General features: G+C 41.1%; 6 protein-coding genes and 2 pseudogenes across 10 annotated transcripts; 5 read left to right on the plus strand and 3 right to left on the minus strand.

Moving 5' to 3' along the window:
- Positions 1-10,053: 10,053 nt before the first annotated feature.
- On the plus strand, positions 10,054-59,749 carry GYS2 (glycogen synthase 2). Of its 2 annotated transcripts, none has more exons than XM_080809951.1 (16): positions 10,054-10,495; positions 19,722-19,903; positions 23,658-23,849; positions 26,297-26,479; positions 32,477-32,621; positions 35,919-36,036; positions 36,198-36,318; positions 38,653-38,759; positions 39,862-39,921; positions 41,037-41,115; positions 41,895-42,008; positions 50,809-50,935; positions 53,790-53,885; positions 54,683-54,846; positions 56,243-56,323; positions 58,437-59,749. In XM_080809951.1, exons 1-16 carry the CDS (start codon positions 10,375-10,377, stop codon positions 58,656-58,658), a joined length of 2,112 nt encoding a protein of 703 aa, XP_080666077.1. In that variant the 5' UTR covers positions 10,054-10,374; the 3' UTR covers positions 58,659-59,749. The 2 variants fall into 2 exon arrangements, with proteins under 2 accessions (XP_080666077.1, XP_080666078.1); XM_080809952.1 differs by having other exon boundaries at positions 10,442-10,561.
- Positions 59,750-62,847: 3,098 nt separating this feature from the next.
- SPX (spexin hormone) lies at positions 62,848-70,783 on the minus strand (the record flags this gene model as incomplete). Its single annotated transcript, XM_080810241.1, has 6 exons — positions 62,848-63,717; positions 68,194-68,277; positions 69,469-69,531; positions 70,065-70,122; positions 70,303-70,383; positions 70,778-70,783. 6 exons carry the CDS (start codon positions 70,781-70,783, stop codon positions 63,659-63,661), a joined length of 351 nt encoding a protein of 116 aa, XP_080666367.1. The 3' UTR covers positions 62,848-63,658.
- A 5,663-nt stretch (positions 70,784-76,446) lies between these two features.
- On the minus strand, positions 76,447-90,137 carry GOLT1B (golgi transport 1B). The gene is made up of 5 exons (XM_080809956.1): positions 89,982-90,137; positions 84,140-84,231; positions 82,051-82,229; positions 81,035-81,116; positions 76,447-78,905 (listed from the first exon to the last, which is right to left on the minus strand). The coding sequence occupies exons 1-5, from the start codon at positions 90,004-90,006 to the stop codon at positions 78,867-78,869; spliced, it is 417 nt and encodes a 138-aa protein (XP_080666082.1). The 5' UTR covers positions 90,007-90,137; the 3' UTR covers positions 76,447-78,866.
- A 158-nt stretch (positions 90,138-90,295) lies between these two features.
- RECQL (RecQ like helicase) lies at positions 90,296-155,100 on the plus strand. Of its 2 annotated transcripts, XM_080809955.1 has the most exons (16): positions 90,305-90,366; positions 97,028-97,076; positions 97,175-97,288; positions 113,918-114,115; positions 115,198-115,377; positions 117,682-117,788; positions 132,380-132,578; positions 140,026-140,192; positions 141,026-141,107; positions 142,059-142,207; positions 142,297-142,414; positions 143,197-143,335; positions 144,901-144,992; positions 152,862-153,081; positions 153,396-153,525; positions 154,027-155,100. In XM_080809955.1, the coding sequence occupies exons 5-16, from the start codon at positions 115,293-115,295 to the stop codon at positions 154,171-154,173; spliced, it is 1,635 nt and encodes a 544-aa protein (XP_080666081.1). In that variant the 5' UTR covers positions 90,305-90,366; positions 97,028-97,076; positions 97,175-97,288; positions 113,918-114,115; positions 115,198-115,292; the 3' UTR covers positions 154,174-155,100. The 2 variants fall into 2 exon arrangements, with proteins under 2 accessions (XP_080666080.1, XP_080666081.1); XM_080809954.1 differs by lacking the exon at positions 97,175-97,288 and having other exon boundaries at positions 90,296-90,366.
- On the minus strand, positions 155,074-172,250 carry LOC308347086 (pyridine nucleotide-disulfide oxidoreductase domain-containing protein 1-like; annotated as a pseudogene). Its single transcript has 7 exons — positions 172,220-172,250; positions 163,250-163,350; positions 161,842-161,978; positions 160,395-160,508; positions 159,482-159,603; positions 156,143-156,281; positions 155,074-155,393 (listed from the first exon to the last, which is right to left on the minus strand). The product of its transcript is annotated as a pyridine nucleotide-disulfide oxidoreductase domain-containing protein 1-like (transcript).
- A 428-nt stretch (positions 172,251-172,678) lies between these two features.
- On the plus strand, positions 172,679-174,453 carry LOC308347087 (cationic amino acid transporter 3-like; annotated as a pseudogene). Its single transcript has 2 exons — positions 172,679-172,853; positions 173,049-174,453. The product of its transcript is annotated as a cationic amino acid transporter 3-like (transcript).
- A 51,601-nt stretch (positions 174,454-226,054) lies between these two features.
- LOC308348088 (cationic amino acid transporter 3-like) lies at positions 226,055-227,854 on the plus strand (the record flags this gene model as incomplete). The annotated part of the gene is made up of 1 exon (XM_080811930.1): positions 226,055-227,854. The coding sequence occupies one exon, from the start codon at positions 226,055-226,057 to the stop codon at positions 227,852-227,854; it is 1,800 nt and encodes a 599-aa protein (XP_080668056.1).
- A 46,908-nt stretch (positions 227,855-274,762) lies between these two features.
- LOC308348278 (cationic amino acid transporter 3-like) lies at positions 274,763-276,562 on the plus strand (the record flags this gene model as incomplete). The annotated part of the gene is made up of 1 exon (XM_080812262.1): positions 274,763-276,562. The coding sequence occupies one exon, from the start codon at positions 274,763-274,765 to the stop codon at positions 276,560-276,562; it is 1,800 nt and encodes a 599-aa protein (XP_080668388.1).
- Positions 276,563-288,358: the final 11,796 nt, after the last annotated feature.

Raw genomic sequence — 288,358 nt, forward strand, 5'->3', positions numbered from 1 at the left:
GCACAATACCCTCTAGTTCCATCCACATTGTTGCAAATCGCAAGATTTTAGGGTTTTTTGTGACTGCATAGTATTCCATTGTAGATATATACCACCTCTTCTTTATCCATTCATCTGTTGATGGACATTTAGGCTCTTTCCATTGTTTGGTTATTGTAGATATTGCTACTATAATATTTGGGTGCACATGCCCATTCCGATCACTACATTTGTATCTTTAGGGTAAATACCCAGTGGTGCAATTGCTGGGTCATAAGGTAGTTCTATTTTCAACTTTTGAGGAATCTCCATACTGTTTTCCAGAGTGGCTGCCCCAGCTTGCATTCCCACCAACAGTGTAGGAGGATTCCCCTTTCTCTGCATCCTCACTGACACCTGTCTTTTCCTGACTTGTTAATTTTAGCCATTCTGACTGGCTTGAGGTGGTATCTCACTGTGGTTTTGATTTGTATTTCCCTAACATCGAGTGATGTTGAGCATTTTTTTAAATGTGTCTGTGGCCATCTAGATGTCTTCTTTGCAGAAATGTCTGTTCATGCCTTCTGCCCATTTCTTGATTGGATTATTTGTATTTTGGGTGTTGAGTTTGATTAAGTTCTTTATAGATTTTGGATACTAGCCCTTTATCTGATATGTCATTTGCAAATATCTTCTCCCATGCTGTTGGTTGTCTTTTAGTTTTGTTAACTGTTTCCTTTGCTGTGCAAAAGCTTTTGATCTTGATGAACTCCCAATAGTTCTATTTTGCCCTTGCTTTGTTTGCCTTTGGTGATGTTTCTAGAAAGAAGTTGCTGTGGCTGAGGTCAAAGAGGTTACTGCCTGTGTTCTCCTCAAGGATTTGGATGGATTCCTATCTCACATTGAGGAATTTTTTTTCATTTTGAGTCTATTTTTGTGTGTGGTGTAAGGAAATGGTCCAGTTTCATTCTTCTGCCTCTGGCTGTCCAGTTTTCCCAACACCTTTTGTTGAAGAGACTGTCTTTTTTCCATTAGACATTCCTTCCTGCTTTGTCAAAGATTAGCTGACCATAGAGTTGAAGGTCCATTTCTGGGCTCTCTATATCTTTTGATCTATGTGCCTGTGTTTGTGTCAGTACCATACTGTCTTGATTATAGCTTTGTAATATAACCTGAAGTCTGGAATTGTGATGCCACCAACCTTGGTTTTCTTTTTCAACATTCCTCTGATTATTCAGGTTTTTTTCTGGTTCCATATAAATTTTAGGATTATTTGTTCCATTTCTTTGAAAAAAAATGGATGGTATTTTAATAGAGATTGCATTAAATGTGTAGATTGCTCTAGGTAGCATAGACATTTTCACAATATTTGTTCTTCCAATCCATGAGCATGGGAAATTTTTCCATTTCTTTGTGTCTTCCTCAATTTCTTTCATCAGTACTCTATAGTTTTCTGAGTACAGATTCTTTGCCTCTTTGGTTAGTTTTTTTCCTAGGTATCCTATGGTTTGGGGGGCAATTGTAAATGGGATCGATGCCTTAATTTCTCTTTCTTCTGTCTTGTTATTGGTGTATAGAAATGCAACTGATTTCTGTGCATTGATTTTATATCCTCACACTTTACTGAATTCCTGTATGAGTTCTAGTAGTTTTGGAGTGGAGTCTTTGGGTTTTCCACATAAAGTATATCATCTGCAAAGAGTGAGAGTTGCACTTCTTCTTTGCTGATTCAGATGCCTTTTATTTCCTTTTGTTGTCTGATTGCTGAGGCTAGGACTTCTAGTACTATGTTGAATAGCAGTGGTGATGGTGGACAGCCCTGCCGTGTTCCTGACCTTAGGGGAAAAGCTCTCAGTTTTTCACCTTTGAGAATGATATTCACTGTGGGTTTTTCATAGATGGCTTTTATGATATTGAGGTATGTACCCTCTATCCATACACTGTGAAGAGTTTTGATCAGGAAAGGATGCTGTACTTTGTCAAATGCTTTTTCAGCATCTATTGAGAGTACCACATGGTTCTTGTTCTTTCTTTTATTAATGTATTGTGTCACATTGATTGACTTGCAGATGTTGAACCAACCTAACAGCACAGGAATAAATCCCACTTGGTCATGGTGAATGATCCTTTTAATGTAGTATTGGATCCTATTGGCTAGTATTTTGGTGAGAATTTTCACATCTGTGTTTATTAGGGATTCTGGTCAGTAATTCTCCTTTTTGATGGGGTCTTTGTCTGGTTTTGAGATCAAGGTAATGCTGGCTTCATAAAATGAGTTTGGAAGTTTTCCTTCCATTTCTATATTTTGGATCAGTTTCAGGAGAATAGGTATTAATTATTCTTAAATGTTTGGTGGAGGGGCATCTGGGTGGCTCAGTCATTAAGCATCTGCCTTTGGCTTAGGTCATTCTGCATGGGGCTCCCTGTTTGGCAGGAAACCTGCTTCTCCCTCTCCCACTCCCCTTGCTTGTATTCCTTCTCTTGCTGTCTCTCTCTCTCTTTGTCAAATAAATACATAAAATCTTAAAAAAAAAATAAAATAAATGTTTGGTAGAATACCCCTGGGAAACCATCTGGACCTGGGCTATTGATTTTTGGGAGATTTTTGATTACTTCTTCAATCTCCTTCCTGGTTTGGGATCTGTTCAGGTTTTCTATTTCTTCCTGGTTCAGTTTTGGAAGTTTATATGTTTCTAGGAATGCATCCATTTCTTCCAGATTGTCAAATTTGCTGGTGTATAGTTGCTCATAACATGTTCTTATAATTGTTTGTATTTCTTTGGTGTTGGTTGTGATCTCTCCTCTTTCATTCATGATTTTATTTATTTGGGTCATTCCTCTTTTCTTGTTAGAAGTCTGGCTACGGGTTTATCAATCTTATTAATTCTTTCAAGGAACCAGCTCCTAGTTTCATTGATTTATTCTACTGTTCTTCTGGTTTCTATTTCATTGCTTTCTGCTCTGATCTTTATTACTTCTCTTCTCCTGCTGGGTTTAGGCTTTCTTTGCTGTTCTTTCTCCAGCTGCTTTAGCTGTACAGTGAGTTTGTGTAGTTGAGAACTTTCTTGTTTCTTGAGAAAGGCTTGTATTGCTGTGTACTTTCCTCTCAGGATTGCTTTTGCTGTGTCCCAAAGATTTCAAACAGTTGTGTTTCATTATCATTTGTTTCCATGAATTTTTTCACTTCTTAAGTTTCCTGGTTGACCCCTTCATTCTTTAGTAGGATGCTCTTTAGCCTTCATGTATTGGAGTTCTTTCCAACTGTCTTCTTGTGGTTGAGTTCTAGTTTCAAAACACTGTGTTCTGAAAATACACAGGGAATGATCCCAGTCTTTTGGTACTGGTTGAAACCTGATTTGTGACCCAGGATGTGATCTATTCTGGAGAATGTTCCATGTGTACTGGAGAAGAATGTGTATTCTGTTGCTTTGGGATGGAATGTTTTAAATATATCTGTATGTCCATCTGGTCCAGTGTGTCATTTAAAGCCTTTATTTCCGGGCGCTTGGGTGGCTCAGTGGGTTAAAGCCTCTCTGCCTTCAGCTCAGGTCATGATCCCAGGGTCCTGGGATGGAGCTCCACATCAGGCTCTCTGCTCCATGGGGAGCCTGCTTCCTCCTCTCTCTCTGTCTGCCTCTCTGCCTACTTGTGATCTCTGTCTATCAAATAAATAAATAAATAAATAAAATCTTAAAAAAAAAAAAGCCTTTATTTCCTCGTTGATCTTTTGCTTAGATGATCTGTCCATTTCAGTGAAGGGGGTGTTAAAGTCCCCTACAATTATTGTATTATTGTCAACGTGTTTCTTTGATTTTGTTAATTGGTTTATATAATTGGCTCCTCCCATGTTAGGGGCGTAGCTATTTAAAATTGTTAGATCTTTTTGTTGGACAGACCATTTAAGTATATTATAGTGTCCTTATTCATCTCTTACTATAGTCTTTGGCTTAAAATCTAATTTATCTGAGGTAAGAATTGCCACCCCAGCTTTCTTTAGATGTCCATTAGCATGGCAAATTGTTTTCTACCTCCTAATTGTTCAAATTCCTCCTGCTAAATTGTTTTCCACCTCCTTTCAATCTGGAGGTGTCTTTGGGTCTGAAATGAGTCTCTTATAGACAGCATATTGATGGGTCTTGTCTTTTTATCTGATACCCTGTGTCTTTTGATTGGAGCATTTAGTCTATTTCCATTCAGGGTAACTCTTGAAAGATATGAATTTGTAAGGTGTCACCTTGTAAGGTGCTGTTTATGTATATTTTCTCTGTTCCTTTCTGATCTGTTACTTTTAGCCTCTCTCTTTGCTTAGAGAACCCCTTTCAATATTTCCTGGAGGGCTGGATTGGTGTTTACAAATTCTTTTAATTTTTGTTTGTCCTGGCAGCTTTTTATCTCTCCTTCTATTTTCAGTGATAGCCCAGCAGGATATAGTCTTCTTGGCTGCATATTTTTCTCATTTAGTGCTCTGAATATATCATGCCAGTCCATTCTGGCCTGCCAGGTCTCTGTGGATAGGTCTGCTGCCAATCTAATATTTCTACTATTGTAGGTTACGGACTCTTGACCCTAGCTGCTTTCAGGATTTTCTCCTTGTCACTGAGACTTGTAAGTTTTACTTTTAGATGATGGGATGTTGACCTATTTTTATTGATTTTTGAGGTGGGTTCTCTATGCCTCCTGGATTTTCATGCTTGTTCCCCTTGCCATATTAGGGAAATAGTGTAAGATAATTTGCTCCAATATACCTTCTGCCCCTCTCTCTCTTTCTTCTTCTATCTGGGATCCCAATTATTCTAATATTGTTTCATCTTATGGTATCACTTATCTCTTGAATTCTTACTTCATGGTCCAATAGTTGTTTATCTCTCTTTTTTTCAGCTTCTTTTTTCTCCATCATTTGGTCTTATATTTCACTAGTTCTCTCTTCTGCCTCATTTATCCTAGCAGTAAGAGCCTCCATCTTTTATTGCATCTCATTAATAGCTTTCTTGATTTCAGCTTGTTTAGATTTTAGTTCTTTTGTTTCTCCAGAGAGGAATTTTATTTCTCCAGTACGGGATTCTCTAGTATCTCCCATGCTTTTTTCAAGCTCAACAAACATCTTTATAATCATCATTCTGAGCTCTAGCTCTGACATTTTACTAATGTCTGTATTGATTAGGTCCCTAACCTTTGTTACTGCCTCTTGTTCTTTTCTTTGAGATGAGTTTTTCCACCTTGTTTTTTTGTCCAGAGAAGAATCAACGAATTAGAGAACAAAATACTAAAAGGGTAATAACAACCTGAGAAAAATATACACTAACCAAATCGGAAGAGATCTGAAACCAGGGGGAGAAGAATGGAGGGGAAAAAAATTATATATATTAGACTGGTGAATAAAGAGAGCCGTACACTTGATTTGGGGTGTATTTTGGTCTGTTAGAAGAAACTGCCTCCCAAAATTTTAAAGAAAGAAAAACTTAGATATATACAAAAATAAAGGTAAACACAATGAAGGGATGGAATATGACTGTAAAGATGAAACTTGTAAAAGCTTTTAAAAAGGGAATTGATAAGATAAATTTGTTGAAAAAAGAAAAAAAAGGAGAGAATGTGATCAGGTTGGAGCCTAGAACAAAGCCATATGCTGGGTTGAGGGTATATTTCGGTCTATTAGAAGAAACTGTATCCCAAAATTTTAAAGAAAAACTTACATGTATACAAAAAATAAGGTTAAATACAATGAAGGGACAGAATATGACTATAACAATGAAAATTTAAAAAGATTTTTAACAAGGGTTGATAAGATAAAATAGTTAAAATAGGTTAAAGTAGGAAAGAGGAAAATTTCAAAAAAATAGAAAAAAATGAAAATTTTAAAAATTTAACTTTGAAAGACTAAAGGATTATGGGGGAAAAGCCATGAATTTTATGTGTTGCTTTCCTCTAGCTCTAGAGTTCTGCAGTTCTCATTAATTGGTGAACTTGGTCTTGGCTGGATATTCTTGCTGATCTAGGGAAGGCACCTGTTGCAGTGATTCTCAAATGTCTTTGCCTGAGGTGGAATTGCACCACCCTTGCCACAGGCCAGGCTAAGTAATCTGTTCGGGTTTGCTCTTAGGAGCTTTTGTTCCCTGAACGCTTTCCATACAGCTTTGGAGGATGGGAATGAAGATGGCAGCCTCCCAATCTCCAGCCCAGAGGAGATAACTCAGGGCCCCACTCTTCAGTGAGCCCTCAGAGAAAAGTAGTCAATCCCTTCTATCTCCCTGGTCTCTGGCCATGCTCCAAGATCACCCAGCCTGTGACCGACCATTTCTATCTCTGGCACATGGCCCTGTTTGGAGTCTCCAAACCCAGCAGATTCCTGCCAAGTGCTCCTATGCTGCTGCACCTGGGGGGAGGAAGGTGAGTCTCCCCAGATCCATCCTTTGTTGGGCCCCTCCTCTAAGAGTAGTGGCCTGTCTGTGCCTCGTATCATGGTTTAAGGTAACCCCAAGTTGAGAGCCCTTCCTCTGCTCCATCTCTGTAGTTGGCTTCCCTGCTCTGATACCTGAGAGCTCTGCCACACTCAGAGACCCCTCGTCTTTCTGTGACCCCGAGACCACTGGACCCAGCGAGTATTCCACCCCCTGCTTAGCCACCAGAGTGACATCCCTCAGGGGAGCAGACTTCCAAAAGTTCTGACTTTGTGCTCTGCTCCTCTCTCACTTGCCAGTTAAGTGGCTGACAGAGGCTCCCTTTCCCCATGGTCTATCTTCCCAAATATCACCTCGGATTCTTTTCTCTGCATGTCCTACCTTCCAGAAAGTGGTTGCCTTTCAGCTCATAGAATTGTTTCTATTCTTCTCTTCGATCTCCGGTTGAGATTGTAGGTGTTCAGAATGGTTTGATAGCTATCTAGCTGAATTCCTGGGACCAGGAGGTCTCCTACTCCTCTGTCATCTTGCTCCTCCCACAGGGATTGTCCATTTGGATACAATGTTAATTTAAGGATAATTATTTCCTCTTTCTTTGACCACTTCCTGGTCACCAACTGCAAATGTACACAGAAAAAAATTAAAAGTCAAGATTCTTGTATTTCTAGAGGTGTGACAGTGTAAATGAGTGATGTAGCCCCAAGAAACTAAGGTGACTAAAGTGGCAGCTAAAAGGACAGATTTACCCAGTTCCAGCAGATTTTTGCCATACAGGTAGGAAAATAGGGTTTAGATTTTGTTTTCAAGAAAAAATAGAGATCTAAAGTTTTATGTGAAATCTCCCTTGTTGAGAAACACTATACCTTTTGTGTTGTATTGTCCATACCAAATAAAACCTATGGCACCATATCCTTGCCTTTGCCATAAGAGTTGATCTTTCTGGAGCAATATACCCTATCCTTCCAAGTCAGTTTACCCTACCCACTCTGTACTCCCTCTTCCTGAGATCTCACTACTCCCATGGTTTTAGTTACTATCCAAGTCCCAGACTTCTCATCTGAGCCTCTGAGTAGGCAGAAATATCTAACTTTCTGCATCTGGCTGGTATCCCAAACTCACCATGTCTAAAATGGAAGTCACTATCGAATGTCTCAAGTAAATCCATTCTTCCTCCTCATATTTCTTATTTCAGTGCACTACATGACCAACTACTTTGTTTGATAGGTACCAAACTACCCTCACTTTTCCACACCCCATCAATTCCAGGAAGTGCCAATTGTTAACACATATCCCATTACTCACTTCTCTCTAAATTCACTGCTATTACTTAGTGCAAGTTGTTACCATCTTTTGCATAGAGTATAAACTTTTTTTAAAAGATTTTATTCATTTATTTGACAGAGAGAGATCACAAGTGGGCAAAGTGGCAGGCAGAGAGAGAGGGAGGGGGAAGCAGGCTCCCTGCCAAGCAGAGAGCCTGACGCGGGGCTTGATTCCAGGACCCTGAGATCATGACCTGAGCTGAAGGCAGAGGCTCAACCCACTGAGCCACCCTGGCACCCCTTGCATAGAGTATATTGGAGATATTTTTACTTAGGTTGGGATCTGTAGCTGTCATACAAATGGGAAAATGTATGTCAAACCTCAGACACAGGGTGCCTGGGTGGCTCAGTTTGTTAAGCAACTGCCTTTGGCACAGGTCATGATCCCTGGGTCCCGGGATCAGAGCCTTGCATTGTGCTCCCTGCTCAGCAGGGAGTCTGCTTCTCTCTCTCTCTCTCTCTCCCTCTGCCCCTCCTTCCTGCTTGTTCTCTCTCTCTCAAATAAACAAAATCTTAAAACAAAACAAAACAAAACAAAAACCCAGAAAAACAACAACATAAAAGCCTCAAACACGTTCAGCCAGTGAGATACTCAGACTGGAAAACCAAATGTAGGAACTGTCGTTTCCTAGTTTCTCCCCATCTGGGGCATCCTCTCTCCTCTTTACATGGGTTCTCAAAAGCTATTTAAATTGTTCTCTCTTGTTCTTTTTATTTTCTCTTTGTCTAGCTGATATAGTTGCATTTCCAGAGGTTAAACGTTCATGTGGTGCACATCCAAATCCTGCAAACATATCTTTAGTCTTGGCTGTTGCAAAGAATGCCGCAATGACTCAGGAGTGCGGATCTCTTTTTGAGTTAGTGCCTTCATTTCCTTCAGATAAATAAATACCCAGAAGCAGAATTGCTGGATCACACTGTAGTATTACTTTTAATTTTTGGAGAAACTCCATACCGTTTCCATAGTGGCTACACTGGTTTGCATTTCTACCAACAAGATGCTAGGTTTCCCTTTTCATGCAGATTTTTAGGGTTGCCTCTTATTCATCCTTTGTGTCTCAATTCAAATATCATTTTCTCTGAATGATCTTCCCAGCACTCCCAGCCAAGGCACTCATTTCACTGAATGGCACTATCACTTTACAGTTTTTCTTCTTCAGAAAGAGCAGCACCTGAAATATTTTTTATTTGTTTACGTGATGAATGTCTACCTGTTCGCATGAAGGCAGGCACTTGTTTACTGTTTATTAAAATACTTTCCATTTCCGGAGTAACAGCACATAGTAGGTGTTCTGTGAATACATTAACTGACTCTGAACATGCAGGTGCAGGCTAATTAAGCCTTCAGTATCCTAAAGACTTATAAGAAGATTACACACTGTCAAAGCAAATGTGTGGTTTTCTGAATGTATCTAGTGACCTCTGCTGGAATTTTAGAGGACAATATTCAGGAATATGGAAAGCAGATAATTTTTCTTTTTCTGATTCCTCTCCAAATCTTATTACAGAAATTACCCCCTTTCTCTCTTTCTCCTCTCTCTCTCTCTCTCATACACACACACACATACACACACAGAGGAAAGAAGAGGATTCACCCACATAACATGGATAGAGGAGGATATATCCTGTGAACAGATCTCAGATGATTCCATTTATTTCCCTCTTCTTGACTCAAAGGAGCAATTTTGAAAATGGCATTCACTATTTAAAAGAATTGGTAAAGGGTATCTTCCTGTTGGAAATTATAGGATCGAAAGAGTCACATAGGTCTACTTTGAGGGTCATTAGGAGATGGTGTGTTGCTGAGAATGCTGGTACTTGAGGCAAAAACGCCGAATGAGAATTGAGGACCAGGAATTTCAAAAAGTCAGAGTCATAGAGTGAGAGTGAGTAAAACAATCATCAGGTGATCTGATTAAATTTTGAAAACAGTTTTTTTTTTTTAATTATCATTGACCAGTCAAGATTAAATTCTTTGTATGTTATACCAAAACACACACTGGAATTTATACATTTTCATAGGGAAATTTTTAAGAAAATTAATTAAGAGGAGGGGAACCAAGATCTATGCCTACCATTAAAATTTAGATTACAAATGTAGACTATAGTAACTACGAATAATTTTTTTAATGCTCTAGAAACAGCAACCAAAAGCATACTTAGGAAATCTAAAAGGATTTAAAGCATAGAAACGGTCCCACCAAATTCTTCATGGAATTTAAAGAGGTCTGCAAACTTAATAAGGGAAATTGCTAATCTTGGATCACTTTGGAAGTGATGAAATAAACACTGATGACTGCATGAGTCTAGGAGTTTGGTCAAAAGGACAAGGGCTAAAGGTCTGGATTTGTGTCATGCTCAGCCTATGAGGATGCCACCACCCGAAGGTGTGCTTGCCTAAGCCCCAAACCCGAGGATTTTACATGTGCTTGAGTTGCTCAGGTTGATACTGATTGGAGATACTGTCCTCCCTGCACCTGCCCAGAAAGACTGTGAAGAGGAGCTGAGAATTCCTGCTTAAACTGAGAGTTCTCTGGGAAGCACGTTAGATTTTGTTGGACTGGTTTACACCTATGAGAAGTTCCCCAAGCCTGAGATCTTCCACCTTGAACCTACACAGCTCCCAGGACACCGATCCTGGGATCCCAGTGTATTGAATAAAGGATTCAGAAAAGCTTCAGAGGACTGGAAAAAGAATGCTCCGAGGCCGATCTCTATCTGTGACATCCCTGAGTGGGCTTCCTCAGTGGGAAGTTGAAGAACTTCCTGTGGAAGATTTATTGCTTTTTGAAGTCGCTTGGGAAGTAACCAATAAAGGTTTGTACTGCCCTGGAAGGCGGCTATTTGCCAGATTGGTGAAGAATGTAGATTAAGATATCACAGGTAACTTTAGTGAGAATGAATTGACAGGGAGGAGAAATGTAAACTTACTGAATGTCAATTTTGGTTAGGTTTAACCTTGTCTGTTTCGACAGGAGGCTATAACTTAGATGTGGCTGTGTGTTGGAGGGAGAGAATGTTGAAAATACTACTCGTTTCCAGGGAATGTGCATTTAAGCTGAAATTTGAAATACAGGTTATGACAAAACAGGAATAGAGAGCTAATATTTCATTTTTCGGTTTTATGATTTCTCTCAACAAAGAAGCATAACCATGTACTTTATTTTAAGGAGAACCATATGCGATCGGGACCAATGACAAACTTTAATGTCACATACTGTAACATACTTAGTAATATTGCTAATAATTCACAGTTAGCTTGGAATTAGTTTTAACTTAGCAGCTGCTCAGAAGGCATTACGTCAAGCTCCTATAAGAAGAATGAGAGTATTTCAAACTTAGAGGAATTATATTTGGCATCTGTTCTAATTTTCACCTTATGCTAAGTGTTCAGAGTTCTCACATGTACATAGTCACAAAATTCATAAAATCTTTTTTTGATAAAATTCATAAAACCTTGAAATCCCACAAGTGAAAATCAATCCTGCTTATGTACAAATGCAGGAAGGAATGTGAGAGAACAAAGCAGTCTTCTACTCTGTAGTTTAGTGAGGTGGAAACAAAGAGAGCAGAAACCTTATTATGGAGAAGTGTTTTATGAAGAGCTGTTTCTAATGTACTTTTTCCTATGGTGTTTAAATATGTCCACAGTTCCAGGGAACAGAGTCGTCTTTGTTATTCATAGATCCCAGAGTAAGACTTGAAAGAACGTTTTTCTCTACAGAGTAGGCAGGAACTCAAGGATGTAGCTTGTCAGTGGGTAAATTGGGGGGATTCTTTAGCACCAGGAATCAGTTCAGAGGACCTCTGTGTGTGTTCCAGCACCTAAACAGAGTTCTTCTCCTTCCTTCTTTCTTCCTCTTCTCTCCATTCAGCAAACATTAATGGAGCATTGTCTGCTGGTGCTAGGAATACACTGGTGAGCACTGTTATCCCATGGGGTTTACATCCTGGTCCTGTGTGGGCTGATCTCAGGGCCTAGAATGGTGACTGGTGCACAGAAAATGCTCAATGGATTTTTTTCTTTGGAATGAAGGAATGAATACATTTTGCTTTCAGCCCTCACTGCCTTTGAAACCTATTTTCTTTCATTTCCCCTACAAGGGAAAGGAAATTTTTTTTTGTGGAGAAGGGAACAACAAAATTTTACCCTGCTGACAACATCTCCAACATGTCTTTATTTTAATACTTATTACGGTCGTATCTTTTAGAAAGTTTTATATAAATGGACAATTATTGTGTTCATCCCTGATAATACATTGATACTATACATATAGCTTTTTTTTTTTTAAATTTACTTTGAACTTTTACTTCCCTGCAGTTCATGGCAGTGATAGGTGGCATCTTAGAATCCAACTCCTCTATTTCAAAGATGAAATGGATGACTAAGGCATTAAATGATCAAGCAAATGGAAGGGTTGGGACTAGCATTTAGGTCTTCTTCAAGGTCACTTCTCTTTTTTACTACCCACAAGAATTAAAAATTAATATCATTGTCTAAGGAAATGTCCTATAGATGAAAGAACATAGGACTTGCAATCAAAGGCCATAGATTTCTAAGACTTTGAAAAAACATTCTTTAAACTGTCTGAATATCAAGTTTCTTCATGAATGAAATAAATGTACTATGATCCAGCCATCTTATGATGTTTTGTGGCAGTAAGGAAATCTATTCATATCCAAGAAAACAAAAGATTTCTGACAGGGAGAAAAACCCCATTCTGCTAGAATTCTGTCAGTATAAAATAGATACGTGTATAATATAAAAATGAGAGTCACAGTTAAATTACTGGATATTAATTCTCAGACTTCAAAATAACACTTTCTACTTGTTCATATTACCCTTGGCATTTATTGCTTTTATTCATTTATCCATTTATTATTGCCATTTATGTATTATTCAGTAAAAATTCATCAGATGTTTATTAGGATTCAGGCACTGGGAAATGAAGAAGATAGAGATTTACAACATGGAATTGATTCCCAGTCTTCCAGAATTTACAAACTTGTAGGTAGACATTGAACACGCAATTATAGTCAAATGTGATGACAGTAAGAATAAGAGGAGAAGGAGCTCTAAGATATACATTGAGAACCCATAAGAGACTCTTAACCACAGGAAACAAACTGAGGGCTGCTGGAGGGGGGGAGAGTGCAGGGATGGGGTAATTGGGTGATGGGTATTGAGGAGGGCATGTGATGGAATGAGCACTGGGTGTTGTATGGAACTGACGAATCACTAAATTCTACCTCTGAAACTAGTAATACACTGTATGTTGATTAATTGAATTAAAAAAAAAAAAAGACTACACGTTGGGGGCTGAGGAGGGGAGGTTTCTACTGAAATTGATGTTAGGGAAAAACACCTCTGTAGGGAAGGGACAGTTGAGCTGACACCTGGAGGAGGAAAAGCCACTGGGTAAGGATGAGGGAACAGGGATAAAGAGGGGACAGTGTTCTTTTTGAGGGAGGGCTATATGCCAATATGCAGAGGTGATAGAGTGTACTCTGTTCAAAGATCTGAGGGAAGCTCAGAAAGGGGAAAGGAGTGGAGGGGTGGCTGCAGATGGGAAGGACCAGCAGGGGTAGTTTGTGAAGTTTATGGTTAATGATGGGAAGTTCTAAGTAGTGGGGAGTGCTAAGTGGTCTGGTGTGTTTTTGAAAAACACTATTACTAGTTGCATGAGAGGATAGCAGGAAAGTAAGAGACGAGTTAGAGACTGTTGCTTGGCCTACGATGAAGAGTTTTACCCAAATATCAGGAAAAAAAGTTCACTTTTTCCTTTGTTTGCGACTCATTACAATGATTTCTTCTCCACAGACCTGCCCAAATCATAGTAGACTATGGACCAATTATTACGTTGAGGATATCTGAGTTTATTAAAAGACTTTAATGAATATTGTCACAAATAATGATTGGTAATTTAACACATGTGAACAACTCTGAAATGTAGTTGCTAAATGAATGCTTCTTTTTAAAAATTTACTAAAAATAGGGGTGCCTGGGTGGCTCAGTCTGTTAAGCATCCAACTCTTGATTTCAGCTCAGGTCATGATCTCAGGGTGGTGAGATCTAGCCCTGCGTAAGGCTAAGCACTGGGCCTGGAATCAGCTTGGGGTTCTCTCTCCTTCTCCCTCTGCCCCTCCCCTCACCATGTATGCTCTCATGTGCTCTCTCTCTCTCTCTCAAAAAAAAAAAAAAAAATTAAAAACAGTTCATTTTCGCCCAAAGCCAGCAAGTAATATAATACATATAATACTTCTACTTTCTCCCTTCTCAAACCAGACACCATAGGTCTGGGTCACCTGGTGTGAACAGCATATGGAAAAACATGAAGACTGCAGTCAGAATGGTGCGGTAGAAACTGATTATAATTGTGAGTCTGCTCTTCTGAGGCAGAGGTTCTGAAGGTGGGACCTTGAGAAAAGTGGGCTTCGAGGTGTTTGCAAACCTTTAAAATTGTATCTGAAAATGGTATGTGTGAGTCCTCTTTGGGGGAAAAGGACTGAATGCCTTCATTAGATTTCCAAAACCCTCCATGATGGATGTGAGAACCTGCTCACTAGTTCCCTAAGCCCTGGGTTCCTTTTCATTAACAGGAAGTGCCAAGAGCCAAAATGAAAACCGATTTCCCATAAGTATTGCTTCCCAAATGGCTTTTCTCTAGGGCAGAATAGGAAGGCTTCCACCTTCCCCAAGACCTAAGATAACTGGTTTTTCTGCGACACTGCTCATTTTCTTCCTCTGTCCCTCCCACCCACCGCTTTTAAAAATCCATCGCTATATTGCTCCAGACAGTTATGTACAGTTTGGCTGTCTACAGCCTGTGGACTCTTGAGTCAGACTTCCTAGACTGGAATCCCAACTCCATCATTACCTGATGTTGGATCGGTCTCATAGCCTCTCTCTGCCTCAGTTTGCCCATTTAAAATAAAGGTGATAATAGCACGTATCTATAATGGTGTTGTGAAAACTAAAACAAATACCAACTGTAAATCACTTAGAACAGGGCCTCGCATTTAGTAAACGCTCTGTCGGTGTTATTATTATTTCTTCATAAAATGTATTCATCAAAGGAGGAAGTTGGGTCATTCATTTTCATACTGCCTTTCACTTTGAGCAATTCCATGATTCTGTTTTCAAATGCAAAACCAGAAAGTATGGGGGGGAGAGTTATGGATCAGGATTACAGTAAGTAGGGATGAGGTCCCTTTGCCTGGCGTGGATTCGCGGTGGCCGTATCAGTGGCATCCCGAGCCTCACCACAAGAAACACAATCCACGCAAACACTATGCTCTGCACATCCACAGCTTCAAGAGGAGCCCTGTGTCCTCACTTCCTTTTCATCCAGATGACCCTGTCTGAGCCCCCTCCTGTCAAGAACATTTGCATTTACCATTGTGGTACAGTTGGGGTGGGGATAGCTATTGGCTTGCTCCAAGCTGTCATCTCCCACTGCCCAAGACTGCTGATGCTTCATTTTGAAGCCGCAGACCCAGCAAAGCTCCGGACCCATCAACATTTGTTGACCATGGTCATCTTTCCCAGCGGGTTTGATGCCTCAGAGAAGGATGTCTAACTGTAGAATGACTACCCTTGTTCTGCAGCTGTCTTGAGATGAGAAGGCCAGATTAGTAGCTCTGTATACTGAAGTCATATAACTTCCCAATGCTGGAACTTTAATTTTTTTTAATTTTTTATTTTTTTAAGATTTTATTTATTTATTTGGCAGAGAGAAATCATAAGCAGGCAGAGAGGCAGGCAGAGAGAGAGGAAGGGAAGCAGGCTTCCCACTGAGCAGAGATCTCGATGTGGGGCTCGATCCCAGGATCCTGGGATCATGACCTGAGCCAAAGGCAGAGGCTTAACCCACTGAGCCACCCAGGCACCCCCCAATTCTGTAACTTTTAAACATTTTTAAAAGTAATGAAGATTGTCCCAGTTTATATATAAAATACAGTTGATACTTGAACAACACAATTTTGAGTGCATGGGTCCACTTATATGCAGACTTTTTCAATAAATACAGTACTGTAAATGTATTTTCTCTACATTAGGACATTTTTGAACAATATTTTCTTTTACTAGCTTGTTTTATTGTAAGAGGAGAGTGTAAAATACATATAGCATACAAATATAGGTTAATTGTTTATGTTATCAGTAAGGTTTCAGATCAACAGGCTGTTAGTAGTAAAGTTTTTGGGGATTCAAAAGTTATATTTTGATTTTTGATTGCATGGGAGATTGGCAACCCAACCATCCCTTGTTCAAGGGTCAAATGTATATCCTTATTATATATCATATATAGAGAGCATAATAATATACAATATATGTATATGCACACACATATATATACACACACATATATATACACACTTTGGCTGGTGTTCACATTCCATACTACTTTGGAGTCCCAATTTTAGCAACATCAGCAGTGTTTCTATATGAAAACTTGGGGTTTTAGCTATCTCCATGGCATATGCCATAGGACCTCATCTTTTCTTTCTTATGAAAGGCCTGATACTTTGCCCTCACACAAAAGATAGCTCCCATGTTGTTTCAGTAAAATATAGATCAATAAAATACAAAGTACATGTTTGAAAGTGAAGGGTAAGTCAATTCAATGTAATTCAATGACCTACACCGGTAAAACAATAAATCATCAAAAATATGTGTTGGGGAACCTCTGGAATGTAGTCCAAATTTGAAAATAGGAATGACTCTATTTCTTTGCCATCACACTCACCTATAAATAACATGCCAGGAGAGGCGTTTTGGGTAAATGTGGTATCTAGACAAAGTAAAGGCTGAGGGAAATACAAATATGGGGAGATAGAGAGAAGTTACAATGGACCTTGAGCATATGAAATAGTGGTAAGATGACCTCCCCATGGAAAGACTGTACATGAAGTAGTCTAGGGGGCAATGATTCATTTACCATTAGGTCTCTACCAATATGGGATTGACTATTTTTTTTTTTAAATTTTATGTTTTTATTCCTGATACACTGAAAGAGCATAGCCATAGTATTTATGAACCCCCTAAGGTTACTTGGTGACTATTTCTATCAAGATTGAAGGCCTCAAATGGGAAAAAGAAACAGCAAATTAACTAACAATGTTTAATTTTGCATCTCAATTCCCACATCTAATCTTTTTTTTTTTTTTTTTTTGAGTAAAGAATTTCTCTTCTCCTTTTGGTCCTTTAACAAATAAAAATGTGTTTGCATTTGCCCTAGTGTATTTGAATTTGAAACACATAGTCTAACAAACAAGGATGTCCTAAGATCTCTGGGCAAGATACATAGTTGCAAATAAAAGAGTTTTAAAATAGAAATGTGAATAAAGCAAAAATAAATGCGTGCCATCAGAACCCAATAACACAGCCCCTTTATAAGAAGAATGTGAAGGAAATAAGTCTATAGAAGAAATTATTTGAAAATTTTGTGTTTTTATGGATCGTGAGTATGAATAAAACTTAAATGTATATAAATACATTGCTAAGATGTGGCTCATACACTTTAAAGAAAAAAATTCTTAGTTGTTTTTGCAATTTTTTTCTCTAAATTTGTTTTCTTAACAAATGGTTTTGACAGTTCATGACATTTTCCGGAATTTGGAGAACTATTTAAGCATACTTGATTCTGGCTTCAATTTATGTAGCCTCAGATTTATTGCTGATTGATTAATTGAATCATTTCTCTTCTGGTCTTTTCTGGAAGCCTCTACGTGCAGGGTTTACAGATCATCTTCATGTGTCCCATGCTATTTTCGTCATCTGCTACCTGAGTTGTGATTGAAAGTTCTTATCGTTCTTCGTTCAAGTGACGGTTCTAAATTTCTTTACATTTTCTGTAGCCATGAAGTCTTTTCTTAGACATGGAGTTCTTAAAGACAAGAAGTTTATGTAGGCTAATGTGAAAACTGTTTGCATGAAATAATTACAAGTTGGGAATTCTATTAGCGCTACCCTTTTATGAGTTAATGAATCCTATTGGTATTTATATAACAGTACCAACATTTGCATTCTGTGTCTCATCTTAAAAGGTAGTTCACCAAAAAGTATATTTTGAGTGGCTCAGCTTAAAGAAAAATTTGCAGATGGCAAATTCTACCTTTTGGCCCTAGATTGTGACTATTGATAAGATTTATCATTTATGTACCTCTGGGGCAAATAATACATTATATGTTAATTTAAAAAGATTTATCATTTAAAGTCTAAATTACAGAAACAATTTAAGAGATACAATTGCTATCGAACCCTATATCCTGATTAATTGAAATAACTTACAAAAACTGGAGTAAAAATAGAAACCTTTAAAAAAAATATACAAGTAATAAAATCACTCTAGGAAGTAGAGCTGAAGATTGGTGCCAGGATTTGTGTTGGCTCTGGGATTTCACAGAGCATTTTTTTTTTTAAGATTTTATTTATTTATTTGACAGACAGAGATCACAAGTAGGCAGAGAGGCAGGCAGAAAGGGAGACAGAGGGAAGCAGGCTCCCTGCCCAGCAGAGAGCCCGATGCAGAGCTCGATCCCAGGACCCTAAGATCATGACCCTAGCTGAAGGCAGAGGCTTAACCCACTGAGCCACCCAGGCGCCCTCACACAGCTTTCTTGAGTTGTTTCCTCACCTATAGCTCATGGACAGAGTACTATTCAAGAAATTGGTTCAGACTGCTTCATATTCTCATACGAGATGATCGCTTAGAGCCAGCACAAGATATCCTGCCTGAGTTTACTGAAGGTCTTCTGCTTGGTCCTCCCTATTCCTCCTGCCTAGTTTCTGCATCTCAAACCTTCCCTTTTGAATGCCTATTTTTCTCTCCTTGTCCACTGTGCTCTCAACTTAGGGCCTTGGCTCTAACTCATGTCTTTGCCTAAAAAGTTCTCCATAACTGCTTGCCTAATTTCTTCACCCTTTTAAGTACTTACTCGAATACTATAACTCATTGAGCCTTAGTCTTTGATATTGCTGTTACAACCTCCCTTTTGCCTCCAAGCTAGGTTAATATTTAATCTCTGCTGAACAAATGAGCTAACTGAGCCTTAGACAGGTTGATTTAACTAGTTCAATTTAGTTGTTCCCAATTTTTCACCATTATAATGCTTCCATAAATAACCCAATACACATATTTTTGACACTCTTCTTATTTCCAAGAACAATATTCTGGATCCTAGGGTGCACATAATTTTTGACTTTGTGTTTTAATAGTCATGGCAGCAATGCCAGAGGGGAAATGAAACACCGCATGAAAATATGTATGCGAGGGTGCCTCAGTTGCTCAGTCATTAAACATCTGCCTTTGGCTCAGGTCATGATTCCAGGGTCTTGGGATCGAGTCCCACATCGGGCTCCCTGCTCAGCCAGGAGCCTGCTTCTCCCTCTCCTCCATGCTTTCTCTCTTGATATCTCTTCCTCTCAAATAAATAAATAAAATCTTAAAAAAAAAGAAAATATGAATGTGAATCATTGGGCTTGACATGAGGGTTGGGCCAAGCATTCCCCCCTCAAAATCTATCATTTCTTTTCCCTTGTCAAAAGGTAACTTGTGGGGTACCTTCCAAGGTAAGTGGCTCTTTAGCTTGAAAGTTTTATTCATAATTTCAACAGTGGCTGTTACTTGGACGTACACTACACCCCTCTGGAGCAGTGTAGGAGAAGGAGTAAAAGGTAATTACAGTTGCTGAGGGTGTGTGTCCTGACAACGGCTGTTGGAACCCACTTTGAAACTTTAGTGCAGATAGAGCTTTAATTTAGGTCAAGTTCTGCTTTCTTCTGATCATCTCTTCAGATTTCCTGGAAATATTTGTATTTCTCAGCTGCTGCCAACCTGCTGCTCTATGAAATGCATGAACTGAACCAAATAGTAACTATTTGTTAGTGTCCTTTAAAAAATTTCTTCTAGAAAGTTAAAGAAACCCTTGTACTTGATAAATCCTAAATGCTAACTTAAAAATGAGAACTCATTTCCATGCCTTCATCACTTATAATGAAATACTAACCTGAATGATAAACGGAACTTTTTCTTTTTAACAGTTGGTGGCATCTATACTGTGATTCAGACGAAGGCCAAAACCACAGCAGATGAATGGGGAGACAATTATTTTCTGATTGGACCGTATTTCGAGCATAATATGAAGACTCAGGTAGAACAGTGTGAACCTATAAATGATGCTGTTAGAAAAGCAGTGGACACAATGAATAAACATGGCTGCCAGGTAAGGGATACTGACTGAAACTTCACTCGGCAGGACTAGCAGACTGTTATGGGAGAACAGACCACCATTCACATGAACTCACAGGAAAAGACTACCTACCTAGGGAAAAGGAGCAGGTTTGTGAGAAAGAGGATGAATTTGACTGGAAATAGGTTACATTTGAGGCACCTTATAAAAACCATCAGGAAATGTCTAATAGGATAATAGGTTTGGAGCTCAGCAGAAGGTAGAGGATAGACGTGTTTTGGGGAAAGTCATTTGTGTTTAAATTGTAGTTGAAATTATTGGTGTTGATAACAGTATTCAGTGGAAGTTTATAGACAAAGAGCAAATGTTTTGAGCCAAACCTTTGGGAATGTCAACATGTTAGAACATCTATGTTTAAAAAAAAAAAAAAAGAAAAAAAGAACTCAGAGGTTGCACAAGTACAAACACAGCTAGTGATATAGAATCAAGGGTGTGCAAATCCTAATCTTCAGAATCTGTGAATAGGTTAGCTTATATAACAAAAGGATTTGGTAGATTTGGATCATGAGGTGGGGAGATTCTCCTGGGTTATCTAGGTGGGCTCGATGGAATCACAGGGGTCTTTATAAAAGAGAGGCAGTAGAGTTAGAATCAGAAAGAAGATGTGCCAATGGAAGTAGAGGTTGGCCTGATGAGCTTTGAAGACAGACGAAGAGGTCACAAGCCAAGAAATGCCTGTAACCTCTAGAAGCTGGAAAAGACCAGGAAACAGATTCCCCTAGAGCCTACAGATGGACTACAACTCTGCCAACATGTTGATTTTATCCCCAAAGACCTATTTCAGATTACTGACTCCCAAACCTGAAAGATCATAAATTTGTGTTGTTTTAAGCCACTAGGTTTGTGTCTTAATCTGTTGCCATCACAATAGCAATAGGTCAAAACAAGGGAGGAGAGAGTTTCAAGTATGAAGGAGGGATTAAGTCAATGAAAGGTTTAACCAATCTCAGCTGGGGTTAGCAACATTCAGGTCATTCATGGTAGTCTTGCTAAATACAGCCTTGAGGAAGAAGAAGGTTAAATCAGATTACAGTGGATTGGGGAATGAGTGAATGGTGAGGAAAAGGTACAGAAGTTGTGGCAATAAGATTTTTCTATGAAGAAAAAGGATCATTAAGTATGATTATGTGACTGACTGAATTAATGGTTGAATTGATGAACAGTTGCATTTGAAATGGATAGGAAAGGAAGCAAAGCCAGAAAGGAGGCAATGATGTAGGAAAAAGTGGAGGATTCCAAAAACTAGAGGTCTTGATGACAGAAAAAGGAATATTTATGCTGGGAGAAACAGAGTGAGAGAAGTAGAGGTATAGATATTGTGGTCAAGTAACAGAATGCTCAGGCTGAATATTTCAGAGAAGGAAAAGTTTCCATTTTAACAGGGATAACAGTGTAGCCATGAGCTTGTGTGGCTGGAATGTCATGGACATGAAGTTCTTTGAAGTCAATAAAGTCAGAAAACTATGAGGTTAACTCTGTAGGATAAAAAATTGGATTTTGAAGTTGCCCAGAAAAAGGTCGAAAAGTAGCCAGATGATTAACAGGACAAGGAAAAGTAGTGTATTTGGGTAACATAAATTTCAAAGATGTCTTTATACACAAATAAGTTTCAGTGTGATTTTAAAAGATCTAAACTTTCAGGGTGCCTGGGTGGCTCAGTGGTTGAGCGTCTGCCTTCGGCTCAGGTCATGATCGCAGGGTCCTGGGATCGAGCCCCATATCAGGCTCCTTGCTCTGCGGGAGGCCTGCTTCTCCTTCTCCCACTCCCCCTACTTGTATTCCATCTCTCACTGTCTCTCTCTGTGTCAAATAAATAAATAAAAATATTTTTTTAAAAATCCAAACTTTCTTTATACTCACCCCAGGAATATAGTTTCTGGGGTGAAAACATGAGAAGTCTTCATTGAGATGTCCATGTGAGTAACAGTGTCTACAAGGTCTATGCAAAGCCTAAGATGCAGAAGATTTGACTGAAGGGAACTTGAGGTCCCAGAGGGCACCAGGGAAACCTATCATAGTGAGTGTAGCATAGAGAACCTAAGAAAGTAAGAAAGAGATGCATGTTGTACTACTGGGATGAAAGAGTGAGATTTTGGAAGGGGCTTGTGTTTGAAGCTCTCATGAAAGAAACAGAGATGCAAATCATAGCAGTATGACTGGTCTTAAAGTTCTAAATGGATTTCTGATGTAAGAATATTTCCGTATCATAGCCAAGAACTCACTGGAAGTCAAAACAAGCTAGCTTACATTCTCCAGTGTCAATATTTCTCCATGATTTCAGCTCACTGTATCATATGTCATACATTAGGCAGTTAGTAACTATTCATTGAATGAATACATAAATCAATGCATGTCCTAAGGAGAAAACAACTGAAAAGGAAAACTCAGTCTGGAAAGGGAAGAGTGCCATGATACTTACTAATTACAATGAAAGCAATCAACAGATAATGGGGTCTTTCAGAGTTGTCCAAGGCTAGATGGGAGAGATATCACTATATATTTCTGAGCCCTGTGGAAGAGAATGATGACCAAAAATGGGCTATCAAGCTCCCCAAAGTCAGCCTTGGGTAGAGTCACTGGGTCAATAACTAAACAATGCAGACATATTCAGTTTAGTAGAGAGGCCCAGATACCAATGAGAAGCCCTTAGCTTTTGGCAACTTCCAAGAAGGATTTGAAGTGACTTATGGAGTTGCATACCATGTAATTGGAGAATAAACCTAATTAAAAGTCAAGACAAAAGAATGAGTAAATTACTGTAGAAGCCAAAAAGAAAGTTAAAACTTGGATATACAAGTGATTATATAATTACAATTGGGGAAAAAAAACGATATAGCTAAAACATTAGAACTTGTACAAGAAAAAACAGGAATAAAAGAATTCAATTTGAAGAATGTAAGAGGATTAGACTTTGAGCTGTTAGATTAAAGAGATAAAGTAACTTGGGCAATATATTTAGTTAAGACACCTGGCAGTGCCCATGTTGGGAAACACTTTGTGTCACTTTTTTTTTTTCTGATAGGAGGAATGAGAGAAATCATATACATTTGTTTATAGAAATGAATTTTTCTAGCGTGAAATATAGTCCAGTTACATAAAGTAAAATAAGTGACACTGTAGACATTATATCCAATACAAATCAAAGATACAGAGCAGTTTATCTTACAGCTCTATCATAAAAACATGCATGATATTAAATCTTAAAACCATGAGCTCTAGATCACAGGAGAGGAATAAGAAAAAGAAGGACAAAGATTGGGGCACCTGGGTGGCTCAGTAGACTGAAGGTTCGCCTTTGGCTCAGGTCATGATCCTGGGGTCCTGGGATCAAGTCCTCCGTCTGGCTCCCTGCTCAGCCAGGAGCCTGCTTCTCCTGTTCCCTTTACCCCACCCTTGGGCTGCCTCTCTCACTCTCTCATGCTCCCTCTCTCAAATAAATAAAAATCTTTTTAAAAAGGACAGAGGTTATAAAATCTAGATACTTCATTTTTGAATGGCCGAATTTACTGAAGGATAAGAACTTGGAGGTTTAGGTGACTAGATGCAAGCTCATTCCATGTTCAGGCTCAAATATCAGATGTTTTGTGTTACCACTACAGTTTCCTGTATAGCTTGCATAGTCCGCTGTTGAATTCTAAATAAAGTTTATATGCTCTAAGCACATACACTGTTTTTTCCCTTGCATTGCCTGGTATTACTGCAAAGCTCTGTGTTCTTTACACGGCAGGTGCACTTTGGAAGGTGGCTGATAGAAGGGAGTCCTTACGTGGTGCTCTTTGACATAGGCTATTCAGCCTGGAACCTGGACAGGTGGAAGGGTGACCTCTGGGAAGCCTGCAGTGTCGGCATCCCTTACCATGACCGAGAAGCCAACGATATGCTAATATTCGGATCTTTAACCGCCTGGTTCTTAAAAGAGGTATAGTTTATTGTATAGTCATACAACAGATGAGGAACATAATTGTGCTCTGTGCTCAGCAATGACCCCATGGTTTTTAGGTTATGCTAAAGGAGATGATGCCTTTGTGATTGTCCTAATACATTTCAAAAGAATCTGAGAAAATGTTCAGTCTTCCTCTAAATCCTAGCTCTTGGAACAGGTTAATATCGTGCTTATCAATATATACCTCATGTCAGATTTAAATAGAATGATGTGTATGAAACAACCAATTATATTCCCTGATACATAGATGGTAATATATATACAAGCAAAAAACAGTATATATCATGCACTAAAGACCTGAATTCTAGACTTATGGGAGTAGAAAATAGCTTGAAATATTTGGTTTTGTTTATGCATGAGTACTTGGGCAACCGCAGTGGCTTTTAGGTATTTTCATCATTTTCTAAAGGCTGAAGTGATCTCAGCAGTTGCTAAGGATCTGTAGAAGTGAAATATCCACCCCCCAAAAACCAACTTTCCCAAACCCCCAAAGACCCCAAGAACATTAGATATCTATCCTTGTGAAATGAACCAAGCCCGCCCTCTCATCAGTTCTCAAAGGAGGATTTCTCTGCATTCCTTGCATTACATCAAAATGATTGTCCTTAACTTAAACATCAGATGGTGAGGGAAGAGCATTTCTAGCAAAGTGAGGGTGTAGTCTGAGGACAAATCACAGAACTGCTGGCAGCGCATCCCCTTGACCAGCCTTTCTTACTGGTGCAGTCTTATTCCAGCAGCCATGAAACGCTGCCTTGAAGTGAAGGGGAAGGTGGAGGGGCAGTCCCACTGCTTTGTGTTGGCGACAGAATTAGGAGAGCAGGGTGAGGGTGCTGAAGAGATCTGGCCTAATGACAACAAGCAGTCTTGTTGTAGCATCAGTTGGTGGAACCAACCCTTCCTATGCAAACTGCTTCCTTGAGCCAGGGCCCTTGGGGCTGAGGCCAGCCTGTGTGTGTGTGTGTGTGTGTGTGTGTGTGTGTGTGTCCATGCTCTCTCATCCTTTCTGTTAAAGGGAACTAGAGAGGAGAGAAGCAAGAAAGTGAGAGCCCCAGTGTTCTCTAAATTAAAACTGTTACAGAAACAGACATTTTCTTTGATTCAAAGGGCAAATAAAGACATTAACAGCCCAGGGCTCCTGAGCAAGCCTTGTTTCTGTAGTTACGTCTTGGCTGCTACCGGTCTGTGCACTTGTTAATTACCATGAAAAACTTTTTGAAGAAAAAGTACTTTAAACTACAAAGGTTCTAGACTAAGTCAGTGGTTCTCAAAGAGTATTTCCATGGACCACCAGCAGCAGCATCACCTGCAAACTTGTAAGACATGCAAACTCTTGCCCCCAGCCCAGAATTAGATTACCTGGTAAAGGGACCCAGATGTCTCTACTTGACCAGCGTTCCAGGTGACACTGACGTCCTCCAAGTGTGAGAACTGCCTTCTTGGGTGAACTCTTGATTTCCCAGTCCTCTGCTCAGACTCCTTGAATGCACGTGTTATTGCATGATCAATTCTATTCCCACACTGAGGGAACAAGCTGTCATAAGGGGAGTGGAATGTAAATACTTAATTTCTGGAAGAGTGAAACAAGGTAACTTAAAGGCAAGGAAACTGACCCCCTGCCTGGGTTTAGAACTAGACCCAGATTAGAACTGCGTCCTCAGCGTGTGACTAAATTAGGATTTGCTTCCAAGCAAGTTATTCGCCTCTTTCTTCCCAGTTCCGTATTCTTAAAATAATATGTTAAAGTGGTTTTGACTTCAATTGCAGAAGATCCAAATAAGACTGACTTAAAACAGGAAGTCATGTATTATTTATTTCAAAAGAAGCTTGTAAGTGGGTAGTCCCCCTTGATCAGCTGCTCAGTGATATCTTCAAGGGTGTTATTGCTATTATTCATTTGTCCATTCGATGAATATTTATGGAGTGCCTACTGTGCATTTGTTCTATGAGGCGCCCCCTGTAGCTACAAAAGTAAGTCTGATCCCTTCCTGAAAGAGGGGATTATGTCATACAAGTATATGGGCTTTAGGAGGATGCAGTAAATCTAATAAAACAATTCTGCTTTCGGGACGCCTGGGTGGCTCAGTTGGTTAAGCGGCTGCCTTCGGCTCAGGTCATGATCCCAGCGTCCTGGGATCGAGTCCCACATCGGGCTCCTTGCTTGGCGGGGAGCCTGCTTCTCCCTCTGCCTCTGCCTACCACTCTGTCTGCCTGTGCTCGCTTGCTCTCTCTCTCTCTAACAAATAAATAAATTTAAAAAAAATAAAACAATTCTGCTTTCTAAATCTGCATACTTCATGCTTACCTCTCTTTAGATTTTGCTAAAATTTACAGGCACAAACGATAACTTTCCTTCACCTGTGGGCCACGATCAAGATCAAGCTTTGCCAGCAACTGTTCTCAATGCTTCTTTTCTGATGTAGGTGACAGATCATGCAGATGGCAAGCATGTCATCGCCCAGTTCCATGAATGGCAGGCAGGAACTGGACTGGTCCTTTCTCGAGCTCGGAAACTTCCCATCGCTACAATATTTACCACTCACGCCACACTGCTTGGGAGGTATCTCTGTGCAGCAAACATTGATTTCTACAACCATCTTGATAAGGTAAAGAGTCCTCCCTCTCCCCTGACCCCCACCACCTTTCTTTTCTGATCCTTGACGCTGAAGGATGAGGAGTATTGATCTTTTCATTTCATCTGCCAGCCAGATGGCAGAAATGCCCTTTTAACTAATCAACATTCATGACAAAGCCTCCCCTGAAGTGACAGAGAGTTGTTGTGGTTTAACTTTGTCAGAGTGCAGTAGAGCATAGCGGTGACAGACCGGATGTGTGTCTACTTTGCAGTAACCGATCCAAGATCCAAGATCCAAAGAGGCATGGTGGGTGGAAGGGGGTTGCACTCCTGTGTATCCTAAAGCTGAGGAAACACCGTGTGGAGCTGGGTTCACATGTCACCCTGAGTGGCAGCTACAGACCAAGACTTCTCGACATACAACTTGCCCTGTGGGGCTCCCTCTCTCCTTCAAATGAAAACATGGTCAGATTTCTCTTGTAACTTTGAGGTGTAGGTAGAGTCAGTGTAGGGGTCGAATAAGACAGCTATTTAAAACAGGGATGTGGGTCCTTGGTGACCAAAGAGTCGGGTTCCCTTATCTTAGAAGACTGCCGAACTCTATGACCAAAGTCATTCAGTTTTGACTTTTTCATTTATTTGCTGAAAGTTAAATCAGATTAATAAAAATGTATCTTTTATATCATCATGTCAGTAACACCAACAAAGCATTTGAGTACCAGAAAGTCAGGGTTTTACAGATTTGGTACCCATACTGACAATCAAATTAGCTTAGCATTTGAGGGTTCCATTTACTATCAGGAAAATGAGGAAGTTGGAAAGTTGATTTCTAAAGAATTTCCCAGTTTAAAAAAAGTTCTAGGATTCTAGAAACAGAATATGTTCATGTGTGACTGTGTGTGTGTGTGTATAAAACATGAACACTTAGATAATAATAGTGGAAAGAGGTCCTACTATCCCAAAGACCCTTTGAGTGAAAGAAAGTTCTTTCTAACAAACTTCAACATTTGCAAAGCAGTGTGTGGTCCTAAAGAGAGCTTTCCTATAAAAAGTTCAGCCTAACCTAAATGTCAAATTGTAAACATAAGATATACGTTTAAAATAAAGTCACCAAGGAATTCGGAAATCAGATCAGGGAAATTTCCTAACGGCGTATGATAATGGTAAACTAATAAGGCCAAACCAGTGATCTGTGATAGGCTCAGCAACTTTGTTTCCCAGAAAAGAGCAGACTTTGATTTTTTTGTGAAAGAGAAAATATTGGAGAGGCACATCAAATATTTCACTTCAGAATACCTAAGACCATAATATGGTAACAATGAATAAAAACAACTAATAAAATTCACCAGATATTATTAGCTGTTTTTTAAATAACAAATGATCGGGGCGCCTGGGTGGCTCAGTGGGTTAAGCCTCTGCCTTCGGCTCGGGTCATGACCTCAGGGTCCTGGGATCGAGCCCCGCATTGGGCTCTCTGCTCCGCGGGGAGCCTGCTTCTCCCCCTCTCTCTGCCTGCCTCTCTGCCTACTTGTGATCTCTCTCTCTGTCAAATAAATAAATAAAATCTTTAAAATAAATAAATAACAAACGATTATAGTGTCTAGTTACATATTACAATTTTATCCTTTGGCTCAAAGGTCAATATTTACAATGTACTATCTTCAAATATTTATACCTTACTATCTTCACAATGTATCTCCCCAACTTAAAGCTCTTCTCTGGTTGAAATATATGAGCTTAGTCAGCCCCAGTCCACCTTGCTAGTAAAATATCCTGCCCAGCGGGGAAACTCGTAGATCAAATGTAGTTAGGAACTAGATTTTGAGTGAAAGTCATAATCATTTTTCACAGAAAAGGCCCCCATGATCATTTTCTACAGCATATCCCCCCACCCCATGATCACAGTAGGTTTAGAATCTGGATGTTATATAAGAACAATGAGTTATATGCATGAAATGCTTTTAAAAGTTCAACAGAAGAAATGAGTCATAATTTAGTCTTTGATGCAAGACCCAGAATCAGCTGCAGTATGCTTGAGCTCAGGCAAATAAACCTGGGGGAAGAAGAGGAACAAGAACGAAAGGACCCGGCTTTATAAAAACAGAAAGAGTAGAAAGAGTAGTGTTTACCCAAATACTAATTGTCAACTGAAAATGTGTTTTCTGAATAGCCAATTCACAGGACTTTGATGTTGGTTCAAGTTCTTAGTTAAATTTGTTAACTAAAATAGAATTTCAAGCATTTTCAACCAGCATATGAATCTTCTGAGACTCTCCAAGAAGAGACTTTTAAAAAATTTTTATTTATTTATTTATTTATTTGGGTGGGAGAGAGAGCATGTGAGCAGGGGGAAGGGCAGGGGGAAGCCAGGTCTCTGCTGAGTGAGAAGCCTAATGAAGAGCTCAAAGCAGGGCTCTACGTGGGGCTCCACACAGGGCTTGGTTCCACAACACCGAGATCCTGACCTGGGCCAAAACCAACAGTTGGACCCTTGACTGACCGAGCCACCCAGGCACCCCTCCAAGAAGATATCTGCAAATTCATTCTATGAGTCCAGACATTGACTGATTTTCCCCCTCAGCTATCATGGCTACATAACTATAGCTCTAAAAAAAAAAAAAAAAAAAAAAAAAGGCCATTGACTTTCTTATGCTTTGGCCTCTCTTTCCTTGATGGCATCAGGCTTTCCTGGGTGGAAATGTAAGGGATGAAAAAACTGTGAAAGAGCCCACAGACAATTGCTTGATGGGTTTAACTCTTTCATCTGACCAAGTTTTGAGCTCATCACCTTTGGCCATAGAGTAATCCTCCTCTGTCACTGGATTGCGCTTTGTTGACTAATATATACTTTGCCTCATTTTTTTTTTGTTCTTTTCTACACATTTTCCTGAATTCAACAAAAAGTAATGAGATACATGAAAATATAGGAAAGTAAGATCCTTTGTCAAAATAGCCAGGACCAGGTATGTCCTAAATGTTGGAATTACTGGGCAGAGACTTTATAGTTTTTGTTTTTTTTTTTAAGATTTTAGTTATACATTTGGAGGAGAGAAAGAGAGCATATGAACGGTGCGGGGAGGGGTGGAAGGAGAGGGAGAAGCAGACTCCCCACTGAGCCAGGACCCTGGGATCTTGACCTGAGCCAAAGGCATCCCCCACACAGAGATTTTAACAGACTATCATATACATGTGGGAAAGTGGACAATATGTATAAATACTGGGGTTGCTGTAAACCATAGGTTTGGCCATGTATACGGCAGGCCTGGGAGGTAAGGGGCCCTACAGGACCAGGAAAAGGCATATGCCTGTCTTTCTGGGGACCTTTCTTGGGTTCTCCAGGCCTCTGCTATCCTCCCTTTATACATCTGTATACTTGTTTTTCTCATTTAGAAACCCCAGCTTCTTATCCCTAGATGTCCATATGTTAAATGCCATCCCACATATGAAATCTTATTCCTCTCCACAATAACAACAGCAATGGTAGTAATGATAGCTAAAGTTATGGGGCCAGGTGCTTTTCTAACCATTTGACGTGTGTTATCTCTTTTCATCTTTATAAAAGCTCCGTAACATAGGAAACATTTCATACTTTTTCCAGAGTTAGTGTTCCTAAGCATAGGCTGTCTGTATCATATGTTTAAATGAACCCTTTCAGTGCCTTCCTTTGTATACAAGACAAAGGCTAACTTTCTAGCTTGTCTGTCATCTTATCATGTCTCCTACATCCTATACCCAATACTGTAGTCCCATCAGGTGTAATTTCCTGCACATGCTATGTGACTTAATATACATGTTTCTTAGGGCAGCTAATTTTTCAATCCAAATAAACTTTCCCCAAATTAAACTTTCATGTCCCAGTCCAAATGCCATTTTATTCATCCAGTCAGTTTGGAGGTACAAAGATTAATAAGTCATGGTCCTTGCCCTTGAAAATCTTACACTCCGGAGGTGATGCTGACAATGCAAACACTTGCATAGTATGAGATAAGTTTCTCTATTCTCCCCAGAGAGAATCAGTCCCACTCTGATCCTACACCTTCCTCAGGCACTTACTCATTTCTGCCTAACTTTAACCTGTATTCTCACTAATTTATAAGCTCTTTGAAGGCCACAGAAACAATAAATTACTCAACAAGTGTTGGTTGGATGAGAGATGTTGTTGAATAAAAGACATCAGTCAAGTAGAGCTTTTCAGAAAACATCGGCTGATTAAAGGATGCCGTATAGAGCCATTCTTCAAACATTTTCAGAGAAATATTACAAATATTACAGTCAAGAAAGAATGCTCTAGGACTTTCTTCATTGCAATCTTTAGAATCATCTAGTGAGTCTTTTTCAATACTTTCTTCTATATAGCTCAGTCATTGTTGGGCCTGACTTGCTGGTCGAGCTGGAGTCTAAAGAGTATAAAAGCAGGAGAGTGCCCAAGCTTGGCGTCAGACTGATTTGGGATCATTTCAGGGCTCTGCTAAGACAGTTAATGAGAATGTAGTCTTGGGCAGGTGTCCTAACCTCTGCAAGCTTCAGTTTTCCCTCCATGAGTAGAGGACAAAATACAAGCCTCAGTGGTTTATGAGGATTAAATATGATACTTGCTTAGAAAAGAGCCCAATGCATAGTGTTGACCTTCTAATAGTCTTCATTATGAAAAGCACCTGCTAATATAATGCCAAAAACTTTATATGCTTTTCTCTCTCAAACACTGTTAGTTTCATCTGCAGCTATATGAGACATAACAATGTTCAGCAACTGAGCAAAATGGCAAAAGCTCACAACTGCTTTCAACTATTTAATTAATTGTTTGGTGCTTGGTATGTTGGTTTTTAAAGGTTTTTTTTTTTTTTTAAAGTTAAGATGCCCAGAATAAAGGATGATTGCATAATCTAACATACCATCCAATTAAAGTAACTGTACATCCCCTTGAAATTATACGGTTGTGAGAGTTATACAACCCTAGAAAAACATTTGTCTCTTCTCTTTGTTGGATATCTTTTCAGTGAATTAGGGGTGGTAATGATTATCCTTATTTTCAGTATTGAGCCTAATGTCAGTTTTGTTTCTTTGTTTATGGGGGAAATATGATAAAGACCATGGTGAAAGGAATTAGTTCAATATTTATATATATTTATAAGATGTAAGGTAAGTAAATATAATTAAAATACCAAAAAATTATGAATTCTAGTAATAATAGCAAAGTAGAAATCTTTACTTAGGGGATTAAATAGCAGTTTAGAAGCAGAAATGAAGTGAACAGTAGTTTTTTTTTTTAAAGATCTTGTTTATCTGCCAGAGAGTGTGGGAGAGAGAGAGAGTACAAGCAAGGGAGCAGCAGGCAAAGGGAGAAGCAGGTTCCCTGTTGAGCAGGGAGCACGATGTGGGACTCGATTCCAGAACCCTGGGATCATGACCTAAGCTAAAAGCAGGTGCTTGACCAACTGAGCCACCCAGGTGTCCCTGAACAATACTTTTTAAAGCATGAGTGGCTGTGCATTTTAGTAATAGGCTTAATAAAAAGTTATCATTACTTTATTGTGGTCCTAAGACTTTACATAGCATTGAGAAAAAACAATATATGATTTTGTTTTGCCTATATAGAAAGATCAGTATAGTTGATCCTTGAATAACATGGGTTTGAACTGTGTGGGTCCACTTGTACCTGGATTTTTTTTTTAATATTGTACAGTCCAGTAAATGTTTTCTCTTCCTTATGATTTTCTTACTAGCATTTTCTTTTTTCTAGCTTACTTTATTATAAAAATACAGTATATAATACATGTAACATATAAAATATGTGTCAATCAACTGTTTTTGTCATTGGTAAGTCTTCTGGTCAACAGTAGACTATTAGTAGTTAAGTGTTGGGGGAGTCAAAAGTTAAATGCAGATTTCTGACTACACAGAAGGTTAGTGCCCCTAACTCTGTGTTGGTCAAGGGTCAATTGTATGAGAAAATGTATATCAAATGTATATGTGCTTTTGCTTTTTCTTTTCTTCTTTCTTTCTTTTCTTTTCCTTCTTTCTTTCACAGTTTAACATAGACAAAGAGGCTGGGGAAAGGCAGATTTACCACCGGTATTGCATGGAGCGGGCCTCTGTCCATTGTGCTCATGTGTTCACCACGGTATCGGAAATAACAGCAATAGAAGCTGAACATATGCTGAAGAGGAAGCCTGGTAATTATCTCTGAGTTTGTCACCTGCCTTTCAGTCCTAAATGACATTAGAGTCTAAAAGTCTTGTTTGAAACAAACAAACAAAAAGCATAAAATAATAGAGGAAAAATTGCATTCACTATTACTACCCAAATCTTTACGCGTTTTAATTGTCAATGTCAGTAGTTCTGTAGTAACACCAATTCTAAGCTATATCCAGAACACAGTAGTATTCAATCTGTGCTTGTTGAATAAATGGGCTATCCTAGAAATGGGCCTATGCCCTACGGTTGTCACAAGTGACCTGGTGTGTGTAAGCAAGGTAACTTATCTATTTGAAGGAAATGAAAGTTCAGAAAATATCAGAAATTTGTATGAGACTCTCCCAGTCCTACATCTTATGACATTGCTTCATTGGTTCTGTTTAGTACAAACCTATTGTTTTACCCCTCCCAAGACCTTGAAAGCTTTTCTGGGAACTATCCCCAGACCCATCCGGAGGTTGCAATGCCAAGAGGCCTGTTCAAAAAACCTGACCCTGTCACCTGGCCAAAGCTGATTGGTCCAGAGGTAGATAGCCAGCATAAACCAGCCAATAAGAATGCTCCCACAGGAGGGGCGGCTAAGCAGATGAGTCCCCAGGGAGGCACTCTTGGAGGATAGGTGTGTCAGCTTTGCAGCTGTTGGCAGTGTTCATTTTTCTTTTATGTTGCATGGGATGCAAAGAAGTCTAAACTAGGGTCACCCGGGTGGCTCAGTCAGTTAAGTTCCCTACTCTTTTTTTTTTTTTTTTTTTTAAAGGTCCCTACTCTTAATTTCAGCTCAAGTCATGATCTCAGTGTTGTGAAATCTCCCAGTGGGGCACCCTGCTCAGCCGGGAGTCTGCTTGAAATTCTCTCTCCCTGTCTTCCCCTGCCCCTCCCCCGCATGCACGTGTGCACACACACACACACACACACACACTCTTTCTCTCTCAAATAAATAAATAAAATCTTTTTAAAATTAAAATCAAAAAGAAGGCTAAAAACTACAATGAAATACAATGAAAAACGAAAACAGACTGAGAGGGCTCTAGATTCTCCACAGTGATTTAAACTAATGGTTTAAACTAATTCCTGAAGCCCAGGTAAACCTTTGCCATGAGGCACTCTAGCATCCCATAAATAAATTCCTCATTATTATAGGTAAGCCAGTGTTAGTATCTAGTTACCCAGTGTTAACACTGGGTCTGTTATTTGCTACCAAAGAGTTCTAATGAATATATCCTCTTTCTTTAATCCTTGTGATCTTGTCTCTATTTGTCTTTTTTCCAGATACTAGTTGGATGTCTGGAGGAGGTATTTCAAGGTGCTAGATATTTTTTTTTAAAAGAATAATCCAAGAAATTTGAATAATGACAGCATACAGTTTCTATGTTCTCCTTTGTCTTTCCAAGTACTCCCTAGGGTTCACTTGGATTCTCACTGTCATGCCCCTTACAGAAGTTAACTCCATCAATATGCTATTTCTTTCTTGCATCCTTCTTGTTTTTTGTCTACAGTATCTTTTCTGTGCTTACAAAATGCTTTGTTTTTTTTTCTATTCTAAAATAAAACTTTCTTTTGAAAGCTTTATTTGCTCCTTTATCGAATGTCCACACAATCTTATCCTTCCTCCTGCTGCCAAATACAACTTCGTTTGTGAAACACTGGAAAAATTCCAGAGGAATTAAAGTCATAATAAAGTGATATTAATATACATTCTTGGCTTCTATATCTTTTTGGACAAGACAGCTGACTGTCACAGTGGATAAAGGTGTAGACCTCAGAGCCAGACTGCCTTAGTTTTATTTTAATTTATTTTAAAGATTTATTTATTTATTTTAGAGAGAGAGTACATGGGGTGTGGGGAGCAGTAGAAGGAGAGAGAGACTCTCAAGTCAACTCTGAGCTGAGCATGGAATCCGACACAGTGCTCGATCTCATGACCTTGAGTTCTAGACCCGAGGGAAATTAAGAGTCCAAAGTTTAGCCAACTGAGCCATCCAGGTGCCTCCAGGCTGCCGTGGTTTTAAATCCTACCTCTGTAACTTTGTAATTACTTGATCTTGGGCAAATAACTTAACCTCTCTATAGGTTAGATTCTTCTCCTATAAAATGTGGATAGCAAAATAAGTTACTTTATATGATTTTATAAAAACGAAGCTAATATTTGTCCAATACACTAGAGTCTAGAACAAAGCACTATATAATGTTATGGAAAGGGAAATACATTGTAAGAGGGGATTGTCTACTGTCCTATAGGAATTATTCACATGAGGGTTTTCACTAGAAACTTTGGCAACCTAAAGTTGACTCTGCTGTGGAGTATAGAATTTGCCCAATGACTTAGTAAAATATCAGAAGAATTGGCAGTTTGCTATTGCTATGACCAGGAAGCCTGGGTTGATTTTCTGGAACCATTTCAAAAGATAGCTTGTTAACTCTAAAATATCCTTCAGAATGATGGCACACTTATAATTCTAGCTCAAATCTCCATTGCAAAAATGCCCATTGCCATGTGTTAAATTTTTTTTTTTGACATAGCTCCTTTTTTTGAATTTCATTTGTTTTTGCAGCAACCCGTGTATTCAAGTCACTAGGTAGTTCGCATCTTGTACCCTGAGGAGTCTCTATCTTTCTTGTCACAGGCTGATTATTCTGGAAAACCAAAAATGTCTTCCTGCTTGAGTAAAATATTCTGGGAATTAGAAATAAAGGACTGCCTTTCCAATTTTCCAGATAGAACATTTCCCACACATTTGGCCAAACAAGATGCTAGGAGGTAGCTTCATGCACACCATGGCCAGAGACACAACATGTGGAGGCAGACTGCATGGGTTCTACTCCTACCGGTATTTGTGTTCTCTGACAGATTCCTTAACAGCTCTGGGCCTGTTTGGGCATCTGAAAATGCAGATAAGAACACCTACCCCATTGCTTCTTGTAAGGATTAGATGAATTATATTTTAAAGTGTTTTGAGCATTTAGAGCAATAGTAAGCCACCAATAAATGAAAACTATAGTAGTCATTATTTGTGCTTTTAATTAGATGTTTTGTTGTACTAGTTAATGTTATTTTGGTCACACACCCCTAATTTCCTATTTCAGCGACTTATTCTGATGTTTTATGAATTTTTAGTTGTATGATAGAAACTAGAAATGTTAAGGAACATCTAAATTAGTTAATTAATTAATTTATTTTTAAATTTAACATATTAAAGCACACTATTTTGCTACAACGGTACCCTCTCTCTAAAGATTTTTGTGATGATTTTTTTTTTTTTTTTTTGCTTTTCCAGACGTAGTTACTCCAAATGGCTTAAATGTTAAGAAATTTTCAGCAGTTCATGAGTTTCAAAATCTACATGCCATGTACAAGGCCAGGATCCAAGATTTTGTTCGAGGTCATTTCTATGGGTATGCTCTTCTTTATTTAAAAAAACCTATGGCATAGAGAAAACAAAATCGTTATAGTAATTGTTTATCTTTCCCAGCCCCCTTTGAACTTTAACAGAATTTGTTTGTACATTTTGTTGCTGTTGCCTTATTTCATTTGAAACTGTTTTGTTTTGTTTTAGTCATCTGGACTTCGATCTTGAAAAGACTTTGTTCCTTTTCATTGCTGGGAGGTATGAGTTTTCAAACAAAGGAGCTGACATCTTCCTAGAAGCCTTATCCAGGCTAAATTTTCTGCTGAGGGTAAGAATACTATAGAACACTGTGTAATACTTTTACAGGAGGACTTCCTTCTGTGGGAAGCACAGAACTTTCTGGCTTCTTAAGAAGTTTCTAACAGATAGATGATTGTGAATACTTAAATGACAACCTTCTTCTAAGAACAGCTCCAGCTTTTCAAGTTACATATTGGGATCGCCACTTTGTTCACTCTTGTATCTGTCTATGTTATCAGGTATTTTTTTAAGAGAGCCATGAGCTTATTGTGTTCTGTTTTAAGATGACATTATAGCATTCCTTCTGTCCCAAGAGTTAACCAGTTGAGAGGTAAATATGAAGAAATCAAGCAAATGGAGAACAAGATTCACCATTTTAAAAGCCAATAAAGACTGTAATGGGAGATGTGGCTTGTTAAGGGACACCCACAGGCTTCCCAATATTGAACCTGCTGGTAGACCTGGCTAGCTCATCACATTGCTGTGTTCCCCCAACCAAAGAAGGCCTGCAGAGGAACCTGCACCACACTGCACGCAACCAAGCAGTTGTTTTCTGTGCAATAGGGAAAACACACACAAATGCTATTCCTCTTCCTACTCACCAGCCACACATCCTCCCTGAGATTAAGAGTTTGAACTATGAAACCAGGAGATGTCCCACATCATGGAAACAAGGAGGGTAAAAGAGGTTCCCACTTCCATGTGGAATCCATCAATTTTTGTTCACGAAGGTGGGACTTAATATAGGTTCCCAATGAAGCCAGCAATAAAACCTGTGCCAATAGAAGGAGCTATACAAAATGGTACCATGTAATAGCTAGTGATTAAAGTTATTGGCTTATATTCTAATCCTATCATGTAAAAATATAGAATAAATAACAGTAAGCTATAGGAGACCAGTGTAGAATTTCATTCCTACTGAGATACCAAGACAACCTAAACTTTCCTGAGCTTGTACTGTTCTCCAGTTATTTTTTTTTCCCTTGGACATAGATTTATTTTTGCTTTAGAGCAGACATCTTACCAAGTATCCTGAAGGATTTACTGATACCACTTAATAAGGAAATAATACATTAATAAAAACCCAACTCTGTAAAATAAGACTGAAGACCACAGAGAGTATTCTAGAATAGGCTGGAATAATCTTATTCCATAATATTTCTGGTATGTATCTATTTAACAAGCTTTATAGATGGACTCAAAGTTATATCAAACACATATCATGTTTAGGGATATTATGAATCGATTTTTCTATACATTTATTAAATAGTCACTTTAAGTATGAAGCAAAGGCCAATTACTATTCTAGATATCAAAGATCATTACAATACTTGAAGAAATTAAAAGAAAGCATTCTCTCTCTCATATAGTATATTTATTTTTTCATAGCACATTGGCTACTCTGGAGTGAGTTTCCTAGTCTCTGACTTCCATAGATTATCTTAATAGACTGTCAGGCCTCTGAGGGGGCCACAAAGTATGGGTGCCCACACTTAGGAGACAGTCATTTCCAGAACACATGAACATTCATATGTCCACTGTTTTAAGTGAGTTTATGCTTCCACTCTCACAGCTGTTTGGGTATGTCATTTCCTTCTGAGATGTGCTAGGGAAGAGGAGAAGAAAACAGTATAGAATCAAAAAACACCAGTTTGAATCTTACCTTTGCCAATGATTTGTTATAGGAACTCAGACAATTGAAACACTCACACCACTCTTTCAGTTAGTAAAATGAAGAGCATGCTAGCTGTTGTGCACGGTTATTATGAGGCTTGGGTTAAGTTAAGCTTTTAAAGCATCCGGCACTGCCTGCCACCAGAGGGGCCAGGCACATGCTTGTTCCTGTGCTTTAGGATCAGAAAAACAAAATGCAGCATTATGACAAGACTTTTAAAGGAAAAGTGTAAGTAATCTATTTGTGCAAATTATTGTGAGTAAACTAGAAAAAAGAGAACGAAACAAAACTAAATCCCCATAAATTTTCCAATCTGAAATTTTAAAGAACTAATTTTGGCTTTGTAACATTAACTCACATTCATGTGACCTTTTTTTTAACCCCAGAAAAGCGCTGTGATACCACTAGCTATTGCTATGTATTTTACCTGCTTAAGGAAAATATTTTATGTATGAATTTTCAAATTGTTAATCAAAAGATCACGACTAAAAACCAGATTTAAATTAATATTTCTGAGTAAAGCTTCAGGAAGGTGGGTTTAATTTCTCTGTGAATCATAAATAAGTATTGTTTTTATTTAAAGATAATTTAAAACACTATTTTTTTTTTATAAGTTTAAGGTCCATCTGTTGACGTTTTCTTTTACCTTTGGTAGTTGACTTGTTGTGTTTCCTAATCCCCCACTAGATGCATAAAAGTGATGTCACAGTGGTGGTGTTTTTCATCATGCCTGCCAAAACAAATAATTTCAATGTGGAAACGCTGAAAGGCCAAGCAGTACGGAAACAGCTATGGTAATCTCATGTCTTGTAAATGCTCTCAAGCAATAAGCGTCAACAGATATTTTTAACATGCGTAATTTCTGATATATGTCCTTAAACTTTTTTCTTTAAGATATAATTATTTTAACACGTGGGCACCTGGGTGGCTCAGTTGTTAAGCGTATGCCTTTGGCTCAGCTCATGGTCCCAAGGTCCCGGGATCAAGCCCCGCATCCGGCTCCCTCCTCTGTAGGAAGCCTGGTTCTCTCTCTCCCACTCCCTGTGCTTGTGTTCCCTCTCTCACTCTCACTCTCTGTCAAATAAATGAATAAAATATATTTTAAAAAACATTATTATAGCACAAAGGGTACCTGGGTGGCTCAGTCAGTTGAGCTTCTGCCGTTGGTTCAGGTCATGATCCTGGGGTTCTGGGATCAACCCTTCACATTGGGTGGGGCGGTGGGGGGGGTCACTGCTCAGCAGGGAGTCTACTTCTCCCTCTCCCTCTGACCCTCCCCCTCTGTTTCTGCTCTCTCGCTCTCTCACAAATGAATAAATAAAAAATCTTTTAAAAAAGATTATTATAGCACAAGTGCTGCTTGGCTCTCTTCTCATAGGCTACTATGTCAGATCATGTAGTGCCTATCAAACTGTGTTACTATAAAAACATTGGAATGAGCCACCATGGAAGGATTAAAAACTGTAGAAATCTTTAAAGATAGGTTGAATTTATTTTTAATTTTATTGTGAAAATTTAAAAGTGAAAGCTAAAGTAAAGACATTTAGTGTAATGACCCCTTCCATGCCCATAGCCCACATTCAACAATCACCAATGAATTTGCCATCTTGTTACATCTATATTTCCATCCACTACCCCACCCTGTCCTTCACCCTGGCCTGAGTATCATCAGGCAAAAAAATGTTAAGCTCTGTGGGCTGCTCAGGACATTCTGCTGCCTCAGCTCTGGAGGTCTGAACTCAAGCTAAATTGGCAACTAGGAAAAACAGTAGAAGAGGTTCCACAAAAGAAACCTGTTAATTTCGAAGGATACACTGACAAAACATCAGCATGGTCAGGGCAAACAGATTTTAAATTGCAACAATGTTTAAATTATAAATCTTCCAATTCATACAGGGACATTGCACATTCTGTGAAGGAAAATTTTGGAAAAAAACTCTATGATGCATTGTTAAGGTAGGTGCTGAGACTACTTAACACTTCAAATATGTTAGGGCTTCATTATTCAAATTTAACAACTTATACACTATCATGTATTTCTTCTGTTCCAAATATAAAGGAATTATTAGCCTTTGAATATGTATTATATTATGGGAATGGGTTTTGTTTTATCCATCATCTGACAAATACTTATAAATGGGCTGTACAAATGTAAACATATTCACATAGGCAAATTAGGTTCTAATTCAATGGGACTCTCATTAGGGGTTAATATGTCAATGTGAAACTGATGGAGATTTCGTGAAACTTATAAGTCAAAATATATATTGACTTTATATATTAAATACCTATATTTATTTATATACTAAGTTAAAACATTTGTTAATATTAAGTAATGTTAAGTAACCTATATTTACTTAATGAATAATAAACATTTAAATACATAATAAAATAAATGAAATATATAAATGTATTAAAAATTCTAAGTAATTAAATCCAATCAAAATATATTATAAAATAATAATAATATATAAAATATATGGGTTTTATTAGAATATGAAGAGAAAGCTGGTTGTCTCCTGACTGATTGTGGCAGGCATGCATCATTTCCTTTTACCAGTAAAAGTATCAAATTATAGATGGACAGTTATGGCCACTTGTGAACATACTCAAGAGTAGCCAAATATGATGAAAGTGTCCTCCTGATGGTCAACATTAATGCTTTAAAAATGAGTTTTAAGGGACATCTGGGTGGCTCAGTCCTTAAGCATTGGCCTTTGGCTCAGGTCATGATCCCAGAGTCCTGCCTGCTTTTCCTCTCCTACTACACCAGCAACGTCCCCCTCTTGTGATCCTGTTCTCACTATCAATCTCTGTCAAATAAATAAATAAAATCTTTTTTAAAAAGAAGTTACAATTTAAAAAATTTTAAAAGGAATTTTAACTTTCTTCTATGCTACCAAAATTATTTTTTTATCAAACTTCTTCATGCTCTAGGAATTTGTCTTTGAGTGTCATCAAGAAACCATGTTTGCTTTATATTTGTTCTTAGAACACCATTTGACTCATGGAGACATTGAATTTGTGCCAGTTATTTTTATTTTTCTTATTAATATTATTTTGCCCCACAGAGGAGAAATTCCTGACATGAACAATATTTTGGATCGAGATGATGTAACAATTATGAAAAGAGCCATCTTCTCAACTCAGGTAATGAAGAAAAGAGTGTCCAACTCTCCCAAGATTGTTAAAACCAATTTAGATAAATATTTTAACTTATTGGAATGGGCTAGTTTGGGAAATGTATAAAACCAGGAGCTAGAAAAGTCTTTCTTATGCATTTACCTAAATGACAACTTTACTTATTTTCTTTTTGGGGTGCTTTTTGGTGCTCTTTTAAAAAATTTCATGGAATTTATCTTGTATCCACTTAAAAATTCCTTTGGAATCAATACATCCATTTGAAAAACTGTATATTGCAGTGACAACAAAATAGTCCCTAAAATCTTTGAAAAGCATAGCATTTTGAGTCATGATCAAGAAAAGGTGAATGTTTCTCAGCTGAGAGGACTTTTTGTAAAAATGGAAGATAGGCATGCACCAACATCTTGTCATAACAGTGAGGTATCAGGCACCATCAGAGGACAGGCCTGCTAGAAGGATCCAGGGAGGGAGTTCATCTTGAGTCACAACTTCAGGACACCTTCATTCCAAACAGGTCTTAAGAGTGGTCAAGAAGTCTAGGCCTTTCATGTAGTGGCTACAGGTGAGAAACAGAAATACCATGTGTTCATAATTCCCAAAGGAAGTTCCTCAAGCCTTTGCCTTCTTCTGAAACCTGCACAAAACTTAGTCATCATCATTAAAATGTCTCCAAAAGATGGAAGGCATAAAGGTTGGATGACATGTTGCCAACGACCTATTGTTGAAATTAGTCACACTTATTAATTCTTCCCACAATTGACATTTTCTTTCCTCTATGACTTCAGCGACAGTCTTTGCCTCCAGTGACCACTCACAACATGATTGATGACTCCACTGATCCCATCCTCAGCACCATTAGACGGATCGGACTTTTCAACAGCCGCACAGACAGAGTCAAGGTAGAAGTAATTGTTTACGTAAGGCACTTCAAAATGACTTAGAATATACTTTTTCAGAATTTATCAGAAGACTCCTGTATTTGTTTTGATACCTTCCAGAAAGATTTCAAATGATATTTCTAAAAAAAAATTAATTCTGTTTCCTGTTTTGGGTAATTAAAATATCAAAGATAATGACTATTTTAGTATCACTTGTAAGATTGTACAATATCAACAGTAAGAATAGGAAAATTGTTTAATTTTTAATGATACAAACATATTCTAAGAATTGTTTTTTAGATTCACTAAGAATTTAGTGAATCCCTGAAATGAAAATGAATTGTCTTTGTTTCTTCTTAATAAAGTTCAGCTTTAAGGGGATAATATGAGAAGCTTCCAGTTTCAGAGAGTGTGGCTCGTGATATTTTTATGGAATTTTCTATAGACCTATTCATTCTTTTGACACTTGAGTTTCTAAATGATTAAGCACAGTGTGAGTTGTATGAATAAGACCTGATTTCTGTTCCTGTGTAGCTTAGTCTCTCGGATGTGTACTGAGGGGGTACTATGCTCAGGTACAGTGCTAGGTGTGGGCATAGTGGTGAACATATAAACAGACAGTTGGTTATCTCTACTCAATCCCATTCAGCAGTATTTAAGATTAGGTTGTCACAAGCTTTTACCAATCTTTTCAAAGGTCCCACTTTTTCTTCTTTCTTTCACCTTTAGCAGATGACCTGAGAATTCAGTATACAAACTCCTTAAGTGTCCCTCAAATAAAGATCTTTTACCTATTCTCATTTCTTTTCCTTTGGGTTCTGAGGATTGCTCTGGGATCTCATTCCCTCTGACATTCTTGGGAAACTTACCCTGTTAACCTTCCCTTATACTGTAGGTTTACTAGCTTCTTCCCTTGCGGTCTACCAATATTCCTTAAATTTTCTCACATTACAGGGACACCCGTGTGGCTCAGTTGGTTAAGCGACTGCCTTTGGCTCATGTCATGATCCTGGAGTTCCAGGATCAAGTCCCGAATCAAGTCCTGCATTGGGCTCCCTGCTCAGCGGGGAGTCTGCTTCTCCCTCTGACCCTCCCCCACTTCATGCTCGCTCTCTCAAATAAATAAATAAAATCTTTAAAAATTTTTTTTCTCACATTACAAAGCAAACAAACTTTGCCTTAACCTGGTCTTCTCGATGTTTTTTAATATTTTGGTCTTTTCTATTCTTCCCTGCAAAATCTCTTGGAAAAAAATAGTCTATTTGTAAATTAATTCCTCCTGCTGCATTTAGTATTTGGTATAGGCATGAGTAGATGTGGTGGAGGGAGACAAGTTAGGGACCATCTGCCACAGAACCTGTGAGAGATGATAAGGGACCCTTACAAAGGTCATGCCAGAGGTGCTAGAGAGGACAGAATAATGGGAGAGGCAGCTGCATATAGAAAAGATCGTACTTTGTAACCAAAGGTCATTGGGAGGGAAAAGGAGGGAGAAGGCAAGGATGATAACTTTCTGGCTTCAGTGTTTAGTCAGTACTATCTAAAAACTAAGGAAAGGCTTTATCAGAGGTGGTTTGAGGATCGCATCAAGAATTGAGTTCAGTTCTTAGTAGATTGTGTTTGAGTTATATGTGAATTCTTCAAGTTAGGATGTTTCATGGGTACTTAGAAAACATAAGACAGTCATGAAGGGAGCTATCAGTGGAGGGGCAGCGGGGGATGCCAGGGAACGATGACCCTGCCATGCTGAAAGACCAGGCTGAATGAGCAGAGAAAAATGTGGACCCAAGAAAGCCTCAAGATTTAAGAGGAGATTAGAGGAGGAAAAGTCAGTGCAAGAAAGGAGCAAGAATTAGAAGAGAAAAATATCTCAGAAATCAGGGCAGGGGAAATTTTCATGATGGTAGATAGCAATAGCTCCTAGTACAGAACTAAATGATACAAACTGTTTTTTTTTTAAAGACTTTATTTATATATGAGAGAGAGAGAGATTACAAGTAGGAGAGAGGCAGGCAGAGAGAGAGGGGGAAGCAAGTTCCCTGCTGAGCAGAGAGTCCAATGCAGGGCTCATTCCCAGGACCCTGAGATCATGACCTGAGCCAAAGGCAGAGGTTTAACCCACTGAGCCACCCAGGCACCCGATACAAACTGTTTATAAAATGTCCCATGTGGTGTTATCCCATCCATTTTAAACATGTTCTCCACACACGCATGCGTACGTACATAGATACACACATATTTGTGTATATTTCCCTGTGCCATAGAATTATGGGTGACTTTTATTTTCTCATTTGTGTTTCTGCATTTCCAAAATTTTTACTCCCAGCACACATCCTGTAATATGCAAGCTATACATTTTTCCCTGGAAATGTAGGGACATATCTCTCAAGGGTGCATCATCCTTCACATTTTTCCCCACGACTGGATCTGCAGAAACTTACCTCCTTTCAGAGTGTATCAGCACTAATTTGATCTCATTTTCATGTAGTTTAGACCAGTCCTTCTCAATTTTTTTTTCTCTTGGAAAGGAAATAGTAATGGAAAGAAAGCCTATTATTTTCCTGTTTCTTTCTGTTTTAAAGAACTTTGTCACACCTATATTTAAATCTGTGGCTCTTCCTCTAATGATCTGTCAGGTGCCTGGCACATGATTTGTACAATAAATATAGACAGAACAGGGGATATGGAGCCAGACTGTGGTTCATGCTTCCTTTATTTTTGGGAGGACTGAGTTTAGAAGGTCTCCTGAAATTGGCAGCTCTGAAGAAAGTATGCTTTGCTGATCTGTGTGTGTATGTGTGTGTGTGTTTTAAAGTACAGTAACAGTGAAGCCATTTCTCAGGAATGGACAAGTACATTATTTCCTAACTACTTTAAAGACTTCATTCTTCTTTGTCTTTGCTGATGTTATTCTCTCTTTCTGAATTGCCCTTATCTCAGCCATCCTAATAGCTCTTTTGGGATCCAACCTAGAAGTCATCCCCTCCTTGTGTTTGTCCTTAATTTGCATTCATCTACTCCAGACAGAATCCTTATCTGGATTCTCAAGATGCTTTATTTCTACTCAAATATAGGAATCATAGCATCAAGTTATTTGTATTTTTGAAATATGTATGTTCTTTTCTCCAGTGAGACTGTGAGTTCTTTGAGGCAGTGATCATATCTCATATACATTTTCTCAGTATTCATTCTCTGAAAAGCAGACACCAAGACAGGATTAGATGTGAAAACACTTATTGGTAAAAATGCCTGTGCAGGATAGAGATTGAAAGCAAAATCAGGCACGGAGGGATAGTTTACACAGTGGAAAGAGGAGGAAGGAAGGTTGAGGAGGGAAGGCCCACAGACTGCAGCCCAGTGCTAAACATCTCTCATTTTTTTTTTTTTACAGAGAGTCAAATGTCATTAACAAAAACTAGAATCAATAAAAATTAACAAATGCATGAAAAATATACACACCTAGCAGCACTATGTAGTGACTTATAAAGGGAAAAAGCCGACCACTAACATGGCTGGTCAGCTAGGGGAAGGAAACACACACACAGAAGCATGTGCACTCCTGTGTGCACACACAAAAAATATAATTTTCAACAGTACAGTCAATCTATAGTTAAGATAGATTCCAAATTATTTTCCAGCGCTTTCTTTCTTAATACAAAAGATGCCTCTGTGTGTGGGGGGATGTGTGTGTTGTAGTTTACTGTGACTTATTTTAAGTATATTAGCAATACTACATACATCATTTCCCTGTATCTAAACCTTTCTTTTATGTTTTACTTTCATGTGTTTCATTCACCAACCAATCAGTTTCAAGTTGGTGGGCAGACAGGTGCCTTATTCTATGAGCAATCACATGCAACAACTTTAATAGGGATTCCTATTAGAGTAGGGGTTTTCCAAACAAAAGTTGTCCAAAAGAGTCACTGGTTGTGCAGAAATGAACTGGCACCAGAACCCATCCCTGCCAGGTCTATAGGCTGGAGCAGCTGCTGTAGCTGCTCAAGAGGGGAAGCAGTTGGAGCTGTCAATCAAGATCCGTTGTCTGCCTTTAAATCTCCCTACCCTTAATCAATTTGCAAATTTACTTAATCTACCTCAGTCTTCTCATCTGTAAGATGGTGATAAGATAGGCTACACTCACAGAACTGTTGTGAGGCTTAAATAAGTAATAGATGCTGCAATTAGTGCAGACCATGGCACGTGGTGAGTACATGATAAATGTCAGCTTTTATCTGTACTTAGCCCGGTACCTAGCATGTGCTGGGTACTCAATAACTTTTAGAAGACAGGTGTAAACAGTTTGATGAGAGTAGAAAATGGAGGATTTCTCTCTGCCTGGAGAATTGGAGACGTGGTAGCTAGATCTTGTCTGGTGAGCAGGCGTTTATCACACACATAACAGTTCATCCTGCAGAGAGCCAGCGGCAGTAGATAAGATGGCACAGAGATACAGAAGCACATGGCTTCTGTACAGTGAATGGAGAAGGGAGTTCGTCTCACACAAATCATGTTTATATAGACAAGCTCATGAAGAATTTGAGACTTTCACTGGTTACTATCATAAAGCAAACGCATGCACAAGAAATAAAAGAATAGCCCCTTCACAACAATATATGCTCCAGGCACTGAGATAAGTTTTGGTCAATTCAGAATTATGTATTTTATTTACGACTAGTATCCTTTAAAAAGCTTAACACTGACTCATTTGATCAGCTGCATATTTACAGAACTCTATCGAGTGGTTCTTAACTCTTAGTGCTTTATATGAATGCGACCACTTGATCCAGGAAATGTTACAGATTGTTTCGAAGTTGAATGTATCATCAGTTCTGCCTCAGCAGTGGACATAGTGAGAAAACCCTACAGTGCAGACTCCAGGTCCTGACCTGGTGCCAGCACTCTGTGAAAGCAAATTAACTTCCAGAGATCTTAATTCCCTCACAGGATAAATGTGGTTAGACAGCGTTTGGTTTTGATTTTTTTTTTTTTTTTTTTTCCCTTACTGATCCAGGGTTTGCTGTGAGCCAGGTGCTTTGCTGGAGGCTTTTGTATATAGGATCTCATCTAATCCTCTCGGTAACCTTGGGCTGACCTCTAACATCCTTTCCTCCGCCCTGGGCCTCTGTCATTGGCTGTTCAGGGCCCAGAGCAGTTGCTTTCATATTTTAGTTTTGCTGTTCTGTTTGGCTGAAACAAAATGAATGAGCCATGATATTCTCATGTTTAAAAAATGGGCTTTGGAGAGTACAAATTTTCCCAGGCTTGAAAAAGCCAACATAGACACAATGAATTTTGAATCCCTGTTTGCTGATATCTGCCAGGGATATAGTGGGCTGCTGATTTGATGATTGTCTGGACACAGGATCTGTGCCTTTGTCTCTTTTCCTCATGCAGTACTTTGCACGTGATAATAAGAACTCAAATCGTGTTTTATGGAGGAAAATATTTTATCTATTTTTACTTTGAGATTTGTGATTCTTGTGATTGAGTGAACTCTCATTTTTAGATACTAGTTTTGGATATTTTACCATTTTACTGCTCAAGTTTAATCTAGGTCCCATTTGTGGGTCTCCTGACATGTAACTAATGTATAAAATTTCTTTATATTTCTAAAATTAGGGTAATGAGAATATCATGATGTTGCTAGGATTAAATGAAATAATATATGAGAACATTATTTATAATATATAAAGTATCATATAACTGTTATCATTGTTGTTATATATCCAAATTAGGGTTTTTCTTCACAGTAATCTTTTTGGAAAAATATAGTTATTCTTTTATTATATTATATATGTTATATTATGCATATATATAATTTAATAACATATATTTTAGATGTATATTATATGGCAAATACTATATACTATGTAATATTATGTTATATATTATAGTATATAATATATACAATATACATATATAATATATATCATATATTATGTATTTTGTATATGATGTATATTATTTATTGTATACAATATAAATACTACATTGTATATTGTATATACTACATATATACACAGTATATACAGTGCTTTAAAATCAGATTTTATTGATTTTTAATAACTACTTAACTATGAGGAGAGGCTGACAAATTAGCTAATAATGGTCCAAGAAAAACTTCAATAAATTGGAGAATTTGGAGAATTCTTTCATCCAGGTGACCAGTTAAGTAGCTGTTCTACAGCCTTCCAATGATAGTCATTATCTCTCTTGTCTCTGTCTTTGCATAACATTACAGGCAGTGTAGTCTCAGTACCGGCTCATACCAGCACATGAGAGCTCAGAAATTTTGTGAGCCAGTTTTTAAAATAGCCATTTTTTAAAATTAAATTTTATCAACTTAAAAATATAAATCAACTATATTAAAATGAAAGGTGATGCTCAAAACTCATCACGTCCCAATCGTTAATACTACATTTATGATGATCTATGCATTTAAAGTTATGTATGGCTATTATACCCACATGGTGGGAATATTCTATAATGGTGAGCTACTGCCTTTCCCATGTCTAGTTCAGTGACATCACGTTGGGAACTTGAAACCGACCATAGTAGGAGTATCTAGAGAGTGAAAATAGGTGAACACTCCACATCATGGCTTGATTAATTGTGTGTCGATTGTCTAGACTTACGAAAGTGGCGGAAGAATATGAACAATACAGATTAAACTTAAAAGGGTTGTGTCTCGAGTCATTACACAAAATTGTGAGTGGCGCAAAAATACAAGGACACATTTTTTCCCCTATTCAAAAGCTAATATCCAACTCGGGAATGAAGTCACTATGCCACTGATGAACCTATGAAGTTCTGACGTGTATCTCTGAAAGGATCGACATTCATGTCACAACTACGTTCAGTCCTCAGTTGAAACCAGAAATTGGTTCTGAATACAAGATTTTGTCAAAAGTCAACAAAAGCATTTGGGAGCATTTAACCATCTAAAATTTATAATAAGGAGTTTTTTACATATCTTTCAATAGAATTCATTCTTTAGAAAAGTTTTCGGTTCACAGTGCAGTCAAATGCTCTACCACTGAGCTATACCCCCAGTTTTCGGTTCACAGTGAAGTTGCGCAGCAAGTACAGACAGTTCCCAGGTCCTCTGCTCCCACACACATACAGCATCCTGCACTGTCCATATACCATACCAGGATCTTATATTCGTTACAACTGAGGAACCTACATTGACACATTATTATCCACCAAGATTCATAGTTTATGGTAAGTTACACTCTTGGTGTTTTACCTTCTGTGACATTATAAATGTATAATGACATGTATTCACCATTACAAAATCACACAGAACAGTTTTACTGCCCTAAAAATCCTCTGAGTTCTGCCTATTCGTCCCTGCCCCCATCCAAAGACTGATCTTCTTTCTGTCTCCATAGTTCTGCCTTTTCCAGAATGTCGTATAGCTGGAATCATACAGTGTGTGGCCTTTCAGATTGGCTCTTTTCACTTAGTAATGTATATTTAATTTTTTCCATGTCTTTTCATGGTTTGATATCCCATTTCTTCATAGCACTGAATAATATTCCATTGTCTGGACAGTTTATTTATCTAATCATCTATTAAAGGATATCTTGATTGCTCCCAAGTTTTATCAATTATTAATAGAGCTGATACAAACATCTGTGTACAGGTTTTTGTGCATACATTTTTTACTATTTGGGTATTGTATGCTACACTTTCTTTATATCAATAAAATGTATAGTAAACTTATGTACAAATAGAGACTTACATGTTAGTTTTTTCTTAAGCATGTACCAGAACACCATTGCTTAAAGGTCATGGTAAATACTTTGGCTTTTACTCTGAGTGAAACGGGAAGCCACTGAAGGATTTTGAGCAGGGAGTGCCTGGCACTGTTGCATGTTCACTCTAATTGTACTGAGTAGAGACCTTGGCAGAATAGAAGCAGGGAGATAGGTTAGGAGGTGATTACCTCCGGGTGAGAGAGGATGCTGACTTTGGTGAAGGCTTCCAGTCTGATCTAATCTACATGAGATTCCTAGTACCTCTCTGTCCCTTAGTTCCATTTCCCTGGGCTACCTTGTGTCTGGTGCAGTGGAGGGCAGTCTATTACAAAGCTCCCTCTTTTCTGCTCCAGATAGGAGCAAATTGATAAAAAAAGACAGCAGTCAGCCATTAGGAAACAAAATAAACCTTTTATTGTTGCAGTGACTGGTTGACTCCCTTGGTATAGTGTGTGGCTTTTTTTTTTTTTTTTAAGATTTATTTATTTATTTGACACAGAGCGAGACCTTGCACATAAGCAGGGAGAGCAGCAGGCAGAGGGAGAAGCTGACTCCCTACTGGGCAGGCAGCCTGATGCAGAGCTCCATCCCAGGATCCTGGGATCATGAGCTGAGCCGAAGGCAGGCACTTAACCAACTGAGCCACTCAGGTGCCCTGAGAGTATGTGACTCTTGATCTCAGGGTTGTGAGTTTGAGCCCCATGTTGGGTGTAGAAATTGCTTTAAAAATAAAATCTTTAAAAAAATACCTTATTGTCAATACAGTTTGGGTTGAGGGATGTAGCATAGCACGGGAACAAAAATGGTCTTATTAACTCCCTTTCCTCCAATCTAGGCCTTGGAACCTGAGAGAAACTTAGTCCACAGAGTAGGTAATACACTGAATGGAGAGAGAGGAAAAAAGCACCCAAGCTTATCTCTTTTTCTTTTTTTCTCCTCTCTCTTTTTCCCTGAATGTAGACCACAAGGATTCTACATGTCAAAATATTGAACCGTAGGAGATTTTTTGCTTTATTTTCTTCTCTTCTTTTTTTGCTCATTAAAATTCTCCTTTTTAGGTGATTTTGCACCCAGAGTTTCTATCCTCCACCAGTCCCTTACTACCCATGGATTATGAAGAGTTTGTCCGAGGCTGTCATCTTGGAGTATTTCCCTCATACTATGAACCGTGGGGCTATACTCCAGGTATGTGGCATGTATAGACTATGGAATGTTTTAAATCTTATTAATCTATTATTTTATGCCCACGGATATAATATTCAAAGTAGATATGTAATTTCTACTAAAGTTAAATTATAATAATATATTGTACTACAAGAAAAAAATGTGTTATAAAGAGTACATATTATTGAGTTATCTCTCCGAGTCCCAACTGTTCATATAAAGGAGAAACTGAGTGCAGGTAAGGTTAAGATGAGAAACGGTGGTCCAGCAACAGTGTTCTCAAACTTATTTCAGAATTTTAAAAAAATTAATGGATGTATTTAATTTTTAATAGGTACCACAGTCACATAGTTAAAGAAACAAATAGTATAAGAAGGTCAACAATGAGAAGTCTTCACACTGTAGTCACTCAAAAAGGAGGTGCTTTTAAGATAAAATGCCAATTCAGTGACAGGCATTGTGACCCTGACGTCATTCCATTCAGAACCTCCACCTCTTCATCTGTCTTTTTTTTTTCTCCCCAGTGGTAGATTCCCAGATGCACCACCTATTTTCTTTTTGTCCCCTCTGAGTATGTTTGTCACTAGTATCAAGAGCGATCAATTTGTATTTGGACTGAAATGCCTAAATAAAAAGGAAACAGATACTTCAAAATTTAAAAACAAATACTTTAAATAAATGCCAGTGGAAAGAATATAGTATTGATCTTTCTATCTCATATTAGTAATCTGAGATTTCCCTTTTTATTTAAATATAATGCCATTCATAATTTTAAAAGAAAAGGTTCAGAAAATATTTTTATGCATAACTAATAAATTTTGCTTTCTGATCTCAGCGTCGTCATCGCCCAACCAAGAGGTAGCTGTAGTCAAGGTTGGGGAGATTATGGTTGAAATATGAAGAGGAAGAATTTTTCTAATCTTTGTATTCTGATCCCAGAATTTTAATATAGTATTTAAAATTCTATATAAGTAGGATCTTTACATAAGAAGCAACATGAAATCGCTGCCTCTTTTGACGTAAGGTCCTGTTCTGTTGCTCTAGGTTCCGCCAAGAATAGTTTGCCAGCAGCTGTAAAAATATTAAAACTTCTGGGGAACATAGATAAAATATTACCTCCTCTTGAAACATGACATAGAAAAGCTATTGATCTAAAAAAAAAAAAAAGAAAAGAAAAACTATTGATCTAATTCTTCCAGCTGTCTCTTTCGTAGTTCTAAAAATTGTTCTGGGTATCAGTTGTCACTTTTATTAAGATGGTGTCTTCCTACTTATGAAATACTCTCATATTATCTTAAATTGTTTATAATCGAGCATCTTTTAAGATACATAAAATGCATATTTCATGGATGAACTTAACATTTTGTTATTGACTTAGGTTCCTATTATTTCTAGTAAGTAACATAATTTATTATCAAGGAAGTTTCAAAAATAGAGAAGCACAAAACCAAAGCCCGAGTGACTGAAGGATGTGGGAAATCATTATGCTGGGTAAAGAGAATGTTCTATAACTTACAGCAGACTTTCCACCAAATGCTTAACCCAAAATGATAGAGGAGATACATCTAGTATTTTAAGATAAAGACCAGCAAAAGTGTTATAAAAGATAAACAGGTGGAAAAAGAAGTTGGAGAATGAGTCATTCTCTGTTTTGAATTAACCAAAGGAAGTTGGCCATTCCTCACCTAACCTGTAGTTACAGAAATAACAAGACCTCTGGTGGACTAAGTTTGGTGTTGGCATATTAGATAATTCTAATTTTTTTAGAATAACTTTTTATTTGATGCTAAGTTTAACACACTCCAGGAAGTATTCATTTAAGTCTGTGTTTTGAGAAAATCCAATGAATATAAATACTTATTCCATTAAATTCATTCAATGAAGATTTGCAGGGGTTATGGGTACCTAGTATTTCATTACATGTCTGTTAGTGAGTATTTAATAAAAATAAGTTTCTGCAAAATTCTGTGGAATTGTAGGCAAAATTCTTTCTACATATATGCGTAAGGATTTTTCTGGGGATGAGTTCCAGATTTTCATCAGATTCTCATGTGGGTCAAGAATCCCCGTCCCATTTTCTCCTCCACCAGTCCCTCCAGAAATTAGGAAACCACATCTCTCTAGAGATAAGCCATGAGGCAATACTTGCAAAGCAGAAGAAAAGGCCACTGTCTAAACTGCATTACTTCTTGATTAGTGGGGAAATCTTTTTTTTAACCCATCCCCACCAGCCAACCAAGTTTAATTCCATAATCATATATAAATTCCTTGTTAAAAATGCAGGCGTCCTTGTGAAAGGTAATACTTCTTAAAAGAAACATATCCACTATTCTATGAAAAACAGGTTTTGACTAGAAGGGGAGAGAATACTAGGGAGGGTATGGGTACATTGGACACTTGGGGAAGTGGAGAGATTTGTAGCAAGGCAGATTAATATCATGAGAAGAGTTGCTCATGTCCAAAACCCACAAACTCACCACATGCTTAGACACAGCTTAGAATGGAGCAAAAAAAACCAAAACCAGCTGGAATGAGAGAGGCCGGATAAAACAGCAGTTCCAAACAGGAGCCCTGGAGCCAGGCACCTGGCTTCAAATCCCAACTCTTCCCCATTCCCTGGCTGTGTGACATTGGGCAAATTATTTAACCTCTCTGTGCCTCAGTTTCTTCATCTGTAAGATGGAGATAATGGCAGTCTCATTTCACGTAGTTGTTGAGATTAAATGAGTTAATACCCGTGAAGAGCTTAGTACTGTGCCTGATACAAAATAAACATCGCTATTACTAGGCAGATGTGAGTTTCTCCCCCATCTCTGTGCATAAGTGGATACAGGAGCTGTTCTGAAGCCAAGCCTTTGTCTGTTTCCCCTGGCAGCTGAATGCACCGTGATGGGTATCCCCAGTGTGACAACCAACCTTTCCGGCTTTGGCTGTTTCATGCAGGAGCACGTGGCTGATCCTACTGCGTATGGTGAGGTTTTTCATCATTCACCTGGCGTAGGGAGAAGTAACCTCTAACAAAGCACAGGGTCTTTAGGGAGCCTAACTCTAGAGCTATCTTGATGATTAAAGTAATGTTTATACTTCTTGTTTAATGGAAAATAGATTTAATGATGTGATTCATAGAAAAGATAAAAATGCTATTAATATTAAGTATATTGATGTTATAGTAACTATGGCCTTAGAGTATATTCATTGGTCAGTGTCATTATTTTAAAGGTCTGTGCCAAGTTAGCAAAATTCACTAGAAATTGTTTAAGATGGCAGAAGAATTTGCATACCACCATCTCTGTGTCCGTGTTGCCTAGCAGCAAGAAAAGTGAGATGGGATGGATCGTCTGCCTACACATTGCCAGTTTCCTGGTCTTCTGCAGTCTCCTTGTCACGGTTCTCTTTCCTCAGGCTAGAGCTATGGTTCTCAGCCAGGGCTGCATGGTGGGAAAACTGGGGAGCCTAAAAATCACTGATCCCCAGAGATTATGGTTAATGAGCAGTACCAGGGAGAATCATTGATCCAGGGTATTCCCTCTACTGCCAAATTTCTTTAGCAAGATCCATTTTGTTGCCTGTCTGTTGGTGACAGTTGTAAACCCACAGAAGATCACAGAAGAAATACAGCATTGGAAGGGAGAAGATAAAACAGGCAGTAGCGGAGTCAGGGAGTAGATAATGCATGTGGTGGTCTGTGATGGAACCTAATGAATGGGAGAAAGATCGTTCTAAGGTTAGCCCTGTGTTTACCCGGGCTTTGGTTTTTGTACTCCTCAGGTATTTACATTGTTGACAGGAGATTCCGCTCTCCGGATGATTCCTGCAATCAGCTGACTCAGTTTCTCTATGGATTTTGCAAACAGTCACGCCGCCAAAGAATTATTCAGAGAAACCGAACTGAGAGGCTCTCTGATCTTCTGGATTGGAGATACTTGGGCAGAGTAAGTTAAGTTTGGGATCAAGAGAACCGATTTAAAAATCCCACTAGACTGGGGCTCTTGGGTGGCTCAGTTGGTTGGGCACCTGACTATTGATCTCATCTCAGGTCTTGATCTTGAGATTGTGAGTTCAAGCCCTGCGTTGGGATCTGTGCTGGGTGTGGAGTTTACTTTAAAAAAAAAAAAAAAGAATATCTCACTGGACTATAAAAATATAGATTCTAGTCATCAACTGCAAAGTCAACTCTGTAACGTAATTGTTAAACTCTCAAGTGATGTTTTCATGTACTATTTTACTTAAAACAAGCTGGCAAAGTCCTAAACCCAAATCTTCATATTTAGTTTGAGCTTATAACAGCAAGTCTATCAGATCCATCTGGAGTATTACTAGTTAGTCTTTTGTCAGTGGTTAACTTGATGCATTTCAGGTATTGTTTCATGAATATGAGGAAAACATCTAAAGAAACATTTTTATTTTGTTTGACCCTAAGTACTAATGTGACCATATTCCTTAAGCATAGTGGGAGTGGGAATAATATTGTTTTCAAATGACAAGTACAGGAAATACCTCTTTTCAATTATACAACAGGTTTATAAATACCCAGATGTCATGTATCTTAGGACTGGATGATTTAATGAAAAATAAATTGACTTTGCCTTCAGATCATGTATCTGCTTAGATGCCACTAAACTCTCCTTGGCAAGTGATAGATACTGCCATTTGCCGAGTCTCCACACACACTAACTCCAGTGCTCATCACAACCCTGAGTGATCCACTGCACTGTCTACATTTTACAATGAAAGCAGAATGATAAGCCTCTTAAAAGTTATGTTTCTTTTTTTTTTTAAGACTTTATTTGTTTATTTGAGAGAGAAAGAACACAAGCAAGGGGAGGGGCAGAGGGAGAAGCAGGGTGCTCGCTGAGCTGGAAGCCCAGTGTGGGGCTCCATCCGGGGACTCTGGGATCATGACCTGAGCCGAAGGCAGAGGCCCAACTGACTGAGCCACCCAAAGGCCTCAGAAGCTATGTTTCTTATCTAAGGTTTCAAGCAGGATTTAGATCCAGTTTGTGATTATTCAGGGCCCAGCTTTTCCCTGTGTCATACTGGTTCTCTGTAGAATGAAGCCAGTGTTTTCAGTCCCCTTAACACTCAGTTCAGAGCTTTCGGTAAGACCAGTATAGCTGTTCTCTTCAAAATTTTGTAATATTTCTTTTCCTTATTTTCCGGAAAATAATAAAACTATAAACTATCAGTTTTTTTCTGATTCCTAAAGTTAGGGTGAATAGGTTCTGCCACTTTAAGAATGTGTTTTATAACTAGGAGAATAAGATTTTATATAAGTTGGTTCTTGAGATAAATAATTTTTTTAACCATGAGCTGGTTTTTCTATCACAGTATTATCAGCACGCCAGGTACCTGACATTAAGCAGAGCTTTTCCAGATAAATTCCATATGGAGCCTACATCACCACCCACGGTAACTATTTTATGTGTTGTGTATTTATTTCGGAAGCTAAATTTCTTATGCATGGTAAGTCCTCCCAATACCTTTTTATTTAGAATTAGTTAAGGACAGAAACTTTTATATTTTTTCATAATGTTGCCTTAAAGCAAGGAATTTTGAAAAAAAAGCAAAGAATAGAGGAACTAACAAATCAGATCAAGTCAAAGCCCTTGATTCTGAGTTAGCCTAATTTAGAGGCTGAGCCAATGGTCAGCTAATTCATGTCACTGGAGAAGCACTTCCATATTAAAACTCTACCTGCCTTGGTACTTGAAATCGCTGTGTTAGACACACATTCTTTTGAGAACTATTGAAAAATGAACTGTCCTGCTTTAACAGCAGGTGAATTTGCTATCCAAGGAAATGTTTGACTATCAGGTGACTCCTTGGCAAGTGAATTCAGGAACCATGGGAGGCAGCGGACTAGATAAGTATTTATGTTCCAGTCAGCAGTGTCCAGCAGGGAGTCTTCTGAAGCTCTCTTAGACGTTTATATTCATGAGACGAGCATAGGCTACTTGTCCTCACATTCACCTAGACGGATATAAGATAGGAAACGCAGCTTGAAGTAGGACAGCATCAGACATTTCTCGTCAGTGGAATCAGTCCTTAGAGCAGTCTTTGCAGCAGTCCAAAAGCCACACTTCTTTGCCCCGCCCCCACCCCCACCAGGCAAAAGATTAGGGGCAAAAAGATAAGACCCTTATCATTAGGTATGAGATCTATCTTAGCTTAGTAGTTTCGTGCCCCACAGGAGCTAAGATGTCATGTAAATCTCCACAGATCAGCGTCCATGGCCTCCACAAGGAATATGTACAAGTACCAGAGCCATCCAATTCAGGGATTCCCCAAAATTTCTGAGTTCAGATGCAACTTGCCAATCAGGAGTCCCTTTTACCATAATCAGTTTTCTTAATAACACAACTTACATTCCATCTATATCAAGTGTCAAGGGAAGCAGATCTCAAAAGTTAGCCCAAGGTAAAATTCCCTCATGCAGAAGGTGACAGGGTTTTGAAAACCCTTCAAAATACTAATTCCAGCTTTCCTGTTCAGGATTAATTGCTTAGCTTGATCAGAGGCAGTTGCTGGACTTGATAATTCAGCTATATTCATTCACTTGTTCAACTGATTCAATTAATAAGTATTGAGTTCCTACTCTGAGCCAGGTCCTAAGTGAACAAATCAGCTCCCTCCACCTTTTTTTTTATTGCTTTTGGGGCCAATATATGAACCTTGAAATGATCTTATAGGTATGACATGATAATAATGAACACAAGTAGTTGAAATACAGACTGGTAAGTGCTGCAACTATTTTATATAGTTGTTCTCCCCAGTCAAACATGTGCTCTCTCCAAGGGCAAGAATCACATTTTTCTTCTTTGCTTCCTCAGTGGCATTATTGTGTCTGACCCATAGCTGTGCTTCACACTCATTGATCAGATGAGTTATCTTCATGAATCTTAAATGGAAGGGTAATTTGATTAAAACCTAGTGACTTTTGCTCATGTACTGAAATAAAAGTCACTGGTAGAATTTCAGGATCAGCTGAGTGGCCTGGCTTCAGGATTCGTTCTAGTGGTAGCTGTCCATGGTATGTCCAGATGCCCCTGTTCTATAATTTTGTTGAGCAGATCTGCAAAGTGGCATGGGGACTGACAGTATCAGTGGTGTAACATGACAGTTGATATTAAAAGCTAGGGAGTGATCACAACCTTGGTACACATCTTTGCTCTATCACTTACATGCTGCATGACCTTGGGCAAGTCATCTGGCCTCTCTAACCCTCACTTTTCTTCTATAAATGGGAAAAACACATTTATTGGTGTTGTTACAAAGATTAAATAAGATTATGTATATACATACATACACACATATGGCACCTGGCACATTTCAGTGCACAAAAAAAGAAAGCTATTTATTTAATGAATTTCTCTTAAGCTTGGTGGTACCACAATCAAAAGGAATCAAAGATAATAATAGCCCACGAACAGACCACAAAAAAAATCCAACTATGTTTTGTATCAAATGCACATGCAGTGTTTACATCATTATAATGTTTGTGACTTATTTTTGTCTTTGGCAGACAGAAGGATTTAAATACCCCAGGCCTTCCTCAGTTCCACCTTCTCCTTCAGGGTCTCAGGTCTCTAGTCCTCAAAGCAGTGATGTGGAAGATGAAGAAGAGGATGAGCGATACAATGAGGAAGAGGAGGCTGAAAGGGATCGGTTAAATATCAAGTCACCATTTTCTCTGGGCCGTGTTCCTCGTGGGAAGAAAAAGCAACACGGTGAATACAAGAACTGAATTCCATGCTTGTCGAACAGAGCTAATATAGTAAAAACAGAATAAGAGTCATTATTTAAAGAAATGAAAATGCTACAAATTTCATTTTCTTCTTCTAAGTGTGACAAAGGGATTTATTCTCCGCCTACCAAGGGGAAAAGATTAAGTGAATGGCAATTTGGTAATTTCTATTAAAATCCAAGTTATTTTCCCCTACTCCCTTCCCCCAGTAAATTTAGGCACGAGGAAGAATGTTCATTAAAGGAGGAAGACTGCAAGTGTTTTTAAAATGTTAATTCATGCAATAAGAATTTTCATTTGCTAGTATTTATTTTTAAATTATCATCACCACAATCCTGTGCTTAGTATTTATACAGCAGCCATATCTTCCACGTAAACCTCCCATTTTTCCTGCAAAAGATCCTGATCTGAGCCCTGGACATGCCCTACATACATATTTTAAATAATTCTGTCTTTAGTGATTATGTTCATGTTTCACATGATTCAGAACCATGAGTTTCTATCTTTGCACACAATCAAAATCCATAAGAAAAAAAGCTATCTTAAATTGAGATCCTGATACATATTAACACATATTTACAAGATCATTTCTCAATTTAATGGTGGGAAGATGTTACCATCTGCGCTATACCATCTGACTGTAACAATTTTTCTGTTCTTTAAAAGGAAAGCTTCCTGGAAAACTTGGTCAGTCTTCTATAACTGATAATTGTTAAACCCAAATGAACTAATATATGGATATATAACTTAATATCAATATCAAAGTATTAAGCTTTTGTTGATGTCTTATTTACAATTCTTTAGTTATCATTTTAGTTATCTTTAGTTATCTCATTGAGATAGTTATCTCATGAGATAACCTGTATAAAACACCTGCTATGAAATAGTGCCTTATAAAGGATTATATTTAAATCTGTCCTTCAAAAAATTAGCAAAAAGGAAATATAGAGTCTTCCTAATTATAATAAGGACAGTGTCTCCAACACATCCATGATGTGCTTAGAGACATTGTTGCATGATTGTAGTTTAACATATTTATGTTTTAAATATAATGAAATCTAAATAGGCAAAAAATAAAACAAACAACCCTCCTTCCCTCTTGGATTGTTCTTTTCCACAACTTGAGTATTGTTACACTTAGATAATAATGAATACCTTGATTGGCACACCAGTTCACCTGAATCTGCAGAGGTTTTAAAAAAGTTTTAGTCTGGGATGCCTGGCTGGCTCAGTTGGTGGAACACATGACCCTTGTGAGTTCGAGCCCTGCACTGGATGTGGAGATTACTTAAAAATAAAATCTTTGAAAAAAAAGAAAAATTTTTAGTCTGTCCAGTGCTGGATTATTGATGGCAACAAGGAAAGAGTAACAATGGCCATGTGTGAGGTGGTTCAGGACTAGTAGTTGTTAATCCAGCTCTCCTGTTGCCTGTCCCATTGTTCAGAAAAAGTAGATGATTGGTGGATATAAGCCTCAAATCAGGACACAGTGGAAGATGGTTGTGAACTCACCTCATTTAGAGGTTCAGAAAGGAGAGAAATAAATTACCTAAAACCTAATCCTTGAAAAATACTTGTGAATGCCAATTAACCCAACATCTGCAGAGCAGTTTGGGAAAGTCTGCCAAGGAAATCAGAAAATATGACATGGATTTGTCTTATATTATAAATACTCATTTGCTGAAGTGTCAGGAAGATCTCATGATAAAAAGGGGTTTCAAAGTTACAATAACCATGAAAATATATTCCTAGTAAAGTGACACAATGTGTGTATTCAAGTAAGACCCTTGGTTGGTACCTGGTTGGTCCACTGTTATTGAAAGCACAAGGTTTCCTCAGTAAAATGGCTCGGTAAAATATATATATTTATTTATTTAAGTATTCTCTACAGCAAACGTGGGGCTCATACTCGTGACCCCAAGATCAAGAGTGGCATGCTCCTTTGAGCCAGCCAGGAGCCCCAGAAAAATAGCTTTTTAATATAAAACTTGAAAATCCAAGTGCTTTTTTTGAATGGAAGAACAGTTCTCTGATTAGAAATGACTACAAACGATAGAGCAGATGGAAACTCACGGACTTGCAAGCACTGGGTGTTGAAGGGCATGTTTCTCCCCTGCACTCACCCCTCCATTCAGACAGCTACTGCCACTGGACTCCATTCCCTTGCTCCAATCCTTCCCCCTTCCCCAAGACTGATAAAGCCAGGTGAGGAGCAACAGGTAAGGATGGTTCATAAATGACTGCGTCTAGCACAGTGCCTTATACACAGTAGCTGCACAAATGGATGGTCTCATTGGGAGAAACAGAGGTACAAAAATTGGTGTTTTTAAAGAATGTATGTATGCATAAGTTGGAGTAAAAAAGAACTATAGACAATAGTTAATGTGTGCCTGACCAGCTAACAGAAGACTTTTTTTAATGCATGCCTTCCATGTTCAAGAGTTAGGGTGAACAGAGCAGGTTTTACATGTACTGATGAGAATATAAAGTGTTACAAGTGTTCTGCCAGTAGTTTCCCAGGGCACAAAGAGGACTCAGGAGAGGGACTGGTCAAGGGCACGTGGGGAGGTCCAAAGGGTGAGGATACACGTCTGTGAATTCACATTACAAGTGCTGGCTTCACATGCTGGTTGTAAGGATCAGATCACAGTAGAAATACACTCCTACTAAAGGAATTCATAGTCCAGTAGGAGGGGACCAATGGGTTACATACCCAACCTTCCTGTTTCCTGTGGCTGAAGCAAACAGTGTAACTCAAGGTGGATAGGATATAGACTTTTATTTCTCATCACCAGATAAAGGGGAAATGCCAGTTGGAGGCTGATTTTAACAGTCTAGGGCCTCCGCCTTCTCTCCTCTCTTGGGATCCTAATGGTGCTGTTGGGGTGGTGGGAGGGAGAAGAGGCATCCACTGGGGAGACCAGGGGAAACAAAGTAATTGAGAGCCCAAGCTGGAAGGCGGATAGCCACAGGGGAGGAAGGATTTGGACACAAAGAGCCTAAGAGCATCAGGAGCTGCGATCAGAGGGGCCACCAGTCCCACCTGGAGGTATTCTAGTACCTGGTGTGCCTTGCAGGCAGGTATTTCCCATTTTTAAAATACAAGGCATACAATGTGAACATCTTTTGTTCATTTCAATTTTGAAAAAGATAGAAATAAAGAGAATTGCAAAGATATTCCAAGAGGGACAGAATGTTGTAGCAGGTGGGCATAGAGGCCTGTATACAACTACTATGTTTTGTTTTGTTTTTACAATTTTTTTTTCATTTGCATGGGGGGGATTGAGTGAGAGGAGAGGCAGAGGGAGTGGAGAAGCAGACTCCCCGCTGAGCAGGGAGCCTGACTCTGAGCCCCCCAGGTGGCCTGCAACTACTATGTTAATCAGCACATCTGTATGGCAGAACAACATCCAAGGAATTCAAATACCTATCAATAATACTTGATATTATATACAATGCTAATAGTCTTCTAATATGATACTGTATTATTTTAATAGTTCTTGGTCATTTAGAAAGTTTTTAAAAACTTTGTTTTAGTGTGAAACACTTGAGATTGTTCTATTTAGTTGTGGGTAGAATTATTTCATATGTTGTTTTAAAATAGTCTTGGAATAAGCATAATGTTTAAATAGCCAGCATGTACACCTCTATGTCGGATGAGTTAAAATCTCAAAAAATTGGACATATGCACTATCTAGAAAATCCACTTAAATCATAATAAATGACAAGTGCTTATTATGATACCACATTTTTTTTTAATGTTAGCATATTATTTTTTGGAAGAGATCAGTGTTACAATTACTTGAATATAGTTTCATTATTCCATTATGATACAAGATACAGACAAATCTTAGAAGCAGGGTTTTGACTTCATAACATAGTGAAATTGTAATTCCCAAGTACAGATCCATTCACATAACGATATCCTTTAGCTACTGAATAATAGCTATATACTGATGACAATAAGAATTAACAATACTTTCCACTTATGACATTTATCAATAACAACTCTCAACTAATTAGGTCAAAAAAATTAACATGTTGATCATATATTGTAACTCCAAATAAATAGGTTATTATGCTCCCTGTGGATATGTGTGTGTGTGTGTGTGTGTGTGTATTTTTTCAGATAGTTTTAAAAGTTTTCAGAAGGAGCAGATGAGGCATATCACCGTGTACTGATGTTATCAGGGTGCCTTTATATGTTTTAATGTAAAATAAAGCCTAGAGTTCTAGTCAATTACAAGAAGCAGAGTCTTTGAGTCTGTTTAGCTGTGGAACATGAAGTTACCTCTGAAAAACTGGTTTGTTCCTTTTATACAATGTACCCAGGAGCAGAGTGTGTCTCCATCTGCTTATTTCCCAGTAACTCCCTGAATTCAGGGAGATCCCCAAAGAGCACAAAGGGGAGCTCCCCACTATGGAACCTTCTTCCGGCCTAACAGGTCCCCCCTGCCCCCCTTTCAGCAACAGTGAAGTGTTCTTATCATGGGCTTCTTCCCAGTCACCTCCCTTCCCCTTCCCTTCTTAACAACTTATTCTAAAATGAACTAAGAGAATACACTCTGCTCTTTCCCCTCCAACCTTGCTTCTCCCCTCAACCCCCATGGAGACTGGGCGGGGGTAGAAAAAGAGAGGGAGATTTGCAGCTGAGTGCAGGACAATGCAAGGGTAAAGGAATGAAAAAGCCAACAACTAAGACTCACTAGATCAAGACAGATACTTGTAACAAATAGAAAACACACTCAAAAGAGTCTCCAGTCTTATAGTTACAAATGGGAGTAAGATACATGGTGACCTGAACAGGACCTGAAGCCCCGAAAGAAGGCCATGATGTTTCCAGCTAAGAACCCTACATTCCTTTGTTTCTGGAAAGGATAAAACTGGTTATGCATGTTCCTAACACTACAACTGAAGTAAAAAGGGTCCAAGGGCTTTATTTACATGGTTCATGTTTTCAACAACAATGGAACTGTATTTAAATGTAACTTGGTCTACTTTCACCAGTTTAGTAGACTGTCTTCTAGGACTCTGGTTTGATCAAAGTTTTCTTCTCCAACTGTAAGAAAAAAAGAAAAAGTACATAAAATAAACATACTTCTCCGTGTTTTAAAAGGGGAAAAGGATAAGATGTAGAGAACCTTAAGAAATAAACATTTAGTTTCCTAAATTATGTTAACTCCTATACTTTGCTACTGAGAATCCAAAAAAGTGTGCTTTGATTGTTTTGGTTTAAAAATCTTCCTCCTCAGCTCAAGACACATAGGGGAACTCACATTTCACATCTGACTCTCCAGAATGAATGAAACTATAATGTGGTATGCTTGGTAGAAATCTGAAAGGGCTTCATGTCCTGCTCTAAGTGTGCCCCTTCAGGTCTTTAAAACCCACCACAAGAACCATTCAATTGCATCAAGGTACTGCCTCTGTGTGTCCTGTTAATAATGCATCTTACTTGGGAAACATGACACAGGAACACTTTTTCTCATATTCTCTTATTAGGTGAGCTAGACTAGACCTGGGGAAGAAATGAGACAAAAGGAAAGGACACTTGTTAGCTGGACAGGATTGGAAAACTTGAGTACATGAGGTATCACTTAGGGGCAGAGTGAGTAAGCAGTCAGACTACAGCAGTTTCCAGGGACTGTAACAATGAGTAGAAGAGCTAAAACCTACCAGAGGTAGGGAGAGGAGGTTGCCAGAGGAGAATGCCTCTCCTAACTTTCTCTAAGGTTATCTCTACATAAAACCACATTCCTTTAGTTAGTTACAATATAATTTGCATGTCTGAGTTACATTTTAACCTGAATTGCTGGCACATTTTAGAATACCACAGATGATGGGCTGTTTTTTAAAGAAAAAAAAAAACAAACTCAATAAGAAGGGTATCTTTTTACATTGGTCACTAAAATAAAAACTCACTATATAAAATAAGAGCCTCCTAATGCTTAGGGACTCTAGAATGAAAATAGTAAAGGTATTTAAAATAGTAATGAATATATCATATGGAAATTAAAAACTTTTCCTTCAATTTAAACTAGTAGATTTTGTTTCCTTATTTCATCATCAGAACCAAGCTACTCTGGAAACTTTAATGATCAAAAAATTACATTTATTTTCCAAAAAAAGACTTGAAATTGGGACCTATAATCACACACACTCTTCCCTAAAGTTTCTTTTTTTTTAATTTAAATTTGAGTTAGTTAACATATAGTGCAGTATTGGTTTTCTGGAGCCCTCCTTAAAGTTGCTAATGAAAATCCTTCTTCCTCTCTTAAACTTAACTTCTTCCCGTTCCATTTCAGTTCACTTTTTTTTTTTTTTCTGGATCCATACCTCTTCCCAGCAACCAAACCTAAAACTTCTCTTTCGACCCATCTTCTCCAGCACTCTCCTCCTACTGATTTCAACAAATAGTAAATAGTACTATAGTAATAGTACTATTGTTATACTATACTATATTACTATAGTATTACTAAAGTAATAGTTACTATTTCAACAACAGTAAATAGTAAATAGTACATTTACAAATAGTAAATGTACCGAATGTGGAATTTAGAAAAGATCACCTTGGCTGTAGCATCTTCTACCCATTAGCAGCCATTTTTTCATTGCAAGAGCTCTGAGAGCTTGCTGGCTAGTACCTGCTTTCTTCTTTTCACAAATTCCTTCTAAACAAGGTTTCAGGAGGGGCATGGCAGTAGCAAGTAATATCACTGGGCAGGAACTGAGCAGAAATCTTGTGAACTGCTGTTCAATGACCTCTCATAGCCAGCACGATCTTCCTTTCCTGCTGACTTCTTTCTGTTCTCTCATTAACCATTCTGCTACATGTGCTGCTTTAATCACTCTTTCCTTGAAACTCTCCACCCTTGCTTTCTGGAAATGCTGTTATCCTGGTTCTCCTCTTGCATTGCTGCCTTCTCCTTGGAATGTCCCTCCACTGATAGGACAGTCCTCCTTTTCCCTTCATCTCTAGGTATTCTCTAAGGCAAATCCTTTATAACGTGCCTTTCTCCTCCTCTATTTGAGGCCTAGAAGAGATTTCCATTTTCATGATCTCAGCGTTTAGTAACTGGCTCCGAATTTCCAGTTGTTCCCATATCGGACTGATCGTCAGAATCATTTGGGGGAACTTCTCAAGGATACAGATTCTGAGGTCATTCAACTTTTACAGAATCATAATCTCTGGGTCTAAGGCTGAGAAAACTGTATTTTGAGTAAGCCCTCCAGTTAACTCCAATGGAACCAGTCCACAGGCGGATAGTTGAGAACCGCTGACCTACACACTTTTACTCACTAGACCATTTCTGTTACCTCAGACCGAACCTTAATTATATCCACATAAATGTTCATTCATCACCAGTATCACCATTTCAAAATGTGTTGGACTCTGGATTCCCTTTTATACCTTCAGTAAATAGCTATCTATTTTATCTATTCTTCCTTCCAGGATCCCTCAGACTTGAGCTTCCCCATCGATTCCCATGACTGACAGCACCTCCTCTCTGCACTCCTGTGGTTTCCTGTCAGGTTCCTTGGCTTCTCCCTGATTCCCTTCTACGGGTCTTTCCTCTTGGACCCAATGCATTTGAGAGCTAGCATGGCATAATGGAGAGAGCTGTAGAGTCACATGGACCCGAGTTAAAATCCCAACATCACAACATCACTAATGGTGTGACCTTGGGAAAGTAAACACACTTCATGAAGGTTCCGTTTTCTGAGCTAAAAAGTTTCACACCCATATCTGACACACAGCGGACCTTCCTATATTGTAGCTATTGTTACAGTTCTTATTGTCACTCCCTGTGCCATGATCAGATCCATCCTCCTTCACCACGTCATCCCTCTGCTGCCAATCCAGAAGGCATCTTACTGATTCTCAGACAAAGAGTAAATTACTTTTGTTCTTCACCCCAGTTCCAAAAGATACCTGTTATGGAATAGTGGGCAAGCTCCTTAATCTTTCTATGCCTCTATTTCCTCACCTGGAGGGTGGATAATAATGTGCTTACCTCCCAGGGTCACCATTAGGGTTAAATGTATTAATGCATATGACACGCTGAGAACAGCGCTTGGCTCCCTGCGTTACAGTAAGCCCACAACAACTATTAGCTCCAGGTAGTGGTAGTAATAGCAGGTAATCATTGTCCTAGCTCTAACATAACCACTCCTCCCGCATTCTGCTATTTCATTGACTGCTCACGCTATCTTTTTTTTTTTTTAAGATTTTATTTATTTATTTGAGAGAGCGCACATGGGAGCACAAGTAGGGGTGAGGGACAGAGAAAGAAGCAGGCTCCCCGCTGAGTACCAGGACCCCGGCATCATGATCTAAGCTGAAGGCAGATGCTTAACTGACTGAGCTACCCAAATGCTCCCCAGCCTATCTTTTCGCTACAAAGGTCGTTCTCATTCCTGCTTCCCCTTAATCTGCTTTCTTCTCTGACTGCTCCGGTAGCTGGTACCTAGCAGGCGTAAATGCATATAATCCCGTCTACCCACCCACAGAGGCCCCAGCCCTGCTCTGAATTCAGAGGACACCCAATGCCAGTCTCTTGGATTTGCTTCTCATTGGTATCTTTTTCACAAGAAAACTATAAGCTTGAAGCCAGAAAGTACCCTTTGCTTTCTTCTCCTTGCATGGCCCTCCCCATACGAGGCACTGAGGATATATATGTCTTCCCCATCAGCATAAGTGTCAGAGCACTAGGCCAGCAGCAACCTGTGCTTTGACCACCAGACCACTTGCTATATATTTTTAAAATACTTAAACATTTAAATTATGTCACAATATGGCATCACTACAATTTTTGAGAGGGAAAATTCTAGGTCTGTTTAATAATTTTGATGACCTCTATTGTTAATAGTAATTAAAATTATGTACCTGTTTCAATCGGGTCTCATAGCAATCCTGCACATGAGTATCATTATTGCATTTTACCAATATGAAACTAAGACTCAGTGTCATCCAGCTTGTAAAGCAGCAGAACCAGGATTTGAACCCTGTTATGTACTCCAAAGCACCGGCTTATCTGTTAACGAGATGCCTTAATTCAACTTGTGATTTCAATGAGACATGGACAAAGTGTCTCTATTTGAAAAGTACACCTAATCTTCGTACAGAAGGAGCTGTATAATGGAAATTACACAGGCTTAGAATAAGAACTGGCCCATATCTATTAGGATGTACCACGTAACATTGCTATATACGCAAATAAAAATATTTCATTTTCAGCAATTTCATTTGGTTCTAAGTGAAATAAGGTTACAGTAGGCTCTGGATTATGAAATTAGTATGAAATTCCCCAGCGTCATCAAAGAAATGTTTTTATGTTCCCAGGGACTCTCCTTAATGAGAAATGTACTCGTGTTTATATAATAAACGTGTCTGAGTTTCTGGAGTCAGGGGGCAACTGTTGTTAATTATATTTAAAAATCTGAATAAAGGCAACTTTGTTGTATTCAACACAGAATCCCAAAAGGAATCAAAGCTTCCCTGTGCTGCAGCTGAAAGAAGTCCCTATACTTGTACCTTCTTGTGGTTTCTGCAAGGAAGCCAAGAGCAGAGCTGCTGCCTCTCCAAGAGTTAGTAGCTGGGGATTTGGGCTGCGTCTTTCTGGAGAAACAAAAGCATGTACAGATTCTATTACCATTTAAGTACCCCTATTCTGATATGCTATAAATAGAAAAACCTTTATGAAATAGATTTTTGATCCCTTAGCAAAGGCCCCCCCCCCCCTTTATACAGAAGACTGATTTTTAGGAATTGAAACATTTTACCCTTCCTGTAGATGTTACTTACAATTGGTTATGGTGTGTATTACAGGTATGGAAGAGAATGTCAACTACAGACTACAGAGAACAACACGAATGGAGGGTGGATTAAGGTAAAGAACCCTGAATGATTTCACCCTTCAGAGCTTAAAATGGAATGTCTGGGCAGAAACATTTAGACGTAATGGGTACTCCTGGGAGCCTGGGCTATGTCCTCTCTCCTTCCGTCCAAAGCGGTTTGAAATAATAATCTGCATTCTTGGCCACGCATAAGGCTCGCTCGTATCAGTCCCTGGCCCTATTCTTAATGGTCCCTACCTATTAACTATTTCTGCGTGTGTGTGTGTGTGTGTGTGTGTGTGTTTTAAGACTGTATTTATTTATTTGACAGAGATCACAAGCAGGCAGAACAGCAGGGTGGGGCAGGGGTGGAGAAGGCTCCCCTCTGAGGAGAGAGCCCAATGCGGGGCTTGATCCCAGGACCCTGGGATCATGACCTGAGCCGAAGACAGAGGCTTTAACCCACTGAACCAACCAGGTGCCCCATAACTATTTCTGCTTTTGAACGGCTTTAGAGCCCCTTCTAGTAGTGTAGTAGGAGCGTACATTTGAAGTTTCCAGGTAAATCGGTACTTTAATAACAACAAAAACATTTAAGAGGAAACCGTTTAAACATCTTGGCATAAACGGGGAGGTACATTTTGAGAGCAGTTGCACGGTTTTCGCTCCCCTCCTTTACTCCTGTTAGGTGAACCCCCAGGCCTGGCCTGGCCTCGGATAACTCCCCCGGGACCTCTGCACCCCCGGCGGCCAGAGGGCGGACCGAACAGCTGAGACAGAGTTCGGCTTTAGTGAGAGGCGCCGCGGCTGCCAGCTTAAGCTCGGCCCTGGCCGGCTCTCCCCCAGGGCGGCCCCGGAGTCGCGTCCCTGCCGGAGCGGAGCCGCGGAGAGCGGGGCGCAGGGCGGAGCGCGTCCGCGTGCTGGGTCCTGCTACGGGTCGCCGCCCCAGTCTCCTCCTCCCTCGCTCACTCACCCGGCGGCGGGCGGTCGGAGAGGTCCTTCTTCCGGCTCTGGTCCGAGATGAAGCGACGCCCCTCTGCAAAGGCGAGACGCGGGGCTCAGCGCCTGCCAGGTGCTCAACAATCGGGGTTAACTTGGGCTCCGCGCCGCGAGTCCGCGGGCCCGGAGGGGTGGGGCGGCGGCGCCGCGGCGGGGGTCCCGGTGGGACTGCCTGCTTTCCGGCGCTCCGCCTGCAGCCGCGGGCTGGACGCGGCGCCCTGCCCCTGCGCTGCCCGCGCCCTGCCGCGCCCTGTCCCCGGGCCTGCCCGCGCCCTGCCAGCCCCGGCGAGTGGGTCCTGAGCAGTGGTCGGGTTCGAGGGTCCTTGCGGCTTTCCCAGGCAAGAGCCAGCAACCCTCCAGGTCAGAATGGAAAGGTTCTGATAATAGGGAGTCTTTCTCTTCCCTGCCAGACCCCCCATCCCTTTTCTTTGACGGAGACCAGGCTGATCTCGATTATTTAAGGGAACACACTCGATATTATTCTCTCCCCACACACCTATCCCATGGATTCATGCACCCCGAAGGTTCCTCCTTTATTGCTGTAGGAAAAGCAAAGTATTTGGAACATACGTGCACCCTTCAGATAGAGCATAGATTGAGGAGTCCAGTTCCGTCTCTCAAAGAGTCCCTACAACCCAGGGAGAAAAGCAGTTAGTAAGACATGGTAGCCCCGTCCTCTGTTAGAAAAAAGAAAGGAAGAGAGGGAGGGAGGAAGGGAGAAGAAAGAGAAGGAAGGAAGGGAAAGCAAGGAAGGAAAGGAACATAAAAGAAACAACATCCAGGAGCCCCAGTTTTTGCCTTTGATTACCTGTGGCGCACTCCTGGAATTTCCCAAGAAAGAAAACACTAAGAAAAGAGCCAAGGTTGTTGCCACCAGACTTCTGAGTCTCTATAAGAAAAGAGCAAAGAAAGTAATTTCTGTGCCTATGGGATTTTCTACTTCCGTGACACCTGGAAAATTACAAACTTCTTAACTTTTCCATGTGCTCTGTTTTAATAATACTCAGTATGTAGAGGAGAGGGGGATTACCGAGGCTGCCTTCTAGTTAATCCACAAAAGAATTCTCTTTTAAAAAAATTTTTTAGAAATATGTTACTTTCATTACTTTGCCCAAAATGAGTAATATTTTTTTAGCAAAATCAAATGATTCTGATATTTTAAGGTGTTATTGTTTAAATATCATTTGGCCTATAAAATGCTTATTAAAGGTAAAATAGGTAAAAAGCTATAAAACTTTTCATAAACAGCTTAAAAGTCTCAAGTAAATAAAACTTTCACTTACCTTCATGTTCAGCTCCTTTCCAGAAACTGCAATAACTGTAACTTTACCCACCAGTTTTCTAATCTTGTTCTGAGTGGGGCTTTTAAATCTTAGTGTCAAGGACCCCTCCTGATCTTCACTAGAGTTAGGGAGTCCATAGGGACTTCTTGTCAGTATTTAAGATTGAGAGGATCTGACAATTTTTCCAGGGAGATTCATTTGCAGGAAGTAAAGAAATGATTGATGAGTGGACATCATTTATTTAGATACTGGCCACATCAGCCAGGAGATATTAGGAATATATCAGCGTCATTGTTTTTGCTTTTCCCGCTAGCTTCCCAATTTATTATTATTAGAGAAAATGATTAACAAGCCTGAGTTGAATCAAAAGTAAACAAATAAAGTAAGCAAACTTGTCTTGGGTAGCTTGTTATCAAGCTGATGACTGACTAAACATGAATCTTTGGGTAGAAATAAAAAGGTTAGGGAATCTCAGTGGAATTCTACATCATTCCCTCAATTCTGTACCCACTCAATTATTTAACAAACATTTATTGAATCCCTGCTATGTATCGGACATTTCTCCTTCTAGTTGAAGGGACACAGCCATACATTAAAAAGACACCGTCTCTGCTGTGATAAAGCTTATCTTCTAGTCAGGGGAGAACTTCTGTAAACTAGTCAACAGGTAAACAAGGTAATTTTAAGATGTTTTAAATGCTTTATAAAGCAAAAATAAATGAGGTGATGTGATAAGTAGTGGGATATTTTAGGGAAGGTAGCAGTTGAGAGGTTTCTGGAAAAATCGGGTAGAGTCAGACATGAGATGAATCAGAGTGAGAATTAGGATAATAGGAGGAAAAAAGAAAAACGAAATCTTGGGATGGCATAGAGCTTGGCTTGTTTGAGGAATAGGGAGACCAAGGAGGCCAAACTGAGTGGTCATGGGGTGATAAGGGAGAGTAATTTGAAATGAAGTCATAGAGGAAGAAATGGTTCATATGGAAACATGATTATAAGCGAAGGATAATGATGGCTTAGACTTAGGAAGGAGTTGTAGGGAATTGAGAGCTGTAGATGAATTTGGGAATCTTGTTGGAGGTATAAAATTTAGAACCTTTGTTAAATGGGATATGTGTGTATAAGAAAAATAAATCAAGGATGAGTCTTGGGTTTCTGGCTTAAACACTGGGTATGATAAAGCCATTTACTGAAATTGGGAGACTTCATAATGAGCCAGTTTAGAGAGAGGAATTAAATTGAATATTAAAATTAAAATATACATTAAGGATCTAAATTGAAGTGTGAAGTAGGCAGTTGGAAATGCAAAACTCTACAGAGCTCAGCAAAGAGGCCATCAGCCTACAGCTTTTTTTTCTAAAGGCAGAAATGGTCAAATTTAAGAATTGTAAGAATATTAAGGCAGGAAAGGGATTGGGATTGAATGAGAACAGTTTGAGAGTGAATGGAATTAAAGAAGCGAATCAGGAACAGAGCTATGAAAACAAACATGCAGAGATGAGCAGAGGGCGAGCCAGCTAAGCAAGTTGAAGTGAAGCTATCAGAAAGAAAAGAGAAATTCCTGGAGACCGTGAGGCCGTGGAAACCAGCAGAATATTCAGCGACCCTGAGAGGTCATGGTAGATGAGCACCAAGAGGTGTGCACCGGATTTGGAAATACAATGGTTTTTGAGAACATAAGCTACACTGGAGTGGGTTGAAAGTGAATAGGATATGAGGAAATAAAGACAAGGGCAGATAGCATTTTAAAGTTAGCTTCACTACATTTCACTGAAAGGGGGAAAGGAAAAATGAATTTTTTTTTAAGGTAAATGTTTGAGTGTGGTGGAAGTATGTTATTATTTTTTGACCTTTCAGTAACAATTGAACCCTTTCATTTTTAGGGAATTCCTAAAATTCCTTAAATTATGAATTATGGCATTATGAATCTTGGTGGGAGGCAGAGCCTGACTTCTGTTCTACAAGGTGGAAATGTCAGACACTCATTTTCCCAGCCTCCCTTTCAGGTAGGGTGTTGGCATGTGACACAGTCTTCACCAATCAGACAGACCCACTTGGATGGGAAATCTGGAGCTAGGATGGAGGAAAGTGGGACTCAGGAGAGACATTGTCTGATGCAGCAGCGGTTGTGGTAGGCTTGAGTTTGCAGGGGCAATACTGCCTATGGTGCTTATGTCAGACTGCAGGATGGGGAAACCATCTGCAGTGTCCTACTAAAATCATGTTAGTTGGTTTCTCCTGATGACAACTAACAAACCATTTGCAGAACATGTATGCTGATGGTGATGATCAGGAGAAGGAAACATTGATGATGCTGAAGAGAAAGTTACTGCAAAAAGGAATGTGTAGAAAGCAAGAGGGAGAGGATGCGAAGTATATCCATACCCAGGTGAAACAGTTACATACATAGGCAGATACTGAAGGACCTGAGTACCCACCATAGGCTAAGGTACTCTAGGTAAGAAAGATAATCCCTTTCCTCTAAAAGTTAGAGTAGCGCTCCTCAGGAATTAATATGCATATCAATCACCTGGGAACCTTGTAAAGATGCAGATTCTGATTTAGTACAGGTAGGGTGACATCTGAACTTCGGCATTTCTTTTCTTTTTTTTTTTTTTCCCCCAAAGATTTCATTTATTTGAAAGAGAGAGAGCATGAGTGGGTGGGAGGGGCAGAAAAAGAGGGAGGAGCAGGCTCTCTGCTGAGCAGGAGCCTGCCTTGGAGCCTCCTTCCCAGGGCTGGGGGATCGTGACCTGAGCCTAAGGTAGGAACTTACCCGTCTAAACCACTGAAACTCTGCATTTCTAATAAACTCCCGGGTGACACTGATGGATGTCAAGCCACTGATCATAGGACATTTTGAGTAGTAAGGCTTTAGAGGATGTAGATGATAAGAATGGAACTTCAGAGTCTCTGTGGCTGAGAGAATGGTTACCATAGAAATATTAAGGAGTATGGGGGGAGAACAGATAAATTTGATTTGGGATTGAAGTTTGAGGGGCTGATGATATCTATCTGCAAATACTCATGTAAGAGAGATTGCGATTTGGGTGCTTGATATTTAGACTTGCCAGCCTGTGAAGACATGAGGCTTGGTTAGTAAATGAGAGTGAAATACAGAAAGTTGTCTGTACGTAGAAACTTGTGGAATATTTACTCCCTTTATTTTTTTTTAAGATTTTATTTATTTATTTGACAGAGAGAGAGAGGTCACAAGCAGGCAGAGAGGCAGAGAGAGGGGGGGAAGCAGGCGCCTCGCTGAGCAGAGAGCCCGATGTGGGGCTCGACCCCGGGACGCTGAGATCATGACCCAAGCTGAAGGCAGAGGCTTAACCCACTGAGCCACCCAGGCGCCCCTATTTACTCCCTTTAAAGCATAAGTCAAGCAAGAAGGAGCCAAAGCCGTTACTGTCGTGTTTCCCACAATCTTAGAAGACAGGAAAGAATAAAAACCATGGACTAATAGGTTAACACCAAAACTGGATAAAATCTTAACATTTCTTTAAATATCAGACTTCAGAATTTTAGGATTTAATTTCAAGGGATTATAGCAACTTCCAAAAAAAGGGCAATAAAAGAAATAAAATTATACATGGGTTTGTTTCAAACGAACTCGTAAGTGAAACCCAACTGCTAGGTCACCTAACAAACAAGCAAAATGCCTATTTCCCCCACCCCATGCCAAAAAACATAAACATTTTAGAAAGGGGGACAGGAAAATGAATCACTGAAAAAAACATGTTTCGAATTTACAATTTTAGGGAAAAGGCATAATGTGGTTTGTTTATAAAAGTTTAGCTAATGAATTCACGAGAAGATGCTTTACGTCAAAGCTGCCATTTTCAGCATAATATGCACAAATGAGGAGAATGGTTTTGACATATTATCAATATTGTAGTCTTATCAAAAGCAACACGCTAGAATGCATTTGTCTAAAATGGCATTGCCTCCTAATACAATTTTGTTAAATCATAACACTTTAGGACTTAAACAGGTCCAAACTTAGAAATGGGCAAAGAGAAGCTCTTGACGGATAAAACCACTGAATTTTGTTCTGCTATTATGACCAGGCAGTGGGTACTGGAGAAATTAAGATACACCTTTTTTTAAAGGCATATTCAATGGAGACCATTTTGCCTGTATCAGTTCTTCCAGTTGACTGAATTGTGCCCAGGTCCATTTACACAATAATGGTCATTGTTTAAATTGTATTTTACAAGGTTAGTGATTATTGTGTTCACGCAGAAAACACTCCTATCTCAGGTCATTACCTGGATAATGGCTGTTATGATAATAAAAGATCCAAATTACTCCTTTGATGACAGAGGATTTGGGTATAATATGAATGAGGTCATTGGTTCATTCTCCTAACTTTGCTTTACTCTATGCTAGGGCGGGTGGGTCTGCCCCATAGGCCGGCCAGCTGTCTCACAAATAGAAGTCACTTTCTCAAAGGGCTACCTGTCATTCAGGGGTACAGAGAAGGCCTGCTCTCCAAAATAAAACTTCCCACTCATTGGTCAGCGTCTACAGTCTTCCTCCTCGAGGCTTTGAATCTCGAAAATCTCTCTTCTTGTAATCAAATACTTTATAAACAAGTGGTAAGTTCTATGAGAGGACAAGGATGGACCAGCTGTTTTGTTATAGTGAGTCAAGAGCGATATGACAGAGGTGACCTTTTGATTAGAGAGCTAGTAGAGGTAAGGTTGTGGAGAAGTGTGCCAGTCGTTGGATTCGGGGCATCCTACTTCTGTGTCCTAGTTCCTCCATGGGGTACAGGTAGCAGAAGGGTAGAGGTTGGAAACTTTCAGCACAGAGGACAAAGTTAGAAATCTGTTAAAAAAAAAAAGATTTAAGACTTCTGGCTCACCAGACAATAGTCAAGACCTGCAGTTCAAGTACTGAATTCAACAAATACTTATAGGGTACTTTAAGTGGTACACATGGCTAGTGATTTTTAGCCATACCAAAATTTATAATCAAGACAGTGAAGTGGTTTTGTCTGTCACAAATACTTATTATATTATTATTATTATTAATGTTGTTAGCCAATTCTTTTCATTTTGAGAAAAAATATTTAAACATTTTTCCACTATTTCTAAATTCACTGCCCACTTTTTTTAAACCTGAAATCCATTTCTATTTATGATTACATTTAAACAATTTAGAAATGGAAAATATGATGATCATTTTATAAAAAAAAGGAAAACTGCAAATAAGGCTAATTTTAAAAAAATGAGGTGAGTTACTGTGCAATGCTAAATTAATTTTTTGAATTTCATTATAAAGATACATTTGACCATGATTTAAGGACTGAATATGTATCTTCCCCAAATTCATATATTGAAGCCCTTAACCACCAATGTGAGGGTATTTGGAGGAGGGGTTTTGGGGAAGCAATTAGGATTATGAAGATGAATCCCCTTGCCCCATGACAGGATTGATGTCCTTTTAAGACAAAGAGACTAAAGCTTTCTCTGCCATATGAAGATGTAGCAAGAAGGCAGTTGTCTGAAAACTACAAAGAGGGTCCTCACCAATAACCGAGTCTACCCTCGCCTTCTTTTTGGACTTCCCAGCATCCACAACTGTGAGAAACAAGTGTCTGTTTAAGCCGCCCAGTCTACAGAATTTTGTTAGAGTAGCCCGAGCTAAGACAACCACCAATTAATAGAAAAGTACCCTTTTATTGAGAGGTAAGACAAGTGTATTTACAATATTCAATTGTTAGATCATATAATCTGACTGTGAGACTTTTTAAAGCAGCAATATTCCAGAAATTACAATTTATAAGGGGAAAAGAAAAACATTGCAAGTCTGTTTCTGTTACAGAAAATACATTTGAACAATGCCAGGTACACTTAAGGCTAAGTAGTATTAGACCTTTTCCTCCATCTTCATAGCAATAATCAAAGTATATTTTTGTCACAAAGACAGAAGGCTAACTTTGGAAAGAAAGAAACAATATAATGTACAGTGCTTTCTGTCAGAAGACTAGTATGTTTAAAAACAGAGCCTCATCAGTGGTTCTGAGAATATACAATGCTGCCAAGCAGCCCCAAACTCACATATGAAATTAACTGTGGACTCTTTGAAAACTGAAAACTGCTCTAGCCTCTCAATCTTACTAAGGACAGGGAGATTATCAAATCCTTTACACAACTTCTAATAACGATTCTGAAGTAAGATTTTGAAAAAGAGATCTGTTACAGTGCAAAGAACATTTTGATAGAAATTCATGTCTACAAAGGAGTTAAATAATACAGATGTTCCTTACATTAACAGATACAGTTCTTATTCTACAAAGATAAAATTATCTAGCCACTGAAAATAATATGGATCAGTCAAAAATATGTATAAGAGTCCTACAGGGCAACTTGTATAAGTCGATCCCCAAAATATGTATATATTTGACACTCTCCAAATGAGGATATTACTTTTTTGAAGAACATTAGACACAACACTAGCTCTCTTATTATTCCATGAACTATTGAGGTAGGAGTCTCATTTCATCAATATCATCTAGTTTCACAGATTATGTCATAAGTCAAATGCCAGTACCAAAAGGCAGTAATCCACAAGACTGAACCATTGAACTATAAACCAAGTCTTTCCTTCTTTAGACAAGCAAGGATGGGTGTTCTCTGTGCATCAAGATTTAACTAAAAATAACATAAGCTGTGATATATTTTGTAGACGTGTTTGTAAATAAAAATCACAAATTTCAGTTATGATTTTGTGCGTTAAAAAGCTATGCAACTGTTAAAAAAAAGTAAATAGTGCAATCATTAGTGGTAAAACAAGTAGTACTATAACAGTTGAAACGTGTTCTTACATCTACCAGAAAAGCAGCCACCTCAGAAAACTAATGAAGAAATGGCCACTGTTTCTTTCTGCCAGACAAGCATCAATGGTAGAAAAAAACAACACATTTTTTTAGTGTCATGTTTTTAAGAAACTATAGTCTGTTTAATTACAGTAAACTAACTTTAGCATGTGAATTCAGACATTTTCTCCATGAACTTAAGACAAAGAGTGATCTTATGAAGGATTCATCATGCATATTGATTTTGATGTTAGGAAAACGCTAAAAATAAAGGAAAACTCAGCTTTACATGAAAAACCCTTAACAAATGTAAATTTAACCTTTTAACATGTTACATCTTAAACATTATCAATAGTTATTTAGTTTATGAAAAGGAAAATGATAAAATCACTACAAAAGTAAAAAAAAAAACCACACAAAAAAACAACAAAACACAAAAAAGAAAAACTACACCATGACGGAAAAATCCATTTGGCTTGCATCATTTGGTATCTTAAATAAAAGACTATGCAATGAAAAAAGGTATGTAACAGACTACGTAATGGTTTTTGTTAGATGCTTACATGTAACGAAGGATACAGATAATTGGGTCAGACTCTCAAGAAGTATGAGTAGTTCTGGAGTGTTTAGTTATAAAGAATGACCTTTGCATATTCTGTCAGTGAATATCTAGTTCAGATTTTCATCTGGCTTTAAAATATTAAGAATCAGAAGAACCACAAATGTTTTATTTTAACCATATGTTTACCAAAAAAAGTGATTAATACATCAAAACTGGGTTTTCCTTAGTTTTAATACATTAAATGACATAATCCAATCTAACTCATGCATCACTTTCAGACACACAGTGCAACTGGAAGTACTTTTGCCACTCCAGTGGATATTTCTAAAAAGCAAATGCCTACGGGTGCTCCTGTGCCTTCAAAAGAAGAAGAAAAGAAACAGGCCCCACAGTTCTCCAAGGATGGCTGTGTTTCGCATATTGTGGATAAACAATAAAAATCGCCTTCAAGAGTTTCAATAAGTATTGTAACATAGATTCATCTCCTTTAGTTTGCTTGCTGACTTCTTAGCTCACTTGATTAGAAGCCTGTTCTCATGGCCTCTTTGTTAACTGCTATTGGTACTCTGTAGACTACACGTTTTAAACTTCTGTAAAGAACATTACAAGCTATTTCATGTAATTTAATTTTGTGCTGAATATTCTTCAAAGGATTTTATAAATAATACAATATTTTAAATGAGTCTTCAATTCACTTGTTGTTATACCATATTGTTGCTTTCTCCAACTTTATCTACAAACTGCAAGGAGAAGAAAAACAGGTAATTAAAAGAAAGCCCACAGCATTATAAAAACATTGTATCAACATTTTAAATGTTGATTAAAATACCCAGCTATATAAGATTCGTGGAAATTTAAGGTGTGACTGACAATGGTTAATCCAGTACTACTCACCACAATCTCCTGACACGTAAATGTGTATAAAAAAATTTTCTTTGCTAAGATTGTTTTTGCATGACACGTTATGCATATGACTTTAAGGGTACAACACGAGAAATGCAACACGATGAATAAAAAAATTGGATAAAATGAAGTTAACACTGCTAGCTTAACAAAAAATAAAAAAATAAATAAAAAGCTGAAATGTCAGCCATTCATGCATTAATGAACCCAATAAGATATTTCAACTGACCATTACTGAGGATCTCTTCTGGGCCTATGTAGTCTTTGAACAAACAGATTTAACTCCATTAAGTTCAGTAATTAACAACATCTGTTGACTAAAAATACTTTAAATGTGTATTCTGGACTTCAGACTGAAAGTGGCAACGACATTAAAACTAGATGTAATGAGGCAAGCATAAATTTATAGTTACTGAATATAAATTTTAACACACGTTAATGTAAGTGGTTATTTACTTTGGCTACTCCACCCCAAATGTAAAGCAACTGGGCCTTCTTCAGCATTCCAGATGGTGATGCAAATATTAAAACAAAATAATTAGTGAAGACATATTAAAAGTTATGTAACCCAAGTGGTCATAATACTATCAAAATCTAGCAATCATTTAACCCTTCCTTTCATTTCACTATTCACATTTTTACTGAACCATTTATTATAATGAAGTAATAATAATAGGAAACATAATTTATAGTACTGGCTGTCCATTTATGCAAATACTGAAGAATCCTTAAATTAAGGATGTGAATAATGTTTACAACTGTATAACTAGAAGTTTCGGTAAATTCAAAAGCCATTGTAAAAATTCATAAGTAAAATTCATAAGTAAAAAAACATTGACTACAGTATGAGTCTGGAGATTAATGTAAATGAGATCTGGACATAACCCCCATCAGCCCAAATTCCAACATTTTATATCATTATAAATAGGTGATTGGCACGTCAAAACTAAAAGCTGCTTTGAAAGTACCATGGATTCATTAGGATTTTAAAGCAAATTTAGGAGGAGAGAAAGCACAACATTCTCTCCCCAAAGGTAACTTCAAATATCTATGTTGTCTAGGCTATAAGATTCTGACTGTAAAATTGACTTGAGGTTGGAAATGAGATTTTGTCTTACAGCAAAACCCATTCTTCAGTGGGTAAGACATCCTTTAGCTCTCTGAGAAACCAGTTAATGCTACGGATTATCTCTCTACAAACATCTACAAACGTCTGTAAACAACTTTAGGAAGTTGATGGCCCATCTTGAAGGAACAGATTTGTGAGATCATTCAAACTGTGGAGAGAGCTGGAAACAGAATTTTATCATCTGACTTCCAGTATAACTGTGATTGATTTAATTGTCTTAATGCACGCTATTTGGTGATACAGTCTAAGAAAGAAAATCTTATTAGAAATAACGACGTCCTGGGGTGCCTGGGTGGCTCAGTGGGTTAAGCCTCTGCCATCAGCTGAAGTCATGATTTCAGGGTCCTAGGATAGAGCCCTACATCGGGCTCTCTGCTGAGCAGGGAGCCTGTTTCCCTCTCTCTCTGCCTGCCTCTCTGCCTACTTGTGATCTCTGTCGAATAAATAAATAAAATCTTAAAAAAAAAAAAAAGAAAAAAGAAATAATGACGTCCTTTTTACATAATGACTTCTAAGATTAGAAATCATATAAAAGTTAATTGTAAAGTACCTTGAATTCTCAAAGAGAAAGGTGGCATAGCATATCAGTCTGAGTTACATTTTAAAAAATCAAGAATATTAAAAATGGATATAGTGAAACAAAATTTCAGGTTTTTTACAGTTAACAATGATTATTTTCTCTGGTATTCATGGTAACCATGATCTACGGTGATGTAACAATTTATATCATAATAAAAAACTTATCAATCATGTATTGATTATTGTATTCCTTGAGGAGCATCAAAGAGTATTATTTTGATGGTTTAAAAATTTTATTTCTAATACATGGTAACTTACTGATCTAATTCCAGGTAAATTCAAGAGGGATCCAAGGACTGGCACTCTTCTAATAAAGCCAATGACCACAGGAAAAAAGCCCCTAGGAAGAAGGAAAAAATGGTTCTCAGAACTTACAGATTCTTATTACCAAAATCAACTGCTAACCAAGTAAAAAGAAAAGAACTAGTTAAACTTTTGAATGTTCTGGAGATTTCAAATTTCAAATGTTACCTTTAGTGGTAATGTTTCTTATCTCTCCCTGGATTTCATCTCTTTATTATACTTCTACAGTATTGTGCTTATACATCTCTAAGACATTACTACCATAACCTGCTTGTCTCTTTATAGTCTATTTCCCATTATCAGAAATGAGACATTCTCAAAAGCAGATCTGATACTTACTTTGGTTTTATGTCTCCCGTGAATGACAGTATTTGGCAGATAGAAGACAAAGGATGTACGTATCTTGAATAAATAATTAAACCAACCTTATTTAAAAGGTATTTTCTCACATAGAATACTGTTGTTTATTCACTTAATAACTAGCATTTGTAAAACACTGGTCAAAATCTACCATACTGTGTTTGGTACAAAATTTTCTAATATGTGTATGTACTAAAAGAACTGTCATCCAGTGGCAGTACCTATGCAGTATCAGGTTCTATGAATTAAAATACTGTATGTATGTATGTATATCACTGTTTAGTTGCTAAAAATAACAAAGTGCCTTAAAAGCAAAGTGCCTTCTATAGAAAGATAGTGCTTTAAATTCCCAATAAAAACCAATTTTATCATGTTGAAAATACAAGACAGTGACCCTACTGGCAATCATCTACATTTAATAAACATTTTTATAGTTGACTGAATTATCTAATAAGAGATTCAATAAAAGATTCAATGTAAAAAAAATCCACTTGAGAAAATTATGGTCTTTGTACTCATGCTGATGCAAATGTCTAGGTTTTTGTAATAATTAATTATCTGGCATACTAGTTTATTGAAAGAGAAAAAGTAAAATAAAATAATTGCCTTACCTGAACAAGAGAAAGAATCCATAGATTTCAAAGATCATGCCTATCAAAGGCCAACCAATAAGGACTACAAATACTCCACCCAGGAAAAATCCTGTAGCTTTCATTTTATGTTTTTGGAAGAAGAATCTGAATGTTCTTTCTAAACCAATGACAAAAGCCAAGCCAGCTACAAATAAAACCTAGAAGAGAAAGAAGATGCAAGATAGAAAAAGTAGTTAAACACACTGCATAAATTTGAAAAGCAAGGTCAAAGCTAAATATAATAAGAAGCAGCACATCTGGCTCTCAGTGGGGGCAACTGGCTGGAGGAAACTATGATGCACGCCAAGAGGCAGAAATCAAGGAGTGGGCTAAGCATGGGAAAGGTGGAGTTGGATTCCACTCTTCTCAGTCCTCTTCTATCTTGATTAAATGGAGAAAAAGAGTATCAAAGAAAGATCAGATGTTACCAAAAGGCAGGTGCATATGCAGTGTTTTCCCAGGTAAGCGAGATGGAGAGGGCTTTAGTTAAGCTGAGAAGTGGCAGAGCAAAAGAGGAAGGCAGCCCATAAACATGTCACCTGGAAATACAGTTCACCATGGGCTACAGGAGTTCCTATGGATGGGAGAAATACTGACATGGCCAAGCTGATAGAGGAAACCATGCAAAGCGAGGAAGAAGATTTTAGTTTTACTTATCTCAGAATCTATGGTGGCAGCAGAAATAAAAATAAAACTGTATGTTCTCAAATATACACATATTTTGTTTGTTTTCAGACAGCGAGCAAAAAATGGTCATCTATTAAGAGCTTGCTTTTTCCCCAGGTTTTAATCCTAATACTTGCCTTTGTAATGATCTTTAATGTTTGAGCCTAAACAGTTAAGCTTCATATTCTCAGAGAGCAATGGCGCTTATATTATTAACTAAAACATCAATTTTGAATAGTTTTGTTAACCTTATATTTTCTAATTTCCAATTAAAAGCTCTATGATAATGTATACTTCGAAGATATTTAACACAATTCAGTAACTTTGTTGTCTTCTTAAAAGGGTTATGATTTATTTCTAGAACTCCTGCACAACCTTCACAAATGGACAACAAAGTACACATTCCAAATAAACAATACACATACTTTTCTCAGCAAATCGACTCTTAATATACAGATATATTAAGAGGTTTAAATGGTTTTTAAAAATCTGTTTATTTTATGCTACTGAACCAAATGTTTCAAGTCGTATGTTCTAAGTTAGACATATTAATAAATTTACCAAGACATGGGGGCTACCAAGTCATCTACTTTGAACTCTTATCTAAAGGCAGCCTTGATTTAATCTATTGTATATTACATATCAAATACTCAACAGGGTAGTCATTCAAAAACCTTTAAAAATGAAATCTTGCCATTTGCGATGACGTGGATGGAACTAGAGGGTATTATGCTTAGCGAAATAAGTCAATTGTTGAAAGATAACTATCATATGATCTCCCTGATATGAGAAAGTGGAGATGCAATGTGGGGGGTTTGGGGGGAAGAAAGGGAGGGAGACAAGCTATGAGAGACTCTTAATCTCACAAAACAAACTGAGGGTTGCCAGGGGGAGGTGGGTAGGGAGAGGGTGGTAGGGTTAAGGACATTGGGGAGGGTACCTGTACCCGTGGGGCTAATAATACATTATATGTTTATAAAAAAATAAATAAAATAAATTAAAAAAAACCTCTTTAAGTGTTTACCTTTTATTTAAACAGGTTTTGTTTGTTTGTTTTATTTTTACAGATTTTATTTATATGACAGAGAGAGAGAGAGCACAAGCAGGGGGAGGAACAGGCAGAGTGAGAGGGAGAAGCACGCTTCCCACTGAGCAGGGAGCCCCTGATGTGGGCTCCATTCCGGCAACCTGAGATAATGACCTGAGCCAAAGGCAGGTGCTTAATCAACTTAGCCACCCAGGCCGAAACAGGTTTTATTACTAATGTAAACAGAGAAGACAATAGGAATCTTTACATGAGTAACAGTGAATTATTTCCCCCAAAATTTAATAGCAGGCAATAATTCATTTGTAATTCAAGTTTCCTTATGACTTCAGTTAAAATATATGTTGAAAAACTCACATTTCCAATAGCCAGTAGAGCTTTGTCAAAAAAGAGAATCATTCCAAAGAACAGGAAAAACACTCCAAATCCTGTTAATCCCATTCCAATTTCTGCAATATAAGTTATATAGTTAAGGGCAGAGAAAAATATAAGTTAAGTTAAGATCCCCGTAAACTAAGAAAATTTTTCAGTTTTTCTTTTGGCTGATATAAGAAAGTAGGTCTCAGCATTGCAGGTTAACTTTATGACATTCATTAAGATCTATAATAGATTAAACTAACATCAGCAAATAACCTCAAAATTTAAGATATAAATGGAAATCTCTAATCCTTACATGATAGATAGCACTTCTCATAAACATACGAATGACAGAGAAAGATCATCAGGATTCTAAACCTTTGATTATATACTTTTTCCCCTCCCAAGAACCCCTCTGGCATCAAACATAACTATATGGGTTTTCTTTTACTATTTATCTCCTTTCATATTCTAGGACTATTATTTATATGCACAATATCTATAGTAACCTCCTTCCCCTCTTAAATTAATTCCTTCTTTAACCTAGTAGAAATGCTATCATAGGTCAGCACAATATACTTCACTCCATGACACACTGCTTCTCACAAGGGCAGTATTTTGAGAAGCACATCGTTGTCTCCTCAAAAGTTAATTTTCAGGAGGTTAGGCATCAATTTTAACTTCTTGTTGATATGTTTTTATCGTCCATAAATTATCTAACCCATGAAACCATTCACACAATTAGTGTCTAAGTACTAATATCAGCTCTCCAAATGCTTCAAAGAACAGTTTTACTTAATATTAATGTGCTGGGGTTTTATTCTTTTCATTCAAAAACAAAGAATCAACTCCTAGATGCCAGCATCTCTTCTAGGTATGGCGCGTATAGCGGTGTTCAAAGCGTAAGCATTGAAGTTTATGTTCATCCTTATATAAAACCAATGATTTTATTACCTTTACATTCTCTTGGTCTTATCTTTTTATTCTGAGGATTCTTAACTTTCTAAGATTACAGTTGTCCTTTTCTGTTAATGCTAAAAGCCTAAGCCACTAAGTCACCTCTTTGATCATTTTAGTTTTGCTTTCAGGAAATACTTACCAAATCTTATTTTACCCAGATACATACTATCTACATGAAATAATCAAACAGAGCAGAAACCACCATATTTTTAGAAACCCAATTTTAAATACACTATTTATGATTTCTGATCTGTTACTTAACTTTTTGGCCTTGGCTCCAGAAGGCAAAATCTAGGTCACAGCTACTCAAAAAAAATTTTAAGCCATGTAAAATGTCCTTGTAAAATGACAGAGTTGAACACTTCTGTCATTTATTTTTCTACAACCCCGAACTCCTCAATTTACAGTTAACTACTGCCTTCCATTCCAACAACCTTTTCCCCCAAAGTTAGCCTAAAAGAATTCAGATACTGGTATATAAATATATATATTTATATATAAATATAAATATTATAAGTGTATTCAACAGACAAAGATAAGTGTATTCAACAGACAAAATCCTACGAAAATGTGAGGCTAATGCTTTCATGCTTAAATCCCTTAAGAGAACTGACCAAAATGGCTGTTGAGCTGTTGAGCTGTCATAATTTCCTGGAAGAAAATATGGACAAAAAGAACAAGTAAAATTCCATTGTATAACTATTTAGTAGTTAAGATTTAGTCACTGGCAGTTGAGTGATTTAAATAGGACTAATTTCTACCTTTTCATAAATTATCCTAATGATTACATAAAAATTTTGAGGTTTTTTTTTTCAAGAGTTTATTTATTTTAGAGAGAGAGAGAGGGAGGGAGACAGCTTGGATGGGAGGAGGGGCAGAGGGAGAGGCAAAGAATCTCACACAGGCTCTGTGCTGAGTGGGAGCCTGACGAAGGGCTCAATCTCATGACCCTGAAATCATGACGTGAGCTGAAATCAAGAGTTGGATGCTTAAGGGACTGGGCCACGCATTGAGATATTTGTTATCAGACAGGAAATTATATGGAAGTACACCTGCTATGTACTGAGAATTTGCCATGAATTATCCATGATGGGGCACTTTACATACCTTATATGACTTAATCTTTCCCATACTACTGCAAGGTGGGTGAGATTACATCCTTTTAGAAATGGAGGAAATTGAGGTTTGGAGAAACAGCTTTGTTTGCCCAGAGTCACACTTCTGGTTGAGGATTTGAACTCAGTCCCTATGCTGAACTATTACCTCATACTGCTTCCTACAGGATTTTTTTTTTTTTTTTCAGGTTAAATATGTTTGATTAAATGAAACTCAAGGGCACTGGAGCATACTGGACATCTGGGGGAAGCACCCTTAGGTGATTCAAGTTTAAAAGGATTACTTGTTATCTAACAACTAAGTAGGTATTAGTAGAAGTATTAAAAATTGATTGGAGTGAAAAAGAGTATCTGGATATGGTTTCACATTTTCACTGAAATGTTTATACAAATATGTTGCAATTCCTTTAACAAAGCTGTGAGGTGAAAAGTAGCACCAGCCCCATATTTCACAGACTAGAGATTTGTAACTTATCCTTGCTCATAAAATCAGCAAATGTATGTATGTGTATGCATGGTGGGGGATGGCACAGCGGCTGGGCAGGAAGAGTGGTGGTTGTGGGGAGTCAGGCTAGAATTCAAACTCAGTTTTTGGACTGCACAGCTTACAACTGTAACATGGGCACCAAAACATTTGTACTATTTCATCCAGTGTAAGCCCAGGAGGAGACAGTTGCCCGTAACATATTTGCCAGAACTCGCACTGGCATGATGTTGCCAAGTATTTCCTGGCCTAAGGGGGCCAAAAGTCTCTAACTGGACTCACTGTGCCCTTTCTCATCTCCCAAATTCCGATTTTCCCTGTCTATGCATTCATAAGCAAAGCCCTACACAGAGTTGCCTGCTCACCACCAGAATCATACCCAGTAAAATAAATTTATTTTTCTCTGGTGCAATTATCAAACCTGCATTCCTTTTGTCTATTTATGAGAACTTTTTTCTTAAAAGAACAATTTGCTAAAAGCAGTTTAATACAATTTGTCTAAAATGAAAAAAAAAAACCTTTTTGTGGAAATTTTACAAGGTAAGATGCTTAATCCAATAGCAATGACTGTTAGCATTTTGATATCTTAGTTGAAAATTTTAATATTAGCTTTTCCTTTCCTACTATGTGTTTTAAAAAATAGAAAATTTCATAATAAAGAACTGGACTGAATATCAACCAAGCTGAACAACGCAAATGAACATCATGGTAGAATTCCAAGCAATGTGACATAATGAAGTAAACATCTAGAGGCAGCATGGGAACTAGCCTACTCTGTCCCCCTCAATAAATCTTGTGTTTTTATGGAGGGGGGTGGGGAGAGTGTTATTACAGAACCCTTTAAAACAATTATGAATTGCTTTTTTTTTCTTTTTTTCTGTTCAGCGCTTGGTCACACTCTTCCAGAATCAGAATCCCAGAATAATCTTGGTAAATCACTTGAATGATGGTCAATTTCTGCAGTTAAACACACACACAAACACCATTTGAAATCCAAAGAGCTTCTGGTTCACTAACCATTTTGTGTTCCAATCCACTGTCCTACCAAAACATTTGGCAAATGAGCAACAAAGAATATAATTTCATCTTCTTCATCGATTTAATGAAGGAGGATGCTCCCTATTCTGCCCACATTCTAATCCAATCCCTTTGTTCTGGATTTTGGAAGAATTTAAACCAGGCACTTGTCCCTATAAGAAGTCTTCAATAGAAGAAAATCTCTATGCAAAGGATACATAGTTCATATTTTTAATCTATGTAATAATCAGACTCAGAAAGGAGAAGTAATAATACTTCACAGATAGATAAACTGTGTAAAGATTAAGTACTTTCTCTAATTAGTAGAATTAGAAATAAGTTTTAGCAATTTATGTATACAATTCTAATTTTCTTGGACAATCTAAATTTAAGTTTGGGTTTCAATCAAGAGAACTAGGATGCTACCACAAAGACAATAGACTCTGAGTAATCCTACACACTCTATCAAAAAAAAATCAATGCATAATTTTATAGATAAATACCTAATGTTGTATCTATTTTTGCTATGAAAGAGCCACAGTATTCTAAGACAGATTTCAAATAAAGTTTATACCCAGTTTTCTTAGATGCTAGTAGGGTACAGTGGACACAAAGGTTTCTGAGCCAGCAGACCTAGGATCAAGTTTTCTTTCTGTCATTTTCCTTATGACCATACGATGAATTTCTTTTGAGCCTCTTTTAATTTAAAAAGAGCTATACTTCTCCCTGCCTTATAGGGCTCTTATAAAAAAGTAATGGTTTATATTGAAAGCACTTGGTAAAATGAAAGAAGATGCCTTCATACAATTGCTAGTTCCTATTATAACAGTAAAAGAAAGAAAGAAAGAAAGAAAGGGACTTTATGTGTTTTCTGATCAGAACAGGCCAACAGGCCAAAATGGGTACCCTTCCTGGGCCAGTGCAGGTGGCTCCAAAGTGCAGACCCATCCAACCACAGGAATGAGAAGAGCCTGACTGGGTTGGTAGTGTACATGAGACCTGAGAAGTTTTGTCAAGTTCAAGTCAGCCATGACTTCCATCCAAACCTTAAGACTCCACTTTAAAGTAGAGCATTTACAATGAAATTCTATTTATTTATTTATTTATTTGTTTTAAAAAAGATTTTATTTATTTACTTGACAGACAGAGATCACAAGTTGGCAGAGGCAGGCAGAGAGACAGAAGGAGGCAGGCTCCCCGTGGAGCAGAGAGCCGGATGGGGGGCTTGATCCCAGGACCCTGGGATCATGACCTGAGCCGAAGGCAGAGACTTTAACCAACTGAGCCACCCGGGTGCCCCTGAAATTCTATTTTTAACAGACTGTTTAGTTCTTAAAATCTTGAAAATCAAACTAAGTTAAGCAGAATAAGAAATGAAGATCATAGCAGATAAAGCAATGTGGGACAAAAAGACTATCACGATCATTAAAAGATAGGACTCACACGGTCGGGCAGATATGTAAATACGAAAATGATTAAGGTTGACAAAAGGGTAGAAATAAGAGTGTTATAACGAAAGAAACGGAAACAGATACAACGCTAACCTTAGACATAAGCTAGGCCTTGAGAACTCTGCGGTAGGCAGAAAGAGATGCTAAAACAATAAAACAAGCTACAAAGCACAATACACAATATTAAGGAAAGAAATCGTTTCACTGAACACAAGGTGGCTTTTTTACTACTGTGGAAACATTAGGTGGTAGAAGAGTGAAGTCATTTCAAGGAATCTTTGGAAGGTCGTTCCCAGAGGTGGCAGAAGGCGAAATACTCGAAATATTTGAGTGTAACCATATATATATATATATATATATATATATATATATATATATATATTTAAAAGACCCAAACCTGTACTAGGTGACACTTAAAATACCGCCTCCCGAACAATCGGCCAGTAGAGGACCCCCAGCCTGTCATGTGCACAAATATTCCCAAGTGTGAACCACAGGCACCGCGCATCAAACTTTCTCTTGTGACCACCTGCAGGAACAAAGCCCCCGTCTCACTGGGAGTGAGAACAGCGGGACCCTGGTGCAAGGCTCAGCAAAGACTTCCCCCTCCCCAGATCCCACTGACCCTCCTCCCACGTCGGCCACTGCAAATCCAGCTCCCATCCCCTCAAGGCAGCCCTCCTGGTCCCGCATCCCTTGCTCAGTCCCGCAGGCCGCCGCCCCCAGCGCCGAGCTTCATTCATTGACCCGGAGAGAGGGGCGGGGGGAGACGAGCTCAAGGAACGGGTGTAAGAGGATCCGGGGCAATTCCTTACTCTGCGTGTCTGTTAAGGAGATCATGGCTGCGGCAGTGAGGGCAGCGGCTACCGGACCTCCGGGCGCCCAGGGCGTGAAGCAAAGTCGGGAGAAGAGAAGCCGGGAAACAACCCAGGGGAAAGCCGCCACGTCTTCCGGAAACACGCAGCCTCCCCTACTCCAGCTCCAAGACCGCTTCCCATTGGCTAAGCCCGCCCCCAATGTGAACCAGTCATCCGTAGTCTTGTTCGATGACGCACATAGTGGTTGCACCTCTTCACCAATTAAAGAAGGGTGTCACTTGTTATTGGTTGAGGAAACCGAACCGGAAGGGCGGATGCTCGCAGCTGGAGGAAAAGGAAAGGCTGGTGGCGGGAAGTTTTCACGGGAGAGCGGCTGAAATCGGTAAGTAGTGGTGCGGAGGGCCGGCACTTCTGAGGTCGGAGAGCTAGGCGGCTGGGCTGGGTGGGGTGAAGGGGTTCTTTAACCCCCGGGGAAAAGTTCGGGGTAAATCTGCTCGGAGAGGGCTCATTTTGCCTTTCCCTCCCTGAGGGTGAGGCCGGTGTGTCGCGGGTCACTTCCGTTCACCGATACATCGGTAGGAGAGAGACGGGCGAGGACCTCGCCGGTCTGTGATGGAACTTGGTCCTGGAGGGGCGCGTCGGACTGCCTCCCCCCGCCCCCGCCCCCATCTCTAGCCTTGTCACGCAAGAGGCTAGGTTACCGGAGTCTGTATACGGGCAGCACCACCGGGGGACGCACGAGCATAGGGGAGCTGTTGTTTTCTAAAGGCCGGTGCTGGGGAGAGGGGGACGGGCGTCTGCTCTAGCCTGTAGTTCCTCAGCGGTGTTTGCTCCAGGCCCAATGACCGGCTGCGACCCCGCGAAGTATTTACGGTGGTGCTGTCGGGAGTTCGGGAATAGCAGACGGAACACCAGTGGGTCCCTGAAGTGGTCATTAGTAAACGTCTGTTGTGCACCCACCACAGAACAGCTGGGGAACCGGGAGCGCTCAAGCCAAAACGGGAATGAGGATCAGGGGTATGTTGTTCCAAAGCAGCTTAGAGAGTAGGCAGTCTCCACAGTGATTAGAATAGGAACGTTTTCTGAGGTGACAGGGAATTGGTTAGTGGTTACTCATATCAACCTTGGGAAACGGTTTTTGCTTGTATTTTCCAACGGTATAAACAAGTAATGGTCTAGCTGAAGTTAGTCTTAGAAAATAAGCTCAACTGAGCTTTGTATGACCAAACTGGTTTTGTCTGCTCAGGGAATTTTCAAGACTGGTTTGCTTTTTATTTTAACAATTCCCCCTTTTTGCTTATTCTGACCAACCAGTATAGTGTAATTTTCAGGTTCCTCTGTTGATGTATTCAGGCTGAAGAGTCACATTTTTGCTGTTGCCATTAGTTGAGTCATTAGGGTCAGGCATCATGTCACCATCTTCATCATTTATGGGGTTATTGTTGATTTCATCCAGTTGTCTGATCTGATGGATACCGTTTGGCGTGGGAGTGGCTTCTGACCCGTCTTTAAAACCCTTGAGAGTATGCAGCACATTAGAGAGGTAAATATGATTTAAGGAGAAATTCCCAGAGGAGATTCCCCAGAGGTGATTACACTGAGTGACCAGATAGCATAGGCACATTGTCCTCCTCACACGCACTCTTTTGGGTCCTTTCTCTGAAGTTTATATCCAATTGTCCAGCTTTAGCTTGCATGGCTTTGGGAAAAGGGCCATTTTATTTTTATAGTGATTCCAAGTCAGAAGAGTGGGAGGAGGTTGGAAATGTTAGTTTGTAGAGTTCTAGCCAGATTTTGGAGGAAACTAGAATTTAGGATCCAGCCCAGTTTATAAGTAGAAAATAAAACCTGAAGGGCAGTTACCAGCAGTAGAATCTGATAGCCACAGAAGTGTATTACTGAAACATAGTTTTTCTCTATAATCATCCCATTTCTATCAAGATAACTACAGTTAAGACTAATTTGTTTGCAAACTGAGTCTAGTTTCAATAAATTTGGCCTGATTATTTATATAAGTGTAGCAGAAATGGTGATGATATAAGCTCTTTTAAATCTACTTTGCTGGAACTTTTCATAAAGATTCATAAAGAATCTTAAAAAGAAAAAAAAACTAGATTGAATTTTTCAAGGCTCTTTGGGCTAAAGCAGCCAAACTAAGAACTTGTCTAATATTGTCCTATTACAAGGAAATCAGATTGAGTTTATGTAAATATATATATTGTCATGAAAAATAAGAATATTTAATAAAAGTTTCTAAATTCTGGCGGTATCAGGTAGGGAGAAAAAGATAAATGTTTCAACTGTTGATGACAGACGTAGGTTTTACTGAATCATCATTGTAAGCTATCGATAGCCTAAAAGAAAAAAGAAAGAGAGACTTAAATCTGGAAAACAAAACACTGAAGAACCATCATTGTTTTAAATGAAGTCATAAAAAATTATAATCATCTTCATTAGTTCATTGAGTCTCCTGTAATTCTTGTTTTGCTTCATCTTGAATTAATAATTTTATGAATCAGTTTTCCACTAGACTTTTAGAAATTCTTACTCAATTCAGTGTCATGATAGTAAAATTAACAGAAACCTCTACTTGTCAGAGTCTTTTCCAGAGTCTCTGGAGATAAATCACTTTTGTGGGAACAGTTTTGCAAAAACTTAAGTCCATTTGAATCTTAGCTAGACCACACATAAAATTCCTTTTTCAATTCCTTTTCCATAAGACTTCTACAACTTTTTTTTAAAAAAGACTTTGTTTGGGGTGCCTGGGTGGCTCAGTTGGTTAGGCAACTGCCTTTGGGTCAGGTCATGATCCTGGAGTCCCTGGATTGAGTCCCCCATCAGGCTCCCAGCTCCATGGGGAGTCTGCTTCTCCCTCTGACCTGCTCCACTCTCATGCTTCCTCTCACTCTCTCCCTCTCTCTCAAATAAATAAAATCTTAAAAAAAAAAAGATTTTATTTATTTATTTGAGAGAAAGAGAGAGAGCGAGAGCACACAGAGCAGGAGGGAGGGACAGAGGGAGGAGAAAAATACTCCCCACTGAGCAGGGAGCCTAAAGATGTGTGACTAGATGCCAGGACTCTGGGATCAGGACCTGAGCCAAAGGCAGATACTTAACTGACTGAGCCACCTAGGCACCCTCTACAATTTTTTATATCCATCCAGTTTTTACTTCATTTTTTTCCCCTTCTCATTCTGGAATTATCATTTTACTTTCAGACAAAATTACTTTCCTTTTTCCCTTACCAAAACAACAGCAAAACCCATGCTTTTCATATATTTCTTTGTCCAAAAAACACGTTATATTTTCTTTAACTGCTTTTCATATACTATTGTTTTCTTTCATCCTTATTATTTCTAGGAGCTTTAATTACATATATTATTAGAATTCTTAACTCTTATAATCTTTAGTTGCTAGTAAAAACCAAGAAGTAAGCAATTGTGGACTGGCAAATTTATAAATACACAGTTATAAAAACTTTTTACAGACATACTTTTTTTAATAGTATAGTTTTTAATGTGGCAAAGGACGTGGTTATTAATAGACCCAAGTATCTTTTTTCTCTCTGCAAATATTAAAAAGTCAAAAGTTGATGTGTTCTGATGAATCATAGGCTACTAAAGCATGAGTGACTCTTTCAAGACTGTATGAGCAAGCCAGGGTAGGGTAAAAGTGTTGGCAGGTGCCAATAGAATACAGTGATTTCTTATAAATGAAGGGATAGTTGCCATAGCTTGAATTTATTCAGAATTTATTTTGCTAGAAGATGAAGAACTAGATTTAGATTACCTTGTAGCAGATGATGCAAATGAAAGTAGAAATTAAACATAAATAAGAACCTTGCATAGTAGCACAAGGGAGGTGCTTAATAAAAACCATTCATTCTAAGGTAGATTTGCATCAGTGTGGTAGTACTGATAGATAACCATGACAGGAACCAATTCAGAGAGCAAACTTAAATGGGTTTTAATGGCATTTCCAAAACACTGGTTTACTGAGGTCAATTTTAGTTGGCACCCAGACATGATAAAAAGTATATTGGATCACATAGCAATAATTATTTCCTTTTTAACTTTTTTTAAATCCTTACTAGTTTTAGGGAAAAATTATTAGTTGTCTTTAGTAATTCTCTTATACCTGCTGATGATTCATTTTAACAAAAAGAGCATTACTGCAATCTCCAAACTCCAGCAGGCAAAAATATCATTGGTTTATATTTATTACAGTTATAGGTGTGGTTATGTTTTACTCCTAGCAAGTGATAGGCTGTTTTTTTTTTTCCATTTTTGGTAGTAATGTATAGTTTTATTTCAGTATAAGTTTAAAGTTAGTTCTTTAAATAAAATATTAGTAGTACTACAATACTGCATAGAAAAAAAAAAAAGCCCGAAGTAGGTAAACTTATGTTTGGTATTTTTTGATTTAGTATATTATCTCATTTGGAAGTGATTTAGATATTCAAGGAATATTCATTATTTAGTTTAACTTGGTACAAACTTTTCTTATTTACATTTATTTAAATTATTTGTTTTTAACAGTTATGCTTGGATTAGACATTAAGCAGATAACCATCATCCTAAATTATTTTTCTTATTGACAGATTTTGAAGACATGCTTGCTTTTATTAAGCCAACAAACTTAAAACTAAGTTTTACTTTCCACAGGTTATGTCAAGTCCTGTGAACTTGAAAAACGTTTGGGTTAGTTTTTGTTTTCTGAGGGTTTCAAGAATACTTTATGAGTGCTTATTTTTCTTTAAGACAGTTATATAGAGCTCCTTACATATTAGTTTTGGCGATACCATCTGGACTTAGAAAAATATCACACATCTATAATGTGTATACATAGACATACAAAAACATACAGATAGATGCAAATGGATCTTATAGCTTTTGTTTAGAGAAATTTAGTCATGAGCTGATAGCCATAATAATGCAAAACTCACTAGTTCATAAAAGAACAGTTGGATCCCAGTTGTATTTCTGGCAGAGGGACTAAGTTGAGGTTACTGCTTGTATAGTAGAGTGGATTTTTTTTCCAGTGAAGTTTCTTTTGTTTACATGATGTAAGGATTTTTTTTTTAATTTTTAATTTTTTAAAGTATTTTATTTGTTTGCTGGCACAAACGGGGGAGCAGTGAGGGAGAGGGAGAAGTGGGCTCCCTGCTGATCAGGGAACCTAATGTGGGGCTAGGACCTGAGCCGAAGGCTGATGCTTAGCTGACTGAGCCACCCACGCACTCCTATGAGGATCTTTTAAAGCTATTTTTGCAGTCATTTTGTCTGCTTATCAATCAAAGAATGCATTCTATTGTCGCTGAGAGATTTGAAATCCTCTCTTGTCAAAGACACAGCTCAAGATCCACTTCTCTAAGTTAAAGTTGCCTTACGGTGGCCACTACAATTCCACAAGTTCACCCATTTTCCAAAAAGGCACAAAATCCTGGTCCATAGACTAGGTGGAACCCTTCTTTGTCTTTATAGATTCCCTAAAAGTTCTTAACTATGAGGGACCCTGTTTTCTAAAAGCTGTTCCAAAACACAGGGAACCAACCATGTGCTTCCCTTCCCTCCTCCCTTTGGAACAGAATAGGATGCTTTACCAAGAAATTTCAACAAACAAAATGTAGGTATGCAAGTTAAAGTCAGCTCAAAATGGAAAGAACAGAGCTCAGATATAGGAGAGACCTCCAGACTCTAGGGTCACTGAGAAAGCAGTGAACTCAGTGGACTCTATGGGTTCCATCACCATAGCCTCAGAATTGAGGGGGACGATGGGAGGGGGTGTCTTGTTTGAATCCCATTTTTACACCATAAATTGTCAAAAGTTTGGAAATAACAGAAGTAAAACCAATGAACCATTGAAGTAGTAATCAGTAAAAGTTTATTGTGCACTCACCAAAAAGACAGTTTGCAAACCAGGAGCATTCAAACCAAAACATGGAAGCTCAGAGGTATATTGTTATAAAGCAGCTTATATAGTAAGAAGTTCCTACCCTCAAGCCTCCTCTCCTTCCATTTGCTCATGTGTGCTCTTAAATTTTAGCCATTTAGAGGTATTTAGAGTTTCTTAATTGCATATCCTGTGTTTTCCCTATGTCTGACCTTTTCATGTTCTCTCCTGAAATCTAATCCCTCTATAAAATACCAGTTCTTCTTTTAAGATTAACCGAAATTGTAACTCTTTAAGCAAGTATTCAATAAAATGTTGAATGATTAATTGGAGTAATTATATGGATGGATTTTGCCTAATGTGGGGCATTTGAATCTCTTATTTGTAAGATAGGTTTTATCATCCCAATTTTACAGGTAAGGAAAGAGGCTAAGAGGAACAGGTTGTTTAACTTTTTCTAAGATCATACGGTAATTTAGTGCTAACACTGTTGAGCCTCTTTGCTTTTTTTTGCTAATCACTTTCTGTGTGGTATTTAAGTGTTACTGATGTTATCACTTGTTAATGTGATTTTTGGACACTTCTCTGAAATCTAGATAATTCTTCATAAAAATCAGTGTGGGAATAATCATGTAAATCTTTTAAAAGTCACTACAGGGGCGCTTGGGTGGCTCAGTGGTTTAAGCCGCTGCCTTCGGCTCAGGTCATGATCTCAGGGTCCTGGGATCGAGTCCCGCATCGGGCTCTCTGCTTGGCGGGGAGCCTGCTTCCCTCTCTCACTCTCTCTGCCTGCCTCTCTGCCTACTTGTGATCTCTCTCTCTCTGTCAAATAAAATAAATAAAATCTTTAAAAAAAAAAAAAAGTCACTACAGGAGGGGCACCTGGGTAGCCCAGTTGGTTGAGCATGTGACTTGATCTCAGCTCAAGTCTTGATCTGAGGGTCTGAGGGTCTGAAGTTCAAGCCCCCTTGAACTTGGGCTCCCACTGGGTGTGGAGCCTACATTAAAAAAAGAAAAGCATGAAAGTCACTACAATATATAATTTACTTTGTAGTATTTTTCATGCTTAGTAGTGAAAAATTATTGTTGGTTAGGCATTATCAATATAGTATGGTTTAAAATTTTTTCTATGATTTTTCTTTCATTTTTAGAAAGACATTTGGATCTCCCAATTCAGTTTTAGAATGGCATCCATTTCAGGTTAGTGGAAATGATTACATTTTATATAGTACATTTGGTTTTGTTTTTAAGTGCATGTTCTTTGAAAAAAATTGTTTTTCTCTGTACTTTCCTCTCAGTTTTGCTGTGAACCTGTGCTCTAACAGGAAAGTCTTAACAAAAATAAAGAAACATAAATCATAAAAACGTTTGTTTGTATGAATTTGACTACTCGACTGATTTGACTACCTCATGTAAGTGGCCTCATACAGTATTTGTCCTTTTGTGTCTGGCTTATTTCCCTCAGCATAATGTCTTTTAGCTTCATCCATTTGTAACATTTTTCTTTTTAAGGCTGAATAATATTACAATGTATGTATGTATCACCTTTTGTTTATCAGTTTGTCTGTCAGTGGACATGTGGCTTGTTTCATCTTTGGCAATTGTAAATAATACTGCTATGAGCTTTGGAGTACAAATGTGTTTGATTCTGTTTTCAGTTCTTTTGGGTATATACCTAGAAGTAGAATTGCTGAATCCCATGGTATTTTTGTTTTTAATTTTTCAGGAACTGCCATATTATTTTCTATGCTCACTGTTCCATTTTACATTCCCACCTGCAATGCAAAAGGGGTCCAAGGCATGATATGTTTTTTGACAGAATTATAGGAGCCTAAGAAATCACAAAGTAGAAAATATAAATCACTCTGAATCCCTCTATTCAAATTAACATAGATGTATTATTTTCAACAAATATTTTTAGTTTGCAAAGATTTTTTATTTTTTTTAATGAAATACAATTAATATATGTTATATTAGTTTTAGAGTATGACATATTACCCAATTCTGTCCATTAATCAGGGCTTAGCATGGTAAGTGTAGTCACTATCTGTCACCATACAACATGGGTATAATATTAATGACTTCATTCCAAAGCTGTACATTTCATCTGTGTGACTTATTTATTTTATAACTGGAAGTCTGTACCTCTTAATCCCCTTCACCTATTTCACCATTCTCTCTACCTGCCTCCCATCTAGCAACTACCAGTTTATTCTCTGTATTTAAGAGTTTTTTTGTTTGTTTGACGATTTTATTTATTTATTTGAGAAGAGAGAGAGAGAACGTGCACGCGTGGGCATATAAGCTGGGAGGAGGGGCAGAAGGAAATGAAGACGCAGACTCCCTGCTGAGCAGGGAGACGCAGACTCCCTGCTGAGCAGGGAGCCAGATGTGGGGCTTGATCCCAAGATCATGAGATCATGACCTGAGCTGAAGGCAGATGTTTTACCAACTGAGTCACCCAGGTGCCCCTGTTTGTTTGTTTTTATTATTCTACATGTAAGTGAAATCATACGGTATTTGTCTTTCAGCTTATTTTATTTAACCTGGTACTTCTTAGGTCCATCTATCTTGTTTCAAATAACAATAATCTCATTCTTTTTCACGGCTGAGTAATATTCCATCACACACACACACACACACACACACACACACACACACACACGTATGACTCTTAATTTATCCATTTGCCAGTTAAGGACACTGGATTGGTTCCATATTTTAGCTATTTTAAATAACACTGCAATGAATGTATGTTACATCTTTTTGAATTAGTATTCTCATTTTCTTTGGGTAAATACCCAGAAGTATAATTGCTAGATTATATGATATTTCTTTTTTTAATTTTTTGAGGAATCTCCATACTATTTTTCATAATAACTATACCAGTTTACATTTCCACTGCGGAGTGTGAAGGCTCTTTTTTCTTCACATTCTTGTCAACATTTGTTACTTCTTTGTTTTTGATACTAGCCGTTTGAACTGGTGTGAGGTGATTTTGTTTTTTTGTGGTTTTGATTTGCATTTCCCTGATGATTAGTAATATTGAACATCTTTTCATGTGTCTTTTTGCCATCTCCATCTTTGGAAAAATGTGTTTTCAGGTATCCTGTCTATTTTTTATTGGATTTTTTGGGTGTTAACTTGTGTAGGTTCTTTATGAATTTTGCATATTAATCCCTTATGAAGTATATTATTGGCACATATATTCTATCATTTACTTGGTTGCCATTTTGTTTTATTGGTGGTTTCCTTTGCTGTGACAGTTTGATGTAGTCCCAGTAGTTTATATTAGCATTTGTATTCCTTGCCTGAGAAGACATATCCTTAGATATGTTGCCAAGGGTAGTGTCTAAGAGATTGATGTCTCTGTTTTCTTTTGGGAGTTGTGTGGTATCACGTCTCACATTTAGGCCTTTAGTCCATTTTGAGTTTGTGTATTGTATAAGTAAGTGGTACAGTTTCATTCGTTTGCATGTAGCCACCCAGTGTTTTGAACACCATTTATTGAAGTGTCTTTTTCCCGTTGTATATGCTTGCCTCCGTTGTCATAGATTAATTGACTGAGTAAGTTTGGCTTTATTTCTGGGATCTCTTGTCTGTTCTATTAATTTGTGTCTGTTTCTGTGACAATAGCATACTGTTTTGATTACTTCAGTTGTATATCTTGAAATCTGGGATTGTCCAGCTTTGTCCTTCTTTCTGAAGATTGGTTTGGCTATTCAGGGTCTTTTGTGGTTCCATAATTTTGGAATTATTTGTTTTGGTTCTGTGAAAATTACTGATGGGATTTTAGTAGAAATTGCATTGCATCTGTAGGTTGCTTTGGATATTATGAACATATGGATAATACTCTTCCAGTTTTTGAGCAGAACATATCTTTCCATTTATTTGTGTTTTCTTTGATTTCTTTTAACAGTGTTCTCTAATATTCAGTATATAGGTCTTTCCCTTTATGGTTAAATTTATTCCTGGGTATTTTATTTTTGGTGCAGCTGTAAATAGGACTGTTTTCTTAATTTCTCTTTCTGCTACATTATTATTAGCATATAGAAGTGCAACAGATTTCTAAATATTGATTTTGTATTATGCAGGTTTCCTGAGTTCACTTGTCACTTCTAATAGTGTTTTGGTTGAGTCTTAGGATTTTCTAGTGTTATCATGTCACCTGCAAATAGTGACAGTTTTACATATTCTTTACCAATTTGAGTGCCTTTTTATCTTTTTTTTTTTTAATTGTCTGATCGCTGTGTCTAGGACTTTCAGTACTACGTTGAATGAAGGTGGTGAGAGTGGACATCCTTCCTTGCCTTTTCTTTTTTTAAAGATTTTATTTGTTTATTTGAGACAGAGAGAAGAGTGCGAGAGCAAGGGGAGGGGCAAAGGGATCCTGATCATCCCAGGACCCCAAGATCATGACCTGAGCCAAAGGCAGGTGCTTAACCCACTGAGCCACCCAGGCACCCTGCCTTTTCTGGAAATAGAGGAAAATCTCTCAGTTTTTCACCATTTGAGTACAATGTTAGTGTGGCTTTATATTATATGACTTTTATTATGTTGAGGTATGTTCCCTATAAGTCCACTTTGTTGAGAGTTTTTATCGTTGAATGGATGTTGAATTTTGTCAAATGCTTTTTCTGCATCTGTTGAGATAATCGTATGATTTTTATTCTTCATTTTTTTAATGTGGTATATCACGTTGGTTGATTTGTGAATATTGAATCCTTCTTGCATCCCTGGAATAAGTCCCACTTGATTATGGTGAAAGACCTTTTAAGGTATTGTTAAATGTGCTTTATTTATACTTTATTCAGGACTTCTACATCTGTATTTATCGGGGATTTGGTATGTAGTTTGTTTTCTTTCTTTCTTTCTTTCTTTCTTTCTTTTTTTTTTTTTTTTTGTAGTGTCTGTGTGGCTTTGGTGTGAGGATAATGCCAGCCCTATAGAATGTATTTGGAAGCTTTACTTTCTTGTCTATTTTTTGGAATATTTGAGGAGACAAGGTATTGACTCTTCTTTAAATGCTTAATTAAAAAAAAAAATGCTTTGTAGAAATCACTTGTGAATTCTGGTCTTAGATTTTCCTTTTTTGGTAGTGTTTTGATTACTGATTTAAATGTGTTACCTATAATTGGTCTGTTTCTATTTCTTTCTGATCAGTTCAGAAGGTTTTAAGTCTAGGAATTTATCCATTTCTCCTAGTTTGTTCTATTTTATTTGGATCTCTCCCCTGCCCCCCTCTCTCTTGCTCTTTTTTTTTTTTTTTTTTTTGGTGAGTTTGGCTAAAGGTTTATTAACTCTTTGTCTTTTCAAAGAACCAGCTCTTTGAAACCACTAGTTTTATGGATTTTTTTTTTAACCTTTCTTTCCTTTTTGGGGGGAAGGCAGTCTCTATTTCTTTTATTGCTCTTATGGTTTTAATTATTTCTTTTTACTAACTTTGGGCTTCATTTTTCTTTTTCTAGTTCCTTTAGATTAAGGTTAGATTGAGATTTATCGTGGTTTTTGAGGCAGGCCTCTAGTGCTATAACTTTTGCTCTTAGAACTTCTTTAGCTATGTCCCCCAAATTTTGGACCTTTGTGTTTTTATTTTTGATGGTCTCAATGTAGCTTTTGGTTTCCTCTTTTGTTTCCTTATTGAACTATTAGTTGTTTAGTAGCATGTTGTTCAGGCTGCATGTGTTTGTGGGTTTTTTCCCTATTCTCCCACCATCCTTTTTTCTTGTAATTGATCTATGGGTTCATACTGTTGTAGTCAGAAAAGATACATAATACGATTTTAATCTTCTTAAATTTATTGAGGCTTTTTTGTGACCTTATGTGTTGAATTATCCTGAAAAACGTTCCATGTGAACTTGAAAAGAATGTGTATTCTGTTTTGGGATGGAATGTTCTGTATGTATGCTAGCTCCATTGCTCTAATGTATAATTCAAAGATACTGTACCCTTATTGATTTTTTTGTCTCGATGCTTTGTCTGTTGATGTCAGTGGGGTGTTATATTCTGCTACTATGATTGCATTACCATCAATTTCTTTCTTTATGTCTCAGTATTTGCTTTATGTGTTTAGATGCTCCAATTTTGGGTACCTAGTTATTTACAATTGCTATATACCCTTTGTTGGATTGATCTCTTTATCGTCATGTAATTCTGTTCTTTTTGTTTGTTTTTAAGATTTATTTATTTGAGAGCAAGAGACAGCGTACACACACACACACACACACACACACGCATGTGTGATCAGGGGAAAGGGCAGAGGGGAAGAGAGAAGGCTCAAGCAGATTCTGGCTGAGCACGGAGCTGACTCAGGGCTCAATCACAGGACCACGAGATCATGACCTCAGCTGAAATCAAGAGCTGCTGCTTAACCAACTGAGCCATCCAGGTGTCCCCGTTCTTCGTTTTATAATATACTCTTTGTTTTAAAGTCTGTTTTGTTTGATAAAATTATTCCAGTTTGTTTGTTTCTGTTTGCATGGAATATCTTGTTCCATCTCTTTACTCATAGAGATTTAGTCTTTTTAGGTCCGAGTAAGTCTCTTGTAGGCAGCATATAGGCATATAGATGGGTCTTTTTTTTTTTTTTTTTTTGGTATACATTTAGTCACCCTATATCTTTTGATTTGAGAACAATTAGATCAGTCACATTTAAAGTAATTATTAATAGAGATATACTTATTGCCATTTCATTACTTGTTTTCTGGTTGTTGTGGTTCTTTGTTTTCTGTTCTTTTGCTCTCTTTCCTGTGATTGATGATTTTCTTTAGTGTTATACTTAGCTCTCTCTTTTTTTTATTATTATTATTTATGTATCTACTAGAAGTTTTTGTTTTGTGGTTACCCAGAGGTTCATATATAACATCTTATGTGTATAGCAATTTTTATTAAGTTTATGGTCACTTAAGTTTGAACACATTCTAAAAGAACTTCAATTTTACTATCCTTCCTCACATTTTATGTGTGTGTAGTTATATCTTACATCTCTTTATTTTGTGAGTTTCCCTTAATTTTTTTTATTTTTTTATTTTTTTTAAAAGATTTATTTATTTATTTATTTGACAGAGAGATCACAAGTAGGCAGAGAGGACGGCAGAGAGAGAGGGGGAAGCAGGCTCCCCGCAGAGCGGAGAGCCCGATGTGGGGCTTGATCCCAGGACCCTGGGATCATGACCTGAGCCGAAAGCAGAGGCTTTAACCCACTGAGCCACCCAGGCGCCCCAATTTTTTTTATTTTTTAATTTTTTTCGGGTAATTGGGATTCTTTTTTAAAAAAAATTTTAAATTTTTTTCTATTTTTTAATAAACATATAATATATTATTAGCCCCAGGGGTACAGGTCTGTGAATCGCCAGGTTTACACACTTCACAGCACTCACCATAGCACGTACCCTCCCCAGTGTCCATAACCCCACCACCCTCTTCCTACTCCCCTCCCTCTGGCAACCCTCAGTTTGTTTTGTGAGTTTAAGAGGCTCTTATGGGGGACGCCTGGGTGGCTCAGTTGGTTGGACGACTGCCTTAGGCTCAGGTCATGATCCCGGAGTTCCGGGATCGAGTCCCGCATCGGCCTCCCAGCTCCACGGGGAGTCTGCTTCTCCCTCTGACCTTCTCCTCGCTCATGCTCTCTCTCACTGCCTCTCTCTCAATAAATAAATAAAAATCTTTATTAAAAAAAAAAAAAGAGTCTCTTATGGTTTGTCTCCCTCCCAATCACATCTTGTTTCATTTATTCTTTTCCAACCCCCAAACCCCCCACGTTACATCTCCAGTTCCTCATATCAGGGAGATCATATGATAGTTGTCTTTCTCCGATTAACTTATTTCGCTAAGCATAATATCCTCAAATTCCATCCACGTCATCACAAATGGCAAGATTTCATTTCTTTTGATGGCTTCATAGTATTCCATTGTATATATATACCACATCTTCTTTATCCATTCATCTGTTGATGGACATCTAGGTTCTTTCTGTAGTTTGGCTATTGTGGACATTGCTGCTATAAATATTCAAGTGCACATGCCCCTTCGGATCACTACGTTTGTATCTTTAGAGTAAATACCCAGTAGTGCAATTGCTGGGTCGTAGGGTAGCTCTATTTTCAACTTTTTGAGGAACCTCCATGCTGTTTTCCAGAGTGGTTGCACCAGCTTGCATTCCCACCAACAACGTAGGAAGGTTCCCCTTTCTCCACATCCTCTCCAGCATCTGTCATTTCCTGACTTGTTAATTTTAGCCATTCTGACTGGTGTGAGTTGGTATCTCATTGTGGTTTTGATTTGTATTTCCCTGATGCCGAGTGATGTGGAGCACTTTTTCGTGTGTCTTTTGGCTATCTAGATGTCTTCTTTGCAGAAATGTCTGTTAATGTCCTCTGCCTATTTCTTGATTGGATTATTCTTTGGGTGTTGAGTTTGCTAAGCTCTTTATAGATTTTGGATACTAGCCCTTTATCTGATATGTCCTTTGCAAATATCTTCTCCCATTCTGTTAGTTGTCTTTTGGTTTTGTTAACTGTTTCCTTTGCTGTGCAAAAGCTTTTGATCTTGATGAAGTCCCAATAATTCATTTTTGCCCTTGCTTCCCTTGCCTTTGGTGATGTTCTTAGGAAGAAGTTGCTGTGGCTGAGGTCGAAGAGGTTGCTGCCTCTGTTCTCCTCAAGGATTTGGATGGATTCCTTTCTCACATCGAGGTCCTTCATCAATTTGGAGTCTATTTTCGTGTGTGGTGTAAGGAAATGGTCAAATTTCATTTTTCTGCATGTGGCTGTTGAATTTTCCCAATACCATTTGTTGAAGAGGCTTTCTTTTTTTTCATTGGACATTCTTTCCTGCTTTGTCAAAGATTAGTTGACCATGAAGTTGAGGGTCTATTTCTGGGCTCTCTATTCTGTTCCCATTGATCTGTGTGTCTGCTTTTGTGCCAGTACCATACTGTCTTGATGATGACTGCTTTGTAATAGAGCTTGAAGTCTGGAATTGTGATGCCACCAACTTTGGCTTTCTTTTTCAATATTCCTCTGGCTATTTGGGGTCTTTTCTGGTTCCATATAAATTTTAGGATTATTTGTTCCATTTCTTTGAAAAAAATGGATGGGATTTTGATAGGGATTGCATTAAATGTGTAGATTGCTTTAGGTAGCGTAGACATTTTCACAATATTTGTTCTTCCAATCCATGAGCATGGAACGTTTTTCCATTTCTTTGTGTCTTCCTCAATTTCTTTCATGAGTACTTTATAGTTTTCTGAGTATAGATTCTTTGCCTCTTTGGTTAGGTTTATTCCTAGGTATCTTATGGTTTTGTGTGCAATTGTAAATGGGATTGACTCCTTAATTTCTCTTTCTTCTGTCTTGTTGTTGGTGTAAAGAAATGCAACTGATTTCTCTGCATTGATTTTATATCCTGACTACTGAATTCCTGTATGAGTTCTAGCAGATTTGGAGTGGAGTCCTTTGGGTTTTCCACTTATAGTATCATATCATCTGCAAAGAGTGATAGTTTGACTTCTTGCTGATTTGGATGCCTTTAGTTTCTTTTTGTTGTCTGATTGCTGAGGCTAGGACTTCTAGTACTATGTTGAATAGCAGTGATGATAATGGACATCCCTGGCGTGTTCCTGACCTTAGTGGAAAAGCTCTCCGTTTTTCCTCATTGAGAATGATATTTGTGGTGGGTTTTTCATAGATGGCTTTGATAATATTGAGGTATGTGCCCTCTATCCCTACACTTTGAAGAGTTTTGATCAGGAAGGGATGCTGTACTTTGTCAAATGCTTTTTCAGCATCTATTGAGAGTATCATATGGTTCTTGTTCTTTCTTTTCCCTTAATTAATTTTTTAGATAAAATTGATTTCACTACTTTTGTCTTTTAACTATACTAGCTTTATAAGTGATTTCTCTATTATCTTACTGTATGTTCAGTTTCACTCATAACATTTTTTCCTTTCATAATTTTTTACTTGTAATTATGACTTGCTCTTTCCCACTTGAAGAATTCTGTTTAACATTTCTTACAAGGCCAGTTTAGTAGCGATGAAATTTTTTTTACCTTTATTTGTCTGCAAACTCTATTTCTTCTTCACTTCTGAATGATGGCTTTGCTGGGTAGACTATTCTTGGTTTTAGGGTTTTTTTTTCCTTTCAGCACTTTGAATGTATCATGATACAAAAATGTATCATGATACATTCAAAGTGCTGAAAGGAAAAAAATGTGGCCCTCCTTGTGTTCATCTTGTTAAGGGCTCTCTTTGCTTCTTGAACTTGGATGTCTGTTTCCTTCCCTAGGTTAGGGAAGTTTTCAGCTATTACTCCTTTAAATAAGTTTTCTGCCCCTTTTCTTTCTCCTCTGCTTTTGAGACATGCAAATGTTATTATGCTTGAGGTTATTGTAGAGGTCCCTTAACCTATCCTGTGATCTCTTGATTCCTTCTATATCTTTTTATTTCAGTTATTCTGTTCTTCACCTCTAATTGGTTTCTTTTTGTATTTTGTATCTCTTGAGGTTCTCACTGAATTCATCCACTCTTCTTTCTAGTCCGGTGAGCATCTTTATTATGACATTACTTTGAACTCTTTATTAGGTAGATTTGGTATTTCCATTTCATTTAGTCCTTTTTCTGTGGTTTTGTCTTATTCTATTTGGGCCATATGCCTCTGTCTCATGTTTTTGACTTTTTGTTTGTTTCTATGAATGAGGTAGAACAGCTACTTCTCCTAAACTTGAAGGAATGGTCTTGTGTATGTATGGTTGTCTGCTGTGCAGACTGTGTGTCTGGTGACTTTCATCGGCTGGCTGAGCTTTGGCTGGTATGGGCCAGGGGTTCTGGGGCAGCCTGTGCTGGTGCTGCCTTTGGATAGCCAGAGCTGATCTGGACAGTGGCTGGACAGTCCCAGGCCTCTCTATACAGATGGTGTCCTGGCAGGAGAGCTGAAATGGAAGTGGGTACAAGCCAGGGTATTTATATTTATATTGGGGCATTTAGTATAGGTGGTGCCTGGATGGTGTGGCTGGACCTGAAGTGGACATGAGCTGGTTATACTGAGACGCATAAACATGTGGCATCTTGGCAGGGCTCCTGGAACAGAGGCAGAGTGTGTGTGTTGGGGGGGGGGTCCCCAGGACATTCCATTAGGGTGTGCCCTGGCAGGGCAGCAGTAGCAAGGGTGAGGGCAAGCCAGTGTTCCTGTGGCACTCTGTGTAAGTGGTGCTCTTGTAGGGTGGCTGGAGTGGAAGAGAGCATGAGCCAGAAAGTCATGGGATGGTGTGCACTGTGGTATTCCAGCAAGTCGTATGGAGCCAATGTGGTGCACGTCTGGATTGTTCAGGGTGCTTTCTGCCTGTGTCACTTTGGCAAGACGGCTTTAGCTATAGTGAGTGCTGACCAGAAGTATCCTAGCATACATTGCACTATGGCTGCCTTGGTAGGATGTCTTGGAATGATGTGGGCTAGGGGGCCAGGGCTCACTGAGGTAGTAGGTCAGCTAGGGTGCCTGGACTGTGCTCCCATTCACATAATCAAGGTCGAGGGGAATGTAAACTCTGGCACTCACCAACTCCTCCAATCCAGAGAGATTTCCAGCAGCTTTTCTGCCATTTGGTGGAATTCTAGGGCTTGGATCCTTTATATTCTAGTTGTTCTTTTAAACTGTGGCCCTTTTTCCTGTGTCCCAGGAGAGCCAGGGCTGGTGTGGCCCAGGGCTCATTGAGGCAGCAGGCCAGCAATGGCATCTGAAACCTGCTCCTATCTGTGCTGTCAAGGTGAACTAGGCACGTAAACCATAGCACTTGCCAGCCCCTCAGATCTGGAGAGAGTTCTAAGAGCTGCCCTGCCATTTAGTAGGGTCCTAAAGCTGGTTCCTTTATTTTCTAGTTTCCCTCTCAAACTGTGGCTTTTTTTCTGTGTCCCAGGGCAGATGAATCTGCTTACAGCCCCTCAGTGCTATCCCTCCCACTGCAGTTCCACAACATTTGAGGAGGGTGGGGGGGTGTTTCCTTTGTTAGGGTGTGCAGTCCATCCCCCGTTCTTCTTTAGGAGGAATTGCTCTGTTAATTTGTTGTGTCTCTGGAGGAGATGAGTTCAGGCTCTTCCTATGTTGCCATCTTGAATCGGAAGCTGAGAGCTATACAATCTGGAACTGCGGAAATAACCACAGAGTGGGTTAAAGAATCTCCTGAGCCCGCTGTGTGATGGACCTGAGGAAAACAGCACTGATCATGTGACTTGGATAAGTCCAGTCCCTGTTCTGACTGGTCCATCACCATGACATTTTAGTTGTCCAGGAACTATCAGTTAAGAGTTAATGTCCAGTAATTTCTGAGAAGTTATTTTCCTTCCCCACTACACAGTTACCCTGATAAGTTGCTCTGGAGAACAGTGGTGTGAAGATTTACCACATAAATTTTTAGTTGTATAATAGAGGCCTTCCTCAAAGGGGTCCAACCTCCACTTTATTAAAGGGATTCTGGGTCTATATATTGACTCATTTCTGGGAACTGGTTGAAGACCGTGACTCTTGTAGTGATTCAAGTCAAACTTATGTGTACTGGAATCAGGGCTTTGTATTCTTAATTTTTAAATCAATCTGTTTCAAGGGCATCATGGTCAACTAACCAGTTCTGAGTTGTCTGTGGTTCAGACTATTCTGTTTACTGCTTCTGCTATGTTGCCTATTATAGCAACCACATGTACCTTTTCTCTGGTTGTGAACTGAATTGCTACCATTAACTACCATACCTTGGAATCCATCATTCTCATTGACTCATTTAGTCTAATTCAAAGGCAGTATTTCCCCCACTGTCATTCCTAGCTTACAGAGAACAGCCTTGAAGAGCTCTTCAGGGATGCCAGGGTGGGGAGGCCCTCATGAATATATGAATATATTTCTCAGCCTTGATGAAAGGAATGTCGTCTGGATCATCCTGGGGGACAGCAGGAGAGTGGATGGTCAGTCTGCCTGATAATCTCCTCTAGCATTCCCATCTCCTGAAGCCTCTGGATCCCCTCCTTTAGTGTACACCCAGGAAGTTCTAGCCCTTCAGTATCATTGGAATCTACACCTGTGGTATTCCATCCCAACTTTCTGATATTCATCTTTCAGCCAGGTTTCTGCCAACCAACTAAGTAAATTATTACAGCCACTCCTGGCCCCTGTATTTAATGCACTAAACCACAGTGGATTTTTTTTTAAAGATTTTATTTATTTGGCACAGAGAGAGAGAGAGAGCGCGCGCGCATGTGTGAGAGAGCGCACAAGATGGGGGAGCAGCAGTCAGAGGGAAAGGGAGAAGCAGGCTCTCTGCTGAGCCCAGTGTGGGGCTCAATCTCAGGACTCTGGGATCATGACCTGAGCCAAAGGCAGATGCCTAACTGACCGAGCCACCCAGCACCCCTAAACCACAATTTCATATTGAGTCCATATCTGTAAATTTAGCTTCATTTGATATCTTATTTTGTTCACTCTGATTTAGTACCCTTAGGAATCTATTCTCACACATACTCACTACTTTTCTGTTGATACAGGGATACCTCAGTGATATTATGGGTTTGTTTCCAACCATTTCAATAAAGCCAGTTTCACAGTAAAACAAGTCAAATAATTTTTTGATCTCCTGGAACATGTAAAGATTATGTTTACACTATCCTGTAGTCTGTTAAGTGTGCAGTAGAGTATCTTAAACAACAATGTTCATAACTTAATTAAAAATACTTTAGTGCTGGGGCGCCTGGGTGGCTCAGTGGGTTGAAGCCTCTGCCTTCAGCTCAGGTCATGATCCCGGGGTCCTGGGATCGAGCCCCGCATCGGGCTCTCTGCTCAGCAGGGAGCCTGCTTTCCTCTCTCTCTCTCTGCCTGCCTCTCTGCCTACTTGTGATTTCTGTCCAGTAAATAAATAAAATCTTTAAAAAAAAAAAAATACTTTAGTGCTGGGGCGCCTGGGTGGCTCAGTTGGTTAAGCATCTGCCTTTGGCTCAGGTCACGATCCTGGGGTCCTGGGATCAAGCCCCACATTGGGCTCCCTGCTCAGTGGAGAGTCTGCTTCTCCCTCTCCCTCCGCTCCTCCCCCTTGCTTGTGTTCTCTCTCTCTCAAATGATTAAAAAAAAAAAATCTTTTTTTTTTAAAAGGTTTAATTTATTTATTTGACAGACAGAGATCACAAGTAGGCAGAAAGACAGGCAAGGTTGGGGGGGAAGCAGGCTCCCTGCTGAGCAGAGAGCCCGATGCGGGACTCGATCCCAGGACCCTGAGATCATGACCTGAGCCGAAGGCAGAGGCTTAATCCACTGAGCCACCCAGGCGCCCTAAAAAAAAATCTTTAAAAAATGTTTTATTAAGAAAAAAATGTTTTATTGCTGAAAAATGCTAGCTATCATCAGAGTTTTCGGCGAGTCTTATGTTTTTGCTAGTGGAGGGTCTTGATGTTGATGGCTGCTGACTGATCAAGGTGGCGGTTGCAATTTCTTAAAATAACACAACAGTGAAGTTTACCACATTGATAGATTTTTTTTTTCCTTCCATGAATGATTTCTCTGTACATGTGATAGCATTTTTGCCACAGTAGAACTATCAAAATTGGAGTCCATCCTCTCAAAACCTGCTATTGCTACTTTATCATCTAAGTTTATGTAATATTGTAAATCCTTTGTTGTCATTTCAACAGTCTTCACAGCATTTTCACTAGGACTAGATTCTATCTCAAGAAACTACTTTCTTGGGAGGGAGACAAACCATAAGAGACTCTTAATCTCACAAAACAAACTGAGGGTTGCTTGGAGGGGTGGGGGAGGTAGGGATGGGGTGGCTGGGTTATGGACATTGGGGAGGGTATGTGCTAGGTGGGTGCTTTGAAATGTGTAAGCCTTATGATTCACTGACCTGTACCCCTGGGGCAAATAATACATTATATGTTGATTTTTTAAAAAATCAATGACAGAAAAAGTTAATTGGAATACACATTAAAAAAAAAAAGGAACTACTTTCTTTGCTCATTTAAAGTTTTGTCATGAGAATGCAGCAATTCAGTCACATCTTCAGGCTGCACTTCTAATTCCAGTTCTCTTGCTGTTTCCACCAGTGAAATCTTGAAACCTCTAAGTCATCCACGAGGGTTGGAATCAGCTTCTTCCAAACTTCTGTTAATGTTGATATTTTAACCTCTTTCCATGAATCATGAATTTTCTGAATGGCATCTAGAGTGACAATCCTTTCCAGAGGTTTTCAGTTGATTTTGCCCAGATCCATCAGAGCAAGCACTATCTGAGGCAGTTATAGCCTTACGAAATCTATATTATAAAAAATAAGTCTTGAAACTAAAAAATTACCCCTATTATGAAGTTTGCTGTCCTATATGGGTGTAGTTTGTGGTTCCCCAAAGTGATTACAGTAGTAGTATCAAAGAGTACTGATCACAAATTACCATGACAATTGTACTAATAGTGAAAAAGTTTCAAAAATTGCAGAAATTACCAAAATGTGACATGAAGTGAACAAAGAGTGTTAGAAAAATGGCGCCCGTAGACTAGCTTAAGTAAGTTGCCACAAACTTTCAATTTCTTAAAAAGCTCGGTATCTGCAAAATGCAGTAGAGTGAAGCACAGTAAAATGAGGAATGCTTATATATATTGGCAAGTGCAACTCTTGGTGTGTTTCATGTCTTTTCATGTGTCAGTCATTTGTACATTATTGTCTAGGGCTTCCTAGGTCTTGAAGCACTGAGAGGTCGCAGGGCAGATTCTTAGTAGGCCTTAGCAGTCCCGTCCTTACAAGGCCACTGTCAAACAAAACAAAACAAAACAAAACTATCATAGGCATTCGGACAGGAGGAGACTGAGAAAGAAGAGGAAGGGCAAGAGAGACTTGGCAGAATTTAGTATTTTAAGGTCCCCTGCCTGCCCCATTGGAATCTGCCCAGATGTTCCCTTCCCAATTGCAGAGTCTCACTTCTTCCTAATCAATGCCCTAACTTTAACATAAGAGCCTGTGCAAGGCTTGGAGTTCAGTTTGCATTGTAATTCAGCCCCTACAAAATGTTGGTATTTGGTAATCTTGGCGCGGTAGCTACAGAAGATAAGGGGTTCTTTTAGGACAGTCATAGAGACTTTGAGGTCCCTTTATGCAGATCCTGCATTTCTCTCAGGTTTTTCAGTATATTTAGGAGCAGGCAATCAACCCCATTATTCTCAAAAAATGTTCCGTGACAGCAAACACTTGGTCACCCAGAGCCTTTCGCTCTCTAGATAACTTAATTACTGGTATCTAGATTATAATTCACATAACTTTGTCTACTGTGTGTCATGGAATACCACTGTCCCTTTTACCACTGCAAGGGTCATTAATGCCTTTAAATCTTTAAATCAGAGACTATTCTAGGTGGCATAGAAGCAATTTAGAGAACCTACTTTTAACTTTCTTTTCCTCAGGAACAACATTTGGTGTTGGTTAGGGTTCATTTAGAGAAGCTGAATCATTGTGAGTGATTTAAGGGATTTATAGGAGTCAGTTCCTACATGATCATGGCATGTAGTTAAGCAGTCCATTACTGGTCCTGAAGTCAGCAGTGCTAGCAGTAGAGATGAAGACGGAGAGCAAGTGTGGCAGGGTAAAAAAGAGCTGAAGCCAGTGAGCAGAAAATGGAACCTGTCTGCCTCTCGCTTGCACTTGTGTTGGTGTGTTGTTGCCTCCAAGGCTCTGATTGCCAAGATGCTGGTGCCCTGCAGAAGAGCTGGCGCATTTGCCATAGGTAATTGTACAGGAACGTGGCCAACGATTCAGGGAAGCTGAAGAAGCTGTGGGCCATCCTGCTGCCCCAAAGAGATTCAGTGGGAGATGGAGGAACTGGCTTCTGCCACTTGCCAAGAACGAATGAGCCCCAGCAGCACCCGACATTATGCCAACCATCTGAATGTAATGTAAAAGGTGGCTTCTCTTTCATTTCTACCTTCCAAGTCCAAGAGTTCACTTGTGGCCACTCCTAACCCAGAATATTTCAGGGAAGGCAGTTCAGGTGCGTTGGTATAATACAAAGCCACCATAGCATCCTATTTTAAATCATAACCATGAGGTTTCATCTTATGAAAATTTCCAGCCTTCAAGCTGGATTAATGCAGATTGATGTTTTAGAAAGCACCAAGGACATCTTTAAAAAATTTTTAGTTTCTATTGTGTCAAACATAATCTCACTTTGGCTTTAATACTTGGATTGCTTAGAAGATTGATTTATAAATTAGTTATGATGGAATTATAATGTCATTTAGGGTAGCACACTTGATTTCTCCTTTAATTGTTACATCAGCTTGTTTCTAATCCCGACTCTTTATCATGCTAACATACGAACCCAGATATGAGTGTTTTTGTGAGATATTATCTAAGTAGTTAGAGGATTACTTTATTTTTTATTTATTTATTTTTTTAAAAAGATTTTTATTTATTTATTTGACAGAAATCACAAGTAGGCAGAGAGGCAGGCAGAGAGAGAGGAGAAAACAGGCTCCCTGCCAAGCAGAGAGCCCGACTCGGGGCTCCATCCCAGGACCCTGAGATCATGACCTGAGCTGAAGGCAGAGGCTTAACCCACAGAGCCACCCAGGTGCCCTTAGGGGATTACTTTAAAATGCCTTCTTTTTGTTTCAAAGTCTGATCACTTTACTTAAATGACTTAGAAGATTGTTGGACGACTGTCCCACAACACAGTAAAAGTAACAATGATTTTTAATTAAAGGCACAGCTGTGTGCCAGGTACTATGTTAAGAACTTTCCATATGTTATCTCACTTAATTCTTTAAAACAATACTATGAAAGCTAGATATTATTCCCATTTTCCAGATGGGGAAATTGAGGCTCACTTAAGTACTTAGCCTGAGCTAAGAAGGGGACCTAAGATTTAACTCAGGTCTGTGTGACTCCCAACACACATGCCCTTAACTACCCTGCTCTACTACTATAAGTGTCTGTAATTTCAATGGTGAGGAATATCCAAAAATCAGTAGGGAAACCTAAAACTAATTATTTAGTCATTGTATCTTTTTTTTCCCCTTGCTTACAGGTCTAACTGAAGAATTGGATTCTATAACCAGTGAGCTACATGCAGTAGACATTCAAATTCAGGAGCTTTTGGAAAGGCAACAAGAGCTTATTCAGAAAAAGAACATCCTAACAAACCGAATAAAGCAGCATTTAGAGGATCCTGATGCTGGGGAAAGCAGTGAATGGGATTCTTCCCCTGCTGCTTGGAATAAAGAAGGTTTACTCTGTTTTTCTTTGCTAGTTTTGTTTCTAATTTGTTTCTTTATGTGGGAGTTAAATCATCATTCCTGGATCAGTGCTTTCCATTGGCTTAGAGGGAAACTGGCCACTCTTTAAGGGGCATGGGAAGCCAGTAGGCAAACTATTCTTACTCATGTTCTTTTTGAATGAAACTTTATTTTTCAGACTTCATTATTTTTTTCCAAATATAGTTCTAACAGCATCAGTCAATGCTTGGAAAAGATTTTTAACTAAATTTGTAAAATTTTAACTAGAAGGAAATTAAACTATTAAGAAAAAAAAATAGATTCAGACTTCTTGTCAAAGTCTAGTTTATTTTCCTGCGCTAGTGAACACACCTTTCTTGATTCAAGATCTTGCCAACCATCATGTTTATCACTAGCTATCACATTCAAATGGAATACTGACTCTAAAATTGTACTGCTTTTATGGGCCTTGATTTCCAGGGATTCACTTCTAAACAAGATATTTACATAAATTCCATGTAATTGTTAACTTGATATTTGAGATTTTTATGGTACTATGAATTCCCTGATCAACATTCAGATTTTTTTTTTTAAAGATTTTTATTTATTTATTTGACAGACAGAGATCACAAGTAGGCAGAGAGGCAGGCAGAGAGAGAGAGAAGAGGATGCAGGCTCCCAAATAAGCAGAGAGCCCAATGCGGGGCTCGATCCCAGGACCCTGGGATCATGACCTGAGCCGAGGGCAGAGGCTTAACCCACTGAGCCACCCAGGCGCCCCAACATTCAGATTGTTTTTTGAATACCTGTCAAGTACTTAACTCTTATTTGTAGGTTAATTCTCAGCTGGCAGATGTTTTCATTTTTTTCTGATATACTGTTTCTTATATATCATTAAATGTGTTTTTGCTTAGCTTTGTGAGCTAAACTAATCTCAAAATTGTCAGTATAAAAATTAAATTGTTAATAGTATTTAAAGTCTTATATAAATTCTTACCTGTTTTTCTCTAGTATAAAAGCGGCTATTCATGTTTGTATCTCATTTATAATCCTAAACAGTTCTAATATATGTAACTTATTTTTCTCTGTCTAGATTTTCCCTGGTCTGGTAAAGTTAAAGATGTTCTGCAGAACGTCTTTAAACTGCAGAAGTTCAGACTGCTTCAGCTTGAAACTATTAATGTAACAATGTCTGGAAAGGAGGTATTTCTTGTTATGCCTACGGGAGGTGGAAAGAGCTTATGCTACCAATTACCAGCATTATGTTCGGATGGTATGTATTAATAAAGATTCATTTATGTTGAAGAAATGCCATTTCTCTTTTAATTCTTTTTTTTTTTTAAAGATTTTATTTATTTATTTGACAGAGAGAGATCACAAGTAGGCAGAGAGGCAGGCAGAGAGAGAGGGGGAAGCAGGCTTCCCGCTGAGCAGAGAGCCCGATGCGGGGCTTGATCCCAGGACCCTGGGATCATGACCTGAGTCGAAAGCAGAGGCTTTAACCCACTGAGCCACCCAGGTGCCCCTCTCTTTTAATTCTTAAAAAAAAATAATTTCTAATCATACCTGTGTAAAAACCAAGTGCATTGTTATTTTATCTTTATGTTAATAGGCATTTTGAAGGGTTCATTTAAAGAGAGACTGTTAAAGACTTTGAGTGGAATTAGTTCTTTTATCTTGTTCTTAAAACATAATTAAAAATCCATGGGCCTGGATTCTAGTACCAGATCTTTATTGAGTGTCGGCTGTGGTGTTAAGCACGGGAGGTAAGAGTAGTGAGCAAAATGGGCAAAGTTCTAGTTTTCATAGAGTTCGTGGTATAAAGTAGTGCTTTCTCAAACTGTAATGTGTAAGAATCACTGGTGATGTGATTAACATGCAGATTCTGAATTTGTGTGGGACCCACAATCTTGCATGTCTAACAGGCTTCCAGGTGATACTGATGCTGCTGTTTGGGGACTAGCAAGGGTATAGAGCAGGGGTCAGCAGACTTTCCCTTAGAGAGCCAGTCAGTAAATGGGATAGGTGTGGTCCATATGATCTCTGTGGCAGCTACCAAACTCTGCCATTGTAGCATGAAAGTAGCCTTGGACAGCATGTAAACTAATGCATGTGCCTGTGTTCCATTAAAACTTGAATTACCCAGACAAGCAGCCAGTCCTTAGTGTATTGACCCCAGTTTAGAGAATAGGTTATTGTAAGCAAATGCAATAAAGGTTTTGTGATAGAGATTTTAATAGGGAATTAAGTTAGTACAAAGATCTGGCCTAGGGGCTGTTAGAGAAAGCTGTCTTGCCAGTGTGGCATTTAAGTTAAAAGTTGAAGGATCAGTAGGCAAAGCTAGAACAGGGGACTAAGGAAGAGTGTTCGTGCAGGGGAGCAGTATTTCTGAGCCCAAAAGTAAGAACATGCATGGTAGGGGGTATTCAGTAACCTGGAAGAATTTCAGTGTGGCAGGCAGTGAGGGGCAAGACTTGTGGAAAGAATCTTGAAAGGTATTATAAAAACTTCCTTAGATTAGTGGGAAACCATTGAAGGGTTTTATGTAGGTAAGAGACTAGTTAGGATTGTGCTTTAGAAGATAGAGGAATTCTAGAAATAATTAGGAGGTAGATTCAGTAGGACTTGTTTTCATTGTGTGTATGGTGGTTGGGGTGGTAGGAGAAGGGATAGTCTAGAATGATGTCCAAATTCTAGGCTAGGATAAATGGTAAAGTTGCTCACTGAAATAGGATACATTTGGAGAAAGAACTTCTGTGGGAATGGAGAGAGAGGGAAGATGAGTTGAGGAAGTAGAACTAGTGAATGGGACAGTCTTTGCAAAGAATTGTTATGCCGGGAGAAAGAGGGGGCCCTAAATTAGATATCCAGGGTGTTTTAAAGATGAGAGGGCTTGCCTGTGTTTAAATATAATGAGAAGGTTCCACTGTTGAAGGAGAATGTGAAAATACAGCAGAGAGAGTATTTGAGATGGCAAATCCCTGATAAAATCTGAATCTGAGTCTATTTTTTAATTGGTCTGCTCTCTGTCTCAGGTTATTTTAAGGAACAATCTATGGAGACATAAGTTAATGTAGAATAACTCTTAACAGCTGTGCACAATTTCAGTGATAAGAGAAAGGGATATACTATCAGCATTTCATTCAGTTAGTAAACTGTTCACTGATTTCTACTCAGCATGTATTAATCTGGTACAGTAAGTAGAAGAATACTCGAGTCACTATCAATTGTAATTATACAGGTTGCTGTGTTTTCTTTGGAAAGCCTTGGAATAACTTTTTCCTCATATAACTGGACAGTATTTGACTAGATTTACAGTATTTTGCTAATATGTCCAATAATGATAAGTAAAAATTCAGAATGTTATGTTTTTATTTTTATAATATTGAATAGGGAAGAGATTTCTGTCTAATCTTTTATTTGCTTATTTGGCTAATGGTCACTTATTTATATCTATCTCTTCTATTAATGAGGATGAGAAATAGGTAGTATATTCATGTTGTGATGCCCTCAGGTGAGTGGTTGAAACTTATTCTGGAGGTAGTGTAAAATTTAAAGTACATGCTTTCTCTTTTAGGTTTTACCCTTGTGATTTGCCCGTTGATCTCTCTTATGGAAGACCAGTTAATGGTTTTAAAACAATTAGGAATTTCAGCTACCATGTTAAATGCTTCTAGTTCTAAGGTATGCTTCTGTGGCTCTTTTTTTTTTTTTTAAACTCTTCACTGATGTAGGAGCCTTGGTTTCTACTGAGTTAGTTATAAAATTATAAAATAACTATATCTGGAGTTGCAGACTACTGTTGATGGGCCAGTGTTAGCCCATTGCCTATTTTTATATGGTCTGTGAGCTAATGGTGTGTGTGTGTGTGTGTGTGTGTGTGTGTGTGTTTGTATTCAGATTTTTATTTATGTTCTAGTTAACATACAGTGCAATATTGGTTTCAGGAGTAGAATTCAGTGGTTTATCACTTAATACAATACCCAGTCCTCATCATAAGAAATGCCCTTCTTAATGGCTATCACCCATCTAGCCCATCCCCTACCCACCTCCGTCAGCCCTCAGTTTGTTCTCTGTGGTTAAGAGTCTCTTATGGTTTGTTTCCCTCTCTTCCCCCTCTCCCCACATGTTCATCTGTTGTTTCTTTCCTTCTTTTTTTTTTTTTAAGATTTATTTGTTTTAGAGAGAGAGTGAGTGCAAGCAGGGGGAGGGGCACAGGGACAGAGAGAGAGAGAGAGCATGCTTCAACAGATACCCTGCTTAGCACAGAGTTTGATGCAGGCACTTGATCCCACGACCCAGAGATCATGACCTGAGTGGAAACCAAGAGTCAGATGCTCAACCAACTGAGCCACCCAGTCACTCACCCCTGTTTTGTTTCTTAAATTCCACATATGAGTGAAATCATATGGTATTTGTCTTTCTCTGACTGACTTATTTTATTTAGCATAGGAAACTCTAGCTCCATCCACATCCTTGAAAATGGCAAGATTTCATTCTTTTTGATGTCTGAGTAATATCCAATTGTACATATATGTACACACACAGACACACACCCACACACACCATCTTTATCTGTTCATCAGTTGATGGACAGTTGGTTTCTTTCCATAGTTTGGCTGTTGTTGATAATGCTGGTGTAAATATCAGGGTTCATATACCCCTTTGAATCTGTATTATCCTTTGGGTAAATACCTAGTAGCACAGTTGCTGGATCATAGGGTCATTTTTTTAACTTTTTGAGAAACCTCTGTACTGTTTTCTACAATGGCTATACCAGTTTGCAGCCCTACCAACAGTGCAAGAGGACTCCCCTTTCGCCACATCCTCACCAACACCTGCTGTTTCTTATGTTGTTAATTGTAACCATTCTGACAGGTGTGAGGCGGTATTTCATCATGGTTTTGATTTGTATTTCACCGATGATGAGTGACGTTGAGCGTCTTTCCATGTATCTGTTAGCCATCTGGATGTCTTCTTTGAAAAAATGTTCATGCCTACTACTCATTTCTTAACCAGATTTTTGGGTGTTGAGCTTGGTAAGTTCTTTATAAATTTTGGATACTAACCCTTTATCAGATATATCATTTGCAGATATCATCTCCCATTCCATAAGCTGTCTTTTAGTTTTGTTGATTGTTTCCTTTGGTGTGAAGAAGCTTTTTATCATGATGAAGTCCCAGTGGTTCATTTTTCCTTTGTTTCCCTTGCCTCTGGTGTTGTGTCTAGGAAGAAGTGGCTATGGCTGATGTCAAAGACTTTGCTGACTGTGTTCTCCTCTAGGATTTGAATAGTTTCTTACTTACATTTAGGTCCTTCATCCCTTTTGAATTTATTTTTGTGTATGGTGTAATGAAGTGGTTCAGTTTCATTCTTCTGCATGTTGCCATCCAGTTTTCCCAACACGATTTGTTGAAGAGAGTATCTTTTCTCCATTGGATACTTTTTCCTGCTTTGTCAGAGATTAGTTGAATATAGATTTGTGGGTCCATTTCTGGGTTTTCTGTTCCGTTTCATTGATCTATGTGTCTTTTTTTGTGCTAGTACCATACTGTCTTGAAAACTACAGCTTTGTAATATAACTTGAAATCTGGAATCACGATACCTCCAGTTTTGGTTTTCTTTTTCAGGGTTGGTTAGCTATTTGGGTTTTTTTTGTGGTTCCGTACAAATTTTAAGATTGTTTGTTCTAGCTCTGGGAAAAATGCTGGCGGTATTTTGGTACGGATTACATTAAATATGTAGATTGCATTGGATTGTATAGACAATTTAACAATTTTCTTGCAGTCCATGAACATGGAATGTTTTTCCATTTCTTTGTGTCTTCTTCAATTTCTTTTTAAGTCTTTATAGTTTTCAGAGTACAGATCCTTTACTTCTTTGGTTATGTTTATTCCTAGGTATCTTATAGTTTTTGGTGCAATTGTAAATGGAATTGATTCCTTGATTTCTTTTTCTGTTGTTTCATTATTGGTGTATGGAAATGGAATGAATTTCTCTACATTGCTTTTATATCTTGTGACTTTGCTGAATTGATGTATTAGTTCTAGCAAATTTTTGTGGAGTGTTTTGGGTTTTCTACATAGAGTATCATGTCGTTTGCACATACTGAAAGATTGACTTCTTTGTAACCAATTTGGATGTCTTTTATTTCTTTTTCTTGTCTGATTGCTGAGGCTAGGACTTCCCTTACTATGCTAAATAGTAATGCTTAAAAGTGGATATCTCTGTCTTGATCCTGACTATAGGGGAAAGCTCTCAGCTTTCCCCCATTAAGGATGGTATTAGCTGTGGGTCGTTCTTACATGATCTTTATGATAGTGAGGTATGTTCCATCTACCCCTACTTCATTGAGGGTTTTTATCAAGAATGGATGCTATATTTTGTCAAATGCCTTTTTTACATCTGTTGAGAGGATCATATGGTTCTTATGCTTTCTTATGTTAATGTGGTATATCACATTGATTGATTTACGAATATTGAACCAGCCCTGCAACCCGGGAATAAATCCCACTTGATCATGGTGAATAACTCTTTTAATGCACTATTGGATTCAATTTGCTAGTATCTTGTTGAGAATTTTTGGATCCTTGTTCAGGGATATTAGTCTGTAATTCTCTTTTTAGTGGGGTCTTTGGTTTTGGAATCAAGGTCATACTGGCCTTGTAGAATGAGTTTGGAAGTTTTCCTTCCATTTCTGTTTTTGGAATAATATGAGAAGAATAGGTATTAACTTTTCTTTTAAATGTCTAGTAGAGGGTGCCTGGGTGGCTCAGTGGGTTGGGCCTCTGCCTTCAGCTCAGGTCATGATCTTGGGGTCCTGGGATCAGGCCCTGCATCGGGCTCTTTGCTCGGTGGGGAACCTGCTTCCTCCTCTCTCTCTGCCTACTTGTGATCTCTCTCTCTCAAAAAGAAAAAAAAAAAAAGGTCTGGTAGAATTCTCTTGGGAAACCATCTGGCCTTGGACTTTTGTTTGTTGAGAAACAGTTGATTACTGATTTAATTTCTTTGTTGGTTATGGGTCTGTTTAAATTTTCTGTTTCTTCCTGTTTCAGCTTTTGTAGTTTGTATGTTTCTAGGAATTTGTCCTTTTCTTCCAGATTGCCTAGTTTGTTGGCCTATAATTTTTCATAAATTCTCTTTTAATTGTATTTCTATAGTGTTGCCTGTGACCTCTTTCATTTGTGATTTTGTTTTTGCGTCCTTTCTCTTTTCTTTTTGATAAGTCTATCTAGGGGTTTATCAATTTTATTAATTCTTTCAAAGAACTAGCTCCTGGTTTTTTGTTGATCTGTTTGTCATGTTTTCATTTTCATTTGCTTCTGTGTACTTCTTAATTTCATCTTAAATTTCCTGGTTGAACGATTCATTCTCTAGTAGGATGTTCTTTAACTTCATGTATTTATGATCTTTCCAAATATTTGCTTGTTGACTCCAAGTTTCATAGTGTTGTGATCTGAAAATCTCAGTCTTTTTGTATTTGTTAAGGGCTGATTTTGACTCTGTATGTGGTCTGTTCTGGAGAATGCTCCATGTGCACTCTAAAAGAATGTGTATTCTGCTGCTTTAGGATGAAGTGTTCTAAATATATCTGATAAGTCCATCTGGTCCAGTGTTTCCTTGTTGATTTTCTGCTTAAATCATCTGTCCATTGCTGTTAATGCCTTCTACTGTTACTGTATTATTGTCAATGAATTTCTTTATGTTTGTTATTAATTGATTCATATATTTGGGTGCTCCCAAGTTGGAGGCATAAATATTTATAACTGTTAGATCTTCTTGATGGATAGACCCCTTAATTTATGATATCAGTGTCCTTCTTCATCTCTTGGTACAGTCTTTGGTCTAAAATCTAGTTTGTCTGGTATAAGTATAGCTACTCTGGCTTTCTTTTGATGTCCATTAGTGTGTTAGGTGGTTCTCTATCCCCTCTCTTTAAAGAAGCAGGTGTCTTTAGGTCTAAAATGAGTCTCTTGTAGATGGATCTTGTTTTATCCATTCTGATACGCTGTGTCTTTTGATTGGAGCATGTAGTCTGTTTATATTCAGAGTGATCATTGAAAGATATGAATTTAGTGCCATTGTGTTACCTGTAAACTTGGTGGTTCTGGTGGTATTCTTTGTTACTTTCTAGTCTTTCCTGCTTGGTGTGTATGTATATAAATAAATAAATAAATAAATACACACAATTTAAAGATTTATCTATTTATTTAAGAGAGAAAGAAAGAGCATGCATGCACAGGCAGAGAAGCAGAGGGAGAGGGAGATGGGGAGCACACTCCCCAGCGTGGAACCTGACATGGGCTCACTCCCACAATCCTGAGATCACAATCTGAGTTGAAACTAATAGTCAGACACTCAAACAGCTGAGCCACCTAGGCACCCCTTGATTATTATATTTTTGAATGTTTAAAAATAATTAAAAGAATGAAAGTACTTTGTGAAGTGTGAAAATTATATGAAATTTAGATTTCAGTGTCCATAAAGTTTTATTGGAATATAGCCTTGCTTGTTCATTTACATGTTGTCTACCACTGTTTCACAGAATAATGGCAGAGTAGTTATGATGGATATTATATGGCCCACAAAACCCAATATTTACTATCTGGCACTTTACAGTAAACATTAGCTGACCTGTTTTATATTTTCTATTAGAAAATGGTAAGCAAGAATTTCTAATTATGGAATATAATTAAATACAAATGGTGCATTACTAGCAAGGTATGCTTTCCCTGTGGAATTTCATCTGTTTCGGAATGGACTCTTACCTTCATCTGTTGAATAGCCTTTTTCACCTATTCTTTTTTTTTTTTTTTTAAATTTTTTATTTATTTTCAGCGTAACAGTATTCATTGTTTTTTCACCACACCCAGTGCTCCATGCAATCTGTGCCCTCCCTAATACCCACCACCTGGTTCCCCCACCCTCCCACCCCGCCCCCTTCAAAACCCTCAGGTTGTTTTTCAGAGTCCATAGTCTCTCATGGTTCACCTCCCCTTCCAATTTCCCTCAACTCCCTTCTCCTCTCCATCTACCCTTGTCCTCTATATTATTTGTTATGCTCCACCAATAAGTGAAACCATATGATACTTGACTTTCTCTGTTTGACTTATTTCACTCAACATAATCTCTTCCAGTCCTGTCCATGTTGCTACAAAAGTTGGGTATTCGTCCTTTCTGATGGAGGCATAATACTCCATAGTGTATATGGACCACATCTTCCTTATCCATTCATCCGTTGAAGGGCATCTTGGTTCTTTCCACAGTTTGGCGACCGTGGCCATTGCTGCTATAAACATTGGGGTACAGATGGCCCTTCTTTTCACTACATCTGTATCTTTGGGGTAAATACCCAGCAGTGCAATTGCAGGGTCATAGGGAAGATCTATTTTTAATTTCCTGAGGAATCTCCACACTGTTCTCCAAAGTGGCTGCACCAGTTTGCATTCCCACCAACAGTGGAAGAGGGTTCCCCTTTCTCCACATCCTCTCCAACACACGTTGTTTCCTGTCTTGCTAATTTTGGCCATTCTAACTGGTGTAAGGTGGTATCTCAATGTGGTTTTGATTTGAATCTCCCTGATGGCTAGTGATGATGAACATTTTTTCATGTGTCTGGTAGCCATTTGTATGTCTTCCTTGGAGAAGTGTCTGTTCATATCTTCTGCCCATTTTTTGATATGATTATCTGTTTTGTGTGTGTTGAGTTTGAGGAGTTCTTTATAGATCCTGGATATCAACCTTTTATCTGTACTGTCATTTGCAAATATCTTCTCCCATTCCGTGGGTTGCCTCTTTGTTTTGATGACTGTTTCTTTTGCTGTGCAGAAGCTTTTTATCTTGATGAAGTCCCAGAAGTTCATCTTTGCCTTTATTTCCTTCGCCTTTGGAGACATATCTTGAAAGAAGTTGCTATGGCTGATATCAAAGAGGTTACTCCCTATGTTCTCCTCGAGGATTCTGATGGATTCCTGTCTCACGTTGAGGTCTTTTATCCATTTCGAGTTTATCTTTGTGTACGGTGTAAGAGAATGGTCAAGTTTCATTCTTCTACATGTAGCTGTCCAGTTTTCCCAGCACCATTTATTGAAGAGACTGTCTTTTTTCCACTGGATATTTTTTCCTGTTTTGTCAAAGATTATTTGACCATAGAGTTGAGGGTCCATATCTGGGCTCTCTACTCTGTTCCACTGGTCCATGTGTCTGTTTTTATGCCAGTACCATGCTGTCTTGGTGATCACAGCTTTGTAGTAAAGCTTGAAATCAGGTAACGTGATGCCACCAGTTTTATTTTTGTTTTTCAACATTTCCTTAGCAATTCGGGGTCTCTTCTGATTCCATACAAATTTTAGTATTATTTGCTCCAGCTCTTTGAAAAATACTGGTGGAATTTTGATTGGAATGGCATTAAAAGTATAGATTGCTCTGGGCAGTATAGACATTTTAACGATGTTTATTCTTCCCATCCAAGAGCATGGAATGGTCTTCCATCTTTTTGTGTCTTCTTCAATTTCTTTTAGGAGTGTTCTGTAGTTCCTCGAGTACAGATCTTTAACCTCTTTGGTTAGGTTTATTCCGAGGTATCTTATGGTTTTTGGTGCTATAGTAAATGGAATCGATTCTCTAATTTGCCTTTCTGTATTTTCATTGTTAGTGTATAAGAAAGCCACTGATTTCTGGACATTGACTTTGTATCCTGCTACATTACTGAATTGCTGTATGAGTTCTAGTAGTTTGGAGGTGGAGTCTTTCGGGTTTTCCATATAAAGAATCATGTCATCTGCGAAGAGAGAGAGTTTGACTTCTTCCTTGCCAATTTGGATACCTTTTATTTCTCTTTGTTGTCTGATTGCTGTTGCTAGGACTTCTAATACTATGTTGAACAAGAGTGGTGAGAGTGGGCATCCTTGTCGTGTTCCTGATCTCAATGGGAAGGCTGCAAGCTTTTTCCCATTGAGGATGATATTTGCTGTGGGTTTTTCATAGATAGATTTGATGAAGTTCAGGAATGTTCCCTCTATCCCTATACTTTGAAGCGTTTTAATCAGGAACGGATGCTGGATTTTGTCAAAAGCTTTTTCTGCATCAATGGAGAGGATCATGTGGTTCTTCTCTCTTCTCTTATTGATTTGTTCTATCACATTGATTGATTTGCGAATGTTGAACCATCCTTGTAACCCAGGGATGAATCCTACCTGGTCATGGTGGATAATCTTTTTAATGTGCTGTTGGATCCTGTTTGCTAGGATCTTGTTGAGAATCTTAGCATCCATATTCATCAGTGATATCGGTCTGAAATTCTCCTTTTTGGTAGGGTCTTTGCCTGGTTTGGGGATCAGGGTGATGCTGGCTTCATAAAAAGAGTCTGGAAGTTTTCCTTCTGCTTCAATTTTTTGAAACAGCTTCAGGAGAATAGGTATTATTTCTTCTTTGAAAGTTTGATAGAATTCCCCAGGGAATCCGTCAGGTCCTGGGCTCTTGTTTTTTGGGAGGTTTTTGATCACTGCTTCAATCTCGTTACTAGATATCGGTCTATTCAGGTTGTCAATTTCTTCCTGGTTCAATTTTGGGAGTTTATAGTTTTCCAGGAATGCATCCATTTCATCTAGGTTGCTTAGCTTATTGGCATATAACTGTTGATAATAGCTTCTGATGATTGTTTCTACTTCCTTGGTGTTAGTTGTGATCTCTCCCTTTTCATTCATAATTTTATTAATTTGGGCTTTCTCTCTTTTCTTTTGGATTAGTGTGGCCAATGGTTTATCGATCTTATTGATTCTTTCAAAAAACCAGCTTCTAGTTTCGTTGATACGTTCTACTGTATCTCTGGTTTCTACCTCGTTGATCTCTGCTCTAATCTTGATTATTTCCCTTCTTACGTGTGGTGTTGGTTTGATTTGTTGTTGGTTCTCCAGTTCTTTAAGGTGTAGAGACAGCTGGTGTATTCTGGATTTTTCAATTTTTTTGAGGGAGGCTTGGATGGCTATGAATTTCCCCCTTAGGACCGCCTTTGCTGTATCCCATAGGTTTTGGAGTGAAGTGTCTTCGTTCTCATTGGTTTCCATAAATTGTTTAAGTTCTTCTTTGATCTCCTGGTTGATCCAAGCATTCTTAAGCAAGGTGGTCTTTAGCTTCCAGGTATTTGAGTTCCTTCTGAACTTTTCCTTGTGATTGAGCTCCAGTTTCAAAGCATTGTGATCTGAGAATATGCAGGGAATCATCTCAGTCTTTTGGTATCGGTTGAGCCCTGATTTGTGACCCAGTATGTGGTCTATTCTGGAGAAGGTTCCATGTGCACTTGAGAAGAATGAGTATTCTGTTGTTTTAGGGTGGAATGTTCTGTATATATCTATGAGGTCCATCTGGTCCAATGTGTCATTCAATGCTCTTATTTCTTTATTGATTTTCTGCTTCGATGATCTGTCTATTTCTGAGAGAGGCGTGTTAAGATCTCCTACTATTAATGTATTCATATTAATATGACTCTTTATCTTGATTAATAGTTTTCTTATGTAATTGGCTGCTCCCATATTGGGGGCATAGATATTTACAATTGTTAGATCATCTTGGTGGATAGTCCCTTTAAGAATGATGTAGTGTCCTTCTGTATCCCTGACTACTGTCTTTAGTTTAAAATCTAATTTATCTGATATGAGAATCGCTACCCCGGCCTTCTTTTGAGGCCCATTGGCGTGAAAGATGCTTCTCCATCCCTTCACTTTCAGTCTGGGTGTATCTTTAGGTTCAAAATGGGTCTCTTGTAGACAACATATGGATGGGTCCTGTCGTTTTATCCAATCTGCAACCCTGTGTCGTTTTATGGGTGCATTTAGGCCATTCACATTGAGAGTGATTATTGAGAGATACGTTTTTATTGACATTGTGTTATCTTTGAAGTCTTTCTGTCGATTGTCTCTATATTTCTGTTCAATGCTATTCTTAGGATTTTTCCTCTTTTATAGAACCCCCCTTAATATTTCCTGCAGTGTCGGCTTGGTGGTTGCATAGTCTTTCAAGCCTTGCCGGTCTTGGAAACTCTTTATCTCTCCATCCATTTTGAATGTCAGTCTTGCTGGATAAAGTATTCTTGGCTGCATGTTCTTCTCATTTAGTGCCCTGAATATATCTTGCCAGCCCTTTCTGGCTTGCCAGGTCTCTGTGGACAGGTCTGACGTTATTCTGATGGGCTTTCCTCTGTATGTAAGGAGGTTCTTTGTCCTAGCAGCTTTCAAGAGATTGTATCTACAATTATGATTCCTCAATTTTACTATGAGGTGCCTGGATGTTTTTTTTGAATTTATAATCTTGGGGGGGGACCTTTCTACTTCTAGTACATGAACACTTGTTCCATTCGCAAGATTGGGAAAATTTTCATGAAAAATTTGTTCCACTATATCTTCTAGACTTCTTTCTTTCTCCTCCCCTTCAGGGATTCCAATAATTCTGACGTTGGAACGTTTCATGGCATCATTTATTTCCCTGATTCTGTTTTCGTGGCTTCTAAGCTGTTTGTTCCAGGCTTCCTCCTGATCCTTTCTCTCTATTTGTTTGTCCTCCAGATCACTAATTCTATCTTCTGTCTCAGTTACCCTAGCTTTTAGAGAATTTAGATTAGATTGGAACTCATTGAGAGCGTTGTGAACCTCATCCCTGGTGGCCTTCAGCTCTGCCCTAACATTATGAACCTCCTCTCTGGTCGCTTTCAATTCTGCCCTAATCAATTCTGTTTGGTCATCCATGGCTTTCTCCAACCTAGCTATTGCCTGGATAATTGTTAGCCTGAATTCTCTTTCTGACATATTGTCTATGTTGATAGCCGTTAGCTCTGTTGCAGAAGGCCCATCCTCTGTATTTTTCTTCTGTTGGGGATTCCTCCTCCTAGTCATTTTGGTGAGAGATGACTGGACAGATGTAGCTGGATGTATTGACCGTGGTGCAGTCAAGGTGCACCCTGGAACGCTTCTGAGCACTCAGGATTCCCCACCCAAATGAGAGAAAAAAGAAAAGAAAAAGAAAAAAGAGGGAGAGAGAGAGACAGGAAAAAAAGGGAAGATAAAAGTGAAGGTTCAGCCCAAATGGGCCCCAGGGTAAGGTTTATGACGTATACAAACAAAAACAGACAAACAAAAAGACTGATAAAAGTATATGACGAGAGAAAAAAAATATATATATAAGCAAAAAAAAGGAGGAGCCTCGTCAAGAAGAACCCCAAGTATAAGATTTATATACTATCCAGACAAACATAAATACACAGAGACACTGGCAGAAGAAAAAGATGGGAGCATGGTTATAGATTCTCGGTGTGGGCGAGGAAGGTTATTTTGATTCTTCCTGGATGTATCTTGATATCTTTGTTAAAGGACTCAACTTTCCTAAGAAAAAGGGGGATTAAAAATTGGTTCACCTATAGGGGTAGCATTGCTTGGAGAAAGGGGGTTACCTTGAAGTTTAACTCTATATGAATATTAGAAAATAAAAATAAAAAAGGAATAAACTGGACTAAACTAAATTAAAAATTTTTTTAAAAATTAAGAAAATAGAAAAGCAAAAGAAAAACACATGTGTATGTATCAAAAAATTCAGGTTAGAAGTTTATCATGGAATTTGATGTACTGGACATCTCACTGTGATGGTAAATAGGTTAAAAAATTATCTATATAAAAAAAGAAAAAAAATGAACCAGAATAGTGGGAAAGAATTAAAAATAAAAGTTGTATCTATGAAGTAGTGGTGGTGGTTCTCTTGTGGTCTTTTTTTTTTTTTTTTTCCTGATTTGTTTTCTGGGGGAGGGGGCTGCCACGTGGGTTTTCAGTCAATGATGTTCCCTGAGTTAAGTCCTCCTGACCCCCTCAAGGGGGTGGGCTCTGAGAAAAACGTTTTTTTCAGGTTTTTGTTCTCTGGAGGTTTTTATGTTTGTTCACTTCTTTTCTCTCGCCTTGACAGCTTTTTGATGGTTTTTGGAGGTTTAGAGGAAAGAAAACTGCACCCCAACCTCCCTCTCAGAGAGAAGCCTCAGTCTGCTCCCCTGCAGGTGCTGCAGCCGCTGGGCCGCTGGCAGAGCAGGTTCTGAGTCACGGTCCCTGGGGACGCAGGATCTCCTGCTTGTACGCAAAACCAAGGCAGCTGTGGCTGTCTGGGCAGCTCCAGACCGCCAGAGACGTTCCAAGCAGCAATCGCACACTGAGATTTTCCCGCTGGCTGGGGCTGAGAGCTCAGGGCTTGCGCGCACCTCTCCCAGGGGATGGTTTGGGGCGCGGCGCCTCCAGCTCTATCGGCTCTATCGCCGCGTGGGTCTATCACCTCGTGGGTCCCAGAACACCAGGCTGGGGGTTCGTGCACCTCTCTCAGGGGAGGTTGAGGCACGCGCGCATCTCCAGGAAGGTGCGCGTTCTGCCGTCTGGCGTGGCCCCAGCCCCTCACGGGAGCCGGACTCCACCCGTTCTCGGGCGCACTGGCGGCTCCGGGACAAAGACCAGGTTTCTCCGCCGCACTCTCCGGCTCAGCGCCAGGGGATGCTGCCCTGGGTCTGGGGACTTAAGCCCCTATCCCTATCCGCCCCGATTCCCACAATTTCCCCGCGCGAGTCTTTGCTCTTTTGAGTGCTTTCAACAAGACTCCAAGTTAATGCTGGTCCCCAGATGCCGGGCACTCTCGTATTGGGGTATTATTTTCCAGTCGGTCGCCTCTGGTGGCTCCCTCCCCCTTTTGTTTATCTTCCGATATCAGTCCGACGTTCCCACTCCACTTTACCTGCCCACTGGCTTCTTCTGGCCCCCGTAGAGATCCAGACGTGTATAATTCTGATCTCAGGCTGATTTCATGGGTGATCGGAGTTCTTTGGTAGGTAATCAGCTCACTTTAGGGTGCAGGTTGAAAAGGCGCCTCCTCCTACTTCCCCGCCATCTTCTTCACCTATTCTTTTTTAAAAAGGATGTTACTGAACTTTTGAAAAGATAGAGAAATAGAATCATAATGCAACTGCCAGTTACCCATTAACCACCTTTAACAGTTACCAACATAGGACCAATCTTTTTTCATTTGTATACCCACCCTCTTCCCTCTTGCTTTATTTAATTGAAACAATTCCCAGAGATTATATTATTTTAGTTATAACTCCTTCAATATGAATGAGGAATATATAATTACAATGACATCATCACATCTAAAAAATTTAACATTGATTCATTAACATCATCAAGTAAAAATATTCTCATCAAAGCTTACTCTTTTTTTGAACTGTGTTCCAGAATAGATTGATGGATTATGTTGTGTTTTGTTGATTTTTCTGTAGGTTCCCCTTTTTCTTATTTGTTTCCCATGCAAATTTAAATTATTTGTTGAAGAAATTAGGGTCTTTGTTTTGGTTTTGATTTTCCAATTACCTCCTTGTAATATTGTTCAGTTTGTTCTTTTTAGTTTTAAAAGCTTGACTGTAGTTGGCCTTTTTCTTTTCTTTTTCAACAGTATATTTCCCATGGCATGACTCAGTAGGTACATCATAACCTGGTTATTTTGTATGATGTTAAGCTCGGTCTGTGGGTTCGGTGATATCTGCCTATTACAGAAGTTCTCTGTCCCCTTTTCATCTAATGGCATTAGAGCTGTGAATGATTATTGCCTGCCTTAAACACCTCTAATTAGGGGATTACAGAGTGATGATTTCTCATTCTGTCACTCTCACATCAGCCAGACATTTTCTATAAAGAACTTTTTCTTTGTTAACTCTTGCAGATTATAAATTCTTTCCCTTTAACATTTCTCAGAAAGAGTTGCTTTCCTAGCATTCTCCAAAGGTGGTCTGTAAGATTTTTTTTTTTTAAGTATCGTTATAAACTTATGGACATTTAACATATTTGATAGATCTTAATCCATATTATTCTTTATTATGCTGAAGTAGCCCTGTCCTTAGGCAGTGAGCACCTCTTCAGGTTGGCCCCTGAATCTTTTTTCTTCACCCTATAGTTTCTGACTCCTTGCTTGCTTTTATGAGAAATTACTCCATGTTCATTTTGCATATTTCCTTCCAGACCTGGTGTCAGCCATATATCCAGGTAGCCATGGTTCCTTTAGTTTTTCTCATCTGTTTCTGTTTCATTTAAACTCTCATGTCCAAGCTGCTGTCTCATTCAATAGTGTGAATGTGGAGAACATTGCTTTCTACCACTGTACTTCCTTAACCCTGAAAAATAGAGTAATAATAATAGAAAATAGCTGTAAATTGCAGATAAGTAGAGGTTCATGCCACATCACTGCTGTTTGAAAAACTGGGGAGGAAAAAAGGGAAAAGATAGGTTAAGTCCAGTTTTCTGTTTGCTTCCACTAGCAGTTTATAGGCTGTGAATACAGCTTCTTTTCTCAACCTTGCTTCTCCACTTACTCTGCCAGAAGCTCTGGAGGGTCAGGGCCTTTTTTTTTTGGGGGGGGGGTTAAAGATTTTATTTATTTATTTATTTATTTGATAGCAAGAGAGCGGGAGTGGTGGGGAGGAGCAGACAGAGAGGGACAAGCAGACTCAGCACTGAGTGCATAGCTGATGGGGGCTTGATCCCATCACCCTGAGATCATGACCCCAAGAGTCAGACACCCAACCGACTGAGCTACCCAAGTGCCCCAGAGTGTTTTCATTTTTTTTTTTTTTATTTTTTATTTGTTTGATAGACAGAGATCACAAGTAGGCGGAGAGGCAGGCAGAGAGAGAGGGGGAAGCAGGCTCTCTGCTGAGCAGAGAGCCCGATGTGGGGCTCGATCCCAGGGCCCTGAGACTATGACCTGAGCCGAAGGCAAAGGCTTAACCCACTGAGCCACCCAGGCGCCCCGAGTGTTTTCATTTTTATTTTTTGTTCTTTTTTTGTCAGATGAAATTATTCTGGGCACCTGGGTGGCTCCTTCAGCTCAGGTCATGATCCTGGAGTCCTGGGATCAAGTTCCATGGCAGGCTCCCTGCTCAGCAGGGAGTCTGCTTCTCCCGCTGACCTCTCTCCTCTCATGCTCTCTTTCTCATTCTCTCTCTCTCTCTCTCTCTCTCTCAGATAAATAAATCTTTAAAAAGAAGACACAACCCCCCCCCAATGAAATTATTCTTTTATCGACATCTAAAATGCTTTTACGGTTGACTTGAAGTTTAGTACTGGGACATAGTCTCAGTTTTAATGAACTCAGCATCTGCTAAAACAGTCCAAAGCTCTTGCTTTGATTAACAAGCATCTTCATTTACTGCTTAGTATGCTAGTCTACAAGCTTAGTTCCATCATTGTGTCTGTTTTTGCTTTCAACAGGAGCATGTGAAATGGGTTCATGCTGAAATGGTAAATAAAAACTCCAAGCTAAAGCTAATTTATGTGACTCCAGAGAAAATCGCAAAAAGCAAAATGTTCATGTCGAGACTAGAGAAAGCCTATGAAGCAAGGAGATTTACCCGGATTGCTGTGGATGAAGTTCACTGCTGTAGCCACTGGGGACATGATTTCAGACCTGGTATGTATGATGTATCTAGAACATTCCTTGATATTAAGGATTGTTTTCTTACTCACTCACGTGAAGGAAATCCCTGGTTTCATTAAACTTATTTCCTCAGCCAGTTATTACTCATTTTCTCTCACCTTAATGTAAGGGGAGTCGAGAGGCAGTCTTCAATCTCTTTACTCCCCCCATGGTAGCGCTTAGTCTGATTGCCTTTATCCCGTGAAATGCATGTTTCTTAGCAACATGATTTTCTCCCATGGTTAGCCATAAAGGTTTATTAGTTACACCAAGTTCTCTCTCGCATCCATTGAGGAATCCATATCTGCTTCAGAGCAGAGTTCTTTAATCATCAGAATCTCCAGCATCCACTTCCAGGTCTGTACCCAACTACCACCACGGAATTACAGTGCTGTGGGATATTTTAGTAACCCTGTCTTTGTTCCTCCAACCTATTCCTGCAGTCATAGCCGGAAGCAGATCACCCAGACTTGTTCTGCGCAAAATAACCTTAAATTTTAAGAAATCCAGCTCATGATATCAACGTCATTTCTTTCTGAACTTGCTTTCACATGCATATAGCCCCCTGGTATCCCCTTTAATTCCTCCTCGTATTTGTCCATGGCTCCAGATGCCACCTGATGGTCCCTCTCTCCTCCTTCCAGACTCTGCTCTTGCCACTTCGGTTTCTTGTGGATTGCTTGGCATTTTACCTGCCTCAGGCTCTCTGCCAGACTGAGCTGCTGGACCCCTCCTGGCTTCTGCTTCCCCCATTCCTGCTGTTACAGTACTAAATGCTGGCCAGAAAAAAACTGCACGGCTACATTCATTTCCACCTCAGGTCAGCTGTCATCAGATTCCACTGTGCTTTTACTTATTCCTGATGTGTCTCCTGTAAGCATTTCACCCAGCAAGCTTTCCCTGCCTTAAACTTCCCTTTAGGTCCTACCTCCTGCTGGTCCCCAGGAAATAGATGCCAACTTGTCTGGAGGTCTCCTCTTTCTCCTTCCAAACATTAGTAATCTTGTTTTTTCTTCTTAGGGTAAAAGAGATCATTTCTTGTAATGGTTACCATGACTCCTCCCACTTCATCCTTTCCTGCCTTCTTAAGATCTCGCTCTGCCAAAGTCTTCACTCCTGCATCTTTAAAAAAATTTTTTTTAATTTTTTAATTTTTTAAAAAGATTTATTTAAGAGAGTGAGTGAGAGAGAGAGAGAGAGAGAGTATGAGCAGGGGGTAGGGCCAGAGGGAGAAGCAGGCTCTTAGCTGAGCAGGAATTCTGATGGGAGGACTCAGTCCCAGGACCCTGGGATCATGACCTGAGCTTTTTTTTTTTCTTAAGATTTTTATTTATTTATTTAACTTGAAAGAGGGAGAGAGTGAGCGAGCAAGTAAGTAGGAAGGGGAGGAGCAGAGGGAGAGGGATAAGCATACTTTGCCCTGAGCCCAGAGCAGATCACTGGGCTGGATATCACAATCCTGAGATCATGACCTGAGCTGAAATCAAGAGTCAGACACTCGACTAAGCCCCCAGGTTCCACTCCTGAATCGTGAGACTCCCTAAAAACAAAGATAGAAACTGAAATAGCCTTCGACCTTTCCCCGGTCGAAAAGTGGCCCCGTCACTTTTCACTGGCTTAATCCGTGGGGCTTATCTGCATTCCTCTCCAATTTCCTGTGTTCACCTCTCTCCTCAACACTTGTCCTTCCTGTGGTTACTGTGAGGGAGGCTTTGATGTGGTTCTTTTCCGTTCTTACTGCCATTGTTCTCCTTCCTTTACTGCCACCCTAAATGTTAGTGTTCCCTATGGTTCTGATCTGTTGTCACCTTTTCTTATACTTCTCTAGACATCGTGGACTCGTGGCCTGAAGACACAGTTCTCTACCTTCAGAATTATTTGGGGCAGTTATTTTTTTAATTTTGATTTAAATACCTTAAGCAGGGTATATACTGCCCTTTCTACTAGAGACCCCACCATATTAATCAGACTACTCCAAAGAGTTGTTATCTGTAGCTACTGAAAATACCAGGTTTCTCACCTTTGCCCTCTATTTCCAACCTCTGTGGTCTGATCACTTAGGATGAGAACTGTTGCTTGTGTGTTACCATCACTTGCCATTGCCTCTGCAGATTAGTTGCCAGCTTTCATCAGTTGTTCCCATATCTAGTCTTCTTCCTCTTCAGCTGCAATTTATATTCCTAATTGTTTATTGGAAATGTGTACCCATTTTTTTATGTGTACCCATTTTTTAAAAAATGTTAAGTTGAGGCATAATTGACATACAACCTTGTATGAGTCTTAGTTGTATAAGATAGTTGTATAACTAAAAGTTTGTACTTTTTGACACTCCCTTCACCCATTTAGCTTTGACACTCCCTTCACCCATTTTGCCCACCTCCATACCTCACCTCTGACAATCACCAAGGTGTTCTCTGTATCTTTGAGGTTTTTTTTTTTTTTTTTTTTTTTTTAGAGATTCCACATATAGGTGATATATTAGTGTTTGTCTTTCTCCGACTTATATCACTCAGCGTAATGCTCTCAGGGTTCATCTATGTTGTTGCAAGTAGCAGAATTTCCTTATTTTTAAGGCCAAATAGTATTGTATTGTGCATGTATGTATGTATGTGTGTGTATATATATATATGGATATATATATATACACACCATATTTTCCTTATCCGTGTATCAGAGCACACTTAGATTGTTTCCATGTGTTGGCTGTTATAAATAAATGCTCCAGTGAACATAGAGGTGTAGACATCTTTTCAAGATAGTGGTTTGCTTTCCTTTGGATAAATACCCAGAAGCGAAATTGTTGGGTCATCTGGTAGTTTTATTTTAAAATTTTGAGGAACCTCCGTACTGTTTCATTTTTTTTCTCTTTTTTAAAAGATTTATTTACTTATTTTAGAGAGAGAGTGCACACACTTGCACTAGTTGGGGGGAGGGACAGAGAGAAGAAGCAGGCTCCCCACACGGAGCCTGTCTCAGGGCTTGATCTCGTGACTCTAAGATCATGACCTGGGCTGAAATCACGAGTTGGATGCTTCACTGACTGAGCCACCCACGTGCCCAACAGTACTGTCTTCCGTAGTGGCCGTACCAATTTAGTTTGCTACCAACAGTGTACCGGGGTTCTCTTTTCTCCCACACTTATTTCTTGTATTTTTGATAACAGCCATTCTTACAAGTGTGAAGTGATATTTCATTGTGGTTTTGATTTGCATTTCACTGATGATTAGTGATGCTGAAAACCTTTTCAGATACCTGTTGGCTCTTTGTATGTCTTCTCTAGAAAAATGTCTATCCAGATCCTTTGCCTGTTTTTCAATTGGATTTTTTGGGTTTTTTTGCTACTGAGTCAAGCAAGTTCTTTGTGTAGTTTTTATGTTAACCTTTAATGAGATAGTTGTAAATATTTGCTCCTAGTCCATAGGTTTCTTTTTCATTATGTTGATGGTTTCCTTTGCCGTACAAATGTTTTATAGTTTCATGTAGTCCCACTTAACACATTTTTGCTTTTGTTGCCTTTGCTTTTGATGTCAAATCCAGTAAATCATTGCCAAGATCAGTGTCTGGAGCTTTATTCCCTGTGTTTTCTGTGGTAGTGTTATGGTTCCAGGTGTTAATGTTCAAGACTAACCCATTTTGAGTTGATTTGTGTATGATATAAGCTTCTAGTTTCATTCTTTTGCCATGTGGCTGTCTGATTTTCCCAATACCATTTATTGAGCAGTCTGTTGCTTATCTCCATTGTATATTCTTGATGCCTTTGTCATAAATTAATTGACTGTATATGGGTGGGTTTATTTCTGAGTTTTTAATTCTGTTTTGTTGATCCGTGTTTGTATTTTAATGCTAATACGATACTGTTTTGATTGCTATAGCTTTGTGATATGGTTTGAAATTAGGAAGTTAGATGCTTTTAGCTTTGTTCTTTCTTAAGATTGCTTTGGCTATTGGGGTCCTTTTGTGGTTCTGTATAAATTTTAGGTTTGTTTCTAGTTCTGTGAAAAATGCCATTGGACTCTTGATAGGAATAGCATTGAATCTGTTGATTGCTCTGGGTATGTGGATATTTTAACAGTGTTAAGTCTTCCAGTTCATAGACACAGAATATCTTTCCATTATTTGTGTTATTTTCAGTTTCTTTTTTCAGTGTCTTACAGTTTTCAAGTGTATAGGTCTTTTACTTCCTTGGTTGAATTTATTCCTTGGCATTTTATTCTTCTTGATGCAATTGTAAATGGAATTGTTTTCCTAAGTTTTCTAATAGTCTGTTATTAGTATATAGAAATACAACAGGGGTGCCTGGGTGGCTGAGTCAATTAAGCACCTGCCTTCGGATCAGGTCATGATTCCAGGGTCCTGGGATTGAGCCCCACATTATGCTCCCTGCTCAGCTGGGAGCCTGCTTCTCCCTCCCCCTCTGCTGCTCCCCCTGCTTATACTCTCTTTCTCTCTCTCTGTCAAATAAAATATAATAAAAAAAAACCCCTGATTTTTTGTATTCTTTTTTTGTTCTGCAAATTTTCTATGTGTAATTGCATGTCATCTGCAAATAGTGACAGTTTTACTTACTCTGCTTCAATTTGGATGCCTTTTATTTTTCTTGCCTAATTTCTCTGGCTAGGAGAAATGTTCAATAAGAGGAATAAGAGTGGACATTCTTGTCTTGTTCCTGAATGGGAAGATAAGGTTGGAAGTAATAAGCTTGAGAGAAGGGTCTTTGTAGAGCTGACAGTCCGACCTCAGAGGAGACACAGCTCCCTGGTGCTGGTGTCTATTAGTGTAGGCAGAGGTTGGGGGGAACCTGTGATGAAGCAGGCTCCCCAAAGCTTAGAAAAACAGCCGACTATATTCAGCTGCTCCTTTGAAGATACAGTGCTACTGTAGGGATGAAGAAGCCTTCTGGGGCGAGGTTCTTGAGAACACAAGCAAGCCCACAGGAAGCAAAAAGGAAGGAGCAAAACCCTTCTTCCTCCCCCAGCTTCATACTCTGTCCTTCCACTGCCAGCTGGCAAAGCAGAAATGGAGTGTGCAGATTCCCCGCTCCAGCGCTGCAGAGCAGGGTATAGAAGGGTGGAGTTGGAGCTGAGGACAAGTAACGTAATAGTGGCACATCCTGCTTGGTTTATCCTGTTTCTGCAGAACCAGACCATCACCAAGTCCTGTCCACTCTTCCTCTGAACCAGATGTCAAGTTTGTCCACTTCTCTTTGTCTGCTGCTGTCTCTTAGATCCACTTGGGCTCCTTTCCACTGGCCTACTACAATGGCTCCTTCACTAGTCTCTGATTCTAGTCTTAACCCTTTTGTAGTTCATTCCCCACATAGCAACCAAAGTGGTCTTTTCTACATATAAATCAAACCCTGTACTTCCCCTCCTAAACTACCTGGCAGATTGTCTTTATACTTAGAATAAATTCCATATTCTTAACTGGGGTCCGTAAGGCAGTATGTGTCTGTGCCCTTTGTCTCTGTCCAATTTCCTGTTCTTCCTTACTCCCTCCTTATATTCCTACTGCTCTGGGCTTACCACTAGGAGCTCTTCTCACTCTCTGATAATAACATACTTATTGGTTTACTCTGTTTTGTCTGGTTTCTTTGCTTGAATTGTACTTCCATTTGCATAGCATCCTTGTTTTGTTCACCACTTAATCTTCAGTGCCTGGAGGCGTGCTTGGCATGAATAGATGAATCTTGGACTCTTTCCTTCCCTTTTCTTTCTGCTGCTTTCTGCTTCTTTCTTGCTCCACCTCCCCCGGGGCCCATATTGCGGTAGTCACCAGAACCTGTGGGGTTCTAGTTGTTGGGTTTCTCTTCAGCCTTTTCTTTCTGCCATATTCTCATTGTCATGCCTTGTTTCCTATTCTTACTGGGATTCTGGTCTGCTGCTGCCATCTTTGAACTGATTTCCCTTTCTTTAGTCTTTTGTCTCTTCCAGCCTCTACCTTGCACTGCCACCAAAAGATAAGTCTATTTATATCCCTTATGTGCTTTAAAAATTACATAGTGACTCATTTCCTAGCTCCTTAGAATCAGTGAACCATGTTGTTCCCAGTAGTACTTAAGCCTGACTTTCTGTGCTCTTCAGTATAATGGTATCAGTCGAGGGGTAGGCAGGGAAGGAGAGCTGCTGTGAATGGCAGATGATCAGGAATTTATTTTGGGGAAGTATACCCTGTACAATGGTGTGAGGAGTAGGGGATGTGAAGGATGGAGAAGCAGAGAAAAATCCCTGGTTTCCTGAAGCACTGGTGTGGGAGAACAGTGGAGCTTATAGGGGAGTCCAACTGGCATGGCTTGTGCCAGAGGGAGCCACAAAGGGAAAGCTCATGACAGGTCTCTGGTAAAGCTCTGGGTATCTGTCAGCGCTGTGGGTCTGCTGCCAAGCATCTCGTGGGGCCCATTGATGGGCAAGGCTTACATTTGGGAAGAAGAACTGAAAGAAGACTGGAAAAAAAGTAGGACAGGCTAGAACTGGCTGAGCACCTCTGCATCTGTCCCTTATCCTATCTGCCTGGAGAGATCTTCAGAGAGTCATGGCGGCTGGTTCACTTCTGCCTGCCCCACCTTGCACAAGGTCCTCTTTTGGGCCAGCTCTCACTTGGAGCCAAACAGGGAATGTGGTTCCCAGCTTCCTGGAGTTGACAGTAGATGCACCCAGCTCGACACGGTGGGTTATCCCAACAGACCTGCTAGCTGTTGTCTGACTGTGCCGGGTCATTTCATGCTGGTGTCTTTGCAGTGTATGTGTTGTGTCTCTGCCTGGTGGTTTCTTCTGCCCTTCCTAGTGAGCTTCTGCTTGTCCTTCAGGACCCAACTCAAATGTTACTTCCTTGAAACCTTCATGACTTCCCCAACAGCACCCTTCTCTGTTTTCATAGTAGTCCTCTAGCTTTACATTTAGCAGTTTCGACCATAGTTCTTTCCACTTTCTCCAAGTAGTTCAAGTACTTGAGGACAACTCTTCTAATGATGGAAACGTTCATGACAAATATGAGCCCAGAATGGTTTCCCAAAAATAAATCCTGTAAAAACTAGTGCCTTCACCAAAAGTTTTCTGATCTGAATTTGCCACACTTGGAGGATAGTGGTGGGAGAAAGGGCTTGGCTGATGGCCTCTTTTTTTAGTTGTAAGAGATTCACACACTATGGCCAGTCCCACTGCCTCTTGAAGCCTCTTGGTCAGAGGTTGTGGATCAACACACAACTGACTGGAAATATTTTAGTATTCCCTCTCTTTAGCAGCGAGTTCTGCATGCCAGAACAGTGTTTCTGAAGAACCAGTTAGAAGTAGCCTGCTTACTCAGAAAGGCCAGGTAGCAACTGCAGATTAGATTTTGGGAACCAGGGAAAGAAAATCCAGCAACCATTGCTTAACTGCATAATGGTAAGGTGTCATTTACTCCTTAAGGGTAGAAAGTGGGCCACTGGGTGTTTTCTCTTTTCCAGATTACAAGGCACTTGGTATCTTGAAGCGGCAATTCCCTAATACAGCACTAATAGGGTTGACTGCAACCGCGACAAGTCATGTTCTGAAGGATGCCCAGAAAATACTCTGTGTAGAAAAGTGTTTTACTTTCACAGCTTCTTTTAATCGACCGAATCTTTATTATGAGGTGTGTAACTCCTGTGTCTGTTTATTACTTTCATGAAGGATTGCAGCAGAGGTGACCTTTTCATTGTGTTTACTTACATGAGTAACAGTAACTCTTAAAAGTTTTTAAAATCAGGAGGTCATTATAAGCAGATCAGTAATTAATGCTTTCTTTGTGTATCTCTTTTGCTGCATAATCCTTTGCTGGGTTAAATAAAAGACATCACCTTGTGAAACTGATGCACATTCTTGTGCAGGGGTGGAGGGAAGGCATAGATTGACCCCAAGGACCCTAATGACATCTCTTAAAGTTACTTAGAAAATAATTCAACATTAATATGCCATTAAAGATTTGTCAATACTCAATTTAGATTATATAGCTTAGCAGCTGTTTTTTTTTTCCTTTCTTTCTAATCCTTTTAAAAGAATAGATAATATTTTTCTGAGTTTTCACCAGAGTTATTTATGTCATGGTTTTTGTTTTTATATAAGTAGCATCAGAAATAGGGGTCCCTGGGTGGGTCAGTCAGTTAAATATCCAACTCTTGATCTGACCTTAGGCCTTGATCTCGGTTGTGAGTTCAAGCCGCATTGGACTCCACACTGGGCATGGAGCCTATTTAAAACAAAAAAACAAAAAAACCCAGAAAATAAAAAGGTCTCCATCTTTTACAAGTGCCTCTTCTTCCCTGGTAAATTCAAAACCAAGAATCAAGAAGAGTCAGGCAGGTGAATATAAAAATAAGAGAAAAAGCACTGTGCCCATAAAAGTATGGCATCCTGAAAATTGTTAAGTAAATAGCTACATGGATGGTGCTCATTCATTTACTTTGTAATAAGTTAGTTTTTTCTTAGATTCGGCAGAAGCCCTCCAACACGGAAGATTTTATTGAGGATATTGTAAAGCTTATTAATGGGAGATACAAAGGGCAATCAGGTAATATAAAAACAAACCATCTTTGAAGATTGAGAACTTTTGAAAAGTAATTAATATTACACTGATCTACTGATAAATTATTTGCAACCAAAAATATTAGTGCATGGCAAAAGGATACTTGATAGGATAAATTAATTTGCTTGGTGATCTTAGAAATTGGGTGTGTCATTTGCTCATGGCACAGATTATAAGGGTCGTAAAACTGTTTATTTTTGTTTATTTGCACCTAATTGCTTTAAATAGTGGACCTAATGATATAATGCTAATTATCAATAGCACATACTTAGTAACTATCCACTGTGTAGAAGAGAGAAGGTTAAACAGTGATTTTTCTGAAGGGATGTAGTATACAGTCCTTTATAGTAAAGGGCACATTAAGGAATAAATAGTACGTATTGAATGAGTTAACTGTAGATAGAGTTGAGAGTATTTGTCTACCTTTTCCAGGATTAATGCATAGACAGGTATTACTGCAGCACGGAGTTTGTGAAAGGTAGCATTTCAAAGCTGTTCTACAGATTTTTAGGAGATATTAATGGTGCCCTGGGTGAAAGGAGCTCCAGGGTCAAATTGGAGAAAGGCTGCAACTCTGTATCTCTCTTAGAGCTTCCCAGGGTGTATCAGTCAGCACATAAGATGTTCTGGTCAGCTCTGCAAATAGAGAAATCTGTTACCTGTGTTCAGTGGAGAGCCCCAGTCACTTGTACTTGAAACTTTTTACATCATACTTGAGAGAAAAAAGAGGTAATGGGAACAACAACACTGGTGGCCCAGGGCTTATCTGTGCTTTAGAGCAAGCTGCTGATCAAATCTTGAATTATATGAGAAAATCATTATGTGTTCAGAACCTTGGAATTTTTCCTAAATCTTTTTCTTCCATGTATTATATTATTCAGTATCTTAAATGTGTGTTAAAAATTATATCTAACATTTGAACGTATTTTACTACAGGAATCATATATTGCTTTTCTCAGAAAGATTCTGAGCAAGTTACAGTTAGTTTACAGAAACTGGGAATTCAAGCAGGTGCGTACCATGCCAGTATGGAACCAGAAGATAAGACTGATGTTCATCGGAGATGGTCAGCCAATGAAATTCAGGTTAAGTATATATCTTTAATAGAAGCCTCGTTAACATTTAAAAATATTTTAACTTGATTTAATTAACATAAAATGTTAAAACTTTTTAGGTAGTAGTGGCCACAGTTGCATTTGGTATGGGAATTGATAAACCAGATGTGAGGTTTGTTATCCATCATTCAATGAGTAAATCTATTGAAAATTATTACCAAGAGAGTGGACGTGCAGGTATGTACAACTCCTATTCAGAAATAAATTTTAATAAAGCTTTTCTAAAAAACACATTATAGATGAGGTTTAATGATTCTGTGTTTTTAATCTTCTTTATTAGCTAGTATTTTACAAAAATGAAGTCATTTTTGCTTTTTTAAAGTTAAAAAAATTTTTTTTTTGTAGTTTTATTCTTATTTGTACTTATGTACTTAAATGCTTATCTTACTTGTATGGGAGCATTATGAATTGTTTGCTATGTTTGCTAAGATAATTTGAGGCCCATCTTTGCCTTCTGAAGTTTTTTTTATTTTTATTTTTTTTTTTAAGATTTTATTTATTTGCCAGAGAGAGAGAGAGTGAGTACACAGAGGCAGGCAGAGAGGCAGGCAGAGGCAGCGAGAGAAGCAGGCTCCCTGCCGAGCAAGGAACCCGATGCGGGACTCGATCCCAGGACCCTGGGACCATGACCTGAGCTGAAGGCAGCGGCTTAACCAACTGAGCCACCCAGGCGTCCCTGCCTTCTGAAGTTTTAATTAGTGGTTTCAAGTTTATAACTTCAGTAACTAGATTATGCACTTTTTTTTTGTTATAAAGCTGATTGTTGGTAGGTCTCTTTGTCATTTTTTTCTTTTTATAATTTGAGGGCCACTGTTAAAAATTAACTTTCATTTCTCTGAAATTTCTAGACGTGATATATGTAGATCGTGAAGCATTGTCAGCTGATTTTATACTTATTATTTTTGCATATTTTGAAATTTTCAAGTAATTATGCAATCTCAGGATTTCTTACACTACAGGTCGAGATGATGTGAAAGCAGACTGCATTTTGTATTATGGCTTTGGAGATATATTCAGAATAAGTTCAATGGTGGTGATGGAAAATGTGGGACAACAGAAGCTTTATGAAATGGTGTCATACTGTCAAAACATAAGCAAGTAAGCCACATACCTTTTTATAACTTGCCATTTAAACTTAAGCACTATATGAAATTACTTTGAGTACTTGCTCCGTACATAAATACACTGCTAGAATATCAAATACAAATCTGTAAAAGCAAATGTCAGTACATGAACCCTCAGGATCTGCCTTAATTCAAGATGAGAGATTCTCTCTCCCTGGTAATCCTCCAAAACTATATTTTATTGGAGTTTTTTTAAATTTTAAAGTAGAACAAGCATATTGAGATGCTGATTTTAATTAAAGAATAATTAACATACAATATTATATTAGTATCAGGTGTAAAGCATAGTGAATCAGTATTCATATACATTATTAAATGGTCACCACAGTGAGTCTAGTAACCCTCTGTCAACCTACAGAGACGTTACAATATTAAGGACTATATTCCCTCTGCTGTATATTATATCCCCTGGTCGTCTTTATTTTATAGCTGGAAGACTGTACCTATTAATCCCCTTTACCTTATTTCATCTGTCGCCCTTTTACTGAAAGTTTTGATATAAATGAGCCCAAGCCTTTTCTGTCTGGCTCAGGAATATAGTTACATGCTTTACTAATTTTGAAAAGGTATACATAGTAGGCATTTTGAGAGCTGAGCTTGGTAGCAGGTACCATCTCACCAGCTGATGGGCTGATGAGATAGCTGAGAGCAGGGATACGTTTCTCCTTAAAAAATAAATTTAAATCTATATAGGATGGTTTTAGTTAGACCATATAGTTCCCTCATGGCTTTTTTTCAGTATTAGTCATTTTTATACTCTTACTGCTCAACCTAATAAGGACTCAAAAGTTTTGAACTGATAAGCAGTTATTGGACTGTGACAGAAAATGTCATTTCTTTCCTATAGGTGGTGCAACAATCTAGTTAAAGAAATATGAATGTGAAAATTTCCTTAGATATCCAGTAGACTCCCAAGAAGTGTCTTTTGGGTTTTAGTGTCACATACAAGAAACTACTAAAATACAAGAAACTGCTCTGCTATCAGGAAAATTCTCTTAATTTTTGCACAGTATTGAATCTTAAAGGGAATCTTAGACAACTTTTAAAAGAAGTATTTATCAAATACATATGGAAAAAACTATATATGGTAGGCAGAAGAATAGTTCCCAGAGAATAGGATATAACCCTGGGTTGTTTGGATGGGTCTGGTATAATCACAAGTGTCCTTAAATGTGGAAGGAACCAAGGAAGGTCAGAGTGATACTTGTTGGCCTTGAAGATGGAGGAAAGGGAGGCATGAACCAAGGAATTCATGCATTCTCTAGAAACTGGAGAGCACAAGGGAACAGATTCTCCCTTAGAGCCTCCAGAAGAAGTCTATCCCTGCTGACACCTTGATTTTAAGCCAGAGAGACCCATGTCAGACTTCTCTAGAAATACAAGATAATTTGTGTTCTTTTAAGCCACTAAGCTTGTGGTGATGTTACGACAGCATTAGGAAATTAATATAAGTTAATAACTCTGTGTTTTGAAATAGGGATTTACTAGGCATTTACTTACTAGGCATTTAATTATTTGTATCTCCAAATGTGTTTGCAGGTGTCGCCGTGTATTGATAGCTCAACATTTTGATGAAGTGTGGAATTCAGAAGCATGCAACAAAATGTGTGATAATTGTCGTAAAAACATTTGTGAGTTCACGGTTTTTCTAATGAAGTAGATTTGACATACAGTGTTACATTAGTTTCAAGTGTACAACAGTGATTCCGTTAAGTTTTTGTACTGTGCTGCCCACTACAAGTGTAGCTACTGTCACCATGCAATGCTGTTATAGTACCATTGACTATATATTCCTTGTGCTGTACCTTCACTCCATGACTTATTCTTTCCATAACTGTAAGCCTGTGCCTGTGCTCCCACTCCCCTTCATCATTTTACCCATCTCCCTCACCTCCCTTTCCTCCTAGCAGACATTGGTTTGTTTTCTGTATTTGTGGGTCAGTTCTCCTTTCTGTTTATTCCTTTGTTTTGTTTCTTAAATTCTACATATAAGTGAAATCCTAAGGTGTTGTCTTTGTCTGACTTATTTCCCTTAGCATAATACCTTCTGTCCATTCATATTGTTGCAAATGACAAGATCTCATTCTTTTTTATGGCTGAGTAATACTGCATTGTGTGTATATATACCACAAAGACCTGTCAGCGGACACTTGGGGTGCTACCATATCTTGGCTATAAACATAGTGATACATGTATCTTTTCAAATTAGTGTTTCTGTTTTTTGGGGGTAAGTACTTGGTAGGGGAATTACTGGATCATGTGGTAGTTCTGTTTTTAATTTTTTGAGGAACCTCCATACTGTCTTCCACAGTGGCTGCATCAGTTTGTATTGCCACCAACAGTGTACAAGGGTTCCATTTTGTCCACATCCTCACCAACACTTGTTTCTTGTGTTTTTGATTCTAGCCATTCTTACAGGTGTGAGGTAATAATCTCACTGTGGTTTTGGTTTGCATTTCCCTAATGATTAGTGATGGTGAGCATCTTTTCATGTGTTTCTTGGCTGTTGGTAGGTTTTATTTGGGAAAATATCTCTTCAGGTCTTCTGCCTATTTTTAATTGTAATATTATTATTATTATTATTATTATTATTTTTTGGTTTTGAGTTGTATAAGTTCTTTATATATCTTGGATACTAACCCTTTATCAGATATGTCATTTGCAAATATCTTCTCTCATTCAGTAGATTGTCTTTTAGTTTTGTTGTTGGTTTTGTTACTGTGCAAAAGCTTTATGGTTTGCTCTGATCCCAGTAATTTATTTCTGCTTTAGTTTCCCTTGCATGGGGAGCTAGAGTCAGAAAAATGTTGCTATGGCCGATGTCAGAGAAATTAGTGCCTATGTTCTCTTTTATGATTATAGACCTTACATTTTATGGTTACAGGTCTTACATTTAGGTCTCTAATCCATTTTGAATTTGTTTTTGTATATGGGAAGAAAGTGGTCCAGGTTTCCTGACACCATTTAGTGAAGAGAGTATCTTCTTCCGTATATTCTTCCATCCTTTGTCATAGATTGACCAGATACTAAGTGTGGGTTTATTTCTGGGGTGTTCTTTTTTCCATTGATCTGTGTCTATTTTTGTGCCAGTACCATATTGTTCTATTACTGGTTTGTAGTATATCTTGAAATCTGGGATTTAAACTAGCTTTGTTTTTTCCTCATGATTTCTTTGACTGAGGTCTTTTGTGGTCCCATACAAATTTTGAGATTATTTGTTCTACTTCTATGAAAAGTGGTGTTGGTATTTTGATAGCGATTACACTGAATTTGTAGATTGTGTAGTAGGCATTTTACCAGTATTCTTCTAGTCCATGAGCATTGAATATTTTTCCATCTGTTTGTGTAATCTTCAGTTTCTTTCATCAGGGTTTTATAGTTTTCGGAGTATAGGTTCTCTTGCTTCCTTGGTTAAGTTTATTCCTGGGTATTTTATTATGTTTGTTGCAATTATAAATGGAATGGTCTCTTTATCTTTCTGCTACTTTGTTATTAGTGTATAAAAATGTAACTGATTTCTATGTATTAATTTTGTATCCTGCAACTTACTGAATTCATTTATTCTAATAGTTTAGTGGAGTCTCTTAAGTTTTTCCATGTATAGTATCAAATCACCTACATAGTGATATTTTAACTTCTTCCTTACCAATATGGGTTTATTTCTTTTTCTTGCTGTGGCTAGGACTTCCAGTATTATGTTGAGTAAAAGTGGACATACTTGTCTTGCTCCTGACCCTGGAGAAAAAGCTGTTTTTCATCACTGAGTGTAATGTGAGCTCTAGATTCTTCATGTATGGCCTTTATTATGTTGAAGTACATTCTTTCTACACCTATGGAGTTTTTATCATGAACAGATGTTGAATTTTGTCAGATGCTTTTCCTGCATCTATTCAGGTGACACATGGCTTTTATTCTACCTTTTGTAAATGAGTATCACATTGATTGATTTGCAAATATTGAAACATCCGTGTATCCTGGGAATAAATACCACTTCATTCTGGTGAATGATCCTTTTAATGTGTTGTTGAATGTGATTTGCTGATATTTTGTTGAGAAATTTTGCATCTATATGCATAGATTATATTGGCCTGTAGCTTTCTTTCTGTGTGTTGTCTTTGGTTTGGTATCAATGTAATTATGACCTCATGAAATATATTTGGAAGCTTTCCTTTTTCTGTTTTTTGGTACAGTGTGTGGAGATACATGTTTGGTAGAATTCATCTGTGAACCCATCTGGTCTTGGATCTTTATTTGTTGGTAGTTTTTTGATTATCGCTTTTGCATGTTGTTTCTAGTACTTAGTCTGTTCAGACTTTGTTTTTTCCTGATTCAGTTTCAGAAAATCATGTCTCTAGCAATTTATCCATTTATTCTAGGTTGTCCAATTTGTTAGCATCTGATTTTTCATAATATTCTCTGACAGTCCTTTGTATTTCTGTGGTGTCAGTTTTTACTTTGCTTTCATTTCTGATTTTATATGGGTCCTCTTGTTTTTTCTTGAAAATGTGTGAGTAAAGGTTTATCAATTTCATTCACCATTTCAGAGATCCAGCTTTTAGTTTCCTCGATCTTTTCTTTTTTTTTAGTGTCTATTTCATTTCTTTCTGCTTTGATTTTCATTATTTCCTTCCTCTACTTACCTTGGGTTTTGTTCTTTTTCTAGCTCCTTTAGGTATAAGGTTAGATTGTTTATTGAAGATTTTTCTTGAGTTAGTCTGGTATCAATAATAAATTTCCCTCTTAAAACAAACAGCTGCTTTTGCTGTGTCCCAAAGATGATTTTTTTATTTCAAATTTATTTTGACATCCCCAGAGATTTTAGACAGTTGTATTTGCATTTTTATTGTCCCCATGTATTTTTTTAAAGTCCTTATCTGTTGACACATTCATTGCATAGCAGCATTTTAGCCTCCACATATTTGTGTGTTTCCTAGTTTTTTTCCTGTGATTGATTTCTAGTTTCATACTGTTATAGTTGGAAAAGTTGAATGAGGATTTCCGTGGTCTTAAATTTATTGAGACTTATTTTGTTCCTTAATGTGTTAGGTCCCAGAGAATGCTCCATGTACACTTGAAAAGAATGTGTAATCTGCTCTTTTTGGATAGAATATTCTATATGTATTATGTCCATCTAATCTAATGTGTCATTCAAAGACAGTTTCCTTGTTGACCTGCCTGGATGATCTATCCATTGATATAAGTGGTGTGTTAATGTTCCTTTCTGTTATTGTATTACTGTCAGTTTCTCTCTTTGGTTATATTTATGTATTTACATGCTCCTGTGTTGGGTGCATCGATATTTACATTTCTTTTATCTTCTTGTTGGATTGGTTCCTTTCTGTTACAGTCCTTGTTTTTTTAAAGTCTGTTTTGTCTGATTGATGTACTGCTACTTGGCTTTTCTTTTTGCTTCCATTTTGCCTATGTTTTTCCATCCCTTCACTTTTAATCTGTATGCGTCTAGGTCTGAAGTAAGTCTCTTATACGCAGCACATAGATGAGTCTTTTTTTTTTAAGATTTTATTTATATATTTGAAAGAGAGCGAGAGAGAGCAGCAGCAGATGGAGAAGGAGAAGCAGACTCCCCACTGAGCAGGGAGCCGGATGTGGGACTCAGTGTCGGGGCCCTGGGATCAAGACCTAGGTGGAAGGCAGATCCTTAACCAACTGAGCCACCCAGGCACCCTGAGTCTTATTTTTTAAATTAATTCCAGCATCCTATGTTTTTTGAGTGGAACATTTAAACCATTTACATTTAAAGTAATTATTGATAGCTGTGTATTTATTGCCACTTTGTTGATTGTTTTCTGGTTGTTTTTGTAGTTTTCTTGCTTTCTTTGTGATTGATGATTTTCTATGGTGTTATGTTTGGCTTTCTGTTGTTACTTTTTTTCACACATTTAAGTTTGCCTTTTTATTTTTAAAAATTTTTTTTAAAGTAATCTTTATGCCCAGTTTGGGGCTCAAACTCAAAATCCTGAGATCGAAGGTTGCATCCTCCACTGACAAGCCAACCGATAGCCCCTATTTTTAAAAAATTTCTTATTTCTTTTCATTTATTTGAGTTAATGCAATGTTACATTGGTTTCAGATGTACAACATAGTGATTCAGCAACTCTGTAAGTTATGCTCTGCCCATCACAAGTGTAGCTACCATCTGTCACCATGCAACACTGTTACAGTACCACTGATTATATTCTGTGTACTGTATTTTTTCGCCTTTATTTTACCTATTACACGTGTTGGGTTTATGGTTACCATGAGCTTCATATATAACATTCTAAGTACAAAGCAGTGTATATTAGATGACGGTCATTTAAGCTTGAACACATTCTAAAAGAACTTTTTTTTCACACCCCCTCCATGGTTTATGTATATGTTGCCATGTTTTATTTCTTTTTTTTTTTTTTAAAGATTTTATTTATTTATTTGACAGAGATCACAAGTAGGCAGAGAGGCAGGCGGGGGTTGGGAGGATGGAGAGGCAAGCTTCCCGCCAAGCAGAGAGCCCCATGTGGGGCTCGATCCCAGGATCCCGGGACCACGACCCGAGCCAAAGGCAAAAGTTTTAACCCACTGAGCCACCCAGGCGCCCCTGTCTTTTTAATGGTAATTTCCTTACATCTAATTGTGGCTTTTATTTCCACTTAAAGTAGTCCCTTTAGCATTTCTCGTAAGGCCAGTTTAGTGATGATGAATTCCTTGATGTTTTGTTTGTGAACTCTCTCTCTTCTTCAATTCTGAATGATAATCTTGCTGGGTATTCTTGATTGTAGGTTTTTTCCCTGTCAGCACGGTGAATGTATCATGCCACACTCTTTTGGCCTGCAAAGTTTCTGCCAAAAAATCAGCCAGTAGTCTTATGTGGTTGTTCTTGTAGGTAACTTTTTGTTTCTTTTACAATTTTCTCTTTAACCTCTGACATTTTAATTTTGTGGTGTGGACCTTCTTGAGTTCATTTTGTTAAGGGGTTCTGTGTGCTTCCTGAATCTGGATGTCTGTTTTCTTCCTTAGGGAAGTTTTCAGTTATTTCTTCAAATTTCTGCCCCTTTATTCTCTTTCTGGGACCCTTATAATATGAATGTTCACTTGATATTATCTGACAGATCCCTTAACTTATCCTCATTTTGAAAAATTATTATTGCTGGTCAGCCTGGATGCTATCCATTAATCCATCTTCCAGATCATTGATCTGTTCTTCTGCATCCATTAATCAACGGTTGAGTCCCTCTAATGTATTTTTTATTTCAGTTGTTGTACTCTTCAGCTCTGGTTCTTTGTATTTTCCAGCTCTTTGTTGAAGTTTTTAGAGTTTTTTTATTCTTCAGTCCAGGAAGCATTTTTAAGATCATTAAAGTCTTTGTCAGGCATATTGTTTATTTCCATTTCATTAAGTTCTTTTTTTGAGATTTTGTCTATTTTGATTTGGAGCATATTCCCTTGTTTCCCCATTTTTGCATGACTTCGTATTTGTTTCCATAAATTAGCCAGTAACTGCTACTTAACCCAAATTTGAAGGAATGGTCTTGGTTTGTAGTTGTCCTGTGTGTATAGATAGTATATGCCTGGTGAGTTTTGTTGATGGACTACAGCTGTGGCTGGCATGGGCTGGAGGTTGCAGGGGCTCTGGAGTGGGGTTGCCTTGGTGGGATGGTTGGAATTTAAGTGGGTGTGGGCTGGAGCATTCCTGAGTCTCTATGCATAGGGCGCCCTGGCAGGGTGGCTGAAACTAAAGTGGGTGTAAATTGGGTTATTCTTGCATGCACAGAAGGTGCCCTGGTGAGAGCAGGTAGAGCTATGGTGGGTTGTTGGCTGGGGAGGTCCCCAGGTGCTTTGTCCAGTGGACGACCTGGCAGGTCAGCTGTAGCTGTAAGGGTGTAGGCTGGGGCATTCATAGGGCTCTCTGCATAGATGGTGCCCTGGAAGGACAGCTGAAGTGAGTTCAAGCCAGGTTGTCCTGGCAGGGCAGCTAAGGGTTTCCCTAGAAAGCTGTCTGAAGCCAAAGTGGTACAGGCCTGGAGCTCTCCTTGTGGGACAGCTGGGGTTGGTGTGGGTTGGGGGCCCAGGACTCACTGAGGTGGTAGGCTGGTTAGGACACCTGAACCCTGCTCCCATCTATGCTGTCAGGGTGATGAGGGAACGTAAACTGTGGCACTCACTGGACCCTTCCACCCAGAGACCATTGCAGCAGCTCCCTTGCCAGTTAGCAGGGTTCAGTGGCTAGTTCCTTTATATTCTGGTTGCTCTTTTAAGCCATGGCTTTTATTTTCTGTGGCCCACAATAGACATATCTGTTCCTGGTACCTCATTAAACTATTCTCTGCACTGTAGCCTGCAGCATCAGAGGTGTGGTCACCCTTTGTTACCACATCTCAATCTCTCTTACTGTTCTCTGGGTGGTCTGTCTTGTACAGAAGCTGTTCAGTCAGCCCTCAGTTGTTTTTCAGGAGGAATTGCCTATAAATAGATTTGGTGTGCCGGTGGAGGAGAGTTCAGGATCTTCCTGTGTCACCATCTTGTACTAGAACACTCCCTAGTTCATTGTTCTTTTTAAACTTAACAGGCTAATATATATAGCTAGGACTACAGGAGGGCAATAGTAGGCCCCAAAATGGATTAAGTAAGCTGTGAATAGCATTTTCTAGATTTAAAAATAACAAAAGTTTTAAAGCAAAGGTAAATAAAAGGAAAAGTGCTGTGTGGATGTACATATCTTACACTGCTATATTATAGGCATGTTAAATTATTAAGAAGTGAAGGAAAGTTTAAATTCTGAGTGGTATAATGCTATTATAAGAAAAGGCTACTCACTGATTGGGAAGAGAAATTTAATGCAAAGGAGAGATTATGGTCAGTCATTTCTGATCTAGATAATGGCTAACCATTCAGACACTAATTTAGCAGTGTTTTGGTGCTGTATTTTAACTTTTTTCATCCTGTGTTGTGTCTGAAAAGTTGGACTAACCAGTTCCCTCAAAGTTTTGATGTCTTGGGGGAAGGTCAATGTAATTTTAACTGCAGCTAGAGAAACTTGTATGAGCGTTGATTATATATGTGTGTATGTATGTGTGTATATATATATATATAAAATAAAACAAAGTACTAGAATCAATAATTAGGAATCTGACCAGGACATTCTGTTTCTAAATCAGAGTACAGAGGAAGTCATAGTTTTCAAAATATTGCTTAATGAGCACAAACCGAGTAAATACAAAAAACAGACTGGTTTTCTTACAAATCTGTCGTGTCTGGCACACACTCTGGTTCATAGAGCATACCCAAGGCCTTCTGGTGACCAGCTTATTTCCTTTAGATCACTGCAAATTCAATAATGTCTTACAGAGACTATAACTTAGTTCGGTGACAGACTTAAGGAATAGCCTAGTTCTGATGCAGAATGAAATAGTTAGGGTGGCTGTTGTTGATGACTCATTTTAAACCACTTCGACTAGCCTGTGCTTGCTCTAATTTCTAAATCCCAGTTGCCGGTCTCATTATAGCATGTGAAAGGAAGAATGTCACAGCATACTGCAGAGATCTAATCAAGATCCTGAAGCAGGCAGAGGACCTGAATGAAAAGCTCACACCACTGAAACTGATTGATTCTTGGATGGGAAAGGGTGCAGCAAAATTGAGAGTGGCAGGTGTTGTTCCTCCGAAACTTCCTCGTGAAGACCTGGAGAAAATTATTGCACACCTTCTTCTACAGCAGTATCTTAAGTATATACAAATCCATTTCTTGTCCTTTGGTGTTGTCTTTATGATTGTTTCTCATAACTGCAACGGAATAAGTAGTTTTCCGGTTGTTTCATGTAAAACTTTTAAATGCCATATAAAATTTACTTAATAAAATCCAACTTTAACTGATCACTGCCAAGTAAAAAAAATGCAGTTTATAGAAAGTATTTGTTTTGTGCAAGTTTCATTCCCTATCAGTGTATTAAAATTATTCCATTTATGGTTTTTTTTAATAAATTTGTTTTTTTTAATAATTTCTGAAAACCTTTCTGATTTTTGGCCTTTATCTTCCACAGAGAAGACTACAGTTTTACAGCATATGCTACCATTTCATATTTGAAAATAGGACCTAAAGCTAATCTTCTGAACAATGAGGCACATGTCATAACCATGCAAGTAAAGAAGCCCACAGAGAGCTGTTTCAGGGTAACTGCCTGTTAATTTCTACATACTGAAAAAAACACAACAGAGCTTAAGGGATACTCTTCTGGGTCCAGTGGAACACAAGAAGAGAGAAGCAGTTTTCTTCTTAGAATCTGAGCATGGAAGAGAGAAAACATACCTTTGCTTTCTGTAGAGCTATTAATAATTTAAACTAGTCTACCTTTTAATATAGACTAGACTTTCCAACCTTTTAGAATGTGAAAAATCCATTTTAGTGTTGTCTGATTTGCGATATACTCTACCCTGGTTGATCAACACTGGTTGAGAAGTCGGCCTGTGCAGCAGAGGTCGAGAACCAATGACTCTCACATATTAAATAACTCTCAAGCCTGCAAAAGCCTGCCACGTACCACTGTGCCTCTGACAGCATATCCCTTCAGGATAGGGCTCATATGAAGGACCAGTGAATGGGTTTATTAATCTGGAAAGAAAATGGAACAGCTGAGTTTTGACCAGAGTGTTTTGCTTTGTTTTTATTTGTAGATGGAATCACCTCAAACTTGTCATTCTTTTGAAGGAGCTGATAAAAGAAGGGAAGAAAAAAATTCAAGTAGCTTCCAGAAGTCTGCAAACATGCTTCAGCAGTCTAAGCATACGGGGACTAAGAAAAGAAAAATTGATGATGCATGAATGTTTCTAAATTTTCCAAGAAAACGGTTTATGCATGCATACAACATTATTTTGTAGTTAAAAGTTTAAGACAATTTTATTAATATTTTATACATATGGAACTTACATCCAAAGTATTGAAGACTTGAAAATTCAAGATCATGAATTATGTAAATTTACAGTATGGAGAAAAATAGTTTTAATGCAAAATATTTAAGAAGTGAGTTGGGGGAAATTGGAGGGGAGCACGAACCATGAGAGACTGTGGACTCTGAGAAACAAACTGAGGGTTTTGGAGGGGAAGAGAGTGGGGAGTTGGGAGGGCCTGGTGGTAGGTATTAAGGAGGGCACGTGTTGCATGGAGCACTGGGTGTGGTGCATAAACAATGAATTTTGGAACACTGAAAAAAAAAACTAAATTAAAAAAATAAAATCAGATTCCCCCTCTCAAAAAAAGAATGAGTTCACATATCTTAAATCCTTTATCCCTTGACATACCTTCTGATAACAGTGTTATATGGAATATTTTATATAGGCCTATCACAGAAAGGGAGTGATTTCAGCTCCTAACAGCTGTAGAATCCAAATGTAAAAGGAATAATTTATCAATACAAATGATATTAGCAAGGAAGCTATTGCTATATCTCTTAAGTAAAACAAAACAACAAGCCTCTTGAAACTATATAACCCTTTCTGTCATAACTAAAGAATGAGGCGGGCATATCAGACCAAGATGTTGGCTAAGTACGTAATAACCTAGCTAAATCTGCTCCAAGGCTAAATCAGAAGTAACTTATATCCTTACATATAAAGTAGTCAATTTTGTGTTGGAAAAAGTAACTGTAAATTATGTGATCTTTGCAGTTTTATTTATATTTTAATACTTTCCCACTGAAATCATTATCACTTTTGTATTCTTCATTAAATCAGTGCATTTACCTTATTGAGACTTCGTGTGTTGTATGGAACTTCATTTTCATGAAAAAAATGCATTTTAAGAATTACATAATCTTCTAAATCAATATTCAGATCTAGCAGATCTTCTCCATATGGTGAAAGATCCATATGATTTAAAATTAAGTTTTCATGTTTCTCCTAAATCAGTTTCACCAACTAAGACAGCTCCCATAATTTGTCCAATTGCTTGACGACTTTGCTGAATTCTTGTCCTTTGGTACATCCAGCATTAATTCATGATCTGAACCTAACCTCTGTGGGTTTTATTTTCCCAGCAATATGACCTGTATACAGAGATGATAAAGTTATTCTAGTGAGTACCAAAAAAAGAATGTTATGCAGTTACTTTGTGTTATTCTAGAATGGCCAGTACAAAAAAATCTATTCACAAAATTTTACAGCTACAAGTGTCAGTGGAGAGAATCACAATGAAAACATCTGAATGACATTGCATTTATTGTACAGATGACACTACCACACAATCTCTATGATCATTAGAAGTACCTAGTGAATTAAAGATGTAGGATCTGGACTACATTGGCCTAGAGTCATGACTTAAAGATATAATAAGGAACTGAGTTAGAACTTTCACAAGCAAATTAATCTCCTAAAACCTTATGTATGTGTGTTACTCATCAGTAAATTATGAAGAAAAGACTTGCCTCAAAGTAATGTAAAGAGGAGTAAATAATATGCATGGCAAAGCACCTGGTTCATTCTTGAGTACAATAGCTGTGAGTTCCCCTCAGAAGGCAAGAATGAATCTCAAGTTAAGTGCAGAAATGCACCAACAGGGAACAAATCTGAAAGAGATTTTTTTCCCCCTTTAATTATAAAATAGTATAGCAGGAAGGTAGGTAATGATTAGGAATTAAGGCCAGCAATAATAGCAGGCTTGATTTATAAGAACTAGGAAATGGGTGATATTTTCTAAAATGATGAAAGCCATGTAAAATCTTATCAATGAGAAAATCAATTAGTTACAAGACTAACAAGCAGAAAAAGGCACTGATTTGCTTTTTTAGAATCTTACCTTATAGTTAAAAAATTTTGCTACATGAGCAAACAGTTCAAAGCTGAAGTCCATTGTCAATAGATTCTTGTAAACTAGCTGCAGCCATGCACTTCACTGCATACCATCCCATCTCTCTAGCCTGGGTCCACAGCCTCATCTGAAAGAAAAAAATGCGAGAAAATTTGATGCCTTACAAAATTCCTTAAAGGGCTTCAATGCTGGCAGCCCTTGAGATTGGCTACATCTTGTGAGAGGACTAGTTGATTGTCTCTGCCATAGAAGCAGTCACCTATCCACACTAACCAAACCGATTTTGGTATCTGATAATTCTTTCCAAATTACTGCCTTTAAAATTAAAGGAGGATACCAACTCTATATGTTTCAATAAACTCGCCATTAAAAATAATTAACATATTTCAGGCTACACTAAGGTAAGAATACTACGTATTTTTTTTATAAGTCAGATTTTTTTTTTAAAAGATTTTATTTATTTATTTGACAGATCACAAGTAGGCAGAGAGAGAGAGGAGGAAGCAGGCTCCTCGCTGAGCAGAGAGCCTGATGCGGGGCTCAATCCCAGGACCGTGGGATCATGACCTGAGCCGAAGGCAGAGGCTTAACGCACTAAGTCACCCAGGTGCCCCAAGAATACTACTTATTAACCAGTCTTTTCTTCAGAGTAAGTTCGTCATCAGCATAAGTAGAGATGACAAAGTATCATTGAAAAATTCATTCCTTTTCCTAATCCTTAGTTTTTTATGCTACATAGCTAAGGCCTCCCATGCAGTTAAACCTCAATGGTCAGGCCGATCAATGTAATACGTGATGTCCAGCCTCAGGAAATCTTATCTGATTTCAGCAACTGATGCTGGAAATTCTTTTTTTAAACTATTTTTTAAAAATTTTATTTGAGGGGCGCCTGGGTGGCTCAGTGGCTTAAGCCTCTGTCTTCAGCTCCGGTCATGATCTCAGGGTCTTGGGATCGAGCCCCACATTGGGCTCTCCGCTCAACGGAAGCCTGCTTCCTGCTTTCTCTCCACCTGCCTCTCTGCCTACTTCTGATTTCTCTCTGTCAAATAAATAAATAAAGTCTTTAAAAAAAATACTTTAAAAAAAATTTTTACTTGAGAGAGAAGGTGCACAAGCAGGGGGAGTGGCAGGCAGAGGGAGAAGGAGAAGCAGGCTCCCCACTGACCAGGGAGCCAAAGTGGGGCTTGATCCCAGAACCCTGGAATCATGAATTCAGGCAGATGCTTAACCAACTGAGCCACCCAAGCGTCCCTAGGAATTCGTTTTAAATTCTTACCTTACAACATTACTAATTTCTCCTCTACTTTTATTGTATTTCTACAAAGCTTTGGGGATCCCTGATAGAACACTTGCCTTGGGAGCCAAGAGATTCAAATACCAACTCTTGTACATATTTAAATTTTTATTTTTAGTTAATTAACTGAGACTTTATTTCTTCACCTGAAACATGAATGTACACCATCTATTCCATGGCTACAGAGAGAATTAAAAAAGCTAACCTACACCTTTGTGTAACTATGTCCTTTGTGTGCAAAAATACCACCACAATCATGGATGTGATTTTCAAGCATTTCTGGTAGAAGTGATATTTTTTTGAGAGACAGAAAGAGTGCAAACAGGGAGGGGCTGAGGGAGAGAATCCTAAGCAGGTTCAACGCCCAGCGCAGAGCCGGACATGGAGCCAGATCCCCCAACCCTGAGATCATGACCTGAGCTGTGAAACAAGCGTCAGATGCTTAACTGACTTAGCCAGTCAGGTGCCCCGATAATTTTGTTAATTTTAAGTCAGTCTCCTGTGTATAAACAAGATCAGTTTGATGAAGTGAAAGGGAGTCTGTGGGAAGGGAGCAGAGCAAACAGCCCAACACTAGAGAACAGCTCACCGGGGCGGCCAGCAGTATTACACTGCTACACCATTACTGTCTACAGCCTCAGAGTCCCTCCAGTTTGGGTCTTGGATCATATAAAACTAATTAGTGTACTTATTTATTGCTTCTACAAATTAAGACACAGGTCTATCAGATTCACTCAAAACAAGAAACACCTGTTTATTTTTGGATGTTGCCTATAGAAGAATCTGACCTCTATTAAAGATATAATTTATCCTACAAGGTTTAAAATGTTAAAAAAAAAAAAAAAAAAGAAACAAAATCCACAAATTCCCAATTTCTAATTGAGGGTTGATGACAGACCACAGAATTGACAGAGAATGACTAAGGGGGAAAATTGAAAACAAGCCAGCACTTTAGAAACAGGCTGAAAGCACCCTTCCTATTACTATTATCTCTGCTGTTTGTCACACAGTGTTGAAAGTGCCTCTCAGACTATATCTAGCCTTTCTGCTACTTCACACTCCACAGTTAATCTGAAGGAGTAAAATCTACCTGTGGATCTGGTCTTTCACTGAGTGTTGCCTGGTTCTTTTATCTGTAACGTCTACGTGTTTCTCTACTCCTCCTAAGACCACCTCCCCTAAGGCTGCAGTCTGAGTATCTTCCTTGAGGATTTCTGCTCCATTCCGAGGAGGCAGGCAGCACTGTGAGGGCAGCAGGACGTGGACATCCAATTGGACGGAATTGTTCAGCTGAGGAAGACTGTTCACTACAGGGAAGTTTTTCAGTCATAATTCCCTCAAGGATGGAACTGAGGTCATCAGGATCCCACAGGGTCATCATCTACATGGTTTATATTTCAGTATGTTGCTTATTTTTTTTTTAATTTATTTATTTGACAGACAGAGATCACAAGCAAGGAGAGAGGCAGGCAGAGAGAGAGGAAGGGAAGCAGGCTCCCTGCTGAGCAGAGAGCCCTATGTGGGGCTCGATCCCATGACCCTGAGATCACGACCTGAGCTGAAAGCAGAGGCTTTAACCCACTGAGCCACCCAGGCACCCCAGTATGTTGCTTATTCATCTAAAAGTGTGCCATCCAGTTTGGTAGCCACTAGACACATGCAGCTATTTAAAGTTAAATGTAAATAAAGTTATATTCAGTTCCTCAGTCACATTCAGCATATTTTAAGGGCTCAACAGAAACATGAAGCTACCTGACTGGACACTGCAAACATACAGAATATTTCTGTCATCACAGAGTTCCACTGGACGGTGCTAAGTGTTTGAAGATATGACATCCCAGAGTTTTCCATCCCTATATAATAACTTACCAAAAGGGAAACATTCTTTTTTTTAAATGTCACAAAAAACTCTAGGACAGCTTCCTTCTTAAGTGGGAAGACCAGAGATTTGGATTTGCTGGTAGCGACTCCTTTACCGTCAGATGGAATCTGATAAATCGGATACCATGATGTGATGGTGGATGACGGCTTACCTGCTGCCACACCGGGCTGGCAGCCAGGATGCAGTGCAGATGTCATCCGCGGCGCAGACATCAGAGAGATGTGTGTGCATGGAAGCATCCACTTTCAGGCCACTGTCTTCTCCCAGAGCAAACTAAACAATGTTCCTGATAAGCATTTGTGGGAAGAAAAACGAAAGATGCCCTTTTTGGTCTAAAGTAAAAGAGCATGTCAAATTTTTACACCTCAGTATGCTGATCTTCAGTGAGAGCAAAAAAACACCTGCAAAGTTTAGACAACTCAGATGAATTTCCAGGGAATCAAAATCCTACTCGGACTGTCCAACTGAAAAATTCTTAAGACTTTCAACATCGAGAACACTCAATAACCATATGACTACCCCACTTGTAATTACAATATTCCTCAGTTTTCTGAGCTTCAAATGCTAAAAGACAGAAAATACAAGATAGTTTCTCTAAAAGAATCATTTCTAAGATTTCATAGGTGTCCGTCTCATCAACCTTTAGACAAATGAACTGTGCATTATGTCCCATTTATGAGGACACTGATGCTGGGATGTTTACTACTTAAGGGGTTTAGGCAATATGAAATACTGCAAATGAAACATGACTGTAAACTAAACTGTTTTCAGTTTTTTTTTAAATTTTATAAGATTTTATTTATTTATTTGACAAAGAGAGACACAGCGAGAGAGGGAACACAAGCAGGGGAAATGGGAGAGGGAGAAGCAGGCATCCCGCCGAGCAGGGGGCCTGATGCAGGGCTTGATCCCAGGTTCCTGGGGTCATGACCTGAGCTGAAGGCAGACACTTAATGACTGAGCCACCCAGGGGCCCATTTTCAGCTTTCTTAGAAGTTATAGTTTTACACTAAGACAATAAACTGTTAAAAATAATCATAGCAAGACAAAAAATTTCACCTTACGTTGTTGCCATAAAGAAAAGGGTCTATATTTGGTGTTAATTCCTGCAGCACTGACAATGAAATCACAGCCGTTTTTCTTTTCATTAGTCAATTCCACATATATATACCACTTAAAAAAAAAAAGCACACACACAGAACAAAAACAAACAAAAAAACCCTTTATTCTCAAATTTAATCACCAGTTGTTGGTAGAATTATGTGATAAATGCCTAGAACAAAGAAAGAAGGCAGGACAGGACTTTAAAACAACACTCGTTGAGGGGCTCAGTTAACAGAGCATGCGACTCTTGATCTCCTTGTGAGCTCTAGCCCCGGGTTGGATGTAGAGTTTACTTAAAAAAACAAAACCAAAGCAAAACAAAAAACCCTGACAGACTGGACTCTGGGAAACAAACTGAAGGTTACAGAAAGGGGGGTGGGGAGGGATGGGGTAGCTGGGTGATGGGTATTGAGGGCACGTGCTGTGATGCGCACTGGGTATTAATATGCAACTAATGAATCATTGAACACTACATCAAAAACTAATGATGTACTATATGTTCGCTAATAGAATGTTAAAAAAATCCTTAATTTTTATAAGACACCTTTGCTAAAATAATTATGATACAATCAACATTATTATCTCCTTGTTTTTAGTAGGATTACAAAATTATAGCATTTTTTATGTTCTGTTAGCCACTATATAGTACATAGTTTTTGATGTAATGTTCAATGATTCATTAGATAAGTATAACACCCAGTGTCATCACAGCACGTGCCTTCCTCAACTCCCATCACCCTGTTACCCCCTAAATTATGGCATTCTAAACATTTTTCCTTTAAATTTAGACATACAACTTCTAACAAAGTAAATTTGAATTGATAATCACTTTGTAAATTATTTTTTTAAAGGTACTAATACATCATACTTCCCAGACAGTTTATCTAACAAGATTACTCACTTTTCAATGCTTTCCCCTTAAATTAACACTACGTTTGCCCATGGAAAAATTCAAAGAATTCAAAAACAGTGGAGTATCTCATACACCAGTTTGGCTGAGTGTATTTCTTCAAATGGTAGTAGTTCTCATAGGAAGTGTGGAGTAGGGATTAGATCTGTTTCTTAATCCCAAATTTATAGATTTTCTCTGTTTGATTTGGGGGAAGTCACTTTACTTCTGAGAGCATAAAGGTTTTTTTAGTTTATATTTGTTTTGATCTGTAAGATACTTTGATTGCTCATAAAGTTGTGGTTACAGCACCATAAACCCCATGTAAAATTATTAGGAAACTTGGGGACTAAGTAATGAAAATGAAATGACTTACGTTATTAAGTAATGGTTTCATCTTTAATTTTTATGTTTAAATTTTGTATGGAAATCTAAAGTTGTTCTTTAATATAGGAAGAATAAGTTTTCTTCCTTCTAAATTAGTGGTTATTGTATTTTTTTCTTATTACATTACTTACCTTTATCAGTTGTGACTGACTGATTAGAATGGTCTCTGGGAAAAGGCAAGGAATTTTTCTTAGAAATTCTAAATTCTTCCTGAAGGTAGATTTTCTTTACTTTCACACACAGTTTCAATGTGTACCTTATGAGAAAACTAAAAGAAAATATTGGTCACCATAACACATCCCCCCCTAAATTACAATACATTAGATATACAATTCAATAATACAAACATACAATATGCAAATATACAATAAAAATATTTCTTACAATATAAATGGAAACACACTAGTGCCTCAAAATAAGCCTCTCAATTTCTGTGCATGAAAGGAATGAGCAGAAATCCATTCAGAACTTAAGAGGACAAGTGGTTGCATTGGTGGGTAACATCAAGGGCATACTTTTTAGTATAAACCTCATTTATAATTTCAAATATAGTTTTTAAAAATTGCAACTGCTAGAGACTATAAAAGCCTCCTGTGGGGCACCTGGGTGGCTCAGTGGGTTAAAGCCTCTGCCTTCGGCTCAGGTCATGATCCCAGGGTCCTGGGATCGAGCCCCACATCGGTTCTCTGCTCAGCAGGGAGCCTGGTTCCCTTCCTCTCTCTCTGCCTCTCTGCCTACTTGTGATCTCTGTCTAATAAATAAATACAGTCTTTAAAAAAAATGTATCTTAAAAAATAAATAAATAAAATAGAAGCCTTCTGAGGGTAGGTCCATGCCAAATTACTGTTATATCCGAGAACCTTAGTAAAGTGCCAAGTACATAGCAGATAAGGTTTACTGAACCAAACTGAAGTACTCAGGTTAAAAATACTATTAATCTTTGGATCTGAAGATGCAGGAAGAAATGATTTTGTATAATTTCTATCACAAAAATTAGATATGCCATGAAGCCAGCTCCCCTTCAAACTACCCAAGGCTGTAAAGAAATCATACACAGTGATGAGGACTCCATATAATGCTTCTTATAGTATTTAAATATCACAGCCTTTTAAATATTTAAAAACAAATATCTAATCAATAAAATGAGTAAAAGCAAGTCATCTGCTTTCCAATTATGGTGTTAAATATGTATTTTATTTAGGATGCATCTAATAACCTTTGACATATTATAATGCATGTGAAGTGACCTTTGAGAAAAGATTAATTTAAAACAGGACAGTTATATTCACTGTGGTCCAGGTCTGGAAGTCTCTCTGCCTGGGGCACTAAAAAGAAGGGCACAAATCAGTTTTAGATGAATGATATATTCACTCACTTAACTTTGGTAAGGAATTGGGCCAAGTGCCCTTGGTCCGCTCTGTCTTAGCACTTTGAGTAAAGTGACCTCACAGTTGTTTGACTTATTTGTGACCAGTCTTTAATGAATGGTTTAAGAATTTAAAATTCCTTCTTAGATTTAACTAGTATATGAGCACATAGCTCTTTTGTACCTTTAGGATTCAAGCCTTCATGCCAATCGTGTCTCAAGGCACTGCCCATATTGCCAGCACCAGCTTTGGTTTGTGTTTCCTTTTTCCTTCCTGAAGAGATAAATTCAATTCTAAATTCAAATGACCTAAAAACTGCCAGGCAGCGAGTACTTGTGTTCCCAAGGTTTTAGGCAATGTTATGATTCTCATATGTTTATACAGCAGGACTAAACTAAGTTATGTGTTTTGATCATCTTATTCATTACTTTAACATTTTCTGATATAGAGTTATAAAATGGACCTTTCAATCAAGTGTTTAGTGTATATACAATGTTTTTGATTGTTATATACATGGTTAATCTGAAAGGCGCAATCTATCCAATAAAGGGTTGATATCCAAAATATATACTCATATAACTCAGTAACCAAAAAACCAAATACACAAAAAAACCCCACAAAAACACCAACCAAAATAAAAATGGGCAGAGGACCTGACTGACATTTTCCCAAAGACATATAGCTGGTAACAGACATATGAAAAGACGCTTAACATCACTAATCATCAGAGAAGTGCAAATCAAATCCACAATGAGGTATTACCTTAACACCAGTCAGAATGTCAAGAATCAAAAAGACAAGAAATAACAGTGTTGGTAAGAGTGTAGAGAAATAAAATCCCTTGTGCACTGTTGGTGAAAATATAAATTGGTATAGCCACTGTGAAAAACAGTATGGAGATTCTTCAAAAAATTATTAGAATTACCATATTACCAATGAATGACTCCACTAAGGAGTATTTTACCCAAAGGGGGAAAAACCCATTGGAGGAGGGGCAAGATGGTGGAGAAGTAGGAGACCCTCTTTCAACTGGTCCCCTAAAGTGAGCTAAATATCTACCAGAACACTCTGAACACTCATGAAATCAGTCTGAGATGTAAGATTATACACATCTGGATTTCTACAGGGGCAAAGACATCAGTGGAGAGGTAACTGATAATCTGAGGATAAACAGAAGGGGAAGGAAGACTGATAATCTGAGGATACGCTCAGACTGATAATCTGAGGATAAACAGAAGGGGAAGGGAGCCACCAGAAGCGACCCATTGGAAAGTAACACCCAATACAAAAAAAGTGCCCTGTGATTGGGGACCAGCATTAACTTGGAGACTAGTTAAAAGCACTCAAAGAGAGCAAAAGATGTTTAGGGGCAAGTGGAGGAACTGGGTAGTCACGGGCATGGGCCCAAGCCCACAGACCCAGGACAGTCACCTCCAGAGACCACCCAACACAGAAAGAGTCTGGTAGGAGTGTCCCAGTCTGTGTTCCCTGAGCCCACAGCTTTCTGCTGCTTGCACCACTGCTGGGACTGGGGGCACTCCTGCCTAAGCCTGAGAGAACCTGGCATGAAAACTGGTTGGGATCCTTTGGCCCCACAGTCTTTCATGACCTGTGCAGCCTGCGGGGTCTGAGTGCACCCAGCCCATGCCTGAGAGAACCCTGCGCGGACTCCAGTTAGGATCCCTTGGCCCACAGATTTCCATGAACTCCGATTCCACCTGTTGCAAGTGCACCGGGCATGGTGTGGATTCCAGACAACAGTCCCAGACTGTAGTCACCTGGGTTCCAGCTCTCCGGGACAAATATTGCTTGGTGTCTTAGTGGCACAGGGGTGCAGACACAAGTGAGGGCCTTGGGCGACCACTGGGATGGTACCTGGGGGTGCCCACGGCCTGTGGGAAGCTGTGGTGTTCAGTGGAGTTTGCAGAGAGGAGTCTGTGTGTTCTGGACCACCCAGAGGGGAGCAGTCTGAGACTTCTCTCTGAGGCGGAGGTCTGGGTGCAGATTTTGCTCTGACCCTCCGAAAAACTGCAAAAAGCCGCCAAAGAGCAAAAACCTCCAGAGAGCAATAGCCTGAAAAACCGATTTCCACAGAGCCAAGCCCCTTGACAGGGGGCAGGGCAACTCAGCCCAAGCAGGACTGACTGAAAAACAACATGGCAGGCCCCTCCCCCAGAAGACAATCCAAAAGAAGAAGAGGACAGCCATCTCAGGGTCCCCATAAAACTGTAAAACCCCAACATCAGGGAAAAACAATATATTAAGCTCCCAGTATTGCCCCAAAACCTATATATTTCAGAGATACAACTTTTCCTTTTTTATTTTTTTAATTCGTTCTCATGATTCTTGTTCTTTGAATTTTTTAACCTATTTACCATTACAACTAGAGGTTTAATACAACATTTTCCATAATAACTTTTTAACTTGAACTTTTTTCACTCATATACCTATGTTTCTTTTTCTTTTTTTTTTAATATATATAGATATAAGCTTCAAGGTCACTGTTTTCCCCTATTCAATACTGTCCATACATATAAACCAGTATTAATTTCCCTGCATCTCTGGAAAGCTGAGTCCCTTAACAAAGATAATAGGATTCACCCGGAAGAATGGAAATAACCTTCCTCTCCCACATTGAGGGTTTATAACCATCTTCCCATCTTATTCTTCTGTTAGTGTTTCTGTGTATTTGTTTTTGTTTTTGTACTATATAAATCTTATTCTTGGGGTTCATTTTGGCTGGGTTTTTTTTTTTTAAGATTTTATTTATTCATTTGACAGACAGAGATCACAAGTAGGCAGAGAGGCAGGCAGAGAGAGAGGAGGAAGCAGGCTCCCTGTTGAGCAGAGAGCCCGATGCGGGACTCGATCCCAGGACCCTGGGATCATGACCTGAGCCGAAGGCAGAGGCTTTAACCCACTGAGCCACCCAGGCGCCCCTGGCTGGGCTTTTCTTTCTTTTTTTTTCTCTTGTTTTTTACTTATGTTGGTCTTTTTAGTTTGTTCATTTTTGTTTATGTACCTTATAAATCTTACTTTTGGGGCTCATTTTGGCTGGGTTTTTGCTTTTTCTCTCTTTGGTGGTGACTTCCGATTAATCTGAAACATTCCAAGGTGCACCTTGCCTAGATCGTGGGTGATATATTCAGCTATACATCCCCTCAACTACTCTCACCAAAATGATGAGGAGTAGGAACACCCAATAGAGGAATAATTCAGAGTCTGTGCTCTCTTCCACAGAACTTTTGGATATAGATATAAACAGTATGTCAGAAAGGGAATTGAGGGTAACAATTATCCAGGCAATGGCTAGGTTGGAGAAGACCATTAGTGGCGACATAGAAATTCTAAGGGTGAAAGTGAGGGCTGATCTGGCAGAAGGATAAAAATGGTATCAGTGAGGTCCAATCTAATCTAAATACTCTAACAGCTAGGGTAACTGAGGCAGAAGATTGAATTAGTGGTCTAGAAGATAAACTGACAGAAAAGGAGGATTGGGAGGAGGCCTGGAACAAACAGCTTAGAAGCCATGAAAACAGAATTAGGGAAATAAATGACGCCATGAAACATTCAAATATCAGAATTATTGGGATCCCCAAGGGAGTGGAGAAAGAGAGAAGACTAGAAGATATAGCTGAATGAATTCTGGATGAAAATTTCCCTAGTCTGGGGAATAGTGTTTGTGTCCTAGAGGCAGAAAGGACACCCCCTAAGGTCAACTAATCTAGAAGACATCCAGACACTTAATTCTGAAATTCACAAATCATAATTTTACACAAGAGGTCCCAAGAGCAGCTATGGGGAAGAGATTCCTTAGGTACAGAAGAAGGACCGTGAGAATAATGTCAGACCTGTCCACAGAAACCTGGCAAGCCATTCAGAGCACTAAATGAGAAGAACATGCAGCCAGGAATACTTTATCCAATAAGGCTGACATTCAAAATGGATAGAGAGATAAAAACCTTCCAAGACCAGCAAGGTTTAAAAGAATATGTGACCACCAAGCTGATACTATAAGAAATACTAAGGGGGGTTCTATAAAAGAAAAAGAACCCAAGAGTGATACAGAACAGAAATTTACAGAGACAATCTATAGAAACAAGGACTTCACAGGCAACATGATGTCAATAAAAACTTATCTTTCAATAATCACTCTCAATGTGAATGGCCTAAATGCTTCCCAGAAATGGCAAGGGTTGCAGACTGGATAAAATGACAGGACCCATCCATATACTGTTTACAAGAGACATATTTGGAACCTAAAGAGACATCCAGACTGAAAGTGAAGGGGTGGAGAACCATCTTTCATGCCAATGGGCCTCAAAAGAAAGCTGGGGTAGCAATTCTCATATCAGATAAATTAGATTTTAAACTAAAGACTGTAGTCAGAGATACAAAAGGACACTACATCATTCTTAAAGGGCCTACCCATCAAGAAGATCTAACAACTGTAAATATTAATGTCCCCAATATGGGAGCAGCCAACTACATAAGACAACTGTTAATCAAGATAAAGAGTCATATTGATATGAATACATTAATAGTAGGGAATCTTAAGACACCACTCTCAGTAATAGACAGATCATCTAAGCAGAAAATCAATAAAGAAACAAGAGCATTGAATGACACATTGGACCAGATGGACCTCATAAATATATACGGAACGTTCCACCCTAAAACAATAGAATACTCATTCTTCTCGAGTGCACATGGAACTTTCTCTAGAAGAGACCACATACTGGGTCACAAATCAGGACTCAACTGATACCAAAAGATTAAGATTATTCATTGGATATTCTCAGATCACAATGCTTTGAAACTGGAACTCAACCACAAGAAAAAGTTCAGAAGGAATTCAAACACCTGGAAGCTAAAGACCACCTTGCTTAAGAATGCTTGGATCAACCAGGAAATCAAAGAAGAACTTAAACAATTCATGGAAACCAATGAGAGTGAAGACACTTCGGTCCAAAATCAATGCGATACAGCAAAGGTGGTCCTAAGTGGGAAATACATAGCCATCCAAGCCTCCCTCAAAAAAAAAAAAGGGAAAAATCCAGAATACACCAGCTCTCTTTAAACATTAAAGAACTGGAGAATCAACAACAAATTAAGCCAACCCCACACACAAGAAGAGAAATAATCAAGATTAGAGCAGAGATCAATGAGATAGAAACTAGAGATACAGTAGAATGCAACAATGAAATAGAAGCTGGTTTTCTGAAAGAATCAATAAGATCGATAAAACATTGGCCAAACCAATCCAAAAGAAAAGAGAGAAGACCCAAATTAATAACATTATGAATGAAAAGGGAGAGATCATGACCAACACCAAGGAAATAGAAACAATCATCAGAAATTATTATCAACAGTTATACGCCAATAAGTTAAGCAACCTAGATGAAATGGATGCATTCCTGGAAAACTATCACTTCCAAAACTGAATCAGGAAGAAATTGACAACCTGAATTGATCAATATCTAGTAATGAAATTGAAGCAGTGATCAAAAACTTCCTGAAAACCAAGAGCCCAGGACCTGACGGATTCCCTGGGGGAATTCTACCAAACTTTCAAAGAAGAAATAATACCTATTCTCCTGAAGCTGTTTCAAAAAACTGAAGCAGAAGGAAAATTTCCAGACTCTTTTTATGAAGCCAGCATTACCCTGATCCCCAAACCAGGTAAAGTCCCCACCAAAAAGGAGAATTTCAGACCAATATCCCTGATGAATATGGATGCTAAGATTCTCAACAAGATCCTAGCTAATAGGATCCAACACTACATTAAAAAGATTATTCACAATGACCAGGTGGGATTTATCCCTGGGTTTCAAGCATGTTTCAACATTCAGAAATCAATCAATGTGGTAGAACAAATCAATAAGAGAAGAGAGAAGAACCACACAGTCCTCTCAATTGATGCAGAAAAAACATTTGACAAGTTACAGCATCAATTCCTGATTAAAATGCTTCAAAGTATAGGGATAGAGGGAACATTCCTCAACTTCATCTATCTATGAAAAACCCACAATGAATATCATCTTCAATAGAGAAAAGCTGACAGCCTTCCCTTTGAGATCAGGAACACGACAAGGATGTCCACTCTCACCACTCTTGTTCAACATAATATTAGAAGTCCTAGCAACAGCAGTCAGACAACAAAGAGAAATAAAAGGTATTCAGATTGGTACTGAAGAAGTCAAACTCTCTCTCTTCACAGATGACTTGATACTTTATATGGAAAACTCAAGATTCCACCCCCAAACTACTGGAACTCATTCAGCAATTCAATAATATGGCAGGACACAAAATCAGTGTACAGAAGTCAGTTGCTTTCTTATACAATAACAATGAAAATACAGAAAGGGGAAATTAGAGAATCGATTCCATTGACTATAGCACCAAGAAGGATAAGATACCTGAAATCTAACCAAAAGGTAAAGGATCTGTACTCGAGGAACTACGCAACACTCTTGAAGGAAACTGAAGAAGACACAAAAAGATGGAAGACAATTCCATACTTATGGATGGGAAGAATAAACATTGTTAAAATGTCTATACTGCCCAGAGCAATCTATACTTTCAATGTTATTCTGATCAAAATTCCACTGGCATTTTTCAAAGAGCTGGAGCAAACAATCCTAAAATTTGTATGGAATCAGAAGAGACTCCGAATTGCTAAGGAAATGTTGAAAAAGAAAAACAAAACTGGGGGCATCACGTTGATTTCAAGCTTTACTCCAAAGCTGTGATCACCAAGACAGCATGGTACTGGCACAAAAACAGACACATAGACCAGTGGAATAGAGTAGAAAGCCCAGATATGGACCCTCAACTTTATGGTGAACTAATCTTCAACGAAGCAGGAAAAATTATCCAGTGGAAGAAAGACAGTCTCTTCAATAAGTGGTGCTGTGAAAATTGGACAGCTATATGTAGAAGAATGAAACTTGACCATTCTCTTACACCATACACAAAGATAAACTCAAAATGGATAAAAGACCTCAATGTGAGGCAGGAATCCATCAGAATTCTAGAGGAGAACATAGGCAGTAACCTCTTCGACTTTGGCCACAGCAACTTCTTTCAAGATATGTCTCCAAAGGCAAGGGAAACAAAAGCAAAAATGAACTTTTGGGACTTCATTAAGATCAAAAGCTCAAAAGCTTCTACACAGCAAAGGAAACAGTCAACAAAACAAAGAGGCAACCCACAGAATGGGAGAAGATATTCTCAAATGACAATACAACAAAGGGCTTATATCCAAGATCTATAAAGAACTCCTCAAACTCAACACACACAAAACAGATAATCATGTGAAAAACTGGGCAAAAGACATGAACAGACACTTATCCAATGAAGACATACAAATGGCTATCAGACACATGAAAAAATGTTCATCATCATTAGCCATCAGGGAGATTCCAATCAAAACCACATTGAGATACCACCTTACACCAGTTAGAATGGCCAAAATTAACAAGACAGTAAACAACAAGTGTTGGAGAGGATGTGGAGAAAGGGGAACCCTCTTACACGGTTGGTGGGAATGCAAGTTGGTACAGCCACTTTGGAAAACAGTGTGGAGATTCCTTAAGAAACTAAAAAATAGAGCTACCTTATGACCTTGCAATTGCACTACTGAGTATTTACCCCAAAGATACAGATGTAGTGAAAAGAAGGGTCCTCTGTATCCCAATGTTCATAGCAGCAATGGCCACAGTCGCCAAACTGTGGAAAGAACCAAGATGCCCTTCAGCAGATGAATGGATAAGGAAGATATGGTCCATATAAACTATGGAATATTATGCTTCCATCAGAAAGGATGAATACCCAACTTTTGTATCAACATGGATAGGACTGGAAGAGATTATGCTGAGTGAAATAAGTCAAGCAGAGAGAGTCATTTATCATATGGTTTCACTTATTTGTGAAGCATAAGGAATAACACAGTGGACATGGGGAGATGGAGAGAAGGGAGTTGAGGTAAATTGGAGGGGGAGATGAGCCATGAGAGACTGTGGACTCTGAGAAACAATCTCAGGATTTTGGAGGGGAGAGGGATGGTAGGTTGGCTGAGCCTGGTGGTGGGTATTATAGAGGGTATGTATTGCATAGGGTACTGGGTGTGGTGCATAAACAATGAATTCTGGAACATTGAAAAGAAATTAAAGATAATTAAAATTAAAAAATAACTTCTTGTGAAAAATTCGTAGGGGGTTAAAATTGAGTGTATTGTTCTTAAGATATTTATTTATTTATTTATTTAGAGAGCCAGTAGGGAGGAGGAATAGAGGGAGAGGGAGAAGCAAACTCCCTACTGAGCAGGGAGCCCAACATGGGACTTGATCCCAGGACCTTGGATCAGGACCTGAGCCAAAGGTGATGCTCAACCGAGCCACCCAGGTGCCCACAAGTCAGTGTTTAATACAATCTCACAGAACAGGGCAGATTCTCCAGGCCCCTGGAAGCTGACAACCCAGATGGCACAGGGTGTGCAGAGAGCACAGTATGGCCAGTGAGGAGACTGCCTGCTGAAGTTAGTTGGCTTTGTGTCCTGGAACTCAGAGAGGGAGGAGACATAAGGAATTGTTTTGCTTTTGAGCTACTGAGCTAGGTGGCTTGTTTCTTTTCTTCTTGCCCATCACACTGTCATACCTATGGACATAAAAAAGGTAGTGAATATTTATTTGGTTATTTTGGTGATGTTTACTGGATGTCAGATTTCAAAAAATGGCCTTCTTGCCTCCTCTCCCATCTCAGTCATGGACCCTGGGTTGGCTGCTGCCCTCATTTCTCCAGTGTTTTTTTACAGAACAGCCTATTTCTCTCCTTCTTGCAGGTGGTTATGAAGGCCCTGCCCCTTTCTCCCTCATCCTTTCTGTTCACAGCACCCCTGTTGGCCTAGTGGGTAAAGGGAAGGCGTGGACTGTACATTCTTGGCCATCAGTACTGCTGAATGGATGATGCAGAATGAGGAAAAAGGGGGCCTAAGGGATTCTAACCTTGGGCCTAAGAGTTTTAGACTAGAGACCAATATTTGTATTTTAAACTCAGGTGATACATAAAGAATGGGTCTGTAATTGCAACAAGCCCCTCTAGTCCGTGAATTATGTGTCATAACTCAAGCACTGCACCCAACCTGCCTGTGAATTATTGGACAATACCGTCATGCCCTGTTGTGTTTCACCGCCCAATTAGTACACAAAGCTACATGACTTTCGAACTTAAATGAGATTATGTCATGTGGTGTATAAAAGAGAATGTTAGGGTGCCTGGGTGGCTCAGTTGATTGAGAGTCTGACTCTTCATATTCGCTCAGGTCTTGATCACAGGGTTGAATTCAAGCCCCAGGTTGGGGTCCATGCTGGGCATTGAGCCTACTGAAAAATAAAATTTAAAAATAAAGCAGAATGTTGGGAGTATTTGGTACTTTTACTGGGTGGAAAATAGGATTGACTTCGAAGCCTGAGCAACAGACCTCAGCAGCCCCAACCCAGCTTGGCTTAACTAAGCCTCACAGATCCAGATCAAACACTCTTGGCTCCCTGGGTTTGCTACAATTCTCTGATCCTTAGAATCTTCTTCAATACCAGCTAGAATGCTGTGTCAGGCACTTCGCAGATTTGGTTACAAGTTGGTACACAAACGTCTGCTAGAGCAAGAAGTGCTTGAGTTTCCATTTGGCAGAAGAATGAGCAGTTTGGATTTAGTGGTCCTGGGTGTGGGCCGCACAGTGGGTGTTGGTGTGTACTTCCTGGCTAATGAGGGGGCCAGTAATCAAGCAGGACCATCTACTGTGATCTACTTTTTGGTAGCAAGCCTGACTTCATTGTTGGCTGGACTGGGCTAGGCAGAGTTTAGTGCCTGGGTTCCCCATTCTGGCTCAGCATATCTCTACAGCTATGTTACTGTAGGTGAAATCTGGGCTTTCATCTGTGGTTAGAATCTCATCCTCTCCCTTGTTGCAGATGCATTCATTGTGATCCAGTCCTGGACATTAATTTTTGACAACTTGATTGGGAACCGAGTTTCTGATTCCCAGCATGAGAGCATCTCACAGCATGTTCCCCAAGTCTTTGCAGACAATCTAGTCTACTTTGCGGTGGTCTTTCTGTTGTTTCTCACAGAAATTCAAAGTCTGAATCATAGTTCGTTCTTCAGAATTTTCAAAGTGCTCACATTGGTGAAAATTTCGGTTCTCAGTTTTGTCATCATCTCTAGCTTCATTAAAGGGGACCTGCATTACTGGAAGCTCACAGAAGAGGACTATATACAGGCTGGACTCAATGACACCTCTCACCTGGGCCCTCTGGGCTCTGGAGGATTCATGCCTTTTGGCTTCCAGGGGATTCTCCGTGGATCAGCTACCTGTTTCTATGCATTTATAGGTTTTGGCTTTATTGTTACCAGAGTCAAAAAAAATCACACAATCCTGAGTGTTCCATCCCCAGGGGCGTTGTGATTTCACTGCTTATCTGCTTTTTTGTGTATTTTGGTGTCTCTGCAGCACTTACACTCATGGTTCCTTACTATCAGCTTTGACCTGGGAGCAGCTTGCCTGAAGCTTTTCTCTATATTGGCTGGGTCCCTGCCTACTACACTGCATCTTTTGCAGTTTTCTGTAGTATTTTAGTAGGCATCTATTGGGGCTTTATTTTCCCCATACAATGGGTGATACACATGATGGCAGAAGATCGCCTCCTGTTCCCAGTGCTTTCCAAGATCCTTACTGCCACATATGCCTCCATCATGTCCATTATGATCTTTGGCATCATTGCAGCAATTATGGAATTCTTCTTTGGATTCACTGATCTCTTGGATCTCAGGTCAGTTGGCACTCTGATATCTTATTCCCTGATAGCTCTTTGTGTTCTCATCATCAGGTATTGGCCTGAGAGGAAGAATTAGGAAAATGAAATGCAGATGCAGGAGGAGACCACACCTGCAGCAGAGAAGCTGACTCTAAGGAGACTATTTTTTCCAGGCAGCCCCACCCCTACTCCACTCTCTGGCCAGGTTGTCTATGTTTGCTCCTCACTGCTTGCTCTGTTGCTGACTCTTCTCTGCCTGGTGCTGGCCCACTGGCCAGGTCTGCTTTCTGGAGACCCAGTGCCTATCACAGTAGTTGTGCTGCTCCTAGTGCTCATCACTGGGATCACTAGGGTCATCTGGAGACAGCCACAGAGCTCCTCTCCCCTTCCCTTTAAGGTCCCTGCTCTGCCTCTCCTCCCACTCCTGAGCATCTTTGTGAATGTTTGCCTTATGACGCAGATGTCAGCTGACACCTGGGCCCGGTATGGTATCTGGATGTTGACTGGGTTTGTTATCTACCTGAGCTATGGGATCCAGCACAGTTGTAAGGGCCCAAACTAGAGACCTTGAACTCATCACTGCAAGTACATATTTGGATTGACATCATCACACCTGAATGCAGTCTGGTCCCCCTCCAAAATAATGGAAAGTATTCTTGAGCACTTGGAAATCTAGGGCCCCAATGAGATATTGGTGGGGGAACAGTAATAGAGCTCTGTATTTATCGTACAGTGAAGGTTGTGTCTTTGCTCTTTCTTCTTCCTCTTCTTCTTCTCCTCCTTCTCCTCCTCTTCCTCCTCGCCCTTCTTCTTCTTCTCCTCCTCCTCCTCTTTCTCTCCCCCATCCCCCTTCTCCTCCTCCTTTTCCCCTCCCCCTCCTTCTCCCCCCTTCCTGCTTCTCCCCCTTTCCCTCCTCTCCCTTCTCCTCCTCCTTCTTGTTCCCCTTCTTCTCCTTCTCCTTTTCTTCTCCTCCTCCTCCTTCTTCTTTCTGCTTTTCAATTGTGTCTATAGCTGCTTACTGGCTTTTACAAAATTAGTATTAAAAGAAACTTGAGGGGCTCCTGGGTGGCCATTCAGTTAAGCATCTACCTTTGGCTCAGGTCATGATCTCGGACCCTGGGATTCAACCCTGCATCATTGGGCTTCTTGCTCAGTGGGGAGCCTGCTTGTCCCTCTCTGTTTGCTGCTCCCCCCATTTGTGCTCTCTTTTTCTGTCAAATAAACAAATAAAATCTTAAAAAAAAAAAAACTTGAAGAAGTTTTTTTTTCCCCTTTTCTTTGGTTAAGTATCCACTAGTGAAGGAGTTGACTAGCTGGCTCAGTCAGTAGAGCATGACAGTTGACCTCAGCCTGGTGAGTTTGAGCTCCACATTGACTGAAGATATTATTTAAGAAAATATCCAGTAACAGAATTACTGGATCATATGGTAGTTCCTTTTAAAATTTTCTGAGGAACATCCATACTATTTTCCATAACGTCTGCATCATTTGACTTCTCACCTACAGTGCATGAGAGTTCCCTTTTCTCCATATCTTTGCCAACATTTGTTTTTCTTGTCTTTTTTATTTTAGCTGTCCTAAGAGGTATAAAGTGATATCTGATTGCAGTTTTAATTCATATTTCCCTCATGGATTAGTGATGCTAAGCATCTTCTCATGTATCTGTTGACCATCTGTATGTCTTCTTTGGAAAAATACCTACTCAGGTCCTCTGCCCATTTTTTTATTGGATTATTTGTTTTTTTTCCTATTGAGTTGTATATGTTCTTTATGTATTTTGAATATTAGCTCCTTATTAATATATCATTTGCAGATATCTTCTCCCATTCAGTAGGTTGCCTTTTTTGGTTGATGGTTTCCTTTTTTGCATGAAAGAGTTTTAGTTACATGAATTTGAAAAGACGTATGCACCCCTGTGTTTTTTGCAACACTATTTACAATATCTAGGCTTGGAAGCAACCTTAGTATCCATCGATAGATGAATAGATAAGGAAGATGTGATAGACACACACACACACACACACACACACACACACACACATTACTCAGCCATACAGAAGAATGGAATCTTGCCATTTGAAAAACATGGAGGGACCAGGTGGGTATAATACTAATTGAACTATATCACTCAGAGAAAAATAAATGCCATATGTTTTCACTCTTATGTAGAATTCAAGAAATAAAAAAAAAATAAAAAGAAGAAAGCAAAAGGAGAGACAAACAAAAATACCCCAGACTGCTAAATTCAGGGAAAAAACTGGTGGTTGCCAAAGAGAAGATGGTAGGGGAGCCGGTGATTTAAATAAAGGGAATTAAGAGAACACTAATCTTGATGAGCACTGAGAAATATGTGGAATTGTCCAATTGTATTGTACACATGAGAGTAACATAACAACATGGTGTGTTATGTTTCATTTCAAAAAAATGAAAGAATCTAGAAAAAGACCAAAAAATATGAAATATAGCCCCTTCACATAAGAAGCTGATATCCTAACACAAGGGTAAAGCATAGCTATAACACAAAATAGAACGTATTGTCATAAGTAATGTACAAATCATGTGTCTTGGAATTCAGAGTGGAGGATGATCATTTGTGGTGGGTATAGAGGTGAGTGTTGATTGTTGAAATTGGAGAAGACATTGTACAGGAATGGCATTTGAGCTGGCTCTCTTCAGAGATGGGATTTGCCACACATGTGCAGCAGGGAGAGATAAATGGTAGGCAGAGAGAACAACAAAGGAAAAGCACAGGACAAGGAAGCTGTGTTCAGAGCACAGTGAGTGGGCTGTGTACCTTGAGCCTTGGCTGTGTGAAGGGACAACAGAGCATGCACAGGTGACTGGAGCCAGAGCTCTCCCCTGGACACAAAGCACTTTGCTTTGAACCCACCACACATGCTGAAAATCCTGGGATTGTTTCTTCTACTGGGCCATATCTGCATTATTAGACTTTAAAGTTTTGCTGCTATTGTCTGCTTTGGTCCACCTGCTCAGAAAGCGCACAGCTGAAAGCCATGGGTCCTGGATTCTCTTCCTGTTTCCACCACTAACAAGCAATGTGACATTGAGGAAGCTGCTTAGTTCCTTCCATGCTCTGCTTATTTATCTGTAATAGGAGAGGTCACAACTGATCATTTCTAAAGTTCTGTTTCCTTAAAAAACTCTAGGATTTCCTCCGGTTCTTCTGTTCTGTTATTCTCTTAACTAGGTCTCCTTCCTACACATGATCTGAACCTGCATCCTGCCTACTTTTCACTACAACCCATTGTTGGAGCTGTAGAGGTCCAATAAATAACACCCCATTTCCCCCTCCTGTGTTTGGAACCTATTGATAATCATGACATAGAGACAGAAGAATAAACCATCTGCTGTAGATCTGCAGCCTACTTGGCTTGCTAATCTGTCATCACTGCCTTTGACAGACTTCTCTTCACAAGCAGTGCTGAGTGTCCCTGGCCTACCACCACAGGAGAGGGACTTCTTTAATTACTTTCTCTCCTGTATGAGCCGGTTGGATTGCATATGTCCGGTGGGCAGTTTTGTTCTGGACAAAAAAAGAAAAGCAACAGAACATTGGAAGAAGCTAATGGGGTATACTCAATGTTATGTCTTCACTTCATTAATCAAGGTCTCAGTGAGAGAGGGCCCTGTGTAGAGTGGCTAGGAATAGTATCCTGCTCAGTGGTGCTCAAACCTCAGGGGTCACCATGACACCTGGAGAGCTTGTGGAAACAGATTGCTGGGTCCCTGTCCCCAGTGTTTGGAATTCAAGGGGTCTGAGTGGGGCCCAGAGCTTGTACTTCTAAACAAGTTCCCAGGAGATACTGATGCCACTGGTCCCACTTTGAAAACCAGAGCTCCAGCTGAAGCCTCTTCGTGCGTAAAGTTGAAGTGAGGGAAACAAAAGTACCTTTTATTCACTCACCTTCATTTAATGAAACGTGGATTAAAATACCATCGTTAATACTTTCTAGTGGGCAAATAATAATGAATAATTTCACAATTATATGTATATCAAATTTACACTATGTACACTTCAAATATCTTACAACTCTATATGTCAGCATTACCTCAATGAATCTGCGTGTCTTTCTTTTCTTTCTTTCTTTTTTTGTTTCTGATTATAGATCATACATAAGGAGTATATCTTGCTCACTGCCCCAGAGCATCCAGCTGGGGGCCAGGCACCTAATGAGCATTTAATAAATTCATCTTAAATTGAATTGAGCCTTACATATTTCTTTGGCACAGAAAATTCTCCTTCCTTTCAGACTAGCAGTATGCTGGTCCTTTAAAACTATCTTCTGGGAGATTTCCTTGGCAAACAGCATTTCTCCCCATCCAGAGCTGTCTGTACCCAGCATCTAGAGCTGTACCCAGGCACCTATATTTTTGTCTTTGTGTGGCTATGCCTGAGTTATGGTAACTGTCCTGTCTGTTCCATCCCTGTGGAGTCTTGCTTAGGACAAAAAGTAAGTTCTATATTTCCTCTGGATCCAGCAGTAAGAACAGTGTTGTTCATCCAAAGAGCAGCAGGGAAAATACAGTCCCGGGGCAGGAGAAAGCAGGACACGACCTCCCCTGGTCCAGCTCCATCTCTTCCATGGGATGCGAGGAGGGGCTAGAAGCAGTGAAACTGAGAGAAGGCCCAAGCAGTTCTGCCTGATACCGGGAATCCCTGAGGGTGAGACGGGCTCCAGTGTGGGCACAACACTGGCATTCTTCTTGATCCAGTCACTTTTAAACCTATACAGGAGGGCCAGTGTTTTTCTATTGTCTTTATGCATGGGGCTTGCCCCAGGAGGGAAGATACTTTCTTACTTGCTGAATTTCTCATCTTCCCAAAGGATGCAGGTGTCTGCAGGGAAGCCTGCCAGAGCAAGATTACCCATATACTTACCTATTCCTTTAGGTGCTTCTTTGGGGGACTGGTGCAAAAACCTTGTGAGAATATCTATGATTCTTTGGGGAGAGAGAATTGACACTGTGCATGAGGAGAAAAATGGATTGAAATAGGAGGAATTCAGAACTAGATATACATTAAGGCATCATTACTTTGGAAGAGGAGGTCTGAGTATAAACTGAGAAAGACGTATTGGCCAAGAGACACTTCCTGGAGGAGGCTGACTATGGAGAAATTTGGGAAATAAAAGCCAGGGGAGTTGGAAAAGAAATGGGACAGTAATTCTGGCTACATGGACATTTAGGAGTCATGAAAGGTGGGGCGCTTGGGTGGCAGAGTCGTTAAATGTCTGCCTTTGACTCAGGTCATGATCCTGGGGTCCTGGAATGGAGTTCTACATCAGGCTCCCTTCTCAGCGGGAAGCCTGCTTTTCCCTCTCCCACTTCCCCTGCTTGTCTTCCCTCTCTCACTGTGTCTCTCTCTGCTGTTAAATAAATAGAAGCTTAAAAAAAGAGTCATGAAAGATGAGACTTTTGTGATGGATATGTTTTCACATTTGAAGGGAATTTACGAGCCAGGTTTGTATTGTGTGTTGTGTTATGGAGAGCTTCCTGAATCAGGAAGGGATGAGACATGAGTCTCACAGCTATCTGGAGGATAGAGAGACAGAAGGGTGGGGACAGACAGACCCCTATTGGGAGACAGTTGTAGCACCTGCTACAGTCATCTAGAACATGCTCTTCAAAGTGTGGTCCATGGACCAGCAGTCAGGGTGTCACCTGGGAGTTTGTAGAAATTCAGATTCTCAGGCCCCAGTGCAGACGTGCTGAATCAGAGTCTGCATTTTTAATAGGCTCCCAGGTGATTCGTATGGTCTTTCAGGTTTGAGAAGCACTGATCTGAGATGATCGATGATAGGTGTCTGGCCTCAGATGGGCACTACCGAAGGTGTGAAAATTTTGGAATTGGGAACACAAAAGGAGGGGTCTAGGCTGGGGAAGTTGAATTTAGGGATGAGGGAGAAGTGTGGTATCTGGCGTCCCTCCTATCTCCAGCCCTCCCATGCTAGTCACCATACCAGGGTTTAGCAGTCTTCCTGCTGCGGGCCTGCAGTGCCCTCTCTCGAGTTTGCCTGGTCCTCAGGGGCCCTCTAGGGCAAGCATTGGGTGAGTGGAGACTGCTGCCAATTCTGTTTCCCCTCCTTCATATGATGGCCTGAAAGGGACTGGGAAGGTCATATTTGTCATGCCCCACCTCAGGACTGTACTGTCCCCTAGTCAAATGGGTGATAATTTGAGGAGGCTATGGAGTTTGGGAGGATTGAAATAGGAGTTCTTAACTATCTGTCCTGGAAATTAGGATACTTCCATCTTTCAAATGCTTTCAGGAGAGACAAGCTGTCTACCTAAGGGTTTATACTCTGGTAGGGACCAAATTAATGCTTTTTAAAAGGATCTTTTGATGATTTTCGGTGGGTCAATAACAAACTATATGTGACCTATAATTCCAGAGACCTGTACTGATGGACAATGGAACAATGTTATCGGTGGGCATTTGGGAATTTTTTTATGCTTTTGAGGGTTTGTGTACCTCATCCCCTATAAGAATAGGTGATAATAGAGGCCAATATTCAAGGAAAATAGATGGAGATTGAATATAAGGAGGAATTTTCTGAGATCAGAGGGTGACAGAGAAGATGGGAGGAGGGCACAGGCTCTGTGGCTATGTGCATGGTTGTCTCAGTTGGGTGTGGAATGCTTCCAATGGACTCCTGCCCAGAAACAAGGAAATGTACACAATGAGCTCTCAAAATCTTTTTTTTTTTTTTTTTTTATCCCATGGATTCTCCAGTCAACTTCTTAAATGAGAGGATGGGTGTATGTGAGGTGTAGGTAGGTGGTGAGGCATGGGGATGATGAACGACAGAAGAAAAAACACAATCTTATTAGAGCACCGAAATCTGCTATCAGTTCTCCTAAATCTCCTAAAGAACATATTGAACACTAGGACTCAAATAGAGTTTTAAGCTTACAGGTGCTTCCTCTCTCCATGTACTCATCTTGTGTCATAGGAGATTTTAAAACCTCCTAAGGGAAAGGAACATCTCTCTCATGCATTACTTCCTTCTATGTCCACAACCCCACAGTGATGATGATGATTATATAGCTACCATTTGTGAGTACTCCAAACACTTTACGTAATCACCTATTTCATACAAAGTTGGATGAAGTGGGTGTTGTTGTGCTCATTTTACAAAATTGAAACTAGGCTCAGAGAGGTTCAGTCATTTGTGCAAAGTGAGTAGTGAAGCTTGGATTTGTACCACGTTTGAGCAGAGTCTTGTACCTGTAACCCCTGAGCTATACTCTGCATGGAGTAGTGGCTACGAAAGGATTAGGGGATCATTGAAACTTGATGGCATAGAGGTAATTGAAAGACAGTGGATAATTCCCAATAGTGAATAATGAGAAAACAATTTCTATGTGTTTTGTGGCATGTGGTCAAAGACACACTTACACATATAGCTCATAGTCAGATGATCTTTCCCGAGCCCCACCCTGTAGTCAGGAGACTGGAAAGGGTTCGAGGCCAGGGACATATAGTCATAAAGTTACTCATTGAAAGTCATATGTGTGCACCAAATATATGGACATTTGTGTTTGAAATTTGAGTGGAAATATACATCAAGGAGTGGGGTATTTTCCTCTCAGTATGTCTACAAACACAGGCATTTTTTTAAAAGACCATTTAGGTATGATGTGTGATGTGTGTGTGTGTGTGTGTGTGTGTGTGCAGGAATACAAACCCTGAAGGTTTCAACCAGCACTAAGGAACCAGCAGCCTTCCACCCCTGGTCATGGTTGGTGTGTTTCTTCCAAACTCTGATACTTATTTTCATCACCTCTCAAGGAAACCCTAATGAGTTTCCTTCTGGGAAGTTCATGGCTAAGATGCTGGGCTGCTGTGGAGCCCTATCCATCTGCGACAGTCAGAAGAGGTTCAGAGAGAAAGAGCAACAGCAGCCTCAAGGAAACCCCTCCTGTGTTTTACCCTCTAACCTCATACACAGCTGCAGTTACAGGCACACCCCCCACATCAACACCTCCTCTCCCCTAGAACACCCTCAGGGAAGGTCCTCAGAGAAGCCCTTGTATTTACCTCTTCCCTTCCCTCGGAGCCACCCAGGAAGAGGAGAATTACAATTTTTACTAATTAAGGAATCTGGAGTAGAGATCATGGAACTAATTTCATAAAATGCAGTGAGCTCTGACAGAAACAACGGTGGTAAGAGGAGTTGAATGTCTCTGTTTCCTTCTTTAGAAAACCTGAAGCAAAGGTCCTGGAAGCAGGAGGCAGGACCTGCAGGTGGTTTGAAGGCAGACACAGCCCAGGAAGCCCCTCCTCCACCTGCCAGTGCCCATTCTTGGGAGGCTGTTTTGTGAGGGATTTTTATGACAAACTTTACTTTACATTTGACACTCTTGTCCAGAGAAGGAGGAAATATAGGTATTTATTGATATAGTGTCAGAAGATCTAGGAAAATTGACTATCAAGATGGAAGGAAGAGGGGTTTCTCCCTTTCCCCAGGTATGCAAATTACCTAAGTTAATTTCTGTGCTTTGTTCTCTTCTCAGCAATGAGATTAAGAAACCCTTTCATGCCCTTCAACAGACTAATGGATAAAGAAGATGTGGTATTATGCCTCCATCAGAAAGGATGAATACCCAACTTTTGTATCAACATGGACGGGACTGGAGGAGATTATGCTGAGTGAAATAAGTCAAACAGAGAGAGTCAATTATCATATGGTTTCACTTACTTGTGGAGCATAAGGAATAACATGGAGGACATTAGGAGAGGGAAAGGAAAGGTGAATTGGGGTAAATCGGAGGGGGACATGAAAGATGAGAGACTGGACTCTGAGAAATGAACTGAAGGGTTTGGAGGGGAGGGGGCTGTGGGGCTGAGAGGGCCTAGTGGTGGTTATTAAGGAGGGCACGTATTGCATGGAGCACTGAGTGTGGTGCATAACCAATGAATCTTGGAACATTGAGAAAATAAAATAAAATAACAACAACAACAAAAAGAACTCAGTGTGGGGGAAAGAGGAGATGAGAGACATACAGATAGAGGTATAATGGGTGCCTTCTCCCATTTGAACCATTGTCTGTTCAATAAGATCAGGTAAAGTGGGGAGAAATGGACCCTGAGTTGGGACCCAGGTCATGGCACCTGTCTTCTGTATTCAAAGCCTCCAGATTCTGTAGCTTTCTCTTAAATTTCCCTGGTCCTTGCATTTTACTCTGTCATGAGGAACAGAAGTTTGATAGCCAGCGATGACCAAAGACAAGAAATCCTTCCCAGTAGCAGTGTCTTTCTTTGGAATTCTGTCCTCGCAATCTCTGACTACTGAAATCCTATACAATCATCAAGGTTTACTATAAACGTGACCTCTGCTTACGCCTTCCTGTGTTATCTGCGTCTGAAGAAATTGATTTCCTTTGATATCTTCTAATCCTTTGTGTCACTCTCACCATAGCTGTCTCTCTGCACTGTGTTCAACTGTAGTTACCCTGTGTCTTCCCTTCCTCCCTCAGTCACCTGTAAGCTTCTGGCATGGGGAGGCTGTGCCCTGTATATTTTTATATTCTCTCTACTGTCCTTAATACAGAGCTAAAGAAGTGTTAAATAACTTTCATGTGTTGTATTAAATAGAGGGAAAGAGCCCATGAAGGGCTGTGGAAGGAGAGGTATTATGAATACTGATAAAGGATATTATTGTGATTGTAGGTCTGCACATGATGCTCTCAGATATGGATCATCTTATTAGGAAATGTTGATCCCACCAGTAAATTTATTCTCATATATTTATTCATTGTTCATTCTTCCTCTCATTCAAATATAGAGCTTTTTCAAGAAGGTAGCAGACAATAAGCAAGAAAACAAATGTTCAGTAATTCGAGAGTGTGAGGAACCCCAGAAGGAAATAAACAGGGTCTTGTGATAAAGAATAACAGGGAGTTTTGTTTAGATAGGGAAGCTAGGAATGGCCTTTATGTCACTGTCATGTATTTACCCTACTACGTTTATGAGTCAATTCAATTTCTAACTCGAAGAACAATTACAATAAAATCAGGAGAATATAAGTGTTCCCACATGGGTGTGTGTTTGTCAACCCAAACTTAGGATTGGTTCCTCTTTGGTCCAATTTCCAACATCTCCCCTGCCTTGGGCAGAGGGGAAGTCAGGGCCCTCCCCTTGCCTCAGGATGGACCCAGCCCCCTCTTCTCCAGCCTGCAAGCAAAACAAGGGTTAAGAGCTTTGATCTTGCTAGAGACTTGGAGACATCAAGGCAGAGGTCTCTGAACTAATGCCCCAGGATGTGAGGTTCTGGGGAAGGATGAGGACAGAAGTTCAGAAAGAGAGAGGCGCATTGCTGTCACATAGACTCTGTCCCCTCCTACCTCAGTCTCAGTGGGTTCTGGGCTCTGTACTCCTTGGAGCTGCTGCTCAGAGTTTTAGAGCTTTTGGGGAGGGGGAAAGATCCCCCCAAGTGACCTTAGAGAAAATCTCCAGCCCATAGTCATTCCTGGGTCCCAGCTCAAGGCTAAAGACAACCCAGGCTGTGAGGGGCAGGCCATCCGCCAGTATCCCAGCAGCCTCAGCTGGCTCTTTCATTACCAGGGTCTTCCTTTGACTACTTTCCTGTCCGCCCCTCCTGGCACAAGTTGGTAGCATTAGTTTCCTGCTCTCGCAGAGCAGGCCAAAGGCTTGAGAATGAGTAACAGGAATCTGAAACTGGTACCTGGAGCTTTTACACCCACTAATGCTTTCCTGAGCCTGCTCTCTCTTGGGATAACAAGTTTGGGTTATACATACTCTAAGTATATTAAGAAAGATTAGTTAATCATCATATGAGCTAGGGATATTGGCTACACCTTAGAGACCACTATGTTGACTCTAGGAACCCAAGAGACTTAAAGATGTCACCAAAGATTCTGCCAGAATGGGGGCATTCAGGCTGGTGTGCAAGGTGTGGGGTCTGAGATCTGGAAGCCCTGGCTGAAGAGAGGGTGTGTGGGGTTGGTGGGGTAGGGCACAGTGCAGGGACTCTTGCGGGGTGGGTGTCCTGGTGTCCTGAGCTGCACTGGGTGGAGGTGGATGGAGAGGAGGACACCCCCTCAGCCTAGGGAGGACTCCAGGCTCAGGCCTTGTCTTAGAACACATTCTCTCCAGGTGGTCCAGAGGGGAAGGGAAGAGAATGGGGAGGAGCCATTTCAGACCAGTCCAGCCTCATTCCCTCCCCTCTACCCTCCCTCACCAACCTAATCCCAGCTTGTCAATGGGCCGTCTCACCATTATTACACACCTGCTCTGTGCACAGAGCTCCAAAGTGTTCTCTGGCCATTCGCACCCTGGTAATCACTGCCTTCCCTTTCCCGCCAAGCAGATACTCAGACTCCTCAGCCCCTGGATTGACCCTGAAGTCCAGAAGGCTCCCCTGAAGCCTGGGACCTGACACCTAGGTATTTGGGACAAAGCATGGAGAAGCTGAAGAAGTAGGGGGAAGGGGAGGGTTGGGAGAGAGCCCCACAATGTTCCCGGACAGTAGGATTACTTACAGCAACAAGAAGGATTAAAGCGGGAGGAGAGGAAGAACTTCCCAGGAGCAGACAGCGCTGCTTGTTTTCTGAAGCAGAAATCCTGGGCCTGATACGAGGAGGGACAGCATGAGATCCTTTCCCAAGTAGTGCTGGGGTTCAGTAAGATGTGCCGGGGGTTGGGGTTGGGGAGAGAGGGAGACTGTATAGGGCAAACAGGCAGAAAATGAGGTGAAACTCTGGAGGGGGGATCTTTGGCTTCCACGTGGAGACTGGAGTCCTGTCACACACACACAGGGTCTTTGCTAACCACGTGCCCTCTGCTGGGCTCTCATCTGTCACTGCTCTGCAGGGAGAAAAGACCCACAGGCTGTGCAGATTCCTTTCTCTTCGGCAAACCTGCACTGGGAGTGAGGGAGAGTCTAGTTTCAGCTGTAGTGGAGGCCGGGATGGTGGGATGACCGGATGGGAAACAGTCACCATTTGCCTCTGTCCTCTCCTGAGACAGAGTGGGCTTGGGGTGACCAGGTCATCAGGCCATCCTGAGATCCCAGGGCTGCCAAAGGTCCCTTCCAAACTGGGGCAGAGCAAGGCAGAGCTGTGAGCTGACCAAGCTCTGCTCCCGCGAGGGCACTCAGGAGGGGGCGGGGCTCGCCATGATGGGTGAGATTTCCCCAGGTAGGACTGAAGGTTTCCTCTGGACACCCTCATCCTTTGCACACCAGTCCATCACTCTGCTGATGGGGAAATGTTTCTTCAGCTCAGCACATGACCTGGTCTGCCTGCAGAAATGCGGTGGTGGGGAGGCAGGCAGAGAGCAGCAGGAGAAGGGAACAAATGTCCTTCCTTTCACTGGGCTCTGAGCCCTGCTCTACTCCCTAGATTCTGAAAGATGGGAGAGGTGTGAAAGCAGATGTAGAAATGACTTGAAATGGGGCAAAATGGTAGGATACAGCTGGGTGGAGACATGGAGGTGATGGGAAGATGGAGCCCACTGTGAGGTGGGGTTGTCTGGGGAGGTGAGCCAGGGGTGGGGGGGGGGAGGCAGGCTCAGTAGGGTGAAAAGTTGTCCAGGTGGGAGGGGACAGATTGGGAAGTGGACAGGGGAGGGGTCAGAGGGAAGAGGGTGGAGAGAGGGAGTAGGTGGAGACTCCAGGATGGGAAATGGCAGATGGAAACTCAGAGATGGTCAGGGCAACCAGTTTTCTGGAAGGAGGACTGGGAGAGGATCCCACTGGGAGAAGGGAAGCAGACAGCGGTTCCCCAGCAGTCAGAGCCTGGGAGGATGTAGGAAGTAAGGCTGTGGCGGGGAAACCAAGGGTCTTTGTGGGTCATTGGAGGGTTCCAAGAAGGTGAGGTAAAACCTCAGAACCACTTCCCACTCATTCTGAGGCCTGACTCTGGAGAGGAGCTAAGGAGGCCACTTGAGCAGCAGGGGTAGGGGTGAGATCTCTGCTCCCCCTTAGCCTCAGGCACCTGCAGGGGGTGCTCATCTGGGTTGGGCTGGGCTGGGCTGCTTCCTAGCTCTGAGCGCAAAATCTAGCAGGGTTTCCTCTGAGTGATGGTTTCTTGTTCATAGGGTGATGCAGTCTCTCTCTTGACCGCTTAGCACAGCAAGCCTTGTCCTATAACTGTCTCCTGCACTGTGTCCATAAAGAATGTTTTAAAATTGGTGTAATTCAAGGGACGCCTGTGTGGCTCAGTGGGTTAAAGCCTCTGCTTTCGGCTCAGGTCATGGTCACAGGGTCCTGGGATCGAGCCCCGCATCAGGCTCTCTGCTCAACAGGGAGCCTGCTTCCCCAACCCCCCCCCACCCCCTCTCCGCCTGCCTCTCTGCCTACTTGTGATCTCTGTCTGTCAAATAAATAAATACAATTTTTTTAAAAAATAAAGTAAAACTGGTGTAATTCAGAGAAGTAAAGACCATTTTCCATGGGACAGTCCTGTGGAGGCTGATTAACCCTTCAAGTCCATCTGATGCACAGGCACAGCCCTCCCCTGGGCACATCAGGGCTACACTCAGCAACAATAAAGGTTATTAGGGGAAATGTGACCTGTGAAGGGGAAAGAGACATGATGGACCAGGAGAGGAGGAGGTGGTTGAGGCTGGGGTGTCAGATGGAGCTGGCCTAGAGTGTGTGGGCACACATCAGCTACATCCTCAAGGAGATGGGGTTTCTGTTTCAGGGACAGCAGGACTAGAAGGGTATTGGGGAAATGCTCACCACAGGGGTGGGGAATGGAATAGGTCACTTTTCATGGGTGCACACATTGCTGATGGAAGCTACATCTGTCTTAATCTCACACATTAGGTAAATTTTGTAAATCTTACTTTGCAGGTGATAAAACTGAGGCTCAGAGAGGTGATGTCAAGGGCCCAAGTAACATAGCATATGAAGAGGCAAAGGCAGTATTTGAACTCAGGTACTTGGTTCCTGATCTCTTGCTCTCCCCACCCCCCACCCCCACCACTTGGCAGAAGGTGTTACTCAGTTATGTGTCTGCCTCAGCTGCAGGCCTGGGGGTGCGTGTGGGGTGGGGGTGGCAGATAGGTGCTCTGAAGTGTTCGTTGTGGGAACAACTGAGTTATCTCTGCATGTTGCACTCCCACAGTGTGGGTCAGAGTCCTAGAGACCCTGGTGGCAGGAGGGGGGATAGAGCAGAGGAGCTCCAGTGTGGGCCAGGAAACTGGAAATAGCTTTCCTGTGGGTGTCCCTGGTTTCCCCGGATGTTGTTGATCTCTAGGATGTAGAGAACTGGGCTCTGGGTCCTTAGAAGAAAGGACTAGAGTGGTGTGTATGTGTGCACAAGTGTATTTGATGATTGAGAGTGTGTATGTCTGGGTGTGCATGCCTGTCACTGTAGGAGTTTGCATGTGTCTTTGTGTTGCATACACATGAGAATGTTTGTGATGTGTGGCTGTGTATATGTGTGTAATTTGAGGGTATGTGTATGTGTATATATATGACTGTGAGCATGTGTGTGTGTGTGTTTTGTCCTAGGGGAGCCTGAAGACCCATAGTGGCAGATATCTTTGATTTGTGCACATTTCCAGTAGGTTCCAGGCTGTGCTATGAGGTGGGGGAGGGGGAGGCTAGGAGAGGAAGGCTGTTAGTGCTGGGGTGTGAGGGACAGGGAGCCTGAGCATTGGGTGTGTCTGCCCTGCCAGGCACAAGTAATGGGATGAGGGTGCTGGGTCAGAGGCTGGGTGGAGACTGGGTCCTGAGGCCGGTTCTTAGGGCCACACTGGAAGAGCTCAGAGGCCCTGCTCTGACCAGAGAGGGCCGTAAAGGGGTGGCACTGAGGTGGGAGGGAGGCCAGACAGTGGAGGGTTCAGGCCTGATCTCTCCCCACCCCCACCAGGCTGCAGCTCCTAACTCTAGGCTCCACCCATTCTCCCTGAGGGCCTGAGAGTCCCCAGAAGTCCCTGTGTGCCCCCTGCTGAGGCTGGGATGACCAGAGTCACACTGAAAACCTCTGTCTCTAGTAGGGACTACCCAGGCAGGTCCAGAACAAGTCCTTGTCTTCTAGAGGCGTCTGGTGAGGCCATGTGTGCATTCTTACTAAATGTCACAGCAGCTGAGGCTGTCGTACTCCTTGTGCTGGGAAGTTCTCACTGACTCTAACTCAAGCAGGTACTTCGTGCTCTGAGTATGAACCCAGCACCTCCACCCCCCAGCATGGAAGGAGTTCCTTCTGGATGGGAAGTGAGTCAGAGTGGAGGGACACTGAGAGGAGTAAAAGTGGGGTAAAGCCCGGTGGTTCACAGATGGTCAGAGCTTTCCTGGGCAGGAGGGCAGTGATCAGCAGGGTAGATTCAGAGAAGAGAGCTGAGAGAGCAACAGTTTTCCCTGTTTCCCCTGTCACCCCAGACAGTGCCAGGGGTGACAGGGAGGAGGGAGCAGATGAGAATGGGGAAAGGTCTGCCGTGTCGGCAGCTGGGAGGACCCTCTGGAAACACAGGGCAAAGAGCAGATGATGAATGAGGAGAAGTTCCTCTCAAAGCTCAGGAAGTTGGAGGGGAGGGTCAAGACTGTGGGGCTCTGAGAACCAGAGGATGTGCGTGCTGAGGGTGGGGGTGTGCACGGCATGGAGTGTGTGGCCTCATGTCTGTGCTCCGTGGCTGATAGTCCTCTGTGCCCAGTTCTGGGTGTAAGCATATGTCACGTGGGGAAGGGGGAGCTCTGACATGAATGTTTAAACCCAGGGCTGTGAGCTGGCATCCCCCTGGGGCCTAGAAAGTATGCTTACTTTGAGGAGCTGAGGTCAGCACCAATGGGAAGACCATGGTGTGGGAATCAAAAACACGTGGGTTCCAGCTCTGGCTCCAGTTCTCATCTGGGCCCCTGTGAGCCATCACCTATGGGAGCGGGGATGTCATCTGCTGTCCAACTATGAAGGAAAAGTCAGGTGGCCCTTCTGTGCCAGCAGCCCCAGGGCTGGGGACCAGAAAGGGGAAGGGGGCTGGAGCAGGGGATGGCATTTCAGGGGCTGAAGGGAATAAGGCATGCCAGTGGGAAAGGCAGGCGGGAGGGGATTTCTGTGTTCGGAAATTCCTGGCATCTTGCAAGAGCCCCAGACTCTCCAGCCCAGGCAGCCCAGCTCTGTCTCAGCGCCCAGGGCCCTGGGCTGGCTCTGCAGGGAGCGCTGTTCTCTGCTGCCCTCTTGTGGCCGCCGAGCCTTTCGCAGGCCTCTGCTGAGACGTTTCCCCTCAAGTCCTCAGGGCCTTGTCCCTTGCCCCCTGGTGGAAATTGCATTTATCTCAAAAAGAGATCTTTGGTCTCCCAAGTCCATCTTTCCCCCCACCTCCTCTGGTTTCTGGAGGCATCAGCATCTCCTGAAGGCTGGGAACATCTTCCTGACATTTCACTCTCTTTGCCATTGACCGAAGTGTGAAGTTGTGATTTGGGGGACGGGTGGTGGAGACAAAGGGTTGAGATGAAGAGACTGAGCAGAGAGAGCAAATTCTCTTCCCCTTGGGCTCCATCTACAACCTTAGTGCCCAGGGTCATCTGGAGTTTTCAAAGAAAGTTGCAGGAGTATGACACTCCTGGAGAAAATGGGCCGGGAGCAGACAAAGCATTATGATTCTACGCTTTTGTGAGTTCACACCTGAGCTCAGTCCATTAGCCTCAGGAGGGGATAGACTGGCAGGAGGGGAGGTGATAGGGATGCTGGAGGGAGATGGCCTGTGTGACAGGTGCTGGCAGGACTCCTTATCTCCAGCTCTGGATTCCTGTCCCCCAACCAGGCTGCCCTTGGCCCCCCCTTCTAGTGCTCAGCGCTCATTAGTGACTGCCTGTCTTTAAAGAGATCCCCAGAGGACCAAGCTGAATTGGATGGGCAAGGAGGGGGGAGAGGACGAGGGAGGGGCAGCAGGTAATGAGACAGGAGGAGGGGGTGGGATGACTGGGATTTGAGCTGGGGTCCCATGATCACTGAGGTGCTGGGAAAGCTTGGCAGGAGACACTGTCCTGGAGGAAGATACTGAGGCGCTGAGGGTGAGTCAGTGGGGGTGGGGGTGGGGAGGAATATTGGAAGGGACTGAGCTCCACTGATTTAGGGGCTTATTTGGGGACACCTGGTGAAATAGGAGCCAATGACTTTATGCAGAGCTTCCATTGGGTAAGGGAGGGTTACAGGTGCCAGAGGGGTAAAGGAGGGGTCCATATGCTTTCTGTTCCCCTTCCTGTACTTGCAGACCTGTCAGAGCTCCCTCCTGGCCTGGGTGCCCCCTGTGTGTCTGTGTGAGGGGTGCAGGGAGCCACTGGGCACTTCTCCTGTGGGATGCAGAGTGAGCTCCCAGGCTCTCTGTGGTGCACACAACCCCCCTCGCCCCTCAGCAAGGACCTCTGGTGAGCCTAACTCTTGTCCTCACTCCTCCTCTCAGAATGCCCAAGATGCAGAGATAGCTGACCGAGGGGACCTGGAGCGCCCACCCAGAATTTCCCATGGCGCCCAGTGGAGGCAGTGGGGTAGGTCAGGGCCAAGCCTCAGGGCTTGACCAGGCAGCATAGCAGGCAGGGAGGAGACCTGCATCTGGAGTCCTGCAGAAGGTTCTGTGAGGAGCAGAGTGATGCAGTAGAGCCGTGCTGTCTCCTAGATGGTCAGCCATCCATCCTCCACACAAAGGATTGCCTGCTGCATCCCCTCTGAACCTTCACCCCCAGCCCACGCTCTGATAAAGGAGGCAGCTCTGGGAAGAAGAGGAGAAGGAAGACTGACACAGTGACTGGTAGAGAAAGGCCCCGTATTGCATCCAGGTCCTACAGACTGGGACCAAGAAGTCAGAGTCAGTCTGAGCACCCTGGAGAGTCCAACACACCCATAGATAGTCAAGAGGGACAGACAGCGGGCAGTGTAATGGAGAGACCAGGAGACAGAACCAGAGACAAGAGAGAGGAAAGAGAGGAGTCTTCAGAGATCAGAGCAGAAGATCCGAGACAGATGCAGAGAGATATGCAAGGTTAACAATAGCAGAGACAGGGAAAAGAAACACAGACTGGACCCAGGCTCAGGGGTTGGGAAAACCATGGACCCAGAGCCCAACACAGATCCTTGGGCACGGGGCCAGGGTGAGTAGACCTCCAGAGAAGAGTGCACAGAGAGGCTCCTATTTGGGGTGGTGGGGAGGTGAGTGTGGAACCCCCCTGTTCAGAGCTCTAGTCACAAAGCCAGAGTCCTCTGGTACTGAAGGGGATCCCCCCCCCCAAATTCCTGCATCTGCAGCTTCTGCTCTGAGCAGTAGGGAGTGGGTGGGGTTGGCGGGGGAACAGAAACTAGTTGCAGGTTAGAGACAGACTGAGCTGGAAAAGAAATGGCAGAGCCCAGACTGAGATCAGAGGGAGAGAAGCTGAGAGTGAGGAAGGGAGCAGAGAGAGGGACAGAGGTGGAGAAGGACATTGCTGTTGGCGGGGGTGCAGGAGACATGGGGAAGGAGGGCACCTCTCACTCCAGGAGGGAGAGGGGGACAGGGGGAGGCCGGGTGTGGAGAAGCAGATCAGGGGCAGCGGGGAGGCAAGCAGGGCTCCTGTTTCCCCAGAGAGCTGGGCTGGGCTGACACAACCCTGGGGTGAGGTGGGCAGGTGGTCATGCATGCTTCTCAGGGTGACCTTGTCCCTCTCTCCCAGGTTCAGTCAGTGAGTCTGTCCCCCTACCTGCCACCTTCTTCCTAGTGGTGCTGACAGTGACCTTTGCAGGATGCTGGTTCATGCTGGCTTCCTCTGTGGGGATCCCTTCCCAGCTGCAGAGCTGCTCTGAGCCTCCTCACCAGTGCCACATGGGTGTCCTTTAGGGCGGGTCCAGTGTTCTCCGAAGCTGGAGAAGGTGGTGAGCACCCTGCTGGGAAGCAGTATTTCCAGGGGAAAACGAGGTGGATGTGGGAAGACACAGTGGAGGATGTGCCTCCTCCCACATGACTCTGAAGGTCATTGTGAAAGTGACACTTGCAGCCTGTGACAGAAGGGGACATTCCTGGTGGCTGCAGCAGCCCCAGTGTCATTTTCTGTGTGTTTGATACAACTAGGTAGAAGATCTCGGGAATATACCCAACCTAGTACTGGGGGTGGGGGGGGAGGCCTGGCATTTGCCTGAAATATTGGGTCAAGGGGTCCTGCCCTTGGGGAGCTCAAAGTCCCCTCCCTGCCCACTCCTATGCAGAGTAATCTGGTGACACTTAGCTAGCACACAGCCACAGGTGCATAGGACTAGGGTGAATTCAGAATCAGAGCCAGTGTGTTCATCAGGGAAGGCTGCCTGGAGGAGGGGAGTCAGGAAGTGGTGTAGAAGGGGAAACCCAGCAGAGCAGGGATGGAGGAGAAGAGAAGGAGAAGCTCTCTCTGTTGCTTCTGAAGCAGGACGAGACGAGCCAACCTTACGCCAGGTAGGAGACAGCTGAGCTGGGCAGGAAACAATAGCTGGACTGGGGCACCAGCATGAAGGGAAGAGGAGGGTGGCAGATGCTGACAACAAGGCTGGGGGTTCTGAAGTTGCTGGAATTGGAAATGAGGACATTGGAGGGAGCCCTGAGATGTGTTAAGCAGTGATGTGTGTGTGCACAGGTATTTGGAGTAGTGCGTGCCCATGTGAGCATGATGTGTGTGTGTGTGTGTGTGTGTGTGTGTGTGTGTGTACATGTGTGTGTCTCAGGTCCTGGCATTGATCTACCCTACGTTCAAGGGAACTCCTTTCCTAAGTGTCCTCTAAATTTCTTCTGCTGAAGTTGAGCCCATCTCTAGTGGAGGCAGTTTCAAACGTCCAGGATGTGGTTCAGTGTGTTTCATAAAAGATGTGTGTCCATGGGGAAGGAGGAGGCTAAAAGTTCAGTTTTGGAGAAGAAATGTAATTACTAGCTCCTGGGTGTTATTACATGGAAGCCCTGGACATTCTGAACGTTATTACACTTCTAAGTGTGCACGGGAGTGGGATGAACCTGGGCGCAAACCCCCCAGGTCTTCTCTGCAGGACTTCTCTGGAAGGTTGCCTCTCCACCCTCCCTATCCACAGATGTTCTGTGGTCAGAGATGTCCCAGGACTGGGTCTGCCCTCAGCTCACCCTTCTGGCTTTCCCCCTCCCTGAGCTCCTCCCTCAGTGTCTGAGGGTCTCTCTTCCCATCACATCTGTCTGAGTCTCACTCTGTGAGCCTGTCAGTGTCTCTCCCGCATCTCCCCCCATCTGTGTCCTGTGCTGTCTCCCTCCCCCACCCTTGGTCCCTCTCTGCCCTCTCTCCCAGCTCTCTCCCTGCTTCACTTATCTCTGTGTCTCTCAGCTTCTCTCTGTATCTCTGGCTCACAATGCTGCCCCCTCCACTCTCTCTTCCTCCCCCAACCTCGAGGTGCAGACACTTCCTGTGACATCACCTGGGTGGGCTCCACCTGCCAGTTTCCCCATTCTGTCCCCCTCTTCCAGGAGAGACTTCTAGCCCCAACTATACATCCTTTGCATTCCCCCAGGCCTGACCCAGTATTTTCCTTCTTTTTTTTTTTTTTAATTTAGATTTATTACAATATGTCCATGCAATAGGAGGGACAAAGGGTGGGAACATGCAGGGGACATGGGAATAAGATGACATGGCCAGGGACACAGCTTATCTCCTATGAATTGGATGAAAAGAAAAGGTCAGGGAAGGAGTGCGGGGGACTGGGGATGGGGGTCACAGAAGATTTAGGCTGTCCTCTTCCAAGAAGGTCCTATAGTGACTAGATTCCCCATTTACCCTAAAATTCTGTCTCTTATCCTGCCTCTGACTCTAGTGGCTCCTTATTTTGTCTAGAGCCTGACCCCAAACATCCCCACCTTTTGATGGTTGTACCCTTGTCTTCCCTGCTTCTCCCCTTCTCCAATCTTACCCCTTCCCCATTTGGGACAGAATCTATGATTCCCCTCCTTCCTCCTGTCTCTCCCCCTGGTAGAAAACAAAAGCAGTAACACCCTGGGGGGTAGAAGACAGTAGTGGGAGGGCTGTGGAAGGAGGGGAGCAAGGAGCATCATGGAGAAGGCTCACAGACCTGGTAGGGCCGGGCGGCGGGTACAGAGAGGAGAAGGGCGAGGACAGTGGCCGCTCCTGTCTTCTGCCATCCCTGCCCCTGTCCAGGGGGCTTCAGCACAACCGAGGGGACAGGTGTGTGGGGTCAGGTCTGCTGGGCCCCTTTCACCACTGCTGTCCTAGGATAGAGCTTAAGGGTACGTTTGCTGCAGAGCTCACAGACAGGGTGACGTCCTGGCAGTGCACCTGCATGTGGTCAGAAATGGAAGCCGCTCTCGGCGTCTTGCCACACACGTGACACTGCACCTTCTCCCCGTGTGGTACTGTGTGTGCTGCTGTAGGTCCTTCATAGCAAAAGCTATCACACATGTCACATGTGAAGGGCCGTCTGTGGAGGGCACTGTGGAGTGTGACTGCTGAGAGGAAGCTCTGGCCACCCTGGGAGCAGCTGTATGGCTTCTGAACTGCGCCTCCTGTCCTGCAAGCACTCGCGGTAGCTCATGGGGTCCTCATGCTTGCGGCGCCACGGGCACACCAGGAACAGGCAGGGCTCCTAGTCCAGCATCACAGCTCCTGTATTTTCCATTGGAAGACACCACGGAAGGCTTGCTGCACCTCTCACAGGTGTGCTCCCCCAGGTGCTCCCTCCTGAGATGGTCACAGTCACCTTCCACCTGCCATCTGTGGTCCCTGTGCCCCCACGGCCTCTCCACTCCCCACAATGCCGTCCGCCCCTCCCCTGTGGCTCTGCTCAGCTGGGGACACTCAGGAGGCTCCGGTGCACCACAGTGGGCATCTCCATAGCAACCGGGGGACCTGGCCATCCTTGGCTCCCAGGTGGATGGCCTCTGCCTCCAGAGCTTGTAGCTGTTCTGGAACTCCTTAGTGCACAGGGTGCACGTGTAGGGCCCCTTGCTCTTCGTCTTCTTCTCCCAGAAGGATGAGACCCTGGTCGTGGCGACCTTCGAGGTTGTGTCTGCAAAGGCTGTAGTGGTGGCTGCCTTGATGGTGGTAGCAGAGATAGACTAGGCCTGTACAGGGGCCAATAATACCAGGGGGGAGGCAATGGGAGCTTCAGAGCTTTGTGTCCACTGTGGGGCCAGCTGAACCTGGGGCACAGCAGCAAGGGGAGCAGAGATGGCCACAGACTCCTGAGCAGCAGCTCTTGACCCAGGAGCAAGGCCACCTTAGAATCTCAGGCTTGGTGCTGGGGTGTGGTTGAGGGCACTGGCACTGCCTGGAATGGACTCTGGGAACAGCCCTGGGAGGCCAAGAAGTGGGTCTGGAGCTCAGCTCCAGCTTGCAGGGGGTCTAGGCATGCTCCTGAGGGGGCTAGAAGGAGTTCGGGAGACTGCCCTCTCCATGGGGCCTTAGGGTGGGCGGTAGCCTGCAAGGGAACAGAGGGATCAGGGCCTCTGCCAGTGTGGGGTCTCCGGGGCTCAGCGGGGGCTGGAGGCACGTGGCCTGTAGTGCCAAAGCTCAAGGCACTACTTCTGAACCGCTGGGCTGGGCCATGTCTAATGCAAGGCCGTAGGGCCTCCAGGCTGCCAGCCCACAGCAGCTGGCCAGTGGGAGATACGGAAAGAAGAGCCTGGGCCAGTTCTCTTTATCACCTGGTGACTGAGGGCCCTGGGCTTCCCCCCACTCTCCCACCCTCTACTCAGCAGGCAGTGAATACCACTGGGAGAAAGGAGAAGGGATTGATCTGGGGACCAGATGTACGGGTAGACAGACCTCCGCCTGCACCTGCACTTCTTGGCCTCAAGCAGGTGCACATCTGGGGAAATCCCAGCTGAGACAGGGGACACAGCCTAGCACTGGTGGAATAGACACAGATCAAACACCCAGATGCCCCTCCCCTGCTGTTCTGTCATGACAGCCATCCTTTCAGTCCTGCCTGTCTCCTTTGCCTCTAGGAATTCTGGCTCTGTAGTCTTGACTGGACCATTCATCCCCTATTCCACATAACACCTGCCCAGGACCCAGGACCTTGGAAAGCTTTTTTACTTTTAAATTCACATAACACCTGGAACACAAGAGGCGCCCTTGTCCATGTCTCCTGCTGATGTGTTAGGACAGGGTCAGTGTGATTGGTAGGTTTTCCTCAGTTGGAGATTCTTCCTCAGATCTGAAGTGCTTCTTTCTGCTCCAGGTTCAATGCTCTGTTTTAGTGTAGTTAGTATAGACTCTGTCCCTTTAGGAACCAGCTATTGCCCTCCTCTCCCCTCTCCCCACCTCCACCCCAAGTCTTTGAGGCACATAACTGAGGGTTTAGAAGCATGTCAGCATGTCAAGTAGAGGCAGTGCTGCCCCCTTTCCTTGTGACCCATGGCTTGAGGGGCCATCACTTGTGCATTCAGCCCTGGGTCTCTAAGCAGTTCCCAGTCTTCTCTACCTCTGAGAAGTCTTGCTCTGTTTGGAGATTAACATTCTGGGAAGGAGGAAGCACCTTCCTTTGGTCACTGTTTCAGGGTCTTGGGATCCCTTCATTATGAGTGTCTAGAGCAGGAAGCTCTGCAGGCAGGGACCACGTCTTTACTTCCTCCAGCACAAGGCTTGATGCTCATTCAGTCAGAATATGCTGTGAACGCTGAGTTACTGTCTCGGGAAATCCGTCGTGGTGTAGCTTAAGACAGGTCCCTTTTAGTTTTATTCCTGGTGTGATTGGAAACATGGCTGAGGGGCCAGGATGGATGGTGGTGGTAGAGGAACCTGTAGGAGATGCTGGGAGAGGCAGCTGGGTGGGGGGAGGCACTTCAGTGCTTGATTACAGGACTGCTGAGTGGGCTCTTTCACTGGATCTGGGACTGGCCTCCAAGTCACCACAGGCCGGGCTCCACCAGGCTCCCCACACTCGCCACCTGCCAGATAGACCTCCTCCACACCCAGGACCTTGGAAAGCTTTTTTACTTCTAAATTCACAGCTAGCTCCCAAAAAAGTCCCCAACAAAGCCCCATTTAAGCCTCAGTCCACCACCTCATCCGGGCCCCACTGCTCTTCCGTTGCCGACCTTTATCCTTGCTCCAGGATTCCAGCTAAACCACCTCCTTCCTACTTTCACATCCTTCCCAGTCCCTTCTGCACTTTGGCCCCAACTCCCTGAGGCCCAGGCTTGTTAGTCTCACACTCCTGAGGCCCCTCCTCCAAGAGGACCTTTCCTCCCCAGGGCCTCAACTCCCTGAATGCACCCTTTGAGCTCTCCTCCAAGTCCTGACTCTTCTTGGCCGAGCTCCTTCCCTGTCCCTACGTTTGGTTTGGATTTTCTTCCTGTTTCTCCTCTGAGACAGAGAAAGCCCATGGGTAAGTGATTTCTCCTGTTTATAGAGTTGGCAGGAAACTGAGAAAAGTCGGAGGAAAACTTCATCCAGGGAGGAATACGGCTGGGCTAGGAATGCCACTGGCTATAGAAGCCCCGTGGGGTTGAGCAGAGATTATTTTATGGCACCAGAGCTAGCATTTGATTTGGGGGTTGTTAGACCGGTACCATGAGCATTTGGGAATGGCAGGTAGGTATGTTTGGGTCAGAAGGATTCGGAAGCCTACACATTCTCCTCCAGCCCAGAAAGGTTCTCAGCTCTGATGAGCAAAATATGAGTTAGGGGAGGTTATTTCTTGGTGCTTCTCCTCCAGCGTCCTTCCCACCTCTATGCCCTGCCCCCTGCACGGCCTTTCCTTGCTCACCTGGTGCAGAGCTTCCTTTCTTCATCTTTGTCTTTCCCACAGGGCCCAGCACATAGTATGCTTAGACATGTTCATGGAATGAATGAAGATTTTTTTCATTGGTCTTTGCTGTATCCTTCATGTTTTACCTCGTTTCTCACCGGAGATTCTGAAAGTCTCTGTGTCTTATCTTCTTAGGGAGGACATTGGTATGCACTTTGCAGAATAGCAAGTCCAGTGTGATAAGGGGGTCCCTCATCATCAGAGACGATTTGAAGGTTTTCTTCCTCCAGGCACAAGGAGCTAAATATCTATTTTTATACCAGTTGAGAATATCCCCTGCGTTTCTTAACTAATTTAAAAAAGTTATGGTGGTGGGGCGCCTGGGTGGCTCAGTGGGTTAAAGCCTCTGCCTTCAGCTCAGGTCATGATCCCAGGGTCCTGGGATCGAGCCCCACATCGGGCTCTCTGCTCAGCAGGGAGCCTGCTTCCCCCCCCCCCCCCCCGCCCCGACTTCTCTCTGCCTGCCTCCCTGCCTACTTGTGATCTCTCTCTCGGCCACCTAAATAAATAAAATCTTAAAAAAAAATTATGGTGGGGATTGATTATAGACTAGGTCTGGCTGTAGGAGGAAAGATTACCAAGGTCCTCTGGGGTGTGGCTGCCTTGTGCTCATTAAAACCTTGAGTCACCAAGAGGTGGTTTGCTGTTATCACAAAACATATTTGCAACTCTTTTTATTCCGAAGGCTCTTGGACCTTAAACGGTTCTCCACCTTCCCTGCCTCCAGACTGCCATGTACACAGCGGGCAGCACCCCAACTCCAGAAGCCCAGACAACACTGCACATCCATGCAGGACACCTGTGTTTTTTATTACATGTGGCCAATGTTGATTTCTAGGTTGTCCTTCTCTCACCCTCTAGTAGCTCTTGGACTGCTTCTCTCCATTATCAATTGATATGTGTTATTTGCTTCCAGAAGACAGATTCATCTTAACCTTAGTTGAAGCAACACATGTGGAAAGGCCAATTTCTTCACCAAGTATATTCCAAATTGAAAAATATGATTTTGGATGCTATTCATTTGGTTTATCATTGTCCCTTTTTTCTTTGATTATTGCAGAAATCACAAAACAGAGTGGGGATGGGAAAGAACTAGGAAGAGGGATGCACAACATCCCTTAAAAAGTAGTGTCAGAGGCTCTTTGTTGTATATTGTGTTGCGTGGGCTGAGGTGAGGCAGGTGGGTCTTGGTGGAGAAGTCATATGGATCTATATTTGGAGAAGAGCTCAGGACTTTGAGGTGAACACAACTTTCATATGACTGAGATCATCTGGTATCTTTCTTGCAACAAAACAAACAAAACAATTAAGTTTCCAAAGGAGACGCTGGTATGGAGCAGCCACAGAGGGCTGTTTCAGAATCAAGCCAAGCCTGGTGAGACAGGATGGAGAGATAAATACAGCTGAGTACTCTCATAGGATGATAGAAGGACACACATAAAGGTATGAAGGAAGATACCCAGAGAGACAGTTGGCCTTTCCTAAGCTGCCTTGTGTGCAGTGTATTACTGAGGGTGTGTATTGGGAGGAGGTTCATGGAAGGAGGAGCCATGGGCTCTGTCCGCTCACAACTCCTAGTCTAACAGCAGACACAGAGTATGGTGATGGATGGGACCACTGGGTGGATTTCTGGATTCTGTGCTTACAAGGAAAGGAAGGATTTGGGGGAAAAACAAAGCTGTTTAGTAAGGCTTCTTGGAAAAAAAAAACAACTGTGGATCGTGCTCCCCTACATTATAGCTATAGTTTGGAAAATGAGATGGTTGGGCAGATGGATTATGTTCTACTGCTTTCTCCTGAGGACTTTTATTAGGTGCTCTGTGTTGGCAGGATTCAGGATTGAGAAAATTGAGTAGAGAATCATAGGGGGAACTAGAAAAGGAAGTGATTATCACTGTTGACATCCGTTTATCCATCACTTTCTAATCCCTTAATTGAATGCCCTTCCTGGCTTTCCCAGCTCTTACTGTTTCCTGTTTGGAAAATCTCATTCTGGTCCTTCCTGGTAGCCCATCTAGTTTCTGAAGACCTCTAGAAGCAGAAGCTCAGGCTTTTCTGATTTCAAGTTGATTTCTTGTTTTGGTGTGATGGAAATGTGAAGAATTTCCAGAACTAGATTCTGAGTGAAACTAATCCTATAAATGTGTCAAATCATGAATGAGGAACATTGCATTTCACTATGTCTTTTCTAATGTTATCCCAGAGGGATTAAGAAAGGGCACCTGTTCACAACCATCCCAGAATGATACTGGAGAGTATGAAGTCTATACAGCCTCTAGGGAACCTCTGGCTTTCTGATTGTTTACTCAAATAATGGTGCAATGATACTAGCCTACTGATGCTGCCAGCAGGGCCTTCATCTGATTTTGTAGGGGGGAAGTAAAATGTTTGGGTCTATATCTACATTGATTTTGGTCTACATTGGTGTGGATGGATTTGGTCTACATACAGTTGGTGTGGAGCATGTTGGTCTCCATCAGAATGGGTTTTTAGTGACTTGGCTTTTGGCTTCTGCCAGCCTGGGATGGGATTTGAGAGGTGTAGTTGTAGGGGTGGTACGGTAGGTAGGGTGAGTTGGAGGAAGTGGTTGTGTTTCCTTTTGGTCTAATGCACAGACAGTTTTGGGCTGCCATGCTTTCATGTTCAAGTCTTGGTTGCACCTAGTAAGTATTACTTGCAGAATTTGGGTTTCTAGCCTCATGGAGAGAACATGAAACAGCTTCTAGTCTAAGGAGTTTTTACTTTAAAAAGGGAGACAAAGGATTCTTCCAGGTAACATGCAAACAGAATACAGTGCAAAGTAAGGTCCTAGGTGGGAGGATGCCTGGTAAGTGATCCATTTGGTGAGGTTGTTTTTAGAATACTCCTGGAGATAGGTTGGGATATTTATTTTCTTTAGCATGAGCTGAATTTGGCTACTTCAGCTTTTTTTCCAACCTTTTTGGAAAGTTATCTGACCTTTACTTCTCTTTCCCTAAGAGGAAAGTTAGGCATTTATTATTACTGCAATGGTTTCTCCCTTTCCGGACTGAGAATTATTATTACTACCATTATTATTAATATTATATATTAGAATCTTGATCTGTATTAGTATCTGTAGCAAATATTTAACTGGATCCGTCTAGTTGGCAAACTTGATTTGCTGGCTTGAGGTGTGGTGGAGTTTGTTTTGTGTTTTTGGTGGGGGGCATGCAAGAAAGGCTTAAAGAGGCTATATTTATTGGATCTTGGCCAAGCTGAAGATACTGCTTGAACTGATGTTTTCTGAGGAAAGAGTTATACACTATGTCTTGATGGGGGTAATTCCTGCCTCTTCCATGCGGGCTTCTCAGGCTGACCCACAGTGCACAGATTTTTACTAGTCTTGCCAACCCTGGAAAATGTGATCCTTAGTACTCTTACCTTACATCAGCTAGTAAGCCATGTGGGACCTTGACATGCCCTTGCCTTGACTGTTCCTTTCTTACTAAAGAACATCCTTCCTGTTTCACAGTTTATATATCTTTTACTTATTTGGGCAGGTGGGGAGGTATTCATGAAGCACTAAATTTTAAGTTCCCAGAGAGGACAATTCTGTATATGCCACCACCGTCTTGCACTGTGTGTAACTGAGTGTGTGATGATTTGGGGGTAATGGTGGTGGTGTTGATAGATTAGGAAAGAGAAATGGTGCTTTTGCTTGAGTTCTTTTGCATAAAGACTCTCCGTAGTTCCTGAATTTTCCTTTGTATTCATTTATACTTAGTTGAAATCTGAATTTTAACAGATTGAATCCAGTCCTTGTCACTTAGAAACTTGTGTAGTTTCTACTTGATAGACCATCCAATTTCTCTGTTTAGATGGTATAGTTATTACAGACAGTGCAGGCATGATGGTAGCAAATACAGAAACAGCTTTTCTCTGGGAGTTTACACTACAAGGATACTTCCCTATCCTCCTGAAACAAGTGAAATCCTATTCTACACCCATTCAATCCTTTCACTATTGTCCCACTCTCTGTTCTGCAGATAAACCTTACATGTAGTTATTGCAGTGGAGAACCATGTCATGTCACCCAATGTCAAAGCATTAGGTAGTTTGTTTTCCAAATAAAGTAAAGCAGTGGAAGGAATAAAACTCTGCGTTGTCTGTCTGGTCAGTTGTCACACATCAAGAGCATGACACTGGATCAAATCATAAATGTCGCAGATATTGCACTTTGTCTAGGCTGCCTTGGGTTACTTCCCTTGTACTTTCACTTTCTTGTGGTGAAAGAGACTTGAATTTCAGTTCTTGTGTCAGACTCTGACTTTGCCAAACTGATCTGTAAACCCCTGGGGGGTATTTCCTTGGCTGTGGCCAGTTAACTCTTTGTATCCCAGGCTTCAGCTGGGGAAGGAAAGGCACTCTGGTAGCGTCATCAGGTAGAAACTCTCCTCCTGGGCTCCACTCACCACCTACTACTCCTACCCTCCTCTCTAACTGGGATTTCTCCCAGTGCAGAGTTCTAGCCCTGAGTTCTGCCACTGGACATTAGTGAGGGGCGAGCAGGGGGCAAGTGGAACATACTGGAGAGATCCAATCCTATCTGTAGGTGTGACCAAGCCATTTCTGGAAGTAGGGTCATGTTGAACAGGGTTTGGAAAGAGTGTTTTTAGGGAGAGAGACAGTCTGTGTGAGGTCTTCATGTTCATGTCAGCAAGATGTGTGTGTGGGGGGAAAGATTTGTCCTGTTCAAACAGAAGCCACAGAAAAAGTGGTGAAAAAGTGAAAAGAAGGACTTAGAAATATCTTAGATGTTTGGATTTGATAGATAGAAACTGCCCGTTTGGGAGTGGCTTTGTGTGAGTGTGTGTCTATGTGTGTCTTTTTGAGACTTGAGGAAAGTGTCATTTTCCAGAAGGTCGATAGAGAATACTCCCACTCTAATACTAATTTTATGGACCAGGAGTGTGGACCAAGTAGTGTAGCAGGTGGCTGGTCCTGGATATGCAGTATTTGCAAACCGTATGAACCTACTAGGTAGAGGAAGTATGAACAAGGTCCTAAGTGTCTGTGTGACTTCATGTGAGCTGAATTGAATTGAGGACTAGGTTGGTGATCTCCAAATATCTGAAACCAATGATTTCAATTGGAATTCCTTGGATTTATTCAAAACTTTTATGTAATTTCTTGGAATGAAGTCCTTAACAAAAATAGACAAAGAGGTATAATGATGCCTGATGTCCATTGGTCCTTATGATTATTTCTATGAGTGATCAATAAATATTTTTTATTTAATTTCAATTAATTCATGTATAATGTAATAGTGGTTTCAGAGGTACAGGCCTGTGATTCATCAGTCTTATATAACACCCAGTGGTCATTACATTACATGTTCTCCTTAATGTCCATCACCCAATTTCCCCATCACTCGATCCCCCTCCCCTCCAGCAACCCTCAGTTTGCTTCCTATAATTAGGAGTCTCGTACGGTTTGTGTCCCTCTCTGGATTTTTCTTGTTTCATTTTTTTCTTTCTTCCTATATGATCCTCTTCTTTGACTTTAAATTCCATATATAGGTGAGACTATATGATAATTGGCTTTCTCTGATTGACTTATTTCGCTTAGTATAATACCCTCTAGTTCCATCCATGTCATTGCAAATGGCAAGATTTCATTTTTTGATGCCCGCTGTGTGTGTGTGTGTGTGTGTGTGTGTGTTTGTGTGTATACATACACATATACATACCACATCTTCTTTATCCACTCATCTGTTGATGGATATCTAGATTCTTTCCATTGTTTGGCCATTGTGGACATTGCTGCTATGAACATGGGGTACAGATGTCCCTTTGGATCACTACATTTGTATTGTTGGGGTAAATACCTAGTAGGGCAATTGCTGGGTCATAGACTAGTTCTATTTTCAAATTTTTGAGGAACGTCCATACTGTTTTCCAGAGTGGCTGCACCAGCTTGCATTCAGCTTACATTCCCACCAACAGTATAGGAGGGTTCCCCTTTCTCCACATCCTCATCAACATCTTTTGGTTCCTGAATTGTTAATTTTAGCTATTCTGACTGGCATGAGGTGGTATCTCATTGTGGTTTTGATTTGTATTTCTCTGATGTTGAGCATTTTTTCATGTGTCTGTTGCCCATTTGTATGTCTTCTTTGGGGAAATGTCTGTTCATGTCTTCTGACCATTTCTTGGTTAGATTATTTGTCCTTTGGGTGTTGAGTTTGCTAAGTTCTTTATAGATTTTTAATACTAGCCCTTTACCTGCTATGTCATTTGCAAATGTCATCTCCCATTCTGTCAGTTGTCTTGGTTTTGTTAACTGTTTCCTTTGCCGTACAAAAGTTTTTATCTGATGAGGTCCCAGTGGTTCATTTTTGCTTTTGTTTCCCTTGCCTTTGGAGAAATGTCTAGTAAGAAGTTGCAGCAGCCAAAGGCCTGTGTTCTTCTAGAGGATTTTGATGGATTCCTATCTCACATTTAGGACTTTCATCTATTTTTGAGTCTATTTTTTGTGTATGGCCTATGGAAATGGTCCAGTTTCATTCTTCTGCATATGGTTGTCCAATTTTCCAGCACCATTTGTTGAAGAGACTGTCTTTTTTCCACTGGATATTCTTTCCTGCTTTGTCAAAGATTAGTTGGCCATAGAGTCAAGGGTTCATTTCTGGGTTCTCCATTTTCTATCATTGATCTAAATGTCTGTTTTTGTAGTGGTACCATACTGTCTTGATGATTATAGCTTTGTAACAGAGCTTGAAGTCCAAGATTGTGATGTCATCAGTTTTGGTTTTCTTTTTCAACATTCCTTATACTATTTGGGGTCTTTTTTTGGTTCCATATAAATTTTAGGATTATTTGTTCCAGTTCCATGAAAAAAGTTGATGGTATTTTGATAAGGTTTGCCCTGAATATGTAGATTGCTCTAGGTAACATAGACATTTTAACAATATTTATTCTTCCAATTCATGAATGCATAATGTTTTTCCATTTCTTTGTGTCTTCCTCAGATTCTTTCATACGTGTTCTAGAGTTTTTTGAGTACAGATCCTTTGCTTCTTCAATTAGCTTTACTCCTGGGTATCCGAATGTTTGGGGTGTGATTGTAAATGAGAATGACTCCTTAATTTCTCTTTTACCTGTCTCATTGTTCATGTATAGGAATGCTACTGATTTCTGTGCATTGATTTTATATCCTCCCAGTTTACTGAATTCCTGTATGAGTTTTAGCAATTTTGCGGTGGAGTTTTTTGGGTTTTACATAATACATAGAGTATTATGTCATCTGCTCAGATTCAGAGTTCGACTTCTTCTTTGTCAATTAGGATGACTTTTATTTCTTTTTGTTGTCTGATTGCTGAGGCTAGGAATTCCAGTACTATGTTGAACAGCAGTGTTGACAGTGGACATCCCTACCGTGCTCCTGACCTTGGGGGAAAAGCTCTCAATTTTTCTCCATTGAGAATGATATTCACTGTGGGCTTTTCATAGATAGCTTTTATGATATTGAGGTATGTCCTTCTATCCCTACACTGTGAAGAGTTGTAATTAAGAAAGAATGCTGTACTTTGTCAAATGCTTTTTCTGCCTCAATTGAGAGGATCCTATGGTTCATCTCCCCCTCCAATTTCCTCCAACCTCCTTCTTCTTTCCTTCTCCCAATGTCCTCTGTATTATTCCTTATGCTCCATGGGTAAGTGAAACCACATGATAATTGACTCTCTCTGCTTGACTTATTTCACTCACTATAATCTCCTCCAGTCCCGTCCACATTGATACAAAGGTTGGGTATTCATCCTTTTTGATGGAGGCATAATATTCCATTATATATATGGACCACATCTTCTTTATCCATTCATCTGTTGAAGGGTATCTTGGCTCTTTCCACAGTTTGGTGATTGTGGCCATTGTTACTATGAACATTGGGGTACAGATGGCCCTTCTTTTCACTACATCTAGATCTTTAGGGTAAATACCCAGTAGTGCAATTGCAAGGTCATAGGGTAGCTTTATTTTTTAATTTCTTAAGGAATCTCCACACTGTTTTCCAAAGTGGCTGCACCAACCTGCAACTTGCGTTCCCACCAACAGTGTAAGAGGGTTCCCTTTTCTCCACATCCTCTCCAACACTTTCTGTTTCTTGACTTGTTAATTTTGGCCATTCTAACTGGTGTAAGGTGGTATCTCAATGTGGTTTTGATCTGAATCTCCCTGATGGCTAATGATGATGAATATTTTTTCATGTGTCTCTTAGCCATTTGTTCATCTTCTTTGGAGAGATGTCTGTTCACGTTTTCTGCCCATTTTTTGACAGAATTATCTGTTTTTTTAGTGTTGAGTTTGAGGAGTTCTTTATAGATCTTGGATATCAGCCTTTGTCTGTAGTGTCATTTGCGAATATTTTCTCCCATTCCATGGGTTGTCTCTTTGTTCTGTTGACTGTTTTCCTTTGTCTGATCTTGATGAAGTCCCAAAAGTTCATTTTGCTTTTGTTTCCTTTGCCTTTGGAGAGATTTCTTGAAAGAAGTTGCTGTGGCCAATGTTGAAGAGGTTACTGCCTATGTTCTCCTCTAGGATTTTGATAGATAAAAGATTTTAGTTAAGAGAGAGAGAACAAGAGAGAGAGCAAGAGCATGATCAGGGGCAGGGGGAGAGGAAGAAGCAGTCTCCCCACTGAGCAGGGAGCCCAACCCAGGGCTGGGTCCCAGAAACCTGAAATGGTGACCTGAACCAAAGGTGGACAGTTAACTGACTGAGCCACCCAAGATCCCCAAGGATAGAAATATTGTGATTATACTAACATGAGCTGCAGTTGTAGTTTCTTTCCAGGAATTTTTGCTTGCTAACAAAGGGAACCAAGAGAGCCAAGGGAGTCCTATCTTCCCACGCACTCCTCTGATCTAATGTTCCTGATTTGGGGCTAGATCATTCTGGGTGGGATTTGGTTCCAACCAGAAGTGATGGCAAACTTGTTTATAAAGGACATTTAAGAAAGGAGAAACCATAACATTTACTACTGGGACATTGTTGTTTGCCTCCTGTCTTTTTATTTTTTTTTTAAAGATTTTATTTATTTATTTATTTGACAGAGAGAGATCACAAGTAGGCAGAGAGGCAGGCAGAGAGAGAGAGAGGGAAGCAGCTCCCTGATGAGCAGAGAGCCTGATGCGGGACTCGATCCCAGGACCCTGAGATCATGACCTGAGCCGAAGGCAGCGGCTTAACCCACTGAGCCACCCAGGCGCCCCCTGTCTTTTTAAATTTGACAAATATCAAGCCTATAGAAAGTTGCAAGAAGAATAGCATTAACACTCCTTTATCTTTCAATGGGATTGAGCAGCTGTTAATATTTTGGCACACTTGCTTGCTTTCTCCAGTGTATGTGTGTGTGTGTGTGTGTGTGTAATATAGTCCATATGCAAATTTTACTAATTATTCATTTTCTATAGTAAAATGTTTCTCCCTGCTCAGGGGCAATCCAGGGCCCTGAATTGCATTTCATTGTCATGTCTCTTTATTCTCCTTTACTCTGCAACAGTTCCTCAGCTTGCCATTCCTGACATTGACAGTTTTGAACCACACAGGTCAGTTGTTTTATAGAAAGGCAACTTTCTGTAGAAAACTGTCTTATAGAGTGGTGTTTTTTTAATTCCAAGTTTTTATTTAGATTCTAGTCAATTAAGACATATGGTAAAATTGGATTCAGGTGTAGAATTTAGTGATTCATCCCTTACATCTAACACCCAGTGCTCATCAAGTCCCCTCCTTAAACCCATCATCCATTTAGCCCACCCTCACCCACCTTCTCCAGCAACCCTCAGTTTGTTCTCTGTAATTAAGAGTCTCTTATGGTTTGCTTCTCTCTCTGTTTTTGTCTTACTTTATTTTTCCTTCCCTTCCCCTATGTACATCTGTATTATTTGCTAAATCCCACATATGAGTGAAATCATATGGTCTCTTTCTTTCTGTGACTGACTTATTTCACCTAGAATAGTAAGCTGTAGTTACCTCCATATCATTAAAAATGGCAAGATTTCATGCTTTTTGGTTTTGGAGTAATGTTCCATTGTGTGTATACACACACACACACACACACATATAAACCTCCATCTTCTTTATTCACTCATCCGTCGGTGAATATATATGTGAATAATGATCATGAATGCATGATGTGATTCATCATATGAATCAATGATGTGATTATGATATATGAATGATGTGCAGAGGATGGAGGAAGAAGAATAGTATCTGGCAATGACAGAATAATAAATATACAGATATTGGGCGCCTGGGTGGCTCAGTGGGTTAAAGCCTCTGCCTTCGGCTCAGGTCATGATCTCAGGGTCCTGGGATCGAGCCCCACGTCGGGCTTTCTGCTCAGCAGGGAGCCTGCTTCCTCCTTTCTCTCTGCCTGCCTCTCTGCCTGCTTGTGATCTCTGTCTGTCAAATAAATAAATAAAATATTTAAAAAATAAATAAATAAATAAATAAATATACAGATATGCATATATACACACACATATATATATATGTCTCCATCTTCTTTATTCTTAATCAGTTGATGGAAATTTGGGCTCTTTCTGTAATTTGGTTATTGTTACTAATGCTGCTGTAAACATCAGGGTACAGGTTCCCCTTTGAATCAGTATTTTTGTATCTTTTGAGTAAATACCCAGTAGTACAATTGCAGGATGAAAGGGTAGTTCTATTTTTGACTTTTTAGGAACCTCCATATTGTTCTCCAGAGTGGCTACACAAGTTTGCATTCCCACCAACAGTGTAAGAGGGTTCCCTTTCTCCACATCCTCAAAAACACCTGTTCTTTTCTGTGTTGTTAATTTTAGGTATTCTGGCAGGTGTGAAGTAGTGTCTTATCATGGTTTCAATTTGTATTTCTCTGATGGTGAGTTATACTGAGGATCTCTTCATGTGTCTGCTAGCCATCTGAATGTCTTCTTTGAAAAAATGTCTCCTCATGTCTTCTGCCCATTTCTTTTTTTTTTTTTTTTTGACAGACAGAGATCACAAGTAGGCAGAAAGGCAGGCAGAGAGGGAGGGGGGAAGCAGGCTCCCCGCTGAGCAGAGAGCCCGATGCGGGGCTCGATCCCAGGACCCTGAGATCATGACCTGAGCCGAAGGCAGAGGCTTTAACCCACTGAGCCACCCAGGCGCCCCTCTTCTGCCCATTTCTTGATTGGATTATTTATTTTGGGGGTGTAGAGTTTCACAAGTTCTTTATAAATTTTGGATACTAGCCTTTTATCAGATATGTCCTTTGCAAATATCTTCTCCCATTCTGTAGGTTGTCTTTTAGTTTTGTTGATTGTTTCCTTTGCTCTGCAAAAGATTTTTTTTTATCTTGATGAAACCCCAGTAATTCAGTTTTGTTGTTTTTTTTTTCCCTTTGCTTCTAAAGATATGTCTATAAGATATCACTATGCCTGAGGTCAAAGAGGTTACTGCCTGTGTTCTTCTCTAGGATTTTGATGGATTTTTTGTCTCACATTTAGGTCTTTCATCCATTTTCACTTTATTTTTGTGTATAGAGTAAGAAAGTGGTCCAGTTTCATTTTCTGCATGTTGCTGTCCAGTATCCCTAACACAAATTGTTGAAGAGACTGTCTTCTTTCCTTTGGATATTCTTTCCTGCTTTGTTGAAGATTAGTTGGCCATAGAGTTGTGGGTCCATTTCTGGGTTTTCTATTCTGTCCCACTGATCTAGGTGTCGGGTTTTGTGCCAGCATCAAACTTTCTTGGTGACTATGGCTTTGTAATATAGCTTGAAGTCCAGAATTGTGAGGCCTCCAGTTCTGCTTTTCTTTTTCAAGACTACTTTGGCTCTTTGAGGTCTTTTGCGGTTCCATTCAGACTTTAGGATTCTTTGTTCTAGTTCTGTGGAAAATGCTGGTGGTATTTTGATAGGGATTGCTCCCAATGTGTAGATTTCTTTGGGTGATATAGACATTTTAACAATGTTTATTCTTCCAGTCCATGAGCATGGACTGTTTTTCCATTTCTTTGTGTCTTCCTAAATTTATTTCATAAATATTCTATAGTTTTCAGAGTACTGATGTTCAAAAATTATAAGATACCTAGGAATAAATCTAGACTTATCAATTTTATCATTAGGTTCAGGTTATACATTTTGGGCAGGAATATTATATAAGAACATTGCTAAATATAATTAGTACCATGTAGGCAGGGAACACATCTTTTTCCTTTCCATTGTGTACATAGCATCAATTACTAGGACTGGCATTTAGAAAGTGCTTACTATTTATTGAATAAATGAATGATGAATGACATTAGAATTTCACTGCTACTTAGGTCAATTATTTTTCTACTTGAGGACAGGAGAATGATCAGTCTTCTCCTATATTATAGTCCCATTTTTATAATACCTCTTTGAAGGTTGAAGATAACCCAAGACCTCTATTAAGAGCCCACAGAAGGGTGCCTGGGTGGCTCAGTGGGTTAAGCCTCTGCCTTCAGCTCAGGTCTTGATCTCAGGGCCCTGGGATCCAGGCCTGCATCAGGCTTTCTGCTCAGCAGGGAGCCTGCTTCCCTCTCTCTCTCTGCCTGCTTCTCTCCCTACTTGTGATCTCTCCTTGTCAAATAAATAAATAAAAATCTTTTAAAAAGAAAGAAAGAAGAGAGCCCACAGAAAAGGGAAGTAATAAGAGGAATATGATGTGAGGCAAACTGTGGAGTCTCTTTGCGCTAGGGTGGGTGGTGATCATACATGTTGAAAGTGGAGGATCAATAAGCTTGTCCTCAGCTGGAAAGAAACAGCAAAAAGAAAATAGGACTCCATGGCCTGTTGCCTTATTGAGAGAAATTAGTTATTTTGGTTTCTAGATTTTACTATCCTTCCCTCCCCTAACTGCCATTGGAATCCTAAAATGCCATAATGGGAATTCATTTTTATCTCTCCTTTCCCAGGAGGGACAGCCCCATGATTCTCTCTTCTACCCTCCATCTCCCACAAGTCCCCTCCACACACATAAGCATGTATTTTCTTTTTTTTTTTTAAAGATTTTATTTATTTATTTGACAGACAGAGATCACAAGTAGGCAGAGGCAGGCAGGGGTGGGGGTGGGGTAAGCAGGCTCCCCACTGAGCAGAAAGCCCAATGCAGGGCTCGATCCCAGGATGCCAGGATCATGACCTGAGCCAAAGACAGAGGCTTTAACCCACTGAGCCACCCAGGCGCCCCTAGCGTATATTTTCTAATATTTATATTTAGTGGTTGGACAGCCATTCATGCCAGATTATTTATAGTTGAGAAACTGTATAACTCCTTGGACTTCTTATTTGGATGTAGAAGCTTTCATCCCTGTTGCCCAGAGAGGTGAGCTCATGAGAGGTATTTTTTGCTTCATAGAAACATGTTTTCAGGCTTCCCTTTGAGGATCTATTTCTCTCTAGCTCTGAGTATTTCAGACATTTCTGACAGTCCTTCCCGAGGTATCTGGGGCTTGGGACTGGATTCATCTATTTAATTCTGCCCTTGTGAGTGCCTGATTCACATGGTTTCTCTTCCCTTTCTAAGAGTCTACCTATCTGTGTCTTTGCAGTCCTTAATTTCACCAAGTTCCAGAAAAAAACCGCTGTCTATTTTCATGTCAGCTCTTGATTATCCACAATACTGGTGGGAAAAACCTAAAGTAGTGAATGACACTAAAATGACTTTTGTTTGATTTTCAAGTGATGGAGTCCTGTCTGGAGATAATTTAGACTATAAGCAGCTTCAGTTAAGGCAATCAGTCATTGTCTTAGGAAATGAATCTGAAAATCAGTATACAACATGTGAAACTCTCAGTTTCTAGAGGGCTTCCATCACACCCAGAGTAACAGGCAAAGTCCTCACAGTGATTCTCAGACCCTCTGTGAAGGATCTGGGTTCCTGCTTTCTCTCTGACTTCACTTCCTACTGCTTTCCCATCACTCACTGTGTCCTCGTGCCCCAGGACTCCTTGTTATTTCTCAAAACCAGCCAAGTGCCACTTCACTCCCATTAGGATGGCTGTTACTAAGAAAAGGGAGGATAATGAGTGTTGGCGAGGAGGTGAAGAAAATGGGATGCTTGTGCATTGCTGGTGGGAATGGAAAATGGGCAGCCATTGTTGAAAAACAGTAATGTGACTTCTCAAAACTTACATAAATAATTACCATGTGATCCACAATCCCACTTCTGGGTATATATCCATGGAAATGAAAACAGAAGCTCAAAAAGATATTTGTATACCATATTCATAACAGCATCATTCAGAATAGTTAATGGTTAAAATCACCAGCATGGCCATCAGTGGGTAAACACATAACCTGGATGTGAGATATACACACCATAGAATATTATTCAGCCTTCAAGAGGAAGGATATTTTGATATCTGCTACAACATGGATGAACCTTGAAGATATTATGCCCAGTGAAATAAGCCTGTCACAAAAAGATGATATTGTATGATTCCACTTATATGGGTACCTTGATTAGTCAAACTCATAGAGACTCAAAATAGAATGGTGGTTGAAAGAGGCTGTGGAGAGGGAAGAATGGGGAGCTACTGCTCAATAGTACAGAGTTTTAGCTGCAGAAGATGAACAAGTTCTGGAGATGGCTGGTGGTGAAAATTGCACAACAATGTGAAGGGGAGTCTGTCTTGGACCACCCATTTTAATGTCACAGCACCCACTGTTAGCACAGCCTAAAATTTGCTTGCTTTCCTTGTCTCTGTAGCACTGATTACCAATCTAATAACACAATATATAAACTTGTTACTAATGTGTTAGTTTGTTAGTTATTTTGTTTGTTTATTTTGCTTCCTACTGCAAAAATATAAGCAACTTCAGTGGAGGAGGTTTTGTTTTTCCTTACTTTATCCATAGTACTAACTAAATAGGGAGCAGTTTATTTGTTGAATTAATAAATGACAGACCATGTTTGGATACACTTTTCTAGAGAAGCACAAACAAAAAAGAGAAAATTGGAAAATCACATATTTCATTTGATTTTGTGAACTATTTTTTTCCCTTGAATATGAGACTCAGGTCCAGTTTCCGTGGTGGCTTTCATACTGTGTACCGTTTCCTATGTTTTCCTGAGCTGTTTCCATGAAGGAGGTGCTGGTTACACATGCACAACACTTAGGATTATTTCAAACTCTTGCCCTGAATGCAAAGCCTCTATTCTTGTATTCCTGATTCTTGATTCCTTGTATTCTTGTATTCTTACCAGAATCCAGGGCTGCTTGAGTTAGGACTTCAGAAACTCTAGGAAACACCAGCTATCCAAATGACTTCTTCCTTGCTTGTTTTGGAGCCACTGGTTTGGATGGCTCTGGAGCTTCTTGTCTTGAAATTTTAAGGAGGATGAGAGTGTTTATACACTTCAGAAGTAAGAAAGAGCTGTGCTTGAATATAGAGGATTAATATAATCTCTGGAGATGTTGCATTTACAGTCCATGTCTCTGAAACTTTGAGAACTTGAAAACACTTATTTAATGGCACCATTAGCCTTCCTCTCAAGTCTTCATCAAACTTTTTTCAAAACAATTGATACCCACACTATCTTTGAAGCTATTCAGTAGAGTCCACAGGACAACTTCCTGATTCGCTGGAGTATTAACTCCCTACCATAGAAACAAGTGGCAGTTACTGCCTTGGAAAATGTTTTGAAAAGGAAATGTCCAGAGTGAGGTCAATACCATTCTTAGAGACAGAGGAGGGAACATAATGACCTCCAAAGACTAAGGAGAGTGGGTGGGGCTGGCTGGGAATGCAAGACAACCTGCTCTTCAGGGAGTGGATTGTTGGACTTGACAAGGTTCTTCCAGGAAACATGGGATGGATCTTTGGTTTTGGAGTTGGAAGGAGCTCAGAGACTGAGAGAAACACAAGGAAGAGATGGGAGGAAAGGGGGAACCATGGTCATTATGGAATCCATACAAGCTGCTTCATGTTCCCTGGCCCCTGTCTGCATTTCTTGAAGCCCCTCCCCTGAGCAAGCACCTCTTTTGGGAGAGACTGTTTCCCATGAAACAGATTCACAGACCCAGGTCCCTCATTAGGAAATGTCCTCAGGACACTCTTGAAATACATGATGGTGCATGTTCTAGTTTCCTGTTTTGGGCAGGGGCCAAAAAGTAACATTCGTGCACAGTCAGCTGATGAGTTAGCCATTCTCCGCTTTGTATAACATTTTTATTTTTCCTAATTCCATTTGTCTAATTTCCCACCTATAGTTTTTTGTCTTAAGAGGTGACTCAGAAGCTCTTACACAAACAGGTAACAATAGGAACAACAATGAACTCATAGTCTTTTGAATCTTAGCTTTAGTCCATGGTCAGCGGGGTCCATCGGCTGTGGCTTCCATCTCTAGGGGGCGTCCTCATCCTCGGCTCGTTTGACGTGACCTGCGTGAATCTAGGTCCTGATGCCTTCTACTTTTATTGCCATGGGGGTGGTCAGGATGACAGTAAATGGTCCCTTCCAAGTTTCCCACTTGATGGCGACGTATCCAAACCAAGTCCCCGGGTTGGTAAGGATGTGGTTCCACCTCCATCTCCGTCTCAGTGTGGGCAGTTCGGATCCCTATGTGGGCTCTTTTTAAGACAGACTGTAATGCCTGCAGTGAGTGGAGTACAGACTGATCAGTCCTTTCTGCTAGGGCAACCTCTTGTAGCCAAAGGCAGAGCAGGAGATGTCCCAAACATTATTTCAAATGGGGTCACCTTGTTTAAGTAGGGTGTACACCGTGCCCTGAGGAGGGTGAAAGGAAGGAGATCCATCCATCCACCGCCAGTCTCCAGAATTAGCTTTGTCAAGGTCTCTTTAAGAGTCTGGTTCATTCTCTCTACTTGCCCAGAACTCTGGGGCTGGTAGGCACAATGTAGTTTCCAATTAGTGCCCACGGCCTTGGCCAATGCCTGTGAGACTGAACTCACAAATGCAGGGCCACTGTCTGACCCAATTGCAAGAAGCAGCCCATACCTAGGAATTATTTCTTCTAGTAGCTTTTTGGCTACCACTCCTGCCATCTCATGTTTGGCAGAAAAAGCCTCTGTCCAGCCTGAAAAGTTATCTACAAAAACTAACATATACTTGTGCCCATATTTTCTGGGTTTCATTTCTGTAAAATCTATTTCCCAATAAATTCCTGGTTCCTTACCTCTTTCTCTTTTCCATCTTCTCATTCTAGCTTCTCCCACATTAACTGCCTGGCATTGAGCACATCTATCAACTACATCCTGAACCATACGCCCTAATTTAGAAACCTGGAACTGCTTGCCTATAGGCTCCTTGAGTTTGCATGTCCCTAAATGAGTACCCTGATGTATCTGGTCTACTAACTTCTTACCTAGTCTTCGAGGAAGAATTATTTTTCCTGCTTTAGTCTTAGCCCAGTTCCCTTCACAGTCCAATTTAGCTCATTTTTGTAAATACTTTAAATCTTCCTCTAAATAGTCCGGTTTTTCTGGTAGGACTGGAGCCGGGAGTGTAACCAGCTCTTGCACTGTTTCTCAGGCTGCTTGCTTTGTGGCTTAATCTGCTAATTGGTTTCCTTTTGAAATCAGATCAGTCCCCTTTTGGTGTCCTGGGCAATGCATAATGGCCACCTCTTTTGGGTCCCAAATAGCCTGGAGGAGAGCCAATATTTCTCCTGTTTTTAATTCCTTTTCCTTCTGCTGTTAATAGACCCCTTTCTTTATAAATAATCCCATGTATATGGAGAGTAGTAAAGGTGTACCTGCTGTCCGTATAGATATTGGAGGTTTTACCTTTGGCCATCTGCAGTGCCTTGGTGAGTGCAATCATCTCCACTTTTTGCACCAAGGTTCCGTGTGGCTGGGCTGCCATCCAGAGTTCCTGCTCAGGGGAAACCACAGCAGCCCCCGCATACCTCTTTCCATTGACCATGTAGCTACTCCCGTCTGTGAACAGAGTCATCTCTGCATCTGGAAGGTGAATGTCTCTGAGGTCCAGCCTTACTTGGGTTAGGACCTCCCCACAGTCGTGTGGGTGGTCAGCCAGCCCCTCTGGCAGCAGCGTGGCTGGATTTAGCACAACCGGGGGCCAGAAGGTCACTCTTGGTTCGTTGAGGAGGAGGGCCTGATATCTTGTCACTTGGGCGTTCATCATCCATTGGTCTGGTGGAGTCCAGAGAGGGCCCTCGATAGCATGGGTGGTGGTCAAGATGAGATTTTGATCCAAAGTCAATTTACTTGCATCCTTGACCAGGAGGGCCATGGCAGCAATTATGCAGAGGCACGGGGGGAACCCAGCCTCTACTGGATCCAGTTTCTTGCTAAGATAGGCTACTGGCCTTTGCCAAGGCCCCAGAGTCTGAGTCAAAACTCCTTTGGCCACCCCTGCTTTTTCATCCACATACAAGTGGAAGGGCTTGGTAACATCTGGGATGGCCAATGCTGGGGCACTCAATAAGGCTGTTTGTAATTCTCAAAATGCTCCTTCTGCCTCAGCTGTCCACTCTATCATAGTGAGCCCCCCTTTTGCCAGTTTGTAGAGAGGTCGGGCAATCTCCACGAACTGTGGTATCCACAGCCTACAGTAGCCCACTGTCCCAAGAAACTCCCTCACTTGTTGGGAGATGGTGGGGCAGGGGTATCGGGTGATCACCTGTTTCCTGGACTCAGACAGTGAACGGATTCCCTCGTGGAGATCAAAGCCTAGATAAGTGGCGTGGCTCTGACAGAGCTGTGCTTTCTTTGTTGACACCCGATACCCTTTTTCCTGCAGAGTTTGTAAGGGAGCTCTCATCCCCCACAAACATAGTCCTCAGCAGCAATTAGCAAGTCATCAACATACTGTAACAGAGTGACTCCCGGATTGGAGGTTCTGTACTCACACAAATCCTTGTGTAGGGCCTCATCAAAGATAGTAGGTGAATTCTTGAATCCTTGAGGAAGTCTTGTCCAGGTGAGCTGGCCTTGGAATCCTTCCTGTGGGCCGGACCACTCAAAAGCAAAAAGGGGCTGAGATTCCCTTGCTAAAGATATGCAGAAAAATGCATCTTTGAGATAAGTAATGATGAAAATTGGGCTCCCTTTTCCACCAAAAAAATCAATTGATTTCCCCTCCATTTCATTTTTTACCCGAGGTTCGGGGAGGGGCTCCAAACCATGGCCCCTTCAGTCTCTGGTGGCCAGCATTGCCGTCTTCCTTTTGGGGCACTCCCTGGCCCAATATCCTTTTTCCTTACAGTAAATGCACTGATCTGAATCTAAGTCTTCCCGCCTGCCTTCTCTGTGCTTAGGCTTTTCCTTCCATTTACCATCCCCTTCTTGCCTTTTCCCTTTCCATTGACCTCTTCCCCCTGTCTCTTCCCTGCCTCATGTAATGCCAAAACCTTAACCAGTTTTTTTTTCTGTTTTTCATCCTCTTGTGCCTCCCTGTTGTTAAACACCTTTTCTGCTATTCCCACTAACTCAAATTCTTCCCTTCAAATCCTTCAATTTTCTGAAGTTTCCTCCTTATATCTGGGGCTGATTGACTGGCAAAAACAAGATTCACTGCCCTCTGATTTTTGGGTGCCTCAGGGTCAATCAGGCTATACATTTTATAGGCTTCAATAAGCCTTTCTAGGAAAGCTCCCGGAGACTCATTCTTACCTTGAGTCACCGTACTTTACATCTCTGTAATTTACAAATAACTTAAGAAAAAGTTTCCCTAGTCTGGAAGAGCAAACATTACAGAACCAGTAATGCTCAAAATAAGACAAAACATCAAGAGACACAACATTACAATCTTTCAGTTCATCTAGTCCCATGTTACTAATTCTGGCCTAGTCTGAAGGCAGCTATTACTTCTAGAAATTCTCACCCCTTTCAGTTCCAGGATTCCAACATATCAAAGACCTGCACCTGTTCTGAAAGTCCTTCCATATGAATTTCCTTCAAGGAGGAAGTCATTTTACAAGAGAATTCTTGAAGTTAAATTTATGAATCAGTAAGCACAAAACATGTTCACCAACAGATTTCAAAAGCACAAATCCAGTTCCAGCAACCAATGTTCTAGCATTTTATCCCATTTGGTTATGACCTAGATGTCCAACAAATTTAATTCCATTTGTCATTCAAGCAAACCTTCACAGTTTCAAGTTACCAAAGACTTTGAGAGCTACTTTAACAATTACCCATTAAAACCCTGACACAGACAATTAACCATCAGTTTAGTCATTTCTTTGTTAACAGATTTTAACAAATAACACGAGCTTATTTGACCTTAAGTAAAAACTTTGAAGTTTCACATTTACTGCTGTTAACTCAAAAGATGTGTTCATCACAACAAACTTAAGAGAAAGGGTTCCCAGGTCCAGAGCTCATCAGCTTCAAGAGAGGGGCAGACGCCATGATTTCCTGCCAGCAAGGGGGGAGGAGCTAGGCAATCCACATCAGGCCAGAGAAGACAGGAACTTCCCCGAAACAAAGGGAATTTCGGCAGTTGCTTGGGAATATTCCTTAAAGTCTCTGTCTCGAGTTAGATTAACCACAGTTGGCTCCAGTTAAAGCCATTAAAAGTCAGAGTCCCCTCACTCTCTGCTTGCCCCATTTCTTCAAACACAGCAAACAACACAACAGACTTCAAAAAGACAAGACAAAGACAACCACAGGCCCAGCGGTCCTTACACAGAACCTGACACCGGGGGGGGGGGGGACTTTCTTGATCTTCTGACCGCCTAGGGGGACTCGAACACCCTGACCACCCAGGGGGACTCGAACCCCCTGACTGCTTAGGGGCACTCAAACCCCCTGACCGCCTAGGGGGACTAGAACCCCTTGACCATCTAGGGGGACTCGAACCCCCTGGCAATCTACCAGTGGAGGGAAGGGGCGTCCCCACATCCACTCCAGCCCTGGGGAGCATGGCTGCATCCAGCTTCTTCCCAGTGGGCCATACCCTGGAGCTCCACAACCAGACAGACAGACAGGATCCTGAGATCTTACCTCTGGAGGCTTTTACCCAGAAATTCTGATGCTAGCTCAATTCTCGTCATTTGATCCCGGACGAGCCCCCATTGTTAGGGTCCCCCCAAAATGGGTCCATGATCAAAGGAGCAATACTGATGCAAAGCAAAGGTCAAGCAAAACTTTATTTCACGCCAAGCATCGAGAATCAAACCGACTGGTCGGGGCCGTCTCTTACAAAGAGGCGATGACCCTTCCCAGCCTCACAGACTAACTTTTATAGAGGTGGTTGAGCCTGGCTTATACACAGGTGGCCAATTAGATTGCAATACACAGGGAAAACTGCACAGTCATGCTAGGTCGGCAATACGGGTGGCCAATTGAATTTCAATTTACCATAGTAAATATATGTGCATCCTACCAATTGGATGTCTCCACCTGGCCTGGCCCGCCCTTGTATCTGGGCTTTGCAAGTAAGTTCCTCTGGGGGGGTGGCGGGCAGGGTCAATTTTACAACCAAATGGCTCCCTCTGGCTAACCAGGCCCTTAAAGTATTCTTATTTTTTCCCCCTCTTTTATAGAACCCCCCTTAATATTTCCTGCAGTGTTGGCTTGGTGGTCACATGCTCTTTTAAACCTTGGTGGTCTCAGAAGCTCTTTATTTTTCCATCCATTTTGAATGTCAGTCTTGCTGGATCAAGTATTCTTGGCTGCATGTTCTTCTCATTTAGTGCCCTGAATACATCTTGCCAGCCCTTTCTGGCTTGACAGGTTTCTGTGGACAGGTCTGACATTATTCTGATGGGCCTTCCTCTGTATGTAAGGAATCTCTTCCCATAGCTGCTTTCAAGTGCTCCTGTCTAAAATTATGATTCATCAGTTTCACAATCAGGTGTCTTGAGGTCTTTCTAGATTCTATGATTGTAGGGGGAGTCCTTTCTGCCTCTAGGACATGAACGCTGGTTCCATTTGGCAGATTGGGAGATTTTTAATGGAGAATTTGTTCAACTATATCCTTTAGTCTTCTATCTTTCTCCTCTCCCTCAGGGATTCCAATAATTCTGATGCTGGGATGTTTCATGGAATCATTTTTTTCCCTAATTCTGTTTTCATGGCTTCTAAGCTGTTTGTTCCAGGCTTCCTCCTGATCCTTTTTCTCTATCAGTTTGTCCTCTAGATCACTAATTCTATCTTCTGCCTCAGTTACCTTAGCTGTTAGAGAATTTAGATTAGATTGGAACTCATTGACAGCATTGTTAACATCTTCCCCAGTGGCTTTCACTTCCGCCCTAATCAATTCCATTTTGTCATTAGAGGCTTTCTCCAACCTAGCCATTGCCTGGATAATTGTTAGCCTGAATTTCCTTTCTGACATACTGTTTATGTCCATATCCAATAGTTCTGATGGAGAGGCCACAGTCTCTGAATTTTTCCTCTGGTGGGCATTCCTCCTCCTAGTCATTTTGGTGAGAGATGGCTGAGGGGATGTGTAGCTGAATGTATCAACTGTGGTGCAGGCAAGGTGCACTCTGGAACGCTTCTGAGCAATTGGGAGTCCCCACCAAAAAGAAAGAAGAAAGAAAAAAAGAGAGAGAGAGAGAGAGGAAAAAAAAAAAGAGAGAGAGAGAGAGAGAGAAGACCCAGCCCAAATGGGCCCCAAAGGTAAGATTTATAAAGTATACAAACAAAAACAGACAAACAAAAAGACCAACAAAAGTAAATGGCAAGGAAAAAAGAACCCAGCCAAAATGAACCCCAAGTATAAGATTTATGTTCTACCAGGACAAAAACAAATACGCAGAAGCACTGACAGAAGAGAAAGATGGGAGGGTGGTTATAAATTCTCAGTATGGGTGAGGAAGGTTATTTTGATTCTTCCTGGATGTATCTTGATATCTTTGTTAAAGGACTCAACTTTCCCTAGATAAAAGGGGATTAAAATTGGTTTATATATAGGGGTAGCATTGATTGGGGAAAGGGGATTTACCTTGAAGTTTATCTCTATACGAATATTAAAAAAATAAAATAAAATAAAAAAATAAAAAAATAGAAAAGCAAAAGAAAAACACAGGTATATGTATCAAAATAGTTCAAGTTAAAAGGTTATTATGGAATTTGTACTGAACATCTCATTGTGATGATAAATGGGTTATAAATTTAAAAAAATTGAAAATAATGAGAATAGTGGGAACGAATTAAAAATAAAAGTTGTATCTATGAAGTAGTGATCGTTGTCCTCTTGTTTTTTTTGTTTTTGGGTTTTTTTTTGTTTTGTTTTGTTTTTTGGTCTGGGGTAGGGGCCTGCTGTGTGGTTTTTCAGGCAGTCTTGCTAGAATTGAGTCCTCCTGCCCCCATATAAAGAGGCTGGGCTCTGAGGAAACTGGTTTTTCAGGCTTTTGTTCTCTGGAGGTTTTTTTTTTTTTTTTTTTTTCCTCTCCCCTTGTTGGCTTTTAGCGTTCTTTGGAGGTTTAGAAGAAAGCAAACTGCACTGAGATTTCCATCTCAGAGAGAAGGCTCAGTCTCTTCCCTGCTGGGTGCTCCAGAGCACACAAATTCCCCCTATGCCACGTCCCCAGTCAAGGTCTCAGGGGTCGCAGGAACTCCTGGTTGTACCCAAAACCACGAGAAATACTAGTCCAGAGAGTTCATCTCCAGTGGCTACCTCTGCTGCAGCTGTCTGGGCAGGTCCAGACCTCCAGAGAGTTCCCAACCAGAGACAGTACACAGATTTTCATGCTGGTCCAGGCTGGGAGTGTTCAGAATCTCCTGGTCCTAGAGAGCACCAGCCAGTGCCTGCACGGACCTTTCTCAATGGAGGGTGTGGAGACCCTCAGACCCCAGTCACGCAGCACGTGTGCAGAGTGCAAAAGACTGTGGTTCTAGAGAGCGTCAGATGGCATCCACACCAAACTCTCTCATGCATGCCACCACCCAGATGCTCTCACAGGCGCTGGCAGCTCAGGGACCAAGACCTGGCTTCTTTGCTGCACTCTCCCTGGCTCAGCGCCAGCCGTGGCCATCCTGGGTCTCTGGGCTTAAGCCCCTGTCCCTAACCGCCCAATTCCACCAAATTCCTCTTAAGATCTTTTGCTGTTTTTGAGTCCTTTCAACCAGAGTCCAAGTTAATGTTCATCCCCAATCACAGGGCACTCTAATATTGGGGTATTACTTTCCAATGGGTCACTTCTGGTGGCTCCCTCCCCTTTTTGTTTATCTTCCAATATCAGTTTGATGTTCCCACTCTCCTTTACCTGTCCACTGGCATCTTCTGCCCCCAAAGAGATCTGGAAGTGCATAATTCTAATCTCAGGCTGATTTCACGGGTGATCAGATTTCTTTGGTAGATAATCAGCTCATTTTAGGGGACTGGTTGAAACAGCATCTCCTACTTCTCCGCCATCTTGTCTCCTCTCTGAGGTACTTACTTTTACTCCCATTTGACTGTTGTGGAAACTAAAGCCCCAAGAGGCAAACTAATTTAACCACAGTCACTGGGTGTGAGACTAAGGTGTGATTTGAACCTGAGCAGTCTACCTACAGAGCCTTACTCCTAACTACTGAACTTCACTGCCTTCCTGTGAAGGCAGCTTTTAGAATCTCTTCCCCCTTGAACTTGAGGACAATCTCTTGTCAGTTGGGTGATTTAGAGCAGTCATGGGAAGTACAGGGCCTGTGGGCAAGAATCTCCAGAGGGAGAGGATCTAAAGTTGGAAAATGTCCCCAGGTATCTACATTATGCTCTACTCTGTCCCTCAAAGTGAGAACATCCGACTTATGATATCCTACCTGGATTATAGGGCCTGAGCATAATGCCTTCAAAAAAGTAGGGATTCTGTAACTGGGTGTGGGTGGTTGGTTGCCCAAAACCCCCAGGAGCCTAATATTTTTAAACAAGTGTCCTCAAAGGCGAATGATTCTTTATCACCCAGTGTGACTCATACCTGCCATGAATGATGGGCAGTCAAGGTTTTATCACCTTTGGTTTTCCTTTCACACTATCCATTTTGCTCCTCTTCCACAAGGAACATAATACCATGCATATCTCTACATGAGCCTGAATTATAAGGATTGCTTGGCTACAAAGTATGTATCTCAATGTCCAGTATATAAGAATTCTGGATTATGGTCTCTGTCAGTTTTCTCTTCTCAGCATGGTCATTTCTTCAACAAATACTTACTGAGTATGTACCTCACAGTCTGATGGAGGAGACCAGCAGCTGACCTGGAATTTGGATACAGTAGGATCAATGACACGTGGGGGGAATGCAGGTGTTAGGAGAGCACATAGGAAGGCAGCATAAGGGTCAGAGGAGACATTCTGTGGAAACAACTGCTGAACAGTGAACTGAAAAGGAATTGGTGGTTAGCTAAGTGAAGGGGCCAAGAAAGCAGTAGAGGCAAGGGAACAGTGTGAGTGTCAAATTGCACAGCTGGAGCAGGAACTGGGCAGGGGATGGGGCTGGAGGAATAAGCACAGATCATATTATGAACAAAGGAGAGAGTATGAAAGAAGGGTGGTGTGAAAGCACAGAAAGGTTTGAAGCCCGGTGGTGGGTTGGGAAAACCTCAGATAGTTAAAAAGTTTCCATGAGTTAAGAATGGACACTTGTTATCTATCTCCTGTACTTGTTTGTAAATCATAGTACTGGAGCTGGTGAGTGGCAAATAAGGAGTCTAGATGGATTTGTAGACAGAAAGTCTGGCCCATAACCCAACGGTTCTCTTTCATCATCTATAGAATAGATTTTCCAATTTTGACTGATATTTCTGCCTCTAAAATCTTCTGAGATCATTTCCTAAAATTCTCTTAAGACCAAAGCATGAGTAGGGTGGACAGTGGGGGGTTGCATGACTTTGCTTACTCTGTTCTCCACTTCTCATTTCCTGGGCATAGCTGTGAATTGTTCATCCAGAGCCTAGCTCCCCTTGTGGCAGGGGCCATTTGAAAAGAAGTAGGGGAGGAAGAGTAAGAGGGAATCACACACAAGAGTCCTTCATTAAGAAAACTTTCAGACAACAGTTTGAATGAGTTAAAAGTAACTCCTTGTGAAAAATTCATAGGAAGTCACAAGTGACTGTTTTAATACAAGCTCACAGGGCAGGACAGATTCTCCAGGCCCCTGGCAGCTGACACCCCAGATGGCACAGGGTGAGTATAGACCACAGTGTGGCCAGTGAGGAGAGTGTCTGCACAAATGAGTTCACCTTCTCTCCTGGAACCCAGAGAAGGAGGAAACAGAAGGAATTTTCTCAGTTGAGAGCAACAGAGCTAAGGGACTCATTTCTTTTCTCCCTACCTATCACACTGTCATACTGTGGACATAAAAAAGGTAGTGAATTTTTGCCTGGTTGTTTTGGGTGAGGTTTATTGAACATCAGAAATCACAACATATCCTCTCTGTCTCCTTTCCCTTCTCAGTCATGGATCATGGGTTGGCTGCTGCCCCCATTTCTCCAGTGTTTTCTTCCTAGACAGTCTGGTCCTCTCCTTCTTGCAGGTGGTTATGAAGGTCCTGTCCCTTTCTCCTTCCTCTTCTTTGTTCAAAGAGCTCCAGTGGGCCAAGTGGATAAAGGGAAGGGGTGGATTGTACATTCTTGGCCATCAGTACAGCTAAATAGATGATGTAGAATGAAGAAAAGGGAGCCAAAATCATTCTAACCTTGGGTAGAAGATTTTGGGGCTGAGAGTTTTAAGACAGAGAGAACTAATATTTGTATTTAATCTCCAATGATATATAAAGAATGGGTCTGTAATTCCAAAGAGGCATCTAGTCCATGAATGAATGTGTCATAACTCATGCTCAAGTGGTGGGCACACATCCTGCATGTGAATTCTTGCACAATACATTCATAGCCTGTTGTGTCTTACTACCTAATTAACACAGGAAGTTATGTGACTCATGAACTCTACATGGGATTTTGTTATGGGGAATGTGAAAAAGGAAAATGTTGTGGTGCTTTGGGCTCAGTTTGTTGAGACTCAAACACTTGGTATTGGCTCAGGTCTTGATCTCAGGTTGTGAGTTCAAGCTCCATGTAGGGCTCCATGCTGGGCATGGAGCCCACTGGAAAATAAATTAAAAACAAACAAACAAACAGGATGTTGGGAGGGATTTGGTACTTTTACTGGAGGGAAAGCAGCTTTAATTTTTCTATGGTGTCTTTTGGTGTCAGTTTCTGTGATACTTGGACTGCAACAAGTTACATGCAGCCTTTGATTCTCAGTTGATTGGTTGCACACCATTGTTTAGTAATTATTTATTGTTTCCATAGGCATTCTGCAAGGATAGCATGTACCAGAAGAGTCTTGGAACACTGAAAAAACAAAATAAAATAAAGATAAAAAATAACGAGTAAAATTTTAAAAAGAAGAAAAAAGAAGAAGAAATATGAAGCAGCAGCTCTTAAGCCTGAGCAAAGGACCCCGGCAACCCCCACCCAACTTGGCTTTACTCAGACTCACTTAAGCAGATCCAACATTCTTGACTCCCTGGGCTAGCTACAGCTGTCTTATCCTTAGAATCTTCTTCAATTCCAGCTAGAATGCTGCGTCAGGGACTTTACAGACTTGGTCAAAAGCTGGTAAGCAGATGCTCACTGGAGAAAAATGTGCGTGAATTTAAATCTGGCAAAAAACTGAGCACTTTGGATTTAGTGGCCCTGGGTGTGGGACGCACAGTGGGTGTCGGTGTGTACTTCCTGGCTAATGAGGTGGCCAGTAATCAAGCAGGACCATCCATTGTGATCTGCTTTTTGGTGGCAGGTCTAACATCACTGTTGGCTGGGCTGTGCTATGCGGAGTTTAGTGCCCGGGTTCCTCATTCTGGCTCAGCATATCTCTACATCTATGTCACTGTAGGTGAACTCTGGGCTTTCATCACTGGCTGGAATCTCATCCTCTCCTTTGTTGTTGATGCATTTGTTGTGGTCCAGGCCTGGATCTTAACTTTTGACATCTTCATTGGGAACCGGATCTCTGAGACCCAGCATGAGACCATCTCACAGTATGTTCCCCAAGTCATTGCAGACAATCTACATTACTTTTTTGTCATCTTTCTGTTTTTGTTTCTGGAACTGCAATATATAAGTCGGCGTGGGTTCTTCAGAGTTTTTGAAGTGGTTACATTGATAAAACTTTTGTTTCTCAGCTTTTTCATTATCTCTGGCTTCATTAAGGCAGACCTGAATAACTGGAAGCTCACAGAAGAGGATTACATACAGGCTGGACTCAATGACACCTCTAGCTTGGGCCCTCTGGGCTCTGGGGGATTCATGCCTTTTGGCTTCCAGGGGATTCTCCGTGGATCAGCTACCTGTTTCTATGCATTTATAGGTTTCAGCATTATTGTTACCAGAGTCAAAGAATCACACAACCCCCAGCGTTCCATCCCCATGGGCATTGTGATTTCACTGCTCATCTGCTTTTTTGTGTATTTTGGTGTCTCTGCCGCACTTACACTCATGGTTCCTTACTACCAGCTTCAACCTGGGAGCACCTTGCCTGAAGCATTTCTCCATGTTAGCTGGGCCTCTGTCTACTATGTTGTAGCTTTTACAATTTTCTTTAGTCTTTTTGTCAGCACCTATTGGGGCTTTACGTTCCCCATACATTGGGTGATAGCCATGATGGCAGAGGATGGTCTCCTGTTCCCTTTTCTTGCCAGGTTTGTTTTCAAAACATATTCCCATATCATGTCCACTGTGATCTTTATCATTATTGCAGTAATCATGGTATTCTACTTTAGACTCACTGATCTTCTGGACCTCAGGTCAGTTGGCACCCTGATATCATATTCCTTGGTAGCTTTTTGTGTTCTCATCATCAGGTATCAGCCTGAAAGGAAGAAGGAGGAAAATGAAGAAGAGCTGCAGGAGGAGGATGGGGGAAATGTAGTGCAGATGCAGGAGGAGACTGCACCTGCAGCAGGGAAGCTGACTCTACAAGGACTATTTTTTCCAGGCAGCTCCACCCCCACTCCACTCTCTGGCCGGGTTGTCTATGTTTGCTCCTCACTGCTGGTTCTGCTGCTGACTCTCCTCTGCCTCGTGCTGGCCCACTGGCCAGGTCTGCCTTCTGGAGGTGCAGGGCCGATCACAGTGGTTGTGCTGCTCCTGGTGCTCATCACCGGGATCACTGGGATCATCTGGAGACAGCCACAGAGCTCCTCTCCCCTTCCCTTTAAGGTCCCTGCTCTGCCTTTCCTCCCACTCCTGAGCATCTTTGTGAATGTTTGCCTTATGATGCAGATGTCAGCTGGCACCTGGATGAAATTTGGTATCTGGATGCTGATTGGGTTTGCTATCTACTTCAGCTATGGGATCCAGCAAAGTCTGGTAGCTTAACCCTTCTTGTGGACCCAAAATCTAGACCTTGAACTCAGCAGTACCAGTACGCATTTGCCTTGACATCATCTCACCAGAAGGCAGTCTGGCCCCCTACACAATAATGGTGTGTACTCCTGAGAACATGGAAATGTGGGCTCCTATGAGATATTGGTGCGGGAAAACTAATAGAGCTTCATATTTATGGTATAGTGAAGGATGTGTCTTTGCTCCCCCAACTTTTTTTTTTTTTTTTAAACTTTCTACTCTTCAAGTGTGTCTATAGCTGCTTACTGGCTTTTACAAAATTAGTATTAAAAGAAACTTGAAAAAAGTGTTTTCTTTTCCTTTGGTTAAATAGCCACTGGTAAATGGGGTACCTAGCTGGCTCAGTTAGTAGAGCACGACTCTTGCTCTCAGGCTTGTGAGTCTGAGCTCCTCATTGGCTGTAGAGCTCACTTAAAAAAATATCCAGTAGCAGAATTACTGGATCATATGGTAGTTCTTTTTTAAAAAAAATTAAGGAATCTCCACACAGTTTTACATAATGCCTGCACCAGTTGACATTGCCACCAACAATGCATGAAGATTCCTTTTTCTCCATATCTTTGGCAACACTTGTTTTTCTTGTCTTTATTTTAGCCATCATGACAGGTATAAAATCACATCTGATTGCACTTTTTAATTTTTTTATTTTATTTTTTCAGTGTTCTAAGATTCATTGTTTATGCACCACGCCCAGTTCTCTATACAAAACATGCCCTCCTTAATAACCACCACCAGGCTCACACAACCTCTTACCCTCCTCCCCTCCAAAACCTTCAGTTTGCTTCTATGAGTCTACAGTCTCTCATGGTTCATCTCCCCCTCCAATTTCCCCCAACTCACTTCTCTCCTTCACCCAATGTCCTCTGTCTTATTCCTTGTGCTCCACAAGTAAGTGAAACCATATGATAATTGGCTCTCTCTGCTTGACTTATTTCACTTAGCATAATCTCCTCCAGTCCCATCCATGTTGATACAAAATCAATGTACAGAAATCAGTTGCTTCCTTATACACTAATATGAAAATATAAAAAGGGAAATTAGAGAATCGATTCCATTTACTATAACACCAAGAACCATGAGATACCTTGGAATAAACATAACCAAAGAGGTAAAGGTTCTATACTCAAGGAACTACAGAACACTCATGAAAGAAATTGAAGCAGACACAAAAAGATGGAAGACCATTCCATGCTCACGGATTGGAAGAATAAACATTGTTAAAATGTCTATACTGTGTAAAGCAATCTATACTTTCAATGCCATCCTGATCAAAATTCCACCAGCATTTTTCAAAGAGCTGGAGCAAACAATCCTAAAATTTGTATGGAATAAGAAGAGACCCCAAATTACTAAGGAAATGTTGAAAAAGAAAGACAAAACTGGGGACATCATATTGCCTGATTTCAAGATTAACTACAAAGCTGTTATTGCACTTTTTAAAAAGAGTTTAATACGTTTAATTATTTTTTGTTCAGTTAGCAAACATATAGTAATCATTTGTATTTCCCTGATGATTAGTAATGCTAAGCATCTTTTCATGTGTCTGTTGGCCATCTGTATGTCTTCTTTGGAAAAATCTCTCTTCAAATCCTGTGACCATTTTTCAATTGGATTTTTGGGGTTTTTGGTATTGAGTTGTATAAGTTCTTCATGTGTTTTGAGTATTAACCCCTAATTGACATTTAATTTGCAAATATCTTCTATCTAGTAGGTTGTCTTTTGTTGTTGTTATTGATGGTTTCCTTTTCTGTGCAAAAGTGTTTTTGTTTCATGAATTTGAAAAGATATACGCACCCCTATATTTATTGCAGCATAATTTACAATTGCCAGGATACAGAAGCCACCCAAATGTGCATCCATAGAAGAATGGATAAAGAAGATGTGGTCTATATGTATATCCAATGGACTATTACTCAGCCACAAAGAAGAATGGAATCTTGTCATTTGTAAGAGCATGATTGAACTGCATGAATATAATGCTAATTGAAATATATCAGTCTGAAAAACAAATGCCATAGGTTTTTGCTCTAAAGTAGAATTAAATTAATAAAAAAATTAAAAAGATAAAAGAAAAAAAGAGAGACAAACAGCAATACCAAAAATAAAATAAAATAATGCAAAACCACAACGCCCTGGACTGCTAAATAAAGGGAACAAACTCGTGGTTGCCAAAGGAGCAATGGGGAGGGGAATGGGTGATTTAAATAAAGGGAATTAAGAGTATGCTAATCTTGATGAGCACTGAAACACATGTGGAATTATTGAATTATTGTATTGTGCACCTGTGAGTAATACATCAACTCTGCATGTTCATTACACTTACATAAAAAAAAAGAAACTAGAAAAAGACCAAAAAAAAAAAGATGAAATATGGCCTCTGCACTTAAGAAGCTTATATTCTAATACAAAGGGAGTGTTGTTATAAGTAATATACAAATAAAGAGTCTTGGGAATTCAGAGTGAAGGATGATCATTTGTGGCTGGCACAGGGGTGAAGGTTGATGGTGAAATCAGAAAATACTTTGTAGAGGAAAGGCTTTTGAGTTGGCTCACTTCACGGATAGAATTTGCCACATATGGGTGGCAGGTAGAGACTGTAGGCAGAAAGAACAGCACTAGGAAAAGCACAGGAAAAGGAAGCCGTGGTCAGAGCACACTGAGTGGGCTGTATAGCTTGAGCCTTGGCTGTGTGAGGGGACAACAGAGCATGCACAGGTGGACTGGAGCCAGAGCTCTCCCCTGGACACAAAGCACTTTGGCTTTGAACCCACTGCCCATGCTGAAAATCCCTGGGTTGGAATTTCTTAGCACAATCTTCATTCTTGGACTTTAAAATTCTCTACTGTTGTCTGCTTTGGTCCACCTGCTCAGAAAGTGCACAACTGAGGGCCACATGTCCTGGGTTCTCTTCCTGTTTCCACCACTAAGTAGCATTATGACCTTGAACAAGGCACTCAGTTGTTTCCATGCTCCATTTATGTGTAGCAGGAGAGGTCACAACTTGTCATTTCTTTAGTTCCATTTCCTTAAAAAAATTCTAGGATTTCATCTGGTTCTTCTGTCCTGTTATTCTCTCAACTAGGTCTCTCTACTGCACACTATCTGAACCTGCATCCTGCCTACCTTTCACTACAACCCATTGTTGGAGCTGTAGAGATCCAATAAATAACACCCCATTTCCCCCTCCTGTGTTTGTAACCTATTGATAATCATGACATACAGAAATGATTAAACTATCAGCTATAGATCTGCAGCCTACTTGGCTTGCTAATCCTGCATGACTAAATTAGACAGATTTACTCCTCATCACAAGTAGTGCTGAGTGTCTCTGGCCTACCACCACAGGAGAGAGACTTCCTTAATTAGGTTTTCTCCTGTATGAGCAGGTTGGATTGCATATGTCCATTGGACAGTTTTGTTCTGGACAAAAAAAAAGAAAACCAACAAAACACAAAAGATGCTAACCAGCTATGCTCAGTGTTATGTCTTCACTTTGTTAATCAAGGTCCCAGGGAGAGAGGGCCCAGTGGAGAGTGGCCAGGAATAGTATTCTTCTCAGTGGTGCTCAAACCTCAGGGGGTGCCATGACACCTGGAGGGATTATGGAGACAGATTGCTGGGCCCTGTGTCCAGTGTTTGGAATTCAGGGGGTTCGGGTGGGGCCCAGAGCTTGTACTTCTAACATGTTCCCAGGTGATGTTGATGCTGTTGGTCCAGGGACCAAACTTTGAACACCAAAGCTCCAGTTGAAGCCTCTTCATGTGGAAAGTTGAAGTGAGAGAAACAAAGGCGCCCTTTGTACACTCACCTTCATTAATGAAACATGTAGATTAAAGTACAATCGTTAGTGCTTTCTAGTGGACAAATCATAATGAATATTTCACAATTATATGCATAATGAGTTATCGCCATGTACAGTTTAAATATCTTATAACTCTTTATGTCAAGTGTATAATAATTCTGAAATTTAAAAAATAGCATAGCACAGTTATCTGTGTCTTTCTCTCTCTCTCTCTCTCTCTTTCTTTCTTTCTCTTTTTTTCTTTCTTTCTTTTTTTTTTCTCTTGATTATAGACCATAGGTAAGTACTGTATCCTGTTCACTCCTAGAGAGCATCAGCTGAGGCAAGGCACATAATGACCGTTTAATAAACTCATGCTAAATTGAATTGAGCCTTACACATTTCATTGGTACAGAAAATTCTCCTTCATTTCCAGATAGCAGTGTGCTGCTCCTTTAAAACTGTCCTCTAGGAAACCCTTAACACACATTTGTCTCCATCCAGAACTGTCTGTGCCCAGCATCTAGAACTGTGCCTAGGCACCTGTAGTTTTGCCTTTAGGTGGCTATGCCTGATTTCTGGTGTCTGTCCTGTCTGTTTCATCCCTGTGAAGTCTTGCTCAGACCAAAGGGTAGGTTCTACATTTTCTCTAGATCCAACTGTAAGAATAGTGTTTGTTGTTCATTCAAAGAGCAACAGGGAAAATACAGCTCTGAGGCAAGAGAATGCCTGACATGACATCCTCTGGTCCTGCTCCATCTCTTCCCATGGGAGTTGCTAGAAGGAGTGAAATCAATAGCAAACCCAACCAGTTCTACCTGATTCCAGGGAATCCCTGAAGATGAGACTGGCTCCAGTGCAGGCCCAAGAGGGATCCTTCTTGATGCAGTCAGTTTTATGCTTTGGTATAGGAGGGCCAGTGTTTTTCTATTGTATTAATGTGTGGGGTCTGCCCTGGGAGGGAGGGAAGATACTTTCTCACTTGCTGAATTTCTAAACTTTCCACTACCAAGTAGGTGACTCAAGGGAAGCCTGTCAGAGGCAAGATTACCCATATACTTACCTACTCCTCTAGATGCTTCTTTGAGGGACTGGTGCAATAACTTTTTGAAAGAGGAGGAAGCAAGATGGCAGAGGAGTAGGAGACTCAAATATAACCAGGTCCCAGGAGTTCAGCTAGACAGTTATCAAACTATTCTGAACACGTATGAACTCAACAGGAGATAGTAGAGAAGAAGAGCAGCAATTCCAGGAACAGAAAATTGACCATTTTCTTGAAGTTAGGATGTGCAGAGAAGTGAATCTGAAGTGGCGGGAAGAGAGACCGAGTGGGGAGGGGCCAGCTTCTGGCAAGCGGTAGAATGGTAGAGCATAAAATTGGATCTTTTAGAAGTCTGCTCCACTGAGGGATGTCACTCCAGAGGCTAAGCAGGGGGTGGAGCCCTCCTGGGGACAGTGTGGTCTGCAGACTCATGGGGTCACATAAAGACCGGGGTGTCTGAGAGTGGCAGAGCTCCCAGGTTTCAGAGTGGGGAGGCTGGCTACAGAGACGGAGCTGAAGAGGGGCTCTCAGCTTGGGGTTACCTTAAACTGTGATCCAAGACACAGTTGGGACACTGCTCTTTGAGCAGGAACCCCACAATTGGCAGATCTGGGGAGACACCCTCCTTCCTCCTCCAGGATGAGCACGCAGGAGCATACTGCAGAAATAAGCTGGGTTTGGAGACTCCAGACAGGGCCATGCACCAGAGAAAGAAATGTTCAGTCACAGGCTGGGTGAGCTCGGAGTGTGGCCAGAGACCAGGGGGACAGGAGGGATTCACTGCTTTTCTCTGAGGGCTCACTGAGGCATGGGGCCCTGAGCTCTTAGTCCTGTGGGCTGGAGATTGGGAAGCTGACATCTTCATTCCCGTCCTCCAAAGCTGTACAGAAAACAGTGAACCCGAGCAGATTGCTTAGACTGGCCCCTGGCAAGGGCAGTGCAGTTCTGCCTCGGGCAAAAACATTTGAGACACTGCAACAGACCCCTCCCCCAGAAGATCAGTAAGAATATCCAGCCAAGACCAAGTTCACCAATCAATGAGAACTGTGGAATTCCAGAGCTAGGGGAAAGCAACACTTAGAGCTCATAGCTTTTTTCCCATGCTCCTTTAGTCTCTCAAAGTTAAACTTTTTAAATTTTATTTTTTTCTTATTCTACTTTTTTAACCTTTTCCTCTTTCCTATTTTAGTATTTTAAAACTATTTTATCTTATCTTATCTTTATCTTATCTTACCTTTTTAAAAAAATCTTTTAAAATTTTCATTGTTATAGTCATATTTCATCCCTTCACTATATTTAACCTTATTTTTTTTTGTATACATGTAGGTTTTTTTTTCTATTTTGGGATACAATTTCTTCTAATAGATCAAAATATACCTAAATGCAGCACATGGCTTTGTTCTAGTCTCCAGCCTGATCACATTCTCTCCTCTTTTTTTTTTCTTTTTCCAACCAACTTCTTACCTTATCAATTCCTTTTTTATAATCTTTTTAAATTTTCATCTTTACAGTCATACTCCATGCCTCCATTTTGTTTATCTTATTTGTATATAAGTTTTTTTTCTTTAATATTTTGGGGGGTTGTTTCCTCTAAGAGACCAGAACACACCCAAAATCAAGTGGGTGGCTCTGTCCTATTCACCAGTCTAATATATATATATATATATATATTTTTTTTTTTTTTAATTTTTAATTTTTAATTTTTTCCCCTTTCTTCTGCCCCTGGTTTAGGGTCTCTTCCAATTTGGTTAGTGAATATTTTTCTGGGGTCTTTGCCACCCTTTTAGTATTTTGTTCCCTCATTTGTCTATTCTTATCTGGATAAAATAACTAGGTGGAAAAACACACCACAAAAAAAGAATAAGAGGCAGTATCGATGACTAGTGACCTAATCAATACAGATTTTAGTAATATGTCAGAACCAGAGTTCAGGATGATGGTTATCAAGGTACTAGCTGGGCTTGAAAAAAGCATGGATGATATTAGAGAACCCCTTTCGGGAGAAATAAAATTTCTTTCTGGAGATATAAAAGAACTAACATCTAACCAAGTTGAAATTAAAAAAAAAGTTATTAATGAGGTACAATAAAAAATGGAGGCTCTTACTGCTAGGATAAATGAGGCAGAAAAGAGAATTAGTGATATAGAAGACCAAATGATGGAGAATAAAGAAGCTGAGGAAAAGAGAGACAAACAACTTCTGGATCATGAGGGGAGAATGTGAGAGATAAGTGATACCATAAGATGAAACAATATTAGAATAATTGGGATTCCAGAAGAAGAAGAAAGGGAGAGGAGGACAGAAGGTATATTGGAGCAAATTATAGTACAGAATTTCCCTAATATGGCAAAGGGAACAAGCATCAAATTCCAGGAGGCACAGAGAACCCCTTCAAAATCAATAAAAATAGGTACACACCCTGTCAACTGAAGGTAAAACTTACAAGTCTTAGTGGCAAAGAGAAAATCCTGAAAGCAGCTCGGGACAAGAGGTCTGTAACATACAACATAGAAATATTAGATTGGCAGCAGACCTATCCACACAGAGCTGGCAGGCAAGAAAGGACTGGCATGATATATTCAGAGCACTAAACAAGAAAAATAGACAACCAAGAATACTATATCTAGCTAGGCTATCATTGAAAACAGAAGGAGAGATAAAAAACTTCCATGAGAGACTATGGACTCTGAAAAACAACCTGAGGGTTTTGAAGGGGCAGGGGGTGGGAGGTTGGGGGAACCAGGTGGTGGGTATTAGGGAGGGCACGGATTGCATGGAGCACTGGGTGTGGTGAAAAAACAATGAATACTGTTATGCTGAAAAAAAAAAAGCTTCCAGGACAAACAAAAACTAAAAGAATTTGTAAACACCAAACCAGCTCTCCAGGAAAAATTGCAAGGGGTCCTCTAAGCAAAGAGAGATCCTAAAAGTAACATAGACCAGAAAGGAAGAGAGACAATAGACAGTAACAGTCACCTTACAGGCAATACAATGGAGCTAAATTCATATCCTTCAATAGTTACCCTGAATGTAAATGGACTAAATGCCCCAATCAAAAGATACAGGGTATCAGAATGGATAGAAAAAATAAGCCCCATCAATATGCTGTCTACAAGAAACTCATTTTAGGCCCAAACACACCTCCAGATTGAAAGTGAGGGGATGGAAAACAATTTACCATGCTAATGGACATCCAAAGAAAGCTGGGGTGGCAATCCTTATATCAGACAAATTAGATTTTAAGCCAAAGACTATCATACTCAAAGATCTAACAATTTTAAATATCTATGCCCCTAACATGGGAGCATCCAACTATATAAACCAATTAATAACAAAGTCAAAGAAACACATCAACAATAATACAATAATAGTAGGGGACTTTAACACCCCCTTCACTGAAATGGACAGATCATCTAAGCAAAAGATCAACAAGGAAATAAAGGCCTTAAATGACACACTGGACCAGGTGGAAATTACAGATATATCCAGAACATTCTATCCCAAAGCAACAGAATACACATTCTTCTCTAGTGCACATGGAACATTCTCCAGAATAGATCACATCCCGGGTCATAAATCAGGTCTCAATCGGTACCAAAAGATTGAGATCATTCCCTGCATATTTTCAGACCACAATGCTCTGAAACTAGTACTCAGTCACAAGAGAAAAGTTGGAAAGAACTCCAATACATGGAGGCTAAAGAGCACCCTACTAAAGAATGAATGGGTCAACCAGAAAATTCAAGAAGAATTTAAAAAAAAAAATTCATGGAAACAAATGAAAATGAAAACACAAGTTTTCAAAATCTTTGGGGTGCAGGAAAAGCAGCCCTGAAAGGAAAGTACATAGCAACACAAGACTTTCTGAAGAAACAAGAAAGATCTCAAGTACACAATCTAACCCTAAACCTAAAGGAACTAGAGAAGGAACAGCAAAGAAAGCCTAAACCCAGCAGTAGAAGAGAAATAATAAAGTTCAGAACAGAAATCAATGAAATAGAAACCAAAAGAACAGTAGAACAAATCAATGGAACTAGGAACTGGTTCTTTGGGAATTAATAGGATTGATAAACCCTTGGGCAGACTTATCAAAAGGAAAATAGAAAGGATGCAAGTTAATAAAATCATAAATGAAAGGGGAGAGATCACAACCAACACCAAAATAATACCACCAATTATAAAAAATATTACAAGCAACTATATGCCAGCAAATTTGACAATCTGGAAGAAATGGGTGCATTCCAAGAGACATATAAACTACCAAAGCTGAACCAGGTAGAAACAGAAGACCTGAATAGACCCATATCCAGTAAGGAGGTTGAAGCAGTCATCAAAAATCTCCCAAAAAACAGGAGCCCAGCCAGACAGCTTCCCAGGGGAATTCTACCAAACATTTAAAGAAGAATTAATACCTATTCTCCTGAAACTGTTCCCAAAAAAATATAAATGGAAGGAAAACTTCCAAACTCATTTTATGAGGCCAGCATTACCTTGATCCCCAAACCAGACAAAGACCCCATCAAAAAGGAGAATTATAGACCAATATCCTTGATGAACACGATGCAAAAATTCTCACCAAAATACTAACAGTAGGATCCAACAGTACATTAAAAGGATTATTCACCACGACCAAGCAGGATTTATTCCTGGGCTGCAAGTTTGGTTCAACATCCACAAATCAATCAGAGTGATACACTACATTAATAACAGAAAGAACAAGAACCATATGATACTATCAAAAGATGTTGAAAAAGCATTTGACAAAGTAGAGCATCCTTTCTTGTTCAAAATCCTTCAAAGTGTAGGGATAGAGGGTACATACCTCAATATCATCAAAGCTATCTATGAAATACCCACAGTGAATATCATTCTCAATGGGGAAAAACTGACAACTTTTCCCCTAAGGTCAGGAACACGGCAGAGCTGTCCACTGTCACCACTGCTATTCAACATAGTACTAGAAGTCCTAGCCTCAGCAATCAGACAACAAAGAGAAATATAAGGCATCTGAATCAGCAAAGAAGAAGTTCAGCTCTCACTCTTTGCAGATAATATGATACTTTATGTGGAAAACCCAACAGACTCAACTCCAAAACTCCTAGAACTCATACAGGAATTCAGTAAAGTGTCAGGATATAAAATCAGTGTACAGAAATCAGTTGAATTTCTATAAACCAACAACAAGACAGAAGAAAGAGAAATTAAGGAGTCAATCCCACTTACAACTGCACCCCAAACCATAAGATACCTAGGCATAAACCTAACCAAAGAGGCAAAGTATGTGTACTCAGAAAACTATAAAATAGTCACAAAGGAAATTGAGGAAGACAAAAAGAAATGGAAAAATGTTCCATGCTCATGGATTGGAAGAACAAATATTATGAAAATGTCTATGCTACCTAGAGCAGTCTACACATTTAATGCAATCTCTATTAAAATACCTTCAATTTTTTCAAAGAAATGGAACAAATAATCCTAAAATCTGTATGAAACCAGAAAGGACCCTGACTAGCCAGAGGAATGTTGAAAAAGAAAACCAAAGTTGGTGGCATCACAATTCCAGACTTCAAGCTCTATTACAATGCTGTAATCAACATTATGCTCCACAAGTAAGTGAAATCGTATGATAATTGACTCTCTTTGCTTGACTTATTTTACTCAATGAAATCTCCAGTCCCTTCCATGTTGATACAAAAGTTGAGTATTCATCCTTTCTGATGGAGGCATAATATTCCATTGTATATATGGACCATATCCTCTTTATCCATTCATCTGTTGAAGGGCATCTTGGTTCTTTCCACAGTTTGGTGACCGTGGTCATTGCTGCTATGAACATTGGGGTACATATGGCCCTTCTTTTCACTGCATCTGTATCTTTGGGGTAAATACTAAGTAGTGCAATTACAGGGTCATAGGGTAGCTCTATTTTTAGTTTCTTAAGGAATCTCCACACTGTTTTCCAATGTGGCGGCACCAACTTGCATTTCCGTCAACAATAAAAGAGGGTTCCCCTTTCTCCACCTCCTCTCCAACACTTGTTGTTTACTGTCTTGTTAATTTTGGCCATTCTAACTGGTGTAAGGTAGTATCTCAATGTGGTTTTGATTTGAATCTCCCTGATGGCTAATGATGATGTTAGCCATTTGTATGTCTTCTTTGGAGAAGTGTCTGTTCATGTCTTCTGCCCATTTTTTGACATGAGTATCTGTTTTGTGTGTTGAGTTTGAGAAGTTCTTTATAGGTCCTGGATATCAGCCCTTTGTCTGTAGTGTCAATTGTGAATATCTTCTCCCATCCCATGGGTTGACTGTTTTCTTTGCTGTGCAGATACTCTTGATAGAAGAAGGAAAGGAAAAGTTAATTGAGAGAAATTAGATGGGGAGATGATCTGCAAGAGAGTGTGGACTCAGAAACAAACTGAGGGTTTGTTTCAGCCTGGTGATGGTATTAAGGAGGGCATGTCTTGCATGGAGCACTGTGTATGTTTCATAAACAACGAATCTTGGAACACTGAATAAATAAAATAAAATAAAATAAAATAAAATAAAAAAATAGTTGTAATCATCAAGACAGTATGGTACTGGCACAAAAACAGACACATAGATCAATGTATCAGAAAAAAGAGCCCAGAAACAGACCCTTGATTCTGTGGTCAACTAATCTTTGACAAAGCAGGAAAGAATGTCCAATGCAAAAAATACAGTCTCTTCAACAAATGGTGTTGGGAAAACTGGACAGCCACATGCACATAAATGAAACTGGACCATTTCCTTACACCACACATGAAAATAGACTCAAAATGGATGAACTACCTCAATGTGAGATAGGAATCCATCCAAATCCTTGAGGAGAACACAGGCAGCAACCTCTTTGACCTCAGCTGCAGCAACTTCTTCCTAGAAACATCACCAAAGGCAAGGGAAGCAAGCACAAAAATGAACTATTGGGACTTCATCAAGATCAAAAGCTTTTGCACAGCAAAGGAAACAGTCAGCAAAATCAAAAGACAACTGACAGAATGGGAGAAAATATTTACAAATGAGATATCAGATAAAGGGCTAGTATCCAAAATCTATAAAGGACTTATGAAACTCAACACCCTAAGAATAAATAATCCAATCAAGAAATGGGTAGAAGACGTGAACAGACATTTCTGCAAAGAAGATATCCAGATGGCCAACAGACACATGAAAAAGTGCTCCACATCACTCAGCATCAGGGAAATACAAATCAAAACCACAGTGAGATACTGCCTCACACCAGTCAGAATGGCTAAAATTAACAAGTCAGGGAATGACACATGTTAGTGAGGATGCAAAGAAAGGGGAACCCTCCTACACCGTTGGTGGGAATGCAGGCTGGTACAGCCAATCTGAAAAACAGCATGGAGGTTCCTCAAAAAGTTGAAAATAGAGCTACCCTATGACCCAGCAATCACACTACTTGGTATTTACCCTAAAGATACAATGTAGTTATCTGAAGGGGCATGTGCCCCCGGAATGTTTATGACAGCAATGTCCACAACAGCCAAACTATGGAAAGAACCTAGATGTCCATCAACAGATGAATGGATAAAGAAAAGGTAGTATATATCTACAATGGAATACTATGCAGCTATCAAAAGAAACAAACTATTGCCACTTGCAATGATGTGGATGGAACTAGAGGGTATTATGTTGAGTGAAATAAGTCAATCAGAGAAAGACAGTTATCATATGGTCTCTCTGATACGAGGAATTTGAGAGGCAGGGTGGGGGTTGTGGGGAGTAGGGAAGGAAAAAATGAAACAAGATGGGATCGGGAGGGAGACAAACCTTAATCTCATGAAACAAACTGAGGGTTTCTGGAGGCTTGGGGGATAGGGATAGGGTGGTTAGGTTATGGACATTGGGGACGGTATGTCCTATGGTGAATGCTGTGAAATGTGTAACCCTGATGATTTGCAGACCTGTACTGCTGGGGCAAATAATACGTCATATGCTAATTTTAAAAAAACCCTCTGAAAACACCTAAAATTCTCTGAGGAGAGAGAATTGATACCCCTACATAAGGAGAAAAATGGACTGAAATAGGAGGACTAATAACTGGATAGGGATTGAGGCATCGTTGTTCTGGAAGGGAAGGTATGAGTTGAAACTGAGAAAGAGGTATTTGTTACAAAACACTTTCTGGAGAAGGTTGTCTATGGAACAATTTGGGAAATAAAAGCCAGGGGAGTTGGTGGGGCTCCTGTGTGGCTCAGTGGGCTAAAGCCTCTGCCTTCGGTTCAGGTAATGATCTCGGGGTCCTGGGATTGAGCCCGGCATCATGCGCTCTGCTCAGAGGAGAGACTGCTTCCTCCTCTCTCTCTCTGCCTGCCTCTCCACCTACTTGTGATATCTCTCTCTGTCAAATAAATAAATAAAATCTTTAAAAAAAAAGTCAGGGGAGTTGGAAAATAAATGGGACAGTAATTCTGGGCTACATGGACCTTTAGGAGCCATGAAAGAATGAAACTCTTCTGAGGGATATGTTCTTTCACATTTGAAGGAAATTTATGAGCCACATTTGTATTGTGTATTGTGTATTGTGCCATGGAGTGACATTCTTGAATAAGGAGGGATGAGATATGATTCGTATTGCCACTGGAGGGTAGACAGAAGGAAGGACAGATGTACTCTTCCTGGAAGACAGTTGTAGCAACTGCTGCAGTCATCTAGATCCTGCTCTTCAATGTGTGGGCCATGGACCTGCAGCCAGGGTGTCCCCTGGGAGCTTCTTAGAAATATAGAATCTCAGGTTCCAGTGTGGACCTGCTGAATCAGTATCTGCATTTTCAACAGGCTCCCAAGTGATTTGTAAGGCCTTTTAAGTTTGAGAAGTACTGGCCTTAGATGTGAGATGACAGGTGTCTGACCTTGGATGAGCACTATGGAAGGTGTGAAAACTTTAGAACTGGGGACACAGGAGGAGGGGCCTAGGTTAGGGAACTGAATTTGGGGAAGAGGGAGAAATGCGGCATCTGACTGCCCACCTGTCTCCAGGACTCCCATACCAGTCACTATGGCAGGGTTTAGCACTCTGCGCATGGTGGAAAAAAGCCTGTGGTGCCCTCCTTCAAGTTTGCCTGGTCCCCAGGGACCCTCTGGGCAAGTCTTGGGTTGGTGGTGACTGCTGCCAATTCTATTTCCCCTCCTGCATATGATAGTCTTAAAGGAACTGCGGAGGTAATAATAGTCATGTCCCAACTCAGGGTTGCACTGTCCCTTAATCAAACGAGTGATAATATGATGATACTAATTGATGAGTCTATGGAGGTTGGGGGATGAGATAGGAATTCTTAACTATCCTAGAAATTAGGCAACTTTCTTAATTGTCAAAATTCTTAACTGTCCTAGAAATTAGGCAACTTTCATCTTTCGAATGCTTTCAGGAGAGACAAGATGCCTACATAAGGGGTTTTACCCAACCCGAATAGAGAACACATTATGCTTTTTAAGGGATCTTTGATGATTATTAATTGGTTAATAATAAACAGTATGAGGAGGAGTCAAGATGGCGGAGAAGTAGCAGGCTGGGACGACATCGGGTAGCAGGAGATCAGCTAGATAGCTTATCTAACCATTGTGAACACCTACAAATCCAACAGGAAATCGAAGAGAAGAAGAGCAACAATTCTAGAAACAGAAAATCGATCACTTTCTGAAAGGTAGGACCTGCGGAGAAGTGAAATCAAAGCGATGGGAAGATAGACCCCGGGGGGAGGGGCCTGCTCCCAGCAAGCGGCGGAGCGACGGAGCACAAAATCGGGACTTTTAAAAGTCTGCTCCACCAGGAGACATGGCTCCAGAGGCTAAACCGGGGGGAAACCCAGGCTTGGTCAGCATAACTCCAGGTCCCCGGGGTCACAGAAGGACTGGGGGTGTCTGAGTGCTGCAGAGCTCGCAGGTATTAGAGCGGGGAAGCAGGCTACAGCGACAAAGCTGAGGAGTGAGCTATAAGCCCTGGGTTACCTTGTGCCGGTCGCAGGCTGGGTGGGCTCAGAGCGCAGCCGGAGGCCACGGAGACGGAAGCGACCTGGCGCTTTTCTCCAGCTCCAGCAATTGACTGCTTTCCTCAAGGCTCGACCGCAGGCCAGGGAGGCGGGGCGGTTGGGTGATTTGCTCTGAGAGCGCACTGAGGAGCGGAACCCCAAGCTCTCGGCTCCTCCAACCGAGAGATTGGGAGGCCGCCATCTTCATTCCCGTCCTCCAGAACTCTACGGAAAGCGCTCAGGGAACAAAAGCTCCCCAAAGCAAACCCGAGCAGATTACTTAGCCCGGTCCCTGGCAAGGGCGGTGCAATTCCGCCTGCGGCAAAGACACTTGAGAATCACCACAACAGGCCCCTCCCCCAGAAGATCAACAAGAAACCCATCCAAAACCAACTTCAGTCACCAAGAACAGTGGAATTCCACAGCAGGAGAAAGCAAATCTTATCTGGACAAAATGACAAGGCGGAAAAACTCACCTCAAAAAAAAGAACAAGAGGCCGTACCGAAAGCTGGAGACCTAATCAATACGGACATTGGTAACATGACAGATCTAGAGTTCAGAATGACAATTCTCAAGGTTCTAGCCGGGCTCAAAAAAGGCATAGAAGATATTAGAGAAACCCTCTCCGGAGAGACAAAAGCCCTTTCTGGAGAAATAAAAGAACTAAAATCTAACCAAGTTGAAATAAAAAAAGCTATTAATGAGGTGCAATCAAAAATGGAAGCTCTCACTGCTAGGATAAATGAGGCAGAAGAAAGAATTAGTGACATAGAAGACCAAATGACAGAGAATAAAGAAGCTGAGCAAAAGAGAGACAAACAAATACTGGACCACGAGGAGAGAATTCGAGAGATAAGCGACACCATAAGACGACACAACATTAGAATAATTGGGATTCCAGAAGAAGAAGAAAGAGAGAGGGGAGCAGAAGGTATATTGGAGACAATTATTGGAGAGAATTTCCCTAATATGGCAAAGGGAACAAACATCAAAATCCAGGAGGTGCTAAGAACGCCCCTCAAAATCAATAAAAATAGGTCCACACCTCGTCACCTGATAGTAAAATTTACAAGTCTTAGCGACAAAGAGAAAATCCTGAAAGCAGCCTGGGAAAAGAAGTCTGTAACATACAAGGGTGAAAACATTAGATTGGCAGTGGACCTATCCACAGAGACCTGGCAGGCCAGAAAGAACTGGCATGATATATTCAGAGCACTAAACGAGAAAAACATGCAGCCAAGAATACTATATCCGGCTAGGCTATCATTGAAAATAGAAGGAGAGATAAAGAGCTTCCAGGACAAACAAAATCTGAAAGAATTTGCAAACACCAAACCAGCTCTACAGGAAATATTGAAAGGGGTCCTCCAAGCAAAGAGAGACCCTAAAAGTAGTAGATCAGAAAGAAACAGAGACAATATACAGTAACAGTCACCTTACAGGCAATATGGCAATAAATTCATATCTCTCCATAGTTACCCTGAATGTTAATGGGCTCAATGCCCCAATCAAAAGATACAGGGTACCAGAATGGATAAAAAAACCAAAACCCATCAATATGCTGCCTACAAGAAACTCATTTTAGACCCGAAGACACCTCCAGATTTAAAGTGAGGGGGTGGAAAACAATATACCATGCTAATGGACATCAGAAGAAAGCTGGGGTGGCAATCCTTATATCAGATCAATTAGATTTTAAGCCAAAGACTATAATAAGAGATGAGGAAGGACACTATATCATACTCAAAGGGTCTGTCCAACAAGAAGACCTAACAATCTTAAATATCTATTCCCCTAACATGGGAGCAGCCAACTATATAAACCCATTAATAACAAAATCAAAGAAATACATCGACAGTAATACAATAATAGCAGGGGACTTTAACACTCCCCTCACTGAAATGGACAGATCATCTAAGCAAAAGATCAACAAGGAAATAAAGGCCTTAAATGACACACTGGACCAGATGGACAGCACAGATATATTCAGAACATTCCATCCCAAAGCAACAGAATACACATTCTTCTCTAGTGCACATGGAACATTCTCCAGAATAGATCACATCCTGGGTCATAAATCAGGTCTCAATCGGTACCAAAAGATTGAGATCATTCCCTGCATATTTTCAGACCACAATGCTCTGAAGCTAGAACTCAATCACAAGAGGAAATTGGGAAAGAACGCAAATACATGGAGACTAAACAGCATCCTTCTAAAAAATGAATGGATCAACCAGGAAATTAAAGAAGAATTGAAAAAATTCATGGAAACAAATGATACTGAAAACACAATGGTTCAAAATCTGTGGGACACAACAAAGGCAGTCCTGAGAGGAAAATATATAGCGGTACAAGGCTTTCTCAAGAAACAAGAAAGGTCTCAAATACACAACCTAACCCTACACCTAAAGGAGCTGGAGAGAGAACAACAAAGAAAGCCTAAACCCAGCAGGAGAAGAGAAATTATAAAGATCAGAGCAGAAATCAATGAAATAGAAACTAAAAAAACAATAGAACAAATCAACAAAACTAGGAGCTGGTTCTGTGAAAGAATTAATAAGATTGATAAGCCCCTGGCCAGACTTATCAAAAAGAAAAGAGAAAGGATGCAAATAAATAAAATCATGAATGAAAGAGGAGAGATCACAACCAACACCAAAAAAATACAAACAATTATAAGAACATACTATGAGCAACTCTACGCCAACAAATTTGACAATCTGGAAGAAATGGATACATTTCTAGAGACGTATAAACTACCACAACTGAACCAGGAAGAAATAGATAACCTGAACAGACCCATAACCAGTAAGGAGATTGAAACAGTCATCAAAAATCTCCAAACAAACAAAAGTCTAGGACCAGATGGCTTCCCAGGGGAATTCTACCAAACATTTAAAGAAGAATTAATTCCTATTCTCCTGAAACTGTTCCAAAAAATAGAAATGGAAGGAAAACTTCCAAACTTATTCTATGAGGCCAGCATCACCTTGATCCCAAAACCAGACAAGGATCCCACAAAAAAGAGAATTACAGACATTTATCTTTGATGAACACAGATGAGAAAATTCTCACCAAAATACTAGCCAATAGGCTCGAACAGTATATTAAAAGGATTATTCACCACGACCAAGTGGGATTTATTCCAGGGCTGCAAGGTTGGTTCAACATCCGCAAATCCATCAATGTGATACAATACATTAATAAAAGAAAGAGTAAGAACCATATGATACTCTCAATAGATGCTGAAAAAGCGTTTGACAAAGTGCAGCATCCCTTCCTGATTAAAACTCTTCAAAGTGTAGGGATAGAAGGCACATACCTCAATATTATCAAAGCCATCTATGAAAAACCCACCGCAAATATCATTCTCAATGGAGAAAAACTGAAAGCTTTTCTGCTAAGGTCAGGAACATGACAGGGATGTCCGTTATCACCACTGCTGTTCAACATAGTACTAGAAGTCCTAGCCTCAGCAATCAGACAACAAAAAGAAATGAAAGGCATCCAAATTGGCAAAGAAGAAGTCAAACTATCACTCTTTGCAGATGATATGATATTATATGTGGAAAACACAAAAGGCTCCACTCCAAAACTGCTAGAACTTATACAGGAATTCAGTAAAGTGTCAGGATATAAAGTCAATGCACAGAAATCAGTCGCATTTCTTTACACTAACAACAAGACAGAAGAAAGAGAAATTGAGGAGTCAGTCCCATTTACAATCGCACCCAAAACCATAAGATACCTAGGAATAAATCTAACAAAAGAGGCCAAGAATCTATACTCAGAAAACTATAAAGTACTCATGAAAGAAATTGAGGAAGACACAAAGAAATGGAAAAATATTCCATGCTCATGGATTGGAAGAACAAATATTGTGAAAATGTCTATGCTACCTAAAGCAATCTAAATGTTTAATGCAATCCCTATCAAAATCACATCCTTTTTTTTAAAGAAATAGAACAAATAATCCTAAAATTTATATGGAACCAGAAAAGACCTCGGATAGCCAAAGGAATATTGAAAAAGAAAGCCAAAGTCGGTGGCATCACAATTCCAGACTTCAAGCTCTATTACAAAGCTGTCATCATCAAGACAGTATGGTACTGGCACAAAAACAGACATATAGATCAATGGAACAGAATAGAGAGCCCAGAAATAGACCCTCAACTCTATAGTCAACTCATCTTCGACAAAGCAGGAAAGAATATCCAATGGAAAAAAGACAGCCTCTTCAACAAATGGTGCTGGCAAAATTGGACAGCCACATGCAGAAAAATGAAATGGGACCATTTCCTTACACCACACACGAAAATAGACTCAAAATGGATGAAGGACCTCAATGTGAGAAAGGAATCTATCAAAATCCTTGAGGAGAATGCAGGCAGCAACCTCTTTGACCTCAACTGCAGCAACCTCTTCCTAGGAACATCACCAAAGGCAAGGGAAGCAAGCACAAAAATGAACTATTGGGATTTCATCAAGATCAAAAGCTTTTGCACAGCAAAGGAAACAGTGAACAAAACCAAAAGACAACCGACAGAATGGGAGAAGATATTTGCAAACGACATATCAGATAAAGGGCTAGTATCCAAAATCTATAAAGAGCTTATCAAACTCAATACCCAAAGAACAAATAATCCAGTCAAGAAATGGGCAGAGGACATGAACAGACATTTCTGCAAAGAAGACATCCAGATGGCCAACAGACACATGAAAAAATGCTCCACATCACTCGGCATCAGGGAAATACAGATCAAAACCACAATGAGATACCACCTCACACCAGTCAGAATGGCTAAAATTAACAAGTCAAGAAATGACAGATGCTGGCGAGGATGCGGAGAGAGGGGAACCCTCCTACACTGCTGGTGGGAATGCAAGCTGGTGCAACCACTCTGGAAAATAGTGTGGAGGTTCCTCAAAAAACTGAAAATAGAGCTACCCTATGACCCAGCGATTGCACTACTGGGTATATATCCTAAAGATACAAACGTGGTGCTCCAAAGGGGCACGTGCACCGGAATGTTTATAGCAGCAATGTCCACAATAGCCAAACTGTGGAAAGAGCCTAGATGTCCATCCACAGATGAATGGATAAAGAAGAGGTGGTATATATACACAATGGAATACCATACAGCCATCAAAAGACATGAAATCTTGACATTTGCGACGACGTGGATGGAACTAGAGGGTATCATGCTTAGTGAAATAAGTCAATCGGAGAAAGACAACTATCATATGATCTCTTTGATATGAAGAAGTGGAGATGCAAGGCGGGGGGGTGGTTGGGGGGAGGTAGGAAAAGAAAAAATGAAAAGATGGGATTGGGAGGGAGACAAACCATAAAAGACTCAATCTCAAGAAACAGATTGAGGGTTGCTGGGGGGAGGGGGGACGGGAGAGGGTGGTGGGGAAATGGACATTGGGGAGGGTATGTGCTATGATGAGTGCTGTGAAATGTGTAAACCTGGCGATTCACAGACCTGTACCCCTGGGGATAAAAATACATTATATGTTTATTAAAATAAAAAAATTAAAAAAAATAATAAACAGTATGAGACCTATAGTTCCAGACACCTGGACTGATGGGCAATGGAACAATGTTACCAGGTGGGCAATGGAGAATTTTATTTTCCTTAAAAATTTTTTTTTGAGAGAGAGAGAGAGAGAGGACAAACAAGCTGGGAGGAGGATCAGAGAGAGGGAGAAGTAAACCCCCCACTGAGCAAGAAGCCCAGGATCCATGAGAACACGACAAGAGCCAAAGGCAGATGCCCAACCAACCAAGCCACCCAGGTGCCTCCATTGGAGAATTTTCTGAGCTTTTCAAGGGTTTGTGTACCTCTTTTCTTGTAAGAATATATGATAAATAAGGGCCAATATTAAAAGAAAATAGATGAAGATTGAACATAATGAAGAATTTTCTGAGATCAGGAGGTGATGAGGGAGATGGGAAGGCTAGGCTCTGTGGCTGTGTGCATGCCTGTCTCACTTGGGTGTGGAATGCCTCAGATGGGCTCCTGCCCAGAAACAGGGAAATATACACAATGAACTCTCAAAATCTTTGTTATCCCATGAATTCTCCAGTCAACTTCCTAAATGAGGGGCTGGGTGGATGTAGGTGTGTATAGGTGGTGAGTCATGGGGATGATGAATGACAGAAGAAAAAACACAATTTATTAGAGCACTGAAATCTGCTATCAGTTCTTGTAACTCTCCTCAGATTTAGGAGAATATATTGGACATTAGGACTAAAATAGATTTTAGGTTTACAGGTCCTTCCTCTCTCCATATATTCATCGTGGGTCATAGGAGATTTTAAAACCTCCTAAGGGAAAGGAACATCTCTCTCATGCATTACTTCTATGTCCACAGCCTCACAGTGATGATGATGACTATATAACTACCATTTGTGAGTACTCCAAGCACTTTACATAATCACCTATTTTATACACAGTTGGATGAGGTGAGTGTTGTGCTCATTTTAGAAATGTTGAAACTAAGGCAAAGAGAGGTTAAGTCATTTGTGCCAAGTGAGTAGTGAAGCTTGGATTTGTACCACATTTGAGTAAAGTCTTGTACCTGTAACCCATGAGCTATACTCTGCATGGAGTATCAGCTCAGTGAGGGACTGCTGATCACTGAAACTTGATGGCATAGAGGTAATTGAAAGAGAGTGGATAATTCCCAATAGTGAACAATGAGAAAACAATTTCTATGCGTTTTGTGGCGTGTAGTCAGAGATACACTTAGTGACACGTACAGCTCATAGCCAGACAATCTCTCCTGGGCTCCACCCTGTAGTCAGGAGCCTGGAAAGGGGAGAAGGCTGGGTATGTATAGTCATAAAGCTCCTCATTGAAAGCCATGTGTGTGCACCAAATATCTGGATATTTGTGTTTGAAATTTGAGTAGAAATATGCATCAGGGAGTGGGGTATATTCCTCTTGCTATGTCTACAAACATGGGCATATTTTTAGATTTATCAGGTATGATATGTGTGTGTGTGTGTGTGTGTGTGTGTGTGTGTGTGTGTGTGTGTGTGTGTGCAGGTACACAAACCCTGAAGGAGTTCAACCAGCACTAAGGAACCAGGAGACTTCCAACCCTGGCCATGGTTAGTGTGTTTCTTCTAAACCCTGATATTTATTTTCATCACCTCTCAAGGAAACCCTAATGAGTTTCCTTCTGGGAAGTTCATGGCTAAGATGCTGGGCTGCTGTGGAGCCCTATCCATCTCGACAGTCAGAAGAGGTTCAGAGAGAAAGAGCAACAGCAGCCTCAAGGAAACCCCTCCTGTGTTTTACCCTCTAACCTCATACACAGCTGCAGTTACAGGCACATCCCCCACATCAACACCTCCTCTCCCCTAGAAGACCCTCAGGGAAGAGGGTCTTGTATTTACCTCTTCCCTTCCCTTGGAGCCACCCCAGGAAGAGGAGAATCAAAATTTGTACTAATTAAGGAATCTAGAGTGGGGATTGTGAGAAGCTGGTCATTTGTGGAACTAATTTCATAAAAATGCAGTGAGCTCTGACAGAAACAACGATGGTAAGAGGAGTTGAATGTCTCTGTTTCCTTCTTTAGAAAACCTGAAGCAAAGGTCCTGGAAGCAGGAGGCAGAACCTGCAGGTGGTTTGAAGGCGGACACAGCCCAGGAAGCCCCTCCTCCACCTGCCAGTGCCAGTTCTTGGGAGGCTGTTTTGTGAGGCATTTTTATGACAAACCTTAGTTTACATGTGACATTTAACAGCATGTCTGTCCAGAGAAGGAGGAAATACAGATATTTATTGACATAGAGTGTCTAAATATCAAGGAAAATTGACTATCGAGATAGAAGAAGGAGAGATTTCTCTCTTTCCCGCAGGTACACAAATTACCGAAGTTTATTTGTGTCGTGTATGCTTTTCTGCCCTCTGTTCTCCTCTGGGTAATGAGATTAAGAAATCCTTTCATTATTATTAAATAACTCAGTGGAGGGAGAGCGGAGATCAGAGACATACAGACGGAGACATAATGGGTACCCTCTCCCATTGGAACCATTGCCCCTTCCAAAGATCAGGTGCAGGAGAAGTGGGGAGAAATGGACCCTGAACTGGGACCCAGGTCCTGGCACCTGTCTTCTGTATTCAAAGCTTCCAGATTCTGCAGTTTTCTCTTAAATTTCCCTGGTCCTCACATTTTACTCTGTCATGATGAACAGAAGTTTGATATCAAATGATGCCCAAAGTCAAGAAATCCTTTCCAATAGCAGAATTTCCTTGGAATTCTGTCCTCATAATCTCTGACTACTGAAATCCTATACAATCATTAAGGTGCACTATAAATATGACCTCTGCCTATGCCTTCCTGGGTTATCTGCCTCTGAAGAAATATATTTCCTTTGATCTCTTCTACTCCTTTGTGTCACTCTCACCATAGCTGTCTCTCTGCACTGTGTTCAGCTGTAGTACCCAGTGTCTTCTCTTTCTCCCTCACTCACTCACCTGTAGGCTTCTGGAGTGGGGACACTGTGCCCTGGATATTTTTATATTCTCTCCACTGTCCTTAATACAGAGCTAAGGAATTGCTAAATAACTTTCATGTATTGTATTAAATAGAGGGAAAGAGCCCATGAAGAGCTGTGGAAGGAGAGGTATTATGGATACTGACAAAGGATATTACTGTGATTGTAGGTCTGCACATGATGCTTTCAGGTATGGATCATCTTATTAGGAAATGTTGATCCCGCCAGTAAATTTATTCCATATAATATATTTATTCATTCTTCATTCTTTGTCTCTTTCGAATTTAGAGACTTTCTTGGAGGAAAATAGACAAGAAGCAAGAAAACAAAGCAAGAAAACTAATGTTCCATAATTCCAGAGTGTGAGGAATCCACAAGGGAATAAATAAGTTTGTGATAAAGAATAACAGGGAATTTCCTTTAGATAGGGAAGCTAGGAAGCCTTTATGGTCACTGTCACATATTTACCCTACTATGATTATGAGTTAATTCAATTTTTTTAAAGTTTTTTTTTTTAAGATTTTATTTATTGATTTGACAGGCAGAGAACACAAGTAGGCAGAGAGGCAGGCAGAGAGAGGAGGAAACAGGCTCCCTGCTGAGCAGAGAGCCCGATTCGGGGCTCGATCCCAGGACCCTGGGATCATGACCTGAGCCGAAAGCAGAGGCTTTAACCCACTGAGCCACCCAGGTGCCCCGAGTTAATTCAATTTTTAACCTGAAGACCAATAACAATAAAATCAGTAACAGAAGTAGAATAAAAGCCTTTCCACCAGGGTTTGTGTTTGTCAGCACAAACTTAGAACTGGTTCCTTCTTTGGTCCAACTTCCAACACTCCCCCCCACCCCGCCCCCTGCCTTGGGAAGAAGGCAAGTCAGGGCCCTTTCCTTGCTCAGGATGGACCCTGTCCCCTCTTCTCCTGTCCAGGAGTGTGCAAGCCAAACAAGGGTTAAGAGCTTTGATCTTGCTAGAGACTTGGAGACAGATCAAGGCAGAGGTCTCTGAACTAATGCCCCAGGATCTGAGGTTCTGGGGAAGAGGTGAGGACAGAAGTTCAGAAAGAGAGAGGCGCATTGCTGTCACACAGACTTTCTCCACTTCCACCTCGGTCTCAGTCGGTTCTGGGCTCTCTATTCCTTGGGGGAGTTGGTCAGGGTTTGGGGGCTTTTGGGAAGGGGAAGGTATCCCCTGACTGAGTTTATAACCAGTCATTTCTGGATCCCTGCTGCAGGGATCCAGGAGCAGGCAGTCCGTCCAGTATCCCAGCAGCCTCAGCTGGCTCTTTCATTACCAGAGTCTTCCTTGGACTACTTTCCTGCCCCCTCCTCCTGCCACAAGTTGGTAGTATTAGCTTCTGTCTCTTGCAGAGCAGGGGGCCCATTTGGAAAGGTTTGGGAGTGGGTAAGGGGAATCTGAGACTGATACCTACAGCTTTTACACCTGTCCCCTGTACCCTTTCTCACCTCCCTAAACACAGCTTCTCGATGAACCATTTCACACTTATACCGCTGCTGTGTGCAGAGAGTTCCAAAGTGTTCTCTGGCCATTCTCACCCCAGGAACTGATACCTTCTCCTTGCAGCCCACGCAGATGTTCAACAGCCCTTCCCTTGAGCTTCAAGCCCAGAAGGCTCCTCTGAAACCTAGGATCTGGCACCTAGGTATTTGAGACAAAGCACAGAGAAAGTGAAGAAGTGGGGGAGAAGGGGAAGGTTGGGAAGGAGCCCCAAAGTTTCCGTGGACAGTCTGATTACTTAGCAGCAACAAGAAAGAGTAAAGCAGGAGAAGAGGAAGGACTTCCTGGGAGCAGACACCACTGCTTGTTTTCTGGGGCAGAAATCTTGGGTCTGACACAGGCAGAGATAGTATGAAAGGGTCCGTAGAGGGAGAACTGATCCCCATCAGTGTTGGGGTTCAGCAAGATGCAGTGGGAGGAGGGAGACCACGTAGAGCAAACTGGTAGAAAATGAAGTGAGATTCTGAGGGGGAATCTTTGACTTCCAGGGGGAGGCCTGAGTCCCTTCCTGCACACAGGGTCATTGCTAAATATGCACCCTCTGCTGGGCTCCCAGCTGTCACTGCTTTGCTGGGAGAAAAGACCCAGAGGCTGTGCAGAGTCCTTTCTCTTCTGCAAACCTGTGCTGGGAGTGAGGGAGAGTCTCCCTTCAGCTGTAGTGGAGGCCAGCATGGTGGGATGACCTGATGGGGAACAGTCACTGTTTGCCTCTGTCGTCTACTGAGAAGGAGTGGCTTTGGGGTGACCAGGTCATCAGGCCCTCCCCAGGTCCCAGGGATGCCAAGGGTCCTTTCTGACCTGGGGAAAGCAAAGCTGTGGAGGGTCCTGGTCATCCCTGAGGTCACTCAGAAGAGGGTGGGGCCTATCATAGTGGGTGGGGCTTCCCCCAGGTGGACCGAAGTGCCACAGCCCATCCTGTTCCTCTGTGCACCCCAGTCCCTCACTCTGCTGATGGGGAGATATCTCTTCAACTCTTGGTAACATATGACCAGGTCTGGTCTCAGAAAGAGAGGGGGGACAGCAGGCAGAGAGCAGGAGGAGAGAGAAGGGGGAAATGTCCTTCCCTTTATTGGGCTCTGAGCCCTGCTCTACTCACTAGATTCTGAAGGATTGGAGAGGTGTGAAAGCAGATGTAGAAATGACTTGCAATGGGGCAATATGGTGGGATGCAGCGGGCTGGAGAGATGGAAGTAATGGGAACGTGGAACCAACTGGGAGCTGGGGTTGTCTGTGGAGGTGAGCCAGGAGGGAGGGAGGAAGGCTGGATTGGGGGCAAGTTTGTCCAGGTGGTAGGGGACAGAGTGGGAGGTGGGCAGGAGAGGGGCCAGAGGGAAGGGGGTGGACAGTGAGGAGAGGTGGAGGCACCAGGATGGGAAATGTCAGATGGAAACTCAGAGATGGTCAGGGCGACCAGTTGTCTAGAAGGAGGACTGGAGGACAAGAGCAGTTCAGAACCTGTCAGAGTCTGAGAGGATGTAGGGAGTAAAGGCTGTGTTGGGGAAATGAGTGGTGTTTGTGGGTCCTTGGAGGGTCCCAGGAAGTTAAGTATAGGGCTTCCAGAGCCCCTTCCCACTCACACTGAGGCCTGACTCTCCTGGGAGCTGAGGAGGCCAATTGAGCAGCAGGGGTAGGGGTGAGATCCCAGCTCCACTTGGCCCAAGGCACCTGCAGGGGGTGCCCATCTAGGTGGGAGCCACTGGGCTGCTTCCCAGTCTGAGCACAGAATCTAGTGGAGTTTCTTCCAAAGGGGCATTTCATATTCATGGGCAACACAATCTCTTTCTTGACTGCTTAGCACAGCAGATCTTGTCCTATAACTGTGTCCCACACTGTCTGTCCATAGAGAATATCTTGGAATTGGTGTATTTCAGGGACATTAGGGATGACTTTCTGCAGGACAGCTCCTTAGGGCTGATTAACCCTTCATATCCATCTGCTATGAGGGCTGAGTGCTCCATCCCAAACTTTTTCTCCATGGCCAGCTGCATTAAAGCTCATCAGGGAAAAGGCTACCTGTAAAGGGGCAAGGGGCACTAGGGGACCAGGAGTGTTGGGGGCAGGCACAGGAGCGGAGGAGTCAGATGGAGCTGGCCTAGTCAGAGATCAAGTTTCCCCAGGTGTGGGTACCTGCTGGTCTGAGCCTCAAGGAGATGGGGTTTCTGTTTCAGGGACAGCAGGACTGGAAAGGGGTTAGGGAGATGCTCACTACATGGGTGGGGAATGGAGGGGGTGACTTTCTATCCACGGCCACATTGATGATGGAAGCTACACCTGTCTTAATCTCACACATTAGGTGAATTTTGTTAATCCTGCTTTACAGGTGATAAAACTGAGGCTCAGAGAGGTGATGTCAAGGGCCCAAGATAACACAGCATATGAAGAGGCAAAGGCAGGACTTGAACTCAGGTCCTTGCTCCTGAACTCTTGCTCTTTCTCCCCCACCACTGGGGATAAGCTCTTACTCTTCTATGTGTCTGCCTCAGCTGCAGGTTGGGTGTGGGGCTGAGCTGGGGGTGGCAGGTGGTGCTCTGAAGTGTTTGTTATGTGAGGGACTGAGTTATCTCTGCACTCCCACAGTGTGGGTCACAGTCCTAGAGCCCCTGGTGGCAGGAGGGGGGATAGAGCAGAGGAGCTCCAGTGTGGGCCAGGAAACTGGAAATAGCTTTCCTGTGGGTGTCCCTGCTTTCCCCCAGGTGTTCTAGATGTCAAGGATGTAGAGGACTGGGCTCTGTGTCCTTAGAAGAAAGAGCTAGAGTGGCTTGTATGTATGTGCAAGTGTGTTTGATGAGTGTATGAGAGTGTGTAAGTCTGGGTATGCATGCCTGTCTGTTAATGAGTTTGTGAGTATGTGTCTTTGTGTTGCATACACGTGAGAATGTTTGTAATGTGTGGGTGTGTATATGTGTGCAATTTGAGGATATACGTCTGTGTATAAGTGTGAGCGTGTGTGTGCATATGTGTGTGTGTATGTTGTACTAGGGAAGCCTGAAGACCCATAGTTGCAGGTGTCTTTGATTTGTGCACATTTCCAGCAGGTACCAGACTGTGCTATGTGGTAGGGGTTGGGGGAGGCCAGGAGAGGAAGGCTGTTAGTGCTGGGCTATGGGGGATGGGGAACCTGAGCATTGGGTGTCTCTGCCCTGCCAGGCACAGGGGATGGCATCAGGGTGCTGGGTCAGAGGCTGGGTGGAGACTGGGTCCTGAGGCCTGCTCTTAGTGCCACACTGGAAGAGCTCAGAGGCCCTGCTCTGACCAGAGAGGGCCATAAAGAGGTGGCACTGGGGTGGGAGGGAGGCCAGACAGGGGAGCGTTCAGGCCTGATCTCTCCCCACCCCCACCAGGCTGCAGCTCCTAACTCTAGGCTCCACCCATTCTCCCTGAGGGCCTGAGAGTCCCCAGAAGTCCCTGTGTGTCTCCTGCTGAGGCTGGGATGACCAGAGTCACACTGAAAACTTCTATCTTTGGTTGGGACTACCCAGGCAGGTCCAGAACAAGTCCTTGTCTCTTAGAGGCATCTGGTGAGGCCATGTGTGCATTCTTACTGAATGTCACAGCAGCTGAGGCTGTCGTACCCCTTGTGCTAGGAAGTTCTCACTGAGTCTAACTCAGATCCACAGATGACACTTCCTGCTCTATGAGTATGAGCCCTCCCATCCCCCAACATGGAAGGAGTTCCTTCTGGATGGGAAGTGGGTCAGAGTGTAGGGACACTGAGAGGATGTGGGATAAAGCCTGGTGGGTCACAGATGGTCAGACCTTCCTGGGCAGGAGGGCAGTGATCAGCAGGGCAGTTTCAGAGAAGAGAGCTGAGAGATCACCACTTTTCCCTCTGGTTCCTCTGTCACCCCAGACAGCGCCAGGGGTACCGGAAACAGGAGGGAACAGAAGAGAACGGGGAAAGGGCTTCTCTGTCTGCAGTGGAGAGGAGTCTCTAGAAACACAGGGGAAAGAGCAGATGATGAATGAGGAGAAATTCCTCCTGCAGCTCAGGATGTAGGAGGTGAGGGACAGGGCTTTGGGCCTCTGAAGAGCAGAGCAGGTGTGTGCTGAGGGTAGGGTGTGCAGAGCATAGTGTGTGTGGCCTACATGTCTGTGCTCCATGGTTGACAGTCCTCTGTGCCCAGTTCTGGGTGTAAGCATATGTCACATGGCAAAGGGGGAGCTCTGACATGGATGTTTAAACTCAGGGCTGTGAGCTGGCTTCCCACTGGAGTCTAGGAAGTATGCTTTCTTAGAGGAGCAGAGGTCAGCACCAATGGGCAGACCCTGGCGTGGGAATCAAAAACACGTGGGTTCCAGCTCTGGCTCCAGTCCTCCACTGGGCCCTTGTGAGCCATCACCTCTGGGAGGGGGAATTTCACCTGCTGTCCAACCATAAAGGAAAAGCCAGGTGGCCCTTCTGTGCCAGCAGCCCAGGGAATAGGAAAAGGGAAGGGGGCTGGGAGGGGGGGGATGGCATTTCAGAGGCCAAAGATAATACAGATGCCAGTGGGAAGGGCGGTGGGTGAGGAGCCCTACGATGAAGTTTTAGAACATAGGTGAGGTCAGAGCCAATCCTGGGATATCTCAATCCCAGACCTGTGGAATTACTTCCTTCCAGACATTGGAAGGGATGGTAGGGTATGGTTTAGCTCTCCAGACATTGAAGAGAACAAGCTGCACTCCTCTACAGTAAGAGCAAATTGGTTACCCAGTTTATACAGTAAGTCTCATCCAAGTGATGGAGTGGGACAAGACGGAAGGAGTAGAAAAGCATGAGTGACCAACTGACTTTTTAATTTACTGGTTAAGGGCATTGTCTGACGGCATGTTTTAGTTTCCCCTTCTATACCAACAACTTGAAGCTTAGAAAGAGAAGTGGGGCCAGAGTGCTGAATAAGGACAGAGTAAGTGGCTCCTGTATCAATAAGAAAATTGAGAAACTTACCTCCCACATCCAGGGTAACCTGGGGCTCAGTCATCTTGATGTCAAAGGGAGCCGGGCCAGCCTCAGGGCCCTGTCATGCCAGTTCCTCCAGCTTCGTCTCTCAGGCAGGGAAGTGAGTTCCTGTCTTCCTCTCTCTCTGGAAATGAGGACAGTCTCTCTTCCAATGTCCTGTTTCTTTACAGACAGGACATGGCCCTAGGGGAGAGCACTGGTTTGGACATTCTCTGCTCCAGTGTCCGGTCTGGCCACATGTACAGCATTGGGACTTACCTAGTTTTCTGTCTGTTGCCGGCAGCCATTATTGGAGCCTGTATCTTACCCTGCAATTCAGTTCTCCAGTCCTTTCCTTGCCTTAAGGCTGTATCTCTATTATTAAAGATTTCGGTCGGTACTTCTAGTAGTTGCTGGATGGGAGTTTGAGGGCCTAAAGCCATTTTAGCTAGTTTTTGGCGGATGTCAGGTGCCGACTGGCTTATAAAATGCATATTGAGTATGGTTACTCCCTCAGGTGAGGCTGGGTCTGAATTTTATATATTTATAGATGGCCTCTACCAATCGTCCCTGAACTAGAGCTGGATTTTTGTCAGCTTCTTGTGTAACTTCCTGAAGTTTATCAAAGTTTGCAAGTTTAGAAAATCCCTTTTTCATTCCTGCTATTAAACAAGGGATCATATGGTCTCGTTTTTTTCTCCAGGACTATCCTCCTGATAGTTCCAGTGTGGTTCAGCCACTTCCACTGTATCTACCTCACACCCCTGCCTTCTCTCCTCTCCCTTCCTCCCTGCCCCCAAGGTTCAGATACTTCCTGTGACATCACCTGGGTGGGCTCCACCTGCCAGTTCCCCTTATTCTGTCCCCCTCCCCCAGGAGAGACTTCTGGCCCCAGCTGTGTATCCTCTGCATTCCCTTAGTCCTGCGCCAGTTATTGCAATAGGTCCATGCAATAGGACGGATGAAGGGTCGGAACACAGAGAGGACAGGGGAGCAAGGTGATATGGCCAGGGCCACAGCTTGTCTCCTGAGAGAACTAGATGAAAAAAAAAGGTCAGGGATGGAGAGCGGGGGGACAGGGGATGAGGGTCATTGAGGGTCTAGTCTGTCCACTTCCAGGAAAGTCCTGTAGTGACTGGGTCCCCCTATTTACCCTGGCGCCTTAAAATTCCATCTTTTGTCCTGCCTCTGGAACTAGTGGCTCCTTATTTTGCCTAGAGCCTGAAAGCAAACATCCCCACCTTCTGATGGTTGTACCCTTGTATTTCCTGCTTCTCCCCTTCTCCAATCTTATCACTTTCCCACTCTGGGACAGAATCTGTGATTCCCCTCCTTCTTTCCCTCCCTCCCCTGGTTAAAAAGGAATGCAGTAACTCCCCAGGAACTAACAGACAGTAGTGGGAAGACTGTGGAAGGAGGGGAGCAAGGAGCATCATGGAGAAGGCTCACAGACCTGAAAGGGCAAGGTAGGGGGTACAGAGAGGAGAGGGGCGAGGGCAATGGCCGCTCCTGTCTTCTGCCATCCCTGCCCACTGTTCAGGGAGCTTCAGCACACTGAGGAGACAGGTGTGTGGGGTCACGTCTGCTGGGCCCCTTTCACCACTGCTGTTCTAGGACAGAGCTCAGGGGTACGTTTGCTGCAGAGCTCACAGACAGGGTGACATCCAGGCAGTGTATCTGGGTGTAGTCAGAAACAGGAGCCTTGCCTGGCATCTTGCCACACACAAGACACTGCACCTTCTCCCTGTGTGGTACCATGTGTGCTGCAGTAGGTCCTTCGTAGCAAAAACTGTCACACATGTCACATGTGAAGGGTCATCTGTGGAGGGCACTGTGGACTGTGACTGCTGAGAGGAAGTTCTGGCCACACTTGGAGCCACTATAGGGCTTGTGCACTGTGCCTCCTGTCCTGTGTACACTCACGGTAGCTCACGGGGTCCTTGTGCTTGCCACACCGTGGGCACACCGGGCATGGTCAGAGCCCCTAGTCCCGGTGCCACAGCTCCTGTGGTTTCAGATGGAAGACACTGCGGAAGGCTTGCTGCACCTCTCACAGGTGTGCTCCCCCAGGTGCTCTCTCCTGAGATGGTCACTGTCACCTTCCACCTGCCATCTGTGGTCCCTGTGCCCCCACGGCCTCTCCACTCCCCACAATGCCGTCTGCCCCTCCCCTGGTGGCTCTGCTCAGCTGGGGACACTCAGGAGGCTCCGGTGCACCACAGTGGGCATCTCCATAGCAACCGGGGGACCTGGCCATCCTTGGCTCCCGGGTGGATGGCCTCTGGCCTCCGGAGCTTGTAGCTGTTCTGGAACTCCTTGGGGCACAAGGTGCACTTGTAGAGCCCCTTGCTTTTCATCTTCTTCTCCCAGACAGATGAGAGACTGGTCATGGCGACCGTCAAGGATGTGGCTACGAAGGCAGCAGTGGTGGCTGCAGTAATGGTGGTGGCAGAGATGCACGCGGCCTATACAATGGGCGACAACACCAGTGGGAGTGGCAGGGGGCGCTTCAGAGCTGCTGTGTCCACTGTGGGGGTGGCTGGGCCGGGGGTACAGCAGCAAGGGCAACAGAGATGGCAGCGGACTCCTGAGCAGCAGGGAGAACCAGGAGCAAGTCCACCTTGAGAATCTCAGCCTTGGTGCTGGGGTGTGGTTGAGGGCACTGACATTGCCCAGAATGGACTTTGGGAACAGCCCTGGGAGGCAAAGAAGGGGGTCTGGAGCTCAACTCCAGCTTGCAGGGGGTCTAGGCATGCTCCCGAGGGGGCCAGAAGGAGTTCAGAAGGCTGCCCTCTCCATGGGGCCTTAGGGTGGGCAGTAGACTACAAGGGAACAGAGGGATCAGGGCCTCTGCCAGTGTGGGGTCTCCGGGGCTCAGTGGGGGCTGGAGGCACGTGGCCTGTAGTGCCAAGGCTCAAGGCACCACTCCTGAACCGCTGAGCTGGGCCATGCCTAATGCAAGGCTCTAGGGCTCCAGGCTGCCTGCCCACAGCAGCTGGCCAGTGGGAGACACGGAAAGAAGAGCCTGAGCCAGCTCTTTTCATTACCTGGTGAGTGGGGGCCCTGGCCTTCCCCCCAGCCTCCTACCCTCTACCCAGCAGGCAGCAAATAGCACAGGGAGAAAGGAGAAGGGATTGATCTGGGGACAAGATGTACAGATAGACAGACCCTCCCCTGCACCTGCACTTCTTGCCCTCAAGCAGGTGCACATCTAGGGAAATCCCAGCTGAGGCAGGGGACATAGCCTAGGACTGTTGGAATAGACACAGATCAAACACCAGATGTCTTTCCCCTACTGTCCTGTCTTGACAGCCATCCTTCCAATCCTGCCTGTTGCCTTTACCTCTAGGAATTCTGGCTCTGTAGTCTTGACTGGGCCACTCTTCCCCTACCCAGCACAGCACCTGGAACACAGGAGGTGCTCAGTTAGTGCCCTTTGTCCATGCCTCCTGCAGATGTGTTAGGACACGGTCAGTGTGATTGGTAGGTTTCCTCAGTTGGAGATTCTTCCTGTAATCTGAAGCACTTTTTTCTGCTCCAAGTTCAATTCCCTGTTTTAGTGTAGTTAGTATAGACTCTGTCCCTTTAGGAACCAGCTGTTGACTACTTCCGTCCTACTTTCATATCCTTCCCAGGCTCCTTCTGCACTTTGGCCCCAACTCTCTGAGGCCCAGCCTTGTCAGTGCTCACACTCCTGAGGCTTCTCCTCCTTTCCTCCCCAGGGCCTCAACTCCCCGAGAGCACCCTGTGAGCACCACTCCTAGTCCTGACTCTGCTTGGCCAAGCTCCTTCCCTCTTCCTGGGTTTGTCTTGTACTTTCTTCTGAGGCAGAAGAAGCCCCTGGTAAGTGATTTCTCCTGTTCGTAGAGTTGGCAGGAAAGCTGAGATGAGCCGGGGAGGAAGAAGCCTGGGCATGGAATGCCACTGGCTATAGAAGCCGTGTGGGGTTGGAGCAGATGGTATTTCATGGTACCAGAGCTAGACCTTGGCTTGGTGTAGACCAATACCTTGTGAGTTTTGAACGGCAGGTAGGTTTGCTCGGGTCAGAGTGATATGGAGGCCTACGCTCTGTTCTCCTCCAGCCCAGAAAGGTTCTCAGCTCTGATGAGCAAAATATGAGTTAGGGGAGGTTATTTCTTGCTGCTTCTCCAGCAGGGTCTTTTCCACCTCTATGCCCTGCCCTCCTGCGTGGCCTTTCCTTGCTCACCTGGTGCAGAGCTTCCTTTCTTCATCTTTGTCTTTCCCACAGGCACACAGTATTCTTACACATGTTCCTGGAATGCGTGAAGATTTTTTCACCAGGCTTTGCTTCTTCCTTCATGTTTTACCTCGTTCCTCACTGGAGAGTCTGAAAGTCTCTATGTCGTATCTTCTTAGGGACGACATCGGTAGGCACTTTGCAGAAGGGGGTCCCCCATCACCAGAGAGCATTTGAGGGGCTTCCTCCTCGAGGCTCAAGGAGCTAAATATCTATTTTTACAGCTGCTGAAGTTATCTCCCTGCCTTTCTTATCTAATTTTAAAAAATCTCTGGTGGGGGTGGATTATAGGCGAGGTCAGGTGGTAGGAGGAAAGATTACCAAGGTCCCCTGGGGGTGTGGCTGCCTCCTGGTCATTAAAACTCTGAGTCACCAAGTGGTGGTTTGCTGTTATCACAAAACATATTTGCAACTCTTTAGTTTCAAAGGCCCTTCGAACCTTAAACTGTTCTTCACTCTCCCCTTACCCCACTGCGATGTACACTGTGTGCAGCACCCCAATACCAGAAACCCAGACAGCACTTATCCATGCATCACACCTGTTTTCCTGTTTATATGTGGTAAATATTGATTTCTAGGTTGTCCTTCTCTCGCCCTCTAGCAGTTCTTGGGCTGCTTCTCTCCATTATCAATTGATATGTGTTATGTGCTTCCAGAAGGCAGATTCATTTTAAGCTTAGTTCCAGCAACGCATGTGGAAAGGCCAATTTCTTCACCAAGTAAATTCCAAATTGATCGTATGATTTTGGATGCTATTCGTTTGGTTTTTCATTGTCCCTTTTTTCTTTGATTATCGCAGAAATCACAAAATAGAGTGGGGATGGGAAAGAACTAGGAAGAGGGATACACAACATCCTTTAAAAAGTGGTGTCAGGGGCGCCTGGGTGGCTCAGTGGGTTAAAGCCTCTGCCTTCGGCTCAGGTCATGATCCCGGGGTCCTGGGATCCAGCCCCGCATCGGGCTCTCTGCTCCTCGGGGAGCCTGGTGGAGAAGTCGTACAGATCTATATTTGGAGAAGAGCTCAGGACTTTGAGGTGAACACAACTTTCATATGACTGAGACCATCTGGTATCTTTTCTGCAACAAAACAAAACAAAACAAAACAATTAAGTTTCCAAGGGAGATGCTGGTGTGGAGCAGCCACCGAGGGCTGTTTCAGAACCAAACCTAGTGAGAAAGGACAGGGAGACAATCAAATACTTGCACAGGAGGACAGAAGGACACACTTAAAGATATGAAGGAAGATATCCAGAGAGACAGTGGGCCTTTCCTAAGCCACATTGTGTGCAGTGAATTACTGAGAGGGTGTATCTGGAGGAGGTTCATGGAAGGAGGAGCCATGGGCTCTGACCACTCACAACTCCTAGTCTAACTGCAGACACAGAGTATGGTGATGGATGGGACCACTGGATGGATTTCTGGATTCTGTGCTTACCAGGAAAGGAAGGATTTGGGTGAAAAACAAAGCTCTTTAGTAAGGCTTCTTGGACAAAAAGATTTGTCCAAGCACTGACTGTGGATCAGTGCTCCCCTACATTATAGCTATAGTTTGGAAAATGAGATGGACAGACAGATGGATTATGTTCTAATGCTTTCTCCTGAGGACTTTTATTCGGTGCTCTGTGGTGGCAGGATTCAGGCTTGAGAAAGTGGAGTAGAGAATCATAGAAGGAACTAAAAAAGAAAGTGACTTTCACTGTTGGCATCTGTGTACCCATCACTTTCTGATCCCTTAACTGAATGCCCTTCCTGGCTTTCCCAGCTCTTTCTGCTTCCTGGTTGGAAAACCTAATTCTGATTCTTCCTGGTAGCCTTTCTGAAGACCTCTAGATGAAGAAGCTCAGGGTCTTCTGATTGATAAAGTTGATTATCTTGTTTTGGTGTGATGGAAACGTGAAGTATTTCCAACACTGGATTCTGACTGAAATTAATCCTGTAAATGTGTCAAATCATGAATGAGGAAAGCTGCATTTCTCTCTGCCTTCTCTGACATAATCCCAGAGGAATTAAGAAAAGGCACCTGTTCACACCCATCCTAGAATGATACTAGGTAATAGAGTTCATTCAGCCTCTAGACAGGCTCTGGCTACCTTTGTGTCTACCCAAATAATGGTGCAATGATACTGGTATACTGTTGTTGCCAGCAGGGGTTCCATATATTTTGTGGGAAGAAAACAAAATGTTTTGTTCTCCATTTACATAGATTTTGCGTTGCATTTTGGTGGATGGATTTGTTCTACATAGAGCTGGTGTGAAGTGCATTAGTCTCCATCAGGATGGGTTTTAGTGACTTGGCATTCAGCTTCTGCCAGACTGGGATGGGATTTGAGAGGTGTAGTCGTAGGGGTGGTAAGGTAGGTATGTGAGTTGGAGGAGGTGGCTGTGTTTCCTCTTGGTCTAATGGGCAGACAGTTTGAGGGCTGCCATGCCTTCAAGTTCAAGTCTTGGTTGCATCTAGTAAATATTACTTGCAGAATTTGGGTTTCTAGCCTCACGGAGAGAACATGAAGCATGCTCTAACCTAAGGAATTTTACTTTAGAAAGGGAGACAAAGGGACACCTGGGTGGCTCAGTCACTAAGCTTCTGCCTTTACCTGAGGTCATGATACCAGCCTCCTGGGATTGATCCCCATGTTGGGCTCCCTGCTCAACGGGAAGCCCGTTTCTCCTTCTCCCACTCTCCATGCTTGTGTTCACTCTCTTGCTGTCTCTCTCTGTCATAAATAAATAAAATCTTAAAAAATAAATAAACAAATAAGGGAGACAAAGGATTCTTCTAAGTAACAGGCTAACAGAGTATAGCCCAAAGTAAGATCATTGCTGGGATGATGCCTGGTAAGTGATCCATTTGGTGAGGTTGTTTTCACATGACTCCTGGGTAAGTGGGGATATTTATATTCTTTAGCATGAGCTGAAATTGGTTACTTCGGCTTTCTTTCCAATCTTTCTGGAAAATTATCTGACCTTTATTTCTCTTTCCTTAGTAGGGAAGTTACACATTTATTACTGCTGCAATGGTTTCTTTCTTCCTTTTCTGCACAGACCAAGACTGGGAATTACTATTACTATCATTATTAATAATATAATATCTTTGTATCTTGATCTGTATTAGTATCTGTAGCAAATATTGAACTGGATCTGTCCAGTTGGGCAAACCATATTTACTGGCTCAAGGTGTGGTGGAGTTTGGTTTGTATTTTTGGTGGGGGGACACAGAAGGAAGGCCTAAAGAGGCTCTATTTTTTAGATCATGGCCAAGCTGAAGGCAAGCTTGAACTGATGTTTTCCTGGGAAACAGTTATACACAATATCAAGATGGGGTAGGGGCACCTGGTTTGCTCAGTCATTAAGCATCTGCCTTTGGCTCAGGTCATGATCTCAGGGTCCTGGGATCAAGTCCTGCATCAGGCTCCCTGCTCAGCGGGATGTCTGCTTCTCCCTCTCCCACTCCCCCCTGCTTTTGTTCCCTCTCTCACTGTCTCTCTCTCTGTCAAATAAATAAACAAAAACTTGAGAAAAAAAAAAAGATGGAGTAATTGCTGCCTCTTCCAGGCAGCCTTCTCAGGCTGACCCACAGTGCACAGAAGATTCTCACTAATTTTGCCAACCCTGGAAAATGTGGTTGTTAGTACCCTTATCTTTCATCAACTAATAAGTCATGTAAGATCTTGACATACCCTTGCCTTCACTGTTCATTTCTTACTTAGGAATACCCTTCCTGGTTCATAGTTTATGCATCTTTTACTTATTTTGGCAGGTGGGGAGGCGTTCATGAAATACGCTAAAATGTAAGTTCCCAGAGAGGAGAATTCTGTATATGTCACCATTGCCTCGCACTGTGTGGAAATGAGTGCATGATGATTTGGGGGTAATGGTGTTGATGGTGATAAATTAGGGGAAGAAAATGTTGCTTTTGTTTGAGTTCTTTTGCACAAAGAATCACTATGGTTCCTGAGTTTTCTAATTTGGAATTTGCCTTTGTATTCATTTGTATTTAGTTGAAATTTATCTTAAATAGATTGAATCCAGTCTTTCTCACCTAGAAATTTGTGCAGTTTCTACTTGAGGGACCACCCAGTTTCTCTGGTTAGACCCAATCCAAAGTACACTGAACACATCTGTGTGATTATTTATAGACATTACAGGAAAAATGGTAGCAAATTCAGAAATATCTCTTCTCTGGGAGCTTACACTACAAGGATACTTCCCTGTCCTCCTGAAATAAGTGAACAAGTGAGCCAAAACAGTGAAACAACTGCACAGCATTCCATCCTTTGACTATTGTCCCACTCTCCCTTCTGCAGGCTACCCTTACTTGTAGTTATTGCAGTGGAGAACCACGTCAATTTGCCTAATGGGAGGAGAGGGAAGACATAGGTAGAGGGTGACCTGGTCTCAAAGATAATTGGCTCAAATACTTCTTTATTAGCCATGCCCTGGAGTCTTGGTCTACGACTAGGGTGCTACAGGACAAAGAACATGGTTGTTGAAGTAACAAAGAACCGAGGTCAAATTCTAGCTTTTCTTTGTACTGACTACATAAACTTAGGCCAATTGTCTAACCTCTTAGTCTGTAAGTAGATAATAAAACTCATGTCATTGGGTTGTTATGGGGGTTAAATGAGTAACATCTGTGCATTACTTGCAGTTCATCAAATTCAGCTTCTCTTTCACCCCTCTGTCCATGTAACCCTAAATATTGCACATATACTCAGTATCCCTATTTGCCAGATACCATTTTTCTTTGCCTCCAGCTCATGTTCCCCCATCCTTCTAGAGTTCAAGGTTTGGACGCTGGTGTCTCAGTTTGTATTAGTCCCACAAAATGACAATAAGTGAATAGAGTTTTCATAACCATACTAATGTGAGCCAAGGTTGTAGTTTCTTTCCAGGAATTTTCGCTTGCTGACAAATTTGGTTGTAATCAAAGCCAAGGGAGCCCTATCTTCTGACGCACTCCTCTGATCTAATGTTCCTGATTTGAGGCTAGATCATTCGTGGTGGGATTTGGTTCTAACCAAAAGTGATGGCAAGCTTGCTTATAAAGGACATTTAGGGAAGGAGAAACTATAACCTTTACTACTGGGACATTGTTGTTTTCCTCCTATCTTTTCAGTTTGACAAATATCAAACCTATATCAAACGTTGCAAGAAGAATAGCATTAACACTCCTTTATCTTTCAATGGGATTGAGCAGTTGTTAATATTTTGACACATTCATTTGCTCTTTCCAATATGTGTGTATGTATGTGTGTGTGTGTGTGAGAAATATGGTCCTTATGCAAAATTTACTAATTGCTCAAATTTTTATGGTAAAATCTTTCTTCCTGATCCAGGTGCAATCCAGGCTCTGCACTGCCTCTCCTTGTCATGTCTGTTTGTTCTCTTTTAATCTGCGACAGTTCCTCAGCCTGCCATTTCTGACATTACAGTTTTGAACAGCATAGGTCAGTTGTTGTTGTTGTTGTTTTTAATTTTATTTTTCAGTATTCCAAGATTCATTATTTATGTACCACAGCCAGTGCTCCATGCAATACGTGCCCTCCTAAGTCAGTTGTCAGTTGTTTTATACAAAGTCAACTTTCTGTGGAAAACTGTTCTGTAGACTGATCATTTTTTTTATTTCAAGTTTTTATTTAAATTCTAGTTAGTTAAGACATATGGTAAAATTGGACTCAGGTGTAGAATTTAGTGATTCATCCCTTACCTCTAACACCCAGTTTTCATCACAAGTGCCTTCCTTGAAACCCATCATGCGTTTAGCCCACCCCCCACCCCCTTCCCTCCAGCAACCCTCAGTTTGTTCTCTACCATTAAGAGTCTCATGTTTTCCTTCTTTCTCTGTTTTCATCTTATTTTATTTTTTTCCCTTCCCCTATGTTTATCTGTTTTGTTTCTTAAATCCCACATTTGAGTGAAATCACATAAAGTATGTGTCTTTCTGTGACTGACTTATTTCGCTTAGCATAATACCCTCTAGTTCCATCCACATCATTGTAACTGTCAAGATTTCATTTTTTATGATGTCAGAGTAATATTCCATTGCACATAAATACCACATATTCTTTATCCACTCATCAGTTGATGGAAATTTGTGTTCTTTCCATAATTTGGCTATTGTTGATTATGCTGCTATAAACATCAGAGTGCAAGTTCCCCCTTTGAATCAGTATTTTTGTACCCTTTAGTAAATACCTAGTAATACAATTGCTGCATAGAAAAGCAGTTCTATTTTAACTTTTTGAGGAACTACCATACTGTTCTCTAGAGTGGCTGCACCAGTTTACACTCCCACCAAGAGTGCAAGAGAGTTCCCTTTTCTCCACACCCTAGGCAACACCTATTGTTTTTTGTGTTGTTAATTTTAGCCATTCTGGCAGGTGTGAGGCAGTATCTCCTTGTGGTTTTGATTTGTATTTCCTTGATGATGAGTGATGTTGAGCATCATTTCATGTGTCTCTTAGCCATCTGGATGTCTTTGGGAAAATGTCTGTTCATGTCTTCTGTCCATTTCTTGACTGGATTATTTGTTTTGGGGGTGTTGAGTTTGACATAATCTTTATAGATTTTGGATACTAACCCGGATATCAGATACGTCCTTTGCAACTATCTTCTCCTATTCCGTAGATTTTCTTTTAGGTTTTTTTTTTTTTAAGATTTATTTATTTATTTGACAGAGATCACAAGTAGGCAGAGAGGCAGGCAGAGAGAGAGGAGGAAGCAGGCTTCCTGCTGAGCAGGGACCCCGATGTGGGGCTCGATCCCAAGATCCTGAGATCATGACCTGAGCTGAAGGCAGAGGCTTAATCCACTGAGCCACCCAGGTGCCCTCTTTTAGGGTTTTTTAATAAAGATTTTATTCATTTATTTGAGAGATAGAGAAAGAGAGTACACACAAGGAGTGGGGGAAGAACTGATAGAGAAGCAGACTCCCCACTGAGCAGGGAGCCTGATGCAGGGCTTGATCCCAGAACCCTGAGATCATGACTAGAGCAGAATGCAGCTGCATAACTGACTGAATCACCCAGGTGACCCATGTCTCTTAGTTTTGTTGATTGTTTCATTTGCTGTGAAGAAGTTTTCATCTTGATGAAGTCCCAATGGTTCACTCTCTCTTTCCAAAAAAACAAAACAAAACAAAACAAAACAAAACAAAACAAAAACCCCAAACAACCCTTCTTCTTGGAATCAAGATATAGTAGTTATAAAATGCATCTATATGTTCATTTTCTCAGTCCTAATTGCCTCTTTTCGTTGCTTGCTACAACTATGAGCAGATCCTTGCCCTGTGTAGTGAGGGTTGGAGATGGGAGTGTAGAATCCAGAATGAGTAGGCATATAGATCCTGGCCCAGCCCTCTGGAAGCTCTAAGACTATAAAGGAATGTAAGGAACACACTCAGGTCACCAGCTGACAGATAGGGAAAATGAGTTTCAGCTGGCCATCAGGATGGGCAGTAATGGCTAGTGGGAAGGGGAGGAAGGCTGGAGATGGGGATTGATCAGGGTGGCTTAGGAAAGGCTTCCTAGATGCAGGAAAGGTTGTAGAACAGGGCTGAGAGAGGCTTCAGGGTCAAGACTGGGCAGAAAGGAGTGAGTAGGGAATCCCTGTCAGGGCAAGTCACTTACCCTGGCCACTGGCTCATCCCAGGAAGGGTAAGTCAGCTGGTGAGGAGCTGAGTCAGGAAGGAGATGATGTATCTGAAGGTAGGGGGAGAATTAGGGTGGGTGGGGCTCTGACAGCTGGGTCAGAGAGCCTGGACTAAATATAAACCATTGGAATAACTGTAGATTATTGCATGAGAATGCAGATATCTGAACATGGCATTTGAGGACAAGGTTTCTCTGTGTTGTTAGAAACTGGATTTGTGGTAGGCTCTCTCAGGCTATCCAATCATGGGTTTCCTTTCTCTTCTGTATGTTTGGTTTTTCATTTGTTTGTTCTGCCTGCACCTGTTGGAGTCATAAAAAATGATTATTTAATTCCCAGATGTTTTGTTCTTTGGGTTGTTTCTCTGGTATCTTCGTCTGTAGGCCCACTTTCCCTCATCTTCAATAAAAAGTGGGAAGAGCACAAGGATCACCCTGCACAACACAGTTGAGGGAAACATATTATCAAGCATTACCAGTCTCTGACCCTGCCATTCAGATGGTCCTCCTCTAGGATTCCTGCTCAGTGTCCATGGATGCACTTCAGAAGAGTATATGACATTTTTTTTTGCAGAACCTCAGAGGGTTCTGTGATTCAACAAATCTTAAGAACCACGTTGCAGTCCTTGTTAAGTGGTGGGTGGCTTGGGTTGGTTTCCAGAGAGAAAAACGTGGCAGAAATATCCATAGTGCCAAGTACAGGAGCCTCCAGAGACAGTTGAAGAGGCTGACTGAGAAGAATTGGGAAAAGGGAAATGGGTTCAGTGGGAACTAGTAGCGGGGGTGCCCCATCTTTCCCGTTCTTCACCTTCTTTCTAGCAGGTATTCCTTCTTTGTATTCTCCATATCCTGGCAATTACAGGATTCCACTTCCATTTTCAATTTCAATCAACTGAATGTCTCTCATTTACCAGGTTCTATACTAGGCGCCCTAACATCATTGTCTCCTGCAGTCTTGTGTTGAACCTGCAGTGCACAGAGTGGAGTGAGTCACTTCTTCAGTCATGGTATGTTCACCCCATCTCTTCCTGTCAGATAGCCTTTCTTTCTTTTCTTTAATTTAAATTTTATTTTTTTAAATTATGTCCAGTTAGCCCCTTTCCAATGCATTTTTATGCTCCTCCAGTCCATGTTCTATATTTTTTAAAGATACATTCTCCATTCAACCACTACAGTGCCCTATTGTCTATGCATTTTTAATTCCACTAAGATTGTGATTCAAGATGGTGCCCAGTGACACTCCTACCAGCAGCGTGTCATAGTTTGCATCTCCTTATGCAATTCTCATGTTGATCCAATGAAGGAAGTCAAGTAAGGTTTATAGTGGATGAGGAGATGGAGGCTTAGAGAGCTTAAGCAAATTACCTGAGCTCATGTCGTCATGAGGAAGGGCCAGGGCTCACATCCAGCATTTCTGACCAAATGTTCATTGTTCCTCTCTCTATAGTACTCAGCACTGCTTGTTCCAGATGAGGCATCTGTAGGCGAAGCTGTTATTATTATTATTGTATTGAGCCTTGCATTTCTAGACGCCTGATTCAACTCAGTAAGCCTAGGAACCACCATGTGTTAGCAACAGCATGTATGAGGGTATCTAATTAGAGTCCTAGCATTTCAATGTGAATCATATGGAATAAAACTGTTTCCATAGTCTCATGAGGACTAGTTAACAAGCTTGAGTTTTTGTGAATGATTTTGACCCTGCATATTTATAGACTGGTTGATTTTCAATGTTTGGTTACTTTGAGCCATTTTCAATATTAAATACTAGGTAGATGATATTAAGTCCATATTGTTTGCTAGGCACTGAGCTGTATACTTACAGACATCATTTCACTTACTTCTCACAACTGACCTGTGAGGGATTTACTTTTACTCCCATTTGACTATTGTGGAAACTAAAGCCCTGAGAGGTAAGCTAATTCATCCAGAGTCACCAGATTGGAGGTTGAGGTGTGATTTGAACCTGAACAGTCTACCTGCAGAACCTTACTCCTAGCTACTCAACTGTGCTGCCTTCCTGTGAAGAAGATTTTAGAATCTCTTCCCCTTGAACTTGAGAAGAGTCTCTTGTCAGTTGGATGATTTAGAGCAGTCATGGGAAGTACAGGGCTTGTGGGCAAGAATCTCCAGAGGGAGAGGATCTAAAGTTGGGAAATGTCCCCAGGTATCTACATTATGCCCCCCCCCACATCCCTCAAAGTGAGAACCTCTGACTTAGGATATCCTATTGGATTATAAGGCCTGAGCATGATGCCTTCAAAAAGTAGGGATTCTCTAACTGGGTGTGGGTGGTTGGTTGCCCATAACCCCAGGGAGCCTGATATTTTTAAACAAGTGTCCTCAAAGGCAAATGATTCTTTATTACCCAGTGTGACTCTTACCTGCTATGAATGGTGGACAGTCAAGGTTTCATCACAGTTGGTTTTACCTTCACACTATCTATTTTGCTCACCCTTCCACAAGGAAGGTAATACCACATATATCTCTCCATGAGCCCGAATTATAAAGGTTGCTTGGCTACAAATTATATATCTAAATGTCTAGTATATAGGAATTCCAGATTATGGTCTCTGTCAGGTTTCTCTTCTCAGCATGGTCATTTCTTCAACAAATACTTACTGAGTACTACCTCACAGTCTGATGGAGGAGACCAGCATCTGACCTGGAATTTGGATACAGTAAGATCAATGACACAGAGGGGGAAGCCAGGTGCAAGGAGAGCACATAGGAAGGGTAGCATAAGGGCCAGGGGAGACTTCTTGAGGAAGCAAGTGGTGAGCTTTGAACTGAAAGACAAGTGTGGGTTAGCTAAGTGAAGGGGCCAAGAAAGCAGGAGAGCAAGGGAACAGTGTGAGTGTGAAATTGAACAGCTGGAGCAGGAACTGGGCAGGGCATGGGGCTAGAGAAATAAGCACAGGTCATATTATGGACAAAGGAAAGACTATGAAGGAAGGGGAGTGTGGAAACCTGCAAGGGTATGAAGCCTGGTAGTGGGTTGGGAAAACCTCTGATAGTGTAAAAAGTTTCCATGAGTTAAGAATTGATACTTGTTATCTATCTCCTGTGCTTGTTTGTAAATCATAGCACTGGAACTGGTGAGTGGCAAATGAGTCTAGATGGATTTGTAGACAGAAAGTCTGGCCCATAACCCAAGGGTTCTTTTTCATCATCTAGAGTAGACTTTCCAATTTTGACTGATATTTCTGCCTCTAAAGTCTTCTGAGAACATTTTCTACAGTTCTCTTAAGAGTGAAGCAAGAGTAGGAAGGAGAGTGGGGGTTGCATGACTTTATTTTCTCTGTTCTTCACTTCTCATTTCTTGGGCATAGCTGTGAATTGTTCATCCAGAGCCTTGCTCCCCTTGTGGAGGGGTCATCCGAAGAGAAGTAGCGGAGGAGGAGTAAGAGGGAATCACACATGGGAGTCCTTCATTAAGAAAACTTTCAGACAACAGTTTGAATGAGTTAAAACTAACTCCTTGTGAAAAACTCATTGGGATTTACAAGTGAGTGTTTTAATAAAAGCTCACAGGGCAGGACAGATTCTCCAGGCCCCTGGCAGCTGACATCACAGATGGTGCAGTGTGTGTATGGAGTGACGAGGGGCCAGTGAGGAGATTGTCTGCAGAAGCGAGTTGACCTTTCCTCCTGGAAACCAGAGAAGGAGGAAACAGAAGGAATTTTCTTGGTTGAGAGCAGCTGAACTAAGGGACTCATTTCTTTTCTCCCTGCCTATCACATTGTCATACTGTGGACATAAAAAAGTGGTAAATTATATGGTTTCACTTAGTTGTGGAGCATAAGGAAGAACATGGAGGACATTAGGAGAAGGAAAGGAAAAGTGAATTGGGGAACATTGGAGGGGGAGACAAAACACGAAAGACTGCGGACTCAGAAACAAACTGAGGGTTTTATAGAGGAGAGGGGTGGGCGGGTGGATGAGTCTGGTAGTGGGTATTAAGGAGGGCATGTATTGCATGGAGCACTGGGTGTGCTGCATAAACAATGAATCTTGGAACACTGAAAAAGTAAAATAAAATTTTTTAAAAAAATGTAGTAAATTTTTATCTGGTTGTTTTGGATGAGGTTTATTGAATGTCAGAATTCACAACATAGCCTTTCTGGCTATTCTCTCTCTTCAGTCTTGGATCATGGGTTGGCTGCTGGCCCCATCTCTCCAGTGTTTCCTTCCCTGATAGTCTGGTCCTCTCCTTCTTGCAGGTGGTTATGAAGGTCCTGTCTCTTTCTCCCTCCTCTTCTATGTTCATAGCGCCCCTGTGGGCCAACTGGGTAAAGAGAAGGGGTGGACTGTACATTCTTGGCCATCAGTAGAGCTAAATAGATGATGCAGAATGAGGAAAGGGGGGGCAAAGTGATTCTAACCTTGGGGAGCAGATTTTGGGGCTGAGAGCTTTAAGACAGAGAGGCTAGTATTTGTATCTAAACGCTGATGATACATAATGAGTGGGTCTGTAATTGCAAAAAGGCATGTAGTCCATGAATTAATGTGTCATAACTCATGCCCACTCAGTGGGCATGCATCCCACATATGAATTCTTGCACAATACATTCATACCCTGTTGTGTCTTACTACCTAATTAGCACACAATGCAGCATGACTTATGAACTCAAATGGGTTTATGGCACATGGTTTGTAAAGAAGAAAAATGTTGTGGTGCCTGGGTGGTTCAGTAGGTTCAGACTCTAATAATTGGTTTCGGCTCAGGTCTTGATCTCAGGGTTGTGAGTTTGGGCCCTGTGTTGAGCCCCATGCTTGGCATTGAGCCTACTGAAAAATAGAATTAAAACAACAACAACAACAACAACAACAGAATGTTGTAGGTATTTGGTACTTCTTCTGGAGGGAAACCAAGATTAATCTTTCTATAGTGTCTTTGTAGTCAGTTTCTGTGGTACTTGGGATGCAACGAGTTACATGGCCTTTGATTTTTGGTGGGTTGGTTGAACACCATTGTTCAGTAAATATTTGTTTTTTCCATAGGCATTCTGGAAGGATAGCATGTATCGAAAGAAATATGAAGCAGCAGCTTTGAAGCCTGAAAAACAGACCTTGGCAACGCCATCCAACTTGGTTTAGCTCATTGTCACTTAACCAGATCCAACACTCTTGGCTCCCTGAACTTGCTACAGCTCTCTGATCTTTGGAATCTTCTTCAATTCCAGCTAGAATGCTGCGTCAGGTGCTTTACAGGTTTGGTCAAAACCTGTTACGCAGACGTCCACTGGAGAAAGAAGTGTATGAGTTTAAATCTGGCATAAAACTGAGCACTCTGGATTTAGTGGCCCTGGGTGTGGGCCGCACAGTGGGTGTTGGTGTGTACTTCCTGGCTAATGAGGTAGCCAGTACTCAAGCAGGACCATCCATTGTGATCTGCTTTTTGGTGGCAGGTCTAACATCACTGTTGGCTGGGCTGTGCTATGCGGAGTTTAGTGCCCGGGTTCCTCAGTCTGGCTCGGCATATCTCTACAGTTACGTCACTGTAGGTGAATTCTGGGCTTTCATCACGGGCTGGACTCTCATACTCTGCTTTGTTGTTGATGCATTCGCTGTGGTCCGGGCCTGGTTCTTAACTTTTGACATCTTGTTTGGGAACCAGATCTCTGAGACCCAGCATGAGACCATCTCACAGTATGTTCCCGAAGTCATTGCAGACAATCTAGGCTACTTTTTTGTCATCTTTCTGTTTTTGTTCATGGAACTGCAATATATAAGTCGGCGAGGCTTCGTCAGAGTTTTTGAAGCGTTTACATTGGTGAAGCTTTTGGTTCTCAGCTTTTTCATCATCTCTGGCTTCATTAAGGGGGACCTACAGAACTGGGAGCTCACAGAAGAGGATTACATACAGGCCGGACTCAATGGCACCTCTCGCTTGGGCCCTCTGGGCTCTGGAGGATTCATGCCTTTTGGCTTCCAGGGGATTCTCCGTGGATCAGCGACCTGTTTCTATGCATTCATAGGTTTCAGCATTATTGTTACCAGAGTCAAAGAATCACACAACCCCCAGCGTTCCATCCCCATGGGCATTGTGATTTCACTACTCATCTGCTTTTTTGTGTATTTTGGTGTCTCTGCTGCACTTACACTAATGGTTCCTTACTACCAGCTTCAACCTGGGAGCACCTTGCCTGAGGCATTTCTCCATATTGGCTGGGCCCCTGCCTACTATGTTGTAGTTTTTGCAATTTTCTGTAGTATTTTTGTTGGCCTCTATTGGGGCTTTATGTTCCCCATACGTCGGGTGATACACATGATGGCAAAGGATGGTCTCCTGTTCCCAGTCCTTGCCAGGTTCACTTATGGCACATATGGCCGTATCTTGTCCACTCTGATCCTTGGCATTATCACAGCAATCATGGTATTCTTCTTTGGACTCACTGATCTTCTGGACCTGAGGTCAGCTGGGACCCTGGTATCTTATTCCCTGATAGCTTTTTGCGTTCTTATCATCAGGTACCAGATTGAGAGGAGGAAGGAGGAAAATGAAGAAGAGCTGCAGGAGGAGGATGGGGGAAATGAAGCACAGGTACAGGGTGAGACCACACTTGCAGCAGGGAAGCTGACTCTACAAGGACTCTTTTTTCCAGGCAGCTCCACCCCCACTCCACTCTCTGGCCGGGTTGTCTATGTTTGCTCCTCACTGCTGGTTCTGCTGCTGACTCTCCTCTGCCTGGTGCTGGCCCACTGGCCAGGTCTGCTTTCTGGAGATGCAGGGCCGATCACAGTGGTTGTGCTGCTCCTGGTGTTCATCACTGGGATCACTGGGGTCATCTGGAGACAGCCACAGAGCTCCTCTCCCCTTCCCTTTAAGGTCCCTGCTCTGCCTCTCCTCCCACTCCTGAGCATCTTTGTGAATGTTTGCCTTATGACACACATGTCAGCTGGCACCTGGCTGATATTTGGTGTCTGGATGCTGATCGGGTTTGTTTTCTACTTCAGCTCTGGGATCCAGCAAAGCCTGGTAGCTTAACCCTGCTTATGGACCCAAACTCTAAACTGTGAACTCAGCAGTACCAGTACGTATTTGGCTTGACATCATCACACCTGAATGCAGTCTGGTCCCCTACACAATAATGGGGAGTACTCCTGAGAACATGGAAATATGGGCTCCTATGAGATATTGGTGCGGAAATACTAATAGAGCTTCATATTTATGGTAGAGTGAAGGATGTGTCTTTGCTCTTCCCCCCACCTTTTTTTACTTTCTACTCTTCAATTGTGTCCATAGCTGCTTCCTGACTTTTACAGAATTAGTATTAGAGGAAACTTGATAAAATGTTTTTCTTTTCTTTAGTTAAATATTCACTAATGAAGGAGATGCCTTGTTGGCAGAGTCAGTAGACCATGACTCTTGCTCTCAGGCTGGTGAGTTTGAGCCCCACATTGAATGTAGAGATTACTTAAGAAAATATCCAGTAGCCGTTCCATTTTCCTCAAGAAATAGTGACTATACATGAAGTTTAAATTCATTTTTAAGAATATATCCAATTTTAAATCCAGGGAAATAAGTGACTTATTGCACTGATGATCAAGAAGTAACCCTTTTATGTACCACAGATTTAGGACATTTGTGGTATGTGTTACACCCATTCTTTTGCATTAAAATTTCTGTTGTTTTCACTGTACTGCTCAAATAAAACTTTTTTTTTAAATTTGTGTGTGTGTGTGTTCCAAAATTCATTGTTTATGCACCACACCCAGTGCTCCATGCAATATGTGCCCTCCTTAATATCCAGCACCAGGCCCTCCACAACCCCCAGCCCCCTCCCCTCCTAAACCCTCAGCTTGTTTCTCAGAGTCCACAGTCTCTCATGGTTCGTCTCCTCTTCTGATTTCCCCCAACTCCCTTCTCCCCTCCATCTCCCCATGTCCTCCATGTTATTTGTTATGCTCCACAAGTAAGTGAATATGATATGATATGATATGATAATTGACTCTCTCTGCTTGACTTACTTCACTCAGCACAATCTCCTCCAGTCCCATCCATGTTGATACAAAAGTTGGGTATTCATCCTTTCTGATGGAGGCATAATACTCCATTATATATATGGACCATATCTTCTTTATCTATTCATCTATTGAAGGGCATCTTGGCTCTTTCCACAGTTTGGTGACTATGGCCATTGCTGCTATGAACACTGGGGTACAGATGGCCCTTCTTTTCACTACATTGTATCTTTGGGGTAAATACTCAGTAGTGCAATTGCAGGGTCATAGGGTAGCTCTATTTTTAATTTTTTGAGGAATCTCCACACTGTTTTCCTAAGTGGCTGCACCAACTTGCATTCCCACCAACAGTGTAAGAGGGTTCCCTTTCTCCATATCCTTTCCAATACTTGTTTACTGTCCTGTTGACTTTGGCCACTCTAACTGGTGTAAGGTGGTATCTCAATGTGGTTTATATTAGGACCACTAGCCTCAAAATTCTCCTAGGGCATAGGGCCAACCAAACTGCATTTTGGAAAAGTACCCCCAGTGAGAAAAAATGTCCTTTGATGGTTCACCGTATCATTGGTTCACCATATCATTTGTGTTGGTGTAGCTTTGCCCTCAGATGCCGGTTAAACTTTCCTCCTCCAAAATTTTGATCCACTAGTTCCTTGAGTCATTAGATCTCAGGACCTCTGTCTTCCTGGACTCAAAGTTCATCAGAGACATCATGACAGCCTGTTCCTTTTCCAATTCATCTCATATTCTAAGAAAAACTCACTGTCCCTTGCTGTAAAATTTTTCAGAGAAGTCAATGACAGTGAATGTGGAACTGTCACCATTAAACACACTATAACAGGGTTGGGTTCTTTGTTGTTGTATTTGGATTTTTCTTACATATCAAATTACCAATTCATTAAAGTTAGACACATGCCTCTTTAACTCTGTGATAGTTTTAGTTCTTCATAGAAAAGTTTCCCTTTCCTTTCAGAAGCTTCATACTTTTGTTTAAATTAGAATATGATTTTTTGTTGATTTCTTTGTATGCAATTGAATCAGTGTGCTTCTTGAATTTTAAATCACTTTAACTATGATTATCTTGTAACAATCATATGGTCTTAACTTTGAATATAAATAAAAATGTGTGTAACTGTTAAAAAAAAAAAAGAAAGAAAATATCCAGTAGCAGAATTACTGGATCATATGGTAGTGCTGTTTTAATCTTTTTGAGGATCATCCACACTGTTTTCTGTAAGGCCTGCACCAATGGACATTCCCACCAACAGTGCATGAAGATTCCTTTTTCTCCATATCTTAGGAAACACTTGTTTTTCTTGTCTTTTTGATTTTAGCCTTCATGACAGATATGAAGTGACATCTGATTGCACTTATTTAAAAGAGTTTGATATATTTTATTTCTTTATGTTCAGTTAGCTAATATATAGTAATCATTTGTATTTCCCTGATGATGAGTAACACTAAACATCTTTTCATATGTCTGTTGACCATCTGTATGTCTTCTTTGGAAAAGTATCTATTCAGGTCCTTTACCCATTTTTTAATCAGATTTTTGCTTTTTGGTATTGGCTTGTAGAAGTTCTTTATGTATTTTGAGTATTAACCCCTTATTGATATATCATTTGCAAATATCTTCTCCTATTCAGTAGGTTGCCTTTTTTTGTTATTGATGGTTTCCTTTTCTGTACAAAAGTGTTTTTGTTTCATGAATTTGGAAAGATATATGCACCTCTATGTTTATTGCAGCATTATTTACAATAGCCAGGATATGGAAGGAACAGAGGTGTGCATCAATAGAAGAATGGATAAAGAAGATGTATTCTGGGGCACCTGGGTGGCTCAGTGGGTTAAAGCCTCTGCCTTCAGCCCAGGTCATGATCTCAGGGTCCTGGGACCGAGCCCCACATTGGGCTCTCTATTCAGCGGGGAGTCTGCTTCCCCCCACCCTCCGTCTGCCTCTTCCTACTTGTGATCTCTCTCTCTGTCAAATAAATAAATAAAATATTTTTTAAAAAAAGGAAGATGTATTCTATATATACATCCAATGGACTATTACTCAGCAATAAAGAAGAATGGAATCTTGCCATTTGTAACAACATGGATGAACTGGGTGGGTATAATTCTAATTTAAATATGTCAGTCTGAGAAAAACAAATGCCATGTTTTCAGTCTTATAGAGAATTAAAGAAACAAAAAAAATCAAAATGAAAAAAGAAAAAAGAGAGACAAACACAATACCAAAATAAATAATCAAACAAAAAACACAACATGCTAGACCCCTAAATAAAGGAAAAAAACTTGTGGTTGCCAAAGGGGAGATAGGTAGAGGAATGGGTGATTTAAATAAAGTGAAGTAAGAGTACATTAATCTTTATGAGCCCTGAAAAATGTGTGAAATTGTTGAATCATTGCATTGTGCACCTGTGAGAAATACATCAACACTGCATGGTCATTATATTTATATAAAAAAAAAGAAAATAAAAAGAAGTTAAGATAAAAAAAAAAGATGAAATATGGCTTCTGCATTTAAGGAGCTTATATTCTAATACAAGAGGTAAAGCATTGCTGTAACAATGCTGTAACGTGTTGTCATAAATAATATAACAATAAAATGTCTTGGTAATTCAGAGTGGAGGATGATCATTTGTGGCTGGTACAGAGGTGAAGGTTGATGGTGAAATCAGAGGAGACCTTGTAGAGGAATGGCTTTTGAGCTGTCTCACTTCAGGGGTGGGATTTGCCACATCTGGGCAGCAGGGAGAGATTGCAGGCAGAGAGAGCACCAGGACGAGAAGCACAGGAAAATGAAGCCATGTTCAGAGCACAGTGAGCGGGCTGTGTAGCTTGAGCCTTGGCTGTGTGAGGGGACAACAGAGCATGCACAGGTGACTGGAGCCAGAGCTCTCCCCTGGACACAGAGCACTTTGGCTTTGAGCCCACTGTCCGTGCTGAAAATCCCTGGGTTGATACTTCTCTTAGCAACATCTGCATTCTTGGACTTTAAAGTTTCTCTACAGTTGTCTGCTTTGGTCCACCTGCTCAGAAAGTGCACAGCTGAAAGCCACATGTCCTGGGGTCTGGGTTTGTTTCCACCACAATTAGCAATGTGACCTTGAGGAAGCCACTCAGTTCCTTCCATGCTCTGCTTAGTTGTGTGTAGCAGGAGAGGTCACAACTGATCCCTTTCTCAAGTTACATTTCCTTAAAATATTCTAGGATTCCTCTGGTTCTTCTGCCCTGTTACTCTCTCAACTAGGTCTCCTTACTGCAAATGATCTGAACATGTATCCTGCCTACTTTTCACTACAACCCATTGTTGGAGTGTAGAGGTCCAATAAATAACACCCCATTTCCTCCTCCTGTGTTTGGAACCGATTGATAATCATGACATAGTGACAGATGACTAAACTGTCAGCTGTAGATGTGCAGCCTAGTTGACTTGCTAATCCCTCATCATTAAATTAAACAGAATTACTCATCACAAGTAGTGCTGAGTGTCCCTGGCCTACCACCACAGGAGAGAGACTTCGTTAATTAGTTTTTCTCCTGTATGAGCAGGTTGGATTGCATGGGTCTAATGGGAATTTTTGTTCTGGACAAAAGAGGAAAAGCGACAAAACATTGGAAGGAGCTAACCGGGCATGCTCAGTGTTATATCTTCACTTCATTAATCAAGGCCCCAGTGAGAGAGGGCCCTGTGGAGAGTGGCTAGTAATAGTATACTGCTCAGTGGGTGCCATGACTCCTGGAGGGCTTGTGGAAAGAGATTGCTGGACACCTGTCCTCAGTGTTGGAATTAAGGAGGCCTGGGTGGGGCCCAGAACCCATACTTCTAACAAGTTCCCAGGAGATGCTGATGCCACTGGTCCAGGGAACACACGTTGAACACCAGAGCTCCAGATGAAGGCTCTTCGGGTGTAAAGTTGAAGTGAGGGAAACAGAGGTGCCCTTTGCACACTCATCTTCATTTAACGAAACATGGAGATTAAAATTCCATTGATAATGCTTTTCCATTGGGCAAATCATAATGTATCATTTCATAATTAGATGTATATCAAATTAACACTGTGTGTACTGTAAATACCTCACAAATTTATGTCAACTGTACATCAATAAATCTGAAATTTAAAAAAATAGCATACCACAGTTATCTGATTCTTTCTTTTTTTTTCTTTTTCTTCTTCTTCTTTTTTTTTTTTTTTTTTTTTTTTTTGCTCCTGATTATAGATCTTGGGTAAGTAGTGTATCCTGACAACTCCCAGAGCATCCAGGGGTCAGGCACCTAATGAGCATTTAATAAATTCATGTTCAAGTGAATTGAGACTAACGCATTTCGTTGGTATAGAAAATTCTCCTTCCTTCAGGCCAGCATGTGCTACTCCTTTCAACTATCTTCTGGGAGACTTCCTTGGCAAGCAGAATGTGTCCCCATCCAGAGCTGTCTGTACCCCGCATCTAGAACTGTGCCCAGGCACCTGTAGTATTGCCGTTGTGTGGCTACGCCTGAGTTATGGTAACTGTGTTGTCTGTTCCTTCGTGGTGGAGTCTTTCTTAGGACAAGGAGTAGGTTCTTATTTCCTCTGGATCCAGCAGTAAGAACAGTGTTGTTCATCCAAAGAGCAACAGGGAAAATACAGTCCTGGGGCAGGAGAAAGCAGGACACGACCTCCCCTGGTCCAGCTCCATCTCTTCCATGGGATGCGAGGAGGGGCTAGAAGCAGTGAAACTGATAGAAGGCCCAAGCAGTTCTGCCTGATACCGGGAATCCCTGAAGATGAGGCTGGCTCCGGTTGGGCCCCACAGGCGTCCTTCTTCATGCAGTCAGTTTTATGCTTTGGTACAGGAGGGCCAGTGTTTTTCTACTGTATTAATGCATGGGGTCTGCCTTGGGAGGGAGGGAGGGAGGGAAGGTACTTCCTTACTTGCTGAATTTCTCATGTTCCCACCAGGAAGTAGGTGACTTCAGGGAAGCCTGCCAGAGGCAAGATTACCCATATACTTACCTACTCCTGCAGATGCTTCTTTGAGGTCCTGGAGCAAAAACCTTCTGAAAGCACCTGCAATTCTTGGGCAGAGAGAATTGATACTGTACATGGGGAGGAAAACGGGCTGAAATAGGAGGATTCATAACTGGATCGGGATTGAGGCATCATTATTCCGGAAGGGAAGACATGAGTTGAAGCTGAGAAAGAGGTATAGGTCAAGAAACACTTCCTGGAGAATGTTGTCGATGGAGTAATTCGGTAAATAAAAGATAGATGGGTGAGATGGAAAAGAAGTGGGACAGTAATTCTAGTCATATGGACCTTTAAGAGTCATGAAAGAATGTATTGTGTATTGTTGTGTACGATGCAGTGTTGTGTATTATGCCATGATGTGAAATTCCTGAATCAGGGAGGAATGAGACATGATTCTCACAGCCATCTGGAGCATAGACAGAAAGATGTGGACAGATAGACTCTTCCTGAGAGACAGTTGTAGCAACTGCTATATCATCTAGATCCTTGCTCTAGTAGCATGGGTGTCACCTGGGAGCTTGTAGAAATGCAGATTCTTGGGCCCCAACCCAGACCTACTGAATCCAAATCTACATTTTTAACAGGTTTCCGGGTGATCTGCGTGGTCATTTAGGTTTGAGAAACACTGGAATTAGATGTGGGATGACAGGTGTCTGGCCTCAGATGGGCACTATGGAAGGTGTGAAAACTGATACTGGGAACACAAGAAGAGGGGCCTCGGTTAGGGAATTGAATTTGGGAATAGGGAGAAGTGTGGGGCCTGACCGCCTGCCTTTCTCCAGGACTCCCAAAGCAGTCACAATGGCAGGGTGTAGCACTCTGCCCACAGTGGGAAAAAGCCTGCAGTGCCCTAACTCAAGTCTGTCTAGTCCTCAGTTCTCCTCTGAAGCAAACATTGGGCAGGTGGTGACTGCTGCCAATTCTATTTCCCCTCCTTCATATGTTGGCCTGCAAGAGCCCAGGGAGATCATATTGGTCATGCCCTGACTCAGGGTTGTACTGTCTCTTAATCAAATGAGTGATAACCTGATGATACTAACTGTGGCTGTGGAGGTTGGGGGATGAAATAGGAATTCTTAATTATCTGTCCTGGACATTAGGCAACTCTCATCTTTCAAACGCTCTCAGGAGAGACAAGATGTCTACATAAGAGGCTACACCCTAATAGGGACCAAATTATGCCTTTTAAGGGATCATTGATGATTTTCAATTGGTTAATAACAAAGTATATGAGACCTTTAATTCCAGACAACTGGACTGATGAGCAGTGGAACAATGGACAAGGTGGGCATTGGAGTATTTACTTTTTTTTTTTAAATTTTTTGAGAGAGACAGAGAATGAGAATGACCAAGTGGGGAGGACAGTCAAAGAGAGAGGGAGAAGCAGACCCCCTGCAAAGTTTGGAGCCTGATACGGGTCTTGTATCCAGGACTTTGTGACCATGACCCAAGCCAAAGGTAGGCGCCCAACTGACTGAGCCACTCAGGTGCTCCCATTGGAGAATTTTCTTAGCCTTTCAAGGGATCTTGTACCTCATCCCTTATAAGAATGGGTGAGAAATAGAAGCCAATATTAAAGGATAATAGATGGAGATTGAACTTAAGGAAGAATTTTCTGAGATCAAAGGGTGACGGGGGAGATGGGAGGGCTAGGCTCTGTGGCCAAGTGCATGGCTGTCTCACTTGGGTGTGGAATGCCTCAGATGGACTCCTGCTCAGAAACAGGGAAATGTAGAAAATGAATTCTCAAAATCTTTGTTATCCCATGAATTCTCCAGTTGACGTCCTAAATGAGGGGCTGGGTGGATGTAGGTGTATGTAGGTGGTGAGGCATAGGGATGATGAATGACAGAAAAAAAAAGCCACAATCTTACTAGAGCACTGAAATCTGCTGTCAGTTCTCGTAGCTCTCCTTGGATTTAGGAAATATATTAGATATTAGGACTGAAATAGAGTTTTAGGTTTACAGGTGCTTCCTCTCTCCATGTACTCATCTTGTGTCATAGGAGATTTTAAAACCTTCTAAGGGAAAGGAACATCTCTCTCATGCATTACTACTTACTGTGTCCACAACCCCACAGTGATGAGGATGATTATATAGCTACCAATTGTGCGTACTCCAAGCACTTTACATAATCACCTGTTTTATACAAAGTTGAGTGAAGTGAGTGTTGTTGTGCTCATTTTAGAAATGTTGAAACTAAAGCAAAAGAGGTTAAGTCATTTGTGCAAAGTGAGTAGTGAAGCTTGGATTTGTACCACGTTTGAGCAGAGTCTTGTACCTGTAACCCATGAGCTGTACTCTGCACGGAGTATCAGCTGAGTGAGGGACTGCTGATCACTGAAACTTGATGGCATAGAGGTAATTGGAAGACAGGGGATAATTCCCAATAGTGAATAACGAGAAAAAATTTTCTATGTGTTTTGTGGCATGTGGTCAGAGACACACTTAGTGACACGTACAGTTCATAGACAATCTCTCCTGGGCCCCACCCTGTAGTCAGGAGCCTAGAAAGGGGAGAAGGCTGGGTACATATAGTCATAAAGTTCCTCATTGAAAGTCATGTGTGTGCACCAAATATATGGATATTTGTGCTTTAAATTTGAGTAGAAATATGCATCAGGGAGTGCAGTATATTCCTCTTGATATGTCTACAAACATGGGCATATTTTTAAATTTATCAGGTATGTCATGTGTGTGTGTGTGTGTGTGCGTGTGCAGGTACACAAACCCTGAAGGAGTTCAACCAGCACTAAGGAACAAGGAGCCTTCCACCCTGGCCGTGGTTAGTGTGTTTCTTCTAAACCCTGATATTTATTTTTCATCACCTCTCAAGGAAACCCTAATGAGTTTCTTTCTAGGAAGTTCATGGCTAAGATGCTGGACTGCTGTGGCGCCCTATCCATCTCGACAGTCAGAAGAGGTTCAGAGAGAAAGAGCAACAGCAGCCTCAAGGAAACCCCTCCTGTGTTTTACCCTCTAACCTCATACACAGCTGCAGTTACAGGCACACCCCCCACATCAACACCTCCTCTCCCCTAGAAGACCCTCAGGGAAGAGGGTCTTGTATTTACCTCTTCCCTTCCCTTGGAGCCACCCCAGGAAGAGGAGAATCAAAATTTGTACTAATTAAGGAATCTAGAGTGGGGATTGTGAGAAGCTGGTCTTTTGTGGAACTAATTTCATAAAAATGCAGTGAGCTCTGACAGAAACAACGGTGGTAAGAGGAGTTGAATGTCTCTGTTTCCTTCTTTAGAAAACCTGAAGCAAAGGTCCTGGAAGCAGGAGGCAGAACCTGCAGGTGGTTTGAAGGCAGACACAGCCCAGGAAGCCCCTCCTCCACCTGCCAGTGCCAGTTCTTGGGAGGCTGTTTTGTGAGGCATTTTTATGACAAACTTTAGTTTACATGTGACATTTAACAGCATGTCTGTCCAGAGAAGGAGGAAATACAGATATTTATTGACATAGAGTGTCTAAATATCAAGGAAAATTGACTATCGAGATAGAAGGAGAGATTTCTCTCTTTCCCGCAGGTACACAAATTACCGAAGTTTATTTGTGTCGTGTATGCTTTTCTGCCCTCTGTTCTCCTCTGGGTAATGAGATTAAGAAATCCTTTCATTATTATTAAATAACTCAGTGGAGGGAGAGCGGAGATCAGAGACATACAGACGGAGACATAATGGGTACCCTCTCCCATTGGAACCATTGCCCCTTCCAAAGATCGGGTGCAAGAGAAGTGGGGAGAAATGGACCCTGAGCTGCGACCCAGGTGCTAGCACCTGTCTTCTGTATTCAAAGCCTTCAGATTCTGCAGTTTTATCTTATATTTCCCTGGTCCTCGAATTTTACTGTCATGATGAACAGAAGTTTGATATCAAACGATGCCCAAAGTCAAGAACACTTTTGCAGTAGCGGTGTCTTTCCTTGGAATTCTGTCCTCGCAATCTCTGATTACTGAAATCCTATACAATCATTAAGGTGCACTATAAATGTGACCTCTGCCTACGCCTTTCTGGGTTATCCACCTCTGAAGAAATATATTTCCTTTGATCTCTTCTGCTCCTTTGTGTCACTCTCACCATAGCTGTCTCTCTGCACTGTGTTCAGGTGTAGTACCCAGTGTCTTCTCTTTCTCCCTCACTCACTCACCTGTAAGCTTCTGGCGTGGGGAGACTGTGTCCTGTATATTTTTATATTCTCTCCACTGTCCTTAATTCAGAGCTAAGGAATTGCTAAATAATTTTCATGTATTGTATTAAATAGAGGGAAAGAGCCCATGAAGAGCTGTGGAAGGAGAGGTATTATGGATACTGACAAAGGATATTACTGTGATTGTAGGACTGCACATGATGCTTTCAGATATGGATCATCTTATTAGGAAATGTTGATCCCACCAGTAAATTTATTCCATATAATATGTTTATTCATTCTTCATTCTTTGTCTCTTTCAAATTTAGAGACTTTCTTGGAGGAAAATAGACAAGAAGCAAGAAAACAAAGCAAGAAAACTAATGTTCCATAATTCCGGAGTGTGAGGAATCCACAAAGGAATAAATAAGTTTGTGATAAAGAATAACAGGGAATTTCCTTTAGATAGGGAAGCTAGGAAGCCTTTATGGTCACTGTCACATATTTACCCTACTATGATTATGAGTTAATTCAATTTTTAACCTGAAGACCAATAACAATAAAATCAGTAACAGAAGTAGAATAAAAGACTTCCCGCCAGGGTTTGTGTTTGTTAACCCAAACGTAGAACTGGTTCCTTCTTTGGTCCAACTTCCAGCACTCCCCCCCCCACCCTGCCCCCTGCCTTGGGAAGAAGGCAAGTCAGGGCCCTTTACTTGCTCAGGATGGACCCTGTCCCCTCTTCTCCTGTCCAGGAGTGTGCAAGCCAAACAAGGGTTAAGAGCTTTGATCTTGCTAGAGACTTGGAGACAGATCAAGGCAGAGGTCTCTGAACTAATGCCCCAGGATATGAGGTTCTGGGGAAGGATGAGGACAGAAGTTCAGAAAGAGAGAGGCACATTGCTGTCACACAGACTCTCTCTGCTTCCACCTCGGTCTCAGTGGGTTCTGGGCTCTCTATTCCTTGGGGGAGTTGGTCAGGGTTTTTGGGCTTCAGGGAAGGGGAAGGTATCCCCTGACTGAGTTTAGAGACCAGTCATTCCTGGATCCCTGCTGCAAGGCTGAGGAGCCCCTGTGCTGTGAGGAGCAGGCAGTCTGTCCTGTATCCCAGCAGCCTCAGCTGGCTCTTCCATTATAAGAGTCTTCCTTGAACTACTTTCCTGGCCCCTCCTCCTGCCACAAGTTGGGAGTATTAGCTTCTGTCTCTTGCAGAGAAGGGAGCTCACTTGGAAAGGTTTGGGAGTGGGTAAGGGGAATCTGAGACTGATACCTACAGCTTTTACACCTGTCCCCTGTACCCTTTCTCACCTGCTTAAACCCAGCTGCTCAGTGAACCATTTCACACTCATACCGCTGCTGCATGCAGAGAGCTCCAAAGTGTTCTCTGGCCATTCTCACCCCAGGAACTGATACATTCTCCTTGCAGCCCACGCAGATGCTCAGCAGCCCTTCCCTTGAGCTCCAAGCCCAGAAGGCTCCTCTGAATCCTAAGATCTGGCACCTGGGTATTTGGGACCAAGCACGGAGAAGGTGAAGAAGTGTGGGAGAAGGGGAAGGTTGGGAACGAGCTCCAAAATTTCTGTGGACAGTCTGATTGCTTAGCAGCAGCAAGAAAGACTAAAGCAGGAGAAGAGGAAGGACTTCCTGGGAGCAGACACCGCTGCTTGTT

The sequence above is a fragment of the Martes martes genome (genome assembly GCF_963455335.1).
Source record: "Martes martes genome assembly, chromosome: 8".
Lineage (NCBI taxonomy): Eukaryota > Metazoa > Chordata > Mammalia > Carnivora > Mustelidae > Martes > Martes martes.

Excerpts from the sequence above, each read along its gene's own strand:
- RECQL (XM_080809954.1), top strand. Across the intron at positions 142,208-142,296 it reads GGTCAGCCAATGAAATTCAG|GTAGTAGTGGCCACAGTTGC; the intron begins GTTAAGTATATA and ends AAAACTTTTTAG. Across the intron at positions 144,993-152,861 it reads TAATTGTCGTAAAAACATTT|CATGTGAAAGGAAGAATGTC; the intron begins GTGAGTTCACGG and ends GTCTCATTATAG.
- GOLT1B (XM_080809956.1), bottom strand. The coding sequence starts at position 90,006 with ATGATCTCCTTAACAGACACGCAGA. Across the intron at positions 81,117-82,050 it reads GGATTCTTTCTCTTGTTCAG|GGGCTTTTTTCCTGTGGTCA; the intron begins GTAAGGCAATTA and ends CCTTCTTCCTAG. Across the intron at positions 78,906-81,034 it reads ATTTACCTGGAATTAGATCA|TTTGTAGATAAAGTTGGAGA; the intron begins GTAAGTTACCAT and ends TTCTCCTTGCAG.
- GYS2 (XM_080809951.1), top strand. The coding sequence starts at position 10,375 with ATGCTCCGAGGCCGATCTCTATCTGTGACATCCCTGAGTGGGCTTCCT. Across the intron at positions 42,009-50,808 it reads GCCGCACAGACAGAGTCAAG|GTGATTTTGCACCCAGAGTT; the intron begins GTAGAAGTAATT and ends TCTCCTTTTTAG. Across the intron at positions 53,886-54,682 it reads GGCTGATCCTACTGCGTATG|GTATTTACATTGTTGACAGG; the intron begins GTGAGGTTTTTC and ends TGTACTCCTCAG.